Below are 234,838 nucleotides of genomic sequence, written 5' to 3'. Positions count from 1 at the left end.
CAAGAGCCTTCGTACAATCACACTGCCAGCCCAAATCCTGGCCTCTGCCCACAGTCACTGACACCCCAGTTACAGCAATTTGCCTTTCTGGAAAGGGGAAATGGGAGCTGAAACCAGAAGCTCATTGCTGCCGGCAGCCGCAGCCATCACCGGCTGCTGAGCTCGTCCGCTTTCTATGCTGCAAAGGGCCAGGCAAAGCCAGAGTGGCCAAGACAGACGGGACCGAGCTCAAACAAGCCTGCAAGCAAGCAGGTTACCAAATCAGCAAGGCCATCCTGCAAGAGAACTGGGGCACCCTGCCTGGGGCGAGGGCAAGCCAGGCTGGGGAAGGGAGCCCTGGGCTAGGAAGAACCGAGGTCTAGGGTAAGGGGAAGGTTCCTCAGAAACACAGAAAAAAATAAGAACAGGAAATAATCTAGTTAGCAATGCAGTGTTTAGCTAGTGAAAAGCACAGAAACGGTTCTGCCCAGATAACTATAAGCAGCAGGGGATATCGCCATAATTAATAAGAATTGCAGGTTACACTCGGTAAACACGAAAGGAGGCAGGCGGGCTCACGCTGGGAATGTCAGTCCCTAAGAGGAGCTGCTGCCGAGAACAGCGTGTCCTGCACCTCAGCACTGCCTGAGCGGGGCCGTATCCCCAAGGTGTGAAAGGCTGAAGCTCAGTTTCTAAAAGCACAAAAGCCTGTGTGAGGGGAAGCCGCCTTTCAGGAGAAAGGATGCCTTTTTCCTGGGTGTCCAAGAGAGGACCTGTGCTGTAACAGCTCCACCCCGCTCGCCTCGAGTTCTCCCTCAGACACAAGCAAGATATCTGCAGGGAATGGGGGTGTTCACCTGCCCACAAAGCGAAACAAGAGGGTTTGTGCTTTGGTTGCACTGAACCGACAAAGAGGGCTTGGGCCACCACATTGCATCAGTAAGGAGAGCCTGCCCTCCGGCTGCTTGGGGAAGGACAGGGTCCCCAGCAGGGATAAATCACTGCTCCCCACCGGTGTGCGCAGCCACAGCCATTGCTCCAGCTGACATGGCTGCAGAGGGATGGCCAAGCCTGCATCGCACAGGCACAGAGATGCCCCCGGCACCACCTTTGCTCAGGAAAAGCTTTCTGAAAAAAAGAGTGCTGCTGACAGCCTTGCCCCCAGGGCAGGGGTAGGTTTTACCAGGGTCTGGTGCTGGGTACAGCTGGAATTAAACCTTGCAAGAGGCGTGTTGCCTGTAAGGAGCTCTTCCATCCCACCCTGCGCTCGGCTCGTGCTGAAATTCCAAGTGGCTGCCAGCGACCTGCAGCTGAAATCACCCCCGTGATGGGAAAGTCTGAAGGTCACAGATGCAAACAAATATTTGATGAATCGATACAAGGCAGCCTTGACCAGTGCACCCCCAGCACCAGGGAGGACCCCCTCCACCGCGCCTGTGTGTGAATGCCCTCCAGCATGCCACCCACGCTGTGTTTGAGCTGCCCCGCCGTGTGCACATCGCTTGCTTTGTTAATGTTTAGATTTTCCCTGAAAGGCCTGTCTAGGCTCAGTGAGCAGGAATCGGCGACATAAATTAGTTGGAGACAAAGTCTTTAACCTCAAATGCTGCTGTCATGTCTTTTTTCTACATGTGGAGGAGCCGTGTTTCTCCTGAGCTTCCCTAGGTGACTGTTCCTCCACAGCCCACTGTCTCCCGGGCTTGTCTGACCGACATCCCACCTGCCCTGGGGATGGCCACCAGGAACCCCCTGCCCATGCTCCTTCCAACCCTTCCAAGCCCGACCGGTCTCAGCCCAGCTCCTTGAAGCATCTGAAGGGTGCTGAGGGGCAAACACATCGTCTGACTAGGGGCACCAGCTGAGAGAGGCTCAGGACCAAGCCTTTGGGTGAAAGCCCTGGTCCATATGGCAGCAGGACATGGGTGTGCCACAGGGCGACAGCCCGACGTCGATGGACCTGCTGTGCTGATGCACATGTGGCTTTGCCCTCAGGATGCATGAGACTGTGCTCACGGGAGGATGAGGGACCAGGGCAGTCTCAGCGTTGTGCTTAAACCGCTGTCGCTGATAAACTGTGGATATTGTCCCCGTAAAATCATGGGAGGTTTGTACACGATGCCAGGAAACTTGATTTTGACATGCTCAATAGGCTGTTCAGTGTCTCAAACAGCCTCTCCTGGTACCCAGCTCTGTCTCTCTCCATCTCCTATTTGCATCCTCCTTCCCTGCCTCCTTCCAAGTCCTGTGGGATTTCTTCCAGCCCAGCCCCAAGGAAAAACCAGCAGCCTTGGATCCTGATGCAGGAAGATCATCACTTTGGGCCAACACCTTTTGCTCCTTTAGGACCTGTGAAATGGGGGGAATTTTCCTCCCCTCTACATTTCGTTGCAGAAGGCCTGCAAACTGCATGGCACAGTGGAGGGAAAGGTCTTCCATGAAGGAAGAAGAAGAAAGCGTTTTACTGAAACCTGAGACTTGGTGGGATGGAGTTTATGTCTTGGCTTCTTTGTGGAGAGAGTCTCCTTGTCTCAGCAAACCTGGGTGGACCACCTGTATATGCCCCAAGCGACTGCTTGCTCTGCTGGGAGTTTTGTGGAAAGCTGGGAGGGCAGAATCATTAGGGTTGCTTTTTTCCCCCTGCACTGTACGTTTTCATGTAGAAAAATAAGCTTGGCCATCCCACAGGCCCTCTGGCCGAATTTACTGCCCCGTCACAGCCTGGCAGGAGACTGTGAGACCCACCAGCCCTTCCAGCTCCTCCCTGCATCTCAGCACAGCTCATTCACCCCATGCAGGCTCAGGGCTCTGCTGCGGCTATCCCGAGGAAAGTTTGGTTTAAAAGGAATTAAGAGGATATTGCAGCATTTTTACAGGATTAGTTTAACTGAGAGCTGTGCCACAAACAGCCACGAGCCCCGGCGCCGCTCCTCCGAAAGAGGAACCTATAAGACAGATCCGCTCACAAATCTCTCCCACAAAAGTCAGTTAGTTATTTCCCCCAGATAGCTTGGCAAAGGCGAGCCATTTCACAATGCCAGATTAAAACTCCACTCCTTTCTCAAGAGCTCAGCTTTCATTCACTCAGGCTCCGTGTACCACCTAAATCGAGAGCCACAAGTTGCTACTTGCCCCGGTGAGCTGTGAACCCCCCTTGATGCAGGAGCTGGGCATTTATCCTCACTAAATCCCCCCAAACGCTCCTCAACATGGATGTGCAAGAGCAGCAAAATGCTCCATTAATGATTTTTTTGCTGGCGCTGCCTCATCTTTCCAGCAAACCAGGTTTGCAACAGGTTTTGTTTGAATTCTCCAGCCACGTGGCTTTTCCTTTTTCAATGCCTGGCTGCCCAAGCACAGCCACAGGGCTCAGTGAAGCAGGCTTGACTTTCAGCCTTCGAGGTGGTTTCGGACCTAAAACACTTAAAATCCTGGTGCTAAAAATACACCCTGCCACTTTCAAGAACTAAAAAAGTGGCTAGTAGTCATATCAATGTACTTGTCGGCCAGGCTTTAGCATGCCCATATGTCTGCTAGTGAGCTATTTACCACTTTAAAGAGGCATGTTATCTCGTGTCTTCTTTCACTTCAGACTTAAACTTACGATCTGCAGTGAAGGGGCCATTTAAGAAACAGCATCATGCTCTTCTGCAGCAGTTTCAGGTGCTCCAGTTCCTCCCAGCCGTACAGCTGCGTGAGTTTCTGGGCAGAGGCCCACATATAATGGCCATTTCTCTAAAAAGCCTCTCAAAAATGCCAAGGGGTGGTTCAGCACCAGGATTTCCAGGCCTGTGAGTGGATGTGGTCCCATCCCACCAGCCTCAGGTTGCTTCAGGGCTGGTGCCTCCCACCTGGGCTTGGGACAAACCTTTCGGTTATGGACCTTGTCCAGTCCAGAAACGTCAGGACTAACTAACCTGAGACAGAAAGAAGTCCCAGGATTTTTACTGTACGTTATAGCTTGTATATACTTGTATATAATGTGTATTTGTATATACTTTCCTATATACTTGTATATAGTGATGGTTTGTATATGCTGGGAGGTTCAACCAAAGCTTGACAAGGTTGATGTTCTCAGTGCAGCTCCAGGGGATGTTACCCTTAAAGAAGGGGAGAGCCATGTATGGGTTTGTTCCTGCACGCCTGAGCAGCACTCTGCCCAGCCAGGCTTGCTCCTGAAAAGGCTGAGGACGTGTAAACTTGGAAACATAGCAGCCTGGGAATCCCATGAGTGCCATGTCCAGCCATGCAACCACAAGCACAATTGCCCATCTCCTCCTAGATGGGCACCAGCTCCCACGCTGCGGCCAGTCCAGCAGCACGATGAGGTCTATGCCCACTTCTTCTGGTGCAAGAGCTGGCCCTCAGAGTCTGATGTTGTGATCTGGGGCCTAGAAATGTCCCTGAAGCTGCAGGTACACCTACAGAGCCACCATCAGGGTAACAAAGCTGCTGCACTGAGACCGAAGCAGGTACCTCTGCCGGCACCACCTGCCTGTCCTGATGCCCCCACAACCATCCTGATGCACTCACACATTGCTCTGAGCCAGGATGCGGTGGCAACTGAAGGACAGGGACGCACGACTGTCCACACAGCAGTTCGTCACCTTCTCCAGGAGCCCTGCATACAGTTTTCTGAAGTCCTATCAGGATTATCTCTATTATTCATACTTCCTCTAAGCAAAATGCTTGGCTCTAGGGAAGTTCACCAGCTGGGACACCCCCACCTGCGTGGCTGGGAGCTGGAGGCGTAGGTGAACAGCCAAACCAGCCGACGTGCACAGCCGTGAGCTCCGACCCGAGCGTGCCGCCGAGGCTGGCAGAGCAGCTCACACTGGAAGCTGGGGGTGCGGGATGCCGCGCAGCCCCTGGCTTCGAGCGGTGCTGCAGACCCAGCCCTGGGTCCATGCGACCATCACCGTTGCACCCAGCTGCAGGGCACAAGGAGGACGTGAAACCTGGATCAAGCTTGGGATCTGTCAGCAGGGGTATTTCAACCTGCCGATCACCGACACCTCTCACTCTCACCTGGGCACCAGCCCGGCACCGGCAGACCTCAGCATGACTGCTGTAAGCATTGCTATTACCCCACGAGTATTGCCAGAGCATCTGGCATCCCTGCCTTTGGGCTTCTAAGCGTACCTAGAAGACAAATTAGCCAATCTCACCTGTTTCTACACATGTTTAAGGCTGGGTTCATCTTGCATCACTCCAGGCTTCCTGCCATGCAGTTACTGAGGTGACAGCACAGAAATGATGGAGCACTAAAACGGGACTAATGCATCGAGGGGAGCAGGCTGGCTGTAAACAGTGTTTTAAAATTCTTGTCTTTTAGCTCCTTGCCTGAGAGTTGTTGTGGAGCTTAGCGGAATTCAAGCAGAATTGGGCAAAAGCTGTGGAACGGGACATTTCCAGCACCTACGTTGCAATAAGGCCCATCAACAGGCGGGTATCACCCCAGCATGATGCAGTCCAGCCCTTGAGGGAAGAGGGATCAAATTCTGGGATCTCCTCCCAGGAGAGGAGTTGATCAGCAGCGATGTGGAGTAGCTCCCCTCCTGGAGACCCTCTGGCTTGCACGGTGGGTCCCAGCATTTGCTGCCCCCGTAGCACTGCTGGGGTGGTGGGCTTAGGTCTTCGGTGGTCTTAAGAGGCAGTGAGCTGTAGAGGCAGTCTCTGTGCTTTATCACCCTGGCATGACATCGGCTGGAAAAACAGCAGCAGGTGTTCGCCTGGTGAGGCTGAGGGAGAGAAATTAATGTGCTCATGGCCAACAGGGTGGGTGGCGAGGGGGACTCTGGCCCCCAGGTTCCCCAGCAAGGCGCCTTGCACGAACACGTGAGCCGTGCCACCTGTGCAGAGGCACCGGGAGGAGGGACATGAGATCATCTCCCATTCTCGTTACCCACAGAAGTAAATGGATGAGAAAAGAGTGAGAAACCACCTCCACAAACAGTAATCCAGAAACCGTTTAGTTCAGGCAAACCAAAAATCGATATTTTGGTTTGAGAGCCAAGCTGTAAAAGCAATCATTCATAGTTGTCCCTGCAACCAAGAGGGCAAGCAGCTGCAGAGGGTTTGGTGCTTTTTTTGACGTGAAACTGAGCGGTGGAAGTGTGAACAAAAACCTTGCAGAGCCAAGATTTCACATATTTACATGTAATTAGGAAACTTTTGGCAAGGTGTGCTTTCCCAGGTGTTCCCCCCTCATTTCTGGGACCCCTGATGCCAGCTTGCAAGGGTTGCAGCCTTGGCACCCAGTGATGCGCCTGATGACCCTGAAGTGCCATTACGACCACCGTCAGCTCGGGGCTGAGTCAGACCCTCGGTGCACCCTTCGGGCACCTACCCCGGTCGGACACGCTGAGAATTAAGCATCCCGGGGTCCTGCTTCCCCACCCTGGCTCACGCCCTCTCCCCGTTTCAGCCCCTTCAAGGGACCCCACCAGCAGGGCTGCTGCCCACCTCCCGCCGGCTTCGCCTGCACCTCGCACCACGTCACCCCCCCACAAAGAGGGGCCTGTCCAGGAGCCGGGGCTCATGCCGTGCCGAGAGGAGTCATAAAGCTCCTTTCAAGCTGGCCAGCACAAAGCCCAGCCTGTTCGGCCGCAGGTTGGGGGCTGCCGCCCGCCCTCCCTGCCTCTGCCAGGCACTGAGTCACCCCCGGCGTGCGCGGGGCTGCCCGCCCGGCGATGGCGAGGCGGCCAGGGCTGGCCGGCGGAGGGGGACCTGCCCGGCTGTCGCAGCAGCCGACGCGTGCCTCAAGGTATCGCTTGTTCCCAAAGGCCCAAATCGGAAATATCCCAGGTCTGCCTCGGAAATGGGCAGCCGTGCGGAAGGGGTCATGCAAAATCTTCTTTGCGTTTGTATTTTCCAGCGCAACCCCCTCTCAAAACCCTTTTTGACACAAAGAAGGAAGGGTTTCTACCTGCTGCCTTCTAAGAGACAAGGGAGGGGAAGGATGGGAGATATTTTCCAGCTTGCGACGCTCACGACTCCTGCGGCAGGGGCTTCTCCAGAGGCGGGACTGCAAAGAAATCTCCACTGTTGTCTAAAGCAGCACAAATACCAGAGACACACAGTCTTCTCCCCACAGAGAAGAAAAAGTTGTAAGAAGTGGGTCTTGGCACTTCTGCAGGTTTTTAAAGCACTTGTATGATTCTGAGCCCCTCTGGTTTCCTCGACGCTGAGCTGGCAGCAAAGCCACGCTCACAGGTCAGGGGCTTTGGTGCCCCAGGAATCAAGGTGTTGGTTGTCTTCAGCTCCCTTGGAAAGTTCAGCCCAATCCCCTACGGGCAAAAGGAGCTGCAAGCCTCCCGCAGAGACCTGATGCATATCATTAGCAGGCAGGGAGGAGAGCTAGAGGTACACGTTGGGACTTCAGCCTGCTGTCTCTGAAGGCACAGCAATATAAAAATCGGATAAAAGGCAGGATAAAGCTGGGAGGGGGGTCTCGCTCAGAGCCAGGCATATGAGGTGGGTTGGAGAAACGTAGTCGCGACTCCTTTACCCTGCCCATGCCTGTGATCCAGGTACACAACCCCTTACAGGCCAGTTAGCACCAGCAGGAAAAAGCAGCAGCCAATTTAAATTGAGGGAAGTAAGAGACTTGGAGCCAAAAAAATAAAGCCCTTGAGCGCCTCACCTGTGCCCAGCTGTGCGAGTTCAACAGCTGGGAGCCCTGGGCACCCGCTGCTGCGAAGGCTGAGTCACGCTGCTAAAGACATCCCAACATGCTGGTTTCGCTTAGTAATTGCCTTTTTAGAGCGAAGCAGAAAAAACGGGGGGTGAAGAGGAAGACAAGCCAAACAGCTTAGAAGTCTGCAAGTTGAGAGAAAAATAACTTCAACACAGGAAAACAAGACTCTGCAGGCAGAAGATTCATCCTCTCTGTCTATTTTGAGTCTTCCCGACTCTGCCTTTCCTCTCCCTTTCTCCTCCAGGTTATTTGAGGCAGAGCCGCAGCCAGTGTCACCCCGATGTCCTTCTGAAAGTCTAAAACCAAGGCAAGTGCCAAGGACAGATTTGCAAATTGGCATCAGCACTGGGCAGGCTGGCAAAGGCTTCCCACACCTCCACGCTGTGCTGAAGCCAAATTCACTCCGTTTCTGTCCCCATAGATATTGTGGGCATTCTCCAACAAAGAAATGGTTTTTCATCTGACACACTGGCTAATCATGCCATGATCCCTCCTGGACTCGCTCACGGGTCCTGTTCTTCTTACAAGCATCACAGATTTTAGTATTGACTTCCCTGGTCACAACAGGCAGATCAGCTCCAGCTTTTACATGTGTACTGAGCTGAACAACATGTATTTGCTCTCCAAGGAAAGCCTAGGATCTTGACCGGCAAGCAGAAGGCTCTGAAGGGATGAGCTGGCTTAATCAGCACTGGAAATGGCTCGGACTTTTGTACCAGCACAGGCCAGCGCAGCACATTTCAGCCATGTTGACCCAATAGCTTCAAAGCTGTAAAGAGAAGGGGTCAGATTCCTTAAAAAAAAAAAAGGGGGGGGGGGAGGGGGAGAAAAAAAAAATTAAAGGGAAAAGAAACAAAAGCAAAGCCCTCCAGAACGAAGAGGGTCCCCTCTCCTGCCTGGTCTGGCTGGTTCCTTCTGCAAAGGTGCTGCATTCCTTGGCCACATCGCAGAGATGCTCGCTGCTCCGGCTCAGCCCACAGCCAGCCTCACACCAGGCACTGCCTCTCCACTGCCCGACCAGCGACCACGGGGCAGCTCTGTGCCCCGACCCACCCCTGGTCTGGGGAACCAAGCCTTCGCAAACACACACATCTTTTTTTTTTTTTTTTTTCTTCACTGAATTAGTTGATTTTGCAGGGATGTGGGCTGGAATGGGTCTCACCAACAAAGCTATTTTAAACTAGGCTTCCCTTTGCTTTTCAAGGGCCAGCAATTCCCTCCTCCCAGTAGGATGCTCTGCCCACGCAGCCCACAATGCGCTTGAGCACGGAGACACAATGGGGAGGAAGCACTGTGAAGCCACCGGCCCGCCGGGACTCCTGGCATGGCTCTTGGCTCAGCCACCCCTCCCCAGGCCCCAGCTCCGCCGTTTGCTCTGAGCCCTGGGGACGCTGGCCCCGGCTGGGCATCTCCTGCTGCAGGCATGCCAGCATCCCTTAGCCCCTCCATCTCAGCCAGCTGGGAACAGCTGGCAAATCCAAGCTGGAGAGTTTCAGGCAGACCAAACCAGGGTTTGCTATTGAATAAGCTCCCTCAACAGCACTGCAACGTGTTGCAGGCATTTGAGAGCAGGCCAGCCAGCTGAATCCCCCTTGATGCCCTCCCATCAGCCCCCAGCCTGGTATTTGCCCGAGGACCAATTTAACCTCACCACAATCCTTCCCCCTCTGCAGCTTCCAGAAATCACTGCTCCCCAACTCCTGGCATCCATCTCTCCCAAGGCTCCTCTCAAACAGCATTTCCTTGCAAGGAAAAGCCCAGGCGACTGTATCCTTTCCCTCCCTTTAAACGCACTCCTGTTTAACCTCATACCCCTGTCGGGGCTGGCTGGGCTCCACAGCAATGCCGTGAGGGCATTCCCACCCACGGGCAGTGCTGCACCTCACAGCAATGACCCAGAGGTTTTGTAGGGTGGTCTGTGCCCCTCAGAGCCAAGCACTTGCCAGGGGAGTGAGGGAGGGTGGCTTCCCGCTTGTTTTAAGCTTGCTCCAGGTGAGCACTTGGGAATCAAGTTTACATTAAAAAATACTCGATTTTGGTGGCAATTCTTTCCTTTCCCCAGTAATAAAAAGTCAAGCCAACCCTGCTTGCTCATGGGAGTAACTTTTAACACCTCTCCTCAGAAATGGGCTTGCACACATATTAAATTCCAGGTGCACAATAAACACAGAAGCCGGATGGGAAACTGCTCAGCGAACCGCCAGGCACTGATGCCCTGGGAAGCCCTTACCCGGCTGAGCCCCCCTGCCAGGACCTGACCTGCAGCCTTCAAGCAGCACCGGCACAGAGGAGCTGCCAAGCATCAGTAACCACTCCTGACAGGCTCATACAAAGTCCTCGTCAAGACATCAGGACCAATTAGTGAGCAAGCAGGAGCCAGGACAGAGAGCACTCCCCATGCTGGGTAGATGCTGTCTGCTTCAAGGTGTCTGCAAGCCCTACACAAAGCGACCGAGGGACTGCCACCGCTGTGAGATGCTCTAGCAGGACCGTCAGTGAGGAGAGCCTGCTCCATCACCCCCCGAGGAGCTGCAAGCTGCCAGCAGGTGGGGAAGGACCCATGGCTCGGCAGCCCTGAGCTTGGATTCCTGCACGAGTGACTGGTTTTGCAGGGTAAAAGCCACCAGTGGACATGGGTTCAATGCTGAGAAACTCCAGCGTTTCTGTCCGGGCACTGCAAGGGAAAATGAGCTGCCCAGGCTTGGCCCTCGTAGAAGCCACTAAGGTAAGGAGCTCAATCCGTATCCCACAGAGACGGTTATCGGCTAAGGAGGGAGACGCCACCCCCACCCCTCGGCCATCTCTCTTCAGGATACCCATCTGGGAGCCCTCACCCAGCCACCAACATCCAACCAAAGTCAGCCCTGACCTCAGGATGAAGAAACCTGGACTCCTGCATCCCACTCACCTAGAAAGTCCTTCTACCCAAGGGAAATAAGAAACTCCCACCCAAAGCCACCACTACATTCTCCGTGTCCCAGAGCACCTCCTTCAACTCCCATATCCATCGTTTTTGTTCTTCCCCCCACCCCACCCCACCCTCAATCTTTACTTCTCACGCAGTCTCAGCCGTGCTCACTAGGGATGCTCTGGCTAACCAAGACCACTTTGGCAGCTCAGGCACTCTCAGGGGAGCAGGAAACCATCTCAAGGCAGAGCTGGGATCTGGAGAGAAGCCAGCATGCCCCCACAGGGGTGCGGAGTCCTGTGGGACACACGTCCAGTATCTGTCCGACAGCAAAGCCTGGTGTGTGGCAGACCTCGCCCCACCCTTCCAGCGTAGCTGGTATGAGCGGCACGGCGGGGATCCCACCGAGACCCTCCCGCTCATCCCCTAGGATAAGGGTGGTCTGTTCACAGCCCAGCCTCCCTCAGATCCTGCTTCTGGGCAACAAGTGGAGTGGCCGGGTGCCTCTCCAGCTCTGGTCCAGATGCGGTGGGGGAGGCAGCAATTCGCCTGCCGTGAAGAGGTGCCGTACGCCATCCTCATCTCCGGCTGCCCGGAGGTGGGAAGGAAGGACCACGACACCGTGCCTGTCAGCCAGAGCCTTCCCTTCCACGTCACGCTGACAGTCACCCTCAGCCTCCCTTCCTCCCTCTGCCTGCATCTTCCTTTCTCTTTTAAAGATTTCCTTCCCCCCACTCACCATCCAGCCTTCAGATCGGCTCTGTGCCTCGCTGCTGGGCGGTGGAAGGGTGTCAGGGTGGGGGCTGAAGGCGATGGGACGGGGCAGAGGTGGCTTTTCCCTGCACAGAGGTGTTTTTGCAAACCAGCCCTCACACGTGTTTCAAAGGGGCAGACGGCCACCAGCAAACGGTGTGGTAAGTGCCTGCAAGCCTGGCCCGGAGAAGCCATCACAGTCTGTTCGGCTGCAGAAGGATCACAGGGTTTATTACAAGAGCTTATTAAGCTCACTTTGGTTGCACTCCAAAGCACGTTGATAGTCGGGGGAAGAGTCTCCCCCTGACGTGAAGTGGTTTTGGATCAGGGTCGATACCATTAACCTGTGTGCTGGGGAGCTGCTGCAAGCCCAGCCGAGGCTGGGGGTTATTACTGTGCATGTGAGCCATCCCTAATAAAATAAAGACGACAAACTGGCCTCCTGTATTTAATAATCTGTGATGACTAATGAATCGTCTGTGTTTGTTAATATCCACCCCTTACACAGGCTCGACTTTCCCTAGCAAGCGCCGGTTCATCTTTTGTTACTGCAGCTGCAGCCAGCTTTCCTGCAGAAGGTGAACTCCTTTCAGACTTGTGTTTAATTTTCTGCAAGCTACCCCTTTAAATCCGGGCTTTTACATCCAGTTACTCCAGAGAATATGAGGAATGCCTCTGCTGGTTTTTCACTGAGCCCATTTAGCCTTTTTTGGACAGAAGGAAGCATCTGAGAGGGAGGGCACATTTTTCCCTCTTTGAATCACAGAAGGAACACCACAGCTCATTCCTCAAGTCTAGGCTGCTTAACCCTTCCCATGGCCAAGCATCGCTCAGCTGCTCCTCTGTGGCGTCGAAGCCCCTCGCTACCACTTTGCCTGCTGGCCTGAAAGCCCAGGACACATATTGGGTACCCCAGGAAACAAAGATGTGGGGTTCTCCATCCTTTGGGGCTAAAGCCAAGGCAGTCGCTCCCACCTGGATCCCGGGATAGGAACCACAGCCTGAGACGCAGCCCCACAGCTCCCCACACAGCAGGGCTCTATGCAGAAAACCCAGAGAGATGCTTCTCTCTCTCCAAAACAAGAAAAAAGTGTTTTTTCCCTTCCCACTCATTTATCCGCTGCCACAACAGCTGGTCTCCATGGGCTTACTGTACAGCCCTCCGGCTTAACTCGGTTTTCAAGCGCACTAAATTTGCATCCACGCCACATGACCTAGGCATTAAGCCTGCCCACGCGGCTGGCAAAGAGTTCGCTGGTATAGTTTGGCTGCAGGGGCTGACTTTCTGATGATCATGACATTACTAAGAGATTCCCTTGCCCTCTCCTCCTCCTCCTCATGCTCCCATGGGATGACGTGGCATGCCAGATCACTGGGCTGGAGAGCACAGGGAAGGTCAAAGCACAAGGCGTGGGACGCAAGTTTTATGTATACACAGAAGGTGTCCTATGTAAATTTTTTTTCTGGTGTTTGAGTACAGGTTAAATTCACCATATAAGCAAAGCCAAGGACAAAAGCAAAGCAGATCACATCTCTCTGCCACTGCCTGGAGAGCGACAAAAGCTGTTTGCATTTTTACAATCCTAGATGCTGGGGTTTTATATGCCATCCTTAAGTTAAAACATTCCCCAAGACGACTTAGGTAAGCTGACCTTTACGCGTACTTCTTTAACTGAGATGGTGATGGAGATGCTTGCTTGGTAAAAGCCCCGCTTTTAATAAAAAGAAAATCCCACATAAAGCACTGAAAACATCACAATCTGACAGCTGTGCCTACTTGGAAGGCTGCAAAGTGAAATTACATAGCAAAAATTTTACAGTGAGAGAAACAATTGATTTCAGATGGTAAAAAGCATGTGTACTTAGGGAATTATCACATCTCAGCTGAGCCACGTCAGCATCTGCACCTGCACTCCCAGCAGCAGAGGAGACCCAGTGATGGAGCAGTGGTGCCGATCCCAGGACAGGATTACAGCTGGTCGCCTGTCCCAGCAGGCTGTGCCAAGGCACAGGGAGAGCATCTGCGTGCACGGGCTATGCTTCCACCACCAGGAATATAGCATCTGTGCACCAGACCACTCAACAGCATACATTTAGTCTTGGTTTTGCATGAACAGAACATCTAATTTCTACGCAATTAGCCATGGCGATGGAGTTTGTGCTGTCTCTGTGCATGAAAACAGGCAGTAAGCAGTCCAACATGCAGTTAGTGGGGCACAGAGACAGGCAGCTCCTGCTGTGGCACAAGGCTCTCCAGTCAGCCTGCCAAAAATATTTAACAAATCTGAACCAGAAAAGTGAGTTTGCATCGGTCATTAGTGCCTTGTGCCACAGGGCTGGGATATTTTTTTATGTGGTTTCCAGGAGCCCTGAAACCACAGCCTCCCGCCCAGGGCACGAACATTGCAAAGGACAGGAGGCGGCACAGGATTCTGCATGTGCTGAGCAGCACCATCACTCTTCTCTTCGTTCTGGAGAGCACAGCCTTGACATATGGTTATGTGAGGACCACACAGATGAACAGACAGATCTCAGCTCCTCCAACATGCTTCCAGAAAAGTTGAAGAGCCCAAGAAACTTAAAACATGATGGTAAAAAAACACCATGGAAAAAAAAAGACCTATATGGTTTAGTGGTACCCAAGATGCTAGAAGAGCCACTGCGCAAGGGGATAGCAAAACTTTTTTAAACCATCCAGACATACTGCTGCCGTTGCGATGGTTTCTGCACATGGCCAAAAGGACAAGAATATTCTGTTTCCCTCAACAGCTTCATCAGCCTACAGGTGTGCCAGGACTCACAGCCACTTCACCAGAAGTTTAATGTTCTCCTTGTCATCGTGCCCGAGGCCAGGACCCCTTTCTGCAGCACTGCTCAAGCACACACAGCAAAGACAGCCCCTATCTCGGGCAGCTCACAGGCTGAGAACAGATGGATTGCGTTGTGAGGAATTAACTGGTAGCCTTTGGAGGAGAGTAGAGCACGACAGCTGTTGATGCAAGGTCTCTTTGCCCAGTACTGACATAGTTCTGCCTCCGGGGAGGAGCGTGGCAGCTGCTTCTGCAGGGATCTACAGCTGAAGCGGGTGGTGGCAGCTCATAGCAAGGTGCCACATCATCCCGAGAAACAGAGGACATCTCAGCCCAGACACCAGCCAGGTTTTGCATTCGCCGAAAAGCACATGTTTGCACATCCACCAAACATCTACGAGGGCAGAAAACACATGGGAATTTACTCCTTACCTGTAACTGAGGCAGGGCACACATTTCTAGTGGGCCACTGGCCACATGCAAAGCCTACAGAGGTCAGAAATCAATTCCTACCCACGCTACAGGTCTGGTTTTCCAAATATACAACAGGCCAAATGGATGAGGAGCTACTGACACAGGGCAAAGGGAGGCAGACACCACGTCCCGCTCAGTGAGGTGCAGGCACCTAACTCCCTTCTGGTCCTCAGGAAGTCCCAGCTCTCTCTTCTGAAGACACACGGAGATGCTGAGAAGCAGTGTGCTGAAGGAAGAGGCTCTCCCAGCACTTTCCCTTTCAGAAGTCAAACAAGGTCTCCTATAAACACTGAAGCACTGATGTGAGATGCAATTAGCCAAGAGATTTGGACCTCCTTAGTCCCCACCATTTTTTGAGGATGGGCACAGAGCAGCCAAGCTGGGAGATAAACAAGAAAAATGAAACCAAGGAAAGGGCACAGTGCTTCTCCATGTCAAACTGTGACATCCCTTGGTGGATCTGGCTGGTTGGGAGGTGCCTGTGCTGGATGGCAGATATACATGAGCTAGGGATGTGCAACGAATTCATTATTCAGCTCAGTTAAGCTAAAAGATGCTGCCCAGCACAGGTGGAAACGATCCCATTTTCCTACTAGACAACAAAAGGAAGGGTTACCACCTCCAGCATACTCTGGAATCTCCTCTGGAAGAGGAGAACCTGCTAAAGAATGGCAGTAGCACTTCCAGCTCCTCCCAGGGGTTTCCATGCTCCCTTTGATCCTAGATGAAGCAAGTTTGGGGGCCAACCCTATGTGGCCAAGGCAGAGATGTGGCTTAGCTGTGCCATGCTACAGCAGGCAGGAGTCCCTCCGAGCCCCACACGGTGCTGCTGGTCCCTAATTAAATTACCATTCCCTTAAATCATGTGAAGGCTACAGCCCTTCGTGCAAGTGTGTTTTATTGACCCAGAGCGGGGGTGGTTGAGGGAGCCAAACCTGCAGCAGTCACAGGCAAACCACCCCTGAGCTGCCTGCTGCCTGCTACCCCCTCCAGCTGTGCCCCAGCTGTGGCTGGGAGAGCATTACTGGCCTTCACTGGGCTACGAACCAAGCCACATGTGCAGCCAAGCTGGAGACAAACTGGCCTTGTCTCATTTGGCAGGAGATGCGGAGTGGAGCTTTCGCACACAGGCCAGTCCGTCCTTCCTCACATGCAGGCAAGGGAGAAGAGCCAGGTCCTCACCCAGGTTCCCCAAGGTTGAACCCACAAGGGAGGTGAGGAATGGGGATTAAGAAAAAAAAAAAACCCCAAACACACAAAACTTTACGAAAAATCCTTCCAGTGCCCCAAGACAGGGAGATACGGGCAGACTTGCCAAGACAGAGCTGTCCTGCACTGTGCCAGACATGCCAGCCCGTTCCTGAGCGGGCAGCACCCCCCCTTTCGACCCAGCAAAGCCATTAATAAAACTGCTACTACAGTCAAAAGAACAAGCACTTCCTGAGGAAGTGGGAATGCACAGTGTGAAAACGCACCAGTGGAGGAGGCAGGGACTTACCAGTGCAAACACCAGCTGCCTCCCCGGGGTCTAACCCCAGATAACCCCCCCACTGCTCCCTTCCCTTTTGCCAGCTCCAAATAAAGAGTTTCGAACTCTGCACCAGCATTACACCCTCTAACATGGGCAAACAGCTCCCCAGCAAGTCAACCAGAAAATGGAACATCAGAGACTGGCTGGTGCATCACTCATACTCATTTTGGCCAGTTCTGGCTGCGACTGAGAGTTTGGGGCTTTCTTGCTTGGAACGATGCTGTTATTGCCTTCAAGAGCTGGCACACCAGCAGGAACAGCAGCATATTTCTCAAAACCCTTCCCTGCCTCTGGCCTCATAGCTTTTCAGACAAAACAAGCCTGTACCCAAAAACTTAGGTGGACTTTACGAGAACTGCTCTAACTTCTCTGACCACAGACGGTGTTTGACAACCGGTGTCATCAGCAACACCTAAGCCATCAGTTTTGCCAAGTTATTTTTAGCCTGGGTCACCTCCGTGCTCCATTTTACTCCTGGCCCCACAAACTGGTGCTGCGGATAAACAGGGAGGCAGGAACAGGGAACATGGCTCAAGGCCATATTGCTGCAAGAAGAAAAATTTGGCAAATGTTCCCCAAAAACCTTTGGGAAGCAGGGAGAGGGTGGTTATTCCTGAACAGCATGAGGGGAAAAAGCTAGAAATGAAACTTTGTCCAGCAGACCCTGGCAGAAGCCAGCAGCACATTAACACCCAGGGACACGAGCAGGGATGCTTCCCTTTGCTCCAGAGGGATGAGGTACCAGCACACACACCCCCGGCATCCGTAGCCATCCTGCTTGGGATGCTCAATGTGCTCTGGGCTGCTGCAAGGCTGGTATTAGCAGTCCACAGACCAGTCTGTTCCAAACCAGATTTGTCCAAAGACTGTAATGTAGATGTGCCCTGAAGGTGCACGTTACAACTTCAAGTGATTGCAGCAGTTTAGAGATTACGAAATTAATTACTTTCACTGTGCCTCATTTGTCTCCCCATCTTTGTCCCTTTTAACACCTCAGAGTGGGATCAGGAGAGCACCACAGTTTGAAAACTATCAGACACTTTTGTATGGTGGAACAGAGTCTGTCTGGATTTTTTGGGGATGATTAAGGATCCATCAGGATGGAGGAGGGCTTTAAGCCAGAGCAGATCCTTGGTCCAATCCACTGCACCCCCACTGACGGGGCAAGACTGGACAGAAACACATGGAACCGAAGCAGTGTTGATGAATCCATGCACGTGATGGAGGGGAGGGTGGTGGTCAGGCAGGGGCAGCTAGGTGAGGTCCCCCAAGGAGTTAAGGCTGCTGAGACCCCCAGAGGGAGCCTCAGATCAGAGCTGCGTTGCCCTGTGCAGCAGCACAAACCCACCCACTGCACTGGGAGCGAAAAGGAGGGCAGCATGGTGGGGATGCCAGGGGCCGTGGCTCTGCAGGAGGGCCAGCAGGCCACCAAGGGATGCCTGCCCACCTGCACTGCCACTGTGAGTCTTAAAGACTCACACGCAGTGAGTCTTAAACAGAAACAGTAAATCTGTAACCACTGGAACAGGTTGACTCAGGAAAGCATTAACAGGTAAGAGATTAGACACATCATTAGTTTACAAAGAGCTCTGTTCTTTGCAGCAGCCTATGAACACTGGTGCTTCAAGCTAAAAGCACCTCCTGGGCTGTGGGCAGTTGCTAGATAAGCTCAGTGCCCCATAAGTCCCCAGGTGAATGTTGCTGGGACCATGCCCCTCAGCAGCGTCACGCAGCAGAAGGAGCCACCGCCACTTCCCCTGCTTTGCTACACCCCGGTCCCACCAAGAAGCCTTCCTCCACCGCTCCCGGGAACAGGCCACAGAGAAAAATCAATTCTTCAAACATTCGTTACCTTCTCCCTGCACAAATACCAGGCTGCTGACGGACCAGGGAAGGATACAAATATTTGCAGAGAAAGGGAAGGTGGGAGCTCTGCCAGACATTGTGCTTGTGGGTGGTGCTGGGCAGCAAAGGGAGCTGCCAGGGTGCCATGTGCCTGCTGCAGGGACAGACCCAGCAGATCCCACCTGCAGCACCAAAGCACATTTTTTTTCTTGGGCTGATTTCAAGGCATTTTGGTTTAAAGCAGAGATGCTGATCTGGATGCCACGGAGGGTGGGGGAAGCAATGCCGTTAACCTGCCAAGCAACCACAGGTCCCGGTTAGGTATGCAAGGCTCTCCAGCACACGAGGCTCACCGCAACAGCCCACACTAGGCATCGGTGCCGTGACAAGCCTGCTGCCCAGCAGGACAGGCTGGCACCGCTGCAAGAGAGACAAGCAGACACAGGAACCCTCTGCCATCACCTCCCAAGCAACGCCCGCTGCCCCAAACACCCTCCTTTAGATAGGTGCAGACTCTTCCTCATCCAGCACATCCCAACGCTAGGATATCCCCCATGCCCGCACACAGACCAGCGAGAACAAACCAGCCTCCCACTGGACCAAAGGGAGGGGGAAGCAGTTTCTGGGTTGGCTGGGAACTGGAACTGTGACAGTTTGGATGGTCCCTGGTGTGGCTTCAGCCCATGCCAAGTACCTTTGTCCTGCAGGTATCCCCGATTTGGGAGACAGCACGGACTGGACAGCACTTCCAGCAGGCAGCACAGACGTGGCTGCTCTGTTCTGGAGGTAATTTAATAACATACAGACTTGGCCAAACCCAGTCACAACTCACTCCTGCATACCTTCAGCTTCCTTACGGCTATGTAACACCCTGCCTGCTCATTCCTCCACTCTGAGACCTAAGGACAAGCACCCTGGGGGGCACAGGCTCTCTTTCACTCCAGTTTTTGCAGGCTCATTCATCAGATCCTCTTTGATCAGACCTTTGTAGCTACCCAAAGCATCAGGCCAGTTTCCTGGGGCTTCTCCTTTTTCTGAGGCTGGAAAGCAAGCTGAGGTGCCAAGGGGAACACTGGCTGGGGAAGCAGAGCCCGCCTTTGACGCTTAACAGGGAGACTTTCACCCAGCCTTGTAAAGAAGATTGTTACTGCCAAATTTACATCAGGACCCCACAGCATGGCAACATGCACGTTGGAAAAAACTCTACCACCTGCTGCAGTGTCCTTGTCACAGCTGATCACCCTCCACTTTCTGCTCATCATTCCCCAGCATAGCACTACACGACAAGCAGCACCTCACTGGAACATGCCAAGTTATTTTTCCAATTCCTGTCCTTACCAGCCCCAGGAAATCAGCCGTGATATTGCTTTCACATATCAGATTTCTGGCCTCACTCATTCGTGGCAACAAAAACCATATGGCAAGAACATATCCCACATAGCCCAACAGGGAGGCACGGGAAGCCTAACCAAGTGGCCAGGCAGGGACACAGGCCACAGCGGAGCCCAAGAGGAGGTTCAGGGCAGAGAAAAGGCTTTCTTTACCCTCTCCTCCCACCAAGCATCACCAGCTTGTTCTCCATATGGGCACAGAGTGGTGGCATGTGTACACACCTCATTGGCAAACACAATAGTCACAGATATGGAAACATTCACCTCTGCATCCTTTGATGGGAAGGCTTAAGACACATTTCTTCAGCCAGGTGATCCTCGATTTATTCTGACACTGCAGGCAGTACTAGCTGTCTCTCTCACCTCCATTCCCCCACCTTCAATCTGTACTCATTCACTCTAATGCTGCAACTCTTCTCCTTTAAGCATCCCTGCAATTCCAGGCCAAGGGGATAAACCTGTTTTCTCTGGCCCAGCTCTGCAGAATTCTCTCCCCTAACCAGCACAGAGACCATCTGTGTCTGCAGGCAGCTGAAACCCTTGCGGAGCCTCCTCCTTTCTCTGCCACTCTGCACGTATCTGGCTGCAGGGGCCTGCCGAGCACAGAGCCCCGAAGGTTCAGAGGGCTCGGGAAGCGCCCGCTCCCAGGGCGATCACTTCGAGCTGGGGTCAGGGCTCCTCTGCACGAGGTGTTACACAAACACCAGCAAAGGTCGTTGCCTGTCTCGAGCTCAGACTGCCACATGAGACAGCGTACTCACGCTGTACCCGTGCTATGCAGTATGTCCAGGCTGAGGTTATAGGGGCAGAAAATGCCTCTGCCCTGGAGCTCAGCAGGCTTCAACCTGCTCCCGAACCCACTGATCTGCCCAGAGCGTGGATTCACTGCCCAGTTCCCTACCGCATGCCCTGGGCCAGGTAGCTCAAAGCACATCAGTGTGTCTGTCCAACGCAGCACCTTCCTCGTGTCCTGGCCACGAGGGAAACCCGCTCAGCACTGGAAAGTCACATTGCTACACTGCTGGGGTGTGCTGAAACTGGGGGGTACTGCCACACTGGCCAGATTTGTACAGAACCAGCACCCCACATGCTGCCCCCCCACCCTGCACCCACCTGGGGGGTGGCCGCCCACCCACCTGCTTTGTTATGCCTTTGCAGAGCTGCACAACAGCTGCTTAAACAAGGATTCATTTCAGCATGGAGCTCAGTCACTCACTCAAACATGTCTCCTTGCAGGACTGCCTGCCTTATCTTGAGGCTTCGGTAGGCGCAGGGCACGCACATGTTGGCACAGGCAGAGGTCAGGGGGTACCCTCAGGGCTCCCCTTTCCTCCTCGCTGTTGCGCTTGCAAAAGAATTAGTCCCTTTTCATACCTCCTGCAGTATCCCCAGAAGCACTCTACCTGCCCAACCCACAGGGGAGCTGCCAGAAGACCCCAGACCTATTGCCCAGGAGCAAGGAGATGGGCTCTCTGCCTTGCCTGCTCCCCGCGCCACACTGCAGGCCCCTTATCTGTACAACCCACCTTCCAGCGGGTTACCGAACACAGAGCAGGAATATTCAATAGCACAATGCTAATGCGTGATAACATGATTCCTACATCCTTCCTGCCATGGGCGAAGCCGGGGGAGGAAAGAGGGGAGGAAGCTGTCACCACCTCTGTCTTTCACCAAAGCAATCCATCTCTCACCAGCTATCAGTCAGGGCGCCTGTCCTCCCAGTGTCCTTGCTCCTTTTTTAGCTCCTCTGTAACCAAACAGAGCCAGGTAGTTTATTTACAAAGATTTCTCCACTAAGACACAGGGGTGCTTGTCTCCCACAGAGGGCTCCCTGTTTGCATTGTACCTCCCTCTGGTTGTGCACACCAAGGAAGCTCTGGCAGTTGAAGGCTTGTGTACTCACGCGCCACACGGCTTCTATCATGAACCAGGTTCTGTAGACTAAATTACCCTGCCTGAGGAAAGTTTTTCAGCCAAGCATCATCTTTCTTCCTTCAGCGCACATCCTCCAGCTTGCAATTTCACTTAAGCAGGCAAACATTATGCACACAGTTCCAAGGACAGCAAATGAATGTTGTGTTTTGCTGCTTCTCTCCCCACAGCTGAGCCACACACAGCATTCTTCAGGTGCCATGTTACATTCTGCAGTTGATTTAATACAGCCCAAAGGATTTTCCAAGTCACCCTCTCCACAGCCCCTTGAAGGGTGTGACAAGGAAGAGCTCAGAGATAATGTGCATCCATAATGCAAAAGATGGCAGACACCCACCCGTCAAGTCCTTTTTTTGGAGCACTGGCTCCATTGGCATTGCCTCCCTCCTTCCTCCTGCACAAGGCCAAACTCCAGCTGTCCTTTTTGCAAATCCTTTCCACAGAGGAAGGAGACACTGTCCCGGGGTCTAGCGTGAGAGGCGATTCATTTGCCCTCCCCCGAGCCACGTTCCTTAGCTGCCTCTTTGAACAAAAGGATGACCTGGTCCCTCTAGAAAATAAAAGAGACTCCATGCTGCACACAGTTGCCAGAACAGTTGTCACCAAATTGAAGATCAGCGAGACCACCTCTGTTTTCATTTATTGCCTTCCTTTTGTTTCTCCCTTTGCACACGTAAGGGACAGGCAGGACTTTCCTCTTTCACCTTGCCTGGTTGACATGAGCAAGTGGTTTCTGTGTCACCTTGCATGTTTTACAGGGCATAGAACTAGAAATGCTGTGAGGACCAGGCAGTCTTAAAGAAACCCAGCCAGACCCTACACCAATGGGCCAAATGGTGCCAGCCCAGACACAGAACACCAGCCCCAGGACTGAATCAGGCTTTCTGCAACAAATGGATGCAAAACCTGAAAGGCCTAGTCTCGCAGCGGGGCAGAGGAACCACATCACATCATGGTGAAGACCTCTAAAACACACACCATCATATATCAACAGGAAAATAAAGCAGCACAGAGGGTGGGACTTGACTTGGGCAAATATGCCCAGGGAGGGCTGGTACAGAGGGGAGGAGGTGGCACTTTGCAGTCAGTCATAAAAGGAAGACGTGAATGAGTTCACCACACATTGACTCCAGACAGACATCACAGCCCACCACATCCAGGACAGGGCAAACGTGGCCAGAGAGCCCTATCGGCGTAAGTCAGCCTTGCATTCATGTAAGTCAACACAACAATGCCAGGTTACATCAGAAGACTCTCCCAACAGGAGAAGAAACAGTGCAAGAGGGTTGTTTGAACTAGGATTGCATCATTCTGCCCTGCATAAAAGCTGGGCTGTGGCAAATCCCGGAACAGCTACCAGGGAAATCCTGGAGTAGCTTCAGGGAGGGTGTAGGCGTTTAACTCACCACAGTCACAGCCCTGGGATTTTGACACTGTTCCCACCACACTGGGTGCCAAAGGTGCCTCAGATTCACCCACACCATCCCTACGAGCAATTCCCAAGAGGCATCCCCAGAGGCTTCACTGATTTCACAGCATGCAGCATTAGGAACAACACAGCTCTGTTAAACATGAAAGAAGTACCACACCACATTAAAAGCAATGACAGCTGGGGAGGAATGAGAAGTTGAAGAGCACACACCTTCCTTGCCTCTCCAGCCAGGACACCTCCCGTAACACCACTGTCTACATGCAGAAGTATCCTCTGAAACAGCAAGTTCAGCTTCAGGACCATCAGGCCAGAAAACATTGCCCAAGCACAGGCTAAAGCTCACCGAGTCAGACATGGCTTTCTCTGTTTCTGTTCAGCACCTTACACAACTCAGGACTGCAACAGTGTGGGCAGACAGGACAGCAACGGGACAGAACCAGACAGCTGACAAACCTGTCTCTCGAGGGAGGGAAAGTCCTGATCCAGCGGTTCACCCACATCATTGTAGATGCACTTGGTTTATCTGTACATCACCAGTAATCTGCTCACCTGGCCTCTGAAATAGACCACAGGGAAGGACCAGCACTGGTGATGGCTTAGGTATTCACACCCAGAAGCAGCCAGCTCAACCTTTACACAACTTAATGATGTTAACAGTGATGGAATGACAAAGCTGATTAACCCACCACAGGTTTGTCTGGTCTCAGCTCCTGAGGGAACTGGGTCCTCCTGCAGAGCGTGCAGCCGAGAGATGGTGCCAACACGTCCTGAAAGATCTTCCTCAAATCTCACCTCTTCCCCACCTCAAAGATGAGCCAGCTCTATGCACCTAGGTATTTGCAGGAACACGTGGCCAGCTGCTAGAGCTGCACACACAGGGCCCAAACTGGTGTTCCCACCTCCAGCAATAGCAGCCAGGATACATCTCATTGCCCAGTGGAGAACACAGACCCACCACAGCAGAGAGGCCTCCTGCTCCACAAGGTCCAAGGGAAGAACAGGCAGAGACCTTCCTCTGCAAACAGGAGAGGGCAACAGGAACAAGAGGAGCTGCAGAGTTAAAAGGAGAGGCAGATACTGCAAATTTGCTAAGTATTTTACTCCCAAGTGAAAATCCCTCCTGCTTCTCACATTAATCAGGGCACTTAAAACTAGTCCCAACCAGCTGCTCCCACTTCCTTTGTCCAGCTCTTCTTCAAACGCACATGCAGCCCACTAAGAAACAGAGCAAATATGTGCAAAGATCTGCAGACAAAAACCTGAGACCTCTGGAAAACACCCCACAGAAGCAAGCACCCCTCTCCCAGCACCGAGGCAGCTGTGCTTTACAGTAGGACAGTTTCCAATGTTTTCCTTCTCTGTGCAGACGAGGGATTTCCTGTCCTCCATGGCAACAACCTTGCATTTACTGAAGGAGGCTGTGCCAATAATCTCCACAGCAGAATGAAAAATTTTAAAGTGGCACTGCCTGTTAGCTCTGGGCTTCAACTTGATGTTTTCCACATCCACGGTCCAAATCCATTCTGCCACCCTCCTAAAAAGGTTTGCGAGTGGGGGGACCTAAACCTCCAGTGCTGCTCTGCCCATGCAAGGGCAGTTATTAGTTTCTCCAAAGTGATGGAAATCTTTCTGAACAAGTGACCAACCACCACCACCACCTCCCAGCAAGAGTTGCCTGTGCACCTTCCAAAGGACAAGCTTTTCCTAGTAAGTTCCCAGTTCAGAGGTGGTCCCCAGTATGCAAACAGCCCTGGATTGAGGTGGCCCAGGTCTTCCCGCTGCAGGGAAGTAAGGGCTGCCACTCTCTCCTGAAAAGGGAAGCACTTACTGGGCCAGCACTGGCCCAACAGTTTCAAAACAGAGCTGAGCTGAGCTTCCCCAGCATGGGCTCCCCTCCCCACCCCCGGCAAGCCGCCCTCGCACAGGCCCGCCTGCTTCTCCGCTCCAGCCACACAGACTCAGCGCACTGGCTTGGCAAAACGCCTGCCTTCGTTTTGGCCCATCTCATGCCATTTTCGTCAGTTACATCAGCTTGGCACAAGGCCACACAAACATCAGGACCAGCCCAAGGGATGCAATAGGAACAAAACAGGCGGGGAAGTGAGGCCATCCCCTTTCAGTGGCAGCAAGCTCGTGATGAAACTATATCCATTGCAGTCTCAAATTTAACTGGACCAGTTAACTTTATTAGAACACTCTCTGCTAACCTGCTCATTTAACCACTTATGCCTAAAGAGGTTTTGTTTAGCAAGGCCTTGAAAGAGGAGCAGTTCCAGAAAGACCTGGAAGCCCCTAAGTGATACCAAACCTGAGGTATATTTCTGGGCTGAGCCACAGGTGCTATCTAAAGTTGTGCTGGCTTACAGTCAGGCTTTTTTTGTTTTGTTTTGTTTCTCCTTTTAAAATCCCCCAGAGAGGGAGCAGAAGAAACTTGATCCAAACTAAACTAGACACAATAAAGCAATACGTTGTTTTCAAAGCAGGTAGGAGGCTAGCATTAAACAGCAAACAGGAACTTTAAAGCTTTTTTTACCCTTATTTCATATGAGTGAATCAGGCTCTCAGGGGCATTTTCCCCGCACAGAACAGGCTTGGAAAACTGTTTAAGCAACAGCAAAACATCAAATACAAGAAACAGGGAATGAGAATCCCTCAACTGATAGGGAGATTTCTACAGCCTCACTTGAAAAAGTTGAGGTACCACAAGCAGTAAGCGCACACAACCTGGCCACCGTGCTCTACCTCTGAGTGCTGACACACAACACGCTTCCACCTGCCTAGACCTCCACCACCCTCTCCTGCAGAAAGTGACCTTGCAATTTTGCTGCCAAGTAAAACAGACCCACAGAAAAGAGCACTCAAAGTCATTTGAACTGACACGTTTCACTGCACCAGAGCAGAGGCAGAACAGTCACACTAGCAGTTACCGTGTCTCCACAGAAGAGCAGTAAACCACAGCCAAGGAATAGCCAAACTAGAAATCACAAGCACTCATGTGACTGCTTACAACAGCAGTGGATCGAGACAGCAGAAGCCCTGGCGTGGAATTTCACAGCAGGGTGGGGGTGGGCAGTGTCCCCCGGAGCCCCCAGCCCAGCCCTGCTGCAGCAGCTCTCCCAGAGCGGGCTGCACAGAGCCGCCTCCAGGCGGGTTGGGATGGCTCCAGAGAAGGAGACCCCACAGCCCCGCGGGGCAGCCTGTCCCACGGCTCCGACACCCTCACGGCAGAGAAGTTCTTCCCCGTCTTCAGGCGGAGGTTCCCGTGCTGCAGCCTGAGCCTCATGTGCAGATGCGGCCTCCCCAGGGCAGAGCAGAGGGGGAGATAACCCCCACCCTCCTCCCAGCGCACCCCAGGGTACCGCTGGCCCCTTGGCCACCAGGGCACGCCGCTGGCCCATGGGCAACTGGCTGCCCACCAGAGCTCCCAGGCCCTTCCCCGCAGAGCCGCCCCCCAGCAGGTCAGCCCCAGCCTGTGCTGGTGCGGGGGGGTGTCCCTCCCCCGGGGCAGGACCCTGCACTTGCCCTTATGGCCCTTCATGGGGTCCCTCTGCGCCCAGCGCTGCCCCTGCCCAGGTCTCGCTGCAGGGCAGCGCAGCCCCGGGGGTACCAGCCACCGGTCCCAGCTCCGCACCATCAGCAAAGCTGCTGAGGGCACACCCAGCCCCCTCCTCCCGGTCACCGGTGGGTGAGTGGAGCAGGACGGGACCCAGCACTGGCCCTGGGGATCAAAGTAAAGTTTCTGACTCTGACAAAAAACTCCCTGTGGAACAACAGGCAAGTCACCTTCTCCACACTCTACCTGAATTCCCTCCCCTGTAAAACAGGCACCGGTCTCGCTTGTCTGTTCAAGTTACAAAGCAGTGCTAGCAGGGATTATTTTTAGCACGCAAGTACAAAAACCCAGCTGAGCTGGACTCTGATCTCAGCTGGACCTTCTCAGTGGCTTTGTAATAGAAAAGGTAAACAAAAAGCAAGGCTGAGCCACACCAGGGTTCAGCCACTGGACAGCACTTTTGATAGCAGCTGAACCACCATCTTCAGAAAACAGTGAGCTGCAGGTCCAAAGCTGGAGCCAGGCAGCCATCTGAAGGATTAAGATGGATCGCCAGTATCTGCATTCATTGACTGGTGAGCAGTCCGTTCCAAATGGACAGATTTCAACTCCACTTCAGACATTCCACTACCACCAAGCAACAACACAGGTGTTAGAGCACAAGTTGAAATAACTCATAACCACGCTCTCAGACACAGCAGCAAGTACCGGGATAGCCGGAAGTACTGAAAGCTACATCGGAGAATGGGAACTCTGCAGAGCTCTGCTTCACAACCTAAACAAGCAGGTCTTCCCAGTCTTTTGAGAGAGACTGCAAGTGTCAGAATTTAAGACCTGCCAAGAAAACCTTTCCAGCTCCATGTTTTGGGAAACTCACATTTGCTGCTATCAGAAGCACAGCACAAGGCTACAAAACTGCTAGAGGTCAGAGCCTTGGATCACAGCTCCCCTGCAGAGCCTGCAGTCAAGAAGGAACAGGATGGAATGGAAAGGAGCTAAACAAATTGGGAGCATGTTTAAAAAAAAACAAAACAAAAAACAAACAAGCCATGATGAATCTCTACTTAAAACATCAGTAATCATCCCAAGGCAAGTCAGGCCACAGCTGAATTTCTGCCCCTAGTCAGGCCAGGGTGTTTAGCAGTTTCTGCAGCTTGTAAAGCCAGTCACAGCTGCAGAACCACTGCGGGAAGCAACAACTAGCATGAAGTGTCCATGCTCACAGCTCTTCCAGGCTTTCTGTATCCCAAGGACACAGGAACAGTTCCCCGCTTGCTTTACCAGCTTTAGTATCAGTGATGTGTCTTCCTAGAACCACAAGTAGTTGCATAAACCAGGGCAAACCAGCTCTTTCTTGAGGTACATTTGACCCTTAATCATTCCCTTTCTACAGCTAGAAAACCCTGCTTTATTGCACCATCTGGAATCACTATCTTGTGCAACAGAACACATTTATGAGCTCTCACAAGACCAGGTTGGTTCCCATCTGCAGTTTTCCAATATCCAGATACTGCCAGCTCCCTAAGCACACTTGCCACTTGTTTCACCCGCTCTAATGAAACTCCCATTTCAGTGTGCCTGACCCACTGTGAGCACTATACCAAGACTTCTGCATCCAGCTATCCTCCTGCTAGTCTCTGCCGGGTTTGCACTGCGATCCAGATCCACTGCTCTGTGTCCATCTTAATTGCTAGCTCTGCTCCCCTGGAGGCAGCCAGCCTGATCCCTGAACCACCCAAGGACTTGGTTCTTGCCCACCTTGACTGCACCATCACAACAGTCATCACTGCTTCTCCATAAGCACAAATACGCTACTGCTGTCCAGGGACACAAGTCACCTCCTTGCTCTCCAATGCTGAGCACACAGTTGGATTCCTCAGTATCCATGCTTCTGTTGGGAGAACAAAAAAAAAACCATGTTCCTCCCCAAGATGGATGAGAAAAAGCTAAATTGCAAACCTCCTACATGGAGAAAGGGAGCACTGTATCTTATAACACCCAACGCAGCCCAGAGCTGCACGCCAGCAGAAACAATCACCCATAACACAGCCCACAAGCACAGCACCAAGGCACAACGGGATGCACCTCTGCTACCAGCTCTGTTAAGAGTATGCTCTTGACTCCAGACTGGAGCTTTGTACCTGCTGAGCCGCCATGGGGAGAACCACTAACCCATTTCAGGCAAGGCAGGCTGGATTAGCAGAGACCTGCTATTTAAACTCTTAGAGGGAACACGGCTGAAGGGATTTCACAGAACTAACCTAAGCATTTGTGCTGCACACCAGTAGCATGCTTACCTTTGGGTAGTAGCAACATCTGCCCCCATCAGCAACACTACAGCTGAATGTCTAACAAACCTTAGTAAACTTAACCAAACAGTTTTTCCCTCTGACCTCATTCAAACAGACAGAGAAGAACTGACATCTGTCGTGTGTGGCTCTTCACATCAGTTACCATCACAGAAATGAGGTTTGTACCTGTTCTCAAAAGCCAGTTTGCAACCCATAAACCAGAGCAACAAGCCTGTAAAGATAAACTGCTTTACAGATGTGATCAGTAAACAAACACTAGTCAATTCTTGTTTGGGATATCTATGAAACTCTGCTCTCATACCCCCAGCCAGCCTTTTAAATTAAGTCTCAGCAATATTTCAAATTTTTTTTTTCATATTGATAACCTGCCTTATCACACTAACTAGCTTGTGCTGATCTTTTTTTTTTGCTAAGGCTTTATTCAAGGCTCTGCTACAAGGGAAGTCATATTACATTAGTTAAAAGATTTCTGCCCTTCCTTACGAGTAGGATGCCCACATATGTAGCTAATTTCTCTTACATATCAAGTTATTTCCAGCTGCCAGGTAAGAACGTGGGGTGCACAGCTGCCTTTCCCAGTACCTCATTACAACTCAGTCTGAGGGTAAACGTCATGCAATTAGTTACCAGCAGCTGTCCCAGCCTGCCACCCACCGGCCGCCAGCAACGCGAGCTGTGCTGTCACCAGCGTTTTGCAAGTCAACACATTTCAGACATTGCAGCTGACTGCAATGCACCCTACTGGCATAGATGACACAAAACAGCTTCCTCCGGAGCAACAGCGCTATTGGCAGAAATCTTACAGCTACTGTTTCTTACAGGTTTTGTAAATTAACCATAACTAACTAGAGCATCAGTATAAAGCCATAATTACACCCATTCAAAGTCTTTTATACCCTTTTAACCTGATCAGATTAACACTTTAGTAAAAATCAAGCTATGTCAAGAATTTAGAGTGCAAACATCTCATGAAAAAGCTCTATAAGAGTATTAAAAAACAAAAAAGGTATCTTGCTTGGCTTCAATGTTACTGGCAGTGCATGATGTGCACAATAGTCTAGGCTGCTCCTGGAGTAGGGACAGTGTCATTTGTCATGTTTATACTAGCTGCAGCCTTTCTCTGAGGAAGAGAAGAAAAGCCTTTGAACAGAGTTAAAGTAGTTTAGGGTAAACACAGTCAGAGCTCAACCTCCCCAGGCTCAGCCCAAAGGCAGTTCAGCATATAGTCTGCAAGTTCCTTGCTACTGTCTTTGATTCACAAAGACTACTCAGCTACTGGAGCTAGGTTTAGAAAGACTCGGCATATAACAATATTTTGCTGTAAAACAGCATAAACAACATGCTACTTCTCCTATGCCACAGGTACAAAAGGCCATGAAGCAACTGTGGCCTCTGAGAGCCACGGCACACTAGAAGCTCATCCCAGCACAGCTGGCACACCAGCAGAGCCCAGGATGAAGTAGCCAGAAGTGAGGGCAGGAGGCACTGTGCACTTTTAGGAAAAGCCAAAGCTTTGCCAGCAAGAATTGTCCAGCTTCAGACCACTCGCTGCCCCAGGACAAGGGGCTAGGAGTTTATATGACATCTGTCCTAGGTGACAGATGCTACCTACCAGCTCTCTCCTACACAGGGGCCACACATCCACAAGAAGTATACTTATGTGGCTGCTGCTGGAACGGAGCTATCTGGGTAGAAGCCAAGCGTGAACTCCAGAAACGTTAATCAACCACAACTTGAAACTGTTCCTGTCAAAGGTAAAAGGAGAGAGAATTCAGACATTTTTGAGCTAAACTCCTGCAGGTAAGAACTGCTCTGTTTTCATGAGGTACCAAAAAGAAAAAGCAACAGGTCACCAAAGAGTAAACTACCAAACAATCCTTAGATACTGCCACTGAGCTGCCCATTCTTAGAGCTTCTGATTAAAGATGCTTCAGGCAGTCTGCTCAGACCATAGCCACATAGCCTACTTTGCTTAATTTCTTGTGACTAAACTTCTAATCATGTGCAAGGCTCAGTACTCACTCAGAAAGCTGCCTTTAGAAGGGTATGGCTCACTGACCTATACCCACATACACCAAACGATAGCCAGCCTGTAGAATGATGACCCTAGGGTTTATATGCTGAGTTGCCTCAGCTATGGCAGTGTACGCCGAGTTTAAAGTCTTCTTACAGAAGACTGGCTAGGGCTGTGCTTCCAGAATCCCTGAAGGTTTAAACAGCCTTCTGTTGCTAGCAGGAGGTATATAAAGATTGACAAAATATGACACATTGTAAATAGTCTGAAGGAGTCCAAGCGATCTATACATAACAATGCTTTTGAAAGGCTTGGTTTCCTTTGTGTGTAGCATATAAGAAGTAGAAGTTTGAGAGCTACTCAAACAGCAACATGACCCGAAGTCCCCATTTTTCATGTCAACACCCATTTCAAGAACAATCTTAGAGTCAAATATTTATCTCTAGTGCTCTGAATAAAGAGTTCCAGGTGATGAGTAACTTGTGATAGTTCTGTGCCTGAAGCCTGTTTGTCATTTTACATCCCACACAAAGTCTTCCCATACAACAGTTGTTGTATCAGACATCTTTATTTAATGTATTGCCCAAGTGTACAAATACTGCATGTAGTTATAGAAATTCAAAATATATTTTGGTAGAAATCTGACTGGGAAGTGGAATGTTAAGATATTTACTTTATAAAGTCACTACACTTATAGAAGTCACTCCCACTTGCAAGTTTTAAATATATTAGGGCTATGAAGAGACAGATTACTTTATGATCCTGAAAAAAGTTCTTCTTGAAAAACATTTTCTGCTAGATGAAGTCAGTCAGCAGCTAATTGATTTCTTACATTTGACTCATTTTGAGTTAGCCAACAGGATGTTAGCTACATCCAGACAATACATACACAATTCAGCTCTCATTTATACCAAGAAAGTCAATGTATCGCTATCAACATATTTAAGTATTAGTCAAACAGAATCTCAGTGACAATATTTATTTTAAGCTAATGAAGTCAAACCAATAAGTTGCCCCTGGCCATTGAGTGCAATTGATGCTTTTTTCACATTTTCAGAATAAGGCGTCTTAGTTCTTGAACAAGTCAATACAGCTTTGCAGGAGAGAGACATTGTTCTGAAAAGGAAGAGAATTAGATTCAGCTAAGTATGACTGATAATTTAAATCCTGCCTTCCACAACAAAGTAGCTTCCAAAATAGTAGCTCCATCCCAGGATTCTGTAGCCCAAGACATTGCTAAAGAGCTTATATTGCAAAGACAAGCATTCAAGCCGTAAAGCATCAAAACTAGATCATACAGTCCAATCTACCTCTTCCTGCAGGCTTGCAGTCAGGACTCATTTTGTGGGAAGGACAGAGGAAAGAGACAGTAGTAAGTTTTGGTTTTTTGGGGTTGTTTGTTTTTGTGTTGTTGTTTTTTTTTTTTTTTTAAGTGAGCCAAACTGAGCAGTATTGTCAGGCCTTTCATATGTCACATTCAAGCTCAGTACCAAAGTAGCTACCTGCGATGAAGTCCAGAGCTCTCAGGGAGTGGGAAATTACACTTTCCTTCTTCAAAAAAAGCTGAGGATGCACAGTTACCTCTCAAGTCTTTCTGCTTTGTTCTCCTTGGCACTAAACTAACAGACCCTGTAACCTGTGTACACTTTCCTGGATTAAGCTGGCAGTACATGGGGTGGTCTCTGCAGCCTACTTCAAGCCTGCTCCGTAAAGCGTGGCAGAGGCTGCTACAAAGCCAGTGTCCCCCTTCACTGACCAGCCAAGGGGGAAGGGTTGACAGCTAGATCACAAGCTGCAGGATGTGCTCTCACAGCACTCAAGAACACTTGAATCAGCAGCTGTGTCTAGATGCAGAAGAGATCACACCCCACAGATGAGGCTGCTGATGGGAAGTTAGGTGACCTGCTGTGTACTACCTGCAAAACTTCTTACTTGCAGTGCAATAGGCTGGTGTACTAAGAGCAACAGGTTGAGACCTGCTCTGTGCATGAAGTCTGTTAAGACTGTCAGCATTTGTTCTTTGTATGAACTACATCTACAGTTTTTTACTTCCTTTCCTTCCCCTCTTCAGATCTCAGCTGAAGAGCCCAGCCATTCTATTTTGCACTTTCTAGTTTTAAAGGGAACCCAGCAAACCCTCCAAGTTACACCTTACTCACTTCTCTCAAGCTAAGCCTGTTAAATTCCAAAAAACACACCTTTGCATGTTTTATTTCCAGTTCTGCCATTTCAATTAGGTTTTTGCGGAATGCTGCTATTCTCTTCTGTTTGAAGCTCATCAGCTCTGTAGGGAAGAATGAACAAACAAAGATAAGACAGACATACAAAGTGTGACTGAAGTTTCAGTAACGCCCCTTATGTTTCATGAGTTCTGTTGTACAGCTCCAGTTGCAGTATTCGACTAGAAAAAGGTTCAAAAGTTACACCTTGCTGTTCCTAGCCAGAAATGCATTCATCACACAGCACTGACATCTCTGTGAGGAAACAGACAGCTTGTCTAAGACAGAAAGGTTTTATAGGAAGACAACTGGAATAAAACAGAAGCAAGCCACACAAGCTCTGAGATCACAGAACATTTAAAAAACCAAGAACACCAAAAATGTGTACCATGAAAGTATGTTTCCTCTGTTCTGTACTGTCCAAAGGCATCTACTAAGAACCAGTGTTTGAAACTCTGAATGAGGCACTCAGCTGTACTGGGACAGAGTAAAAGCCTGTTTGCACAGTTCTAATTGAGATAATCAGAAGCCTGAGTAGTTACCTTCTGGTGGAGGCTCAGAACAAAAGTTTAGTCTGGAAAGCAAGTACCAAGGGCTTTTAATTAAGATTTGTCTTGTACTGACACTGCTCTGGCTTTAGACAATCATTCTTAAAAATATTTAGCTGCATTAATTTTACAGGCATCTGTACTGCCCTTGGTATGTCCAGACTACTTGCTTCAGGAGTGTTCAGAAGCTTTCAGTAGCTGAAGGTCAGATGGAAGCTTGGACTGTATTAAGATCTCCCTTCAGCACAAATACAGCAAAGCTTTGTTTACCTTGTTTTGCAGATTCAGAAATCTTTTCAAACTTCTGACAACAATCCTGTTGATGTGCCTCAGCCAGCCTCACATCCTTGCTCTTCAGTCTGGCTTTATCTAGAGCTTTGTTTGAGTTTTCATAGTCAACAAGAGCCCTTGTACGTCTGTACAGAAGATCCTGAAAACAGACAGGAATAGTGCATCAAAACTTTTAAGAGGACCACTTCCCGAACTGAGGTTACAGCTACCTTAGCAGCAGCAGGTTTCAATTCTTTCAGCACCAGATTCTGATCCTTCCAACAAGCTATTATAATCTGCTATGCTCTTAGCACAGCAACAGGAGCGTTTCACCAGTGCAGCATCAAGTTTTCAGGAGAGCCACTCATGCCTTAGTCAAGGAAGTCTGAGGGCTACTGTAGGCATCACTTCTTCCCTAAAAGTAGCTTTATCCTTCTGTAAGGCAGGCCTCTCCATTAAGGAGGAACAGCACTTTCTGAATTCCCTCAGTCTGCTTCTAGGAAGGAATACACTATCATTTCATTTGTTGGTGATCTGACAGTTTGACTGAAGCACTACACAAACCTAGACACAAGCAGCAGTATAGGTCTCAGCACCAGTTCTCTTCCAATTTAACAGCAGTATAGTCCCGATATCTGAATAGCAGTAGATTGCACAGAGCCTGTAGTGAATGTTCCAGGGTACGTGACATTAGAGGTACGATACCATATGAAGAGGCTCATCAGTTTTATACCTAGAAACCATTTCTCAGCATAGTCACCCCCTTGCCAAGTATTGATTAGAAAAGAGTTGCTGGCAAGGCTTTGTCAGTCACATCAATCTATCAAACCGCTCTTGGAAGTCCAGACTCCAGCAGCCTTCCCAGGTTACTGTACATTCATGATTAAGTACTTAATCAGTGGGGATTTACTTCAGGATTTTTAGTTATCACTGGGTTTACTGAGAAGTCATGAGTACTCAGGCAGGGGAAGGGTTAGCACACTGCTGCAGACTCAGATTCAGTTTGCTCTAACTTACTGAAATGTAAAGAGTTCTTCCTCTCTACCCGTACAAAAACTGGTTGGCCATCTTAAGCAGGCCTTCTGTAAGTGGGCTGGGACACAGCTAGCCAACATACAGTTTCTAAGCCACAGCAGAATATAGGAGTGACACATCTTAGGCAAAACAAGGGTCCACTTTCTTATCTTAAAGCACAAAGAATACCATCAGTGAGCCATAAAGATCTAAACTTCAAGAAAGAAAACCATTCTCACCTTAGCAGCTTCTATATTGAGCATGTAGTATCTCAATAGTTCTGAGAGCTTTAAGTCTTCGTCAGACGAAACTCTACTCTCTACCTTCTGCAGAAGAGATCAGATAGTTGGTATGTAACAGGAAACAGCAACATCCAGATACACGGATTCTTTCCCCACTCCCCAGAGCTTCTCTTACCCTGAGTTTCTCAAACAGCTCAGCAACTTTCAACAAGTACCTAGCAGGGGGGGAAAAAAAAAAAGCAAGCATAAATAAGTTTTAGATAGTTCTTAGCCTGATAAATGCTGGCATCAATTGGCAGAAAACCAAATAGCTTGAGGCCGGAGTTCACTCCCACATACAGATCCAGACAAGGGCTTGACAAGAACTCTGGTTTAAGCGAAGACCTAAACAAAAGGTTCAGTACAAGAGATGCTGGATCCCAGCCTAACAGACTAGTACAGTTGAGCAGCTAGACACCATTTAAAGTAACTACACTGATCTCTAGAGCGTAAGGATCTTGTGGAGAATTTCCCCTACAATACCCTCCAGAGGGATGAACAGCCTTGCTCATGCAGCTAAATACTCTGTTTTAACAAAGTCTTGGTGAATTGATAACAAAGTTCAGAGAGGTGGAAGAATTCACCTCAGAAAAGGTGACTAGTTTTCCACGGCTTAAAAAACCCACACCATTCTGGAATTTCCAAGGTCCAGAACATACACTAGGCCTGTATTCTAATGTGCTGTTGAATACAAGCACAGTTTAACACAGATGCATAAACCCTTTCTCCCATATTCTCTGGGAGTTTGTGACCTGAAGAAAAATTCAAGGAAACTTCTGCTTAGAAGGAGCTTTGATGACCAGCACAGTTCAGCTCTAGGGCACAACGGGCAAAAAAGATCAGCCAGTTAAAAGCTGGATGCAATTGATAGTTTTAGGTCTGATGCATCACAAGCACCAAAGGAAGGGAAGTTTCAGTGCCATTTTCTTGCAACTCAAGAAACTCAAACTGGCTATGACTCAACCCCTTGGATTTTACAGAAGGAACTTAATATTCCCAGACTCAGGATATGTTTATGAACGGTTAGAATTGCTTACTTTTTGATAACTGTAGGTTCTTCTAATGCCAGGCTGTTCAAGCAAGCTGAAGTATAAATATAGTCATCTGCAACATCTACAAGAACAAGACAAAATTTTCAGGCTTAAATCAGCAAGACTACGAGATCATTAGAAAGGTCTTTGAAAATATTTACTTTTATGAGATCTTGTCATCTTATCTGCTTTTGCACATGCATCCTTTATTCTGTTGTAGTAGTTTATAAGAAAAGTCTTCTCTTGCTCAAAAAAGTCTTCTACTTCCTGAAAGAGAGTAGGACCTGTTAAGTCAGTTACATTATACAGAATACAACCTCTTCGCTATTTTGGGAAGGGCCAAAGACATAACCATAGCCACCTGAGCATTATGTCTATTGATCTCCATTAAAGAACAGAGTTCAAGACAAGATCCCGAGTCAAGAGTTCAACAAACCAAGCTGTCTGGCAAGTGCTTTTTTCACAATGAAGTGAAGATGGACTTGACATCCAGCTGTTCAATGTAGCTGGTTGTCTGAAGCAGCCACTAAATTGGCACCAGACAGCCCTTAGGACTATCAGCTGCTGAAATTTTATTTCCCAGGCCTGCTCCAACACAGTGGCTAAGCAGTAAGCAGTTTACAAGCTTGCTTCACATCCGCAAATGTCACATGTACTGTAACGTTTCATGACATTGTGTTTAGGACAGCAAATCTATTTGAAAGAGCTACCATGGCAACATGATAGAAAAAGCTCAAGCTGGACCATTTACAGGAGCCTTTGGTATTTGATCTCATCTAGTGCAAGCAGAAACACATAAATCATGTCTGTTCAGAGCTCCAGAGTAGACGAAACCCACAAGCACATTTGCTGTGTAATCCTTTCCTCCCCACCAGTACTGGGTGTTAAGGCAACTCTTCTGCATCCACCAGAAACTTTCAATATACACTTAAATCTTTAACAGCCTATAGCTCCAATGTCTTATTTCTACAGGAGTCAACATTAATATAGACTACTCCACCCAAGCTGGGACATCATTAACAAGGGTTAGTAACTGAGCCCCACACGCTTGAAGCTTGAAGCAGACATACCTAACTTCCCCAGAGCAGGAAACAAGAAGCATCAAAATTAGGGTAAGAGGTAAATCAACTACCTCACCTTGACTCCAGAGAAGAGGACTTCATCAGCACTCTTTACCACACTTTTTAAAAAGCCACCAAACACCTCTTTCGTATTTTTCCTCCGAACACTCAGCTGCAACAGAGAGGCCAAGACAGCTTTAACATTACACCAAGGGGGAAAAGGGACTACTTTGACACTTGCAGTGTAGCAACATCATTTATATTTCACTTATGACAGAGCAGGCTGATTTCCAAGCTCTTGATAATACCTGTATAAAGATGGATCACGTAACAAATGGCTTGACTAATAGTCAAGCCATTTGTTACATGATAGTAATAGTACAGAATAGAATAGTTCAACTGTTCTGCACCACAGATTTTTCCCATTCCCAGAAACAGCTCAGTTTCTCCTCACACATCTTGGATCAGCATCTATCACTCATAATTAGGTATAACACAACAGATGCAGTACTAGCTTCAATACACCTCCATTCTTCTGTTTTAGGATGACGCAGCACACAGCACAGGTACACCTGAATACACTGGCTCCTTAGATAAAGGCATATAAAGTTGGCTTCCTAACCAACTTGACTAGGATTAAGAAATACTGATATTTGTAGCAGGAAAAGGTCTAAAGGTCAGGCTTTCATCCTTCAATCATCTCACAGAAGTACTGGCAGTATTTTCTTGCTGATGATGCACAGATTTACACAGCATTCTGACTGTGCCCAGAAAAAAGTGACAGCACTCCTAACATCTTGCCTCACTTAAAGGAGAGGAAAAAAAAGCACGCCTTACATCCTGGTCATACTCCAGGAAAACATGAAAATTGCGATCTTTGTTCAGCACAGGATGAGAAGAAATCCGCTGAAGGAAGATTTCATGTGATGATACAGTCTTCTTGAAGACAGCGAGGTATTCACTGAAAGGAAAGAACAGACCAAGATCCTCACTTGTACTGCCTTCTTCAATACACAAAGAATTGCTTTAAGTTGATCCAGTGAAAATATTCACCAGCTTCTGAAATAGCTAGCTAGTGATAGAAAAGCTATTTTCAATCTCTTTAGCTAGTAGGTTTTCCAGTTTGAAAGCTTTTGGCAGCTCCCCAGCTCCAGGATTTTAAAAATTATGCAGTGGCAGCTCCCCAGCTCCAGGATTTTAAAAATTATGCAGCGGCAGACACCTTCAAAACAGTCACACCCAAGATCAGTTATCACCAAATAAATTGCTCTCCCAGGAGGTTTCTCTAAGTGCAGCTTTTGCCAGTAGACTCATTCTACTTACGCTTCTAGCTCTTGCTTCATTTTGGCAAACTCTTCTTTTGTCATAGACACTTCTCCTTCCCCTAGTTTCTGCATCTTCTCTCTGGGACCATCAAAGTCAGGCTTTGAAGGTGCTGGAGGTATCTAGCCAAGGAATTGGTTAGTGATAGATGCTAGCAAATAAAGTTTTCCAAAATTACTTCTAGCCTTCTCTGGAAGGAGGCCCTTTTGCCTGGGTCATGGCAAGCCACCAAGGCTCTGCACTCAGGAATTCGAGGCATGCTGATGTCTAGGTCCCTGCTTGCCCCTCCCAGCTCTGTGCTACCCCTGCCCCAGGAGGGAAAGCCATCAAAAGGAACAGCCTCTATAATCCACCCCAAAGCCAGCCATCTTCTGTGGCCCACGGGGCTTCCTAAAGAATCATGATGGGAAGGACAGACTGTATTTTACAGCATTTCCTTGTGTCATCTTCAGGCAGATATGAATACCACTGTAGAGTCAGAGACTCTCAGAGCATCAAGCTTTTTTTGCTGCTCCAAGCTACATGGAAAGTTAACATACCACTCAAGGTGTTTGGGAATTAAGGCAAAAGGAACCATAGGGGAATACTCAAGTCACAAAACTCTAGTAACATTGGTAAAGCAGACTTCAGCTCTAACTAGTATGCGCTTTAAATTACTGTAGTGTTTCAGAATTACATTTTTTAGGAAGTACTTACAATAAGTCCTGCATACTCTTCAGTTTCGGTGAGCGTATCATGCAGCCACACAAAGTCTTCATGCTGCCTTGTAACTGAAAACTCAGAGCTTTGAAAAGCTGGCAGTGTAGTCTGGAAGAGAAGATATAGAAGGCCTACTGTTTTGTAAATTAGTGCTTTTAGAAACAGTTCTGTCCATTTCCAAAGGAAGCTATTTTGCCTAGTAAGAGCCTTGCCTACTCTCTTTTAGCTGAGCTGGCACTCATTCCGCAAGCCATACCAGCAAGGAGACTATTTAAAGAAAAGGCACTGTTGTGGAACAGCATTTATGCAGTTTATTTTGTGAAGTTTCACAGTAGCTGGTTTCCCCACTCCTACTCCCCAGCCTTCTGGTGTCAAGCTAGGATTCCTTTGCAAAGACAATCTAGTGTATCAGCTACCTTGCCTCTATTTAGAGCGTTCACATCTTCAGAAATCTGAAGTTTCTGCATAAATATACACCCGCAGGCCACATTCAAGTGGAAAATTTCCGTCATTGCCAAGTTCATCTTTAGAGATAATTGTAAATACACATATTACAGTCATAACATTTATGAAGACCTCTTTCTATACCATGATCTTACCTTTGTATGCACAGTGAACTTGACTCTGTCCTTTTCACTTAGGGCATCAGGTATATCAATTTGGAGAGAAGGATCAACGTTCAGGTCTACAGATACAGACCTCAGCTGCAACAGAATTCACAGTATAAGCCTTGGTCAATCATCCTCCTTCCAGTATTTCTCCAGCTTGTTTACTTGGAGCACACCAAGCCAAAGCCTATTACACCATTTAGAAGACAGCAACAACCCGACAAGTTCTCTCTTCATTATCCTGTGCTGCCAAAATAAGGTGGCAGAACAGCTCCTAAGGGCCTAGCCTTATGATCCGTTTCCTCACCCTCCAACCTAAGAGCTGCTTTAATGCAAGGTGAGAAGAATTAAGTGCTTCTATTTCTCACAAACAGCAAGCCATAGACAAGAGCCTGATGCTTCCTCACAAGGCTTGGATTGGTCAACAGTACACTCCAATCTCCCAGAACTACTGCACATGTTCCAGTAGCTGTTCTGACAGCTGCAGAGGCTACATTCTCTCTGATCCTGGGGAAAAGTGGGGCATGAAGCCTCCTTAGGCTCCCACAGAGTCTAAAAGCCAACTGTTTGCCAGAAACAGGACAAAACCCAAGAACACTGTGGCACCATCACTGCATCTGTTTAATCCTATTTTCAGAATACCTGGTATCATATTATTCATTGCTTCTAAAATGCACATTTGCTGTTAAAGAAAGCCCCAATAAGCTGGTACAAAAACTAGCCTCAAAGATATCCGAGTTTTGTTTTACAGAAAGCTATTTACTGCTTGTAACTGCAAGTCTCTTCCGCTCCTAAAGTCAGGTTTTGTCTGTCCTACCCTTTCTAGACAGAGCTTTGTGCCTGCCAACATTTTAGTGCTATTTGTTTCTACTCAGAGCAGCTATTCAGGTTTCTGAGCACACTGTGTGAGGCACCCTTTACAGGAGACCTCCGAGCCTACCAGGTTCAATAAAGACCAGACTTGCCTTCCCAGTGCTTCAGGTAGGCCTTAGAGCCAGCATCTTCCTTTGGGGACTCATTTCTTCATTCCAACAGCCCACCCCCAGAACATAATTTCAACCATACTCAAACTTTTCTAGAGCGGTGGAATAGCATTCTCAGTTGAAGATGCTCTAGGTTACACACCACTAACACCCTCAAGTCATAGTCCTACTGGAATTCCTTGCAAGGACAGAACTTTCTGACTCTGAGCCAGCAAGGCCTTGGTGCTCAGCCTGCCACCCTGTTCTAGGAAGCGGCCAGGTTGCCCTCATGGGTGGTAACACTCAGCATAGCCACCAGCTCATGTCTCCCTCCAGTTGACAACCTGAATTTCCTTTACCAAGTCATAGTTTACTGCTTGTACCCAACCATTGAGGACAAATGGCTTCAATTCTCTACATGACCTCAGAAGTAAACAAAAAAGTTTAGGCATACCCAGCATAGATTACTAAGGTTCACACATACATGGATGTGCTTGAGGTATGTACTGGATGTATTTAGATACCCTGAATAGACTTTTACAAGCTGTTAGATGCTGGTGATCAGCAGCTTCAGTCAGTCATCTGTACTTCAGAAGCGTGCAGAAACCTGAGCCTATCACATCATGGTGGTTCCTGTGCCATGAAGCCTGTGTTCTGAGAAGCCCTCCCTTCAGTGCTGCAGCATAAGCTCAAAATAAAAATGGTTTGTTAAGTGAGAAACTGCCAGAGATCAAGGCCACAACACAGGAAGTTTGCCGAAGAGTGACCAGAGCCAGGCTGAATCCTAAGGTTATTCTTCAGAAGTAATTCCAAATACCTTCTCAGGAAACAAGCTAGAGAACCAGGCCATGACTGATGGTGTTTCACCACCCTGCAGCACACTAGTACACAGACCCCACCAGCCAGGAGCTTGCCCCTACTACCTGCTAAGCACGGGTTTCAGCATCAAAGCCTCTAAGCAAACTGTGCCAGACAGCATCCGAGCAATCCTGTCACATCACAGACAGCTTGAACACTGCCTTAAGTTCCTGTAAAGCTGCATAAGAACTGTTCAGAGGTTGCCCTTTATAAGATGAAGCTTTGCTTCCAAAAGATTTGAAAGCTCCCTCCCCCTAGTCTGGCCATCTGTGTACTGCAGCCCAGATCTGGTAGATGACAAGTCTCTCTGGCTACCTGCAGAGGACACAGCTGTCAGGCTAGCATGTATTTGCCTCTACCCAGCCTGCCCCTGCCTACACTCCCACTACCACTGATGTCTACTGTCATCTATGATTAGGCTCGCATACATAAATGAGGAGTACCCTCATCCTTCCAGCCACACTAAAAAGACTTCCATCCGCTGCATACCAGCTGTTAGCTAGAGTTAGACGGAGCTAGGTAAGAGACATCTTTTTAAGCCTTATGACTATGGAAGGGCCTTGTACGCAGCACACTGAGCTTACCATTCTGAGTTCTGTGGGACAGGAAGCTTTTATCCCATCCTGGGTATTGCCTTTGCAACAAGCAAGAGTGTTCAGGTTAGAGCTATGCCCTGGAACACAGCTCCTAGCAGTCCCAGCACTGCTCACATCCAAGTGGACATGGTGGGGCTCCAAACACTACAGGGACTCCAACAGTACAGTCATTTCTCTCCAGTCACCCCATGGGACAGATTATTCCCCTACAGGCCCGTGACTCTGGTACTTGCTAGGAAGACACAGACCATACAGCACAAAGGTACATGGTTCCAAGGTCACCGACACTGGTTTAGGCAGGAGCTGCCCCATTCAAGCACTAGAGGAAGCACAGGCCACCATTCAGATACTAGTTCCACTTGGAGCACAGCTTGTCGTGTGTTGCCAGCTGAATGAGGCAAGTTGGTCAGTGTTTCCCAGCCAGATAACACTAGCAGCCAAAGCAGTGAGATGCAGACCCCAGTGTTTTGCATCCTGCTTACTTATCTTTACTGTCCAAACAGGATCAGCAGTGCTAACAATATGAACTGCTGAGTCTGGAAAGTATGATAAGCCAAAGGAAACTGCTTCCTCCCAGCTAAACTAAGGAAAGGATTACACAAATCAGCCAGTCCTGAATTTGTGAACTTTCTTATTAAGTCTTGCAGAGAAAGTAACCCATGATCAGATGCCGCCTGCACACTCCCTCATGCCTAGCAGTTGCCTGCAAAAGAGACAAGCAGATATAGACACAAAATGGTATTGCTTTGTCAGATTAAAGCAATTCAAGTGTCACAGGCGCTTCTCGGCTGCACTAGCACCATGACCTGCAGAGGCAAAGCAGCAAGAACATAAAACCTACAGCTTCAACAAACCCCAGAAATGCTACTGCAGGAAAGCTTGCTGCCCCGGCTGGGCCTTCCTTAAAAAGAAGGAACTGGGAGTCAACAAGCAGCAGTGCTCAGCTATGCGCTCCAGAGCAGTATGTACTATACATATGGCCCAAAGTGGGATACCAGCCCAGACACAGGGCAAGAGTCAAGAACTCCCCTACATGTAGCGGTGGGATTCTGCCCCTCAGGACTACATGAAGCCACTTGCTAAAAAAACCTCTTTTACATCTCCTGCCTTAAACATCTGCTGTATAAGTATAGGCTGGGCCACATACATTAAGGCCACTGCAGGCTCAAACATCAAGCCTCTCACTGTTTGAAGACAGGACAGGATTATCACTCCTACCCTTCAGGAGTCTGCTCTTCAGTGAGGGACCTGGAGCCACATGAAATAGAGGATCATAAAACCTGGTCTACTCTAGTCCTGTGAAGGTCACTGTGGGCTTCTAACTCTAGGCCAGAGACCTTTAGGATTACACAATCATAGCAGCAAGGGTCAGACTACAAAGAGAGTATTCACAGTCTGACTTCAGGAGGACAAAGTGCCTTGTTTCCCTACAGAAAGTGCTGGAGCAGCATTTCTCCACTGAACTGGAGGAAAGAAGCCCCCCTCTTGTTACCACAGCTCTACAAAGCACTACCTCAGTGAGCACCTAAAGTAGATGTTTTACACCAACCTTTCACCTACACAAGCACCTGCTCCTGCAGCATTAGCAGCTCACTGCTCAAGGCATTTCATTCTACCACTCATCCTGCACCCATCCTACAAGGAGGAATGAAGACCAACTTGCTTGTGGTCACATGAAGGCTTGTGCAGAGCAAAGGAATTAAACTTTCATCTCCAGCCCCCAGGCTTCTTCCTGTATCACAGCAGGCACCCCACCTAAGGCCTTCCCAGGAAACCACTCCATTTTAGCTCTCTGGCCTGCCATATCTGGCAGCTCCATCATATCTGGAGGCATTTCTCTGCTTGGACATCATTGCTTTTTCCCTGCACTCCAGGCAGTGGGAAAAAGAACTGAGGTTTCTCAATCCCAGTTACTAGAAACCAGTTTGTCACCCCACACCCTCAAGGGGATAATTCAAGATCAGCAACTTGCAAGAGATCATTTCTTCCTTACTTGCAGCACATGCCACGAAGAGCTATAGAGGATGATGACTCTTGAAGCAGCACGGGGGGAAACAGCTGGGTTGGGCTGCAAACTGAAACACTCACCCAAACCCAGCACAGTGCCTCCACTTTGATCTCTCACTTCCCTTTCTCAGAAACAACTTAGAGGCTTCTGGTTTGCCATGACTACAGCAATTGTTACAGCTGCTCTGATGCCCCCCCACTTCTAGGCTGATGCCTCTTCAGTGACTTGTACTGAGATCCCCAGGGCTTCTTGAGGATTCAAGAAAAACTTCTCTTTCTTGAGTAAAGATACTGCCCACCACAACTGTCTGACCTGGAAATTAGAAGACATGAAGCAGAGCCCTCCAGAACAACAATCAGTCATCATATCGATTAACATTTCTAGGCTTCAGGACCAGAAGACTAAAAACAGGTATTATGGTACTAATTAGGACACTGTGATAATCATCTGATCTGGTAGCCCAAGAGATAGCAGAGTGCATTACTGTGACCAATCCAGGTAGCATTTGACAGCACTTTCTTCTATTGCTTGGACATGTTAAAAAAGTAACAAAAAATGTTGGATCATTTTAGTACAATCTGGTGATGACCATCAGCTACCCAGACATAAGTTTTGATCAGGCCTCACCCAGTGCAAATACATCTTCACACTTGCAGGCATTCAGTGGAACGAAATAGTCTCAGCCACTGAAGCTGCCTAGTTCTGTTGAACGGCCTGAACTCCTGCTTTTAAAATTACACCCTTTGCAGTTTGAGCATCAGTTCTAGATGACTCGATGTTACTTCTGCATTCTAACAAAAGAATCTGCCAGTGCAAGCAACAGTATACAACATCTGATTGCTAGGGAAATAAGAATCCATATTTGTTCTCAAAATCAGATTAATCCAGGAGTCTTCCACATAGCTGGGCTCCCAGAGGGAACAAAGCCTTTCCACAAGGATTTACGTGTCACCGAGCTTTCTGCTTACTGTCAGCTAGCTTATAAAAAAACCCAACCTACACCACAACTCTTATGATCAACTCCTTGCTGTCATTCAAGCAACAGCCACAAACAAGACTCCAGTAGTAATTCCATCTGCCACTATCCAAAATCCATCACATTTTTTACAGAGCAGTCTTTCTCAGAGCTGTTTAAGTGTTCTCCAGAGAACACTAAAAGATCATGGTGCTTTCTGGCAGTTTATACCAAGTCCTGAGTTCCAGAGGGCCTGGTTTCAACACCCAGGAGTTAACCAACAGTCTTTAGACTATCTGGCATTAGTTGCTGGAACAACACTTCAGTCATATTCATCACAAGTAGCTTAAGTTTCCCTTTAATCAAGATACTAAAAATACATCTGAAAGTATACTACATGCATGCAGCAGTAAAGAACCAATACAAAAGATGCAAAGCTTTGATTTTGCAGCCTTCGTGACAGACTTGATATTAGCTCTCTGACATTCAGCTGAAACAATCCTGAAGTAATCCCAGTTACATATAACGAGGAAAATTGAACCAGCCTTCTTGCGTGCTGCCCTCATGTTGCTATTTATGCTATAGAAAATGCTTTCCCAAATTTACAGCTTCTGACTGTAAAATTAGTGATGCAATGGTTTAATTATTTTGCTTAAAACAAAGATAAAGAGGGAATAACAGCTCAATTTAGTCACACTGAAATGGCTTTCTGCACCAAGCACAGTGCTTGGCAAGTAAGCAGAAAGCAGCCTCTATAGCCAGAGCACCTGTTGCCACTGGGTGTGCAATAAGCTGGCTGTTCACTTAGCTCTCCTGTCAGAAAGATCATCTGCATCACTCTGCAGAAATCAAGTGGTCACACACCTCCTTACAGAGGTAAGGAGCCGTGGGAAGGACACCATCAATGCTCAAGGATCCCACATTCTGAGCAAAAGCTTCTCTAGCTCACCTTGTTCCACCTAACAGCACACAGGACACCTCCATCCAACCCACTGCTTCCTCAGCTCTAGGGGTCAAGCAACTGCTTTGGCAGTGCAGGCTCTATCTACCCTGCTGCAGCGGTCTGCCTGCAGAGCACAGCCTATAGCTAAGCACTTTTAGCCCATATGCCATCTGCACCACAAAGTACGCCCAGGTAAAATGGAAGTTGTGCAACAGAAGCAAACACCTAAGCCACAGTCAGCATCTACAGAATGTTTTGCTGACCTCCTGCAGTGAGGCCAGAGCTGGTGGTAGGGAGTCTCAGCAATGCAGACTCACCATGCCCTCTTCACCTCCCATGGACATGAAATTGTGTCGTTAGCCCAAACTGCTGCACCAGCTTCATGGAGACTATGTCCTTGACAGTACATCATCCAGTCGCTTTCACCTTGCTAGCGGTTCATCTCCTCCCGCAACAAGCAGAAGCAGTTTTCTTGCAAAGGATAAGCAAGATCTGGAAAGTGATGGCCTACTAGAACATGTAGCAGAAGTTGCCCAGCACCAAGAGCCACTGTTCAGGAGTTGTAACAGCAAGTCCCAGGCTATGACACACCATTTTTTCTTCTGCTGACTGTTCTCAGAAAGAGGGGCTACTACATGCACTCTCAGTATTTTGACCTAGAACAGTTTAACTGCAGACTGGAGCCTTTAAAATACCATCAAGCCACTGACATTAAGAAATACCAGGGTATGTGCACAACCTTAGTTTGGCAGTCCCCATACTCTCTTCACTTTCTCAAGTGCTTTTTCCTCCCCATGACAGATTACACCATCTTTCCCACTGCACTTCCAATCACGCTTATCCTACCCTCCCTTCCTCTTCCTACATATCCTGATCCTCTCCTGCTTCATCACCTCAGGGTCAGTTTTCAGTTTATACTTACCAACAATCCCTATTCAAGGTTAATACCTAACGAAGCTTCTTTTATAGGCATAGGCTTTATCTACTAGCTGTGCACAAGTTCCATGTTGCTGTTTCTTTGCCTAAACAGGGACAAGATAGGAGTATTTCTCTCCTCCCTGCTGCTGGTGGAATCTCAAGACAGCCCTGCTACCAAACACAAGCTAGTTAATCTTTGGCCATTGAGCATTAGAGTTTAAAGCTACTCCAGCCCTCACTGTGGGAACATTTTCCCTTCCCCCCCCAATATTCCTGTCTGCTAAGTTAGAAAGGGCACATAAACACTCAGAGCACTACCAGTTGCTGCAAGGCAGTTGATATTTTACCTTCCCCTCCACCCATCACCTGCAGGTCCTGCAAGCCTATACACTGGCACTCAGTATTCTCAAATGGCAGAAACTTTAATACTAATAGTTTCACATGCAGCAGAAATAAGTTGAAGCACTGGGTAATTCACAGCTCAAAGCAAGTAACTAGAAAACAGTTGTTCAACAAGCTTTTGCATGTTCTACTGGATCAGGTTTTTTTAAACTATTCATATGCAAGAGAAGCAAATGAAAAGAGTTAAAGGCAGGTGTGTTTCTAGCCCTCACATCAGTTAACGTACACCTTTCAAAAAGCTGGAAAAAACACAGACTGAAGAGACTTAAGCACCCTTAGCAACTTAAACACAAGTCATAATCCTGCAAGCGAGTTAAGTTTAGTCACAATACAAAACTACCTTCAGGTGCAACAGGATGAAAGTCAAGTGGACAGCTCACAGATTGTTACAGGGCTATCTTGCCTTCTATTCAAGGTGCATGGAGTAGTTATTAAACCAGGTATTTTAAGCCAGGCAGCTTGTCCAACATGAGAAATAATTCCACACTCTGTCTGCATACAAATACATTAATTCAAACAAACACAGCCAGTTCCCAGTTTAGCATTTAGCTTGCATTTCCTCTGAGACCTTGAAAGTCTTAACTTCGGGTAACATCTCATACTCCCCCTCAAAGACAAGGCGTAAGCCTCCCCGGCACTCAAATCTTCAACGCTACCAGAGAAAGGAAAACCAAGGCAGCTACTGATGTGACAGCAAAGGGAAAAAGGCATCCCAGCTGAAGTGAGAGCTGACAGCCTAACGAACACAGGCCACACACCCAGGAGGCTGGTCCCAGGCACAGCAGGCAGCTGGCCCGCTGGGGAAGAGCGGGTCGGAAGGCCTCGGGCACCGCCGGCACCCCGCGGGGCAGCCCCTGCCTCCGGGCCCCGCTCCCCACCTGCGCTGCCTCACGGCAGCTACACAGCCCTTCCCTGCTCCCCCTTCCCACCCTGGCTTTAGCTGTTCCGTGGTTTGGGGGGTTTACCCCCGTTCCCTCCTTTCTTTAGCCTTCTCTCGGCATCTTCAGGGACAGCACTTCACGCTCCCCCTGGGCGGCTACCCGTCGACCAGGTGCCCTCAGAAGCCCTCGGCCGCAGGAAGCAAGCAGCACGGGGGCTAAGAAAACTAATATTTAAAAACCAAACCCTAAATCGAACAAAACCCCGTCACCGCCCCGGTGCGGCCGGGGGCGGAGCGGGCGGGGAGCCCCCTCGCAGCCCGCGGGGCCAGCCCGGCCGTAGCACCGCCGCTCGCCTCAGCCCGACTCGGGCCGCCGCCCTCACCTTGCTCAGCGCGTCCTCCCGGAGCAAAGCCATGTCTCACCGAGCACAACCACCGCTCACCACCCTCCGCGCCACGGCGGGCGCCGCCGCCTCATATAGCCCAGGGCGGAGCCGCGGCCGCCACACGCCCCCAGCGACACACCCCCACCGTCCCGGCAGCCCCCGCGCCGGCCCGGCTCTCGACGGAAGCCGCGACGCTCACCGCCCGGCGGGTGGCGGCCATCTTGGGTGAGGGCAGGTTGGTGCTTGCCTTCATCCAAGATGGCGGCATTAGACTTCCATTCCTCCCCTCACCCCCTTCCTGTTTTATCGCTTTCGAAGTCTCGGGTTAGGTCTCTTTAGAAGTTTTCAAAGAACACTCAATACAGAAAAGCGAAAGAGAGAAGGCACATTTCCCACACCGCTGTTTTTCGGGGCTCCAGCGCCGACAGCTCAGCGCGGGGCCGGCCTGGTGGCGGGGCAGAACTACAGGTCCCGGGAGGCGGCGGGGCGAGCCCGCGTGCAGCGAGGGGCGGGCGGCGGGAGCGCCGGCGGGAAGCGGCGCGACGAGGTAATGGTCGCCCGGGGTTCGCTCTCTGGGGTTGCTTTTCGTGAGGGGGCTGGGGCTTCACAGCCGTGGGGAGGGGAAAAGGGATCTCTGTGGGGGCGAGGTGAAAGAGGCCGGCCTGGCCGCCACGCCTGGGCTAGCTGAGGGAGAGCGGCGGCCCGCTGCGGCTGCCCCCGCGCCCCAGCCCGCCAGCGGCTGCCCGCCCTGCCCCCGGTGCGGAGCCGAGCGGGGCTCATGGCGGGACCGCCCCGGGCGGCGGGCAGGGCCGCTTCCCCGGAGCGGCTGAGCCCCGAGGGGGCGAGAGGGGAGAGGGAGGCCCTGCGCACGCTAAGCTACCCGGTGCTATCTGGGATTCTCAGGCACCTGGTGCTTAGGTGGTAACGTGTCCGTCTGCTGCAGGGCACTTGCTGGTCACCGATAGTAGGCCAGCTCTTTCAAAAACGCTTTGCCGAGACTGCTGACTTTGTGTTACAGCCCCGTTGCCCGCTAATTCCCTTCCCAGTGCTGAAGCTTGTTGTCCTTCTGGTCCAGTGTAGCTCTGTGGGCTTGTGCTTTAAACTGAGTTGCTAAATTTAAATCTCCTTTATCACCTCATGCTCTTAACTTCCCAAAAGAGGGAGGTGTGTTTCTAACCTGCGCGGGCTCAATGGTTTAGCTTACAAACTGCAAAGAACTAAGGAAAATGGGTTGGGGGCAGGGAATGGGCAAGTGTGAAAATCCTGAAAGTGATATAGCTGTCGAAAGCCCTCCGTTATTAAGCTGTAACCAGAAAAAAGAGAAAGTGGTCGTTCCAGCAAAGACCATAGATTACTGTTGCCTTTCCAATTCAAATAGTAATACTTCTTTCTAGAGAAAAGCCTGTGATGTTAACTTAAAATTAAACCTTCACTACTGGATTTGCTCTCCTCAAGTTAGGGACACAGGGCAACAGATCTGAAACTATGTTTAGTAGTCCTCTTTATCCCTGAAATAAACTGGTGCTTTTGTTTGCTTGATAGGTGACGCTGGAGAAAATGCTATACTGGTTATTGTCTGAAACCATAGTTGGAGGAAGGTTTTCATGGATATGAACATTTTCTTAAGTAACCCGTTTTGTTTGCCTCACTTAGGCCACTCATTCCTATCCTGGAAAAGCTTCCTCGATTGTGTTGGTGCAGTTGTTGTTGAAGCTGCAAAGTCGGTTAGCCTGGGAAGCTTAAGAGAAGTCCCTCCTCCTTTTTTGTGTTCTTTTCCCCCAGGTTATTTTATTTGTGTTGAGTTCTCCAGCGTGGCTCATCATGCAGTACTTGAAGCAATTCTACCAGTCTTCGAATGCAAACCATTTCAGAGAGAAATGAGACACTTCCCCAGAGAGTAATATTAATTGAATTCTGTTCTTTTTGTGCAAGGGTAGATCTGTACCACTCCAACTCTATTTCTTTCTTTTAAATGTAAGTTATTTGCACAGAAATGCCACTGTAATGTATTGAAAAACACATGGTACTTTATTCCACCAGATAAAAGCATTCTTTATTTCTTAGCAATCCTAGAACCTCTGTCCTTTTGTAGAACAGCACAGCAGCTGACAAGCTTTCTGTTTTCTGGTGGTTTAGTTCGTTATGGGATGCATAAACATTTCCACAGATATTACTCCAGAATGATATAGGCTGTTAATTTCAAATTCATACTAGATGTTACTGAAACACTGTATCAGTGTTATAGTAAATTAGCTCTGCGGCTCTTGTGTGGTTTAATAGCCCTGTGATTCAAAACACTGATCTGGTATAAATTTATTCCTTAAAAAATATTGAGGAGGCAGCTTACTACAAGTGATCTTTATGCTGAATCGGGTATCATTTTGCATCCTGCAGCTGACACACAGCCAGAATAAACTTTTTCTTTTGTACTCTGGCTAATGGAACAAATCCTCAGTCTTGACCCAGCATTTATTCTGTTCTGATTTATACACTTGGGTAAACATATTAATGGTCATCAAACAATAGCCTGAGAAACTATGCGCTTGGATATTATTACATTGGAATAAGCGGGTTTTTTTCTTTTTGTTTTATTTTAAATCACAGTTTCAGCAGCTCTATTTAGACGTAGACCCCAAGAGATAAGATTAATTTTTATGCACTGCTTTTTATGATGAAAAAGTATGGTGAAGCAATTTGCTTATGGTATTAAAGCCTGACCTTTACATATCTCTTTGCTGCTTTTACTGGTTTTTGTTACCTCCTGCAGCAAACTGACACCTGTTGTAATGTGATAGCGTCGTTCTTTATTTCTTTTTCAGCAAAGGGCAGATTCTGTCAGATAACCATCCCATTCCAAAACCAAAAAATCTATTAAAAAATGTCATAGTCTCCTGAGAAGAATGAGTTGCTGTAAATACTGGCATAGTAGCTTTGCAGAAGTGAGCTGCTTTATGATAGTCAAATGACAAAACATGGGAAGCTTCTTAAAAATAAATTTATTGGAACAATTGGTAGCAATAGCGAAGACATACAAAACTCACTGACTGAAAACCTGAAGGGAACTGAGAAATTGAAACATATACTTCATAAAAAGTACCTCTTTATGCTGTAGAAACAGCTTTTTGACATCACATAAGAAATGAGAGGTGAAAAAATTCGGTTACATTTCACCTAAGTTTTTAAAACTTCCTCACACGTTCATGAAATGAAATGGCACAACTTAAGTTACAGAACATAGACAGTCCAATATTTTACTGCTGTGTAACCTGTCTAAAGCAGGTTGTTCAATGTTTTGGCAAAACTTGCATATTTGTGGCAATAAAATGCTTGAAATTGTATGGTTTGTCCTTTCATAATGCACCTGACTTGCACTTTTGTCATGTGCAGGCAGGAGAGCAGTTTTGACAGGAATCTGAAGGTCGGAGGACGCTCAGAGGGTCATGTCCATTCTTGCTGTTGAATACTGGGAAATGAGAAAACAAGTGCAGCTCAGCCTAGCCCCGTTCTGAATAAGGAAAGCAGATTTAGATTTGCTTCAATATTAAGTATAATGTAATGATTAAAAAAGGGAAGCCACACATTCAAAGTATCTTGAATGGTAAGGTTTCCCTTGTAAGGTAGCTTGCTTTATATCTAATCAGTTTGTAAAAAGTCAGTAGCAGAATTAATCAGTTGGTACTTTCATTATTTTCCTCTATTACTTTATTATAGGCCATGAAGCAGTTTTAAAATCATTAACTATTTTGAGTGATATGCATTGTAATTATAGGAAACCCTTACTAAAGACTGAGACCACCTAACAACTGTACGGCAGATCTGGCAGTTGGGCACCTGGTAGTGGGTCAGAAATGCCACTACCACATGACACAAAGTCCTGATCCAACCTAATTGTGTTTTCCTCCTTCAGATTTGCTTTTGACAGGTTAATTTTGTATCAGGCTACAGAGCAGTTATTCGCCCAAACCATACAAAGTAAGTGTGAAAATGTAAAGCCAGTAAAGAAAAGAACGGTGTATCTGCCTACTCCTGATTAAACTTCTACAGCTAGATGGTTTTGTCCTTCACAGATGAAGAGTAATATTTATGGAACCCTGAGTCCAAGGTCTCAGCCTCTTGTTACAAGATGCCTTGATGTAATCAGCTGCAGCAGATACAACCCCATTTTTGCCAGCTGTTCTGTGTGACAGATGCCTGCACCCACGCGTGGGTGTCACTGCAGTTCTGCATCAGCGCAGGACCTGTCCATACAAAATAACTCCTCCTACTATGTTTTTGTTCTCTGTGGTGCCTACGGCTTGGGCAGTGTATAAAGTGCTGTGTAAGAAGTGTGGGGAAAGAAAAGAGTAACGTTCAAGTATTGTCAGGAACAGAATGCTGATGTTAGCTGGCAATGTGCATTCCCCGTAGTCTTTGTTTGCAGTAGATGGAAGGGAACTTTGTAGTGGTAAGCAGATAACTTTCAGAAGAATAGGGCCTCAATTCTGCAAGTTTTTAGTGTTGATTTAAATGCCACTATTCAAGTGTTTACATTTTATCCATGTGCATAAACTTCCCTAGGACTTACCACTGCAGTTACAATGCAGTTTTGAAAGCTATGCTGTGAACAACATTTCTGCTATACTGTTTTTGCTTTTAAACTTCCTGACTGTCTTGGAACACAACTATGTTTGAAACTCAGTTGAGGAAAATACCTTTATATTTTACTCTGATCTTTAAAAGATTTATCTCAGTCTGAAGATAAATCAGTACATCTGGTTTCTCTTTGGCTTTCCCAGTCTCAGGTATCCCAGTTTCAGAAGGCATATATTGCTGCTGTCTGCTTTCTTCTAGGTATAAAGAAAAATGTTTTTATTCTTCAAAAGGTACTTTGTCACCATAGTCCCCTGAAGTTGGGCAACCACTACAAACTTACATGGTTTTAATACCTCATAACAATAGATCTGCTTCATTCTCTTCTGCATAGCCTTTTTTTTATTTCCCCTTGCCTCTTTTGGGGGGGGTGTTTGTTGCAGATCAGTTATTGTGTACTTTCATGACAGTTCTGATACAGTTGCTGTAAGGGCATCATCTGCTGCAGCTTTTGCAACTTGGAACATCTTTATGTGTTTGCCCTAATTCAGATTTTGCAGTCCAGCACTCATTCTTTTCAGGATTGTTTCTTCTTTTCATTGCTTGTTGGTTCTTTCTCTTACTGTATTATTTATCTAAAGGAGTTTTGGTGGCATAAAGTGTATGAAGACCATGGCAAAGGGCAAAAATAGATGGGTAGCAAGAGTTTCATGACTCTGGAAATCACAAATCTGTTTTTCCACAGGGTGAAAATATGGTAACCTACAGACTGTTGCTAACAGAAGAAAGAAAACTTTAACTACTCACAAATGCTTCCTGTCAGAATGAAATTCCTACAGCTACTGTCCAGGAAACCAGGGAAACTGGAAATGCTTTTTCAAATACCTTTTTGCCAAAAGCAGTTCCCATATATGTGTCTGGGTACCTCCGTGTGTCTTTCTAGTAAAAAGAAAAAAGTCAACAGTTATGAACAAGTTGATCAAGAAAAATACAAGAACTTGGTCTACTCTGTTACATCTTACAAAACCAGCAGCCAAAGACCAGAGACAATACTCGAAGAAGACAATTTGTTATCTGGGCCACCAGGTAAACACAGACCTCCAGTGAAAGGTGGAACAAAAACTCTGAAGAACTGGGTTCCTTTAATAAACCCCAACAAGAGAAGTACCCTTCTCAACAGTGATTCAAACCTCCCCATGAAAATAGCTTTACAAAAAACGAAAATGCCCAGCGTTACCCATATTCTTCAGCAGACTATTTCTCCTCAGCAAGCCTTTTATCTGGAAAGATGGAAGCAGAAAATGATACTGGAACTTGGAAAAGATGGTTTTGCAGAGTATACTAAAAGTAAGTCTAATCACAGTGTGGTTACAAGGTAGAAGCAATAGCCTGGAGAGCTGTCTGGGACATGCTAGCTTAGCTGGAGTATCTGGCCCTGTACAAGTCAAGTGTTTTGAAATCCATTGTTTCCATTTCAAGGGGTGAGATCATATTGGGAGCACACCTGTTGTCAATGAATCTAAGCTATGAACTTTGCTTTTTGTTCTAGGACCACTGAAATGGATTCAGAAACGTGTGGGAAACAAGAATTAGACTTTAGATGTTCTTCACTCTATCCTCTCTGCCCCTCCTTTATTTCTCCATTTGCTAGTATCTATTTGCAAATAGATATTTTCCAGCTGATATAATTAAGCCTGTTTGCAGATAAAAGCTACTTTGTAGCACGATGGAAATAAGCATTCTGAAAGCATATCGTCTTGAGTGTTTAAAAACCTGTGTGTCTTGCTGTTTATATTGAAGTTCTTCAGAAACTAGTTAGTTTTTCCAGTATATATAGCCTTTTCCATGAAATTGCCATTCATTTAAAGATTTTCATTTGTTAAGACTTACAAAGGTGACTTCCTCCAAGCTGTAGGACGGAAGGAGGTCTGGGAGGACCTGGGGGATAGTAGGTAGTCTCTTGTAGCAAGGACGATAAATACCCGAGCACTCCTTACATGAATTATTATGCTTTTTAAAACTGAATATCCTGTATTTATGCTTTTTGAGTTACTAAGCACTTCAGCAGATAAGGTGGTCTAACAAAACTTACATAACGATTTAAGTTTTGTCTTTCTTGGAATCATTTCCGAGATAAGCTCTTACTCCTAGAACTATCCTCACTCATTTCAGAAGGAGGTTAATTCCGTTCAAATGAACCAATACAGCAGAAGAAACAAATGCAGCAAAAGCAGTCTAGAATAATATTTTTAATTCATATAAATTTAGAAATGCCTTTGAATAACCAATAAATTAAAAATTGTGGTTTGTTTCTGAGTAATTAGTGAGACCGAAAAAGTAAAGTAAGCATTAATATAAGAGATACTAATTTCACTGGTGATGATTTATTTTTCTGTCTCGTTCCCTTCTCCTCCCTGCATCCTCAGGGTTTCAGTACAAAAAGCAGGACTGGTTTAAGAGCTATGTTGTGTGATATCTGTAGTACATGTCCATCAGGTATTATGAGTAGTGTTTGAAATGTAGGTGTGTTTTCACGTTTTTCTTAGATCTCTTCCTCCAAGGAGAGCTCTTTCATGCAGCTTTGGAATCTGTGTTCCTGTCTGAAGAGATGGGAACTAAGGAGGAGAGAGAAGATGTTGATATTTCTGGCTACTTATCAAGTGTGCAGCATGTCTTAAAAGATATCAGTGAAGTGAAAGCTCTGGAAAGTGCAGTTCAGCATGAGACTCTTCAGTATCTGGGCCTGGTAGACTGCGTGGCTAAGTATCGGTGAGGTACTGGTTGGCTAAGAAATCTGATAATGCCAGTGTTGTGTGGTGCTCCATGGTGCATGGGAGGTGTGTCCCAGGATGGAGTGGGTGGGTGTATTGGTGAGCTGCTGGGGGGAAGCTAGATGGACCTCTAAGGGTGGCAAAATGGATGAAATCCCCTGTATGAACCTGATGTCAGAAGTGCTGTTGTTTCTTGTGGAGAATTCCTTACTGGAGCAGGGTATGAGCAGGGCAGGGTTAAGTGATCCTCAGCAGATATTATTAAGTCTTGATTTTTGAGATCTAAACTCCCAGTGTGGAAGAGACTTGCTTAGACATAATGATGAGCAACATGACATCAGAGTGAAACAGGCTAAGAGTGATACAACTTTCTTTGCTGTCTCATCCCTTATTTCTTACTTATGACTAAACTTAAGATTAAAACGTTGTCCTATCTTATTCTCTTATGCAGTGGCCAGTTGTGTGTGATTGACTGGAAAACATCAGAGAAATCAAAGCCATCTCTGAAGAATACTTTTGACAACCCATTACAGGTTGCAGCATATATTGGAGCCATAAATCATGATGCCAACTATGACTTCCAGGTCAGTAGGCCTGCTACTTGCCAAGACAAGCAGCAACATTCATGTTATTTTCATTTCTCCCCACCTACTGCCTTCAGCACCTGCTGTCTATCATGGAACTGTTGGTAGGACTTGTAACAAAGCAGCCCAGTCTTAGATCAGGTTAAGCTGACATAGTAACTCCTCTACTCTTGCTAATTGTGTTGCCTTTGCATGTCAGCAATATATTTTCAGTGGTTTTAAGGAACTGCTCAGTGGGACCGAGGGATGCTCAGCATCTTAAGAAGTTGGATGAATTCACAGTGACTTGGCATCTGGGCAACCCCCAGTGCTTTGTTCTGAGTGGGTTTTGCTTGTGTCAGGAGTGGGAAGCAGGACAAGGAAATGGCATGGGAGGCCATTGCTTACATCATGTGTTGCCATATCCCACTAGCAAATGAGGGACTAAGTGATGTACTTAGTGTTTGGAAGCTGTACAGTGTTTCCTTGGAGGAAAGCAGTGTGTTGTCAATCACTTAAGCAGAAAATGATGGAATAATGTTTTTAAGGACTCCAAATGCAATTCTAGCCAGGCCTGCTTGGCCTGAGGGATTGTTATTTCAATACGGAGCATTGAAGGGGGGGAAATACAAAGCAGAAGGGAGCAGGGTAATTCAGAGGTTGCACAAAGGACTTTCTGGAATACTGTAGAGGTCAGTAAACACAAGTACTTAATGGCCGTGATCCTTACAGAGTGAAATATAGGCAGTAGTTCTAGAATTCTGTTAGCCTCCTGTCCCCCACTGGTTTCTTTTCATGCTGGTGGCTGTTTGGGATTTGGATTAGATGGTTGTCAAGTATGAAGGATGTCAGAACATACCTAAGTAGCCATTTCCATTTAAACTGATGCTGGAGAATGGCATCAGTCTAGTTACGTGACCCCAAGCAAAACCTTTTCAGTCACTGGGAGTTTTACAAGCACCTGCAAGGTTTAAATATAGACCGTGTCACTCTGATGCCCAGAGGTCAAGCCCTCTGGTTTTCACCAAAGTCAGTCAGAGCTTTGGGCTCTTGACTGAGTCATTGGAGCATTTGAATGTTAGTCCCCAAGTGTTTTATGGTAAACTACTGCTCTTTTTTGTTTCCCGTTTCTTATTTAAGATACTTACATGTTAAGGTGATGTGTTTAGAATTGCTGATGGAAGTTGCATATTAATGTCAGATTTCTGACAGCCTTCTGTTTTCAACTGTAGGTTAGTTGTGGACTCATTGTGGTTGCCTATAAGAACGGCTTCCCTGCACATCCGCACTTCATGGATCCTGATCTGTGCTCGCAGTACTGGAATAAATGGCTTTTGCGCCTTGAAGAGTACATGGACAGAAAGTGACCCAAACTGAGCTATGCAGAGGGAAGTCTGAGCACAGAGCCGAAGCAAGAATTCTTTGTTTAAAGCTGCCATTTTAATACACGTTCCTTTTTGAGTAACTTTGGCTAGTTTCTTAATACTAGGGTTTTTTTTTCCCCCCTAAAAAAAAAACCCAACAAAAAAACCCCAAAAAACAAAGACATTTGGAAAAGGAATGTGTATTTGCTTATATTGTAGGTGACTTCAGTGGACCGGGCAGGAGAAAGTCAACTTAATTAATCTCTGTTTTTCCACACACAGTTTACACAACCTGAGGTTGATAGGAAAGTTTCTATTATCAAGTAAAACTGTTCAATCAAATCATCCTGTTGTCAATTCTGAAAAAACAAAACAAACCAAAAAATCGTTGCAGAACTGAGGCTTTGAAAATGAAGCTGCTGAACTAAAGCAAAACATCTGCATTGTCTGAGCTGAGAGAAATGCAAATTATAAAGAAAATAATATAGTAGACTGGGTTTCAGTCAACTTAGTTTTTGCTCGTTTCAAAGGTATCATCTATTAACGGGCTAGTTACTATTTGTGGTTTTTCTTACAGCAACAACTGGAAAAACTGCGCTAAGAATTATAATCCAAGTTCTCATAAGCGCTTATTTAAAATACTAAGGCAAAGTGATCATTTAACAGAAGCAGCTTAGCAAAAGAGGAGCAGAATTGTATTCGATACACTTAGACATTGCCATCAAATGTTCTGAAAGATGGGAAATCTGATGGCTTGTAGTGGCTCCTCCTGCAGGTGTCTTAGCAGGCTGTGCGGCCCACATAGAAGAACTGAGAGTGTACAGGGCCTTTGTACCTTAGGCTGTGAAGCTCTGTGCAGGCCAAGGCTGCCACTCTCTTGGCTCTCCTGACTCTGCTGTGGGTCTGAGACGACAAGGAGCCTACCCGTGTGGAACGATCTCCAGTGTCAAGTTATAGCGTTTGTCAGTGTGTGTAAGCTTCTTCATAAAAGCAGGCTTGTGACTTTGAAGCCAGGCCTTCAGAGGAATGAAGGGCTGCTGAGGGGTTTTTAAGAAGTTGGGGTTTTGTGTTTGATTTTTTTTTTCCAAATAAGTTTGTGAAAAAGCGTTCTAAAATGTAAGTTAATTCTGAAGCCTGTTTCATAAAATCAAGTTTTTAAAACACAGCAGAAGCCTTGATGATGTCAGGCAGTATTACTGCTTTGTGTGTTGAACCCCTGGAAAGGTTTTTTCCTCATTTGCTTTCTTTTTTTTTTTATTTTTTTGTCTCCTCTGAATTGTATATATGAGTTTTCATAATACCACTGCAGATTACAAATAAAAATATGACCAACCTATAAGCATCAAGAAAATCAGGCAGAAATATACCTAAAAAAACCCCAATGGGCAGGCTTGCTGCTGAAGGAACTTAAACCTCTGTAGTGCTTAATCTTCTCCAGAGTACTGAACTTTGGAAACTGCAGTGAAACTTCGTTATAGCGGTACTTGCTTATTCAGACTTGGTCTGGTGATGTTATAATTACTCTGTGCTTAATTAGATTTCTATCTAAAAAGACAAACCATGGAGACTGAGAAACTGGGTTCAGAGATGACTAACGATGCGATGCTGCATGAGCACTCAGAAGTCCTACCTGTTCTACAAGTATCTTCCCACATCACAGAATTTTGGCGAGTGGGTGGTTCAACATAGCTGAACACTGTCAATTTTCTGTGAAAGATAGCTCTGTGGATACAAAGAACGTAGGCATAAGCAAGAGGTAAGATGCCCTGGGCAGAAGCAGGAGGTGATAAAACGTGCTGAATTTCCTGTGTTGATTGGGAAAATTCAGAGTGTGGAACAGTTGGGCAATGTTTGGGTAGGATTGTCGCCCTCATCAGTGCATCATACAGCCATTAGGTGTCTCTGAACTATGTAAGATTTCAGCCTCATCCCACCTCCCAATAAATAAGGACAAGTCTGGAGCCTGGGCAGTGCGGGCAACTGTTGGTTTCACCTGTGTTTATTTGTTTAACAAAAGCCTTGTTTCTGAGGAAGGCTGCCAGCTTACTGGCAATGTCAGTTTGTAAACCTATCTTAAAGTCCTGGGTGAGTCTGTATGTCAGAGAGCCAGGAGAAGGCAGGCAGCCTTCAGAGACGGTAGCAGTGGAAGTTACTCGCGTTTAGCACTTCTGAAAGTCTGGCTGCCTGGGGCATTGCTGTGTGAGCACTGCAACGCTTCTGTAGAGGCACAAGCTGGTGCCAGTTTTGTCCCGTAACAGAACTGGCAGATGGCCATTGCTGGTGTCATGCAAACTGAAACCCGCTTTGTGACCAGTTTAAACTAACTTGCCAGACTGTTAAATTCACATGCCCACAGCATCTGCTACAGGCAGTATCTGTCCTCTGCAGAAAAACCAGCCAATCAGGGCAATTACTCCAGCTGCAACATCCAGCTGTTTTTTCTTCCGTGTGCTGCTACCTGCTGCTTTCCTCTGTTGCTGTGAATGTTTTGTTTGACTGAGATCACATAGATGGACCCACCTGAGTGTGTCTGTAGTTCTTTTGGCAGGGATGTGCTTTGGCAGTGATGCTGGAGGGAAATCAAAAGTAGCATGTGCTCCAGGAGGGGGAAGAAAAACCCCACAAACACACACACATAGCCACACAAAATGCCTCTCCAGCTAGACAGGGAGGGTTTCAGCCACACCTCTGCTGCTCCAGTTTAAGGGCTGAGGTTTCGGCAGAGCTGAGCACATGAAGCCGTTCCAGCTAGGTGACCGCTGGTGGCTTTGCTCAGATGGCCCCCACCGAACAGTCCCACCTGGGAGCTGAGCTCAACAGCTCAGTTTGCTGACAGCCCTCACTGAGCAGGAGTGTTGCCAGCACCATTGGCTGAACCAGCTTTTCTCAGCCCGGCAATTTTGTCCATGTATTTGCAACACCTTCCATTTATACTCCTCGGTTATAATGAAGAACCGGGGATCGCCATACAAGCTTTAGCTCTTTTTGCCAAGTAAGGCTTTTGTAATTAACCTCAGATGCTTTTTTCCCCATGAACTTCGTGTCTGTTCAAGTATTGTCCAAGCTTTCCCGTTACATAGAATGACAAGTTTGTTCTTTATACAGTGGCATCACTTTATTACCCTCATTTTCAAGGTACCAAGCACCAACAGTTGTGCTGAATTAAGTATTAATATAATTAGAAATGCTTTTAAACCCCTAGCTCTTCCACACAAGACCCCAAGCAGATGTCTGTACAAAACTGAGGCAGATTTAGAAGATTTGGATGCTTCTTGCAGAGACGCTCAGTGTCATTTTAGTAGTAATGACTGTGAAGGTCCTGGCTAGGATGCGGTATTTTAGGTGGGTTACTTTTCAGTTGTTTCAATGTATGTAGAATACAGCGTATCCTCCCCAAATGTACAGCTTCATTTTGAGCATGAAATGGATTTTTGGCATTTACAAATGAAATCCATTACTTGTTACATATTTAAATTGATGTAAAACCTGTTTAGCGGCTGTGTCCATTAAGTTAAGAGGCAGATGAATTACACACGCTTGGACCAGAGTAGCTTGTGGTTGCTGAGGCAGTTGCCACCCCACCCTGTCGCTCCTAATAAAGATACCCAGGTGCCCAGTAAAGGCGGCAGCAGCTTCTGAAGAGTCTTAAAAAGTGTCAGGTGGTTTCAGCAACGTGAGTTGTACGGGCATCCCTCTCCCCTTTTTGTTAAATCCCTAAATTCACACTCTGTAGTCTCCATAGGCTAGCCTCTTGGCTGTCCTGTCAAGGGGACAGGTTGTCGAGAGGAGCTGGAGCAGGACTACAGGGCAAGTCCAAAAGCACAGAGATGTAGCACCAGTCCCTCATCATCATCGCCACCTCCTTCCCTCGCAGCATCAGTCTCACTAGGAGCCTTCTAAACTGACCGGTTACCCATGAGAAGCCAGATTCGTGCCTAGAGGTTTGCTCTGATCTCATGAGGCAGAGACGGGCCACGTCTCCCTTTTCACTGCATTGCACTGCTCTGTCGTGTTAGTAAACAGATCATTAAAAAGAAAAAAAATACACACACACAGAGACACGTACACCCCATAAAATACAAAACTGCATTTCACTATGACAGAAAATATGTATTTTCAAGTCACTCAAGTGTTTTCTTTGGGTTTCTGAGTTGATACTGATGTATGTTAAAGTGTTGTGGTAATAATCCCCAAAGTGAGCGTGACAAGCCCAGGATCTTGGTAAATCCAGGAGTTAAGGTTACACTTAAATCTAAACATGATAAAAGTTCACAGCTTAAAGTACCTAAAACACAACCGTAAGCCTGCTGTGGACTAATGTAATTCGCTAGTAGAGAAAGTTTGGGAGGATAAAGTTCTGCATCCTTTAAAAAAAATAATTCAGCTCACCTTGGATCACGCTTCCATAAATCGTTATTCTACTGCACAGGGGGCAGAGCTCAGGCTATTTGCGTGTTTTAACTTATTTACCGATACAATGTACTCCTGTTCTTAAGACCATTTTAATTCGTTTTGCATAGAACAATGTACCTAGTAGCTGATCTTACGCGGCACTTTTCACCCAAACCTCTCAAAAGCAATCTGTGCGGGAGGTAACGGTTACTATCGGTACAAAATACGCTGGGGAAGGTGGACTTATTTGTCAGCGGCCACTCAGAAGCGTGGTGGAGCTGAAACGGAAAACGGGTTGGCTGAACGTCAGACCGGTAAGTACTCCATCCAAGAGGTGACAGCTTCTTCCAAGCTTTCCATTTCTTTTGGCCAGATAAAATTCTGATGTTTGCATTGTATACGGGAATATTTCTTTCAAGTTGAGATTCTACCAACATCAAGAGATCCTTTCATTCATCAAGAGATCCTACCAACAACAAGAGCATCCCTTTCATTTCAGGGATTTCGTTCAAAATGTTTTTTAAAAAAATAATATATATATATATATAGTCCTACATGTAAACTTCATTCCTTTAGACCACTGTAATCCATTGTGTTACTCATCTTTGTCGTCATCTTTGGAGTCCCTCTGCAGGACAGGGCTCAGTTTGTTTTGCAAAACCGCTGCAAGTTTTTTAGAGGTTTTTTTCAGGAAAGCACTTCCAGGGTGAACGTTACTAACGTGCAGGTACAGGTCCTCCTGTGTGGGGCCTGTGTAGCCGCAGTCTTCGCACACGTAAAGTTTATCTCGCCTCTGTTTGTAGGCGTATTGCTGCTGCACGCCGTGAATCTTCTTGAGGTGGGACTCCAGGGAACAGCGCTGGGTGAAGGCTTTGTTGCAAACCTCACATTTGTAAGGGCGAATTCCTGCAGCATTAAAAGAGGGTGATTACTGCTCTGATTTCCCTTCCTCACAGCTGACAAAGGAACGGCAAAGAGCAAGGCCCTGGCGTATCAGCTATCGAGCAAAGACCTAGCAGCAGCAGGGAGCTACTGGCCCAAGGAACTATCTGCCTAGATAAAACGGCTTACTTTCAGGCTAAAATTTTCTGGAATGGGTTGATACATTCAGGCACAGAAAACCTAGAAATGTTTTTGAGAAGACATTGGCAGGCAGTGAGGATCACAAGTGCCCTTGGCGCATTGCTCCTAAAGAAGCCATTACCAACGCTTGCAAAACTTACTCCTTTAGACCCCCCCGACTTTTTGAGTTCCTCTGATTAAAGTAAATCAAAGCTGTCCGTTTCAGCTAACCTCACATGTTGGCTTTCATAAGGAATGAAATCCCGTATCTCAGCAAGATCTTAATTTTTAGTGAGCCTTTGCTCGCTGCGATGAGGTTTCAGCGAAGGGCAGCCCAACACGAACAGACACCGATCGCAGGACTTCAGAGGAGAGCGTTTACATAGGATATAGGTTTGATGACTGAGATGACAAGCTCAAGTTCGAGAAGTGCATTTAGATGAAAGAAATATGTTTGTGTGTCTCCAGAGGAGGGAGAAGGGGCTGGCTTGTGATGTCAGCGCCCGAGCAGTGTCGCTTAGTGCAGACAACGAACATCACTGAAATACTGAGCAGCGAAGAGCATCCGTCTTACCACCAGTCAACACCGATTTACCAACACCCCCTGCAGCACCAGGAACAACAAATAGCTGAGGATTTAGCAAAACAGCTGAGGGGTTTAGTTCAAAAAAACCTAAACTAGTAGTGATTTGACTTACCAGACTAGATCAGTAAGGTTTCAAGCAGAGACCAGCCTTAAAACTGACGTGAGGAGTTCCCTAAACCCCTTTCTTTTCCCAATGCAAGGCGAAACGCTGGTGTGTGGAAGAGCAGACCCCTGGTGAGCTGGGCAAAAAAGGGGCAGAGCACAGGCGTCCACACAGCCAGCTGTCACTTTATAGTCACACTGTGTGAAGTTCACCACTCAGTTGCAGATTTGTCTACCAGAAATCCAAACTAATTAGCAGTTCTAATAAGCAGCATCTTGACTGCATTTTTGCAAGTCTTGTAAAAGGAGGTTGCCCCAGTGCACCGGCTTAAATTACTGAGACTACAGTTTCCTAACGCCTGCTGCTGTGAGACTGCATCAGTTACATTCAACTCCAATTGGGGAGAAACTCCAAATCCTCATTAGAATTCACACACAAAAATGTACCTTTTACAAACTACTTTGGGTGCGTTTTCATGCTCCTGAAGGCAACTTAAACCGCCACTGTCCTTGGTTCCTGCTGCCCATGGTGCTCCACGGGCCTGAACACAAGCACAAGGTGGGGAGTGCCAGGACGGCACAGACCATCAGGGCTCTGGGAACCTGTTCATTGCTTAAGAATAATTTGAAAATTTTATTTCGACGTGTATGTTAGTTACCTTTTAATGTTTAGGTCTGCTTATACCATGAAGCTAGACTGGGATCTTTGACCTTCACCTTCTGACACTACCCTACTGTCACACAGTGGGGGTACAAATGCTGCACCGATTTCCACTGGAACACCAACATTCAGTGAAGCACGTGTAGCCGAGCAGCTGTAGCTACAAAATAAAGCCCACACTACCATTTGCAGCCTGTTTGCCACAGCATCCCGGCAGGGTGGGGGTGGGCAGTGTCCCCCGGAGCCCCCAGCCCAGCCCTGCTGCAGCAGCTCTCCCAGAGCGGGCTGCACAGAGCCGCCTCCAGGCGCGTTGGGATGGCTCCAGAGAAGGAGACCCCACAGCCCCTCGGGGCAGCCTGTCCCACGGCTCCGACACCCTCACGGCAGAGAAGTTCTTCCCCGTCTTCAGGCGGAGGTTCCCGTGCTGCAGCCTGTGCCCGTTGCCCCTGTCCTGGCGCTGGGCACCCCTGAACAGAGCCTGGCCCCGTCCTCCTGGCACCTGCCCCTAAGACATTTATATACACGGCTAAGATCCCCTCTCAGTCTTCTCCAGGCTGAACAGCCCCAGCTCTCTGTCCCCAGCAGGGAGATGTTCCAGTCCCCTCATCATCCTCACAGCCTCTGCTGGGCCCTCCCCAGTAGCTCCCCATCTCTCTTGAACTGGGGAGCCCAGCGCTGGGCACAGCACTGCAGATGCGGCCTCCCCAGGGCAGAGCAGAGCAGAGGGGGGATCGCCTCCCTCCACCTGCTGGCCACCCTCCTCCTAGGGCACCCCAGGGTCCCCTGGGCCACCTTTTCTTTAACATTCAGATACAGCCCCGCTCTCCCGGACAGCAATCAGCCCTGACATAGAAAAGGCTGCCGCTTTCAGATGCTGTGTGTCAGCCCGGCAGAGGCACATGCCAGTCCACCACCGGTCCCGCTGCCACAGCCAGCCTTCGCCCCCCTCACCACCCAAGGCACCAGGCAAGCACAGCAGATGTGAGCACTCATCCTGGCTTTACGCTGGAGAGGAGAAATAGTGATGCCAGATTTCTTCTAGTAAATTTGGAGACAATCTAACCACAACATTCACATTTCCAGGACAGCAGGTTTTCATTCCTGTCCAGTACAAAGACCCTTCTTCCCTTCCAGAGTTTTGCAAAATTGGCTCCACTCCTGCACAGCAAGTTCAACCCTACTTGCCACATCTTTAGCTTCTGAGCAGAAACCCTCCTGGATTTAGTTTCTGAAATCTCAAAGGATGAGGGAACAGGTTGAAAAATCACTGCTTTTAGAAGCACTGACTCTGCACTTCAGCCATACCTCAGCAGCAGCTCCACGCTCACAGCCAAGCTCTTTCCTTTCCACATGAAAGGTTTGCAAACAAACCAAAAGAGGCCAAAACACTGAAACGGGCGGCATTGTTTTCCTGAGCTCTCCTGCTGCCTACCAATGTCTTTGCGTCACCTTTAGCAGTTCACCTGGCTAATGGTGCCTAAGCCGAGAAAGGGGCATTGCAGAGCCAGCCTTGGTAATCGGCAGGTCCTGTAGGTAACCACAAACCTGGAAAGCTGGAACATGCCCAGGAGATGCGGTGGGTGTATGTTCCAGGTGCCCGACAGTGCAAAGTCCAAGCCTCCTGAGCAAAGCCGGCCTGGCCTGCCAGAAAGCATCTTGCTCGGTGAGGATGGGGCTGCTAGTCTATTTAAGCTATCACTTCCACTAAGAAAAAGAAAAACAGAAAGGCAGCCTTCCCCCCGCCTCAGGTTAGGGCAAGCACCTCTGTGACCAGCAAGCAGGGTTTGAGGTGACTGATGCGGTTCAAGGGAACACGAGCGCTGCTGCCTGGGGTGGGCTCAGGGACTGACCCCACCGCACAGCGCACAGCGGCTGTGGAAAGCGCATCCCTCCAGCCCCGGGGCGCGACGCGGGGGCATGAGTGAGCGGAGCAGGGGGAGGGGTGATTTTCTTTCCTCCGGTGCCATCACCGGCTTAAATCACAGCACCCTCGGCTGTGCTGGTACACCTGGTGTAGATGCAAGCAGGGAGGAGGGAACTAGCCCAGATTAAAGGCAACTCTTTTACTCCCCCCCGCAACAGGAACCACTATCAGGAGATTTGCAACCCACCGCTCCCGATTTGCCACCCGTGCTGTGACTGCACAACAGGTGAGCAGAGACCGTTTAGGCTGGTGGCTGAACCGATCTGAACGGCCAGACGTGCAGCGGGAAACACCTCCCAAAGGGGCCGGAGGAGCTGGAAGGCTGAAGCCGGCAGGGATGCTGCGCGCAGGGTGAGCAGGAGCCAGATGTGTTGCCCAGGTTCCTTAAAGAAGCCGGAGGCACAGCGTGAACCGCACGGCATGAACCGCACCGGCAGGGCCGGCGGGGAGGGCTCGCAGGGAGCTGCGGACCCGCTGCGCGCCGCCTCTAGAGGGCAAAGCGCCTTCACCCGCCGCTGCCTCCGCGCACCGGTACCCGCTGCGCTGGCAACAAGGTGCGGAGTTATCCCGGGTGGGTTATAACTGGTCTCACTGGCCCCGGCACAGCAGCACGCAGCCGCGTATACACCAGATATGGATGGCGCCTCACGCACCCCCGCTGCTTCACACCAATTTCATTAGTTCTCCTCGATTTTGTTAGTCCCGAGACTTTTTATCTGCTCACACTCACATCTTCCCCTTTCCTCCACTGCACCCCTGCTATTTTTTGCAAATGTTGTTAACGTAGGGTTTTGTATTATTGTCTTGCCGGGTTACCCGAGCCGTCTCCTCGCCCTTGTCCCATCTCACCACCTTCTCCCACCTCCCGCTACCCAAAGCCACCCGCAAGCCCCTGGGAAATACGTTCTCACCGGTATGGGTCCGGACATGTCTTTTCAGATCAAAGGTGTCATTGAAGCCTTTCCCGCAGAAGGTGCACAAGTGCCTCTTCACCTGGCTGTGACACTTGATGTGACGGTTGAGCATCCGCTGCAAGCGAAAGCCTTTGCCACACAGCTCGCAGCTATGCACTGTAGCATCGTTACAGGTGCCGGTGGTGAACTGAGGGATGGAAGAGGACTGGGTGAGTAGGCATCGAGGTGACAAAGACCAACAGAAAACAAAATAAGGAGGGATGGCTTCCTGTGGCATTAAAGACTCTTGGGATATAGTCAAAGTGAAAACTGAAAGCATTCGGGAGATTCTTCCTAAGTAAAACCTTCACGCCCCCCTTGCCATCAAGTGGGTGACTTAATGTGCAAGGTTTGGGACCGACGCAACCCTGGCCAGCTCGGCTTCAGGGCTTACAGCCAGTGTAGTGGTGCCTCCTGGACGCAGGAACCCTCGCCCAGCTACATCCATAAGCACACAGGCTTCGGCTACGAGCAGCTCTCCATGGGGCCACGAGTGTGCTTGCGCCTGCACCAGCTCGTACCCTGGATGGAGGCAGGAGACCCTCCCTGGTGTCAGAGAGCGGTACCCATGCGTCGTCCTCATCCTCCAGCTGCCGTGTCCCTCCAAAACCAGCCAGCGGCGAGAAAAAGGGTAGGTTTGGCGAGATAAACCTAAGGCACATTGTGCTGACTCAGCAGAGACCGAAACAATGGCACTAATCTCCTCTAGTTGGTCTCCCTGACTCGTTAATTAATGGCAGAGTGTCATTAGGGGTTAATCTCCTCATTCCCGCTCCTAATACCAAAAATACTGTGCCAACACCATGACCTAACTTGACTAAGGGAGACACTGATGATTCAGCTCTGGGGAAGAGCGTTTCCTCAGAGGGAAGGCTTAATGTCTGGAAGATGCAAATACCTTGCTGTTAGTTTAATTATTCACGGGGGAGCAGACGTGCCTGCCGCTAGCCGCTTGGGATGGGGGGAAGCCAGCGGAGTAGGCGGCACCGTGCACACAGCTCCCATCGGCTCCTGTGGTGCTTTTGGGGAGTTTCTGTGGCACGCTGAGAAAACCCAGCTCTGCCGAAACGAGTTTTTGCTGTGACAGTTGCTAATAGCCCAGGTTAAATTATACGAAGCAGGTTAAAGTCAAACAGCAGCGGGGCAAGCTCCTCACAGAGACAGGAATATGTTTGGGTTTTCTTTTTCCTGAAAGGGCAGTTATTTTTCCTGATCATCCTCCTTCACTTACTCCTGAAGCAATGCTACCTGAAATTGTGAAGTTGATTAAAAAACAGGCAGCTGTGAAACCAGGAGGTGCGAAACTAGAGGGGGAGCCGTCTGGGAAGTATTTATTGGGCAACAGGTAGGGCTCCACCTCGTGCAGCTGCATATAAGCAGGGTGAAAATGTAGACTTAATCATGAGATTAATAACAAGGTGGCCGACAGGCTGCCATCCCAGCAGAGACACTGGGAATTTGTACAGCTCCAGCCAGCAAAGCAACAGCCAGGGTTGGTTTAATGAGGTATTAACTAGCCACCCCGGTAAACATATCTCCTCCCTCCTGGCACTGGGGTGGCCTGGCTCCACCTCTGCCCAGGGGAGCCCTGGATGTTTGGGGATGGACGTGGTCCTTCCGCCCCATCTGCACCACCACCGCGCCTCAGGAGCTCGGTGGTCTTGGGTTCCCAAGTACCATAAGGAACCCATGAGCCATTTGCCTGCCTTGGGAGGGACATCACTGTCAGCTCTGCCCGGGGTGGGGACAGACAACGAGAGCTTCTGCCCATGCCGCGGAGAGGCTCTTCAGCAAAGTAAAGGGACAGAAGTGAAGCAACGTGCGTCACTTCACCCAAGCCTGTGGGTCCACCGCACGGTGACAATGGTCGGAGGAAGGCCCTTCCCTGGCTGCTGTCTCGGTAGGGTCGGTGGCAGCGGGCAGATCCGCCGCAGCCCCCCTTGGCGAAGGCTGGCTCCAACCTGGAAGGGCCTTTTAAGGAGGCCCCACGTTAAGGATCGAGATCCACCCACGCACGGTGGGGCATGACTCCTCACTGCCAGGGCTGGTCCTTCCTGGCTGGGTTCAGAGCTCCTGCGGGACCTGAGCCAAGCGGGTCAGGGGCAGCACGTCCCAGGCTGGGATAAGGGAAGGCAAAGGGCGCTGGAAGATTACGGTACATCGCTTACGAGGCTTGCCCTGCCGCTGCCATCCGATGGCCAGCCGCTCTCGCGGGCCTCCGTCTCGGTGGGTGGGACAGGTGCTGTCACCTCTAGCAGAGAGAGCCCAAGGGACTGGTGTCACCGGGTGTCTGCGAGCCGCCAGCCGGGCCCTGCCCTTGAAGCGGGGTCACCCCATCCGCGGGGACAAGACCGCAGCGACGCGGGTGGTTACCTTGATTTTCGACCTGACCACGGGGCGCTTGATGGCCAGGTCCAGCAGCATCCCCCCAGCCGGGCCCAAGGCTCCGGGGGCGGGCTGGGGCGTCGGGGGTTCGCTGGGCTCCACGTCGCGGGTCCCGCTGCTCCCGCTGCTCTCCAGGCTGCAGCTGTCCTCGTAGCCCAGCACGGAGCCGATCCCGCCTGCACGGGGGGTGCGGTGAAGCGGAGCCGGGGGGGCCCCGCCGAGCCCCTGTTTAACCTGCGGGCGGGCCGCGGGGGAGGATCCCGGCTCCGCTGCAATCGGAAACTCAAACACGAACGGTCCCAAAGTTCAAACAAGCCAGCGCCGCCGCCTTCCCGTTATACCCCGGGCAAGGGCAGGAGGAGGAGGAGAAGGAGGAGGAGGAGGAAGAGAGGGGGAGGCCAGGAGTACATCACACACCCCCACCCCCCCGCCCGGGGCCCTTTATTCGCTTCCCCCCGCCACCTTTCTCATGCAAACGACGTTTCCCACCTTCCCGGGCGGACACACACAGACACCCCCACCCCCACCCCGCCATGCCCGGGGGGGCTCCCCGGGGTGCGAGCCGGTGCCAGGCGGAGGGGGGGGGGCTGCATGGCCCTGCGGGGGGCAGGCCCCCCGTACCCCGGCCGCTGGCGGGGGTCTCCCGCCGAGCCCCCCCCCTTCCCGGCACGTTCCGCACAGCCCCCCCCGGCCCGGCAAAGCCCCTTCCCCAGCCCAGCGGGCGCCAAGCGAGAGCGGGGGGCTGGGGGGGCGCCCCCTCCTCCCTGCCGCCCCCCCCCCCGGCGGCGAGCGGTGCCGGGGCCGGCAGCCCTACCTGGGATGTAGGTGTCGGCTCGCTCCTCGTCGGGCAGCCCATCCCAGCTGCGCACCGCCGGCTGCGGGCTCCGGCGCTTCACCAGGAAGGCTCTGGGCATGGCGAGGGCGGGGGGCTCGGCTCGGCACGGCTCGGCACGGCTGGGAGGGGAGCGGAGCGGAGCGGCTCCCCCCGCCGCCCGGCCGCAGCCCGGCGGGGCGCGGGCGCTGCGCTGCCGTCCGCGGGGAGCGGGACCGCACGCACCGGGCAGCGCCGCCGAGGAGCGGGGAGGGGAAGGGGAGGGGAAGGGGGGTGGGGGGGTGGGGGGGAGGAAAGTTTCATAAGGTGGAATAGAAAAATGCACCAGGAAACTTGGGAAGGAGCATGCGTGCTGCAAACATAACGGTGTCAACAAGTCTGCTTACCTGTCCGACCGGTTGGAGCAGCTGAGCTTTGTTCCAGCCCTTCCTAAGGCATGAATGTTTGCAAAAGAATTTAACGTCTGAAAATTAAAAAAAAAAAACCAAAAAAAAACCAAACCAAAAAAACCCCTCACAGACCGCCGCCCCCCAGGAGGGGAGCCCTGACGCTGCCCGCCCGCCGGGGGTCCCCGGGGGGCCGCCCCCTGCCCGCCCGGCCCGGGACGCTGCCCGGCTCCCCCGCCGCGGCTGCGGGTCCCACCGCCCACGGGGGCTGCGCCCGCGCCCCCGGCAGCCCGAGGGGCTGGGGTGGCTCCCCCGGGTGCTGGGCGAGGGGCTGAGCTGTCCCTGGGGCAGCCGCGGCGCGCAGGGAAAGTTGTTATTTTTCTTAACGACAAGCCTTTCTTCTCGGGGGAAAAAAAAAAAAGAAAAAAAAAAGCCTTTATTCTGTTTCAATCATTGATTTAAAATGAAAAACGTGTCGTGGCCTCAGCCTTCCACCCCCCACCCCCCCTTTTTTTTTTTATTTGCCTCTTGTCTTCTCCCCCCCTTCCCGAAGTGGAAATGAAACAAAAGACAAGAGGGGCGGGGGGGGGGGGGGGGGGGGGGGCGGGAGGAACCAAAAGAAACAGAAAACCCCACAAAACTGCGCTGGAAAGCCTCCAAGCGCCAGGGGTCCAGCAGCGTCCAGGGGTGCCCTGGCCCACCTCCCCCCGCTGCTCAGCCTCCCTCGGTATTAACGGCGCTGGGAAGGCGCCCGGTGCCTTCCTCCCCCAGCGCATCATCACGGCACGGTGCTGAGCACCGGGAGCCGGCGCTGGGCTGGAGGGGCTGCCGGGCCTGCGGTGCTGAGCACCGGGAGCTGTTTTCCCACGCGCAGAGGCTTTCGCCCGGCATCGCTGGTCTCTGAGGCTGCCCCTTTCCTCCCAAAGGGCAAAGCGTGGGCCAGGGGGAACCGACGGGAGTTTCACTGTTGGGTTCATTGAGACAAAGGTTTGACTTCGGGGCTGGACCTGGAGGTTCTGGAAAGGACCTTCAAAGGTGGTGGCCAAACGCAAGAGCTCTGCGTGACGCGTGTCCCCAGTTACCCTTCTGGGCAAGGACCACCAGTGCGGGGCCATTGGGGACTTTATCCAGGGGCAAACTGGTGTGAGCTCTTGCATGGGTCTGAGTGCTGGGGGCGTGGGACTGGCTGGAGCCCCAGGGATGGAGGAGCCCCAAGCCCAGTCCCGCACCCCACACTGGCTGCCACACCGCCAGAGCAGTCCTCCGGGCTGAGCAGCCCAGCACAAGTGCTGTTTCCAGCCAGGACATCCCAGCAGGAGAAGCAGCAGCCCTACCCGCCATACCCCATCTCGGGAAGGTCTACCAGGGTGATGCACAGGCGCGGCCATCTTCATCCCAGCAAAGGGGTTGCCCCACCCCCCCGCACTTCGTCCCCTGGGAAGGCTTCGAAGCCCCGACCGCTCACCCAAGGGACAGCCCTGGGTGCAGCGGTGAGGGCTGGGGGCACCTACCCGCTCCCCCTGCTCCTGCCGGGAGTTTACCGTCTCCACAGGTACCGGGTGAGAAGCCACCTCAGCACACCTGCGGGCAATACCTCCGCAATACCACACATAAAACATTCCTTTTCTTTCTTTCTCTTTAAGGCTATGTAATTTCTCTGTTATGTCTGAGATTTTGCTCCAGGTCAAAATGCAGCTATATGGGTTTTAATTGATTTTTTGCAATGCTTTCAACTTGAGGTTTCTTTTATTTTAACCACTCCTTGTCTTTTAAGCCAAAAGAGGTAGCAAATGACATTAATCACAACACTCCCCAACCAAGAGCTTGCTGTGACTACTTTAACGTCGTCTGGGCTTTTTCAAATCCTGCTTTGAGGTTCCCACTTAGTGAGGTCCTGGAGCTCACACTTCACTGTAATTGGGTGCTCTGAGTCAGACATGCACTTACAAGCACAGCTGAATCAGGAACTAAATTATTATTATTATTATTATCATCATCATCATCATCATCATCATCATCATCATCATCATCATCATCAGCTCTGGAGCTCTGACACGAGTGGTCAGGGCTGTGGTGTGCCCAGCGCCGTCAGAGGCACAAGGTGGAGAGAAAGTCCCTCAGCCCTGGCACGGCAGGAGGAGCGTGATGGAGATGCGCCACCCACCCTGCGCGGAGCACCCCGGCAGCAGTGGGCTGCCTTCCCCTCCAGCTGCCAAGTGGGAATACAGACCGTTGACCCAGACCTGGTGTTGCTTGGCTGCAGCCCAGAAGCAAACTGCACAACCTTTCCCAAAAATATGATTTTTTTGGTATTTTTTAACCTGGAGGAGGCTGGGGAGCTGCTCGCAGCATGCCCCCCGCCAGCGCCGCTGCAGGGAGCCACGGGCAGCATCCTTGGGGCCATGCCGGCTTCAGCCAGGCAGCCCACGGCCACGGCACCGGGAGGCCGGCGTCCTGCTCCATACACCCACTGCAGCAATGTTGCACGTACAGCCCGAGTGCTGTAATTACTCAATAAATAACAACGCTAACGAGATAATGGCACACAAACCTTTCTGTAGGATCGTGTTTAATTTTCAGCGTTAGTTGGGTGTGGGAGAAAATCCAGTACGTTAAATTAACATTTTGGGTGTAAATCAAATTAAATGTACAAAACGCCCTGTAGGGTCAAAGCACAATGGGACCCACCCTTACAGATTTGACTACTAAAATGTGTTTCATTTGACTCGAATCTTTTGGGACTGAGGAGGGAGAGATGGGATCAAACAATGCATCAGCCATGTGTCGCTGTCGCAATCGCACCCCGCTCCTTCCCCAACCAACCACGGGTCGGGGGAGACCGGGGGCCGTGTGCGAGGGGCAGAGGGGACCCGTCCCTCCTGGGGGGCTCCCTCACTGCCAGCCTCCCCCCAGCTGACACAGCACCTAGGAGGCAGTGGGGAAAGCGCGCCTGGGGGCAAGGACCTGGGCGTAGGGAGCGAGGGAAGGAGCTGGGCTTGGGAAGGGAGGAGAAGAGCAGGGGAGAGATGCTCAGCGCAGGAGGCATAAGCAGAGGCACATTTCTGCTGCTCAGGGGACGGTGGCTCAGTTTTATCTAGGAACAGGGAATATTTTAGCTGAGACCCCAGGGAGCTGTGCCCTTTCTTCTTCTTGCCCAGGCTACCTTTCCCCATGATCAGCACCATGGGGCTGCAGGAGCAGGCATTTGCCTGCACGGTGGAGGGACGTGGCCCACGCGGGGGTGAGGGTCTGATGGTACAGCCAGGCAGAGCTGAAAGGCACCGTCCCGCAGCAACGCAGTGAAAATGTCTGTGAGCTGGGCCCTTAGCACAGCATCCAGCACAGGGACCTTCAGGCTTGGCCCCTGGTGGGATCTTGGCCCCCAGCATCACTCCTCCTGCACAGAAGTGGAGGGACACCAGCCGGTACACCTGCAGGGGCTGCGCTGGGGAAAGCCTGCCCACGAGGCTGAAAGCACAGTCACCCAGTGCCCTTTTTCTGGTGATTCCTCATGATTTTGAGCCAAACCAGGCTGGATGGAGGTGAGACCCTGGCTGGTCCAGCAGCCCAGCAATGCAGCAGCGCAACCTTTGGTCTCTGGCTCCCAGCAGAGCTCAGATGGGGGGATTTACACAAGTTTACTGACCATGGAAGAGAAGCCACAGCTTCATAGCCTTGGGAAGGTGAACCTTAACCTTCTGGGGTCTGTGGTGTGCCCCAGACATCGGGGCTGGGACGTCTGGGCTGCTGCAAGTCACCCAAACACCCTGCTGACACCCCCTCGGCTGGTGAACCCCCGTGCTGCTCCCAGAGGCGTTTTGGGAGAGATGGGGAGGAGGCTGGGTGTCAAAATATGCCCAGTCCTCTGCGAGAGGCATCCTGGTGTGACACCTCTTCCTTGAAACACTCCACGTTTCCCCACATGAGGTGGGACGGTGAGCACAGAGCCACACCAGTGCCCAGGAACGGGTACCGTGAGGCCACCGGGAGCCCTGGGCTCACAGCATGGCCACGTTACAGGGAGAGGGTTTGCAGAAGGAAGATGCTCTCATTGCAGCCAAATCAAGATGAGAACAAGGGACAGTACCTCCTCTGCAGCATTTCCCAACCTGCTTTCTCCCTGGATTATCCAGTGGAGGTCCAGCATGCCATAGGGTCTTCCCAGAAGGATCACAGGGACCTCTGAGGACCACAGCTTAAAAGCCCACAGAAGAGCACAGAGGAAAGGTCCCCCTGCTCTAAAATAAAGCCTTGCCTGGGACACAAGCTGTTTCCAGCCCCAATTTTCCTTACACCTGGATGTCTGCCCTTGCTCTCGCAGCTCAGCATCTGCCTGTGAAGAGCCGACATGCTCCTGGGGGGATGCTCCCCTCCGCCCCGCACCCCATAGCACACCTGCAGCACCAGGGGTGACTCAGCTGGGTTTCAGCAGCCGCCTGCACGCACACACCGTGCATTGCCGGAGGGGTTGCCATCGCCTCCAAAGGCAGGTTCCCACCCAAAGCGTGGCATCTCCAGTGCCAGCATTTGGGTGAACACTGGCCCCATGGTCCCCTGGAGGTCAGGGGGATGTGAGTGCTGCTGGGGGTGGCACAGGCTGCAAGAGCAAAGCTACTGCCCCGGTCGTGCCTGCGCAACACCCGCCTGTGCCACCAGCTGTGGGGGCCAAGCCCGACCACTGGAAAGCTCTGCTTCCAGCCGGGACCGGGCAGCTCCCCTGCTGGATCAGGAACCGCTTCACCACAGTGAATGAAGCCAGGGTGGCTCCGTGCCAGGTTATCTCAGAGAGAGAGAGCAGCAGCTCCGCAAGCTGCCCCGGTTTGGAGGGTGATCTGCTTTCCTTGGCGGAGCAGGGAAGGAGGGATGGAGAAGGTGCCAGCTGGGGGAAGATGGCTCCCCAGGCTGCGGCAGAACCTGCCCTGCCTGTGCTTCCCCGCTGGGTTTCAAAGCACCCCACCGGGTGACTCACCGGGCTCCTGTCTCCCTGCCTCCCACGGCCCCTGCCACTCCCAGCGTCTCCCAGTCTTTCTCCACCGATACCTCCGCTTCCTTCCCACTCCCCCCCGCCGGCTCGGCGCTGTCTCTCCGCCCGCCCACTCGCTGTGGCGCTGCTCCCTCGGGGCGTCCGGCGTCACCCCAGGTTGCCCAGCCGCTCCCCACTGAGCCCCACTCACCACGGAAACAGCACCCGGTGTCCTTGTGAAGACCATGCTGGATGCTGGACCCCGACAGCATCCCCCAAGCATCCTCCTTGGTGGCACCTGCAGCCCTGAGGTTTGGGGGACAAGGCTGCCAGAGGACCCGTGCTGCCCACATCTCCCACACACGGTCCAATACCATTCTGGGAGGATGGGGTGACCCCCTTGGAGAGGTGTCCGCTCTCACAAGGTGGCCAGCAGGGCCCTGAGCTTGCAGACCCTGCTGTAGAAACGCGACTATGTAAGCGTGTCCCTAGAAGCCCCCTGAAGCCCTTTCCCCAGCTTTGCCTGCAGTGCCTGAGGTTTTTTTGTTCCTTGGTTTCCTGCGATCCCACTGTCTGCCCAGTATTTCCTCCCTGGGAACCTGGGTATGTTCCTACCAAGCCTGACACAGCAGCAGAGGCTGGAAACGTAGTGAAATCCCAGGAGTTTCCTGCAAATTGGTAGCTAAATAGGGGACAGAAAACTACTCCCCCTTAATACTCCTGCTGTGCTTAAAACTACATCAAGTGCACAACCTTTATTAGACACCAGTGAATCCACATGGGCTCTAACCTCCAAAAGCCACATCCACTCAAGTCAGAGCCCCTCCAGCTCCTCCAACAACCAGTCACTGGTGGTGGGGGTCCTCAATCACCAGGGCTTCTCTGACGTTTTCACAAGAGAGATGTCTCTAGGCGCCACAGCCAATGCTGTGCATACAGGGAAGAAATGGGGGGGCTGCCACTCGCCCTTTGTGACCGGTGGGTTGGATTTGGGGTGCTTCCTGGCAGGAGGTCACGGAAAGCTTCGGCCAGGCGGGTCTGGCCAGAGCTACCGGTGACACCTGTGAAGATGAGCAGCTTCCTCATCTGAGCGCGATTCCATCTCCCGAGGGGGCCGTAGCTACTGCGTGGATGCAGTGGGAAGGCTGCTGGGGGATGCCTGCCCGAGCCCCGCGCCCTGGCCTGCTCCGTGAGGTGTTTTCCCTCCCCGTGTCACGCTCGAGTCTCAGCGTCGCCACATCTCCACCTTCCTGTTTCGCTGCCCGGCTGGTGCCTGCTCCAGCAGGGTGTCCCATGCAAATAGCAGGCATCATGCCGAAAAAGACACATTTTTCCCTCCGTTGGGATATGGACTTCACATCAGGATGTGCTGCCATCGGGATGTCCTGCTGCTGGGATGCACAGTGCGTCAGGATGCGCTGCCATCGGGATGCGCTGCTGTTGGGATGTGCTGCTGTTGGGATGCACTGCTGCTGTGACATGTTGCACATCAGGATGCGCTGCTGTCATGACATGCTGCACATCAGGATGCGCTGCTGTCATGATGCACTGCTGTCGTGACATGCTGCACATCAGGATGCGCTGCTGTCGTGACATGCTGCACATCAGGATGTGCTGCTGATGGAGGCTGAGTTCAAGCAGGGAGCGCAGAGCCTGGCTGCTGGGCAAGGCCAGCCTGCCCCGTTAGCTGGCTGTGACCACGACCTGTGACCACAACCTTTTATCGGGGGTTGGGGACCTCACCCAGCTCCCTTGGGAAAGCTCTCCCTGGAAAGGTGGGCGTCAGCCGGTGCTGGTGGAAAAAGGCCAAGGAGCCACAGCTGGGGTCTGACCCAGCCAGTCCCACCCCAGGCTCCTAAAAATAACAAAAGCGCTTTCCAAAGACTTTTAAAGCTCCCCCTCCCCCGCAAGCCCTGCCAGCTCTGCCACCCCCTCCAAGCTCAGACCTCGGTGGCAGAAAATCCCCTGTCCCCTCCCCAAGAATAAATGGTGTCTGAGGCCCCCAAGGCTTCCTCATTCCTGCCAGATGACCACCACCATAAACCCCATTGTATGCGTATGGGCTTTATGCGTTTCTTTACCATTTCAAAAACCTCCGAGAGGGCAGGCTGGGCGGCTGGGCTGTCCCGCCATCCTTCTGCTCTTAGGGGAATGGGAAGGCTAAGTGAGTGATGGAGCAGTGATAAGGGCACAGAGGGTCAGTGATGAGCTGGAGGAAGGGATAGCTGTGGGGGTGGTCCCACCGCTGCCACCCACGCCAAGCACCCTTGCAGTGCTTGGTGGTCTGGCAGCAGCAGCAGGAGAAGATGAGGTCCAACTAGACTCCTCTCAGCTCCTCTCCAACAAGGAGGACCACCAGGGCAGCCTTGGCCATCAGCACTGCTGATGCCAGCCTGAGCACAAGGGTGTCCCAAGCCAGGCCCGGGGACGGGTTGGGATGTCCCAAGCCCTGGTCAAAAGCTGCCCTGCCAGAGACAGATCCTTCCCGCTGCGTGCCCGGCTGCACCCTGCGGAGCACGGGGAGGGCTGGCTCCCGGCGGGGACACAGTGCCGCTGCCGCAGAGCCCCTGCCCATCCCGTCCCGCCTGCACTAGGGCAGAGCACGTGCTCCGACATGCCCAGGATGAGTTAAGCATCAGGATACGCACCCGCTGCCTACAAAATCACCCAGGGAGCTCAGCGGCACCACTTCCAGCCGGGCTCCCTTCCCTGTAGCTGTGGTTTGACAGCCAAGGGGGGCTCAGTGGGGCTGCAGCACCCATGGGTGCCCCTGAACCCTCTCCAGTCAGCCAGCTGAGGCCAAAGCCCGACTTTAGCCCTCCTCTCCGTGCTCCCTGCAGGGCTGCACCGCCACAGCCCCAGGGGGGTAGGGACTGGGGGCGCAGCACCCTGCACCCCGCAGGGCTCACCCTCCCCGCCTTGCAGCAGCCCTGGTGCTGGGGCAGGGCTACCTGTGCCATGCAAGCTGCAGGCAGATTGCTTGCAGAATTACTCTGCCAGCCTTTTGGGTTTTTTTTCTTTGTACAGGGGTTTTTATCTCCTGGTGCCTTTTACAATGTTTGCCAGGAAAAAAAAACAACAAACCACGAACCCCAACGCCACGCCTGTATGCGAGTGGCTCTGCCCTCAACAGTGCTGCCGCAACACCTGCCTCCCGCTGTCCGCGGCCAAGGGTCTGTGCGATTGCCGCTAATATAATTATAAAGCACTGGGGTTACATCCTCCCCTTACTGCCGCACGAGTAGACTTTGGCCTCTGTCTACACTTCAACGGCCTGTCCCACTCGGGGGAAGCACGTGCAGGAGGGAGCCGGGGTGCAGCTCCCTGCTCGGGTACCTGCCGCAGTGCCCCAAACGAAGGGCAGAGACAAGCCGTGCCCCATGGGAAAAGCAGGGCGAGGTGTCGGGGAGGGGGAGGCAGCATCCAGACCGCCCTCCTTGCTTCCTCCCATCTCGGCGGTGCTGGGGAAGGAGCCCGGGGTGGCTGGGGCCATGGGGGGCCCCTTCGCACCCCCCGGCTGGGGCGCGTGGCGATGGCGGAGCCCACACCTTGGTTGGTTTACCTGGAGGTGACCCGCTGGCGTGGCCACCCCTGGGGCTGGCTGGCTAACGTGTAACCACACAGAGCCCGGCTGTAAAACCGGCGGGGCTCACGCAGCGGCTGCCCCGGTTTCTGCCCTCCCGGCGGGAAGGAGGAAGTGTACACAGAAATTACAATCAAAAGTAACAGTTTTGCAGGCGGCTCTGCAAAGGGAAGGGAAGTTTAGATGCTCACAAGGGAGTAAAAGAACGGTGCTCCTCACCCTGGTTTTCTCTTTTCTCCATCATGAAAGTCTCAGGACAATCAGACTTGCTCCCCTCCCGCTCCCCAGCAAGATCCGTCAGGGCCCCAAGGCTTGTCCGCATGGGAGTAGCAACAAAATTCACCCAAATTGCTGCCGACAGCAGGTCAGAGGCTCACGGAGCCCCCGTACAAACGCGGAGGGGATGAGTTAGGGTGGCTTTCACTTCATCCATCCATGTCCATCAGAAAATAAAACTCGCCCAAGGCAGGGCAGCCATATGTCCACCTGCCTGGAAAGGAGGCTAACCTGGTCAAAATAAAGCATTTTTAATACATATATTTCATTAATTTAAATTATTTTTTGGAGTCTCTGCACACAGAGAAGCACCCAGTGACTCTACCTCTTAATTAAAAAGGGAGGACAGAAAAACTAACACATTTCCATTTGTTCCTCTGCATTTTTCAGGGTTTTGAATACCAACAACACAACCTGTCCCCCCTGTCGTCCCCCCCAAATCTGATAGAAACATTTACTGCAGGGCCGGGGGACCTGCACGCAGACGATCAGTGCCTCCACTGCCACAACCAGGTGTGCCACCGTTGCAGGGGGAGCAAATAATTCAGCTTCTCAAAGTGCAAAAGGCATCACAGTGCCTATGACATAGCACATAACTTTTTTGCCACTATTATTAGCACTGCCGTAAGGAAAAAAGCAATGCTAGTAACAGCAGGCACAGCATGCTCCCCTCCTCAGTGGGCTCTCCCCTGTGCTCAGCTCCTCATCTATCCCGAGACCTCCGGCCGACAGTGTGCGGACACACGCGCACACCCGCACTCGCCAGCCGCACACTCACAGCCCCCTGGCCCAGGACCAGGCGTGCCAGGGACGGTGGCCGGGCACCAGGCTCAGCTCCCCGCGCAGCACCCAGGGAGGCCAGGGCTGGGCTTTCTGGGGCGAATTCCTAACGGCAGTGCTGGCAACCTCCTCCAGTGGCTTCACGGAGCAGAAAGGAACTCGGTTTAGGTTGGGTTCCAGCTTTTTTTTTTTTTAATTTATTTCCAATTGAGGTAGCGGAGCCATTGTGTCTCGGTGGAGTGCTCCGGGTGTGTGCAAACGCACCCGCACGAGCACACACGCCAGCACGTGCATGCCTGCTCAGGAGGAAGAGCTGGCTCTGCAAAGAGGGAAGGACAGCTAGCTTACCAAAACCCCTGGGAAAAAAAACTGAAAGCTTTGTGAAAACACACCTTTGGGATTATTTTTTAATTAGAATTATTTTCTTGTTTGCAGTTTGATAAGAGAGATTGCTTCCTCATGTTACACAGGAGAAATGGAGTGGCAGAAGGGCTGTGTTTCAGGCTACAAGCCTAGAAATGGGCTCAGTACAAACTTTAACTCCATCCCCTGACATATTTTGCAGGATTTTCTGCAGGCTTTAGTGCTACTGGTGACCTGCTAAGGCAAGCCATGACTGAGCACTGCGTTTTATGGATTCTCTGGCAGGTAATATAGGATTGACCTGACTCTGCTATCCCTTCCCTTCATGGGATGCTACCTGGCTCAGTGTCACCACCCATTACACAAAAGCTTAGCCAGAACCCCTCTGCATCTGCCAAAATGGCTGGAAGAGGCAAATAAACGGGGCAGTCTTACGGAGACAGGACCTGCAATGCAGCTGTACCAAGGAGGCTGGCAAATGCCTGTGTAAGACATGTAAGAGAGGAAGGAGGAGGTGGATGAGGCACAGAGGTTGCACAAGCTTCATTAGCTCCAGGAACCAGGATAAAAATGCCCCCTAAGCATTGACTTCAGATTTGTTATCCAAGATCACCATAGAGATCTGAGCTGTTTGCCCAGGGGGAAAATGGCCTTCAGGTTTTCAGTTTCCTTCACATGTGAGTCAACCCTTCCCTGACTGGTGCTCAAATCCGACTCCACAAGACAACGTGTGCCGCTACACCCAGACCAGCAAAGGAGGAACCAAGGCACAGGAAAGAGGGCATCAAAGAAAGGCATGGGCAAAACACACCAGGAACCAGCTAGCGGCAGCCAAGGCGTTTGTTTGAGGAAACCTCATGTAGAGAGCAACCAGCAGAGGCAGCAAAGCAAGAGGCTCTCTGGAGCAACATTTCTCTCAGCACAAACTCACCCTCTGCCTCACTCTTATTTTGAGAGCATCAGCAATGCAGCTCGTCTCCTTGTGAGGAGCTACCATCACCTTGCCGGTTGTGCACACCCGTCGGCCCCACAAGACATCTCTGCAACAGGCCTGGGCCGGTCAAGGTTGTGTTTGTTGTGGGGAACCCTGAAATCTCCTTCTCTCTCGCCCTTCTGCCATCTGCTAACTACAGAGGCTTTTTGCAGCAGTATTACTGCTGAGTGCTCTTGCTTCCCTCCTCCATCACCCTCACTTCCCTGCCTCTGCAGCGTGCCTCTTGCCGGGCTTACCCAACCTGGCTGGAAAAGTGTTCAGAAAAAGGAAACTGGGCTTTTACCCACTGCGGCTGCTGCAGGGTTTGAAGCCAGGCCCAGGTGCTAACCTGGCCCATGGCTGGGCCTTCCCTGGACAGGCTCACAGGCACAGGAAGGAGGCAGCCACTCAAAGCAGAAAAGCAGGGAAGGCGAGCACTTCAGTGGTACCTAGGCTCTGGGAGGGAAGGGAGGAGAGCAGGAACACCTGAATGACCATGGAAGAAACTCCAAACTGAAATCACAGCCCGAACATTCCCTGCCCAGGGTTTTAGCCCCTCAAGTGATTAATGCCAAGCTTGGGTAGAGGCATTCAGCTTCCAGCTGGGGTGAGCTGCACCCTTCCGCGGTGCCAAGGGCGCAGCGCTGGCTCACATCCACCGTGCATCTGGCTCGACCCTGTTCTTGGCACTCCAGTGGCCTTGGACACGTTACAAGCACTTATGCATAAGTCTTAATAACAGTAAACACACCGACGTGAGCAAACTATTAGACTCAATTGAAATATTATCATTCCCACTAATTTTGCCTTTCATTTTAATCACATTCATTCAGCAGAAAGATGAAAAAGATTACAGAAAGGACAGATTAACTTCACACATTTGGTTTTCCTCTTCCACCCCAGATGGGGCTGGGGTTGCAACCCTGCTACCCCCTCACAGCAGCTCCTCTGTAACTCTGTCTAAGCACTTCCTGGAGATAGCTGAGCCTGGTTTTGAGACACAGAGTGCAGTACCTGCTGAGGCTGAGATTCCTTGTGTCCCACCATCCTGCCTGGCAGCAAGCTGTGGCAGATGCTCAGAGAAAAAAGTACAGGAAGGAATTGGGAATAAGCCTACACCTTTCACAGTAAACCTCCCACCTTCCCATTCATTTGTGGTTTAAGGAGTTCATGAGACAAAAGCAGCATCCAGACATCAAGAGCACTCCCGGAATTTGTACAGGTCCTTTCTGAATCCATGGGTAAGTTCAGCTTCTGTAGTACCAGGGACAATGACTTCCACAACTCACTCACACATGGCACGATGTTCTTTTTGCTTGCTTTAATGGTGCTACCCACAGACCCACTGGTTACCCCTGGCCTGTGGGAAATGGTGAACGACTGTACCCTTCAGGGTTTTACAGGCCTTGTGGTATATCCCCATTTCCCCATTAGACGTCCTTTTGTTTGACACATTTTCTAAGTCACTCCTCTGCACCTCTGATATGCTCATTTGGGTGGTAACGCAGCAGATAGTGACTGCTGACAAGTTCCCTGCTTTTCGGGAGTGTGACCTGAGCCTCTGACTGCTCCACAGTAGCCAGGGGAAGTTTGCTTTAAAGTGTTACAGGGTGAAAGTGCCCTGAACGGCTGGAGTCCTCCAGCTGAAGCCTGAAGCGCATCTGAACATGGTGGATCAAAGTCATTCATGATAGCCATCTGTTGCCCTCACACGGGAGCACTGGGAACATAAATTTTTCCCTGTCTGTAAAGTGCTCAGATACTCTAGTGAGGAGGTGCCAGGGAAAAGCCCCAGGGAGAGGAATAATTCTGTCTTCAGAGTGCGAAAAACTGCCAAACACGAGGCCTAAGGCCACACACTGAACAATGAGAAGAAACCGAACAATTGAAGCGCTGCTTTCGCCAGCTGCTTGTCCTGGGCAATTTGGGTTTTCTGGGCAAGGGAAGCGCAGAACTGGAGGTCTTCACACAATAAAAGCAAAAATCTTTCTTGAACTCTGAAGAAAACTCCTTTTGTTTGTTTTCCAGAGTTGCAAGCCCACTGGAAACGCAAGAGCAGGGCGGCGGGCAGCTCCGGTAGAGAACAGCCCCCCGGGAAAGGCTCCGGCAGGCACGGACGGGCCGGCCGCCCTCCACCCTCCGGGGCTCCCCCGGTGGCGCCGTCAGTGGGCGAGGGCCCCGCTTTACCCGCCCACACCGGCGCTTCTGGCCCGAGGGCCGCAGGCGCCCGGCCGGGGCAGGGCGAGGGGCTGGGCCCAGCGGGGCAGGCGATGCCAGCGCTGCCCGCAGGACCCCTGCCCGCCACCCGGCCGGGCCGCGCCTCGCCTCAGCCCTCAGGTACACGACGAGGCCGCGGGCCGCTCCCCGCCGCAGGCCCGGGGCCGGCCCGTGGGTCGCGAAGGCGCCCCAATCCCCGGGCAGAAGAGCCGGGGAGCCCCGGGGGGCGGCGGGGGACAGCGCTCCGGCCGCCTTCGCCTCACCCGCCGCCGCGGAGCAGCGGCCCGGCCCTATCGCCCCGCGGCAGGGGACGGGACGGGGCATCGCTCGGCCCGGCCCGGCCCCGCATCGGCGGTCGGTTGCTCTGGGCTGGCTCGAGGCGCTCGGCGCTCGGCTGGGGGCGGGGCTCTCCTCCTCTCCGCTGCCCCCCCCCCGCCCCGCCCGGCCCGGCCCTTCCCCCCGCGGCGAGCAGGCGGCTCGGGCACGCGCCGCCCGCCCCGCCGTCGCCGGCCATGTCGAGGAGCTCCCGGGCGGTGCTGGCCGTTACCGCGCTGCTCTCCGCCGCCACCGTGGCGGCCGTGCACGTCCAGCAGCGGTGGGAGCGGGAGGTGAGTGGGCCCCGCCGCGGGTGGGGGTGGGGGCGGAGGGGAAGGGGCGAGAGGGGCCCCAGGCCCCGCCCCCACGCCCCAGGCCCCGCCCCCGGCAGGGCAGGCCCCGGCCCCGCCCCTCACCTGAGGCCTGGCCCGAGGTGTCAGGCCGGGGCCCCGCCCTCACCTGGCGCCCCACCCCTGCGCGCCCCAAACCCCGCCCCTCGCACCCTGCCCGGTCCGGGCGCCGCAGCCTCCCCACGTGGCTCAGCCCTCGCCCTGCCTGCCCGCAGCGCCCTGCCTGCCCGCAGCGCCCTGCCTGCCCGCCTGCCTGCCCTCCTGCCCGCCCTGCCCGCCTGCCTGCCCGCCCTGCCCGCCTGCCTGCCCGCCCTCCTGGCCGCAGCGCCCTGCCTGCCTGCCCCCCCTGCCCGCCTGCCTGCCCTCCTGCCTGCCCTGCCCGCCTGCCTGCCCTCCTGCCTGCAGCGCCCTGTCTGCCTGCCTGCCCTCCTGCCCGCAGCATCCTGCCCGCCTGCCCACCTTCCTGCCTGCCTGCAGCGCCCTGCCTGCCTGCCCTCCTGCCCTCACTGCCCTGCCCCTGCCTGCACCCAAAGACAGGCCTTATGTGCCCGGCAGGGAGCTGGGTCCCCACTGCCGCCTTCTGTGCCCTGCCTGAAAGTGGGGGCTTCAGGCACTCGGGTGCGCCCAGCCCAGAGCTCAGGGGCTGGAGCGGTGCCTGCACAGCGGTGCCCTGCTGGCACTGCCTCCCCTGCTCTGCCCCTGGCATTTCTCTCCCCAGGAACTACCCCTTCCCCACCTTTTCCTGCCCTGGCATTGGCCTTTCCATGCTCATGTAGCTGCTTATCCCGTCCCTTATCCGTCAGGGGTGAGTAGCAGCTAGGAGCTCCAGGGTGAGGTAGGACAGGCTCAGCAGAGGCTGACTCCTCGCCCTCTGCAGCAGCTGGGGTGTGGGGGTGCAGGGAGGTTGTCATCCTGCACATGCTGGGCCCAAGGGCACTGCCCTGGCAGCGTTCCCAGGACTCTGCCCTGTCCGGCCAAGCTCTCCCACTGGTGCCTGTCCCTCTGGCAATGCCTGTGCTGTGCTGTCCCTGAGCCGCACAGGTGCCTGCCGCTGAAGGGCAAGCAGCGCGGTGCTGTGCCGTGCAGCCTGCCCTGGCTCCCTTTGGCGCTGGCAGCTCAGGCCGAGTGCGAGCTAACAGAAACACCAGGTGATAATTAAATGGGGAAGTTTTCCGTGCTACATTTACCAAATTCAGGTAATTCCTGGCAGGCACCCTGTGTGCGAGGGAGCCCCACAGCCGAAAGTGTTGGGTCACACAATGGTGAGGCCCTATACAAAGAAGTCCTGCCCAGGACTGGCGGTTGTGTGATTGCAGAATGGGTATGTTGTGTGACAGAAGTTTGGGCAAGGAGTGTGCTGGTTTGAACCCTGCCGATGAGCCAGTTGGATACTGATGTGAGGGCACACATCTGGTTTTTCCTCCCTTATTTAGAAAAAAAATATCTAGAAAATGCACACAAAAAAAGCCTATGTTAAATGACTGTTGTTAAAAGTCTGAAGTTACCAAACACCCGAGTTCAAGTTGCTAGTCCATACCCCAGCTCAGCCAGCTGTTGCATGGGCTTTATGATGCAGTCTGTAATTACAGAATTACATTTTTTTCCCTCAAGAGATCGTCTCTGTCAGTGCTTGAGAATGATGGGCCTTGGAGGAGGAGACTGATGTGGTAAGGAAAGAGGCAGGTTAATTTGTGCAGAAGTTGGAAAACACTGGCCCAGGCTGTAGTAGCAAAAAGAGGAAGGCTGGTCTCTTGGAGTGGCAACAGGGAATGGCTCTGCATTTGCCAGAGCTGACATAATGTGCGGGTTAGATCACTTAAACTCGGACTTTTGTAGGTGGTTGCTAGCTAATTCAGTGTGCCTGCCTTGAGCCACCGAAGGTCTGGCAGGAATATGTGTTCAGTGCTCCTAAACTACAGCTGGAGCAAATGGGAGCTGTACTTTGAGCATGTGCTGCAGGACAACGCATGCTCTCCAAAAAAAATCACCCTTAGGTGTTTCAGTGAGACACCTAAACTTAATGGGTGTTTTTGACTTTGATTTTTGGCTGATCTCTCTCCTTCATCTCATAGAGAGGCTGTGAAAATAAATTGTTTACAAAACACCCATATTCTGTAGGGGTAACAGGCATAAAACAGTCTATGGGTGAATGAGTAATGCCACTGTCAGAGTGGGTTCTACGTATTCGGGCAACAGGCTGAACAAGGAATGTGAAACTCAACACCCAAGTTCCTGGTCAGGATCCTAAACACTGAGTACCTGGTCAGGATCTGCGCTGAGCCAGCCAGCGGTCCCCTGGTATGTAGAGACCGCGTTGTAACTCATGTGCAAATCATGGGTAAATTAAGGGCGCAACTCCCAAGTTTACAGTGTGCATTCTACCAGTGCGTATGTCTCTAGTAAAAGGGGTGGTGGATCAGCTGATGAGTTGATATGGTTAATGCCCTCTGGTCACGCCGTGTATTTCTACGGATACCAGGAGGAAAACCAGGAGGAAAACGGGGACTTGCCACCCTTTGCCTGTTCTCCTTGCTGTAGCTCCTTGCTGTTCCTGTTGCTCCTTGCTGTAGCTGTTGCTCAGTTTGCAAAATAATGTTAAATTGTTTTGGTTTTACACCTCAGGTCACTGCTGCAAGCCTCTGCCCGGGTCTCCCTAGGTCTCCCACATAAGACAGCAGTGGGCAGCTTTCTTCCCATGTGTCCGTTGTAACTTGCTGTCTCTGCTGTTGGGCTGCCAGCAGATAGGCAGTTTTGCTGAGTGTCCTAGAGATGGAGGGGTCAAAGGATCCAGCTGGTCAGCAACAAAACCTTTTGGGAGTGTTGGGGGACAGATCCAGTATCTATTCTTTGCTGTCCTTCCTAACGCTGGGCCTGGGCACAGCCTGTGAGCTCTGCATGGGGAACTCATGAGCTCATAGGTGCCTGTGTACCTGTGGGGATGGATTTGCAAACCAGTCCCCTAGAATTAGAGGTTGATCTCCCCCAAAAGCTGAATCTGATGCTAATCTGTTGCTGTTTGCAGGGCTATTAGCATTCCTCAAGATGCTGCTGTTGCAGAAATGAAGCCTTACTACTTGTAGATTATTTTTTTTTCAGCAATGAGTTTAACTTAATTTTAAATTGCTATTCAGAAGCACTAAGGCTCAAAGCTTATCTTTTATAAATGAAATCTGAGATTTTCTCTTTATAATTCTTCACGTTCAAGTCAGGGAATGTAATGGAAATAAGTAACGTGGATATTCTGCAGTCCTGGTGTAGGGATTATTTCGGGTTTATCTTTATACAGGCTAATAAATTTTTGACTTTTATAAATTAATATGCCAGGCACAAAGTGATTTGAGCTTGTGCACATTTAACTAAACTGATGCAGAAGACCAGCAGGCCTAACTTCTGAGAACAGAGGAAGGTGACATTAACTTTTTCATGGCTTTTTGTCACTCGTGATACTCAAATTATAAAGGTGTCTTCTCCAAACTGTGCATTTTCAAACTAAATGCATTGCAGAATAGCTGTGTTTTGTGAAGGAAAAAGAATGACATTCCTGATGTAATTGTTCAGTTACAGCGTATTTCCCCACATTTTTTGTTTATTTTTATTAACTAACAGTAATGAGATAATAAATTTATGAACATTGTCTTTAGCGATTACTAATCTGTAACCAGAATTCAGCTGATGGAAGCTGATGGGAAGGATTAGATTAATTTCCAGGGAGAGCTTTGATTATTGGCTGACATACGTGTCTGTGCTTTTTCTTAGCAAGATAAAATATTTCTTAAACAAAACCGTTCTATTTTAATCTTGACAGGAGAAATAATTGCCTTGGAAATGTGCAGTTATTGGCATTCTAGGTGAGGAGTAAAACCCTGTGAGAACTTGTCAAATAATAATCACAAACATCTAAAATGACTTCAGGGTCAGCTTTCAAATGAATTATTTGCAGGTGCATTTTGGCATCATTCAAACAGGTCAAATAAATTATTCATCTTTTTTTGCCATTAGGCTAAATAATTTATTCATATCTCCAGTATCCAGTGGCTAACCTTGGTACCTGTGAAACCTTTCTCATTCCTGAGTCCAAGCTGAGCATGAGTTGGTAAATTAGGCACGTAGATAATGCTTTAACTAAATTTAACTTTTAACTGAAGGTTCTCATCTTTAGTTGAGCTAAAACATGACTGTGATCACACAGCTTGATTCAGACGTGAGCTAGGGTTGGCCCTCAACAACTGTTTCATGTTTTTACTCATTTATAATATTTTTGTCCTTGGGTATCGTATTTTCTGATAAGCTTGTGACTATTGCTTTGAAATCTAGTAAGTGTCTGAATATCTAAAAACATATCACCTGCCTGAGGAGGCCAAGCCAAACCACCAAAGTGAACTGGGGATCCCATGTTCTTCTTTGCCATAGCACTTGTCTTTGGTTAGCCTGCTCAGGGAGTTAAATTGGCAGAGAATATGTCGTGCTTTGTGAAGGAGAGAAAAAGAGAGTTGTTTTCTGCTGGCTGAGCTGTCTGACCCTGGGGTGGGATAAGCAGTGCAGGGAGCGTGGGAGGGATGGCAGCAGCACCGGCTTTGGTCCGTTGAAGTTGCCAGAGAACTGTATCTCAGCTGTATGTCATGTATACAATCAGTTAAACGCTTCATATGGTCCTGTTTCCTTCCAGAGTTAGCATCAGCATTGCCATCTCCTCCATCCTGTGTCTGATCTCATCACCCCTCCACTGACATCACTCTGCTGCCTCACCTGTCCTGAGAGGTGCACATTTGGAGTAGAGCCACTGGTTCCCAGCTGATCCCTCCCCTTTGTCACCAAATCCTCTCCAAGCAGAGAAGTTTGGGGGGGGTTAATTCCATTTGGTAAAGGTTTAAAGCAGAGGTAACAGGATTTTATAGATAATGTCAATCCTGCATGGCATGGGAATTACAGGTACTTAGCATTTATTTGTGTGAGAGCTTTACTGCTTAGTAATCTCACCCATCTGAAGTGCTTACAAATAAAGCACTTTTTGGTGTAGTATCATAAACTTGATATCGGTTATATGCTCCTGCAGTTTTAGATTCAAACCATGTTAGGTGGCTGTATCTACAGGTGGTGGCAGAGAACTTGCAAAGGCAGCATGGAGAACAGCCCTGCAGGAGGGATTAATCCTGGAGCCTGGGTGGGGATGAATCACATACAGCATCCAACAGGCTGTGATAAACCCTGTCCCTTTGTTTTCAGAGGCTGCACAGTGGAGTTCTCAGAGATCTTGAGCGACAAAGTCAGAAAAAGGAGAATATTCGCCTGCTAGAAGAGCAGATTGCTTTGACAAAGCACCTTATGGAAGAAAGAGACAAGGCACTAATGGAAAAAAGGTCCCAGCAGTCCTAGGCACAAACCTGGGTCGTTAGAGGTTTGATTAAAGATCCTGATATCTAACTGCTTGCAAATATTTCAGCAAAGAGAGGTAACCTGTGAAAGACACTTTCTTTTCTATAGGTTATAATCCAGTCCCTGAAGCTATAAGGTGGGTACAAAACATCTGTCATCAGTTGTACTTTGACTGTGGAGACTTGGGTGGCACATTCAGTGTGGATGGACTTGTCAGTGTGGGCAGGAACAGCTCCTTGTTATGCAAACACCATCTAGAATGGCAAATAATGTTCACATGAGTGGGCTGCTGAGCCGCCACGATGATGAAGCCACCAGGACCTCCACCTCAGAGGGCCTGGAGGAGGGTGAGGTGGAAGGGGAGACTCTCCTGATTGTTGAGTCTGAGGACCAGGCTTCGGTGGATTTATCACACGACCAGAGTGGGGATTCTCTGAACAGTGACGAAGGTGACGCGTCCTGGATGGAGGAGATGTCCTATTACTGCGAGAAGTGCCAGAAATGGATCCCAGCAAGTAAGCCTGCGGGTTGTGTGTGTCTCGCTTGCGTTGCTCTGGTGTTGTTTGCAAGGTGGTTAACCTGTCCTGCATACCTGTTTCATGGGGCAGCCCTTGTTTAGCTCTATCCCATCCTGTGTTGGTGAAGAAAAGCTGTCTTGGTATTGCAGGGAGGCCAGCGGCCTGATGCTGGTGCTGGGTGTTAGGCGCTTTGATCCATGAACTGTATGGGTTCCAAAGCTGGCATCCGCTGTAAAGAAATGGGACCATCTTCTTTAATTAGGAAGGAACAAGGTTATGATTTCAGAAACATACCCACCCTCCCGAGTCTTGCTGCTGGCCTGTTTAGGGGACTTTGCCCCAGGAACTCTGTCTCCCTGCTCACTCAGATAAAGATAACGACCCTTGCTATAAAGCTTTGTGGAGAAAAAGGGCTTTGGGATGGTGTTACTTTTTTTTTTTTTTTTTTTTTTCTGGTCAGTTTGTCACATCTGTGGAGCATGTGGCTTAATCTCAACCTTAATAGTTTCACAATAATGATAATTTAAGTTAGCTTTCCCAGAAGCATGTCCAGCCTGTAGCAGCTAGCTTTGGGAGGCATTGGGAGCAAGCTGCAGAACTTGATCACGCTGCTACTGCTGCTTGACAAAAGATAAATGCTGTTAGCAACGTAACAGACTAGACTTTACTTTCTAAATTTTGAATGATCAGATCTATTATCCAAAAGCTAGTTATTGCTAAGCGCTGATTGGTTTTTGATTTGGGGCTTTTTTTTTTTTTTTTTTTTGGGGGGTGGGTGGGGTGGGTGGGGTTCATTTGTGGCTAGAAATAGTGAACTCCTCAGGTGATACCTGCCTTGTATGTCAGAGCCAACCTTTTTGCCATCTGAGAATTTGCCCAAAGTTAACGTCAGAATCTCTCAAGGCATGTTAGTGAGTAGTTCCATGTTAATGTAATGAAACCAGCATCGTACCAGGGCAGTATGCAGTTAAAGGGACATATTAACTCAAAATGTGTTAATTAAAAAAAACCAAACTGGAGCAGAGTCAAAGGTATCATGAAATATCTCATCTAAGAATACTTGTAACACTCAATTTGTTTTGTTTTACAAAGATGTTCCTCTCTCTGGTTGCTGTGGAACAAATCCAAAGAGCAAAAAAAGCCAATCACAGAGCACCAGTAACTAGATACAAAGGTACAAAGTAAACCCTCTGGAAAAGGGAAACAACTTTGCTAATTCTTCAGTTACAGGAATACAAGTTGTCACTTGGGAAAATCATCAAGGTGCTCAGGCAATGATCACTTTTTACATTGAATTGCCATGCAGAAATTCTGTTAATCTCCCAAGCCTGGGGTTTCCCCCTGGGCCAGGCATAGGTGCAACTTTAATAGACTGTGCAGTTGTCTTAGAAAAAAAGACCTTTTGTGCATGAATTTTCAGAAATGTTGTAGTCTTAATTGTCTACCTGTCCCATGATTGTATTTTTAATTTTTTCATATTTGTGTACATTAACCCCTGTTGAGTTTAGAAGTCCTGATTTGTATGATTTTTTTTTCCTCTCTGCTGCAGAAACATAGAATTAGAGCCTGTAACTTCGGATGCATGGGGTTTTACAGGTGCCTCTATCCCAGCAGATGGCTTTTGTTCAGACAAACTTTTATGCAAGGTTAGCTTTACAGCAAAGCATGTGCTGAAGTGCTTTGGTGATTTGGGATCTAATGCATCAACTGCAGTAAAGAAAAAGTGTTTCCTGATAATGTTGGGCCATTTTGGGTCTCAAGGAAAGAAGATCTTCCCCTGATAGGAGAATTAAATACCTTAAAGCCTCTCAGCGTGTGTGGTGTGCTGCAGTGCATCCTGGAGGCTGCTGTAAACAGGGACTGGCAACCTTCAGTAACAGCTTGTGGACAGGGAAAGAGAAACCTGTAAAGACGTGTGGCAGTGAGTGGAAAGATGACACAGAAGAGAATGCTTGTATATTTTGATAGCCTTTGCAGTAGCATACCTTTTTTTTAACTAGAGTGGGAAAAGAGTTATTTGTTGAAGTATATAGGTTGTACTGGGGAAGCCAGATGGAATGAGAAATGCAAGGAAAATGGGGAAATCCTTGGCTTTGTTACCTGCACGCAGATGCTGAGTGCCCCTTTTTGATGGCCTGTGCTTTTCAGTTGGTCACTGCTGGCCAACTGTGAAATGATCCAGTGCCTTCCAGTGCAGTGAGTTCTCACGCTTCCTGGGAACTGTCTGCATCTCTGCACCCTAGGGAAAAATGCAAAAAGTACTTTTCTGCCTGTTGTTGGAGGAAATTCAAGTCTCCTCTGCAGCACTTTTCCCTATAAAAGTACTAAGAAATTGATTTTTTTGCCTGTGAAGATGGGCTGAGGAGAAAGCTGGGGTTGCTCAGCCTGGAGAAGAGAAGGCTCCAGGGAGACCTTAGAGCAGCTTCCAGTACCTGAAGGGGTCAACAGGAAAGCTGGGGGGGGTGTGCTTACAGCTGCAGAGCTACAAGGACATGTAGGATAGGACAAGGGGGAAATGGCCTTAAACTGAAAGAGGGGAGATTGAGATTAGATTTTAGGAAGAAATTCTTTACTGCGAGGGTGGTGAGGCACTGGCACAGGTTGCCCAGAGAAGCTGCGGATGCCCCATCCCTGGCAGTATTGAAGACCAGGTTGGACGGGGATTGGAACAGCCTGGTCTACTGGAGAGTGTCCCTGCCCATGGCAGGGGGGCTGGAACATGATGATCTTTAAGGTCCCTCCCAACCTAAACCATTCTGTGATTCTGTGATTCATTTTAGGCCAACTGAGAGAACAGCTCAGCTACCTCAAAGGAGATAACTTTTTCAGATTTACTTGCTCTGAATGCTCAGAAGATGGGAAGGAGCAATTTGAACGGCTGAGATTAACGTGGCAACAAGTAAGTAAAACATTTGTGCCAGCAGAACAACCGCAGGAATTTCTAAAATTGTTGTTTGTTGTGTATGTGCTACCTAGAAAAGGAGGATCAGGTATAGGTAACAAAGAACCATATGCATGAACTTCAGAAATTAATTAGCTAAGGATTACCTGCATATTAGAACTTGGGCATTTTGTAGGTAAATTGAAAGATAATCATACAAACCACATTCCTTTTTTTTTTTTTCCCCCCATTTCTTTTTTTCCTTCCCCTTATGTTGCTCATGAATTCATGGCTTCAGGCAGGTTTGGAAAAGCAAAATGAGTACAATTCGGCTGCTAGGCATGAACAGTTTTTTGTGTATATAAGCAAATGTAAAACTAGTGAGGTGGCAACATACAAACAGAGAGCTTGCCGGCTTCCTGAATGCAAAGCTCCAACCTGGCCACTTACTCACTAGTGACAGTCCTTGCTGGAATTTGCTATTTCAGTCCCTTGCACACCTGAACAATCAAAATAATTTGCATTATACAGCAACCACCATATTGGCAGACTGATGCAGATCCTCTTGCTCTAAGCAGGGTGCTGGAGGGGCAGGCAGTCAGTGCTGGCTGCCTCTGCATAAAATGAATTTGATCAGGTGGTAGCTGTTGCTCAGCATTGTTTCCACATTATGAGCATCAGGCAGTATGTGTGAGACCTCTGTTTGCGTCCTTTGGGACAGGAGTGCTGTGTTGTCTCATAACAGATCATTTAAAACATCGGTCATAACATCTCCTACGGTGCTTTCTCTGGTTGCCCGGTGCCGGGCTGTGCAGGGGAAGGGGTTGGTGTAGCAGTCTGTGGCTAGCAGACTGGCAGTTTCAGCAAGTAACAGAGCTGGAGAGCAAAGGCTGCCAGTGTTACACCCAGGGGAAGGGACCAACAAAATCAGAACAGGCGAGGAAGAAAGTTAATTAGTGAAGAGACTATCTCCCTAAGCTTCCAGCAGCCAGAGCTGCTGCTGCTTCTGGGTAAGTCAAACTGAGAGAAGTGGTCAGATGAGCTTAGCTGAAATAGGAAAAACTGGGAGTGATTTCTGATTTTTTTTTTTCAGAGTATGCAGCCTCGACAGATCCTTATCTTTAGTCAGTTGAAAACAGAATCGGTTTTGAAGTCCTGAGACACTGTCCTACCTGACTTAAACCCACAAAATCCTAGATAATCAGTTACCAAACTAAGAGGGGTTGTGGGGCAGAAATAGGGTACAGGGGAAATTAAAGCTGTCTGTGTTTCCTCATTTTGGCATCTCCAGCAATGCATTCTGGAAGGCTCTGGCCCACTGTGAGGAGACCACATTTTAAACTTCTCTGACAGTGAAGATTAAGTCCCTGTTGGAAGTAGTATCCAGCCAAGGCTGTGTGATTGTTGAAAGATGGTCCCAGCCCATCTGATTTTCGTTGTATTCAAATAGATCGGGTAAATGTAATTAACAGTTGGTCACCTAGGAATTGCTTACAAAGAAGTGTGATACTTTTCAAACCTGCCCTTTAGTTTAGGTATGTAGTAGGTCAGACTGAGTTTGGTTGTGAAGCATGTGAATGAGCTGTAAATGGGTAGTGTTTAATGAAGATCACCTGGAGACAAAGGTAATTCTTGCCAGAACAATTACTAGATATGCAATTTTACAGAGAGTTTACAGACTGTTCCTTAGACCATTGTCATTACATTTCTGGTAGATGGATGGTGGGATTACTTGTGACTATTTTTTGGAAAGACTTTCCCTACTTCCACAGGACATTGACCCCAGTTATGATATAATTCATTTATACAACTGCTGTAAGAGCATAAACCTGCATAACAAGGCAGCTTGCTATTCCCCAGGGATGAAGAAATCTCTGGGAGAATGTGCATCTAACAATAGAAAGACGAGAATGGGCAGCATGAAAGCAGGAAGAAGACAGAAGTTGCCTATGAGATGTTGCAAAAATAAGATATTTATGAGGGAGCAAAGATTTGTGTGTGTGTGGTAGCTGTGGTGGGCAGTTCAGCAGATGAAGCAGAAGAGATTCACTTGTATCCAACATTTTCTGTTCCAGGTTGTCATGCTGGCAATGTACAATTTGTCTCTGGAAGGAACGGGCCGTCAGGGATACTTCAGATGGAAAGAAGATATTTGTGCTTTTATTGAGAAACACTGGACTTTCTTATTAGGCAACAGGTAAAGATGAGATATCTCCCTGAAGGTCTGGTTGGTAAGCCAAAGGAGTTAAAACCTATTATACAGATGGACAAGAATCCAGATTAATCTAGTGATGCCTTTGTTGAGCCTTACTAGTGAGAAAGTTGGAGGAGAAAAAATACGGAGAACCTGAATGTAGACATGAGGGGTACTCTGGAGGAAGAGTAAGCTTTTCTTAGTGGGGAAAAACAATCCCAAGAATGTCACACAAAGGCAATGTAAATGCATATATTTTGGATTATTTCTTACCTTCCTTTAGGTAGCATATGAACCTGCAAAGCCTTTGAGTCTTTCCGAATAGTCACAACAGACGGGCTAGTCCTGGGCTTTAAAAGAAAGTCACTGGGCTGTAAAGAAAAAGAAGAGGTCCAGCAAAGTATGACATTACTTGGCTATAAAGCTTGCATGGACCAAATTCTCCAAAAAGGAAAATTGGACCTTTTAAATTGTTTTGGATCTGAATAAAATAGGTTTTACATAGCAGGTGTTAAACCACTCAAATGTTTTTCAGTGTGTGTAAAGAAAGAAGCTGTCAGAGTAAGAACCCTTCTCTTAAAGGGCAGCCTTCGCAGCGTGATGAGTTGTGTGCTGTATAGGCGAACAGCGCGTTTCTTCTGAGCGTGCTGAAGCTGTCAGACTCAAGTCTCACTGTTAATGCATGTGCTACAGAGGCAGGAAAGGAACCGAGCCAGCCCTCTAAGTTGTAGATTTGATTGACTTCACAGCTTCTTTTCTTCCCCAGGGATTTCTCTGTTGTAAGATCTGGCCTTTCTTCCCAACCAGATTTGCTGTTTGGCTTTGCTTTCGTTGCTCGTCTGTGCCTCCTTGCTCTGTTCTCAGAAACGTTCATATCTGTCTCCTCTGGAAACCAGGGGGACCCTGACAGGAGGCAGCTGATGGCCCATTGTCCCTCACTCAGGGAGCCATCACCTCCCAGGGATTGCTGCTGCCTTTTGAGACCTGTTCTGGGAACTGGGCACTCCTTGCTCTGATTAAAATTCAGATGAAGTGATTACTGGCTTCAGAAGTAGTCTTCCCACGTGCCTAGACAAGCCACTGATGGAGCAGGGACAGCTGAACCGTAGGGGTAGCGATTCAAGGCGTGCAACGCTTTACTTCCTTGGCATATTGAAGTACAGCTTATCCAGACTTGCTGTAATGCTCTGGACTCTGATCTGGGGCACCCGAGTTTAGTCCTCTGTATTTGAGGGTCAGTACCCCGAGGTGTGCAATTGCAACACTCAGAGAGCAGCAGATACGTGTTCAGCCAAGCCCAGACCCAGTACTGAAGTTTTTGCCAGTGGAGGTATGCAAAGGCAAGAAGTAATCCTGAGATCCTGTGCAAATATGGGTTTATACTCTACTCCATGAACCTGATTCTCTAGTATCCAAGGGAGTACCTCAGTTATTTGCCACAGGGGCAATTCTTTAGTATTTCCCCTCACTGCTTCCGTAAATGACATCTTAGTTAGCCCTGTGACTAGTTTGTAGATGAACAGAAAGCACTCAGATGCCCAGTAGAGTACACTGCCCTGCAGAGTGAAAGGCTTAAACACAGCTCCCTGCCTCTGAGTGGCCAGAAATAAGCTTCAAAAATAGTTCAGCGAGTGTGGCTGACAGGTATGTTAACTAGTAGGGATCACCTTCCCCGTGCTGCAGGAGAGCTTTTGTGGCAGAAGCCTCCAAGCAGAGACAGGGCTCTGGTATATGTCGTGTGCATGTGTCTGTTACCTCTGTCTGTAACCTTCCGCTTCCTGCAGCTCCATCGTTCATGTGTTTCTCAGACCCTAACTGCGCCTCTCTGCAGTGCCTGACGAGGCTGCAGCTGTGGAGGGCAGAGCAGTCAGATCCTACCCTCCTTTGTGAGTTCAGCCTTAGGGGTCCTGTCCTACTGCTCTGGGAGTGTGCTTTGCTGAATGAAATATCCAAGTAAACAAGGCAGGCATTTAAATTAAGTTTGTCTTTCCTTCTGTGTGAAGTGATGCTTTTATCGCTACCTTCCCTTGCCTCTCCTGTCCTGGGTGCCCAGAGTCCTGTTTGCCATCTTCAGTAACGGAATATGGCTCTGCAATGTCAGGTCAACACAGCTATCACTAGGATCCTATTCCCATTCTTGTAGTTATCAGATTGTTAACGAAGGTAGCAATGTCAGCATTTGAAAGCTGGGGGTTCTAGGGACAGGGTAGACTTCTCTGTAGGCTCGGTGGATGGCGGTGCACTGACGTTGCATGGCATTTATGGAGCATATGTATGCAGCACTTTGTGCATCAGAGCCTACCACTACATTGTAGCTTGCCCTTCAGAGCGGTTCTCTGAGAAGAAATTAATTAATCTTTCACCTCTTTGAGGATGGGGGTGTAGGGAGTACATCATCCCCCTGCATCAATGCCAGTGGCAGAAGCACTCTGCCCTTTCCATCCTGGCGGAGGGAGGAGGCTTCAGGATGAAAGCAGAGCTGCTGAGTGGGGACCTAACGCTCGTTTCCGCCTCTCCCACTGTAGGAAAAAGACCTCAACGTGGTGGAGCACCGTTGCTGGCTGTCTCTCTGTGGGAAGCCCCTTGTTTTTCCGCTCAGGGGCACAGGAATTTGGAGAACCGGGATGGTGGAAACTGGTTCATAATAAACCCCCAACAATGAAACCTGAAGGAGAGAAGCTGTCTGCGTCTGCACTAAAGGCAAAAGGTAACTTTTCCCCCGATGGTGTGTAGGTTCCTAGCTGGGCCAGAGCTGAACAGAGCTGGAAGACATGAGAAAAGCTTACTGTGTTTGTTTGCATGGACAGTTTCTTAATTTTGCTCTGCTGTAATGGTCGACCTAAGAGGGCTATGGTATGTGCATTGTAGTGTGAGAAGCTTGTTATATTTTAATATCTTTTTGCATTGTACTAACTGATCCAAAGGCTTTTTAGATTTTTTTGAGATTTGTGCAGGTTTTTTTTTAGCTGAAATCTATAATTTCTCTGCTCTTCTTTACCCTGGGGAGGGTTTTTTATCTTTTGTCACTAAATGCAAATTCCCTTCTGTGCAGAGGAGTGAGATTGGGACTTTAATGAGGCTTTAGTGGTGCATTGGCCTTATGCTACACATCCTGGAGTGTATTTCTTGTGTATATTGAAAATACATCTCCTAAGATTTGTAGTCGGTGTGTTTTTCTGACTGTATAGTGTGTATCCAGTGACTGCAGGAACTCAGTGTCTGTTAGAATAAGCAAAGTACTTCTTTAGCAGCTTCAAAGCCACCTCTGGATCCCATCATTACTGTGGAAGGACTCAGGAAGCGGGTAAGCCGCAATCCAGTCGAATCAGCCATGGAGCTGAAGGAGAAGAGATCTCGTACTCAGGAAGCCAAGGATATTCGGAGAGCCCAGAAGGAGGCAGCTGGCTTCCTGGACCGGAGTACTTCCTCCACTCCTGTTAAATTCACCAGTCGAGGCCGTCGTCCTGATATCGTCCTTGAGAAAGGAGAGGTGATTGACTTCTCCTCCTTGAGCTCTTCAGACCGCACCCCTCTGACAAGCCCGTCTCCTTCCCCATCTCTGGACTTCTCTGCTCCTGGAACTCCAGCCTCGCATTCAGCCACTCCCAGCCTTCTCTCAGAAGCAGATCTCATCCCAGATGTCATGCCACCACAGGCTCTGTTTCATGGTAAGAGACACCATGTTTTTTGTTTAATGATGTGCCATGGGTCATTGTCTAGGAAGTTGTTAAAAAAAGCAATTCCCAATAAGCTGCAGGATCTTTCCAGGATAAGATGGAAAGTAACTGGTAGTATTCTGTTTGTCTTAGTTGCATGTAAGTCTTGATTAGTTTTCCATACTTGTATTGCCATCTTCTAAGGCCGGAGGAAACCACCATTATTGTCTTCTGGGGGATCCTGGATAAACAGTGGGTAGACGATTTCACCTAGCAACGGCTCCACAACTCAGCATAAGCGTTTCACTGCAACACTGATTACACTGTTAGATAGCACCTCTAATTTTGTCTTGAATGCTTTTAAATGGAAGAAATTTTATTCCTATGGTAATGTTCCAGTAGTTTTGTAAGTTTGAACATCCCAGTTAACAGCTGCTAAATTTTTGTCAGGTTGCAAAGCAGTGATGCAAGCTGAGTGCTGTTGGTTCCTTAAGGAGCCAGACCTCAACCTAATCAGTGAAGCAGAGAATAAAACACTTCCTGATGGAAGAATAGTCAGGTTCTATAGAGGGTCAAATCCTGTACTTCTATAACTCGTAATTGTTCCCTCAGATTAAACAGAACTTCTCCAGGGTGTGCTAGCTGGAGATACAGCTCACCAGCTCGACCATTTGATCCCCAGTCTCCGGGAATTTTCAGTCATGTAACATTTGTCAAAGAGCATGAGCTTGCAGCTCAAGAGTGCTGTGTTTTCAGATGCCAAACTGCAAGACACCTTATGAGCAGGATTGATTCTGTGTCCTGAAATTAAGACTCCTTATGGTGTTTCCTGTCCAAAATCAGGAGGTCTGGAACTATACAGAAAATGGAGTGCGCTGGGCTAAACCCGCATTATTTTTCCTTAGCAGAAAAATCCTGTGACAACCCTTTTTGAAATGGGGCTTTGATGTTTACATTTTTTTCCTGGATTATTTTGATCTCTTGAACAGATGATGAGGAGATGGAAGGAGACGGAGTTATAGACCCAGGAATAGAGTATGTGCCCCCTCCCAGTGGGACAGCCGGTGCTGGCACTGTGATAGCAAGTAGGAAGAAAGTGAAGACAGCAGAGCAGATCAAGCAAGAGGTGGAGAGTGAAGAAGAAAAACCAGAAAGGATGGAAGGTGACAGTGAAGATCCTGAAGAGTCAAACACGTTGCTGCAGGTCAGGGGGCGAGACAAGAGGAAACCACAGCTGGAGAAGGATGCTAAACCCAGAGCTCCCAAGCATACCTCTGTTAGTATCTACGAGGAAAAGCTGCTGCTGAAGAGACTGGAAGCATGTCCCAATGCCATGAGCATGACCCCGGAGGCCCGGAGACTGAGGCGCAAGCTGATAGTCAGGCAGGCCAAGAGGGAAAGGGGGCTGCCGCTCTTTGACTTGGACCAAGTTGTGAACGCTGCACTGCTCTTGGTTGATGGGATTTATGGAGCCAAAGAAGGAGGCGTTTCCAGGTCCCCAGTAGGGCAAGCAACATACAGAACTACTAGCCAGGACTTCAGGATCTTGGACAGATACCAGGTGAGTGTTTCCAAATCTAAGTGAGCTTTTGGCACTGCTTATTTTAGAGCTTTTTCTGTAGATGCTGTTGTCACCTTGAGGTTACCTGACTCCCAAAGTGAAAAGGATTATGTGAAAACAGACTGACTCATTTTGACTTGGGGCTGTGTCCCCACCAATGCTCTCATAGGTGCCTTTCTTCTTGGGACATGCTGGTACAGCACAGCAGTCTATCAGTGTCAGCACCACAAACGTCTATGTATTTGTACTCCTGCTCTGCCCAAACACTGATGGTGGAGGCCCAGAAGTACCCATATAGGTGGTTCCACTTCCATGCTGTGTAGGAGGGAGATCACTTGTAGCGCTTTTCTAAATGATTTGCGCAGCTCATAGGCTTGGGCGCTAAATCTGGGAGTGCACAGCAGAGTCCTCTGAGGTGGGACTACCATGCTGTGGGTCCAGTCCACCCTGTCACATTGAAAGGCCCTTATTCTCCCTCTGTTGGTACGATTCCCCTGTGTTAAATCATTGACTAATCTCCCTGAAGTGTTCTGCACTTTTTTTGTACATGTAGACGATGCTGCCTGCCATGAAGGGATATCGACAGCAGACCACAAAGTTTCTGTATCGACTGGTAGGCTCAGAAGACCTGCTGACAGACCACAGTATTGTCAGTCCTTACACATCCCGTGTCCTGAAACCTTACATCAGGTACAGATGGTCAGAGGTTCAATTGTTCTTGGCTTGTGAACTGACAGCCCGTGGAGAGGACACCTTTCTGGGGCAGTGCTCCTCACTCATCCTTGAAGTACAACCCACTACACTATGGTAACCCTGAGAGGACAGCGTTTAATTTAGCTGAGTAGTTAAACTGGCTCTGCATTGGGAAGGGGAGTCTCCAAGAGAGGGCAGGGCAGAGAGGGAACCACCGTAGTCATTCGGTGCAAGTTGCACCTGCTTTTGGGTCAGAACCATGATTTCCTTGCTCCTGCTGTAAGGACAGGCTCATGCTGTGGATCTGGGGAGTGTCCTGGCCTCTGACACAAGGATGGTTTTGCTGAGCTGGGTGCTGTTTTCCCACATGAATGGAAGACTCTGTTCTTTTGTTCCAAGTTGAGCATGTCAGAAAATATTTCATGGGCAGTACCCATTCAGCTGTAGTGGCAGTTATTGTTGCTCACTCACTTTTTGTGTTTGCTTTTCATGTTACTGGCAGGCGCGATTATGAGACAAAGCCCCCAAAACTCAGGCTGCTGGCAGAAATCCGGGCGTATCCACACAGGAATGATCTCAACTGGAAGGCTGAGCCAGAAGCACCCGTTGATTACTGTTACGTTCGCCCTAATCACATCCCCACTATAAACTCCATGTGCCACGAATTCTTCTGGCCTGGTAAGATTCATTCCTTCAGTGCTTGGTTTTCTAAGAAGGAAGTGGGCTTGTTCAGAAAAAAAATATTCTTGGGCCAAACTTTTCTTCAGTTGGTCTGGCTCGGTTCTTAGAAAACCATTATCTGATGTCATAGGAATGCAGTTGAGATGGAGACATGGGTTTGGTGTCTTTTGTCTTTTGAGATCATTAGAACTGGGCAATTAGGCCCTAATTAGCACAGCACTTAAAGAAATAGGTTGTTTTGGGTAACACCATTGATGCCAATAGGAGTAGTCAGTTACTAAATTTAACCATCCAGTGAAACGTTTTGCAGAATCAGGGGCTGAAGTAAACAGTTTTATACCAGAGGTCTACTGCTCATCAGCATCATGAGTTTCTTCCTAGCAGTCATAAACTGGGTATGTTGGAGTGAAATTTGGGAATTGCAGTTACAACTGCAGCCTTCACTGTGACGTTTATTTTTTCAAGCCTCAGTATTTGCAAGGTATGGGAAAAGCTTGGATGTCAATTTTTATGTGTTATTTCTTGAACTGTAGGCTCTTTGGGGACAGTGGTTGCCCTTTATGGGGGCAGTTATGAGGCTGTAGTCTTTAGCTCTTCTGACATAATAATAGTGATGTTCTTCTGCAGCATGGATCAGCTCCTGATCAGCAGGCTAATTTAGAAAAGCCTAGTACAAACAGTACACACCTTTACTCCAAGTAACTGTTTGCTTTACGTTTTGATTTGCAGATAGTGATTCAACAGGGTTTGTAGTTCAGCAGTGCTCATATGCTGCAGTCGGGATCGGAGCTCTCTGTGCTACTGTCCAAATTGTACAGGGGGGGGCGGGGGGAGATAGGGTGGCATACCTTCCCTTCCACAAGCAGTTTTGGAGCTCATGAGAGACACTTGCAGTCCCAACAGAGGCTGAACCCTTTTGTCATAGTCTCCTCTTCTGATAACGCGTTTGAAGTTCTGGCCAAGCTGGGTCACACCTTCATTAAGTTCTTCAGGACTCACCCTGTTTTATTTAACCTAAAGAGCGTGGGTGTGTTCCACCCAACTGTGAACTGTTCATCATTGTATCAGAAAGCTGACAGTCCCACCGGTCTCCAAACAGGAATCCAAATATCTTCCGTGGTGTGGGTTTTCTGAGGCTGGGATTGCATGATTTATTGCACCTTGGTTCTGTTTTAGCAGGAGAAGTAAGCGAGGAGGTGAAACTTCAGGAGATAAAGCACAGTGTCTTTGTGGATACAAAGGGTTTAGCTTCACAATGGGCTGGTACAAATGAGGGGGGGTGGGATACGCAGCTGGGAGGGCATCATTAAGCTAGCAGTGTTCAGAGAAGTAACTGTAATTCTGCCGAGTTTAAGCATCTGAAGCATGTGTGCTCAGGGGATGGTATCATCAGTAAATGACATGTTAGGTGTGCTTGGTTGCTTTCTAATAGTGGTGCTCTCATTGACCGAATTCTTAAGTTTTAGGCGCTTCACCAGGTGGAGTGAGCCCAGGCCTTAGTTCTTCCACCTCTCCAAATCCTTCCCGTCAGAGCTCTGTTTGTTTCTCACAAGGCAGAAACAAGTTTGCAGATAGTTACCGCAAATGAGCTGATGTGAAGCAAGATTCCCCCTTGTCTCTCACGGTATCTTGTGCCTTCATGCCCTAACGGGAAGCATCTCCTGAGCAGACGAATGGTAAACCATACTGAGCTAAGCGTCTTCCTACAGGAATAACTGCATGCTGAGGGGACGGCACCATTTCATAGACGCCAGTGTGCTCAGGGCAATGTAGTGTTCCTGTACAGACATGCTGTAAGGCACTTCGCAGTCAATTTGCAGCCTTGAGATAATTAACGTGGCTCCTTATTGCCAATCGATTCCTCCCACATGTCTTACTCCACCCAGCTTACTCTCGAGCAGGAAAATAATTCACCCGCTTATTTGTGCCTGGTGCCTTATGAAGTCTTGCATCTCATCAAGAGTGATAAACATTACTGGAAAACATACTCTGCTATGTTGTTATCCCACGTTCCAAATATATCTGAGATTGCCAATTGGAGGCTGAAACTAACGTTTATGGCACAGCTCCACTATGTCTTGCACCTCATTTAGGGCTTGTCCACACAAATTGCCAATTAGTCTGCTGTGCCTTGAACTGCACTGCTTGGCCCTTACATGCTGTGCGGATGCTCCTGGACTGCAGCAGCGATCCGATCAGGCGAGGTAACAAACTCCATTCAGAAGTCTCCAGCCTCAGGTGTTTCTGTCCAGCCTCTGACTCACAGAAGCCCCACTGCCTGAGAGGCAGCTTCATGCCCCAGGTTAGAAAATTTGCATGCTGAAAGCAAATGTTTTGATAGCGCTGAAAGCTGTGGTCAGGTTCACAGTGCAGCTCCACAAACAGCTGAGTATGCACAGGAGGAAGCAGCAGGAGCTCAAGGCCAGGTGGAGAAAGGAGATAGGAACCTTAGGCAGGTAATACTACCAAAGGTGAAGCCTAGTTTCATGTTTGCTACCTTTGGAGAGGGTGTGCAGGAAGGACGGGATGGTTCACCCAGTGTGTCAGGCTGATACACTCAAACCTGCCCCCCTTTGCCTGTCTGCAGGCAGGGCCTTGGCATTTGCTGACTGGAATAGGAATGGTGTCCACCAGCCTGCTGCTGGTCCAGCCCAGGGGAAATGAAGCAGCAGCCCCTTACCCATTAAGGTTACTGCAGCCCTTAGGAGCCCTGGGCAAGGGGCACACACTTACTAGGACTCCATCCAGCAAACATTTGCACATGCAAGTATCTTTACCCAACGTATATTTAGAACTGGGTGCTTAGCAGAGTCTGCTGATACAGCTCAGAATACAAACCAAGGGAAGATTAGTTGGGTGTGGAGACCATGTCATTTTTTTTTTTAAACATCCTTTTTTAGAGAAGGTGCTTTTAAGTTTTAGTTTCATCCTTGAGTCATTTCGGAGGAAATGAGCTTTGTTAATTTCTCCATGCAAGAATCCCCACTTAGTAAGCAGGTCTCATTTTGTCTGTGTGTTCCGTTGAAGCATCTCTCAATATCAGAACTTTGAAATAAAAGTAAAAGGAAGGGTTCAAGTGAATGTTTCTAAAAGGCCTTCTAAAAAGCCTAAACCCCTGATTTTCCATGCAAGTGTGACACTTTTCTTTTGGTTTGCAATGCTTTCAACTGCCATTTCTCTCTTTCTCTGTAGGAATTGATTTATCAGAATGCCTGCAGTATCCAGACTTCAGCGTTGTTGTCCTTTACAAGAAAGTTATCATTGCTTTTGGCTTTATGGTGCCAGACGTGAAATACAATGAAGCTTACATCTCTTTTCTGTTAGTTCACCCTGAGTGGAGGAGAGCTGGGATTGCAACCTTCATGATTTACCACCTGATCCAGGTAATGAAAGAGTCCCATGTCTCTGCTGAAGAGCTAGGTCTCCCTTCTTCCTTGTGTGCCCACATGCAAATATTAGAGAGTAAGTAGTGTTGTATTCTTCCCTTCCAGCTCTTTCCCCTTGCCCTTTCACTGCTTACACGTCTGCGCAGATTGTCAGCAGCCTGTGTGAATGTTTATGGCAGGGAAATCACTTCAAAAGCAGAAACTCAAATATATTTAGAAGAATAACCATACTGGCCAGGTCCTCAGAATTAGTGAGGTGCCGTAGACTTTGACTGTCTTGGGATTAACTTTGTGTTGCTCTTCAGTGGTCAGTAGTTCATGTAACAGCAATAATGTCGATTTGGGGTTTAATGGAGAAAATGAGATCATAACTGGGGGGGGGGGGGGGGAGGGGGATCAGTTAGAATCTATTGCAGCTTTCTTGGCTACACCTGGAGGTTTATTCTGTGACCAGGGCCATTGCATTAAATCACGTACTGATCTTAATCATTCTCTTTCACTTTTAATACTCTGGTTCAAATCCAGCTGAGTTGAAGATAAAGAATAAGTGTTTGCAGCCTCATTCAAATTTGTTCAGACTAGCTTGTACTGGGCTTTATTCCACAGGGACACTTGGGAAAATTAATCTAACTAATCAGGTGGTATTAAAGTAGTTAAACTTCATTAAATCTCTGAATGAATACTCTTATTCAGGTGGCCTTAATTCCATTCACTTTCTTGACATAAACTGCAGGAAAGCCAGCTTAATTTTGAGTCAGGATACAGACAGATGTCCTTTCCAGAGCCCAACGGTGCCTCTTCAGGGCCCACAGTTTTACCACTCCCTGAACTCTCTTGGCAGAGCTGCTGATGTGAAACATTTCTTAACTTGTTTTAGTCAAGATGAGCTGCACTAGCAAAAACTCGCCATTGGAACTGTTTTTCCTCATACTCATTTGGCTGAAGAGAGGTAGGGAGTGCTGGCAGAGCCTTAGGAATAGTGATCTGTGCTTTGGAAAGGCAGTTTCCACCTCTGGGCCACCCGAGGGTAACTATTGTACCTACACAGCTCTCTGCAGTGTCCACCTCTCTTTGCTCTACATGTCAACACAGGCCACTAACCAATCTACTTTAAATTCGCCTCTTACATTCCCAAGCGTCTCTGTGTAAAGTGTTTAAGTAAATTGCTCTCAACTGTAGTCTGTTGACGTGAGATGTCAACACCTAGCGAGAACAGGAGCAAGTGACGTGCCAAGGTTTGCAGGGATCCAGCAGTGGGCCTCATGTCTTGCCAGCAGATTTGGGATGTGTTGGCAAGTCAGCTGTAGAAAATCATCACAGCTTTTTGTGGGATATATCACAGCCAATTAATTGAATTCTGCTTGCAGGCAGACTAGCATGAAATTATGTTAAGGAGAGCCAGGGAAGTTTAAGGCTGATTAGGCTTGCTAGCCATGAGAGATCACCATTGCACGTTTATTTTTCCATTGTATTTGTCAGTGGTAGAGGGCATTTAGTCGGTAGGAGAAGCAGTGGTGGTTGCGACCTTCTGTTCCTCAGTCGCCAGGTTGTATGTGCTGCTTTGCAGACAGCATGCTTGGGCTCACGCTGAGGTCTGCTCTCTGTAGCTAGGGCCACTTTCATACACTGTTTGCATTAAGGGTAATTTTCTGTCTCTTGGATCAGTGTTCTGGATTTGGGGATGAATTCTTGGGAACAGCATAAGCCAACAGAAAATGCCTTGATGGAAATGGTGTCTTGATGATGGGTTTGTTGTCAGAGGTTACCCCCTAATGCATCCAGCCCAGAGGACCAAACTGCGTCTTTGTAATGATCTCATTCCGACTTCCTTTTCCCCAAAAATGGCTCCTGATTGTAATTTTTTCCTTCCCCCTGCCCCTTAAATCCCTGTGAGAGCTTTCCCTTTGAATTATCTACTTTGGAAGTTTCCTGAAGGGTGTTCCTGTTCCCACTTAAGAGTTATAAGACATTCAATGCACATAGAATGCTATTAAAAAACTAGATGAAAGCAGGAAAAAATTATTATATCGGCATCTTTAGCAGAGAGCTGCTGGTTAGAACAATCTGGGATCTTTAAGGTAACTTCAGCCGTGCTGTTCGCTGTCTGAACTGAATTCCCCGCCTTCTTGGGAAGCGGAGTGCTGTGCCCTGAAGGATGGGAGAGGAGCTGGGTGGGATAGACAAGAATTCCAGCATGACAGGCCAGAGGTGTGCTGGGGCTGCTCATGCAGTCCCAAGGAGCTCAGCTCTGTTTGCTGACGGGGAGGAGCACAGCGCCCAATCCTCTGGCATGTTTTGCCTTTTCTTCAGGCCATTGTTAATAAGTATTTGAGATCAGTGCTGTACACCAAGATTATTTTTAATTAACAATTACTTAGCAATTGACAATGGAAAGCTGACAAATTATAATCTGAAACCTGCTTTCATTGTCAGAGAGTCCACGTTTCCCAGAAACGAAGGCTCAGAGGAACAGCAGTGTTCCCTTCACCTTGCAGCTGTTGCTATGTGTGGTAATTTCTGTGTCGAGGTCTGCGATTTTCTCACATTTCCTCAGTAACTTGAATACCTGAACTGATGAATCTTTACCTCCGCATTCCCCCAGAGGCTGTCTCATTCTCTTGCCATGATACTTTTTTTTTCCGCCCCCCCCCCCTTCCCTTGGCAGACCTGCATGGGCAAAGACGTAACCCTTCACGTCTCTGCAAGCAACCCTGCTATGCTGCTCTACCAAAAGTTTGGATTCAAGACTGAAGAATACATTTTGGATTTTTATGACAAATATTATCCTTTGGACAGCAAGGAGTGCAAGCACGCATTCTTTCTCAGGCTGCGGCGCTGAGCTGTCGGAGCGATCTGGGGGTCTGCGGAAAGCCCAGTCTGTCAAGCAAAGAACTACTGCAGCTTTCAGCGGAGGGCATTGGCTGTCACATGGGAGCTGGAATGCACTGATCCTTTTATCCCTAGGACTTAGGACATCAACAGTGCTATGCTGTCTGCTCAAACTGCAATCCAAGAGGATTGATTCCTGTGGTCCAAGGGGAGAGGCCTGGAAATGCCAACTGGGACATACTGAAACCACTGGAAGACTGAAATTCTTTATGTGGAGGTTTCCCGCCACTGTTACTTTGCAGAACCTCATCGACAACCAAACCAACCAAACCAAACCAACAACAAAATGCAAACAGAAACCTACTTGTCACTTCAGAGGGGCCTCATGGATTTCAAATTTTGAAACCTGTCCAAAAAAGTTGCAGGTTTTGTTGTTTTGTTTATGGGAAATGAACATCTGAACTGAAATCATCCACAGTGTTTCTGTGATTTGATTGCTTTGTTAGGAATGCATCTAGCTGGATGCTATCTAACTTTAGGAAAGCTCTACTCACACCAGAACAGCAATACTGGAACCGTGTTTTAAGAATAATGAAGAGTGTGTGAACTCATGTGATCCCAAGTGCAAGGCTCAGAGGAGATGCCTTTCTTCTGCTCCTTCCCTGCTGCCTTCTTTTCCCTTCGTTGACCCTGTGCTTAATGTGAAGTTCTTGTAGTGCGCAGTGTTTTCTGTTCAGGAACAAGATGTCAAGCGGGTTTGTAGCTAGGCGAGGTAGGACACAACAGCTGCCAAATCAGCTCTTTGAAATCTTACAGCCTATCTGCCAGTTGTTGGTGCTGCATATCAGCCCTTCGGGCATACCTCTAACCACAGAGCCAGCCTCGCAGGCTCCAGCATCCGCCTCCTCCTGCTACAAACACTCTGGCTAGAAGAAACCCAGAACAAAAGTCAGTGGTGACGTTTGAAATGCAGGCTCTGGTTTGTAGAAGCTTGGAGGGAGGAGAGTGTAGAGGTAGGCCAGCTCCAGTTCTAGGAAGCATCTAGGCTGTGATTTTGTGGCTCTAAGTGTAAGTAAACAGGAGAGCAAAGAACAAATAGAAATAACCAAGAATGAAAAAAACACAAAGCCCAAACAGTTTCTCTGGTAGTGGGGTCTATTCCTTTTACACAGTTTAGCAGCTTCTCTCTCCCTGACTTCTGTTGCAGATGAACAGTAAGCTGGCAGTTTGCTCTGCTGCCTGACCGAAGGTCAGTCTGTGTATTTTAAATGCGAATCACACCCACTGTGCTGTTCCTTTCACAAGCCCCACAGAGACCTACACAACGAATGTGACTACTTTGTTCTTAAACCACTGCGTATACCTGTTGGGTACCTGGCTATAGTAGCTGCCTTAATGGAGTCTTCATTTTGGTACCAGCAGAGAGAGGGACATGAAGTACGTTTTTGTGTAGCCAGTGTACATTGTCACCAAAACAAAAGTGATGTTAGTGGGAGGGAAAAAGAACCCATCCAAGTGTTGTGCGCCCCAATATCTGTGCACATTTCTGCCTGCTTTATGACTATGTGAAAATTTTTGATGTTACTGATGTTATGAGTTAGCTGTGCTTGGAAAGAAAAAAAAATATCTGTCTTTATGAATGGAATTAAAGCCCTTCCATTGGAAAAGCCTACTTGGAGTCATACTGTTTGTTAAGCTGTCTTTCCATCATCTTATTTCATTGAAATCTGGCAAATTCAAGTATGGCCAAGAGAGAACGCAAAGCGTGTGTGTGGGCAGCAGATCAAGGCAAGGGGCTTACCTAGATTTCTCTGCTGGGCATCCACACAGAAGCTGCACACATGCAGGCCCTAGCAGGCTGTTTGCTTGCCAGCCAGGATTAGGAGATAAAAGACAATCTGAAGAAGATGACCAGTTCTGCATCATGTTCTCAAAGGTGGCCATGAAGATTTTGAGTAGCTTCTTGTTCTATGCTTATGCCTCTGTGGTGGCTTTGTCCCTCAGAGGGACGATGCCAAGTGAAGAAGGTGTTAGAACAGCCCTGGGATTCCTGCTGTGCTGCAGACTGCTTGTTTTATCCAGGCAGTTCATTTACCCCCAGATCTTCAAAGACGATGAAGCAATTAAATGCCTTTGAGCCTTTGCACCTCAGCCATTTTGGATCTGTCTGTGGTCTGGAAAAATAGAAATACCAACATTTTCCTTCTTCAGGAAGACTGGTAGGAATGACCTCTTTCCTTTTTAACCTTTCTTAAAGGTTACAGGGGATGGACATCAGTATAGCTGTTCTGCAGGCTGCAGAAACACTGAATCACTTTGCAGCTTTACAGGTCTGCCAGCATTTATGTGGACATGGCTCGCTTCTTGCTAATTTGCCCATGTTTCTTGGAAAACCAGCCAATTAATGGCTATACCTATTCTATCCCATGCTTCTGAGACTAGGCTTAAGTTTTGATCCCTTGATGTTATTTCACAGGCTTTTGTAAACTCCACCCCCTGTTCCTTGGTGCTGCCTGTGAAAATGTGGCATGCCTTTGAATTGCTTACCATGAGATCCTTCCTTGTTGATCCTAATGGCTTTGGTGTGTGCAAGCGTGGCTGGCTAAGAGATCACTTTGCTGATGGTCTGAGCGAAGATGAATAGCTGTGACCCAGGATGTTCCTGACTTGCAAAGGGATGCCAGCAAACCAGATCAGGACACTGGTGAAGCCTGTGGTATCTGTGTATTATTTCCTCTTGGCAACTCAAGCTGTCTGTAAGAGACAGTTTCTTTTGCTCTGAGGTTATATGGGTGAGCACAGAGGCACTGTTTGGTGAGCAGGAACTCACCCCTACTTTCAGCAAGTCTTCTGAGGACAGGAGGTTGAGGCCTGCCTCGCAACAGGCACTATGTGAAGTGAAGTGTGCAATCTGATAGGGGCTGGCAGCCCTGGGGAAGCTGCCAGGGTTGCCAAGGAGCTCTACCTGCCCTTACTAGGTCAGCACCAGAATTAGGCAACCTTTGAAGTAGCTATAAAATAGCTGATGCAGCTTCATCTCTCTTTTGTGGCTGCACAGGGACCACTTCCAGCCTCCTCTCCAGAAGGTTTCCTTCACAAAATGTTGAATAACCAGAAGCCTGGATAGCTCTTAGGCTTAACAGCATAAGGCCACTGCTTGACTGATCATGCGCCGCTGGCTTTGTCTGCAACAGATGAGGCTCTTCCAAGGCATGCAATGAAACAAACCATGTGCTCTTAGCCCTCTGCTTCCCTCCTTTTCTTGCCTTGGAGACCAGCATGATGAGGTATGTCAGATGCAATTAAAAAGCCAGCATCCAACTTGCTTAATGACACGATTACTCCACACTTCCCTGAGATCCGCAGTGACTGTAGCAGTGATTGCGGTTGCCAAACATACCTCGGTTTAACAGAACAAAGTTTTTCTGGAGAATAGATGTGGAACCTCACCCTTTCCTAACAGAGCAGCAAAGCCCAAACTTTTCCACATGCTTGTCTGAGCTTTGATACTTCACAACCAGGAAGCTGGCTACTGCGTTCAACTTATCGTGTCCGTTGATCTACAGTAGCTGAGCTGGGTAAATACTGGGATCAGTAGTCAGTAATTTCATAGAAGTAATACTTTGTAGTTTAATTTGAAAGAGACGTCTCTTGCCTGGAGTCCTGATGTTGCACGCATACATGCCAAATGCTTCTTTTCAGGTTTCGAATGCAGTCGGGGGGAAGAAGCAACAGTCTGCTTGGTCCATTCGTTGCCACCTACAGTGTGAGGATGTGCTTCTTTGCAGAGCCACCTGCTTGTGATGATAAGCTCTTAGCAAGTGGTTGAGTTAAGCCATCTTTATCCCTTGTCTCTCACTACTTTGCTTACATCAGCTTGCTGTAGGAGGGAGCCTGGTCCACAGGGCTGCTTCCCGCTAGCCCTTGTGTTTTTTCTAGGGGAGACTATGAGCAAGCACTGCCTGCTGCATCAGTGCTGGAAACTGAGCCCCTGCTGCTGTCATGGACTGAGTAGCCAGCTCTTCCCTGCAGAATCAGCTGCCTCCTGCCCCTGCGGCAGCAAGCCGGTTTGCTGGGTCCTGCTTCCTTCTCCAGGCAAGCAGCGTTAGGCCGGTGAGACAGGGAGCCCCTGCCACGGAGCAGCAGGAGCATCTCCGTGCAGGCGGTGCTTCTCTACCAGCTCAACATGGAAACCTGTGGCACCTTCTTAAGGGTGTTACTTAAAAAAAAAAAAAAAAAAGAAAAAGTAAAACTGGCAAACTTCTTGGATTTGTGGTGGAGGCTTTAAAAAAAAAGCATCATTTTGCTGCTGAGTTACGTTGTATGTCAGGCTCCTCAGGAATTACAGGGTGCCTCTCGGCAGCGCTTGGCGCGGGGTGGTGCACGGCGGCAGGGCCCGGCCCCGCACGGGGAGGCAGAGGGGGCCCGGCGCTGCCGGGAGCCCGGCTCGCTCGTCGCGCCCGGCCCTGGCTGAAGTTAAAGGCCCAGAGGGAGGCTGGGGCTGCCACGGCCTGTGAGAGCGCGCTGCTGCTGGGTCGGCCCCGCGGCGCTGGCGGCGTGTCCTGCCCTCACCCGGGCACTGGGAGCCCGCCGGGCCTGGCCGCGGCACCGGCGCCCCGGGCTCTCCTTAGCGGCACGGCCGGCCCCGGCGGCGGAACTACAGCTCCCGGCAACCCCCGCGGCCGCCCGCTCCCGCCCTGCCCCGCGCGCCCAACCGCCGCCGTTTGAAGTGAGCTATGGCGGCCGGCGCTGAGGCGGTGGCGGCGCTGCCCGAGGAATGGCGGCTCTACTTCGTCCCCACCCGTATCGCTACCTTCCGCAACTGGCCCTTCACCGAGGACTGCACCTGCACGCCCGAGCGGGTGAGCCCGGCAGGGGAAGCGGGGCCCGGAGGAGCGGGGCCCGGGGCCGATCGGCGCTGACGGGCCTGATCGGCGCTGACGGGCCTTCCCGCCCCCTCTCTGCCCGCAGATGGCGGCGGCGGGTTTCCTGCACTGCCCCGTTGAGAACGGGCCCGACGTGGCGCAGTGCTTCTTCTGCTTCAAGGAGCTGGAGGGCTGGGAGCCCGAGGACGACCCCCTGTAAGTAGTGGGGGGGTTCCCGCCCCCGCCCCCCCCCGCGCTGGGCTTCCCCTGTTCCCGTGTCGGGGCGAACGGTGCTGGGTCGGAGCGGGAGCCGCTGCAAGCCGGGGTGCTGGGCAGGGGAGAATGGCTGTGTGTGTCTTGTGAGCTGCTTTTCTTTCTTTTTTTTTTTTTTTTCTTTTCTCTTTTCCCAGGGAGGAACACAAAAAACACTCTGCGAGCTGTGCTTTTCTTTCCCTTCGGAAAGATCCTACTGACCTGACAATGCAGGAGTTCCTGAAGCTAGACAGAGAACGAATGAAAAATGCAATTGTACGTACACATCGGCACTGTGATGTTTTCCTACAGCCCCGTGATGCTGGAAGAATTATTTAGTATCTAGTCTTGGGCTTGTTTAGCTGGCTTCTTGGTTCCTTACCGCAGTGCTGCCACAGTGGTTTGTCACTCACTGACTTGTGCTGGATCCGATGGCCTGTCTTTTCCCAGCTCTCAGCCTTTGCCTTCTGGCAGGCGTAGCCCACTTTCCCCTTGAAGCGGAATGATGCTCGATTTTAGCAGTAGATGGTAATGTATTATTTTTATTCTTTGCAGAAAAAAGAAATTTCTCAAAAGATGACTGAGGTTGAAGACACGGCCAAGAAAGTGCATCATGAAATAGAGGATCTGGTGTCCTAGGCTGCTGCAGCTTCTCACTTGCCAGTCACATCTGTCTTGTATGCGTGCTCTGGCACTGCCACTTTGACTGAATGGCTGTGTTTCCCGAGACTGCTTTCAGAGTGGGTGTTTCAGACTGAGTTCTGCTTTACTTGCCTGAGTCTGTCTGGGAAATACCTGGGGTTTGATGCACTGCATACCTTATCTTTTTCTGCAGGGATTCTCCTGTTCTTCCTGTTGGTTTAATTAAAGATCACTACTTGTGGTTTTATTTGGTTTTTTTTTTAAACCCAGCTTTTTCCATTTTAGAGACTAGTGCAAAAACTTGAATTTCTTGCAAGAGCTGGCAGGCACTTCCATTTTTATACTGAATATACTGATGCTTTTGGGATACTTTTGGAAATAAAAAGGGGAAGGAGTTTTAAAACTCCTTCAGGGATTTAGGATTGCAGCTAATAATGTCTAATTACACCAAATATTAGTGTGTCTGGTATCCTTGTAGACTTCTATTTGTAGTTGGCTGCTGTCTCATGTTAATGCATTTATAAGTAAATGTTTAAGGCAAAACAGCAAAGTAATTTTACTCATTTTTCTGGAGGAGAAGAATCTGACCTTTAATGTAATGGGCTGCACTGAATGCAGTTTTAACTTCAAAATGGAAAATAAAACTAATGGAAGTACGGCTTGCAGTGCTATTGCTCAAGTGTCAAACTGTCTTAAGCAACGTTTGTCAGGTTTCCTTAAAATGTCCTTGTGCCTTGGGAGGTTCGGTTGTTCCCTCTCCTTGTATGAGTTTGGAAAGGAAGAGAAATTGTGCAGAACAGAGCGCAGTCAGTAAAGAATTGTGCTCTGAACTGCTGGGAAGGAATGGGGGAATTTTGTACAAAATATTTTGGGGCCCAAGTTGATCGTACAGGGTTGTGAAGTCTGCAGACAGAACTGGGTGTGTGTGCTTAGGTGCTCCTAAACCCAAAGATCCCCCAGCTTCATCTTGCAGGGGGGAAAGGCAGTTGCAATCACACATTGATGAGACCAATGTTCCTGGGTTTCGTAAGTTTGTCCAACGGTCCCTGTCCAAGCTTACTTGCGAACAATGAAATAACTTCATTATTTCCAGCTGTAACAGCCAAATCGTATGCTGATTGCCCTTTTGCATTCTTCTTTTTTATACTTGCATTGCAGCTGGAAATAAAGAACAGATTGTTTTAAGCTACTTAAATTCATTCCAAGTTACTGGGATTAGTGAAGTGGCTCGTAGGTAAATGTTGGTACAGAGTAACTTCAAAATTTCTGGATGCCTCTTCTGGCAGAGACACAACTGTGAGGTAAGACCGCTGAGCCCTGGACAGACTCTGGCCCTTCAGTATTGCCAGCTAGGTCTGTGCAAGCAGGCCGTGGGCGCCTGCTGCTGAGTTAGCGGCCCAGCTACAGTACTCACCGTAACAGGACTCTGATGCACTCCTCTCCCTCCGATCCAAGCAGAACTGCCTCGTGGAGAGCAGTGGTGTTGTGCCTGCACAGGAGGAATGAGTGAAGTACTTACTACCTAAGGAAACTGTCCTGGTACATGGAGAAGTGGTCTAGCAAATTAAACTGAGGAAAATGAAGAGGAGAATACAGAATACACTAGGAATCACAGTGTTGTTTGGTTTTTTTTTTGGGGGGGGGGGTAGGCTTGAGTGTGGTTTATCGTATTAAGCTGAAGTGGATGAAGGAAGGAGTTGAATACAACAGCAGCTTTCTCAACAGAAATTATGATAAATCTTCAAAGCTGGCAACCGAAAGAAGGACCATGAACACTATTTGCTCAGTTGCATTTTTTGCATTTTTTAAATTTGACTTTGAAAGTTGCTCCTAGACTATAGATTTGTGGAGGAGGGGTGGGAGGTTAATCCTCAGTAAAATTGGAGCGTGAATGCTTTTTTGATAAAACTTCAAAAGACTTGAGGCAGAGAATCGGTGCTCACTTACGGTCCTGACTGCTGGTCAATGTCAGCACCTTTTTGCACGAGAAGGGAGATTGCTTCCACATGCTTGTTAAGGACAGCAACTGTGAGAGCAGGTCGGTCCTCAGCGCTGATACAGTTTGGGTCAGCTCCCTAGAAAGCACAGGAGAGGGAAGGTGAGCTGTTGAAAGCCATACAGATTCTTCAGCTTCCACTTGCTTTAATATTATGCCAATTTAAGTTGGCAAATGGACTTTATGCTCAAGACAGAAATGTTCAATTTGTGTGGTACTGTTTCTTCATGTTTCTTCTGAATACGTTATCTCCTAGCTCAAAGCCAGAGGAAGTGTATACAGCCAGGGCTGTCAAACTAGATCCCACAGTCAGGATGCACCTTACCATGCAGCAAAAAGGTAGAGGTTATGCTTGCTTTTGCTATAAAGAGGACTTGACTCTAAACTATAAAATTAATACATTTTTTTTCTGCATGGCCTTGACAAACCCAGAGGAGAATGCCTCACGCGCCCACCAAACAGAAATTTGGGGAGAACATATACAAATGTAAACTAGGATATTTCTTCTGTAAAATGCTCTTTCAACCTGAAGACAGTCAGTTGTATTGCAGACATTGCCTCTTAAGCATAAAGTTGAAGTCGCATAGCAGGCTCATATTTATACAGTAAATGGTCAAAGAGTTAGAAAGGTCGAAGAGTTAGAAGAAAGAACTTCAGTTAACTTACCTCACTGAGCAATTGTTCTACCAAGGTGATTCTTCCTTTCCCATGTGGACCCAGTTCATCCAGTAGTTGTCCAGATTCTGGCTGTGGAAACCGAAAACATTTCCGGTACCATTTCACATAGTGAAAACAGAAGTAGGTGGGCCATATTGCCCTTGAGTACTGGTGGAAAACGCACACAGTGGCGTGAATGCAGTGTAGCTGAGCCTCAGTGTTACTAATCCATAACCCTTTGGGAATGAGCAAGTGTTGGCTAACCCAGGCTAATACCTCACTCTTGAGGTCTTGATTCAGCAAACATATCTGCAAATTATTAGCTTTACATCAATGCAGCTTTCCAGGGTTGTACAAAGATCTGCTCACCACAGTAAAATTCAACATGGGCACAAGTTCTTTGCTATTGGATTAAAGTTTGAAGCTTCCAGAACTTGTAGAAGTATTTTATTTTAAAAATTAGTATGTTTTGACTCACAGAAATTAGTTTACTAAATCTTGAAACAATAAACAAGCAAAAACCTAAAACCTTTTCCTTTTATTTCTTCCACCTACTTCCTCTCCCCTTCTGAAAGCCCAATCACTTCACCAAGTGTTTTTATGTCTGGACTCATATCACAAAGGTCTGTATTTTCTTCCACCTGTTGAGTTGGCTAAGTGATCCAAGTTTAGGTTAATGTACATTTCCCTTTTGAAATTTTCTATGCCATTACTGACAATCCATTCAGTACGCAGTGCTTCCAGGATATTTGGTCTCTAGTAGAAGTAAATCCTTGTTTTCTGCATTAAACTAGCCCTCAGTTCTGCTGACATCTCAGCTTGATGGGAAAATTCAGTTGATTTAAAAGTTTGTTGCATTGATCATCTTCTTCCGTCTAGTTCACAGTCTGTGCCAACAGTAGCTCTAGCACAGCCAAGGGTATGTCCTATGGAGTCAACCTAAGTAGCAAGGTCAAGGGAGGACAGTAATACCTCCATCTGATGTTGCTTCTGAGAAAAAATTATAACAAAATCAGTCTACAACATTCTTGAGGCCTAATGCTGTGTCAGTAAAGCAGAATAGGTCCAAAAATAAGAACAACAATCTAATTAAGCTCTTAGTAGGAACATGGTTTAATTATTTCCAGTTCTGCAATAAATGCCAGTTACCAATGTTCAGGTTTTATATTAAGTTGGACTTTTGACCCCTTCCCCCACCCCCAGTCACTATTAAAAACTTTCTGTTTTTACCCTTGGATGCCCTCCTTCCTGTTAGTGCTGTTCTATAGGTAGTTTTTCCTGTACTGGCAAAAGATACATACGGAGAGTTTATCTTCTTTTTCTGTAAGTGTTCTTGACTTTGTTCTCTTTATTTTGCCTCTCAAATGGAAAAGATTATAATCATCTTTGCCTACCAGAAAGGGAAACAAGTGTTAATTCAAAGCAAAGTCATATCCTAACAAGAACTTGGGGGAGAGATCTGGAAATAATTTATCCACAAATATATTATTTTGTGTTGAAATCAAAGCAATATTTATCAGTTTTCTACAAGAGAAAGTGATGAAACGTTTGTTGCAGATCAGACTGGTTTTAACAAAAGGTTACACTCAGGCAGTCTTAGAAATTTGCTGTTTTGAAATGAAGATTCAATGAAATGTGGAGTTTGGGGTGTTTGAGTCTTTTTGTTAATTAGCTGCAGCTATTCAACAGGCTTGACTCAGATTAATGAATTCTTTTGACCAAAAACCTTAAAATTTTCAATGCTGTTTGAACCCCAAATACCTAAGAACAAGACTAGAGGACCTTGAGTAGAAAAGTACATCCATTATTTTTAAGAGACATCATCTACCAATGTGCAGAAGGGTTGATAAGGAAATTACACAGCACATGGGGACCTTTAAAAGCTGGTGCTACTGGAGTGCCTGGAATCCCAATCCCATTATTGACACTTCAAAAAACCAGCTGCTGGTGCTGTGGCTACCTCTTGAAAGTCTCAGACTGGAAACACAAAGTGGATGAAACTTATATGTGAATTGAAGTATGTCAAATTACACTACAGGAATTTCTGAATTCTAGTGCTGACTTTACAACTAGTTGATTTAATGAAAACCTGAATCCAACAGGAGATGTCTAAAATGCTGAGCTAAAATTACTGAGACCAGTGGGAGAGACAAGCTAAGCATCCCTGAAAACTAGGTCTAGAATTAATGTATTTCATAGTTTCTTATCTTTGTCAAATGTGCCAAAGCTGAAGTCCCTGGCAGAACTCAAAAGTGCAGATAATATTGATGTTTAATGGCTCCTATTGTAAAAGAATATGAAGAGCATTTAACATTTTATTGCTATAATACAAACACTGCTATGAGCTGTGGCTGCAGTTTACTGGCCTCTTCAGCTGTCCTCTAGGGATGAAGTTTTTCTCAGAGTTGGTACACTGCTTAAATCTCAACTCAGTCACATTTTGAGACTTAAAGATAACTTAAGTAGGTGCAGAATGTGCTGATATATTAGTTTGCCTGTCTTGGTAGCACCTTCCAAGTGCTGCTTCTGTATTCTTGACTACTATATTTATGGTCCATTGTAAAGACGGGGTGTTGGGGGGGAAATCTCACCAAAACTAGTCTGGCTGCCATCCTGTCCATCTCTGACTTCTTTTACAGTATTCAGGTAATGATCGCTGAACTTCACTGGTTTATTATTATGAATATCCTGTAGAATCATCAAATGCAGGTAGTTAACAAGATTATCATGTAATGCTGTTACAGTCTTAGTAGCATAAAATGGTGTTGCATATGAAAAAATATGTAGGCTTTTAATATCACTGTCAAATTAGCATAAGTCAAATTATTATGTGTAATTGAACTCCAGTTTAAGGCAAAATAATGTAGCATCTTTTTCTAAACCTTGTGTTAGGTATTTGTTTTGATTTAAAAAAGAAAAAAAGTGACACAAATTCACTTAATGAAATTATGATTCTCATCCAAATGGAAGTGTTTCTACCACTTGAGAGATCTGATTAACTCCTCACTTGTGAAATGATGTGATATACCTTTTCAGGCACCACATGGCAAGGTAAGCTTGTTAAGATTCTACACAAGAGATAGTTTGAATTTTGGATCTATGAAATGGTAGATTTTCATCTTTGAAAAGCTGGAAATGGATATGTGGGTGGGTTTTGGAACATGGTCATTCTGAAAGTAGGGATTGTAAGTGTTTGAATATGGTTAACACGAGCTCTGGCAAATGTTATCTCCAAACTATTGAAAATGACTAAGCTTGTTTCTTAAGAGCACAATTTGCAGAGTGAAGAAAAGGAGGATCTAAGATTGAGAGCTAAGGTGTGCTAGAATCATCAAACAACATATAACAATAATGTTAATATTAGCAGCAAACTAATGAAATGCAAGATGATAGCAACATAACCATGAAGTCTGGCTTAATCAGATAAAGATACCTGTTCAGCCAGCTTCAACAGAAAAAGAAAGATTCCTTTCTCTGAAGTGATGAGTTAACACCCTCTGAACAAAATAATTTCTTGTTTAGACTTGAATTTAAAATATATCAGCTTTACACTGACTGGTCTAGCAACAGCTTTGTACTAGCTGCCTAAACAATGGGCCCCATCCTCCGAACTGACCTTGTTTACAGCAAGAGCGTAATTCAGTGTAATAGTGACCTCATAGTCGTCCTCACAGATGGTAGCAGAATTAATCTAGAGGGAAAGAGCAGCTGTTAGTATCTCTTACAAAAAGTACACAGAAATAGTTTTAGGAATAAGTCTTGCTGATGAGGTTTATTATGGAGCCCATACAGAAAATCATACGTGGCATTTGCCTACTTGTGGTATTGTTCCAGCACTTCCCACCTAACTAAGAAACAGGCAGGTGGTATTTTGAGTAACTGGAAATATAAGAACGACTGAAATGCCAGACGAATCCAAAAGATGTAATAATGCTACGTTTCATGAAAGTTCAGTCATTCTCCACCCAGATTTCACAGCTGCATGAAAGGCTGTGTTGTTCTTAGGACTCCCTGCTGCAGGAGGACCGGTTGCTGCTTTAGTTGTACCAGTCTGTAGGAGCACAGTCTGTAGTAAAATGTGGGCAATTTTCTGTATCAATTAATTGAGGCAGTACTTTTGGCAAGGAGACTAAGTTATACAAAAATGAGTGCACAGGGGATTACAAAGAAGTGGAATTAAGCTGACAAGGTTATATTGCAGCAGGTTGAGAATTTTGAGATAAGGTTGACTATATTTCTAATCCACGTGAAAACTGAAAAAGCAGCATTAAACCCAGAAAGTTTGCAACTCCTTTGAATCACTTCTGTTACTTTTGGGGGCAGTGGTTTCAAGACAATAGGATGACAAAAGGCCAAGAAGCAGCAGGAATAGCCTTCTCTAGGCAACTGAATATTTTTCAGGCATATCCTTTTGAACTCTCTAGCAAGGGAAGTAAGTTACCTCAGCTCTACCAAGCAGATATCTTTTATATTTACACTTGTACTACATATACTTACTATACTACTATACTTACATTTATACTTGTACTACAGCTTCTGAACTTATGGGTAGACCCAATAGGTCTCAGTGGGTATAGAATTCAGATGGAAAGTATCTGTTGGAGTGTCATACCTCCCACAAGTGTAATCTGCCAAACAACAATTACCCTTCTGACCCATAGTGTTCATGAATTTTTCTGTAGCTGTTTCTATGTGCTAAAACTGTTGGGTTTTTTCACTGGTGTGTCAGATCAGTCAAGACAGGCTAAGAAATAGTGAGCCTGAACTGTATCAAGGGTGTCTTCAGTCAGACACTGGGAAACAGCTTCCCAAGTAGTTAGGCCAGTTCAAGGAGTTCCCAGCCCTGCTTCTGCCTGCATCCAGCTGTGCACTGCCAGTCTACTTTTGCACTAGCACTGATGCCCTTTTTCCCCCTCCAGACCTATTTTTAGCTTGGCTCCACAGGACGTCGCCACAAGCAGTTGCGCTGGCAGCACCTAGGAAGCAGCGTGAGGGGATGCAACCCCTTAACCCAGCAGGGCTGCCAAAGAAAGCAATACAGTACTGCAGCTCAACAGCAAGGATAATTGAGTGCAGAAATGGACTGCCTGGGGCAATTGTGAAATCTCCATTGTTGGTGAGTTTGAAAAGCTTCAAGACAAACATCTGTCAGACGCAGTTTAGGCAGAGTTGATCCTCCCTCAGGACAGGGACCAAATGATCTCTCAGTCATACCAGCCCTATCGTCTAGGACTGTTTGGGAAGAATCTCTGGTTCCCACCTTCTTGCTATCACCCCTTTAATCATTTCAGTGCAGTTTGGTGACATCCTGAAGACTACATCTCCAGTAAGAAGAGCAATACCCTGTTTCTGTAAAACTGGTATAGTTTATACTAGAAGCGGACTATATAGCCAAAGAGAATTGCTGCTATCTGCTGGTATAATCCAGCCCGGAGCAGAGGCAAGCGTATCAGCTAAATCCCGTTTCTAGCAAGGCTTATTTAACTGACCAACTACATAGATGTCAGTAATCTCTTCTTTTTCTTGTTAGCCTGCTGTGGGATATTAGAAAAGCAGCTGAGGAAGGGCTTTCTTGCTTCTGTCACTTCTCTTATAGCTGTGAGGTGAGAGAAGAACAGAAACTGCCATAGGAAAGAAAGCAGAAAAGAAATCTTCAATAAAAGATTGAGTAAAGCATGGAACAGCAAAACAAGACAAATTACATACACAAACAGGTCAAGGTCTAAAGAAAAGGGAGACATCTATTTTTCCAGTGTCTATCTAGCAGCCACAATAATCTTTTCATAACATTCCATAGGAAGATACTGCTCACAAGCTCCTTCCTACCTTTCCCATTCGAGGTTCGCCAACCAGTGCTCTGAATTCAAGGTTGTTCTGAGCATAGCTTCTAAGGTGAGCACAGACATGATCCAGCTGTTTTCTCCAGTAGCCTTATAAGAGAGAGTTAAGCAGGAGAAAAATCTCTAAAACAGTGCTTAACATTTCTTCCAGTCATGATTGATAATTTAAAAGATAGCATATTTTCACTGAGACAGAAAAAAAAAATTCTTTAGAAAATTCATCTGATCAAGAAAATGAGAAGCAAGTTATACTCTATAAAAAGGTGATATAGTGTCTTATCCATAGGTCAAATTCATTCTTAGGGCACCTCTGTTCACAACAAAACCATGTCTCCGAATTGTCCTTGAGAATCAAAACTGCCTCCATGTGAAGAAGAATCTCACAATGTTCCAGATCATAATAATAAGAAAAAAAAAAAAAAGTACAATATTAAAACTAAGCAATTGTGCATTATTGAACTGATTTTTAGTTGATTTGAAATCACTGACAGGTAACAATAAGCCAAATCTGAAAACTGCAGACACAGTAATAGCATTCTGGTCTGTGTAAATTGTTCCTCAAATATATGCTTTTCAATTATACACAGCAGAGCATATTAAAAGCATAAGCATTCCTGCTCTTTTGCTTGTCAGGATCTCTGTGAGAGTCAGCATCCCTTTATGCTGGTACAGGGTGTGAAACACGAGGGGCTGAATGCACCTGGGTTAGAAACTCAAGCCATTTAGACTTTTTGCAGCTCCTGTCCAAGTATTTACGAAGCAACATTCTGTTTTCATCAGAGAAAGAAACAAAAAGATTTGTTCTCATTCTTAAGTGATCGTTATCAGGATCTGGCCAATTTTGGTTTTGAGCATAGTTATGGAAAGTACCGAGTATGAATTAGTTTGTTTTAAATAAATTGTGTAGGCTTGGTAACTTCGTTTAACTTACACAATGAATTTACTCTGACCTTATCCTTCCCTTCATGTTAAGTGAAGCTCAAAAGAGTGAGAAGAAGCCAAGTCAGAAGAAAAGCGCTGCTCTGACTTTTACAAGAGAAGGCAAGTGCACAAGGATTTTTGTGCTTGGAGGACTCTTCCAAGATCAAACTGGTAGAAATTATGACAAAGTAAACCAGCAAATCTTATTTGTTAAGCAGCTTAAAAGGAATGTAAAAATAAATATATAACAATATAAATTGTTCCCTACCATGGTCTCACATGCAAAAACGAATACAAGTTGAAAACAGTAATTAAAAAATCCAAGCTAGACTACTACTTGGTGAGTGATCCCCCCAGAGAAGTCAGTATTATTTGCAATAAACTGGTTCATAACTAGCCTAAATCCCAAGATTTTATATAAAAAAAAATAATCCAGATTGCCAGGAACATATTCTTGCATGTTTGATGTTTTATTATATCTAAAAGGATTTTTGGCAGCACTTATGGAATACTTGAATTCATGCTGTCAGTAGTTGATTACACCTCTATCACACTGATTTACTGTTTTTTACAGTAGAAAATGGGAGGCTTCTTTGTAAAGTTTACCTGGTAAATGACTTGACTCCTGTTCAAAACAGACTAAGAGTAGAACAGAAGAAGAAATACAGTATACATTGGAGGATTAGTGTTTTGGTACTAGTGTTATTTTCCCCTGTCCTAACTGGTTGGTTTTTTTTTTAATCTTCACAAAAGAATAGAAGGTTAGTTAATGGCTGATATGGTCAAGAAATAATTTTTTAAAAAACACCTTTATGTAACCACTTTTATTTAAAAACTTTAATATCAAATGTCTGATACTATTTGAATTGAAGAAATAATGGACATATTTGGTATATATAGACAAGATTTTCTTGAGTGATAGCGTATAGTCTTGTTGATACATGTAGTTTCATACAGCTCAGCATCAAGGAAAGGGAACAGCATGAAAGAGCTGCCTGTAACAGACATTTATTGATTTATAGAATGAAATATGTTCCTCAGTCCTTGGCAGAGTCTAATGGAGAATACATTACACAATGCAACTTCAACAAAGTTATCTCTGCTAAATGGATAAAAATTAACATAGTTCAAAAGCAGCCCAGAATTTCCTCCCAGCCTTTCCCAGTGAAAGGAGTTCTCACTCACAAGTCAAGAGCTGTATTTCTGATAGGGAAAGATGAACGTTTGGTGTTGCTTTTTTTTTTTTTCCTCAGCACTATTATGAGCCAATCCTTTATTACCTCTGATTAAATTAAGGTCCCTGACATGTTGAGTCAAGTGTTGTATTTCCTACAGTGATGTCTAAGAGAACACGCCACATTTCAGGGCAAGGGAGTAGTGAAACAGATTTCCCTAGTGATAATTTTAAAAATAAGAATGCATCATGTGGATATTTATATACCGAGTCAAACCAGGAATTTCTAACATTCATTAGCAACATTAGAAACTATTGTTTCTACCCAATAGATAAATTATTCTGATAATGGCCTGAGGGGTTGACCCTCTAGTTGTAGAAAAGAGCTAGAGATGGGAAAGCGGATCAAAAAAAGTAACTGCTCCTCCAAGCCATTTGATGCCGTAGTGATCTAAAATTAACTTACTCTCCGGACTGCACAGCTGAACTTCCCTGTGACATCAAAGACAATTTGCCAATTGGGCCACTTATTAGGTCCCTAATTAATACTGATGGACTGCCTTCGAGAGTTTGGGATCCAGAAAGCTGAAGCTGATGTTTTCCCATGATAGTAAAACTAAAACCTCTAAAAAATTGCAAACTTTTTAATGACAGCAAACAGTCAAGTGTTCCACAAAGAGCTAACTAATCAAACCAGGGACTATGAAACAAAGTCATCTGCAGTACTGACAGTAGTTTGCGCGTGGACAGTCTCTGCAGAGAGTGATGTAGATGTACTGATACCTTTGAGAGGCTGGAAGATGGGGCTGACAAGCTCTCAAGGTTTCTACTAACCCTATTTCTTGTAATCCTGTAAAGAATCCCTTTCTTTAGTTTCTTTTGCTTCTGAAACTTCTATAATTTATTCCATAACAGCACACCAAACAAGTTCCTCACATAGACAAGCCTCATTGTATGTTTTAAGAGCCCTGTGTCTCAGTTTTAACAATACCCGCAGCAGGTGCTATCGCAGATTTCCCTGAACATCACATGGCCAGCGGTGGGGAGGGCGCTGGGGGTGTGTGTGCTTCTTCAGTGGTTTCCAATTCCCCTGATCTTGTAGGATCTGAGGAAATCAATCTCCTAGCAAATTAGTAAGGCTGTACAGGGGTCAGTAACCAAAATTTTGATATTGCCGATAGCCTTTCTTTTAGCTGTTGATGGAGATCACTGATTGAATTCTAAGGCATTTACAAGCCACTGGTGGGAAGACAGACTTGTAAAGATGTAAATCAGTCTCCTACTGATGGCACATTCCACAGACTATAATCTTTTCACGACAAAGCAAGGTTGTACATTGCAGCTTTGTTTAGAAAACATAAAATCAAAACTCCTAACCTTTTCCAGGACTAATGGCTGTCAGGAGAGGCTTATGATCACTCATCTTTTCCAGCTTTTCTTTTTCTGAAATCAGCTCAAGCTCCTTCTTTTCCAACAGTTTGCTAGATGGGTAAAAAAGTCCAATGGTTTGGGTTCCTTTGTCTTCTCTTTCTTTTAGTTCTGCTCTTGATTTGGGCAAGGAAAAAAAAAGAGGCTGCCAGGCAACTTGAGCTTGAAATTGTTTAGCCTGTGGAGGGAAAGGAAAAGTGTAAGTGATATAATCAGATATGATTAAATGGCTTACAAGCAGAAATTAACTAGAACACTATACAAGACTGTAAAGGAGTGAAAAAGCTAGCAGGAAGAATCATTAGCAATTCTGGATTTTAATTGCCAGTCTGTAACAATGATGCAACTTATCACAAATATTCAAGCAAAAGCAAAGCTCTTCATGGTTGCCAGCAGTATGACATATATGCTTTTGCAAGACAAAAGCTGGCCGTGATAAACATTACAGTCTTTCTTAAAACAAGAATTTTAAAAACACTACATGAACAAATACCTTGTATCAGCAGGACACAAATAATTCACACGCAACAAGATAAAAGGACTTAAAGAGCTAAGCCTTTTGAAAAGCTGATTGCTTCTCACTTTGCTATTTAGAGTAAGGCTGGATTAAGGCCTTTGGCTAAGGCCACCTTCAGCAGAAAGCAGTTCTCAGAATAAACATCTCCTCGGTTTTGCCCTCAGCATGCTCACAGACCACAACGTTATCTCTAAGAGGAAATGAATGGAGTTGTGCCGCTCTATACCTGCAGTGGACTAGGTTTTTAGCTGTTTCAATATTTTTGTAATACTTTGTAATACATGTGTTTTACCTTAGAAAAACCCGGTGTGTCCCCAGCATCCACGAGACTGCCTCTCTGAGAACCTGCCCTTGATGGGGGCTCTATGTAAATGCCACAGGACCCACAGAAGCGAGCATATGGATGGTTGCTCGTACCACACTTGAAACAAGTAAAGTAGGACGGAGGAGGTCCAGGCTGGAAAGTTCAGTACAGAAAACATATGAGGCATAGGTTCAGGAATGATAAAAGCAGTGGCATGAATTAAAAAAAGGAAGTAAACTAGTGCTACCTAAAGCTACTAGATTAGAAATACTAACCAGGATATCAGATTGTTAACACACTGGCAGTTGCAAGACAGTAAATCTTCAGACATCTCAGCACTTTTTCAGTGAAGGCAAACACTTTTCAGACAGATCTAGCTTTATGGTATGTTATTTTTTTAATGTATACTTTCAGAAACACTTATTTTCTTTGGCAAAGCCCTGTAATTACTAGTCTGGTGCTCTGACACTGAGTATTGACTGCAGTTCTTTCCAGTTTAATTCTAACAGCACCCCCACCCCCGCAAGTCCCCTGGTACAGTACAGCACCAATAATTAAGTATGCATATAGAGGACTGTTTCAAATTTTATGTGAGCTCAGCTCACAGAAAAAAAACAAACAAAACCAATTCTCCTTGAGTGTGATCTTAGATTGAAAAACTATACCTATAAAAATATATGTCAGGGAAAATTGTTTACCCTGACTGTACCACTCAAAAGCTCTACTGAGCAGCAGTGAAGTACTTGTCTTTACTGAAATTATTGAGGCCTTCAGCCAAAAAAAATTGCATGCATCATCTCATCTCTGGTAATTGTCTGTATAGGTGATCATAGCCCAGAGCAGATATGGGAAAACTTGCATTAGATAAGCCTATACTTTAACCTTTGATGGATATGTTACTTTGGCAGAGTATACGGCTATTGCATCTCATCTGATGCTTATTGACCCATGGTAATTTGTTTAAATCTCTAAACCCTTAAGTCACTGACCGATGTGGGATCAGGATGTCATCTAAGCCTTTCATTTTTCTTTACATAATCCTACGTGCTCTAAGCAAGTATTTTGATAATAATCATAGCTCATAGAATTGTTTAGGTCGGAAAAGACCTTTAAGATCATCGAGTCCAACCCTTAACCCAGCACTGCCAAGCCCAGCACTAAGCCATGTCCCTGAGCACCACATCTACACATCTTTTAAATCCCCCCAGGGATGGTGACTCAACCACCTCCCTGGGCAGCCTGTTCCAGGGTTTGACAATCCTTTCAGTGAAGAATTTTTAACTAACATCCAATCTAAACCTCCCTTGGCACAGCTTGAGACCATTTCCTCTTGTCCTGTTGCTTGTTATTTGGGAGGGGAGACCGATCCCCCCCTGCCCACAGCCCCTGTCAGGCAGTTGCAGAGAGGGATCAGGTCCCCCCTGAGCCCCCCCACTCTCCAGGCTGACCCCTCCAGCGCCCTCAGCCGCTCCTCATAGTGCTTGTTCTCTAGAACCTTCACCAGCTCTGCTGCCTTTCTCTGGACACGCTCCAGCCCCTCCGTGTCCCTCTCGAGCTGAGGGGCCCAGAACTGAACCCAGGATCCGAGGTGCAGCATCACCGGTGCCCAGCGCAGGGGGACGGTCACCGCCCCGGCCCTGCTGGCCACACTGTTTCTGACACAAGCCAGGGTGCTGCTGGCCCCCTTGGCCACCCGGGCACACGGGGGGCTCATGCCCAGCCGGCCCAGCCAGCCCCCCCGGCCGCTTCCCCCGGGCAGCTCCCCAGCCCCCTGCCCCCCGCCCGCAGCTCCTGGGGCTGGTGTGACCCACGGGCAGGGCCCGGCTCCGAGCTGGGGCGACCCTCACACCAGTGGCCTCGGCCCCTGGGCCCAGCCCCCCCTGCAGAGCCCCCTGCCCCCCGGCAGGGCAGCACTGTCCCCAGCCTGGTGCCACCTGCCACTGACTGAGGGAGCGCTCCATCCCCTCGCCCCGAGCATCGACACCGACATTAACCAGGGCTGGCCCCAGCACGGAGCCCGAGGGACACCACCTGTGACTGGTTGCAAACTGGAGTTAAATCCATTTCCCACCACCCTTTGGGCCTGGCCACCCAGCCAGCTTTTTACCCAGCAAAGAGTGTGCCCATCCCAGCCACGAGCAGCCGGTTCCCCCAGGAGATGCTCTGGGAGATGGTGTCCAAGGCTTTACTGAAGTCTAAGTAGACGCCATCCACAGCCCTTCCCACATCCACTAGGTGGGTCATCTTGTCATAGAAGATCAGGTTCTTCAAGCAGGACCTGCCTTTCCTAAACCCATATAACATGCTGTGTACTAACGGAGAAGAGTTTTGCAAAGAGAAGTTTGAAATTGCTGCAGGTCACAGATGAGTAAAACCAGATTTGTCAACACAAACAGCAAAAGCACGTGCCTTGGCTCCACACCAGTCACAGAAACGGGCATCACATCGGTTAATGCGGCTGCATTTTGAGCACGAAACTGTCTTCCTTTGCTGGCTGTGGTAAGGTGGGGGAGTGTCTCCTGCAAACCTGGGCTAATAAAATAAAACAAGCATTAGGGAGAAAATACTTTTTATGAGGAAAAGTTCACAAACCAAATAAAGGGAAAGAGGAAAGCAAGCCACATGGACAACATAAAGTCATATTCAGCCTAAAAGAATTACTTTAACTTAGAATAAGCAACAGACTGACTTGGATCGAACCTGTAATTTTTTTCATTACAAAACCACAGTAAAATGTGTCATTAATTAATTTTAAAATATTTTTACCAGAACTAGAGGAACAAAAAATTTATTCCCTTATCAATGGTGTCCTTTTACACTGCGTATTAATTAACATGGCCCATATATAAATACACTTCAAGCTAAGGGGGAGGTTTCTCTGCTGATAAACTTATATTTTCAAATCCAAAGCACAACAGCTATTTTGATTTGTACCTTTCTTTGTAGTAGTATGGCAGGAAGAATGTATTCAGACAACAAATTTTCTTCCAGTTCGGTATTTGCTACAAAAATATTTTTTCCCATTTTTTTACCTCTTACAAGTTATATATTACCTAGCTTTCCTACTAACATTAACTTATATGGGTGTATGCAAAAGAAAACAGATATTTTTTCAGCTGAAACTTCTAGTGGTTGAGTATAGATCCTAGTTAGGACAAATAGGTCTTAAAAATGTTTTGCTGTGTTTGGCCTCAGGGCTTATGCAGGAACAGAACCCAAGGAAAATTATTTTGATTACAGACACCACAACAGCACATAAGCAAACACAAAATAGACCTATTTTCATCTGTGGCTGGCACTGCAGCTTGAATGATGCATTTGGGCGTTTGTTTGGAAGACAAAATTACAAAAGCACAAGTCCAAATATGTTCTAAACCAAAATTATTTAATAAGCATCAATAGTAATATCAGCATTATTACTAATTACTAAATATTCAGGAATTACTATTGTCTATCACTAATTAATCACTATTATTAGTAATTTTTCTGTTTACTATTAATAATTCTTACTTTCTAACTTTCTCTGTTAGCTACTACGGGTGTCACCATTCAAGTCATATGCCTAACTACGTATGCGGCTACATACTAATACCTACATTTAGTAAGGCAGCTAAATGTATGATTATCTTAGGTAAGAACAGATTCTTACTGAAATTAACTTTGAAATGACACCTCAGTGTCTATACAAGAGACCTTTGCCTCTAGCTACCAACAGTTTTAGAAGTCAGGATGTTGCCATTATAATCAGATTTTAACTTGCAAATCATTATTATTCTCTCATTTCTGTATTTATCACAACCTGGAGAAGTGAAATACCATCTGGTTTTCATACAAGACTTTTCAGAAGTGAAAGGAAAATTCTTCTAAGGAACTAAATGAGCAAGCTAAATGGGGAGTTGAAACAGACAGCAATTTTAGGGGGAACATTTATTGTTGCTTTTCTCATCCCTGGGCAGAGCCACAGCCAAATACAAGTATAGCAGCTGTATGCACATAGGGGAAGCAGCAAATGGAGATAAGAAAAATAAGGTAAAAATAAAGTCTTTTTTAACCTTATTTTTCTTATCTCCATTTGCTTATGATATTTTCTTCTCTCCGCTATTACTAAATAATTGAATCAACGAGAATGATCTTCCTGATGTATATACTCAAGTTTTCTGTTGCAATAGGAAACAATCTGAACACAAACAAGACTCCCTTGGAGTCAAGCCTACCCGCTTTCTAAGAGCCTTCTGAGTTTTCATAATGGCATTTGCAATCCTGACTTCCATAGGAGAAGCTTGAAGGTATACAAAACATTTATTTTTAGCTAGACTTTTGTGATGGCAAATCTGTGGGAGTACTGGGCTTGAATATGGCACGAGGGAGGGAATCTCAGCTTTTGCAGCATAGGGACACAGGGATATGACTTGTTTCCCAGAGAAAAAGAATGTTATGCTTTGATTTGATTAACCCTAGTGTGATTGAAGCAAGAAGCCTTACCGTCTGTATTTCAGGCAGTTTGCTTTCACAAGTCACACAGTATTTATGGTGAAGAGGATTTCCTGTGCCACACACCTGACAAATTACTTTGCCCTTTTAAACAGAGAAAGAATATATTTCACATAGTATTTGAAAACTGTGAACTTGATCTTACAAAATGCTGTGCTTATTCAGCCCTGCAGACAGAAGAGATCCTTCAAGTTTGTGCTGTGGGCTCCAGACTTTAGTTAGGCCATATTGCCTATGTATCTTGGTGACAATTTTTGTTATATTATGGTACAGTTCCCTCAGGAACTCCAGCATCAATACCTCCAGTATATATTGTTGTCAGGTTCCTCAATCACTGCACTCACACTAAACAGATAGCCCAGTATCTGCAAGGATAATAATGATAATAATAAACCGTGAGGGTGCCCTAAAAGTCCTTAACACAGTCACCACTAACAAGCAAGTTTCCACCAGAGCTAAGAAAAATGAGTCTAATATTTTGATTCTTGCCACCAAATAGTTCAGGTCTGCCTTTGCACCTACATCAGGGCTGCCATAAAACACTAAATCTGCACCAATGTCTATAATCTGCTTCGACACCAAGCTGGTAACTGTCTCAGATTATGCATCTCCGTTGTTACCTGATAGTCTTCAGCCAGAAATTTCCATTCAGCATCCATCTCTTTCCGAAACTGTTCCCTTGCAATTATCACAGCATCACAGAATGACTGAGGTTGGAAGGGCCCTCTGGAGGTCACCTGGTCCAGCCCTTCTGCTCAAGCAGAGTCACTTTGAGCAGGTTGCCCAGGACCATGTCAAGATGCTTTTGAATATCTCTAAGGATGGAGAATCTACAACCCCTCTGGGCAACCTGTGCAGGTGCTCCGTCACCCTCACAGTACAAAAATGTTTCCTGATGTTCAGATGGAACCTCCCGTGTTTCAGTTTGTGCCGGTTGCCTCTGGTCCTGTCACTGGGCACCACCAAAAGAGCCTGGCTCTGTCTTCTTTGCACCCTCCCTTCAGGTATTTATATACGTTGATGAGATCATCTCTGAACGTTCTTTTCTGTATGCTAAACAGTCCCAGCTCTCTCAGTCTTTCCTCCAGATGTTTAACGTTCCCTATTATCCTCATCACCCAAGATCCTCTGCTTGTCAGCCCTGTCCATCACTCCCTCACAGGGCTGCTCTTAACCCTTCCTCCCCTGTCATTTCTACTTCAAAGCCCTCCTTACTAGCCCAGCGCTCCTGTGAGGTGGATCCCATCTCGCCTAAGGAAATGTTGAACCTCTAACAGGGTCCCACCACCACAGAAACCAAAACCTTGCTGCAGACACCAGCTCTGCAACCAATAGTGGATGTGCAGCATCAGTCCTCACCTCCTCACACCCTTTCCCCTGACTGGGAGGATCAAGGAGGGCCCTTACTCCCTGGGTAGGGAGTATTTTGTAGGGCAAATGTTGTCTAGTTAAGACCACCAGCACTTTTGGATCACTGACTAAGACTGTGCCGTAACATTTTGGGCACACACCCACTGCCCCAGTCCTGCCAGCTCATCTGTGCAAAGCACATACAATCAAGTGAGGAAAGCAGAGTGATGAAGAAGTATTTCATAGACTTCAAATGTTTAGTAATATTAAGGCCATAAATCACAAAATCATAGAGTATCTCTTTACTGAACACAAGTGCATGCATTCCTGTCATTTATACTGCTACATCATGTGCTTTTCAGCAGACCTTTCTGAGCTTATGAGGTTTACCTTTAATGATTATTTCTAGTCAAGGTGTTTTTAAATCCTACTAACTCTTAAAGCTGTCATAATGTAATTATACAAACCCAAGTTGGATCAAAGTATTTGCAATGAACTCATCTGTTAGAAAAATGCATGCCAGGAGGTAAATCGCTATTTTGTCATGTTTATTCTCAATTACCTTTATGCAGATGTTGGTTTGGGGCTGCAGCTGTGGAGCTATTGGTGCCTCACATACAATGCAAGTGGGTGTATTCATCGGCACAAGATGTCTGCATTCAAGACATGGGGCCATCTGAATAAAAAAACCCATGACAGCATGTTAAGGGCCATAATGAGATCCTTAAGGTTATCATCAGATTCTCAGTATTTTCCTGGTTGGATTCTACATCAGCGGCAAAGCCACTGGAAACACAGCAACTGACAGCAACAGATACTGATACTGATCCTTAAAGGTCAAAGGCTATTGAGAAAATATGAAGACAACTGGGAAGAGAATGCTTTACTGACTACTAAAAATATGCCAGAAAGTTACCAAGTTAACTTTCAGTAAGATTAATACGCTACTATAAAATGCGTGCAGGTAGTTGAAATCCTCATAACTATGAACCTAATCTAAAAAGGTGGTGAATATTCTCAGTCACCACTTGAAACTACAGCATTGCCCCAGACAAGACATCTTTTTAATGACAGAGGAAAAAAATGCACCATTGACTTGTTAGATCAGGTAGAAAAGACAGTTAACAGGCATCACTGTAAAAATTTGGTGCTCTTACATATGCCCACACATGCCACCGTTTAAGGTTTCAAGCATACTAGATGGATCTTCTACAGCTATGCCACAAGCACTAGTTACTAACTAACTAACTGCACTAGTTAGCTCTGGAATAAGATGCATATACAGGTGCTGAAGATGCAGTGGGTGTTGTTGCAGGATGAGGAGGAACCCAAATTTGGCAATGCTTCCTGACACAGGCAAATAAAACACAATTTACTTTTTCATTGTTATCCTTATATATGGTAAGCAACTGAAGCAATCTATGGTTAATTTTGCCCATCATTTAAGAATTACATCAGATCCACTGCTAAAGCTACTGAACAAAATAAAACAACCAGAACAGAACTTCCCAAATGAAAGAGTGATTAAATAATGGTTTTGCCAGCATAGAATGTGTAATTTGCTGAAGAAGTTGTTTTCTCCAAAGATAATTTGTTGATTGGTAAGAGGTTTTGCTGACCTGTGCTCCTTCAGGGGGTGGGAAGCGATGTACTGGCACAGGTGGGACAGGAGATCCACATTCCTGACAGAAGTGAGCCAAGGGGTCAGACAGGCGAGGTGCAGAACAGTGTGCGCATCTGAAAATAACAGCTAGCTGGCTGAGCTTGTTTTGGTATTGCACTGCTACATAATAATGAATAACCTGGAACTCGATGAGACAGGACTTAGGCCACTGATTTCTCAGTTGTGGTTTCCAAGCTGTGGTGGTCCACATCCGCAGCCCTAGCATCCATGATATGAGGTTCTGAATTCTAAACAGCTCTGCAATGCAGAAAGCTCTCTGGCTGCTACAGAGTTTCATACTTTCTTCCTCACTGTGTGAGGTAAAATCTTCTGACACACAATCTGTGTCAGGCCTCACTGCTGCAGCATGGGGAGCCACTGATGTAGAACACATAAGCCTTTCAATACTGATAAGCAGCAAGGTTCTGTGAGACTACTCCAGTGAACAGTTTTCACCTACTGCAGTGAGAGGTGTACTCCAATTTGAAAAGACAGCTTTTCCTCTGCTCCTACAGGTATTAGGAATTTTTTTTAAGGATGGTAAGATAGTTGATAACTGTGTACAGTGAAATACAAATAAAACTATAAATAACAGAAAGAATTTTCAAAGACCTACCTAGATCATATTCTCCAGTTATGAGCCAGTGTCTGTCTTCACTTTCCTCATTTTTATAGTCCCACAACATTATCAACTTAGTTGCAAAAGGCAATTGCTCAGTTACTTTCCAAGGACAAATATGTTAAAAGAAGTCGCTTACTTGAGAAAATCTGTTTCCCTCTGGATCCTTGATGCCTGTGTGCTTGCTAAGCTTTTCCGGCTAGTCACTGCAGAAGAACTAGCAAACTGAAATAAAGGTAATTCTTTAGCCTTAGAAAGTGAGTATTTGCAAAATGCATTTATATATATGCTACTCTTATGATTAGCAAAATCAGCTGAAGATGGTATTTGAGACAAACTGCACTGAAATGCATTGTTTTAAGGAATATTTACACTTGATTCCCCCACTAGCTGCATCAAGGACCCACAGCTTCTTCCAACAATGTCTCGCTATTTACTTCCAAGACAGCATTACTGAATTATTAAGTTTTAAATATCAACTTGCCAACATATAGCAATAAATATTTGCTAATTGCAGATTCAGTAATGTATTAAAAGAAAATTAGTAGGAATGCAGGCATTGTTAATTTGCATTTCCTGGTTTTGTTGTTACTGATAACTATGCACTGCTTTGGGCATTCCTATTCTAGTCTGTCATTACCAGTAGATTTAAATTAACTGTATAATACAGCCAAAGGCACTGATTTCTGAAAGATTATATAAGAATGATCATAAATCTTCACCTTTTTATTTTTTTAGAGCTCAGTTGTGATGACAGCCTTTTACAGTGTTCTTCAACACCCCTTTGCTTACCTGTAACGACTCTGTTGGTAGTGCTGAGATGGATTCCTCTCCGTACTCTGTTGTTTCCAAATGACTGTCAAGGAGCTGTTGTTCTTGCAGGGACCTGTGAGCAGCCTTTCTTTCTGTTTCCCAGTCTGAAATTACAATCCTGTTATTCCACTGTCATTCACTCCATGCAGTTAATGTATATCTTAACGTGAATATTACACAGTCTCGCTTTAAATTCCAATAGCTAAGTGTATTTAAACATGTGTTTGACATCCATATTTTGGGTTCAAATAAACTGCGTGGAATTACAGGAAATTACACTAGAAGAAACATCACTCCTCTCTGAAAGCGCTTACTTTTGTATTTTTCTCTATTTGTGGTTTTCTTCCATCCTGCTCAACAACCCCCAGCTCCTAAGACTAAATTAATGTCTAAACATTAATACAATTCCCTCTTCTTAAAACAGTCCCATTGCCGTTACCATGGAATAACAGGCTTTATCTATAGAGAAAATCTGGGTCAAGCTTTCATTTGTGCTTTGTGTATTTATTTTGGAATCTTACTGCACAAAAACATCAGTAAAGCACTCCATAAAGGACTTGCAATCCATCAGTTTAAAAGCATTTTCTGGCACAAAGGGAAATACAGACTGGGCCTTGTTATGTTGCTGAGAAATTAATGACATTTTAATATGTTTAAAGGGGTAATGTGAAATGTATGGAAAGTAATTTTTGTTCTCTATTTGCCATGTTGAGCAATCGAATTTGGAATTACCAGAGGACTTTCTGTCTTCTAAGATGGTTTAAAAATTACCCACATTTTATCAGTCATACAAGAAGAAAACTTTACAGTATTTTCAGCTAAGACAGAACTCTATTTCAGTTTTATGAAGTAAAGTATACCTTGAAAATCTTGGGGTGCTTCACTCCAGGCAGGCTTGATTTCCACATGCACTCCATTCTTCTTTGGTTTTGTGGTAAACATTCCAGCTTCCCTCTCCTAAAAAGTAATTCTATTTGTATTCCAAATGAAATTCTTGATTTTGCTCTAATCCTCTCTTGCTATGGTTATTTGTTAAGATTTTTAAAGTACATGTTTAAGGTATTTATCTTCGATGCAAGCATTTGAGTATCTTAAATTATAAATGTATTTCTAAAATGTTTGTCCTGAATTGGTCATAGAAGACCAGCGGAAACAAGAAATAAAAATTGTGTCCCCTTGAAATTTTAATATTACAAAAAGGACCAAGGCAGCAAATATGGGCAAACAGAGAAAATAAAATATCTTAGAAGTATAGGCAGTCCAAGTTTATTCTCTAAGTAATATCATGCATAGAACATTTCATATTCACACAAGAGGTTACAAGTGTTAAAACTTACCTTTGTGGCGCTATCTTTTAGGAAATTCTTGTCATTGTCTTCAACAGAGTAAAGGATGTTTGGTTGCTTGTACTCTACCAGAAACACCTTTGTTACAACTGTACTTTCCCTGCAGTCCCTGAAAATCAACGTTCACAAAGCTATACATGTGCCACAAACCCATGTGCAGCAACAAGTAAATCACTAATGGACATGGCTCTTTTGCTGGAACATCTCTTCCAAGCTTGCAAGTCATTATTACAGTTGATAAGTATAATCCTGGGCAGCACTCTCAGGAACTACTGCTTTGGTTTGGTTTGGTTTGTTTTTTTCAAGTTTAAAATATGCATGATAAGAAGTTACCAATAAAATAATGAGATACTTTGATCCCTCAACAACTTTTACATGTAAAACTCTTAATACTCCCGTGTCTGCTTTCTGGAGTAACTAGTGTTTGCCAGCGTTGCAGAAAATAGAGGAAAGCGGGACTTTTCTTCCATTCATAATACCATATTCCTTTTCCTAGTCAAACAGTGGTTAGCATGCTGTTTATTTGACAAAAAAACCTGTCTCTACTCTTTATTAAAATACAGCAGTAACATTGAATTTGCTGTAAATGTCCAAACTATGCACTTGGGATTTATTGTCATTCTAGAGCATCTATTTAGCACACCTGAAAACATCTTAATAAAAAAACGTACTGGAAACAACTGTTAATCTAGGTAGCGGTATCAGAAAACATATATAGGCCCAGGTTTTGCATGTCCCTGCACAGGGAATATAATGGTGTTACATTCCAGAGTGGGCACAAGCAAAGGCTACCTGTAGGTACTAATAGCAGGGAACAGCAAGCCCAGATCCCCAGCTGGAGTGGAAGTTTCTGCTCCCTTGGAAATAAAAAACAATGCAACAGGGTACAGACAGAGAGTTTATGTGTCCTCTCTCTGTCTCTAAGCATGAAGTTAGTTTGGAGAAAGTCAGTTGTTGTGCAGCAAAATCCAGTTTTCTTTCTGTGTATTGTATTTTTACTTTACTCTTGCTCATACAACATTGTACTTAAGCTGTGAGATTTAGCATTTTGTGCTAGAAACTAAGCAAATTCCTGGGAAGACCTGCTTCTGTAAATCTGCTGAATTTATTGCAGTGGGATGACCCCAGAAAACAACATACCAGTTCCTCTGGCACTTCTGATGATAACGCTCAAAAGGACGAGCTCTAAGTATAATGTATTTTACTAGTTTCTCACCCACAGCCTCTGCAGATCATTGGCCTACATCCACAGCCCAGGAAATAAACATCTGGGAGCTAATCCAACCTCACAAACACTTAATGGATAAAAAGTGCTAGGAGAAAGTGAAGCCAATGCAACCCATGAAGATCACTTGATTGCAACCTGGCAGGGGCAAGGGGTGTCTCTCATTTGTGAGGTATGGAGTGCTTTAAACAACAGGGCTCCAAGCCATCACAGGGATATCTGTGCCTTGCCAAAATACAACTGAAATAAACAGGATCCTTACTTTGTAACTGCCAGTGCCTTGACCATTACTTTCCCAACCGGTAACGTGATAGGACCCTTATATTTAAAAGTGTTATGCTCTCCATAGCCAGGTTTCCTAATGAGTTCTGGTTTACTTCCATCTAAAGTGTAATAAATAGAGACCTCAGGTGTATCTGAAAGACACAGAGGAAGTAATTAGGCAAACTGTATTCAACCTGTGAAAAACGAGCTCTGCACCTCAAAGTACTCACTACTGTGCTTGATTCTTCTCACATAAACAAAACAAAGCAGTTCCATAAATGACTGTTTGGGGCCAAAACTGTTTCTTCCATGAAAAATTAATTACCAACAAATTCAATTTCATTATAAGCAATATTCCTCTTCGTAAAGTAGCTGTGAAATATTTTTGTAGGAAAACACTGAAATAGGTTGTGCATTCTAATGACAGAAAAGGTATTTTCTCCCACAGTGAAAGGTGACATTTCAAAACTTGCAAGGCAAACCTTTGGGGTGAGCCCGGCACATGATACTTGCAAGCATTGTTTTTGCAGTCAAAGCAAAATGCAACAGCTTAAGAGCTTGATCTTGGAAGCAATTCAGACTACTAATTGCAGACATATAAGTCAATAATATTTTTTGAATGCATAAAATTAAGTGCAAGTATATTTGGTATATCAAAACACGTTAGTTGTATAAATTTCTTAATGAAATTTGCACTCATGAAAATCCTAATTAAAAGCAAACAAAAGTATAGAGGCTAAAAGTTTCAGAGAAATGCGTAAGAGAAGGTTTTACATAGAGTCAAAGCTCTTGTTCATACCTGATTTTATTTCTACAGGAGTATTTGTGTCTATTTCATGTTTAGACTTCCCTGGAAGAGGGATTCGAAGTGGTATGACCTGAGGAACTGAGACAGAGCCAGCTGTCATTTTTCTCCGCAGTGATCTTTAAAAAAGAAAAACAAAAAGGCAGCCAATAACTTTTCTAAACAGAAGAATGCATCAAGATATTATTTTTTTTAATGTGATCCCTTGTCTTCGTTTCTCTTAAAAGAGAGAACACCAGTTTCTTTAAACTATTAGTTCTCAATATTTGCACAATTTTCACACTGAAAAGGAGGAGGATCCCAACAACCACCACACTTCTGACTTATCCTCCTGTTTCAGAACTGTGGACAAAGCTCGAGATGAGCACTGCCGCTTTCATTTCAGTTTGGCCTTCCTTGCTCAAGTCTGGTTTCCATGTGCTCAAGTGGAACAGCTTTAGCAACACACGTCAGTGATAGAAGGCAGGAGTGAGTAACAGTGAAGCATCTCTGCTCTCATCACGGCAGGCGTGGAACCAGCCTCTTGTTTCACTGTGGCCAGCTGAACATGTACAAGCTGTCCTGAAAAGGGCTGAAGCAAGACAGCTATTGCTTAAGCTTATCTCTGCTATCAGATGTGTTAAGAATGTACCTTACAGGTGCCAAACATGATTTCTCAGAATTTACGTAGTCATCATCATGTCACACAATTCAAGAATGAAAAACTGCGTTTGGGTGCAATAACATTTTATAATACAAAACTGTACCCCAGATCTTGGGAATTGATACTCAGGGCCAGGAACCATGTCTAGACTAGAAGCATTTGGTTTTGTAACCAACCCTTCAATCCTCCAGAAGCGTCTCTGAGGCTGCTCGTCAAGGCAGACAGTAATGAATCAGCACAGGAGGTGTGCGTTAGTCCATGCTCTCGCTGGGGCTGTGCTGAGGTAAGCCACGCTGCTGCCTGCAGCTGCCCATCTCCTTGCCTGGGCCGCACGAAGCAGCGGTTGAGTGGCACAGGAGACGCAACGACGGTGGATCACATCTTCACCTGACGCGATGGAGCAGAGAGTACTTTTCCTCAGGGATCCGCCCGTTCTTGGCACACCTGGATCAAAATCACAGTGCCCTGTTTCAGCCCTCTGGAGCCCGGTACTGGCGGCACATGTGTGCCAGTGGGCTCCATCCCTGCCTGGCTGGCCCCTGCCCCACCGCCCTGCCCGCCCGCACCGCCCCCTCAGCACCCCGTCAGCACCCGCTCCCACAGCCCTGCTTGCACACTTGATCCCTGCTGCTGAGGCTCTTGCCGATCCCACTCGATCCCTGCTGCTGAGGCTCTTGCCCATCCCGCTCGATCCCTGCTGCTGAGGCCCTTGCCCATCCCGCTCGATCCCTGCTGCTGAGGCCCTTGCCCATCCCACTCGATCCCTGCTGCTGAGGCCTTTGCCCACCCCACTCGATCCCACCCCAGTCGATCCCTGCTATAGAGTCCACCCCGCTCGATCCCAGGACCCCCCACCTCGATCCCAGCCGCCCCCCTGGATCCCCTCTCGGTCCAACGCCCCCCGCCCCCCGTTACCACAGACGCCGCGCGCCCGGCCGCGCCCCCCCCTCCCCCGGCCCCCGCAGCGCGGCCGCCCATTGGTCCGCGTCCCGTTGCTGGGCGGCCGCCCCCACGCCCCCGTCGCGCCGCTCTGACGCCATCGGACGGCGCCGGGCCTGTGCGGCGGGCGGGCCGCCCCCTGCGCCATGGCGGAGGTGAAGGTGAAGCCGGAGGTCCCCGACCCCATGGATATAGAGAACAGGTGGGGGGCGGGCTGCCGCGCGGTGGGGACCTGGCGGCCGGGCGGGACAGGGCCGCGAACGGGCTGGACAGGGCCGCGAACGGGCGGGACAGGGCCGGGCCCGGGCGGGGGGGGTGTGCCCTGGGCCCCGGCGGGGGGTGGGGGGTGGGTGCCCTGGGCCCCGGGCCCCGGCGGGGGGGTTGCCGTGGGCCCGGCCGGGGCGGTTGCCGTGGTGCCGGCGGGCCCGGGGGCGGTCAGGAAGCAGGTGCCGAAGGGGGGGCTCGCTGCTGGGGGCGCGGTGGGGAGGTGCTGTGGCAATGAGGGATGGGCGCAGGTTACCTTCGCCTGCCCTGCTGTGCCTCTCTGCTTGGAAAAGGGAACTGTGGCTTCTCTGGATGAAGTATTTTTTTTCTAAAAGGTAATTTCCTCGGTATTTATGTTCTCTGACTAGCTGGCAATTCCTTCCCGTCAGAACCTGTTGCGTGATGAAACTGTACAGGGAGCTCTAAACCCATGTTGCTGTTAATGAGAGCAACATAAATGGGAGCACAGTGTTCAGTGGTGTCACCACGACTACAGGTAGTCTGTCTGTCCAGCAGTTACAGCAGAATATTTGTCAGCACAGGGCGTAGACGCTAAGTGCCCTCGACAGATATCACCAAGAAGCAGTTCATGGGTGCTTTTCCCCTGAGGTTTTTTCCCTCTCTTCCATTCTGACTAATACTGTTTGGATTTGGTTTTGGATGCAACAGAGCATGATTTTAAACTTGCTTTTCTCCTGCCCTAGGATTATTGAGCTGTGTCATCAGTTCCCTCATGGTATCACAGACCAGGTGATTCAAAATGACATGCCTCACATGGAAGCGCAGCAGCGAGCCATGGCGATCAACAGGCTGCTCTCGATGGTAGGATGATCTCACCTTCCTCGTGTTACTTCGGCCAACCTGGAGCGCTCTTTGTACACCCAGTCTGTGTGGTACCAACTTGTTGGGCAGAGCTGGCAAATTAATCCCTTTGGATTTAGCAGCATTTGCCATAATGTACAGTTACCATAATTTACTTTTGGTTGCCGTAAGCACTCATGATTACCAAAGCCAGCTAAAGCATACCTCGACTTACTCTTTCCATTCTGTAGCACAAAGTTAATGTGAATGTGTACATCCACGTGGATTTCTAGGTGGGGAAGCTACTACCACCGAGAAGTACCACATTTGTTATTTTGATGTGTCTAGAGTTCTTTGGTCTTCTTTTCCCTGTTTATTACTTTGTAAAGCAGAATGTGATACAGTGGTCTAATGTAACCGTATGATGCGAGTGTAGTTGCAGTGGTTCAGCAGCTGAAAAGGTGGCAATAACAGGTGATAACCGCAAGGCCCTTTAATGATGGGGAATGAATTAGGTAGAGATAAAACAATGGATCTTAGCCCACGCTCTTGTATGTGGAGCTCTTCTCCAAACTCCTCACAGAACTCCAGGGTTGTGGATTAATAAGCAGATGAAACATCTCAAAGAATTTTTTTCCATCTTCTGTAAATTTCCCGCATCTCACTGGGCATTCCCCTTTACTGTATCAGGAGTCAGCCTAAGACAGGAGTGAGGACGACAGTCAACTGCTTCTGCAGTGTATTCAGAACCAGATAGTAGCTGTTTAGTCTTGTTGGTTCAGTGTGGCAGAAAGTTGAGTATCAGCTAAACGTTTGAGGTCTTTAAAGATCAAGATACCTTTCAGTTCCATAGCTAGCCGCTTTGTGGATGTGTGAAGTCAGGAAATAAAGCAGACTGAGTGGTACAGCCAAGAGAGCCCTGTTGAAAAGAGGGGTACTTGCTTTCTCAGGTAGAGGGGGTGTTGGAAAGTATCCAAGCTGAGGAAGTTGTGGTGTGGGGTTTTTTGTTTATTTATTTTTTACTAACTGAAACTTCTAGCTTGGACCGTAGTAGGTGGCACTGGAAGTAATCTAATTTCTCTTTTTGGTCTTTTTGCTCTCGATGTGAGGTTTATCAATACATTGGATGTGACCTTGTATGTTTGATAACTTTTAAAAGGGCTGGCCAAATTTCATAGTGGGGCTTCAAAGATAGTTAAGTCTCTAGAATTTTAAAATAGATGGTTTGGAGCGTGTGTAGATACCTAGTAAGTACCTCAAACATAGGGAAAAACTGCAGTGAGAGCTCAGCCGTAATAGGCCTCAGGTACTTCACTTGAGATCAGCTGCAACTACATCATCTGTAGAAAAGCGTTGAAGGGGGTCATCCTGAGGTGTGAGCTTCAATCAGCCACGTAGTGCGTATCTATAAGAAACAAGGCTGTAACTATGGGTAAAGTATTAGCTGGCAATGAAGCAGTAAATGTTAGTTCATGTTGTTATACACAGTTATGCTCCTGGGCTTGTCTAATTGTTTGCCCCTTCAAAATAGGAAATAAGGATTTTCCCAGCTTAGATGTACACGTCAAGGGCAGAACAAATGTTTTCTCTGTGAGAGAGAGGTGCCAGTAATTTGCCTCTGAGAGGCACTGTCTACCCTGACTGACAGTTTTCCAGTTAGTAAAAAAGAGAAAAACTTTGCTACTGAAACTCAGAATTGTTCAAAGCTTGCACAGTGGAGCTCCACTGTGATTTCTGTGTAGCCATGCAAGTCAGTGTTTTGGTGGAAAGTGAGAGCAAAGCATGCAAGAAATTGATGTACCTCGTACAATGTGAAAATTAGGAGAAATAATTGGAAGTGCATAGGTGTTGTGGGAAGAGGCAGGAACTCTTGTTCGTTATTTCTGATAGATGATGGTAAGCGGATACTTGTCAGGGAAAAAAATATCCTCAAGTGTATTATTGTTTCCCATGGTTAAAAATGTTAGTTTTCCCTTTTCATTATTCAGTTGACATGAAATAAGGTTTTAATTTTAGAAGTTTAAAAGATCCTGGCAACGTTCTGGAACAAGCTATTTGAAGGAAAGTAAACTTACTGTGCCCATCTTTCCTAGGGGCAACTGGACCTTCTCAGGAGCAATGCAGGTCTCCTGTATAGAATCAAAGAGTCTCAGAATGCCAGGTAAGCCTTGTGTTTGCTGGATAAATATATTTGGAACACAGTCCTGCAACTCATGTGCAGCATTGCTGAGAAGACACCCAGCAATGTAATATGGATTCTGTAACATAACTGCTTGTTTTAGGAGGGTGCACTTAACTCCCCTGAGCTGATCCTGAAAAATCTACTAGGTGTAGTCATTTCTGCTGAACAGAGGGTGCCATGGAACTGTAGATCTAACTTCCTAGCAGAGTTCCCGGTCCAGATGACAGCAAAGTGATCTATACAAACATGTATATGCTCAGGTGAAATCCAGCTGAAGCCTGACCAAACCATCTGCAAACTGTGGTTCTGTGGTCTTGCTCACTGCTGATGTTACAGGATCAGCACTCATTTACAGCTGTTCCAGGAGGCCACTTGAACTCATGCTCTTTGATTTATTAAAGTGTACCTACAAACCATGTCTTGTGATGCCTATGTAAATCTGGGTAATGGATGCCCAGACATACTTTGGGAAGAAGTACCCTTCAAAATAATCCCCGGTGCAGGCGTGTTATCCTCTATTTCAGATGCTTTAGAAGAAGATTGCTGAGGTCAGGCTTTCTCAGGCCAGTGAAAAGGCATGTTTCTAGAGTTGGGAGCATGCTGCTATTCCTTTGAAGATTTTCTGTCTAGAGACAGATTATCCTGAATTATGCTCCGTGCTGTGCTTGACCTTCCACAGTTGTCGAAGTACATGACTCCAAATTCCTCATTGTTATGACAAGTTGGGTGACTCCTGCTTAGTCACTTTTCTTTCATACTGTGCTCTTTTCTCTTTACCGTGGCTTCTCACTGGCAAGTGTGTCTTGATCCAGAGAGGTTTAGTGTCATGTATTATATTTGCCCACGGCTGGCTTATTGTATAGGGTTTTTTTTTCTCTCCTTTGTGTATTGTTTTTTTTTTCACAGTACTTGTTTGCAGTTTAAAACAAATCCAACTTCTTTCAAAGTTTGGACCTTTCAAAAATCCTAACGTCTGTCTTATTTTACAGTAAAATGAAAGGCTCTGACAATCAAGAGAAGCTGGTTTACCAAATTATAGAAGATGCAGGCAACAAAGGTAGTTTACATAAGTTATAAACTGAATAATACTAATTCTGTTTACTTATGGAACCATTCCGGTCCGGACTTTTAAATCCTTATCCAGATAGTACAAATATAAAGTCTAGAGTCCCCATACTAGGACTGTAGCTAATGTTCCATGTGTCTGATTTTTAAAAACAAAAGAGAAGATGACACATTTCTCTATTAAAATAACACATTTTCTTTTAAGTGGAGAGTGTTCTTGGATTCCTCAGCTTGACAGTCCCATAGAAAACTCATATTCCAGGTATTCTGAAAGAGTCCCCCAAAAGTCAGGTTGTTATCTGTCTCTGTTTTAACGGTTGTACCGCCAGCAGCTAGTAATTAGGCTTTCTTAGCAGTTGCTGCCTGCTATAGTTGAGAGATGGCAGGTAGAACTGGCTGTTATATTTTTATTGAAGCAAAGACTAATTACCTAAAAATGCAGGAACATTTGTGATGCATTTGTGTTGGCAGTGAGATGGGATCTGGTTGTAAGAGATACGTCCTATGGTTGGCAAGCGAGTCAAGCAATGTTGTGTCCAGGCTTTTGGTCTGTGAGTATGTACAGAAACAAATTGTTTCTTCAGTTCTGTTCACCTCTCTGTTTTTAAACAGGTATTTGGAGCAGGGACATTAGATACAAAAGTAATTTGCCTTTAACAGAGATCAACAAGATACTGAAAAACTTGGAAAGCAAGAAACTAATTAAAGCAGTTAAATCTGTGGCAGTGAGTATTTTGTGACTTTTTAAACAATTTCAGACATTTGGTGCATGCTGTGTATGTTTGAACAGGGGACTGGGAGCAGAGAAACCTCATTCTGCCTCCAGCTTTCTCATTGACTGTGCACCAATGTTTGACACTTTGTCTTTAGCGTACAGGTGTGAGGTGCAACAGGTACAAGAGGCTATAATATTTATTAAATAATCAACGTACTGGTAACAAGCTGATTAATAAACACAACACTATTAATATACAGTTCTATCGCTCTTCCCACTGCTACTGAGTACACACCATTACTATCAGTTTGCCATTTTAATTCCCTTAATTCTTTATTGCACACAACTGTTGTTGTATTTCTGTTACCCTTCACAAGCCTCTCGCACTGCTTGCTGCTAATCTGCAGTTTGTCACAGTTTTCCCTATGCTTCCATACCTGGTCTTTAAGACATCAACTAGGGAAGTCTGGCAGGTTTGCCCCCAGCATCCCAATGGGCTTGTGTGCACAGGTCGGCTTCTCTGCTGTCTGTACCCATCCACACCTGCTGTCTGCAGGTCCTGCCCTCCCTTGTTCTCTGATTTTTATGCCGTCTTTTCCTTTTTTGTTTCTTAACTATCTTATCTACCATTCTTTTCTCCTCTCTCCACTCAGTCTCCACCCAAATAAGCAATCTGCCCATAATTACTTTTTCTCCATCCGTCCCAAAGGTACTGTACTCCACTTTGGTTTTTCTGATACTGAATCAGTCTTAGCTTTCTATATGGGACTAGTGATATGGTTGCCTTGCTGCAAATGACCTTGCAAAGTTCCTCTCTCCCAGAGATCCTGAAACTGCCTTCAGGTACCTGGTTCACACTGGATTTGTATTGGTTACTTTGACAATTTCTGAGACATTTAATTCTGTTTTAGTCTCTGTTCCTCTACTATGTTCCAGTTACTCCAGTACTTTCTTATGTGCTAACACACCAGACTTATGTGCACCCCCATACCAGAGTAGGGCTTATCCTTTTCCATGCTTTTTTCACACTGTTGTAATGCTCACGCAGCATCCTGCGCTCCCTTACCTGCTTAATTACAAATCACTGGTATTAGCATGTTCTTTGGATGTTGCTCTGGTTGCAGGGCCTGGTAAATCAGGAAAACCACTTGTTTGTGAACTCTTGGAAGTTCTACGTTGTGTGTCTTTTCTGCATGCTGGTCTCATCTACATTGTGGAGGCAGTACCTTGGCTTGCATGTAGGGGTTTTTTGGGGGAGGTGGGTGGGCAAGGGTGTATGTGAGGTGGGAGAATAACTTCCTAAATAAAAATAAAGAAGTTGGACATAGAAAAGCAGTAGGTTTTTCATGTTCTCCTGAGATGCTGGCTTCATCTAGTCATTCAGGGGACGTAATGCTGCTGTAATTGTTTCAGCGGTTGCTGAGTAGCCCTTTGGATGACTGTTATGTTCCCATTCACCTCATCTAGGTGTGGCATTAAGGAGCGGGCTCATGAGGGCTGACTTTAACTGCAGGGCTTAGTCGTGTAAGGGTCCTTCTGTCATCAGTGCACGGGTTGAATCCTGCAGAAACAGCTGAAAGCTTCTCCATGAAGTTTGCTTTTGCTGTTTAAAGTGTCTAAAGACACTTTCCTGCCTGCTGTCAACTGCAAGGGGACATTAGAGCCAATAGGCTAAAATTAAACTTTGAAATATTCTTCAATGAGGTTTGTATTGTGTGCACATTGTTAGCAGGATTCTTTCTTCTAACACTATGTTATGAAAGGATTAGGAATCTAAACATATTGACCTTCTCTTTACCTTTATGTTACCTGAGGGTCAAACTTGTTAAGGATTGCTCAAGTCAGCTGGATTGCTGTGCCCTCAGTTTCAGGAGTAATGAACTATCTCTTTTGCAAATATCTTCTGAATTCTTCCTTTTTAAAGGAAGACTTTCAGGTGTTAAGAGCTGCACGCTTTTCTCTAACAGGCATCCAAGAAGAAGGTGTATATGCTATACAACCTGCAGCCCGACCGGTCAGTGACTGGTGGGGCTTGGTACAGTGACCAAGACTTTGAGTCTGAATTTGTGGAGGTGTTAAATCAACAATGTTTTAAATTTCTACAGAGTAAGGTGAGTGCCACTGCTAAAGTCTCCTTCCATTTGTTTGTTACCAGTAATTATTTTCTTTATAAAACCAGTGACAGGCAAGGCTTAACTTTTCCATAGTGTTTTCCATAAGTGTTGGCTATTGTTATAACTGGATTGGCAAATCTGTACTGGACCATTGTTGTTGTCACAGCAAGTGTGATGGTGTTGCATTTTAATAATGTATAATTTCATGCCCTGTATAGGGAGTGAAGCCTTCAGCCTCCAAGGTCCAACGACAAGCTAGGCAACAAAGAACACGTGACCAAAAATCTAACAAAAGTCACTTCTGTTCCCTGCAGAACTCTTAATTTCTGAGAGAGTATAAGGCAGTAGTCGATCAGCTCTGTCTAGAAGACAGTTTTCCCTAGTTTATCTGCAGGAGAAGCCTGCTTGCCATTAAATAAGTCCTATGCAGATTGCAGCATTTCTCTGTTCCATTAAAATATATTTTAACTGGCACTAGGTACAGCAGAATTTTTTGTCAACAAAATGTGAAATGTTGATATTCCTTCATACTAACCTAAATCACTGTGTAAATTGTGTCATATTTAGCGTAAAATTGTTTGGTTCTGCACTGCGTTCTGTCACATACATTAGTCGTAAGGGTATATAGCTTTAGATGTTTAATAAAAAGCATGTCCCAGAAATGGTTTGGAAATCAACTTTTTTGTACTTCAGTCTGCCTGAAACTGAACCATGACGCAGGCTCCTGGCAGTGAGTACTGACTAACTCATCTTTGCTTTTTTCTCAGGCAGAGGCAGCTCGAGAGAGCAAACAGAATCCCATGATACAGAGGAACAGCTCATTTGCCTCATCCCATGAGGTGTGGAAATACATCTGTGAGCTGGGTATCAGTAAGGTCAGGATAGACTCATCTTACTATTGTCAGTGCGTGACTGCCTATAGGAGTTGGGTCCTGCAAATTTGGTGAGGGTCCGCTAAGTGCTTTAGTACCTTATATTTAGTAGGGTAGTGGAGGCAGGTTTTGCTGCTTTATTGCTTTTTGAGGAGGATCATGGATACTGCATGGGATTCCAGGATAGTTTTTGTATGTGGATTTTCAAAAATATATATAGAGGAGTTAGCATTCGCATCATTTTTGATGGAGTAACACTTACTTGAAGTAAGTTTTCCTTTAACAGTCTCAACCGGTTTATATTTTATAATTTCTCTCAAGTTTGCCTTGCACTTCAAGCAGATTTAGGGGAGGAAACAAAAAAGGAGGAAAAAACCCCATGCAATTATTGATCACCATCAACAGGTTTATCTTCTCCAGTCTTGTCTCTTTCTTCTTTCATGGTTATTTTCCTGTAAAACTGGAAGTGTATCGTGTTAGGATGATGTAGACCAGGGGTCCTCAAACTTTTTAACCAGGGGGCTGGCGCACGGGTGAGGTGGCAGGCAGTCATCTGTGGCTGCTTGGTTCCCCCCCCCCCCCCCCAACCCTCGGCGGGGGGGGTTCTGTAAATACGGGGGCCGGATTGAGGACCCTGGGGGGCCGTATCCAGCCCGCGGGCCGTAGTTTGAGGACCCCTGATGTAGACGATTGAGGTGCATAGGGAAGTTCTTTTTGGTAAGCCAATGCTAGTGTAATCCGAAAGTGCCTGGGAGGTAGGAGTATTGGTATTTGCTGCTCTTCTTGTATCTGCACAACCTCATAAAGTGCCCAGCAAGCGCAGTGCCTTGATCTGGGCTAGGTTAGAACTCTAAGGATTTGTTACTCATGGTGTTTGCTCTTTTCCTCCTTGCACGGCTTATCGGCATGCGTCTTTCCTAATATTTATTTGACAAATTGTTTCTTAGGTAGAGTTGTCAATGGAAGACATTGAAACAATTTTAAATACGCTAATATACGATGGAAAAGTGGAGATGACTATTATTGCTGCAAAGGAAGGGACAGTAGGCAGTGTGGATGGACAGATGAAGTTGTACAGAGCTGTTAGTCCTCTCATACAACCCACTGGATTAGTCAGGACGCCCTGTGGACTCTGCCCTGTAAGTAACTAATTCTGTACATGAATAGGTGGGTGCATGCAAATTTTGAATACAATCCTGCAGCCAGCCAGCCAGCACACTGCAAGGCTGTGCGTGTGCATGATCCTCGTGGCTTTCGAAGGCACTTCTAAGCATAGTTGGTATCTGGGATACCTTAGCTAGGGTGGAAGAGGCAGGTTCTTCAGTTTAGACCAGGATATTTTGCACTTATGTCCTGTCCCTTTACTGGGTCGAGTGTAGCCTGTTCCAAGTTATATTGTTACGTTTTCTGATCCCAAGTTTTCCTACTTAGTTTTTTTTAACAAGCTAACTTACTTCTGTCTAGCTTTTGGGCTGTCCTGCTTGGATTGTAAACCAATACGTAGGTAGAACTTGCCAGTGTGTCTGTTTGTGTCATTTACTATGGCGGGGTCTGTTTTGCTTCCTTTCCTGAGCACTGGCACAGGACTTCCTAGACTTTGGCCTCTGTTAAGGCTATTGTTTTTCTGCTGGGGGAGAAGCAGAAAACATGTGGGCATGTTACTTCCAGTTAGGTTGTGCTGGCTGTATATAATTACTCTGCTGGGGCTTTCTTTTGCAGGTTTTTGATGATTGCCATGAAGGTGGTGAGATTTCTCCGTCAAACTGTATTTATATGACAGAGTGGCTGGAGTTTTAAAGTGAAAGAAAACTGTAAACTGGATTCATGCTTCACAGCCAAGGTGACAAAGCAGCTTGCTTTTTTAAAAGTGGACTTCTACATTTGTGAGCAACTTCAGGACACTGAGTGACTTTGTTTTTAATGAAACATAAAGCAGCAGCATCTCAGTTGTGTGAGTAGTCCTGTGAGTGGACTGGAAATTGCATCAGCATTGAAGATTAAGGCTGAAGTAGAAATGTAGATCCATTCTTGCACCAAAAATTGGTTGTGTGACTTGAAAAGTGCCATAGAACAGCTTGGTGCTGATGTGGACTGTCGGTACTCCACAGATGCTTATTCTGGATGAAAGAAAACAAGTCATTAGTGGATCAGAAAAACCTGCTAATGAGTGTTGTCAAGAATGAGATCCCAAACTTTGCTTTCAAAGCAATGCTACTGGTGGGCGCTTGAGTCCTAAAGCTGGCACTTTCCTCCCATGACAGCTACCATCTAATGTGGAAAAGATCCTGAATATGTCAGACAACTCACTGACTCTTTATTGTATTTCTTACCTGCTAATTTATCATTAAACCACTGATTTTTCATGTACTTCTGTGCTTCATTTCCTCCATTGCTACCATTGCCTGGTGATCGATTGGTTGTATTTGTTCCTTCTGACAACAACATCATCATCAAATCTGTGGTGGTGTGTTCTGGCAGCTGCATCACATACATGGATATGTCAGCTGAAATTTTAAGTAGAAGTAGTCTGGAAAGACGCATTTTCCAGGAGAGGAAAAGAGTTCCTCTGGCTTGATAGTACAGGGAAAATTTTTATAGATTATCTGGCATCTTTTTCAACCCTGAGGTTATTCAGTGGTAGTTGTTTGTACGTAAATGGCCTTGGTTTGTGATCTGAGAAAGGCATGATACCAGCGTATCATCCAAAAGCCCAGTCTTTTCTTCCTGTGAAGTAGAGGTGATTTGTGTTTCTCTTAAGTGTGATCTCTCTGGCCTCTCTGTATCACTCTGGACTGATGAATTGGCAATAACACAGACCCTGGTGCTGTGGTAAGCCTCGTGCCCAGGGTGTGTCAGGCCATGGACCTCTCCAGAGCTGTGTCTAGTTTCCTCTGGCTGTCGATGTCCATCTGGCAGTATTAGAGGGGTGGACTGTCTTCAGAAAATGTAGATTTAAACCCCACTTGGGAAATAAACATTTTTGTACCAACTATGTTATATTAATTAGTTACTCCACCTCAACCTATAATTAAGCAATGTCTAGGGGGAAAAAAAATCAGCTTTTTCATAAATGAAAATATTGTGCATATATGGTACAGCCAGCCCCTATACCATCCAGAATAAGGACTGGCATGATGTACTAGCAGGCAAGGCAGTGTAACGCATGAACTGCGCAGAGATCGTCTGGTCCCAGCACAACTTACTACTGGTGGGTTAATCTTGCGATGTCCTGGCTGGATCTCTACACAGCTACTCAGTAGCTTCACAATAGCCTCCCAGCCGGGAAACGATTGAGCCAAGCACAACACTGGACCTGTTGCATCTAGCTATTTGCAACATTCCCTGTCTGAAAATGAGCCCTCCTGGGCACTGTGTTGGGAGGGCAATGGTCAAGCACCTCTACAGCTGAGTTACCAGCATGTCCGGTCATCCGACCATCAGTAGTAAGCGGTGGGCTAACAAAGATTTTGGGAGACAGTTTACCTAATAAGAGTAGGGATTCCACGTCAGCGATTTCAGTACTGTCCAGGAGTTTGCACCTTCTAAAAGCAGTCCGCATCACATACGAAGTGTTCAAATCTTGCTTGTTTCCTACTTAGAACATGGGTTGTGGACAGAAGGCGAATGGTGGCAAGTGCTGTAGAAAGGAGGAGGGGAAAAAAAAAAAAAAAAAGTTCCTGTCCCATGCAGGGTATAAATAGAGAGGCAAAGGCTCCTTGTTTGGGAGCAGCTAGGCATGCTGTCTCAGACTGCAACAAAACAACTAGTACCGACCGATAAGCTGGTAATGCCCATGGAAGGAGTTTGATAGTATTTGCTAGCGTGAGCACCCACAGCCGGCTCTTTCTTTTGTTGCAGTGTTGCCTCAAGGTGACAGGGATGCTTATCTCTGCAGGGGCTGAAGGGCTCTTACAAAAGAGAAGTGGGGGTGAAATGATCAATGTTTGTTCTTTCTCTGCCCCCTTTAACCACTCAGCACACAGCAAGCCTGGGGAAGGCGTTGCTTATTTCGCTGGAGGGAGCCTTAACTTCAGCTTCAGGCATCCCTTATGTGGCCAAAGGTGACACTGAGGTGTGGGGCTGAGGTCACCTTTGTCTTCCTGTTCAAAGAGGACCTAACACAATGGGGTCCTGAATCCTGCTGCTGCAGAGGTAACATGTTGATTGTGCTCTGCTGCAGCTACAAGATAGCTTTCAGGGAAGTGACATGTCTTTAGCGTGCAGGTATGTCACTTCATGCAGTATAACCATATTCATTGGCAATTAGAAAAAGGAGAGAGGCTTGTTTTCAGTTAAGAGCTTCAGGAAGTAGAGAACTGTTTTTTTAAGATCTTGAAATTCTGGCTCGTTTGTATTGGGCTTATTTGGTTGAGATGACCTTTACGGTCTCTGAAGCTTCTTAGTGTTGTAGCTGTAACAGGACTTCTCGGATTTGGAAAAAACACGTCTACAGAGAAAAGTAGAGCTATTTCACTTCTCTGTCTGTAAAACAGGAATCTGATCTATTTCTCAATGAATTACAGGAATGAGCTTTCAGCCACTCTGGTTTTTCATGAACCTGGTTAATCTATCAGCCTGTAGTTCTTTTTTAAAAAGGGAGTAAATACTAAAAGGTAGCATTAATAGCCCAGTCTTTTCTTTTCCTCCCTGAGTTTCTTCAGTCTCCTCTTCTACCCGGCAAAGCTGTCCCTTTTACAAACTTACGAAATGCAATTTTTTGAGGAACCTGCAATACTAGCTCCCCTACTATGACACCACACCACGTGTAGAAAGCTGAGAGCTGAAGTTAACCCTCAAAACACGGATGACTGCTTGTAGGCATGATCTGCGCATTTCTTTATGCAAGCCTCGTACAAAAGGTCACAGTTCAGCTGCTGCAGGACCACGAGGTACCTCCTGGGTTGGAAAGATCCGTTTTCGTGAGCCCTGGGGTGTGCAGACCCTGCTGTGAACCCACCAGGCTGTTCTGAGCAGTTTCCTCACTAGTGGTCACCAACTGTCTAAGGGCAAGTTGGAGGAGGGTCACTTCCACATGCCATTTCCACGTGGAATCAAGTGCAAGATTGCTTTTTATTTCCAAGAGAAACATTAACTACAGTACTAGGCTGAATGGTGAACTGATGGAGTACAGCTAGCAGGTACTGTTCGACATGTCTAGCCTTTACAGACCAACGTTTAAAACATTAATGGCAAACTTGAAGCTTTGACAGTGACAAAACACACTGTGGCTGCGTGGCTGTGCAGTTTTTCCTGCTTTTTTTTTTTTTTTTAAACTTACTCTGATCGTAACTCGCCCTACGGGGAAGTACGAAGCGATGGCTGTTGATCTGGTGTGTTCCAGCGCCACCTTCTGTCTTGTCCTGGTATTGCTGCCCTAGGGCTCAAGAAAGGACCGCTCTTACACCGTGCTTGGGTTTCCTGGTTTGCCTCTGTGCAGAGCAGGTTTGGGGAAGAAACAACAGCGAGTGGGGAGAGCTGGGTCTCCCTCTGCTGCCAAACACTTCGTGCTTTGAACCAGGGTATAGACACCTTAACACGCAGGCCACCTCATCCTCTTGCTTCAGGTGGCTGGGACTTTCTGTCATTTGACCTGTGAGAAATGGGCAGCCAGGCCCTCAGCTGTGCTGAGCTCAGCTTAGCCTGCAGCCTGGAGGGGACAAAAAGGTACTGTGAGGAGCTCCATGGATGGTGTCCAAGTTCTTGATGAAAATGTTTGCTTCCTCCCTGAGAAAGGTTATTATTGCACTTGGTGCACTCTTCAGGAGGTCCTGTGGAGAGGAGGGGAAGCAGAGCTCAAAGCATTCTCCTCTTTCAGCAGTTAAACAAAACAAGTTGGGGCTTATGTAGGTAGCCAACCCCCCCGCTCCTCCCCTTTGAGCAAGCTTGCCATTCTTCCAGGAAAACAGATGAATGGGAAAGCTTTTACTTTAGTTATTTGGTCTAGAAATACAGGGCTTTGGGATTGTTGTTCCTCTTGCAAACTGTTGTGGTTTAACCCAGCAGGCAGCTGAACACCACACAGCTGTTTGCTCACTCCCCCTCAGTTGGGGTGGGAGTGAGAAAAAATGGTAAAACTGGTGGGCTGAGATAAATGCAGTTTAATAGGACAGAAAAGGAAGGGGAAGTAATCAGAGAATATACAAAACAAGTGATGCACAATGCAGTTGCTCAGCAGGCTGCCACCCCCCTGGCAAACTCTCTTCAATTTTTTTTGTTCAGCATGACATCATATGGTATGCAACATCTCTTCAGCCAGTTGGGGTCAGCTGTCCCAGTTGTGTCCCCTCCCAGCTTCTTGTGCTCCCCAGCCTACTCGCTGGCAGGCAGTATGAGAAGCTGAAAAGTCCTTGACTTAGTGTAAGCACTGCTCAGCAACAACTGTGTGTTATCAACATTATTCGCATCCTAAATCCAAAACACGGCACTGTATCACTGCTACTAGGAAGAAAATTAACTCCACCCCAGCTGAAACCAGGACACAAACTCACAATAGTTGCTCAGTGGTTTTGTTCATTTAATACTAGCGGGGTGGGTGCAGCATGGCCCTGAAGACCTGGGTCCCGGCGAGGTGCTGTGCTTTGCTTTTGAGACATGGCAAGCTGAATAAGATGTAAAATGAAGGCTAAACCAGCAATTCCAGAAAAGCAGATTTGATTTGGCCTCCTACTGATACTGCTTGGAGGGCAAATTCTGGGTCTGAGGACATTAACAGTAGTAGTAATTTGAATTTTATATGCTTTAGCATACAAGCATAGGTAGCATTCTTCTACTTTATTCCCCCTGAATTTGTGATTTTTCTGCTCATGGTCAGCCTGTACAGAAGTCAATTTAACCCCTGCAGAGCACACTTGCCTTATGTTAGGAATCTGGGAAGACAATATTGATGTTCAGCTCAGCACCTCGTTTTGGTTTCGTTTGGATCTGGAACATTTCTGTCCACTGTTAGATGCTTCAGGAGAAAATACACCTTTTCTGCCCTGGGAAGGAGTGAATGGCGCTTGCTTAAAGCAGTTTCCTCAAGTGTTCCATGGATAATACCAATCTTGCTGTGGAATTCAGCATTCTGAAAATGGCCCCTATCTGTGTACTTATGCATTTCTGCTCCGTATCTGTCAGCAAATTCCTTCTGTCCTTTCCAAGGGAAGGGAAGAAGAACTGAACTCCCAACAGATCCAAACTCTACAATAGCCCAATGGCACTTTCATTGGAACTTCTTCCACTGCCAGACTCCGTTAAAGAATCTCGAGGGGCACAGAGAAGGGAGTTGAAAGCCTTGTCCTTCTCAATGGTTTGTTTAACTTCTTGCTATTTCTAGTGTAAATAAACTCTTAGCACAGACTGCAAACTGGGAGCAGTCACAGATTTTTCCAGGTGCTTGAAGGGTGAAGAAGGGATTGCCTTTTTTTTTATACCCAAGCATTCCATTGTAGACTGTGCAGTGATGTTTAAAACATATTTATATTCCTAATTGCTTATTATATGTCAAAGCTGGCCACATTTCCTATGCATGGCTTTACCAAAACCTTTTATAGCTAAGAAAAGTGTAAGATGTGTCCCACATAGCTCATATACTAGAAAGAAGGAACATCACCCCATGGTTGGTCACAACACAGAGCCTCTACAGGCAATCTAAGCTCCACTGTTTGGCCAGCCTTTGTTTCTTGTGCCAGTTAACTGGTAGGAGGCAATACCACCTGGATGAGTAGATGTTCATACTACTGGCTTTCTTTGGGTTTTTAATCTGCCATACCTGAGGTGTAGGTAGACACCAACATAACTACATATGTGAGTTTTGACATACCCCAGAAAAATGGGAGCCTGGGGATCAAACCTCCATGGAGGACCATGCTGCTGCACAGCATTACAAACAATGTTGCTCTTGTTTTAAGCTGAGTGTCACCAAGCAACTTGAGAACGAACTTTAAACTTTTGTCTAATCAATGACTTGAAGAAAAATAAAAAATACTCAAAACATAGATTTACGTTGCATTTAAAAGAAGGAAAACAGAAAAAAACCCCAAAGGCAGTGCATGGGTGAGTGAACTTGATCACAGGGCATTAATTTCCTTTAAGCAAAGATGGAGTGATGCTCATGCAGAAGCCTGGGGAACGTTTAGGCTGACCACTGCATGAGTTCAGTGCAAGTGCCCAAACTATTAAAAGCAGGTCAAGATGTTTCAGAACAATGCCTTTGCCCGTAGAAGTATGTATGAAACTTTGCAGTGTTCAGAGATGGATTTGTGTGCAAACATTAAGATAGGACAAATCCCACTTACTTGAAGCCACAGTGGAGGATTCATGTCATCAGCCTCGCTAGGAACAGGCTTTGGCTTCAGAAGAGACTGTGGGAAGCAACGAGAGAAGCAAGCAGTGACAGAGGGAACATGTGTATCTTGTTTCAAGGCACAGACAAATTTCTGGGGCAAGTCAGACCTGGTCAAACAGATACCGGAGGAATTTTACCAGTGTGCTTAACTGTAAATGTTGCAACTATGTATTCATGACATAGCTGAGCTGTACAACGCTGTATTATGTAGTTTAGCTACTAGTAGAATGCTGCATTATATAGTTTAGCTACTAAGTAGATAAGAACTGGTCTGAAACCAAGACATGAACCGAGAGTACTGAAACATGGCCAGAAGAAGAGATGGTCATGAAAAGGATAAGAAGAAGAAGAGGAAGATGCCAAAGAAGAGGATGATGAAAGAATGAAGATGTCCCAATGCCCACCAGAGGACCCCTGACCCATCAGGCCACACATGTGCAGTAAAAGTATAGATATAATAGTTCTTAGAACTGTAATGAATATGCTAATAGTTTCTCAGACATGTCATTAATATGTACAGATCAGCTATATAAAGATGCACAGTGATCAAAGTCAGGGTACATGCTGGGCAGAACTTATCCCCCATGCACCCAGCACTGAAAATAAAGCATGCCTGCTTTCTAACGCTCCAAGCTGAGCATTAGAGAGCTTTGTCTCTGATTTTTCCGTATCAAACCCTCTACCACACAGCCACAGGCAGCATGTTGTATTTCTGGGTATTGTGGCCACCCCTGGACCCATCCTCGCCAGGGGTCTGGGCACCGGGGCTATCCTGGCAGGCTGGGGCACAGCTTTCCTCACGGAGTGACGGACCACTGTGGCCCCAAGCCAGCCTCCCGCGTCTTGTCTGGGCACAGCGAGGAACGTCCGATTTACCGTGGTCAGGCATGTTGGAAAGCAGGCTGCAGCACTCAGGGCGTGAGGTGTGCGGGAAGGCTGTGTGTCCTCGGAGTGTTATAGTTTACCTGTTCCATTAAATGACAGAGACTGGCCAATTAGAAAATGTGATTTATTAAAGCAAGCGACAAGTAAGCAAAACAGCGCTGGGCGGCCGGGGAGTCTCCTGCTCCACCAACGGTGTGCAAATTCAAGCAAGCTGAGCAGCTCTTTTTATCTTCCCCGAGGTCGCTTCTGACACCTTCAGTAGCCCCTCTGCTGCTTCTGTTATTGTGGTTTCTTGTCAGACAGGACGTTCCCATGTTTGGTGTAGCAAGATAACATTGTGGACATGTCTCTTCTTGTTAAACAGGAAGTTCTTAAGACCACCACGATGGGTTCCTTCCTCTTGCTTAACTTGGTTGATCAGCAAATTACCTTTAGTTACTTATTACAGGAGCAAACCACACCTGGCTGGTGGTGGTGTACTGTTCGCTTTCACGGCCCTGCTGGCTCCTGGCTTGGCTGTGTTATAAATTGAGACCACAATGGATCATAATCCAATTAAAATTTTATTAATTATAGCAAGTAGAATATGAGCAAAGACAGTGCTGGACGGCAGGGGAGTCTGCGCTCCGCCAACTGCTGTGCTGAGCAGCTCAAACAGTCCCTTTTTATACATCTTTACTCCCGTGTTCATGAGGTAGTGGAGGTACCCTGCGCATGCTTCAGTTGTTGTTAGGGGGTCGTTTTCTGCCTCCTGGTGGTCGTTGAGGCCGAAGTAAGAAGTCTTCCTCCTTCGTCCCATAGTTGACCCCTCACTCATATGTCCTTATATGGGGTTGTTTGTCCTGTTTCTGTCGGTTCCTGGACATCTGGTGGTTATCTTATCTTGCACAAGCGCTATCTGGTGGCTGTTTTAGTTTGCATAAGCGATTTCATATCTTTTGCTGTCTGACCTTTACATTGGGCTTAACATAAATCTTAATAAACAATACCCTAGTCTATAGTTTCTCACAGCTGCACCACTGGCCCTGTGGCTCAGCCTGGCGCACATCGCTGAGCCACCCTGCCTGGGAAGCGCCTCCAGCCTGTGAGGAAGCTGAGGCAAAGATGAGGCTGCTTGGGCCTTGCAGTTTTGTTTTTTTTTAAAGTGTCTATGTTATGAATAAACTGGTTTTTATAACCTCTTCCTAGGAGCTTCTCCCTCTGCTGCCACAGCAGCACCCCGCAAAGCTACCGAGGGCCCTGAGGGATGCCGCCTTCCCCGCCCCGCAGCTGCCCGCCCTGTACCAGTGCGGAAGGCGACGCCGCCCCGCCATATTTAGTAGGGGCACCGCGCTGGTCTCCGTCCCAACGCTGCACCTGGCACCCTTAGCCAAGATGGCCCCCATGACGCCGCCGCCCCGCCATGCTTGGTAGGGTCACGCCGCTTCCTCGCCTTCAGCACGGAGCGTGGGCGTGCCCTGAGCTAAGGTGCCGGCGGAGCCGCGCCGGGAGCGGGTGGGGCGTGCTGGCGCCGCCATCTTGCCTGCGGGCACGCCGTAAGGCTGAGCTGGCCGTGCTGCCCGCGCGGGGGCTGCCGGGAGAGCGGCGGCGGGGAGCGGCGCGGCGCGGGCAGGTGGGAGCGGCGGGGGGGCCCGGGGGTTCCCGTCCCCTGTGGCTGTCCTGGGGACTGCGGTGGTGGTGTCCCCGCAGAGGGGAGGCTGGGGGGTGGTTAGTGATGTCTCCCGTGGCGGCGGGTGGGTGACGGTGGTGTCCCCTGTAGTGGAAGTCAGTGGTGTCCCTTGTGAGGGGGGCCTCGGGGGGCTGTGGTGTCCCCTACGGGAGGGGCTGGGGGGCGCAGTGGTGTCCTTTACAGGGAGTGAGTGTCAGTGGTGTCACCTACAGGAGGGGCCGGGGGGACAGTGGTGTTCTCCATGGGAGGGGCTGGGGGGGCAGTGGTGTCCCCTGAGGGGTGCTGGGGAGGGTTTCGGTGACCCCTGCGGCTGTGCCTGCGTGGCGGTAACGCAGCACGGGGCTTCCGCCGTGTCCCCTGTGGGGCCAGGCGTCGGCAGTGTCCCCGGGGCTGTGCGGCGGGGGCCCTCGGGGCAGGGCTGGGCTCAGCCGCGTCCCCTGCGCGCCGAGGGTCCGCGCTCCGCCTGCGGCAGTGCGGGGCGTTGTGCTGTACCCCGTGGCCGGGCTGGGGGTCAGCAGCGTTGGGGTCTGGGGTGGCCCCTATGGCTTTGCTGGGGATCTGCGGCGTCCTCTGTGCGCTGCCTGGCGAAGGGCTGGGGACCTGCCGTGTCCCCTGGGAGCTGTGCCCAGGACGGTGGCTGGGTGGTCTGTGGCGTTCCCCGCAGCACTGCTGGGAAGCAGCAGCAGTGTCGCTTTGCTGGAAGGAGTGGGGCTCAGCACTGTGCCCTACAGCAGATCCCATACAGAGACGGGAACACTGCCGCCCCTCCCGTGTGAGGCTTTGGAAGGTCCCTGCTCTCCTGGATGGGGGATTTGGGCCTCCCCACTGCTGGGACAGGCCCTGGACGTAGGTCGCTGCGGAACTGGGGCTGGAGAGCCCTGTGCTGGTGGCTGGCGGATGGTGCAGGCACCTAAACTGGCCCTGCGCAGCCCTCGCTGAGGGGGGCATGCCTCCCCTCCTGCCATCCTGACCCCAGAGCAGGGCCACAGCCCGTGCCAAACCCAGCCAGGCAATGGGGGCTCGGCCCAGGGCCTGGGAGTGGTGCTGAGCTGCAGCTGGAGGGACACGGAGTAAATTACACTGCGGTGGGTTGTGCTGCATACCTGAGATGTCAGGTGTTTGTCTGGCTGTTCTGATGGGTGGGATCTTTTACAGGGAGGCTCAGCTCTGACTTCTACCGTGACAGAGCCATGTGTGGTGGTGGGGGTGTGTTGCTAAATCCTCCTGCTTGTCCATCCAGAGGTGGGGGTGGAAATACACAGCAGTTCCCTGTGAGCTTGATTTACATCCTTAATAGCAAGGATGAAGAAAACATCAGTGAGTTTGGAGGTCTGTAGGAAAGTGTTACCTCACAACTTCTCTTCCTCTGGGGGAGGTGATGCTTCTGATTTCTCATAGCTATGGCCCTCCTGAATCTCCTGCTGCAGTGAGCACCAGAAGTAAGGTAAACCTGGAGCATCTCCAGCTGCAGGTGAACCTCTTGTTTCCTTGGCTTGAGCAGCTCGTGGTGCTGCTGCTCTTGGCTCTGTGAGTTGCTGCCAGTGCTGTGTGGGTTTTGTGGGCTGAATTCGACAAGAGATTTCAGTAGGCTTGTCCTTTCTTTTGTCAGAGAGATCAAAGGTAATGACAATCGTGGTGCTCTTCTTCACATCTGACTCTGAAGAGTTCAGTAAGGCCATGCAGAGTGACCTCTCTGGTGTGTTGGGGATGTCGCTCCTTGAATAGTGTGTCTTCTCTGAAGTCTGCTGGACTTTCAATTCCTCCCTTACTGGGAGTGGGATATGGTGCCCTGCACAGACCTTTTTTTGACCTTTTTGTCATGTGCTTCTTCTCATCTGTGAGCAGGTCAGACTGGCAGCTGGGTGACATTCGTGACGAGTCTTTTGGTTTGAGACTTGGCCTCCTTTTCTCCCCCCAAGGTTTTAGCCGAGGGCTTCAGGATATGTTGCAAATTTGACCTGTTTTCCTTTACAGACCTGAGTCAGGCAGGATTGCCTTGAGACCAGCATGAGGCTGAGTGGGTATTGGATGTTAAATGTGGATTGCAAGGGAAAAAAAGCTTGCATTCTGGTTTTGAGTGTCGGATTTCCTTGTTTCTTCATTGGATTTAGTGGTGTTTTAATTGTCTGGAATGCTGATGAGAGCCCTGGACAGAAGAGATTAATGTAGTCACATGGTTCATTTGATAATTGGATTAACTCATTGTAACATGTTAACTTTGTCCTGCAATGTCTTGTGCCTACATGTAGTTGATCTACTGACCTCCTTTGCAGGACTGCTGTCCAAACAGGTGACTGTTGCCTGAAACGTGTTGCTTGCATCCTTTCAGAGCTTCTGCGATCCCATGGCGACGTATCTGGAGTTCATCCAGCAAAATGAGGAGCGTGATGGAGTGCGTTTCAGCTGGAATGTGTGGCCCTCCAGCAGGCTGGAGGCCACAAGGATGGTTGTCCCCCTGGCCTGTCTTCTGACCCCACTGAAGGAGCGTCTGGACTTGCCGCCCGTGCAGTATGAACCGGTGCTTTGTAGCAGGCCGACTTGTAAAGCAGTGCTCAACCCACTCTGGTAAGAATTTCTTGGCTGGGCATATTAAGAGAGGCTGGATAGTACCTAGTTTTTATTTTAACATCACTGCTCCCTTATTCCCCTTTTTCTCTGCCCAGTGCCTGGCAGCCTCTTTAATTTAGATGTAGTGTTTTTTTGTTAAAATCCTTGGGTGCCTAATGCGATACGTTGAATGCCAGTCTGTTACTAGAGCTGCTGGAACCAGAGGAGAGAGGAGTGCCTTTGGGAGGCTATTAATGCAGAGACGGTATGGAAATGGCCACCAATCCTGTTACCATTCCAGAGAATTTTGTGGTGAATGATGAAAAAAAAATAAACAAAGGTGCCACTCATAACTGTCCTGTGGGCTGTGATGTTCACTGGGTTTTCTGCTTCCTACACGTCCTGCTGCTTCTAGGGCAGTTCCAGTATGAGTTCAAGGTTTTCTTTGAAGTTTTGCTGAGAATTTAAGAGGAATAATCTCAGTCCCAAAATTATGTAGTGATCATACATATTTGGAGTGTAGCACTGGGCTGAGAAAAAGCAGGGAAGGACAGTAAAGAAGTAAAATGAGATCGAGCCCATGAAATAAGAATATGGCCAGGCTTTACTGCACCAGCAGTTACAGGATGTTGTAATGGGCTGAGGAGGGTAAACCCTCTGGGGCAGGGAACAGCCTGTTTGTTCAGTGTTTGTGCAGGATCTGGGTGAGTGGCTCCTGCTGCTCTGTAACTGGAGTACTTGTGTGCTACAGCTGTACAAACAATAAAATGACCAAGATAAGCCCAAGTGTACTGAAAAAATTATTAGACCCAAGTCTTTGTCTGCCAAAGGCTAAGCTCCAGAGAGCTGTCAGTGGTCTGTCATGCCAACAAGCCTGGAAGTGGCAGGGCTGAATGAGCTAATGGACTTTCTGGCAATAGAACAAGAGTCTGAATCCCTAAAACTCTTGTCGTTCTACTTGGAGTGTCTGTTACTCTTGTTTCTTCCTCAGTGCTGTGAACCAGCATGGATAATTATGAACCTGTGCTGTAAAACTGTTCCTGTAGTTAATACTAATGCCTCATCTTTCCCTCGCAGCCAAGTTGACTATCGGGCCAAGCTCTGGGCTTGTAACTTCTGTTTTCAGAGAAATCAGGTAAGTTGGAAAAAGTATCAGCCCTTCTATCTTTTCAGTGAACATTTTATTGATGGCCTCTGCTGACAAAGGATGTCAAGCATGAATTCCACTTTTTGAGATTCCTTCCCTTGGTCTTTTTCTCTTGCTGAACCCAGGCCAGAGCACTTGTTAATGTGTCTGTTTTACCTGACATCTCATCTATGTTCTGTTCAGTTTTGCCGGTGATTTTACCAGCATGCAGGGCATGGGAAGGCGATAAAAATGCTATTTTGTCCTGTGTGTTTCCAGTGTGGTTTTTGCACTGGATGTTTACTGTTCTTGCCAAATATGAAATTAATTAGATTTGAGTAGCCTTTTGCTATCAGAAACAGTCATGTGGCTAAATGAATTTCAGCTAATGCATAGTTGCTGCTTTAGTCCTACCTTTTATTTAAACTGAATTGAGCAGCTGTCCATACTGCTGACCACTTGTCTGTGCTTGGGAAAATAGAGTATGAGTCTCTCATCATGAATTAATCAGGTTGGTGCAGTGGCAGTAAATGAAGAGTTGAATAACCACATCACGAGCAGGGTGGCATCTGTACTGCAGAGGAGGGCCCTATATTTCTGTCCTGCGACTTCCTTGTCCTAATTTTTTGTTCTCTTTTTCAGTTCCCTCCCGCATATGCAGGCATATCTGAGGTCAATCAACCAGCAGAGCTTATGCCTCACTTTTCAACAATTGAATATATAGTGCAGGTAAATGAATCATAGGCAAGTTTGAAGCCTCCAGAATTGTCTTGTTTGTGACAGATTATGTATGTATTAGATTTACATAAGATAATGCAAATAAGTAACATCTCTGCAAGGTGCTTGAGGTAGGGGTCATTTTATTCCTTGGCTGGAGTTATAAAGTGTCACCCGGCATATGCACACACCTAGTAAATGAATCTCTTTCCACATCAGCGAGGTCCGCAGACACCATTGATCTTCCTCTATGTTGTTGACATGTGTCTGGAAGAGGAGGACTTGCAGGCGCTGAAGGAGTCCCTCCAGATGTCCCTAAGTCTGCTGCCTGCCGATGCTCTGGTGGGGCTCGTCACTTTTGGCAGAATGGTCCAGGTTCACGAGCTGAGCTGTGAAGGGATTTCCAAGAGCTATGTGTTCAGGGGCACAAAGGACCTGACGGCTAAGCAAATACAGGTATGTTCTGCCATCTCTTAGGCCAGTGGCTTGTTTCTCTTAGCTCTGTTGACACCACTACGGGTCTTTTGAGCGCTGGGCTCTTGGGGAGGAAGAAGGGTTCAGTGCTCTTAACCGTTAGTCTGCTTCCCTCCCAGTGTCTGCTCTGTCTTTTTTTCCCTTGTAAATTCCTTGGAACATTGTCCAGGATAGAGTTTGTGTATCTTACGTAATGGACCCATTGATCCATTTCTAATGGGACTGCAAAGATTAGTAATTTCACAGATTTTAATATATTTAATGCTACAGTATTGCAGGCCTCAGGGTATACTGCTTGACAGCAAATAACGTTTAGTGTTTGAATAGCACATCTCCTCTGCCTTCTCTTTACTGTTCTCTAGGATATGCTTGGGCTTTCAAGGCCGGCTGTCCCCATTCAACAGGGAAGACCTCTTCAAACTCCAGAGCAACCTGTTACTTCAAGCAGGTAAGCTGCCCCAGTACAGCCGGAGAGCAGGACAGGGGTTTTATGCCCCTTTGGGGTCACGCTTCTCAACCTCCGTTTCTATTCTAGTGGTAAATTATAACAGGATGAGAAAACCCCCTAACTTAAGTTCCCTGCTTGAGCATGAGGTTGGGCCGGATGCTCGAGAGGTCCTTTCCAACCTCAGCCATTCTGCGACTCTGTATGGACAGGATTTACTAGTGCTGCAGGCAATGTATTAGGCTTCTATAGTGTCTTGGTTTTGCAGCTGCAAGAACATGATTGCCATTCAGGCTGGATTTCTACGTGAAAAACATAGAGTAGCTGTCTTTGGGAAGCCTGTTGCTCAGGAGTCATTTGGAGCAAGGGCCTGTTTTTTTTGATTGACCAGCCAACAGGGTCCTGGTCTATGCATAACAATCCTACATACCACCTACTACCCCTGTCCCAGCAAGTCCAAAACCCAATTGACAGGCCAGCAGTTACCCCCGCACAGTAAAGTGGTATTTACCTCTGTAGAATACAGTTTTCTCTTTTTTCAGTGGCAGCTCTTGTGTGTGTGTTGTGGTTTAACCCCAGCCAGTAACTAAGCACCACGCAGCTGCTTGCTCACTCCCCCCTGCCTGGGGGATGGGGAGGAGAATGGGAAAGAATGTTAAACTCGAGGGTTGAGATAAGAACAACTTAATAATTGAAATAAGATAAAATAAATCCAGTAATAATAACAACAGTTATAATGAAAAGGAAAGAAAAGGAGAGAGGAATGAAATTCAAAGGGAAAAGAGAAAGGAAACAAAGTGGTGTGCAATGCAGTTGCTCAGCATCTGCTGACCAATGCCCAGCCAGTCCCCCAGCAGCGATTTGCAGGCCTCAGCAACCCCCTAGTTTAGAGTGACGTCCCGTGGTATGGAATATCGCTCTGGATAGTTTGGGTCAGCTGTCCTGGCTGTGTCCCCTCCCAATTTCTTGTGCCCCTCCAGCCCTCTCACTGGCAAGGCCTGAGAAACTGAAAAGTCCTTGGCTTAGTATAAACGCTACGCAGCTACAACTGAAAACACCAGTGCGCTGTCGACGTTGTTCTCACACCAAATCCGAAACACAGTGCTGCACCAGCTGCTAAGAAGAAAATTAACTTTCAGCTGAAACCAGGACAATGTGTTGGTAGACTAAATCAACATTGAAGTTCTTTTCTCTGTTTTATGTGACTTTATCTTCTTGTCAGTTCCTGACATCTTGCTTTAATCAACTTTTTTGTTTTGCACAGGCCTGTTATCTTGGAAAGTTTGGATGTAAGAAGGAAACACGCCATGTGACTTTTTGTTCCTGATAACTGTCTCAGTGCAATTTATGCGTGCCAGGAACCAAGAGGCACTTTCTTCTTTAAACTTATAAGCAGGAAAACATCTTATTTGAATTTTTGCAGGTTTCTGCAGCCAGTACATAAGATTGACATGAATTTAACAGATCTGCTTGGAGAACTGCAAAGGGACCCGTGGCCAGTGACCCAGGGAAAGAGACCTTTACGTTCCACTGGAGTAGCTCTTTCGATTGCTGTTGGCTTATTGGAGGTACGGTTAGTGCTGCTGGTTGAAATGGGCTGGTCAAAGTAAGCACCTGGTGGTCTTTGCTGAAACATGCAGGTGTCAGTCCAGCTTGGTCTGTGGCCCAGGTACATTGGGCTGCCGAGGTGCAGTTTGCATTTGACTCGTGTTAGCACCAGCTGGTGTAGAGTGGGATGGGCGTTTACATCTCATGTGAAATACACAGGTGTTTAAAGGTCTCTGATTCTGTGTCGCCACATGGAGGTGATGCAATGCACAGGGTTTATCTGAGGGTCATCCAAGTTGTAAGTAAAAAGAACAGAAACAGCCTGCTTCTTGTTACGAAGACGTGAAGCTTGATGTTGTTGAGTCTAAACTTGAGAGTGCTGTGACTGTCAGGAAACGCGTTGCTGTTTATCAGGGTGGTCTCTAGCAGAGACAGGTCCCTAAGGACATTGCAGAAACATGTGCAGATGCTTCTCTAAAGGAAGCATTGTTGCCATTTAATCAGTTTCTCTCCCTTTTTTCTCTCCTTATCTGCCACCTCTGCCCTCTCTGATATGTGTCTCTTATTTTTATTTTAGGGCACATTTCCAAACACAGGGGCCAGAATAATGCTGTTCACAGGTGGGCCACCAACACAAGGACCAGGCATGGTGGTAGGAGATGAACTGAAAACACCCATACGTTCTTGGCATGACATAGAGAAGGACAACGCAAGGTTCATGAAGAAGGCCACCAAAGTAGGTGCTAGTGCCTACCGGGTGTGTTTAAACCCAAAAACTGAATAGTGTCAGAACACTAAATGCGGGGAAAGGACGTAACACAAATGTACGTACACTGCTGTGTTGACAGCTGTCCAAGGTCCTTCCCCAGGGAACAAACGTACTAAACGTACTCGTGTTCTCTTGATGTGGGAACAGTATGTCCAGTTATTTGCATGGTTTTCCTTGAAGTGCCTGAGTCTTTTGTGTATGCTAAATTGTGAGAATGGTCAAGGGAAGAGTAAAAAAGACTTCCTCCTAGTTACTTCTCCGGCATGGCTTTGTGCCTTCTCAGGAAAAGGAGTATTTCACTGTTGTTTCTTAGCTGACAGTGGATGCAGTTTGTTCATCAACATCATTGTATCTGCTTCTGGTGAGGAGAAAAACCTGTCTTCTAAGAATTGGTCGCTTTCAGAAAGCCTCTGTTGTCTTCTTGATATATGAAGCAACAGTTAAAATAGTAAAAATTTCAGATGTGAAATGCTTCTGTCAGCTAGGCGAAAGCGATATGACACCTGTTCTCTTAACTGCCACCAGGAAACCTTTGGGTTTCTGCTGAGTTGTCCCAGGCAAAGATCCCATGCAGTTCGTGCTCTCTGTGTTTGTGACATGCAGCTCAAACTCATCCAAGTGCAAACATCCTAGCGGGGAGAAGCATGCTCTAGCAGAGCAGTAAGAGCAAACAGCTCTTTAGTTACCACAGCACTAGTAGTTGCTTGATTTGTACCTTGTGTTTCATGTGTTGGCCTCAGCTGGAGAGCAGGAGAAAAATTGCCCATTGTGACATCCTGAACAGCGTGTATGTTTGTTTTCTCCAGCACTACGAGACTCTGGCTAATCGTGCTGCAGCCAACGGGCATTGCATCGACATCTATGCCTGCGCCCTGGATCAGACTGGACTGCTAGAGATGAAGTGTTGTACAAACCTCACAGGGTATGTTCACAGCAAGAGAGCACAAAGTTGGTACACGTTTGTTTGTTTGGGGGTGTTTTTGATGGGGACGATAGTTCAGAAAGCAGGTAAGTTTGCTGTCAGGGCAAAAGGGTGAGATAGTTATCGTTCTGTTCTAAACTGTGGTTTGAATTTGCCAGGAATTACATGGCAAACTTCACCTGATCCCAGTCCACATTTCTGAAGTCTCAAACCGGCATGTGAATTAGCACTGCTGGTAGAAAACTCGCAGTCCTGCTTTGAGAAAGGTATTCTAAAGCACGGTACTACATGTCTTTTGCAAATGCCTTCTGCCTCCTTGGGAGATAGGAAGTATTCCCGGAGTTTACAGGATAGAGATGCTGTGCTTTGTGGTGTGTGCATGGCTGAAGTGCCATCAGAAGAGCAGGCTGTCAGGCATGGTGGGTAGAAGCTTTCCTTGTGTGGGCCAGATTTTCTCTGCTTAACAGCTCACTTGTGCTTTCTCCAGGGTTTCTTGACTTCCGAGGGTCTAGTTTTAAGTGACATCTCTGAGGGTTAAATGCCTGTGTTCCGTATTGCTGAAAACATTATGGTCTTGGTGAGGAATGCTGTCTGCTAAGCCCAGCCTTTTGGGGACTTGGCTTGTCTTGTTGGCCATTTGATGTCTGCTGTGTCTAGGGAGTGAAAGGAAGGTTTGAGCAAAGATGAGGTATTTGTAAATAATCACGTAATGCTCAGTAAGCAGAAGAGAGATAGTTTAACCCCGTTAGTTGCGTTACTGAGCTCCATCTGACCAGGCCTGGGTTTACCAAGGCACTTAGGGGAGGCACAGTACAAACCCTTGCACCCATAGCCTGCAGCATGGCAGGTTCCAGCCCTGTGCAGAGAAGGCAGGCTGAGCAAAGCTCTTTCCTGAGTTATTTCTAACTGGTGCAACATGAGCATTTTTAAGGCAGCTAAAGGGATGGCAAAAAATACAGTTGAGAAAGCAAGCTGGCAAAGATGGAGCATTAACATGCCTGGCTTTGGAGGAGGCATCCGTATATCTGCATTCCCTGATGTGAATTCTGCCTATGCAAAGACATGCTTTAAAACAGTTCCTGCATGTGTTTGCATGCATGAGTGTTGGAGGGATGTATCCTTTGTGCTTTACTTCTAGTTCCCAGTTACTTCAGTTCCCTTGTGTATCGTTTCCTCTTTCCCAGAGGACACATGGTGATGGGAGACTCCTTCAACACTTCTCTCTTCAAGCAGACCTTCCAGCGGGTGTTTAACAAAGGGTTCAATGGGGAATTTCGGATGGCTTTTGGTGCAAATTTGGATGTGAAGGTGAGAGATTAGTTTCACTGGATGACATTAACTGGGAAATACAAATGCTCTTCATTCAGAGGTCAATTTAAGTAGAAAATTCTACATGTTTGAGGTCAGCCATAGTGCCTGTTTTGGAAGAAGTACCATACTGGAGTGAGTGGAGGTGTTTTTGTTTGGAAGCTTATTAAGTTTGTGGGTTTTGTGGTTTTCCTTTTTCCTTTTAATTATTGTAAAAAAAAATAAATATAGGCAGCTGAGCTCAGCCTCTCCTCACTCAGCAAGGAGCGTTTCATACTCTCTCCTGGTCACTGTAAGTATGTCTTCATTATTAAGATGTGGCTGTGTAGATTCTCTTACGTTCACTAATTGTAGCAGTAGGTGATCTGGAAAAGTGCTCAGAGTTGCTTTCCCACAGCCACATGTACGCATTATCTGATCAAAGCTGAGGAAAACTGATTTAGTCTGTGTGTATTCTATTTGAGCTGATTAAAAACCAAAAACCCAAACTTACTTTTTTCCACCTTGTTCTAGACCTCCAGGGAGCTGAAAATTGCAGGAGCTATTGGACCATGCATATCCCTGAATGCTAAAGGGCCATGTGTCTCTGAAAATGTAAGTTTCTGGCATAGAAAAGTCTTTAATGAAGAATTAAATAAACAGTGCAAAGTTTCTGCCTAGACCTACAGCTCAGCTGGAATGTCAGTTTTTAAGGAGAAGTACAATTTGGAAACATCCTTAGGAAAAGACAATCTTTACATTCTTACCCCATCAGGTTTTCTTTTAACAGTATGGCCTTCAGTAACTTCATTCATACCCAAAAGACAAGTAATCTAGAAGGTCTGCTATTACTTGTACCTCTGATCAGAATTTAACATAAGCTTGCCATACCTGCTGCTGGGGATAAAAATGTTGCTTTCTTTTTGATTCTGTGCAGGAGATTGGAATTGGAGGAACATCTCAATGGAAAATTTGTAGTCTGGATCCCAGCACAACTCTGGCCATTTACTTTGAAGTGGTAAATCAGGTCAGTCCTGGCTTCTCTTTTTGGTCATCTTTGTTATGCACCAAACTATTTATTACAGGGCCAGAAAATGTAGTGACATCCCCTGTGTTGCAAATGGATGGTTGCAAAGCAGCCAAGTGTTTTGTGCCAAAGAAATAGTGTCGGGGTTTTTTTTTTTTTGTATACATAAATTGCCCAATATTTCTGTACAGAACCTGCATTCTTTCCTTGTCATCTTCCTATAGTATTTATTTAACAAAGAAGAAATTGTCTTTTTGCCAGTATGTGCTGTGGTGAATGAAAATATAAATACCTTCACATTCTTGGAGAAATGGTCCCCCAAACTGTAACAGCTTGATGGCTCACAAGCAATTTTTGGCTGGGGAAGTTTCTAAGCATGTGGCAGCTAGACGCTGGGAAAGCTACCCCAAAGGAATTCTATTCCACTTGTGACCCTCTGTCTTCTCTGCTGTGTGGGCTTGTTACTGTTGGGAATAGGATGGTGGACTCGTGGGACCTTTGCTCAGATCTTGTACTGCCATTCTTACATTAGTTGCTGTGGAGATAAGTTGCTGCCACCCTTTAAGGGACAAGCTGAGGAAATGTCACGCCCAATATTAAATGGGCCCATCATCACTTGACTCTGAAGGCTGCTGGGAAGCACAACACTAACAGATGTGTCTTTTTTCTCTGGCCCTTCTCTCACTTGTATTTGTACTATTCGATGATTGCTGAAATGATGCCCTGGAGTTCTCTGTAGTGGACAGAGCTACGGAAAAGCCAGCCTGTTTGAAGTCTCACCTTGTTTCATTTGCAGCACAATGCACCAATACCGCAGGGAGGCAGAGGGGCAGTGCAGTTCGTCACTCAGTATCAAAGCTCCAGTACGCAGAAACGCATTCGTGTCACCACCATAGCCAGAAAGTGAGTATCTGTTGCCAGTTCTTTTGCAGAAACTTAAGCCACAGCCTGTGCTGGAATTTTACTCGCTTTTTGGTGCATGTGTTGGCTGCAGAGCATTTGGCACAGGGAGGATGAACCTTGTTTGGGTTTTGCTGAAGGTGAATGCATGTAGCACTAACCCTTTACTAACCCTATAGTTGGGCAGATGCACAGAGTCAGCTTCAGCATATAGAAGCTGCATTTGACCAGGAAGCAGCTGCTGTGCTGATGGCCCGACTGGGAGTGTACAGAGCCGAATCTGAGGAGGGACCTGATGTTCTACGATGGCTGGACAGACAGCTGATCAGACTGGTAAGGCCAGTAGAATGCAGTTGGCTGCATTCTTGACTTTAGTAAAAATGGTCTCTGGAAATGAAAACGGCATCTTTTTCCAGACTGACTTGCTTCATTTGTGCTCTGACCGTGGTCACATAGTTGTAGTACGTGATAGCTCAGAAAGCAGTGTGATCATTGAATTTGTGATGGGGTAGGTAGGCATCCCATCATGCTGAAAGTGTTAAACATGAGATTAAAAAAGTGATAGGGGAACACAGAATAATGCAGATGGGAAGGGACCTTTAGAGGTCTCTGGTTCAACCCCTCTGCTCCAAGTAGGGCCAGCTTTGAAGTTAGAGCAGGTTGCTCCAGGTCTTGATCGGCTGATTTTGAAGATCTCTAAAGATGGAGTTTGTCTTGCTTCTCTTGACAACCTGTTCCAATGTTTGATCATCTCCCCTCCCCTTCCCTCCCCTCATCAGAATTTTCAATTCTTCAGCTACCTGTGAGGTAGCTATAGACAGCAGTATGACTCCTTGATCCCGCTCTTCACCAAGCTGAATAAAAACAGCTTCTTCAGCCTCTCTACATGAGGTGTTGCAGCCTTGTTTTTGGTGGCCTCTGCTAAACTCACACCAGTATATCTGTGTCTGTCTTGTGCTGGGGAGCCCAAAACTGGACACAGCATTCAGATGCGGGCTCACCGGTGCCAAGTTCAGGGTAGTAATTGCTTCTGCAGCTTCATAATGTCTCTTGCTTTGAATTTCACAAGCCTGAATTGCCTAAATTGGTTCTGGTCTTGTCCAAACACCCATGTGCAGTTGATACCAACAGATATGGCACATCAGACCCTGAAAAAACAGGGCCAGTATCAAATAAAGATTTTGGCACAGACACACAGGCATGTTGCATGCTGAAGTGATTGTGCAGTCATGTATAGTTAAATTGCTAAAACCATTGATGCTTCGTATTTTCAGTGAGGCCGTTGGTGAAATGCCAGTCTGCTGCTGCTCTAGAAGGAAGTAGAGTTGCTGTAGAAGCGCTTCATAGCATACAACGCAGCTTAGGTATAATGTAGTATCCCTGATTTAAAAATTGAGTACTACTAGAAGCACTATTCTTTTCATTCTTAGATAATTTCAAATCTAGATTTAACATACATGAAAAAAAGGTAAGTAGATTGAATCCTCATTCTCATTCCATAAGATACAGAAACCACTGACTTAAAGGGAAATAGCCTGTGCATTTTATATTACTTGTTATTGTCATGCTTATACCTTGGTTGCTGTTTGAAAACAACCAAAAGAACAACCTTCAAAAAAAAACCCCAAACAGGTGTTAATCTTAAAAAAAAAAAAAAAAAAAAATAAAAAAAAAAAAAAAAAAAAAAAAGAGAGAGAGAGAGTTGAGACAGGTAACCAAAGTAACCATTTTGCTTCCAACAGTGTCAGAAATTCGGACAATACAACAAAGATGATCCCAACTCCTTCAGATTGTCAGAATCATTTTCTTTGTATCCCCAGGTAAGAACTTCACTTCTCACAGCTATGGGAAGAGTGTGCAAGGGTGAGAGTGACGATAAAGTATCTTGTGCCATTTGTCAGATTCAAGGTGGGAGGATCAGGTGCTTTTTTAACGTGGGGGCCTGGTCCTGTAGTTCAGTGCTGCAAATGACTGCTAAGGAAAAAACCCTGAGGAGTTAATAAGAGGTAGACTTTTTTCCAAAGAATTTATTGTTCAGGAAGATTGGACTGGGGTGCAGAAGTTTTGGCAACTTGCTGACATTTCTGTTTTTGCTTCTTTCTGGTGCAGTTCATGTTCCATCTGAGGCGCTCCCCATTCCTGCAGGTCTTCAATAACAGTCCAGATGAATCTTCCTATTACCGTCACCATTTTGCTAGGCAAGATCTGACCCAGTCTCTCATTATGATCCAGCCCATCCTTTATGCCTATTCTTTCCATGGACCTCCTGAGGTGAGCCCCTGTTTTAACAGGAAGAAGTGGATCAATCCAAAATAATGAGTAGTCAGTCAAAGTAACAAACTTCTTTCAGTAACAAGGCCTCTTTATGTATTTTTTTGAGTCAAGGTAATTATTAAAGGATGCGATGGGGCAGTGTAACATACGAATTGTGTTTTCAATAAGCTTACAGCTTTGATTAAAAAAACCCCAAACGACCAACACCCCCCCCCCCCCCCCAACAAAAACAACCTCCCCCCATCCAAGCCACAACCCCTGTCCTGCAACGCATGGTGGATCCTGCAGCTGTCAGTATCGCTTTTGCTTCTCTGCCAGAGGCTGCCATCTCTGCTGTGTAAGTCAGCAAGCCTCAGCCCTTCCAGATCATAATCTCCCACTAGCTGCCTGTTTTCAGTTGTTTCTGCAGCAGTGTTTAACTAGGTACAAGTATTCAGTGGACAGGGATATCCTTATCCTGACAGCCTCCTTAAAAGGAGTGTGCGTCTGGCAGGAAAGAAACGCAGGAGCTGCTGGAGTAACACTGAAACCTTCTTGGCAGAATTTGCTGGAGTTCACATGTGATTCCTTGTTTTTCTTGAGGTACTTTTAAAGATAATATCAAATTAGACTTGGATAACCATAGAAATTGCTCTCTGGCATTCTGCGCTTCATACAATAGCTGATAACCTGCTGCTCCACTCAGGGGTGCTGCGGGAGGCTAAGCGTGCTCTGCAAGGCGTTCGCGTGGGCTGAGCAGACATGTGAGCAGGGCTGAGCAAGCACTTCGGCCAGCCATGAAGGTTAATACAGTTCTGAGGGCTTAGTGGCACTTGACTTTCTTCTTTATTTTCCCCAGCCAGTGCTTTTGGACAGCAGCAGTATTCTGCCCGACAGAATCCTACTGATGGATACTTTCTTCCAGATAGTTATCTACCTTGGTGAGGTACAGTAAAATACTTTCACTTTCTCCATTTGCACTCCCTCCCTCCTGCACGCAGGCAGACAGTGTCACTGTTGATATAAAATAAGCTGCTTGCAAAGCCCATGCTAGCATAATGACATTGTATATGTGCTGCTGGTTTTAAGACAATTTCCCCACTGTCTGAGTTAACAAAAAAATCTTACTGGAGTCACTGAGGATATTCTGCACTGAATAACAGCTGTCACGTTAGCTTGGTAATGAAGGTGGTCCCTTACCACACCTGGAAAAGGCCAGTGAAACTTGAAACTAAGCAGGGCAGAGAGATGCGGTTTGATTTTCAGGTATGTGATATACTTGGTTGCTGGGTTTTGATACTTAAATACTGCTGCTCTTAAAGAAACCAGTTATGAATTTTTCCAGTTTTTGCTTTTAAATACTGGATGTTTTTGACAGCTGCTCCTATATTCTTTCCATTGTGACTGAGTTAAGTGCTTAGGTGCTGACCTTTTCTAAACATTCAATTTATACCAATATCCAAAGCCTTGGCTTTCCAGTGCCTCTTCAGTATGCAGAGCTGTAGAGCTGTGTTTCAGTCCTGTCAGGTTTTGTAAGGGCGGTATGCTACTGTAGCTGGATAATAGGGATGTCTCACATCCTAGACTAGTTATGGGGTAAGGGATGAAGAGGAAGCTTGCTTTCCGCTTCTTTGGAGATCTCCTTGTTCTTTGGTGCCATTTTTCCCCCTCACATCCTTTATAGTCCTGCTTGGGGAGTGGCCTTCATCCAGTTTCTTCTATATAAACATGGCATCAGATTGCAGTAGTTTAAATAAACCCATCTTGGCTTATGGCTAAACATTCCTATTGGTGAAAACTTTTTGGGAGGCATTTTAACTCTTCCTTTTTTTTTTGACTAAGCTACTTAGTCAAAAGATACTTAATGACTGTTATTAGAATGCTTGAAGTTTGGCATTATGGTTCAGGGCAGCTCCATTATTAGCCCCCAGCTTCACTCCGTATCGGATTTGATCCCTTTGAGAAGTGAGCAGGGACAGCCGATTGACATGAACAGGAGTTGGACACTTATATCAACAATGACAGTAAATCTTCTAAACAGTTTCTGCCTACTGTTGGAGGGCAAGACGCTGAGTAACTGGGTAAAATTCAGACAAAGGAAGAGCTAAGCGTGTGACCTGCACTGTATGGAACAGTTGCTAGGTACATATGGTTCGGTACCTTGAAAATACTGGAAGGCAATGGCTGCTTAATTTAAGTCCAAATCAGATTCAGAATGTCAGTGACTTATAAACGCTTTGTGTTTCTGTGTTGGCATGGGCTGAAAGATAAAGGCTTGAAGATCACTTTCAATGAATTGCTCTTGCACTGCACAAACTGCTGCCAGCTTTTGTGTTGAGTGGCCTGTTCTTAAAATCAGGGACAGAAAGTAAATAATGTTATTGCCAGAGTAGTGAAAGCGTGTGTTTGCCCTGTGCTCTGTAAGCAGAAGTACGTGTAACGTTCTGCTGCCTAAAGACATGTAGGTTGAAAAGGGGCGGCTTGCAGACATTTTAATTATTTTTTCACTTCCTCCCTGTCCTGTCAATAGACTATTGCGCAGTGGCAGAAAGCTGGTTACCAAGACATGCCTGAATATGAAAACTTCAAGCACCTACTGCAAGCCCCACTGGATGATGCCCAGGAGATCTTGCAGACTAGATTCCCTATGCCGCGTTACATCCACACTGAACATGGTGGCAGTCAGGTAAGGGGCTGTTGCTGAACAGAGCAAATAGCTGTCTTTCTGCCTTGCTAAGGGATGGTTCTGTAAGTTAAATACAGTGGTAATTTAACTCTCCAAAGTACAGAGCTTGCATATCTTTCCATGACTGTTTACTACAACTTTTGTCTTTTAATAAGCCAATCACTTGCTGGATATGCTTTTGAAATCAGAAGATGGGGAAAAAACAGAAAAAGCCAACTTAAATATCTTATTTCCCAGAGAGGTGGGAAAGAAATGATTTGGCTTTGTATCTACACTTACCCAGGACAGGGAGTGCAATTAGCTTGCTAGGACAGTCGATTACACTGAATGATTGACCATCTGTTCCTTTATTCTGTAATGCTGAATGAGGATGTAAAATAGTTCCTATTTTTTGCTCTTCCTGTAATTGCAGTTGTGCTGTGCTTGTCTGTGCCTGGCCTTCTTTGTAGCAGTGAAGAGGCAGGAATTAATGCTCCAAAACAAATATTGGGTGTTAATTTTTTATGTGACCGTGTTATGCTGGTCGTCTGCTAGAGTGGGTGGGGGCATGGGAGGGACAGTGCTGGTGACGTGCCTGTGTCACATGGAACCAGAGCTGCCCTGCCAGGCGAGAGCCGCTTGCTGTAGCAGAGCGCTCTGTGCCTCTTGGAGACATGTTGTCTGTGCAGCAGGGCTGTTCTGGACTTGAAACTTGTTTAAGTTAAATTGGTACCTTGCTTGCAAAAGCAGAGTAACATTGCTAGTCATGTATCTAAGGTGGTATGAGGTCCTGGGGGAGCCAACAGGTCTCTCATTTTACAAAACTGGTTCTCTGATGTTTTGTCTTAATAGGCCCGGTTCCTCTTGTCTAAAGTGAACCCTTCTCAGACCCACAACAACCTCTATGCATGGGGACAGGTAAGCAGTGGAAGAGCTGCTCATGTTTGGGAGTGCTGTAAAATGTACATTTACATATTTGTCTATGCAGCAGCCACATGGCCACAAACGGTGAGCAGGGTACGTTTGTCCTCTGTTTCTTACCTAAGAGCTTTTTGCAGACGTATGTGACAGGACTTGAAAACCTTACAGTGCTTTGCTGTGCAAAGAAGCAAGGTTATTTCTGTGTGCCAATGGATCTGATAATGGAATTACCAGCTGAGGCTACAGCATTATTGCAGCATTTTAAAAGACACGACTGATTAATAAATCTGATTTGTTTCTAAAGCTTAGGCAGGTTAGATTTTTATTCAACCTGCTTACCCAAGTCTGTGGTTGTTGATAAGATAAACAGTACCGGTGAGGAGTACTAGATGACAAGATGATCAGAATAGTTTGCAAGCATGGATGTCTAAACTCATATTCCTGTTCTTGTACTGAATCCTCTCAAGTTTTCAGCAACATCCAGTTGACTTTGGGGCTCTTTCTCAATGAATCCAAGGAATGGCTGTCCAGATAGGGGTGCTGCCACAATAGCTCAGTACCTCAGCAGTCTGGTGGCAGGAGATGAGTGGTCCTCACAGGGAGCATGTTTCCCCTTTGATCTCCCTTCATGTACCCCAGCTACATGTGGCGTACAGGCAGACCAGGAGAATTTTTCTGTGGTGGCTGCTATTGAGGGAAGCAGTTAATTTGGTGTAGAATATGTTCTTACAAGTTTCAGATGAACTGATGTAGAAATAGTATCTTCACCCTTCCCTACAAATACGATTTAAAACTCTTAGGTGACAGTGTATTTAGTATTCTGGAAAAAGTAACTAGCATAGGGTTACATATAGATCTAATTTATCTGAGAATACTAGAGTTTTATATCCTTGTTCTTTACCTAATTTGTGTAGAGCTTTGGGAAGCAGAATTTCTAATGCTTTAGAAAGAAGAAACTTAGTTCAGATTGCACTAGAAGATAGCGTCAGTGCTGTTCCCAGAGTAGCATCTTTCTGCTAGGTATCCCTCCTTTGCAGGAAAAAACGTGGTTGATTTAGCAGGCAATTAGTTCAGAGTGCCGACATCTGATTTGCTTTCAGTTAGTCTCCAGTGTCAACAACACTATTTTAGGCTCATTTTTTTTTATTTTCCTGCAGGAATCAGGAGCTCCAATCTTGACAGATGATGTTAGTCTCCAGGTGTTCATGGACCATCTGAAAAAGCTGGCGGTTTCAAGTGCATCATGACTTTGATCAAACTGAGAAGCAAGTATGGAAGTTACATTGATCATGTTTGTGACAGAAGCAGAGCAATTATTTACATTTCCTTCTCTCTCTTTAAGACCAAGGCTTTTAAGTATTAAATGAAATAAATATTCAGGGAGAGATTTTTACTTGGCCCTTCTAGATATTAATTTATTTGTATTCCTTTTTGTCTGTATTCTGTATTTTTCATACATTGTAATTAGAGCTAAAGGATGCTTTAGCCAATACAAGATTTTAACGGGTTTTAGCTTAATTTTTAATGTTGTGTGTTCTTAAAAGGTGTCTTTTAGCAACAGGAGATTGTGTAATGAATAAAACTGGGCAAGAGCACTACTATTTAGTGGTATGTGTGATGAACTTGGCCCACCTCCTTCCAATTTTTGAAAACATAATGCTGGAGTATGCACATGCTTTTGAAAATAATTTTAAGGTGGTGCAGAACAAGTAAGGGAGATGGTCAAAACATTCTGCACAGATACAGGGAAGGGGTGACCGGTACCACCAGTGCTTTGAGAATGGCCGTGGCATGCTGAAGCGCTGCCTCTGGGTCACTGCAGGGCCTGAACATCAGCCCCTCGCAGCTCTCCTAGCACAGCACCAACAGGCCTGGGAACAGGCAGGCAGCGCGGCGATGCAGCTGCGGCCCGGTAAGCCGCTGTCGCGGTGAGCGCCCATGGCCCAGCTGGCTCGCCTCACACCGCCTCAGCCGCCAAGCGCGCCTGCCCAAGCTCGGTTCTCGGCCGCGGGCGGGCGCCTTGGTTTCCAGGAGCACAGCTTCCCGGCATCACCCGCCGCCATCTTCCCGCCGCCATCTTCCCGGCGCTCCCGGCGTGGCGGCGGCGCGCATGCGCGCAGGGCGCTCTTCCCGTGCCGTCCTGTTGGCGGCAGGGCCCGGGCAGTGAGCGCGGCCCTTGCTGGGGAGCGATGCGGGCGGCCCTGTGGAACGCGCGGGCGGCGCTGCTGTACTCGGTGGGCGGCTGGACCATGGTGGGCGCCATGATCCACTACAGCCGCAACAGCGGCGCAGAGACCGGCGGCGCGTCCGGTACGGGCTGGCGCGGCCCTGAGGCCGAGGATGGCGCTTGAGGTCACCTCGGGGGGGTGTGGCGCGGCCGAAGGGAGGGCCTGGCCCGGGGGCGGGGCTTGGCGGAGGGAAGGAACTTGGCTGGGAGGGGCGGGGCTCGGCTGGGAGGGGCGGGGCTAGGGCGCCGTCCGGCCCGGCTGTCCCCTCGCCGAGGGCGGCAGCGCCGGGTCCCGCCCCCGCTGAAGTGCCCGGGCAGCCCGGCCGCCCCTCGGGGCTCCGGGAGCTGTGTGGGTGCCGGGTGCGAGGGCGCCGCCTGGGACAGGTGAGCTGGCAGGGCACCGGGGGGGGCTTCTGCCATCCCGGGGGGGCTCACCCTGAGGAGGGAAGATGCCGTGTTGATAGGAGAAGCCTGTGCTTCATCTCTGGTGACAGGAACAGCACCTGGACCCTTTCCAGTTCATTGCTTTCATTTGCATAGTGGGAATGGTTCAGAGCTGCGCCGGGGAGGTGCAGACTGGGTGTTAGGATGCACTTCTGTACTGAGTCAGGCGCTGGCACAGGCTTCCAGGAGGGGTGGTCAGCGCCCCAAGCCTGTCAGTATTTAAGAGGCATTCGGGCAATGCCCTTGATAATGCGCTGTAACTCTTGACCCGCTTTGAAGTGCTCAGGCAGTTGGTCTGGATGGTTGTTGTAGGTCCCTTCCAACTGGAACGGTCTGTTCTGTTCCACAGGCTCTCCCTGTCCTCCTGCTCATCCTCAGCCCCCTGCTGCTTACTAAGGTTGTTAATTGCTGCTGTAGTATTGATACTAGCCCAGCAACCTAACTTATCCTAGTAGATCCCTTTTTCTGTCTACACAGTCACCAGATCTTTGCTATCTATTCTCAGAATTTGAGAAGCAGCAAAATGACGACTGAATGCCTATGTGGCTGCTCTTTAGTGATCAAAATATTTTTACTGCTATGCTCTTTTTTTCTAATTCTTTAGAGAATGAACAAGACCCTCAGGCAAACCAAGGACCCAGGAAGGAGGTGTTCACTAAAGAAACACCTTTTGGATTTCAAGTGACAACTGTAATAACGTACAGGGATGTTCAGCCGCCTATTACTCGACTGCTCAGGCGTGTGAAATCGTTCTTTGATCCTGATGACAGCCCTCCTTCTGAAAATTGAGCGGTCCAGAAACTCAGAACTTTGTGCAGGAGCTGGCCTCTCCGAGACGGTCATCCCGGCGCGTGGCACCAGGCTGCCAGTGGAAAATCTTCTCTTGCATTGCTGAAAGGACAGCTCCATCTCTGACACAACTTGGCAGAAGTTGCAAACCCTCTTGTTCTGCTTGGATCGCTGCTGTTCTTTGCGTGTGTATTCAAATTACTAAACACGAACTGGATACAACTAGGTGTGTTGTGAGATGTTAATGATCTGCACCCTGCCTGGTGTCCTGTGTGCAACGGTCTGACCAGGTGGCTGTTGTGGCTTTTTTGTGAAGTTGATTTTGCAGCTGATGTGCAGGATGTGCCTAGGTGATCCAGGATGTATCTGGGATGGCTCCTCAACTGATCAGCTCTGAAATTGATACTTTAAGAAGGATTAGTAAATGGGAGGGAACGTAGTTTGATCTTTTGGGTTTCAGAGTTGTTCATTGTCCTTCAAATAAAAGCTTACAAGACATGAATCACAAGTGCAGAAATACTACTATAAGCTAAAACTTGCCAAGGTTTTTGCTCCAGGCCCTCGTTTCTATAGGGGTTTCCCCAGTCCTTAAACATGCTACCTCCACTTGTAGGGTACTGCTCCCCAGCTGCTGTGGCTGTAACTAACTTCCATTCTGTAGGGTTTTCCCTAGTTCTTATGGTCCTCCTTTCACAGCAAGCTGCTGGCCACTGTTTTCTATAGGTGTTTCCCCCAGCTTCTCTCACTGCTGACCCTCATTGCTGTAGGGGCTCCCTGCAGCCACCACTTCCACTTCTAGAAGGCAGCCCCCAGCCCCTAATTTCTAGTGGGGACTTCCCCCAGTCCCTATAGGCATGGGGAAGCTGACCGGGGATTGTGTACAAGCAGACCTTCCTTTCTGTAGGGGCTTCCCTATAACCTTTTCTAGGACATGCCCTGCTCCGCTCTGGCCCCTGTTTCTGTGCAGCCACCACCTTGCTGGGCACACAGCTGCGCCAGCCCCTCTGCCCACACACCCGCTTTGATGGGAGCTTGTACGCTGTGAGCTCCAGCCTGTGCACCTATAGACTCACCTTTCTATATAGGCTCCTCTGATTCTTACAGCCTCCCTTTCCAGAAGGCTTCTCCCAGACTTTAATGTCATTGGGCACCTGCAGGAGCGGGCTGGAAATTAGGACCATGCGTGGCAACCAGTTAGCTGAGCGGAATGTGCTGGAGCTTGTAGGTCACTAACCCTGGGAGGACAAGGAGCGTGAACAGACACAACAATCAACATGATGAGTCATGCTGAGAGAGCATAGGGGAGTGGGGGGGACGGGCCAAGGAGAGGTAACACCTTGCTGTTAATTGCTGGTAGTTAACCACCAGTCGGGGATTGCCTGGTATGCAAGGCTTAGCTTCAAGATCCAATCTGTTTAAAACGCGCAGCTTCTGAAAGTATATATAAACTCGTGCTTCTGTACAGTAAATCGACGTTTGCTTGCATCAAGCTGTGTCCCGTCTCTCCATCGCAGCAGGCACACCCCCCCCCCCCCCCGGCCCTATAGCCATTCCTATAGAGGACGCTGCTGCCCTTATGTGCATTCTGGGGCACCGCACCCCTAAGAGCCTACAGGCGCCAACTCCCCTCAGCGGGAGGCAGCCCCTCCGCACGCAAAACATTTGCGGACACCTCACCTGCCTCCACGCACACCTCCGCTTTCTATAGAGGCTTCCGTAGGGGTGGCCCAGGCGGGCACAGGCACGCGCCCATACTGCGCTATACGCCCCCGCGGGCGCTGTCGCGGCTCGGGCGGGGAGGCTGCGGCACCTCCGGGCCGCCAGGGGGCGCTGCGAGCGGCGGCGCCCGGCGGGAAGCTGCCGCCGTTGCCTAGCGCCACCGCCTTCCCCCGGCACCCGCGCCGGGCCTGCGCTGCGCGGCCGCGCCACCATGAAGGCCATCGTCCAGCGGGTGGCCCAGGCCAGTGTCACAGGTCAGTGTGCCGCCGCCGGCAGGGCCACCGCCGCCGGGCCTCCCCTCCCCGCCTCGCCTCGCCCGGCCGCGGCCTCCGGCGGCCCCTCGGCGCCGGCCCCGCAGCGCGTTGCCCGTGTGTGTGTGTGTGTGGGCAGCGCCGCCCCCGCGCTTCCCTCGCGGCTGGCACGCGCGGGCGGTCCCCGTGTCACCCCGCACCCCCCCCGACCCCTGCGGGGCTTTGGCTGGGCCGGCTCCGCGCCTCTCGCTGCCGGCCTGTGGGGGCACCGCTGCCCCTGCCCGCCCCCCGCTCTGCGGCGGCCTTGCGCAGGGCCTGCGCGGGTGGCGGCTGTGCGCTGCGCGGGTGGCGGGCCGCGCGGGTGGCGGGCCGCGCGGGTGGCGGCTGTGCGCTCCGGGCAGCTGGCGGGGCTGGTCCTGCCGCTGCCGCGCTGGTTGCGTGTGCCCTGATTACTGCTGCGTTGCATCTGCTGTGATCACTGCTGCATTGGTTGCATGTGCTCTGATCACTGCTGCGTTGGTTGCATGCGCCCTGATCACTGCCGTGTTGCATGCGCTCTGATCACTGCTGCGTTGGTTGCATATGCCCTGATCACTGCCGTGTTGCATGTGCTCTGATCACTGCTGCGTTGGTTGCATGCGCCCTGATCACTGCCGTGTTGCATGCGCTCTGATCACTGCTGCGTTGGTTGCATATACCCTGATCACTGCCGTGTTGCATGTGCTCTGATCACTGCTGCGTTGGTTGCATGCGCCCTGATCACTGCCGTGTTGCATGTGCTCTGATCACTGCTGCGTTGGTTGCATGTGCTCTGATCACTGCCGTGTTGCATGTGCTCTGATCACTGCTGCGTTGGTTGCATGTGCCCTGATCACTGCTGCGTTGCATGCGCTCTCATCACTGCTGCGTTGGTTGCATGTGCCCTGATCACTGCTGCGTTGGTTGCATGTGCCCTGATCACTGCTGCGTTGGATGCATGTGCCCTGATCACTGCTTGCATTGGTTGCATGTGCCCTGATCACTGCTGCATTGCTTGCATGTGTTGGCAATGCAGTTGCAATCACCTTCTCCTATGTCTTGCATGCGTTGGGCACTATAATGAGAGCTGCCTTCTTGCATTTCTTCTCTGTGTCAGCGGTGCCATCCCAGTTGCCAGGGATATGGATATGGTTTGTGTCTGTTGGCACTATAATCACAGTTGCTTCCTTGAGTTGCTCTTGTGTGTTGACAGTGCAGTTGCAGTCGCCTCCTTGCATTGCTTGCATGTGTTGGCACTACAGTTGCAGTCATCTCGTGTTGCTTACGTGTGGTGGCAGTGCCGTCCCAGCCGCCTTTGCCCATGGTTTGCATGTGTGGTCTCTACAAAAGGAGAGTTGCCTTCTTGCACGGCCTGCATGTGTGTGCACTATAATCACGTAATCCCCTTGTATTACTTGCTTGTGTTGACAGAGCTGTCCTGATTACTGTTGTACATTGCTCGCGTGTGTCAACGGAGCCATCCCAGCTGCCGCCTTGCATGGCTGGCACGTACTGGCACTGTGGTCACAGTTGCCTCTTTGCATTGCTTGTGCGTATTGAGTTGTGATCACCTTCTCCCGTGGCTTGCCTGTGTCAGCACGATAATCAGAGGTGGCTCCATGTGTTGCTTGTGTGTGGTGGCAGTGCCGTCCCAGTTGCCTTCTCCTGTGGCTTGCATGCATCAGCACTACGGCCGCAGCTGCCTCCTTGCATTGCATGTGCGTTGGCAGTGCAGCCTGACTCCCCTTTTTGCATTGCTTGTGTGGATCAGCAAAGCCGGTGACAGCCCTGGTGCTTGCTTAGGTGCTGGTAGGAATGGTGTGTCCCGATGGTGTGTCCCTGCTGTTCCGTCGCTTGGACCTTCTGAGTTCGAGGTGCTGAAGGCCGCAAGGAGTTTGCCCGTGAGGCAGTAGGTGTGCCTGCTGCAGGGCCGGGCAGGGTGCTGGGTGGCCGGGCAGGGTGCTGGGTGGCAGGACAGCCTCTGCGTTAGCAGCTTCTGCTTCGCGGGGGCGGTCGGGCAGCATGTGGAAGAGCATGCCTGTGAATGAATAAGGAGCACAACTCCTGTGCACAGCTGTGGGTACAGTGGTGGTCAGACCCCGTCAGCGTTGTGGCTGATGTTGCCCCCTTTCTGGATAGAATTTAAACTGTTGTTTCTGCCTGTCAAAGAGTTTGAGATGTCCCTCCGTGAGGGAGAGCGTACTGTGCTGAGCAGGAGGATAGATTTCTGGAGGGCTCATACCCAGATCGGATGGTAAGGAGGAGCTTTTGGGAGGAGTTTTCCCCCCAGTTTGCTTCTGCCCGTTGGGAATGGTCCAGATCTGGCCACTGGTGCACAGACACAAGCATTCAGCAACTCCCCTTGCATTTTACAGCTGCTTTGGGGCTTTTTTTTCTCAGTTGTAGGAGCCTGGATATAGTTTTAACAGCTAGGTTGCTGGTGCTTATCTCAGTTTTAAGACCTCATTTAAATCTTACTACAGCCATCTCAGGCCCAACCATATTAAGATAATTTAAATTAAGATAATTTAAAACATTTATTAAAGAAACACATTGGATCTGTGATGGCTTGTGTTTTATTGTGAATTCATTAGAGGTTGTGTTCCCAACTAGTAGGGTAGAATTTGCAGGTTGTTACAAGTCTTGTTTCAAAAAAATCCATGAGCACTGTATTGAGTGGAGATCACATTTTCACAACTAATGCAAAGTATGTAGGGAGTGGTGGCGTGGAGAAATTGAGTGCAGTTATTGATATCAACCAGGTGGATCATTTTTGCAAGGATTGCAGAGAGTTCTGCCACTTCTTTTGTTAGCACTGCTGATCCAAGTGTAGTAAAAAATCTTCATACAGTGCCTTTAAATGCTGGAGTAAGCATCTTGATTTAGTCCCTCACAAATATGTCACAACATTGGGAAGGCTTTTGAAAGAGGGCTTCTGCAAGATCTTTGCTCTCTAATAAACTTAAGGCAGAGAAGAAGGGTTTAGAATGTTGTTTTCTTCGGTGGTTTGTACGGTTGCCAGCTGAAATCAGTACTTACCTGTGTCATAAAGCGAGACAGTGCATTTAGCCTCACTTTTCTTTTCCCCCCCCCTTTCCCAGTGGGTGGTGAACAAATAAGTTCAATAGGACGAGGCCTCTGTGTGCTGCTGGGCATTTCTTTGGAAGATACGCAAAGAGAGCTGGAGCACATGTAAGTCGCACATTTCCTTTTACCTTGTATTTGTGTGTTTCTGACACTGATACCTGTCCAGTAACTAAACAAATGTGGTGCTCCTGTTGGGAAACTCAGGCTTGCCTGTTAGTTCCTCTTCAGATTTTACCTTGAAACCTTGTTAAGTTAGAGTTTTCCTTTTATGAGAATCAACATGTTGGGTTTTTCTGATCTCCCTTTTTAAAATGTCTGTTCTTTTTACTATATGGATTTACCCAGATGGAGTCCATCCTTCAAGGGTGGGATGTATCAGAAACCTCAAGCTCTTATTTGCATATGAGAAGTTTTGCTCTTTCAAAAGGCTGGATAGTCTCATTGGTTACTTTTCTGTAAAAGTGAGTCAGTTTTGGCAGCCTGGAAGAGACTGGCGCTGGCCATCTGCTCCGTGCCCGCAAAACATTGTGATTCAGCTGGCAAAAACATGCAAGAGAGAGTTCTCCCAGGGGCGGCTTCTGTCTTCTTCAGATGGTACATTGTTCTATGGCTGTCCTCAGTTCTTAAGAAGGCAAAGAAAAAACAGGTAATAGAGCTAACTGATGTCAAGAAGAGGAAAGGCTCAAGCATTGAAGAGAGAAGAATGTGAGCGAGCGTGAAAACAACCCTTAGCAAATGTGGAAGAGAAAGCAGAGAGGGGGGATGTGAACTAAAGGTCACTGAAGATCTGACATAAACATGTGAAAGGTGTAGAGAATTGCAGCAAAGCTGAAAGTGTTTCTGTTGTGACATGCTCTGCTGGCTTGCCTTACTTTCTGCTGCCTCGGTGTGTAACATTTGTTCTATTCTTGTTTCTGGTTCCTGCCTGGGTGAATGTGAAAGATGCGTCTGAATATTGCAAGTGGGTGATCTGTAGTGACGGTGCTCTCAACACCAGGTTGTTTGGATGACTGACAGGAAAGGCAGGAAGCCAGCACCTGAAAAAAAGGAATGAAAGAAATCAGCTTAACCAGGCTCTTCAAGTCCTATTAAAGGAAACTTTATAATCCTGTAAATGAAACAACAATCATCTTTATCATGAAAACGCAGCAGTGACAATGATTTAAGCTCGTGCACTGGGGCCTTCCAAGGCTTTTAATCATCCACTTTGTTCAGGAGTTAATTCCATTTGTTGTTAACACACACAAATTGGCAAGGATTGTTTTTGTGACTGTGCCTTAGTGACGGCAAAGCCCTGAAGCTAGACCATAAGGAGGTCTCAGCTTTATTTTATGCTAACTGCCTCACCTCTGGTGCAGCGTAAAATGTCTGGCTGATGACTGCCGTTGAAATGCTTTGCACTTGATAACGCTCCCTTGTTTATAGATGCTGCAGATGTGGAGAAGCTGAAAGAAACCAAAGATGGGAGTGGCATGCATGCAGTCTTGTTATCAATCCAAGTCCAACGATAGATTGTATTGCAAGTCTGCCAGCTGCTTTTCAGATCCATTTGTGAAAGTCCCCTTGTTCTCTGAGTATTCAAGCGAGTCAGTTCTGTCCCCTGCCTCCAAAAATGTGCCCTAGTACAAATCCATACAAGTCCCAGTGGTCAGTTTGCTGCCACCTGCAGTTTCGCACTGTTCCCTGCTTTCCTCCTCATACCCTGATAAGAAAGTGCTGTCCTTGTCTGCCTTGTAGAGCCTGGTTTGGGAAGAGTGCTAGGAGGTGACAAAGCTGGAGGAGTTCATGTGAGTCGTGTTTGGAAACAACCATAGTTTAGGATGATCTCGTCTCATATTGAGTGTGATTTCCCAGTGTGGTGGGAGGATTAAAATTCCAAAAGCTATTCACATGTTAAATGATGTTGTGACAGATAAAAGCAGATAGTAAAGAGTAAGCTCACTTACTTCCTGTGCCATCTTTATATCACCCTGTAACTTGCAGTTATTCTGTCCTGATCTCATGCTCTATAAAATAATGTTAATTATTGTTCCGACAATGTTATGTATGTGTCTAAGGGCATTCTTGGTTATGGCTCTGCCTAATGTGATGAGATTCCCATGGTTTAGGAAGGAAGGGACAAAGGGATATCATCTTCGGTGGAAGCATAATGAATATGCATCTGTCTTCCCTTTTGTCTCATCCTGGGTGGTAGGCTTTAACTTGTACCTGTCATCCTGCACGGGACAATTTAGGAATTATCTTTTTCTCCTCCTAGGGTTCGAAAGATCTTGAACTTGCGAGTATTTGAAGATGAAAGTGGGAAGCACTGGTCCAAAAGCGTGATGGATAAACAGTATGAAGTGTTGTGTGTGAGCCAATTTACTCTCCAGTGCATCCTGAAAGGAAACAAGCCTGACTACCACATGGCAATGCCCACAGAGCAGGCAGAGTGTTTTTATAACAACTTCCTAGAGCAGCTAAGAAAAGCCTACAAACCAGAGCTTATTAAAGGTAAGGGCAAAAGGCTGGTAAGGTCCTTGATGTGATCAGTTGACGCTGTTTGTATGTGCTTTTCCCTGATTGTTATTTTCTTTATTCTGCGATTTTCTGTCTGTGTTGCAAAGGGGCTGTGTTTACGTGGCAGTAGGTGAGGGGAGCAGCCTGTTAGGATGATCACTCCAGTTTTCCTCTAGGCAATCCTCTGGAATAGTATGACACATAGTTGTTCTTGTGTTGTTACTGGCCGTACAACGTGAGCAATGACTGACAGTGTAACCCAGAGAGCCTGCAGCCATGAGAGTGGGCTCTGGGGTCAGGCTCCCGCAAAGGCTGGACGTTTTGTGCTGTGTAGTTAGATTAACCCAGGAGGAGTATTTTTTCCGGGACATATGTGATTAGTCAGGCCTGAAGGCATCGCCAGTGCGGGATGGACAGTGTAGTTCCAGCTGTCATTTTAGTTTCACATTCTGTTAAGTAGTAGTGATGACAATGGGAGGTGTAATGTGCTACCCGAGAACAGCATTTGATTTAGACTATCTTTTCTCAACTCTGCTATGGATGCAACAGTTTTCTCTTAGTTAGAAGATGCCTGGCTTCCCTGTGTGTTTGTGCTCTACCCACCCTTAATACCTTCTGTTTGCTTTCTGGCCATTTTCATATTCAGACTTGAATTTCTGATACACTTCCCCAGAAGACAAGTGTCTAGAAAATACTTTTTTTTTTTAAATGGGGACTACTAGTAGACAACGGTCAGCCTTACTTTCCTTATGAGGAAAAAAAAGAGGAGAGAAAGACAGAAAGCTGATAGCCGGGGAAAGATTTAGAGGCTAATCTCCATCTTGACTGTAGATGAAGGTAATTATCCCAGGTGCTTTCCAAAGAGGCACAGTGAAATGCACATATAAAATACCCATCTTGCGTCAGCTTTCTAGTAGCTTGGTATTTTCTTGCAATCAGCATTTGTTGATGATAAGGAATGCATTTCTGATACTCCTTCCCTGCATCCCTTTCAGTCCATAACATAGAAAACTTCTGTTCTAATGAATTCAGAGTATGTGCTTTTCGAATCTTTGTCTTCGTTGAGTTATCACTAAGTTAGGACCCATTCCAGTGCCTCTGAAACTGGTAAGAGAACTTTCCGGGAAGTCACCGGGAGAAAGATTTGCGCTGGTAAGATATGATTGAGTTGGACCCTTATGTCCTGGTAAACTAAAAGCAAGTATGGACTTTCTTCTTTCACTTAAATGAGGTGTGGAAAAAATGATGTATCTCTGTATACCTGCATCTTTATCCTTGGACTTTGGAAAATGCTCTGGTTCTGAAATACTTTCAATCAGTTTATATTTTGACAGCAGCTTCTTGAACTTCTCTTTTAAGTGAATAGCAGTTACACACTTGAAATGAATAGTCACTGTTGTTAAGTGCCCATATTTTGGCATGTGTTTGCCAGTGCTTCTTGCAAAAAAGCCTTTCACTTCTCCATTTTTTTTTTCATGCTGAAAACTAAGAAGCCCACAAGTGACTGCCTGTGCTATTGTGTCAGGTAACACATGCATTTGAAACTACTGGCAGCCCTGAAACCACCTGTTGACTTGTAATTTTGCTTTTTTTTAGTCTGTTAGACTCTTATGATTGAAGTTTATGTCGTGCCATTGCTTTGTCAGTGTTTTTTTGTAGAGGAATGAAGGCAGGGGGTTGATTAGCATTGATAATGTGCAGCTCTGGCCTTGCCTCGAAGGCAGTGGGTTGATTGACATGGACGATGTGCAGCTGTAGTGGTTAAACAGCTGAAAGGATTGTGGGAGAGGTGGCTGTACAGAGGAGGAGCAGTGTGGTTTGGCCTCTGGAGGAAGGAGAAACAGCATGGACAGTAGGATCTGACCGATGGTAAGCCCTTGTTGCAGCCTGGTAGCTTGCTTGTGCTGCAACATTTTTTTGTTTGCTTGCTTTTTTATCTTTATTTTTGTGTGAAGTTTATCTTTATTTGTGTACGAAGTTTCTGAAGCTTGGTGGTTTCATCCATAGTAGATTTAAGTCCTGTGGTTGCCTCAGCAGAGTTTACGGTTTCCCTGAGCTGAGGTGTATTAGAGTGCAGAGCCTTTGTAGACTGGCAGGCTGTATGTGAGCTGGAGCGTAAGTATAACTTTGTGAAATTGTAATATCTGGGCTGTGATTTAGCGTGGTATGCAAACATACAGGTTTCTGCCCAGAAAAAGTCCTGAGGAAATCGGAGCCTGACTTGCTGGGGACTGTCCTGCTTGCTCACCTGTTACAAAGGGGGATGGGAGGGCCCTGGGATGGAGCTGCTGGATTATAAAAATAAGTTTTGTGTGTCAGCATGAGGCTCTGCCTTCTGTATTCAAAATCCTTAGTCATGTATTTCCTCTACAGGTATGCACACATACAGTTGTAGTTATTGGGAAGTCAGTTTGATACTCTGGTTTGCTGCAGGTGCCCTTTCCTTTGGTCTTACAAATTGCTTAATGCATTTGAGTAACTTAATGATTTCAAGTGGAATTGGTATAGCTGTCAAAGACAAATCAGTAAATGTCTTGCCATATTGGCTAAAAGCCTTGTGATTTCTAGTATATGTATTTTTTCAGTAGAGTAATTTGTCTGTTGGAACTACTGAGCTACTGCATGTGCCACTCACTGTTGTAGGTGCTGGGCAGGCAGCTCCTCGGTCTGGTATCTGGTCTGGCTGGAGCTTGCCCTAGGAGCTCAGGATGGTCAGTGTTCCCCAAAGAGAAGTGCAAACCATTCTTTCACACCCAGAGCAGAGGGACGTTTGACAAACAAAATTTTGGAGAAGGCTCAGAGCCGTGGCTTCTAGCTTAACACTAGTGTCTTAAGACTGCAAGTGGGCACCCAAGTCTAGGAAAGCCAAGGCAGCATCAGAAGTCCTTGCTTGTCTTGCTTCAGTGCTTTCTTGTCGTGAAATTAAGTCTTGAACACCCCTCTCCCATCGGAGGAGCAGAGCTGGAATGTGGGTCTGAGTGCTCTGTTATGCAAGCTGGGACCCAAGAACTAGGGCTACCAAGGGTTCTCCTTGTGCATCACGGCCTTTGCTCTCTGTCTTGAATGTGGATTTAGTCTTCTGAGGCAGTAAGGATTAGCGTGGCAAAGAGTGTGAAGTACTTCACTCCCCTGATAGCAATATCTGAGTAAATAAGAGAGGACTGTTCCACAAGGAGGAATTTAATTCTCATTAAGGTTTGGTGCAAGTTGAAAGCAAGATTCTTCTCTCTTGATTAATTCCCTTTGTGAGTGTTGTCACTTTGCAATAATGTCACTTATCTAGCACAAGAGTACCCGCATGGGGTTAATTAGGAATAACTTTTCAAGTAGACAAGCTTAGAAGTAACTTCTGAATAAAACCAGTGTGAAGTTTTTAGGTCATGAGGCTTGAGATATGTCCAAAACATATTCTGAAAGTAAATCATATGTCATTTTCAAGTCTTTACATCTCAGGTGTGGCTTCTCTTGCCTCACCTCAGATAAAGATCTTTGCCTTTGAGGAAGGCATGCATGCCAGATTCTAAGGGAAAAAGAATTCAAAGAGATGAGTGGTCCAGCAGAATAAACTTGTCACTTTAATTATACTTGTAGGATTCTAGTTTATTGCAGAGAATGTTCCAACGAGGTTACCTGATCAGTCTTAAAGTGTGGAAAGGTACTTAATACATTGAAAAGCATTGTGGTATAAAACACAGGGAAAGAAATAATATTTAAGGATAAGTTGCTGGTGTCTCCCATGGGCAGTACAGGGTCATGTGGTAAATTTACCCCAAGCCGCTGAGGTAACAAGCAGTGTCCAAGGAGGGTGGTTTCTTGCTCCTCCTTTTCTTCTGACTGAGAAATGAGTCAATGCGGACAGAATCTTGAGACAGAGAGATGGAAGAGGTGATGGCCCCAGTTCCTTTGCAGTGCTGTGCAGAAGCGGGATTTGTCTGTATCAGAGGTTCAGAAGTCGCATTCAAGGGTGGAACAATCAGCTCCTCCGCAGCCCGGCTGCCTGAGCGCCGCAGAGGTGATGCGTTCCACTGGCGTGCTCTTAGGTGAATGCGGAATGCAGTGGCTCCACAGACGTCAGTCTGCTTTAGGGGAGTCGGGCTTGCCTCTCAACTTACTACTTCAGGAAACTGTAACACAAATGAAAAATGCCACCTTTGAAAGGTTGTATTAATAGCCGTATACTGACACTGGTAGACACTGGGACAAGGGGAAGAAGGCAGGAGCATGTTTTTGAGGCATGCAGCCAACACTGGGGGAGATTCTGCTGAAGAAGCATCTCTTCCTAAGGAGGGGTTAGGCAGTGATTTAAGAAGAGATTGTGAAAGGAGGTTTTAGGTTTCCTTTCTTCCTTCAGGCAAGACCAGCCCTTGAAGCTGCAGAGAAAAAAGCTGTGTTATGAGGCCACTGCTTGAAAAGAGCTGTGGGGACCAACGGGCCACTGGAATCCTTTGGTTTTGTTGTATAAGGTTGCTGCCAGCACAAAAATCCAGAAGCATCCCATGAGGAAAGCACATACTGTGCAGGGACCATGGTCCCTGAAACTCCAGGGCACGTCAATTTGTGGTAAGGGAGGGTGGCAGATGCTTTTGACAACAGCATAACCTTTGCAGTATTTTTGAAAGCTTGAAGATAAGCGTGTGTGGCAGTCCACAAGATGTTGTGGATTAAGACCAATAAAGGGATTCTGGAATGTGTGAAGAAATTGTCCCTCAGCTGACTTTTAAAATCTTTAGAGAGGCTAATGAGGTTGCTGAGCCTGGAAGCCACACTGCCTTTCGTGCTGTGGTGGTTGCAAGGTGCTGAGACCTTCCCATCTTTGAGAGGAAGATCTGGAAGAGAGAGGCTATAGAGAAGGGCAGCACTAACAGATGTTTCTCTTTTAAATGCTGTTTCCATTAGCTCTGAATCTTAAACTTTCTAAACTGTGATTCACCTTGACCTGGAGTGACCTGGGGTCAAAGAGTGGAAGCGTAAGTATGAGGAGAATGGGAGGGAGCTGTTACGGAAAGCTGTTCCTGGACAGTAGTTCTGATGCCAAAACAAGATAGAAAGTGCTGGTGACATGGGAGTGCTTTGAGTGTTCTGGTGGAGGGTGGGGGCTTTATTTGACCGCTTTATCAGCCTTTGAAAAAAGGAGCCTGTGACGTTTACTTTTTTTTTTCCCCCTAGTTCCATACACGTATGAGAAATGCAAAAGGCAGTCCTTTTCTGTGAGTTAAGTACAGCTAACCACAAGCAAGCATTCTTCAAGCTCTTATTTCTCAGCTGAGGGTCATTTATAGGCATCTCTGAAAATGTGTGTCTGCATGATTCACCAGTGAAACTGTAAGCTACAGGTTTAGGGAAGAACTACCTGGGTTTTCTCTGCAGGTTCTCATTTATCATGGGTGGCAAAGGGTTTGAAAACCGTGCGGGAAATTTATAATCGCTGTTTTTTTGATTGCTCTGACATCTCTTCTCAGTGGGACTCTTTACATGTTCCAGGCTTTTGCAAATTTATAAAATGAGAACAGCTCTTTTTTTTATTTTTTTTACTTGTTTTGTAATACTTTTGTCTCCTAAATTTTCTTTTATTTTCTGTAATTATGTAGTACCTCTCTTTTTTTTTTTTCTTTTGCACCGTTAGCTAGCATTCAGAACACACTGATCCTTTCCTGAAATATGGACAGCTTCATGGTATCTCTGCTTACCTGATTTACTCAATCGAGTCAGCTGCACCTTGTTAAAACAGTAACTGTTGATGTGCCAGTAACTTCTGATGTGCCATACTTTGATGTCACCACAGCCTCAGTTGTCCTCTCCCTCCAGAGGGTACTGACCCTACAGCAGAGCTGTCAAATGGAATGACACTTTTACTCCTGTTGTAGCAGTTCTTCTTAGGTTATGTGATGCAAAACCAGTTGGCACACACACAAAGGAGCACAGGGGCAGGCAGGGGAACCCAAATTCTGGACTCAGAGGGTTGCAAACCCTGTCCAGGCCCCTCCCAGGGGTCTCCTGGGGGATCCTCAGTCCCGTGGTCCCGGCGTGATGCCCACCCTGGGGTGTCAGCAGGAATGGCTCTCTGGGGCACCTTTCAGGCTGGGGGGGGTCACTGTCTAGAGGTACAGGACACGTGCAGGAGGAGAGCATTTTAGGGTGGCTTAAGACTTACAAGACGTTTAAGTGAGGAAGCAAAGGCAGGGAAGGGGGTAGATCTAGGTAATTCCAGGAGGAACAAGAGTGGGAAAATTAAGGGATATGGGTATAAAAAGGCCCAGCCCCGTAGAAGCAGTGGCTGGTCAGTACACTTGTGGCCGTGCCCTTCACCTGATCAGCACAGTCTGCCTCGTTTTCTTATTAAAGTCCATTACAGACTGTTTTGAGGGACCCACTGTTTTGTGTGCATGCGTGTGAGTGGGGGGCTGAGCGCAGCGCTGCAGCGGGGCCGTGGGTCGGAGGTGTGCGTCTGCCAGTGAGGGTGGGTGAGCAAACACAAGCAGGATGGGCTGGCGAGGGGCTGCGTGGCCACAGCTGAGCCTGGGTGGGCATCTTTGACGGGGAGACCACAGGAGGAATTGGCTCCTGGAGGGACTAGAGGAGTCCTGGCCAGTTGCTGGAGAGATTTGGGGGTGTCTGTGGATGAGACCTGTGTGCGTACACGTGTGTGTCTTAAGGGTAAGATGAAGGGGGAGGCAGCAAACTGCCAGAGAGCTGGGTGGGGGATCTGTGCCAGCAGCTGGAGCAGGGCTGGGGGCCTCAGGGACTTGTACCCCACGTGCCAGCACCTAGGGAGGCCAAGATCTGTGGGCAGACTGAGTTTCTAAGCCCGGCTGCTGGAGGGGTCTGCATTGTATATACATACATATTTCCCACTAAAGGACCTTCAACCTGATCAGCCAGCGAGGGGCTCAAGGTGAGGCTGTCGGTGCTGTTTGTGCTCATTTGAGTGCTTGTGTGTCTGTGTTGATACCTGTGCAGCCGGCTGTATGTGTGTGTGACACACGTGTGTGCCTGTGTCTGCCTACTGGGAGTACATGCTGAACCTCGCTACTGTTTGCACCTGGGGGTGTGCAGTGGTGGCAGCCATGTCTTTGTCATGCTTCTAGATTCAACACCCATAACGTTTCCCAGCCCACATGAAACACTGAAGGTCGATTTGATCAAAGGAGCCTGTGTAGAGGCAGTGAGCTGGGACACGGGGACACTGGCACGTTTTCTCTTCTGCCACCTCACGTGTGGGGCAGAAAATGTCTGAGGAGTGCAGCTGGTGAAACTGTGCAGCTTTTTATTCAGTAAATCCCGTTCCTTTTCATAGAATTACTTCCCTGAATCGTGTTCTTGCCCCCTCCCATTGGCATTTGTGTTGCTCTAACTCTTCAGTGATGGGTCCAGGAAGCTTTTCCTTGGCTGCTGGGCCACTGGCAGCAGAGTGTTGTGCAGTGCTGTAGCTTTTGGCTTTGCTGGAGCTTGTATCTCTAGCTCCTGGGGTGGCTTGTGGCATACAGCCTTTGAGAACGCAGTTGGGCACTAAATCTGTTGTGATATGGCCCAGACGTGTTGGACAGGCCTGAATATGCTTTTTCTTACTTTTTCTTTTAAGCAATATCAGGCTTCTGTCTGACTTACAGGATGAGATGGGGAAAGACTGAAAACTCTTGGAGAGCTCTTTGTCCCAGTAACACCTTTGTGAAAAATCAGGACAGTGTGGTGTGACCTCTGGTCACTCGGGGACATCATACGTTGCCATGGAAAGCTGCTGTGTAGCTATACAGAGTCTCATGTAAATATTCCCAGTGGGTGGTTGCTCCACTGAAGCTTGAGCCTACTTCTTTCAGCATGTTCTTGCTGGTTGGAAGTGGTTCTGGTTGCGTTGCCTTCCCAACGAGACTCTTCCAGTCTCTGGATAACTGCTGGCTGCTTGCTGCAGTACACCTTTTTCTGTTCCGTGCATTTGTATTGATGTAGTAGTGTCTGGTCTTGTTGCTGTCCCTACAGGAAGGTCTAGAAAGGCTGCTCAGGTGTGCAGGACAAGGAGAAGAGAGAAGGTGGTAGTGAGCAGTCACGTAGGTGCAGCCAGCGGTGGGGTGAGTTTGAAGGGTAGAAAGCTGGACTAGAAAAAATGGAGCAAGGAAGTCTGCAGAAAGTAAAGTGAGATGTGAGGAGAAGACAGCATGCAAAGGGGTGGCTGCTGTAGACTAGACAGGATAAAAGTGTCATGGGTCTGTTGTGATGGAAGCTTCTCAAATGCTTACCAAAAATGTGGTCTGTGCCTCAGCTGGTGTGCTAATAAATGCCACTGATGACAAATGACATAGACATTTCTGATTTCAGGAGTGTATTCCTGTGAAGTAGGCAGGATCGAGGGAGTGTAGACAGTCTTTTTTTTCTGCCCTTTTTGCCAGACTGTCAAAGAATGGTCTAGGTTGCAAACAGGGATGTAGAAATTGCCGTGGCAGATTGGGACTGAGCTGTACACCAGTGTCCCCAGCTCTAGAGTATCCAATGTCAAATGATTCTGAGCAGGCTTCGGGTCTTTTTATCTTTTGCTATATATAAGATTTCTTCAAAATGGCAACTGGTTAGCTGGACTGGATCCCTAGCCTTAGCTGTTACATCCTTTAAAGTTTAGTCTCCTGCCTGTGAGAACTATCCCGCTTACCCAGAACTGTGAGCACCTTGGTTATCTGTAGCCTTGGTTTGTTTTGTGGATGTTTCTGTACTTGGCCAAGTGTTTATCGTCTCTGAATGTCAGACCACGTAGCTGCGTGCACGTACATTGTTTTTTTCTTAGTAGCTTTCTGCAGTTTGTTCGTTGGCTGTCGTTTTATCTGTTTGTTTTTTTTTTTTTCTTTTTTAGTAGCACATTTGGTAAAGATTTTGGTATGTGTTATCTTTCCAAGAGCCCTCAGCACTTCTTGTCTCTTCCCTTTTCAGATGGCAAGTTTGGTGCCTACATGCAGGTACACATCCAGAATGACGGTCCTGTAACAATAGAATTGGAGTCCCCAGCTGCCACTGTTGACCCTAAACAGGTAAGTGACCGAGAAGGGCTGTCCGGAAAGGGTTGATGTATAGGCTGTGCTTTCTCGGTGGATTTGTAGCATTCCCGTTAGGAAGCAGAATAGCTTTCCTTAGGTATGACGACCTTGTGCTTCCTGTGCGGCCTTGGGAATGTTAAATAACTGTGGTGTTTTCTTCAGTTCCCTGACCTGTTGGTAGCTGCTTGCTGTCCTGGTAAAGGTCATGTGTGTGTAATGCAGACCAGCTTTTTACAGTTTATTCTTGCTCATCATTAAAGCTGCTGTTTAGTTATGACTCATTAACTATGTTTTTAATGTGTCTGGACACCCCCTTTTTTCTGGTGAAGTTTCTTGACATTTAGGAGGTTTTGTGTGTGGGTGGCTGGATGGAACTGGAGAGCTGCCTTTGTCAGAAATGAGAATACAAATTTAAGTCCTGAATTTAAGTCTGGAGTGGAGAGGAGAGCTAGTTCTGCTGAGGCACAGCATGAGCTATGCTGAAAATCAAATGTAGCGATGAGGTTTTCTCATCCTCTGAACACAAGTGACCAACTTTTCCAGGCTGAAGGAGAAGGGAGAGGGATTGTTACTACCAGCTGTGCTTCAGCAAGGCCAAGCTACCCTATTTATATAACCACTTAACCTTGTTAAAATGATTGCAGTTTGTAAGAAGGGCATGAGGGAAGAACCAAGAGACTGCAAACCTGTTAATGTAACCTCGGTACCTGGAAAAAGTACAGAGGAGATTATACTGGGTGCTATTGAAAAGCATTTAAAGGACAACGCAGTCATCAGGCAGTCAGGGTGGGTTCACAAAGGGAAAGTCCTTTCTAATTTGATGCCCTTCTACAATAAGGTCATGTGCCTAGTGGATGAAAGGAAGGTGGTGGATTTAGTTTTTGTGGATTTTAGTAAGGCTTTTGATACTGTCCCTCACAGCATCCTTCTTGACAAGTCCTCCAGCTGTGAGATGAGCAGGTGCATGGTGCACTGGGTGAAGAACTGGCTGAATGGCAGTGCTCAAAGGGTTGTGGTGAATGGGGCTACATCTGGCTGGAGGCTGGTCACAGCAGTGTTCCTCAGGGCTTAATTCTGGGGCCAGTTCTGTTCAGTATTTTTATCAGTGATCTGGATGCAGGAGTTAAGTGTACTGTTATTAAGTTTGCTGGTGATATCAAACTGGGAGGTGCTGTTGACTCCTTGAAGGACAAGTGGCCTTGCAGGGGGGTGTAGATAGATTGGAGTGTTGGACAATCATCAGTGGCATGAAATTTAACTAGACCAAATGCCAGATTCTGCACCTGGGACAGAGCAGTGCTGGACACAAGTATAGACTGGGAGAGGAGTAGCTGGAGAGCAGCCCTGTGGAAAGGGATCTGCGGGTGCTGGTTGACAGCAGGATCGATACGAGCCAGCAGTGTGCCCTGGCAGCCGAGAAGGCAAACTGCATCCTGGGGTGCATCACATACGGTGTAACCAGCTGGTCGGAAGAGGTGACTTCCCGCTTTAGTTAGTGTGGTGCAGCCTCACCTCAAGTACTGAGTGCAATTCTTGCCCGCAACTTAAGGAGGATGTTAAGGTACTTGAATGTGTCCAGAGAACAAAGCCAGTGAAAGGGCTGGAAGGAATGTCCTCTGAGGAGCGGTTAAGAAGTCTGGCTTTGTTGCAGAGGAGGCGGCTGAGGAGCACCCTCGTTACCCTCTACAGCTTCCTGAGGAGGGGAGGTGGAGAGGGAGGTGCTGAGCTCTTCTGCTGGGATCCAGCGAGAGGGCACATGGCGATGGTTCAAAGCTGCGTCAGGAGAGATGCAGGCTTGGCATAAGGAAACATTTCTGTACTGAGCAGGGGGGTCAGGCTTCCAGGAGGGGTGGTCAGCGCCCCAAGCCTGTCAGTATTTAAGAGGCATTTGGACAATACCCTTGATAACGCGCTGTAACTCTTGGTGAGCCCTGAAGTGGTCAGGCAGTTGGATTAGATGATTGTTGTAGGTCCCTTCCAACTGGAACTGCACTATTCTATTCTTTTCAGTATTCCTAGCTGCGGTTTGTCCCATGTGCAGTGGTGCTACCAAATTACGTGACCAGTTGACCAGCAAGATAGAGTGACTTTGCTGGTAGGGTCTGTCCTTGAGTTGCCGTCTGACCATCACTCTTCTGGATTAAATATCAGTCATTTGGGTTTTTCAGCCACCCGTGTATACCTGCTTTTTTAATGCCTGATTGTCAGTTCTGTGATAACTGTGGTGCAACTGGTGGCTGTAATTGGTGGGAGTTATGCGTCTCCTGGGAGTTCTGTGTATCTCAAAATAACCATACTAAAGGTGTACTGGAGCCTACTGGGAAAGGAGCTTGGGAAAGCCTAAAGAAGCAGCTCTTGTTGCCTTAAATAGTTAAAGTATCTTGGTTTGGAGTTGTTCTCGTTTTACCTCCAAATTCTGTTCTGTATCCTTTTTGTGATGTTTTAGCCCCTGAAAGAACTACACCTGGTCCTGGTCTGTCTTTCTGTACCCTCACAGCTTTAGCACAAAGGTTTCTCAGCCCAAACCATGCATAATTAGCAGCAGCAGCTCTGTCTTTCAAGTGAGAGCTGTTTGCAGATGTGAGCACTGACATCCCGGCTTGGAGGAATTGAGCTGCTGCCTGATCAGCCTGCAGAATAGTCTGCTGGGTGGCAGAGGGACAAGGGCTCTGATGTCCCCTTTGAGCTGTTCACCAGCCCTCAGGAGGGTTATGGCCCGCTGTTTTCAGGTGCCGTGTTTATGGTATAGACTTGTTAAGCCTGAGGTTTAGCTGTGGTACTTGTGGCCATACTGACCCTCTGCTTTTGCCACTCCAGCTCTTTGTGGAATAGGAGAGGAGATGTTCCCTCCGTGCCACCAAGCAGTGTTTGCTGCACAGATTCTCCGTGCTCTCACATGGCTGTCTCGGGTGCGGGTGGCCAGATCCTTTGTGTAGCAGCGTTTGTTGTAGCCCACAGTTGAGGGCGTTACTGGCAAGGTGGAGGGCAGCTCTGTGGCTTGTTGCCTGTGACAATGTCTTGGGCAAAACTGGTGATCAGTCTTTTTTGTTCAAGCAGGCAGTGGGAGCAAGGGGTTGGTGATTCACTGAAGGATGGCATGGGCCAGATTCTGACTGGAATTGAGAGCACTGAGAGAGCTTTTACCTGTGCTGTCCTGTATGTAGGTGTAAAATAACCCGAGAGGAATCACCGGGGCATGCAGGATTCTGCAAGGTTCTGTCTCTTTCCTGGGGAATGTTGGCTTGTTTAAGGATTTTGTCCTTACAGTTCGAGGCTGCCTACTTTTCCCATCTGACTGTGCCTTCCTAGGGGCCACAACATGGGCTGAAGACTGGGAAGGATGCTGGTTTTTAAACTTTCTCTGGCATGAGATCTTTGTTTAATGTGAATGTCTCATTCTGCTTTAGTCTGGCCTGCTAATTGCCTTCCTTTCCTCCTTAAACCATCGGCAAAGATGAGGCTTCTCATGCAGGATGTGCTTAGAGCACTGTCATTTATCCTAAGGTAAGGTTACACCAAGAATCTTCTCACTGGGTTGGTGCCTGGACCCTAGGAAAAGGACAGAGTCCTTGCATGGGCTATCTGAGTGGGCACCAGACAGTCTGTGTATAAGAATAAGAGTAATGTTAGGTTTACTTGCCTCCCTGCTGCGATGTGTTGTTCACACACATTTCCTGAGCCACCCAGAGTTCCAGCTCATTGCAAGTCCTGTTGTGGCAGATTCTTGTTTGTCACAGAAATGGATGAGCTCTTAGAGTGACACAGACACTGATAAAGCAATCCAGCCATTGCGCTTTGGATGCACAAAGAATTTAATCTATGCCATATTTCAAAGAACCCCATTTACTTGAAAACTAGCACTTTTTAAACTGTTACTGGATAGCTTTTCTAGCTCACATTGAGACCTTAACACACACAGTCAGAGGCACTGGCTGTTTCTGACGCTGTTAAGCATCCTTTCCTGATACTGTTTGACATGTGTGCTGTCATCTCTGACCCATCATACAAGACGTGGTGGGGAAGAACCAATTTAAATTTGTCATTCTCTTTCCTCTTCCCTGCCCGTTGCATTTTTTTTTCTTGCTGTCATACAGTCTGTCGATTTGCTCGTAGCTTGGAAACTAAGGTTGTGTTTCTGCTTCAGCAAGAAGAGATATGTAAAACATCCTGCAGTGTTTAGTGTGTTGTTATCAGAAAGAGATTAGACAAATAATTGCTGATGAATAGTTGTTCTGTATCGTTGGATGTGACAGTGAAGTATCTCTTTTTTTTTTTTTTTTTTTAAAGTGGTTGTCTGTGGTTGTAATTGGTAATCTGATCTTTATAATTCCTTAGCAATGTAGTGAGTAAAAATACATTAATCCAAATGTATTTTTATATCCCTTCTGCTGGAAAGGTATAAATGAATCAATTACAGAATTAATTAAAAAATTTAAAAACTGTCTTCCTCATACAACAGATACGTGTGTGTGTGTATATATAAAAACCATGTATGGGTGTATATATGTATATCTTAAGAGAATATTGCAGCTGTTTGTGAAACCCTATTAAACAGGGGAAGCTCCTACAGTTCAGTTTGTTGTGAACTGTTCGGTTCCATTGTGGTCTGATTAAGTAATAAGCAAGTGATTTGAAAGTATGAAGTAAATCAGAAGATTCTTTCACCAGCAATATTTAGTGATTGCTGGGCCTTTTCTGAAGATGAGATGTTTTTTTGAATTTTAGGCATGTGAGTGGAATAATAGAAACATTAAAAATAGTTGGCATTTTGGCATTTAATTGAGCTCTTGAAGCACCTTTTTGGTAAATCTGATGTACAAGAAATTTTGCTTGAAAGGCAAAATAAAGCCACAGATTTAGAAACCTGGTAAGAAATGTGAAAAAAAAAAAAAAAAAAGAGGCATAAAATGGGAGAAGATCAATATACGCATGCAGTGATTCTGATCTGAGTTCAATAATATTATAGTATTGATATTAACTATGCTTCCTAAATAGTCTTTGAGAGTGGGGGTTGATCAGGGGATTTCTCTTCGCTCTTGGCTATGATGCAAAAAACAAAAGGATTTTTCCTAATGTTCTAGTACAAAACACAAGCATTGTAGTTTCCAGCCTTAACTGGTGAGGTGATTTTGGGCATTTCCTTTGAACTTACATGCATCTCTTTGGAAGTACAGAGGCCATTGATAAGAGTGTAGCAAATTTCTGTGCTGTTTTGATGAAGTTTGTTGTAATCATCGCGGAGATTAGGTTAGCTATGCCCAGAATGCTTTGTATGTCTGCCTGGGGAAGACTAGGGAGAGGTACTTTGTATTTTTTTATAGGAATTTGTAGCTGGAAGAAGCAGCCAGATGGAAATGGAGCAGGAAGAGGTTTTAGAGTGTGCCTGAGGAGGTGACATGGTGACAACTCAAAAAGAGTCCACTGAACTTTGAAAACATTATGAATAATTGTGGAATTCAGATTGGAAACACTCTGCATTTTTATGTCTTCTGCTAGGGCAGGGGCATAGCTGTTTCACTGTTTAATTCACATGTTCTAATCAGGTGCTGGACTGATCTCTGTGGACCAGTTTGTTCCATTACCGTTCAGAAGGAAATAAACTACATTGTATTTTAAACCGTATTTTGGAACTGGATATTGTAGTGGAAGGAATAAGAGGAGTGAAAGCGTTGAAGTAGCTCTTTGTTACTGACCCTGCCTGTAGCAGTACAGTAAAGCAGCATGTGCGCGCTTGGTTGAGACGAGGAATAAATAGTAATGTGGTGCCCCTTGGAAATGTCAGTTTTAAATGACAGAGACATCTCATAACATTTAAGTAACATACATTTTTAAGTGGCAGGAGGATCTTCATAGAAAACCCATTAAATGAATTCCACCTAAATATTCTATTATTTATGCCTTAAAGTATTTCTCATAAGTGTAGCCAAAAGTGATTTCTCTGCTGAGTGCAGAGAACCCTGCAATCTAGTATTTTAACTTTTCTATCATTTTTCAGTTAGAACATTATAATATAATGTAGCTGAAGGCATTTTCAGTTCCTCAAGTACAGTGTTGCTTCAGCTTGCATTTTCATTTTAGGGAGGGATGGGCACTATCTTGGAATTAGGTGATCAGTAGCACAGTCTTGACATGGCTGGTGATAAATACTTTATTTTAATCTATGGTAAATGACAGTACGGTGAAGGGCCCCCATCTGCAGAGTGGTTTTTTTCCCCATTGTCTTTGAATTTTTTTTTTTTGTCACCCGGTTTTTCTTCCTTCCCATGCAAATGTATGCACTGCTGTGAGAAATAAACTGCGCTCCTCGACACCATTACCTGACATTTTTTCTAGGTGCTGTGTTGCCAGCTTTGATGTTTCTCTCCTTCCAGTTGCACTGGTTTTGTGCTTTGAAGAAACAAATCCATAACCTGTGAGTTTCTTTTCTTATACTGAAAGTTTTGGGGAGGAAAATAAACCAAAGGGGGCTCAGCTGGTTATCTGCATCACTGGTGATGAAGAGTCCTTGGGGAAGATGAGGAGGGAAGCCATGCAGCTGATACTGCTCAGCTAGGGAATTCTTCCAAGACCCTGGGCGGCCAGTTAGGCAAGGCTAACTGGTGGAAGGCTGGTAGCACTTCTCTTGCCTCAGGCTTTGGGCCCATGTAGTGTAACTTCATTGTGTGCTGCTGACATATCTTCTAGGACAGAATAAAGTATGTAATTCCCTGCATGAGCTGCCTGTTGGCCAAAAAGGATTGTGCCCTCTTCTCAAAGAGAAAAAAGCTCCTGATAACACTGCGATCGTAACTCTAAGGTATGGATATGTGGAAAGGAAAAGGAAAAAGTCAGATGATCTGCCATCTCCTTAACGGGTTGTGAAGACTATGCTTCTGTCACGACCTTGCCATTGATTTATTTTTGCAGTAAACCTCTGATAATCATTTTAGCTCAGTGCTGTCATTAGCTTAGCTGCTGTATTTGTGACACCCTATGGCAATTCGAAGGATTGGTCCCTTCCTGAAATGTAACCTGGCCTTAAAGGTGCTGTGATTTTTTTCTTTTTTTCTCTTAGATTTGAAGTCGTAGTAGCTTGCCAAACCCACTAGTGAAATTTAAAAGATACATCTGCAGACCTTGTCATTATTTGAGGTTCCAGAAACATGAACACTGCTGCTGATTTTGCAGCAGACTGCAAACAAAATAATTCTTTTGCTGGTGTCATTTGCTTCTTGCTGGTGTTATTCATGGCTATTCTAAAAGGAAAAGCTGTCTCTAGAGGAGCAAACAACCTCTGTGTACACATTGATCACAGGGAAGGAGGAAAACACTCGCTATGTTTCTGTTATTCAAGAAGGAAGAACTTCAAGGAAGGCTGACACTAAGGCATTTCTGGATGTGGGAAATTAACTCCAGCAAAACAAATGACCTGCAGAATTATAAACGTTTTCAAGTGAAGGGCTTGGTGTGCCAGTTGGTTTGCATATTTTTGCTACAGCAAATTGATTGCAAAAGTGTTGTGTTGTAGTATCACAGCTGATGTGACAGCAGACATTTCTGCTTTGGTGAAAGCTTTTCACAGTGCAGCCTAGCTTGCCACTGTAGTTATTCAGATTTTAGAATTTCACGTCTGTGGTACACTATGAAATTGCACCAGGCTAGAATTTGTCAGAGAAGTTGTCAAACCAAATGTAAATGTTGACCTTTTTCAAAACTCTGACTGTGTTGGTCAGTCTGTTGGGGATGAAGCAGTGTCCATGTCGTTGGAGATTATTAATTTATCGGTAGTGTCTCAGCAATGTAAAATATCTGCATTACAGTAGGAGAAAAGAATTGTTACCTTCTGTGGAGTGAGGACTCTTGCCTGTTTGTGCGTGGTCACAAGGGAGATGGCCTTAAACACTTGAGATGTTTCAAGACTTTTCTGGCTTATTTCATGCTTCAGGAATTCAGCAGTCGGGTCAGACCTGGTATTGATCCTCAAAGTGCTGGTTTTGACGGCTGGCAAGGGACCATAAAGGATGACTTCTGAATAGCCGATCAGTCTGTGGGCTTTGGTCTTAGCCAAAGTTGTAACACAAAGTGATTCCAGGGTGCTGTGGTTTGAGATAAAAGGGTTGGCATGTACAGGTTTGTTATTTTCCATGTGAGTTTTCAGCCTCAGTTACTCCTGTTGTGTCTATAGTTAATAGTGTCTTAATGATTTGGTGGGCACTGATTCGAGTCCCGTGCACAGATTTTTGCCTAGGCGCAGCATGTCGTAGCTTAACACGTAGGATGCCTGGTCTTGTGTTAATTAATGTGATTATTTCGGTGCTTGCGCAGCTGTAACAGCTCCATGCTGCTTACCAGCCCAGCGTTACATCTTAGGCGTACACTGCGCGTCTGCTGTGAGACACTGCTGCTTCTGCTGTAAGGTGCCCGCACTGTGAATCCTTAGGAGCCATCCAAGGTGTCTCAGAAAAGCAGGAATTTTGGTTTATGGATATGAAGCTGTCAGGCATCTTCCACACAGGTGCACCATCTCCACAGCTAGCCAGCAAACGCCTTAAGGCAGCAGTCACAAACAGCTCATGGCATTTGTGCAGGTGAGACAGTGACTATGGAACACACTCTGTGCTTGTATGGAAAGCATTAGAGGTATGTTTCATTGAACCAGACTTGGGTGTCTGAAGTTCTAATCACTGTAATACCATAAAGTTAACTGTTGTTACTTTTTCAACTCACTGGCAGGTCTTTTGTGGTGGAGCGTATACCTGTAACGCGTCCATTTGTATTACTCAACACCTTAGAAGCACAGAAATGGAAAAATTCAGAGATGTGTAATTCTTTTGTTGCCTGAGTGATAACCATGAGCTGTATATTCTGAGTACAAAGAAATATATTTTAATCTTTGTATCTGACCTTTGGTTTATAGGCTGATCATGGTGTATGAACAGATTGGAGAGCGTGTATGTCTGTGTTTATGTCCACAGGTACACACACAGACTTATCTGTTTCAGTATTGTTTGAGTTTTAGGTGGATGAAACAGTTCATAAATGAACATTACCTTTTATTTGTTATATGAACAGGATTTACTTTCTTTTTAAATTATGAGATATGGATTAACACAGTTTATGAAATTACCTACTCACCTCATCTAAATGAACTTGTGCCATTTTTGAGCTGGGTGAATGCTGCTGTCAGATCGTGCCAACCAGGGAGTTGGTCTAAATATTCCAAGGTTATTCCTGCTCCTGTTTTTTCTCCATCTGTTAGAGGTGTCAGCCTCTGAGGAAGAGATGTAGTTGAGTAGTCATGAGTAGAGCTTTGGGTCTGCTACAGAGCTAGGTGTGATGATGGATTTGCATTTACCTCTGTGTATCTGCTGTTTTGTTTGCCCTCTGTACTGTGTTGTTCGCAAACTAATTAGTTGCAGAATTAGGTTACTTATGAGGTCCTTTGTGATAAGTATATATGTTATAACTTTGGAGACCATCAGTTGCATGCTGTTTATTCTAGGATATGAATGCTACTCCTATTTCATAGAGAATATGGCCCCTTGTACATCAGACTATATGTACATTTATAGATATATTTATAAAACTGTGTACATAAATATATATACTTCAGAAGTCTTAGTGAGAATGCTGTTTGCCCCCAAGACCCATGTTGGAGAAGGGCCAGTGTAGGCATGTTTGAAATGGTGATGTGACGTGCTATTATGTATTGAGCCATTTCTGCCTCTATATGTAAATTACGTATGAACAAATATACATTATGGATGTGGATTCTGTACTGCATAACACAAGGTTCACAGCAGGACTACACTACTGTTTTTCATGTTTTGAAAACCCAGAGTTAGCTTTATTTGGTTAGCTTACAGCCTTCTCAAAGGCAAAGGTAACTCCATTTAAACCGTTGGTGTTATGTGTCTTGGGCTTTTTCTTCTTTCAAGTAGTAAGAAACACTAGTGAGAGAAGAGAGGGTATCGTGTCGCTCAGTAATCACATTATTTACAGAAACAATGAAGTTTCATGGTATTAAAAGTTACAGAATTATGGGGTAACGGAGACTTTTTTTTGGCATCGTTATTGTCGAAAAGGGTCGCTGCTAGGAGCTGCAGTGCTGCGGCAAAGCGAGGGGTATGGGCTGGAACATGTGACTTCAGCTTGGTGTTGCGGGTGCTTGGCTGGGGGTTACTTTGCAGTTACTGACTGCTGGGTTGAGGGCTGGTGAGGAATGATGAGTACGTGCTACCTGCTCACATGGTTATTGAGGTGTGTACAAATCTGTATCTTGAAACTTTGAACTGCAGGTCTCTGCAGCCCGCAGCTAATGCGGTGTGCCTTCCCTCTTTGGTACAGTTTTGGACCGTGAAGATCATTGAAGCCCCAGTTCTGCTTTCGGTGGCTGGATGATCCCAATGCCATTTGCAAAAATAAAACCCAACTAGATATAGACCATGGGAGTACCATTAACGAAGGCTGAGTACCTTTAATACTGAGGGCTTACAAACTTTTGTTTCCCTTCCTGCAGATGCACTCACTTTCTTGATCACCTTTAACATTCTGTGTGTACAGACTTGTTGGCAGAAGAGGAGTGTGCATGATAGCAGATACATGAGTTAAAATACTGCCTGTATCATTCCCAACATGTTTGTTGCATCTGTGTGTGTGTGGCTTGAGGACTGGATCACGCTAGACATGTCATCCTCTGTCATTTCACACATTTCACTTTTTTTTTTTTTTTTAAATAGCCAGCTAGGAATGTTCTGTGTTGGGCTAGAAGTCCGTGTGTGCAGGTGTTCAAAGAGGGTGGGTGTATGTGGGATAAGGTACAAGGGGATGCTGTGCATCCTCCCAAGGCTCTGCAGTCTGCACTCCCAGCTTTTCTTGACGTGGAGCTCAGGTTTACATCTTTGTATACATCTTCCGTGAGCCTATCTAATTCATAATCAACACACGTAATCTAGCTTATTTTATTCTATGAAGATTTCACCTCAGAAGAGATCTTCTGGCCATGAAATTATGATTTATGACTAGTAGGCTTTATCTCCTGGAAATTGTGGAAGCAGTAGAGAAAATCAGTAGATTATCCAAATGGATAAACCGCACAGTGTAGTGATTTAAGTAGCTATCAATATGTAATGTCCCCAAAACTAACTGCAACCTGCTTCTCTGAAAAATGGGAAAGAGATGTAGAAGTGACAGCTGTGTGCAACTCCATCTGACTCCTGGTAGCATTGAAAGCATTTCTGCTGAGAGGTGGCAAGGCAGTGTTAGCTGAGGGGTTTTTCCAAGCTGACTTGAAATGATTATTCTGTCTCCTCAGTGGTGCTAAGGCTTATATATATATATATATATATATATATATATATATATTTCTCTGGATAAAGAATGAAATAAATTTATTGTTGTGTGCTGTATGGCTGAACTGGGGATACACCTGTTGTCAGCACCTTCGAAACTACAAAACTGTCACTTAAGACCCAAAACAGGAGTTTGGTGGAATCCAGCTCCCCCTTTTGGTCCTTGTGTTTTATTCTTTTCCACATTTGCAGGTCACACTGGGTGGAGAAGGAACCCTGGAAAGCTGAGGGTAGTCCTTTGAACAAGTGTGCTTTTATACTTGGGGTGATTGTATTTACATATGATGATAATTCACTGTCTTCTCCAAATTTCTGAAAATCTAAGCCTTGGGCTTTCTTTTTTCTTTTCTGTTTTCTTGATATGTGTATTGACGTTGTGAATCTGAGTTGCAATTTTTGTACAAATACTCACATTTGTTTTTTAAGAAATAGTGTTCTAAAATAACTTCATTCCATGAAGTGTTCTCTCGCTCTTGAAGTATTTCTTACTTTGTGAATAGCTGACAAAACTGGAAAAACAGCAACAAAGAAAAGAGAAGACCAGAACCAAGGTGCCCTCTGAGTCAAGTAGAGAAAGAAATGCCCCCCGTAACAAGGATGACCCCAGCGCAAGCAGTGGAGCCGAAGGAGATGTGTCTTCGGAAAGAGAGCCGTAGCTCATCCAAAGCAGGCTTCAGGTTTGGCTTCTCCACTCCTCTGTACAGCTGTGTGTCCCCCTGCTTGGCAGCCTCTAACCCCGGTGCTTTGCTGGAGCAGCACATGCAGAGGGTTGCATTAGAAGTGCCGAAAGGTGAAATTCTGATAATGTTGGTGGTGGGTGACGTCTGCTCCTGTCTGCAGGCGGCACATCAGAACGCAGAAGTGGGTGAAAACCTCATCCCAGCGGTGTGCTTGGCTGGCGGGGTGCGTCTGTCAGCCTGGCCCAGCCACCGATGTTTGCAGGCTAACTCAGGAAATCTAAAAATTTGGTCTGGTAGCACAGCACAGCAGTGACTTAACTCGGAGTCCTGCTTTGCGTTCTTCAGAGCAGAGCTACGTGGTTGTCTTTCCCTCTCTGTTGTTACCTAGCAGGCAGGTCACTCGGAGCAGCCCCCACCATCTGTGATACCCAATAACACACAGGCCCCAGCGGTGGAAGTGGAAAACATTTCGGAACTTGGGGACTTCCTGTCGTGGTTCCTGCCCCCTCCCTCCTCCGTTGGTTCTGCCCCAGGATGGCTTGATAACATTTTATGTACCTTCACCACCTGATGAGAACGTTAGGCCAGGCACTGAGAGCCAGACTTGCTGCTTGAATTCCGTATGAGAACTGGGATTTTCTCTCCCTTCAGGCATTTGACTTGCAGGATATGCCTGGACGCGGGTGAATGGCATTAGACTGAACATAGACCTTAATCCTTTGTCATATCTACGTATGTAGATATGTATTTATCATACTCTTCCCATCAGTTTTAAGTCTTCAGAACAGAGCTTTCATTGCCCACCCTGCCCCAAAAAGCTACATTGCTGATTTTGAACTTTCAAACATGTCAGGCTCTCAGGAAAGTATTATTTCCCTCATCTGCACACCGAAGCCCTGAGCTGGCTATGTAGTTCAATTATTAACAGCTTTGCAAAGTTAAGGTCTAACCTTTATTTTCCCATCCCTAAAATTCAGTCTGGCTTGTGATTTATACAATTCAATATCATGCATTGCTCAGAAAATTAGGTGTTCTCTTTTTTTTTTTTTTTAATAAGTTGATGGATTTCCCTGGTGGTCAGACACTGGGGGATGATTTCTGTTTTATAGAAGTTTGCATTATATAAACGAATTTGTATAAGGCATCAAATAGATTTCTGGAAATGTGCTGGGTTTTTTTTTAATTGACCTGGAAAAGGTATCAAAGAAACTTTCAAGTTCAGAGGCTTTTTTCCCCTGGCCTCATGAAGAGCAGCTTCAAGACTGTGGTTCCGCTCATTAACTGAGTTGCAGTCAAAAGTGGATTGTCATATCATACAGCAGCTGGAATCACATGAGTTCTGCTCTCTTTGGCATTATGTTTGGTGCATCATCCTGATCTTAATTCTGGAGATGAGCAGGTGCATTGGGAAGAGCATGCTCTTAGAAAATAAAGTGAGGATGTACTGTGTCTCAGCAACTGTTGGCTTTGCTGCTATGCTGTGGGGATACAAGGTTCCCCCTGCTGTTTCTGGGCTGTGTGTTGAAATAAGAACATTTTAGGGGGCAGGAGTTTGCAGGCCTTCTAGAGTGCTTTGGTCAATGTGACCTTTCTAATAGCATTTGAAATTCTAGGGAACATTTCTAAAATGTGATATACTGATAACCTAGCATTGATTTTCATGCTGTGAAAATAAGTAAAGATACTTTTCTCTATGGGATTTGAAGGAATTCTGTATTTCTGCTCTACCTGTAGTAATTTCCTATTTGTTACCCTTCCACAGTTTCTCATGCAAAAGCTACACTGGATTCTTGAAGAGAGACCCAACATTCACCTCCGCACCACTCTTCAACAGCTTTGGAAAAGAATGGAAAATGGGAAAATGGAACTAAGACATTAGAAACCTTATATCATTCTGTATTGAAACAACCAAAGCAATGTTATCAGATTCAGTTGTTAATGTGTAGTACCAGTAGTAAAAAGGACTTGTAACATTTTTGTGTATGTGTTTTCACATGACTGCTGAATAAAGGGTGACTGTAGGCAGGTTGTAGCAGAACATCCACTCTCAGTACATGGACTCCATTTCAAAAATAAATCAGGGTTTTTCCTTAAACTTACACTTGAATTCTGAAAATTGTCCAGGCAGGCTTGTATATTGATTCTCACTCTGTGGTGTCATGTGCTACCTGTTTCCATGGCAGCGTGTAGATCTGTGTATATTTTGGTATATTGTTCAGCTGCTACGTAACACCGAGTTAGGCAGTCCATCTTTCTGCATGGGTTAAGTTATTAAAAGGAAAGATCAGCCGCTAGTCATTTATCGTGTGGAACACATCTGTCTTGTAAACTTTTTTAAAAACAGAAAAGACTTTATTAAACAAATGATGCTAGCTGAGTGCCTGTTGGTGTTTGTGTATTGCATTCCCTGAGGTACAGCCACGTGTGTAACAATGTGGGTGACACGGAGCAAAAGCTACATGCCAAGGAACGCCTACTAATGTTAACTCACCCACCTCTCGTTTGGAAGTCAGGTTGCTGGCCTGGAATCTTTGCTCTTTTCAACACATTAAAGTCCTGTCGTTACTTTATGGTGGCCATCAAAATGCCACAGCAGCTGCCCCACACAGTGTGTCTCGTGCCTGCTGACGTTCTGTCAGGTTTGTCAGAGGCAGAACAGCCTTTGGAAGGTGCTGGCAAACAATAAGAGCTGAGAAGCAGCTGCAGAACTGCTGTCCTGTGGGTGCTGAAGCCAAGGAAGTTTTGGGGGAAATGGCAGACTGCAGATAGTTACGCCTTTGACTTCTTTCAGAGGTGGTGATGGTACCATTCATACTGGATGTTCTCCAGGCCTGCCTTGCCCTGTGGTCCTCACTAGCCATCTGCCGTGGCCACCATCGGAGCTGGGATGCTTGCTGCCCAGCTCTGTGTAACTGGGTTCAGGGCTAGCTTGGTGATGGTATGGTGTGATATCCAAACGTATCATATTTACAGTGCTGCGGACTGTGCAACCACTCTGGTTTTTTCTTTGTAGGCTGCTTGCTTAGTAAAGTATCGGTCAAACCAAGTCAGGGGAGTTTCAGAACTGCACTCTGATACAGCTTTTTAAAATGCATGAAGCTTAAATGGAGATTTGGCAAGCTACACACACAGCATTTAAACAAGAATGGTGCGTAGTCTGGGTAAGTTCAAGTGTTACAGTTAGTCTCGCCTTTAATAATGACATAATTTTTTCATCTGGCTGTTAGATGCAATTTAGTTTGCTTGAAGTGGCAGCCTTTGTACAGGCGTTGCTCTGTCACCCCCAGGAACACGTGTTGTGTCTTGTCCTTTCTGAGTCTGTCTCACCTGGGACTACATCCTGATAGGCTGTTGTCAGATTGGTGCTTAATTGGCTGCAGAGGGCTAATTCAGTCGGGAAGACGGTGAGTGCCTACCTCTCCGGTGTTGATGGGGCTGTTGTTGATCAGCCAACCCTCAGGCCTATCTCATGTAGCTTAAGTGTCCTGCTTTCGTCAATACCTTTAACATCTCGTCTTCTGCTTTGCAGCTTGCTCTTAAGAAGGGGCTGGGTGTGCCCTCAGCAGCTTTGCTGATGGTGCGGAGCTGGGACCGGTGGCTGGTACCCCCGGGGCTGCGCTGCCCTGCAGCGAGACCTGGGCAGGGGCAGCGCTGGGCGCAGAGGGACCCCATGAAGGGCCATAAGGGCAAGTGCAGGGTCCTGCCCCGGGGGAGGGACACCCCCCCGCACCAGCACAGGCTGGGGCTGACCTGCTGGGGGGCGGCTCTGCGGGGGAGGGCCTGGGAGCTCTGGTGGGCAGCCAGTTGCCCATGGGCCAGCGGCGTGCCCTGGTGGCCAAGGGGCCAGCGGTACCCTGGGGTGCGCTGGGAGGAGGGTGGGGGTTATCTCCCCCTCTGCTCTGCCCTGGGGAGGCTGCATCTGCACATGAGGCTCAGGCTGCAGCACGGGAACCTCCGCCTGAAGACGGGGAAGAACTTCTCTGCCGTGAGGGTGCCGGAGCCGTGGGACAGGCTGCCCCGCGGGGCTGTGGGGTCTCCTTCTCTGGAGCCATCCCAACGCGCCTGGAGGCGGCTCTGTGCAGCCCGCTCTGGGAGAGCTGCTGCAGCAGGGCTGGGCTGGGGGCTCCGGGGGACACTGCCCACCCCCACCCTGCCGGGATAAGGGCGTGAAGAAAGTCCCGCGGCCTCTTTCCACCTGAAAGGTAAGTCTGTACAAGCTAAACTACAAAGAATCATAAAAATTGAAAAGAAGTATCATACACACGTTTCGGGGGAGGCACGAGGCAATATTCCAGCTGTGTTTAAGCAGAGAAATGGCAAAGTGGTGGCTGTTGGCCAACGATGGGGCTCCCTGTGCTTGGCTCCCTGCTCAGCCAGGCTTTCGCTGAGTGACCGGACTATGTGGTCTTTCCAAGTCTCCTCTCATCGATATCATTCTCCTGCCTTACGTGGGAGATGTGAGGATGAGCTCACCAGAAACTGGGATGTGGTGGTGGTCTGCAGTGCTGGGAATGCCCAGGAAAGCTGTGTGGCTCGCAGAGATGCTTCCTGGTGTCCTGTGCCCAGAGTGTTTTCATGCGCCGTGATTTGTTTCGGGACTCAAGAAAAAGCCAACGAGCCAAACCCACTTCGCTAAAAATGCAGTTTACTAACAAAAGTTATTGCCCTGTTCTACTGGCAGCAAAACTTGGGAAAGGCTTTTCCAAGTGCAGTTACGTGGCTTAGAACCTCCGTATCTGTCCTGTGGCTTTTCCTGCTTCTAAGTCAAACCCAGGAGACTTGAATTCCCATCTCTGTTCTTCTGTCTGGCATTTCTTAGGCTTGGTTAGCTTCTAGCACCTCAGCGAGCTTTTGTGGTCTATTTGTGAAACAGAAAAGATTTTTGGTTAGATGGAATGTTACTTATTTTTTCCTAAATGCTGAAAATTACCTTATTTAACAAAAAAGCCTGTTTGTTTCATATGTCTATAAAATATTCAGGGACAATATTAAAGAACGGTGAGTTGCTGCACATGATTCCCTTTTCTACAGATTTAGACTTACAGGCTTTTCTCCATTTCCCCGCCCCAGCTCACGGAGTGTTTTGCCAGAGTTTGCTTTTATGATTTGTGGGCCGGAGTCAGAAGACGACCACCTAAGCAGGCTGTGGACAATGTTTGCTGGCTATAACAAAGCAGCTCCTGATTCAAAGTCCCCGCCACGTCGATGTCCTGCTGCACGCTGCCCGCCCTCGGCTGAAGGTCCTGCAGGCAGCACTTACAGGGTGGGCGTTTCGGGGGGCGCCGCAAGGTCAAATGTCCCGTGGCCATTATCCTTTGTGATGATGCTTCAAGGATGCTGGTTGAGTCCGTCACATTCCTTTCTGCATCCTTCTGTGCTGGTGTCTTTGTCTCGCGCTGCCTCAAACTCCAGCAAAAATCCTCCTCCTCAATGAAATGCCTGGGGAATCTGAGTGCCATGAAAATAATTAAGGTGACAAGTGAGGGTCAGTATTACAGTCCTCAAGCAAAGAAACCGCATTAGTCTGGGTTTCAGTGTGGCTTCAGTTGTTCACAATTCAGCATGTGTTTTGCCATCTATGCAGCTATGGTGCGGTCAGCAAACAGTTCTGCCTTTACAACAAACATACGCATGAAATTACAGAAAATATTCTTGGTAGGATTTCTGCAAACACCCCGTGTTTGTATATGAGTTCTGCAAGAAAGTCACGTTGGGTTTTCCCATTTGAAATTCCCAGCAGGTATCTGGGAGACAAGCTAAATCTGAGTACAGATACTTTCCATAACTTCTGTTGAAAGTACTGGCTAACAAGGGAGTGTCTGCGAATCATTCCGTATTGAGACACGCTCAGGCACTCCACTGCAGGTCCTGCTTTTGTTCCAACCTTATTTCCTCAACAGAAGGCTCCCCAAGGAAATCTGTCTGGGAAGCAGAAAATATGCTAGGACTCCTGTGAAAATTTACTGCTAATTTTCATTGAGTGCTATAACCAGAAAAAAAAAAAAAAAGAACTGTAATAGTAAAAACCTGTTTTGTAGGTGTTTTGCAAACATCTCCCTTCAGACACTGGATCTACGGGCTGCGTTGCTTTGGAAAGTAGGAACATTAAGAACAGAACAGAGTAAGTGATGCTCCTACAAAGCTGTTTAGAAAAGTGAGTGGATTCATTCAGTGTGTAAATACAAATGAATCAAAGGCAAAGTGACTTCTGACTATTGATATATAGTCATATATAAAGATATAAATACTTAACGGATAAGCTCACAGTTTCCAATTGTAGAAGCTCCTGTGGACAATGAGTTGAAACCGGTCTGATTCAGAGATGCTAATTCCTGGAGAATCCTTGTTGCAAGGTGTTGGCAGTACCTCCCTCTCTGCTCCTCTCTGGTGGCTGTGTGGGGACAGGCTTCAGTCTCAAAACCACTTACTGGGCTTTGATAAAATACACCTTCCTGCGGCTCCTCCTCAGGACCAGGGGAATTTCAGCCCGTTGCAGACTGCGCTTCAACCTCACGTGTAACTATGGGCTCTGCAGACAACAAAGGTTTGGTGGCAGTTTAGAAAGAGCCCCCTAAACTTTTTGCCTGTGTCTCATTCGCAGTGAAAGTGAGGTGGCAGGGCCCTGGCAGGGGACAGAACAGCCCTGGCAGGGGAGCAGGTGGTGTGAAAATACAAGCTAGTTGTCAGAAATCCTGAGGCTGCCCGCCTGTCCGTATTCTGGAGTACCCATTCATTTTGGTGTCAATCTCAGTTTTATCTCAAGTGATGCTATTCCCAATGCCGTTAGAGGGGAGCACCCTGTCTCCTCCCCAGTCCGTGGTTTGCTAGGCTGAATTAACCATTTCCCGGTCATTCCTATGAAAACTGGCCTCTTCACCATAAATAGCTCATCCCTTAAGGGGATGAGGGGTCAGGCTGAAGCTTGAGGGGCTGACGACAACGGTCCCCAGAATGGATCATGGCAGTGCTGAGCTGTGGCTGGCCTTGGGTTCCCACACCCAGCATGGAAGGGATGATGGAGCAGGTATAAACCCAACCAAAAACCTCCCTATTTTTCCTACTCATGCAATTCATATTGGCACGGGATGTTTTAGGAAGCCACAGAGGTACATGGGACAGACCAGAGCAGCACAGCCTCGGTGAATAAGAGATACCGGCGGCTGGAGACAGGGGCTTGGTGGGGTCTGAGCATCTCTGCTTGCACCAGCTGGGGTGGAGGGTGAGGGCAGGACATCTCCATCCGTGTTACAGTCCTCCTGTGCCGGCTGGTAGCTCCCTGCAGCCCCCCGAGGCGGGGTGTGCTGCTGAATGCCTGAATTTGAGAGGGGGTTCAGCAGCTCGGTGTCACTCCTGCCTGTGCCCCCACTGGCTTGTGTTCCTCTCAGTGCTGGATGCCTGTGGTACCCAGCGCCTTTTTGCCAGGCCCCTACTCTTCCTCGGAATCTTCCAGGTTTTATCACGCGCTGTTCGAACCAGCCGCTCGCAGCGTTTCAGCAGGGGTAGGATGGGAGACCCTCGGGATGTGGAGCGAGGGCGCATCAGTGCAACCGCGGGGCTCTGAGTGGGGGGCAGAGTGGAGCTGCTCTCGGGTGATGGGGGGTGCCAGCGGTGCCCGCTCCATGCCCCCCATCCCTGCGCTGGGCTTGCAGAGGCAGGCATCGGGAGAGCGGGATGCCTCCGCCAGGGCGATCTCACACTGGTTCTTCACAATCCTTGGAAGCCTTTTGAGCTCTGATTTGTGTGCTCTCCATGTGCACTATTGTTAACCTACTAATCTTCGTTAAGGGAATGCTTGGTGATGGTAATTAACACCAAGAGCTTACAGAGGCCAGGCTGGACCAGGGAATGGTCCTGGGGTTGCCAAGAGATATTAAAAAAGGGAAAAGGGCGTGGTTGGGTTTTCCGGGCTGTGGCACATCTCTGTGCTGGGCACCCAGCGCTGGGAGCCGGGGTCTGGGCGAGGGGGGTGCTGGGGTCTGGGCGGTGTGGGTGGGTGGGCACAGTGCTCGCCTCCACGCCACAGATGTTTCTTAGTGCATTTGCTTGTAGCAAACCCCTGAGGATGCATCAGGATGTTCCAGGAGGCCCTGTCAAGAAATGCAGTAGTGGAAAAATTAGCGTGCACATGAACAAGTAGATTTGAGATTGGTGCTTGGAACGAGCCTTGTGAGTCACGAGCGCTGAAGGCGCAGGGAGGTGGCTGAATTGAGCGGATCTGTTTTGTGGTCTGGGATGCATTGTTGAGAACCACACAGAAAAACACTGCAAATACCCTTATAAAATATGTATTGACTAGATGCGCTGCAGTGTTACTGAAAGCACTTGTGTACCAAGTAAAGTATTTTCTCAAAATATTCAAATATTTGATTTTTCCATGCTAATTTGTTTTAAAGAGCTCCTCTGACTTAGTGAATACTGCTGACTGCAAGTATTGAAGTATCTCAATATCTTTTTGTTCTTTGTGTCTAACGTCACTCCTGCAATGTTTTAGAGTTGCTCCATTTATTGCATTAACAACAAAATATTCCGACTGATACAATGAACATTCTGTAACGCCGGTGTACAGGGAACGTGGCTCAGTCTTGGTGTTAGGACAGATTTACTCTTTGCGTAATATAGTACTTTGGTATCCGTGCTTATTTAGGTTTTTTTCCCTCTTGTGTTTAGGGTATCTGGGGGATGTTAACTGGTGCCAGCTGAGGTATGACAGCAAACTTTTTTTTGTCTTATTAAGAACTGGGATTCATTTCACACAGGTGGTTGAAAAACTTATGGCTCTATGGAGCAGATACAGATCTTTCTATGAATCCTCCTGCACTAACGCAAGTGTACGCAAAACCCCAGGTTCTTGGGGGCGAAGAGTTCATGTGGTAGATGTTACTATAAAGGCTGAACTTGTAGAAGCCTTCCATGGCAGCTCTCCTAAAACCTGGAGTACGTGGCCTTGCGGTAGTAGACAGGCATGTTCGGAGGGGTTGGGGTGTGGGGTGGCGGGAGCAGGAGCAGGAGCAGGAGCAGGGGTGGGAGCCGGAGCAGGAGAAGGAGCAGGAGCTGGAGAAGAAGCAGGAGCGGGAGCGGGAGCAGGAGCAGGAGCAGGCGCGGGAGCGGGAGCAGGAACAGGCACCGGCGTGGGCGCAGGGGTGGGAGCCGGAGCAGGAGCAGGAGCGGGAGCAGGAGCTGAAGAAGCAGGAGCGGGAGCGGGAGCAGGGGTGGTAGCCGGAGCAGGAGCTGGAGAAGAAGCGGGAGCGGGAGCAGGGGGGGTAGCCGGAGCAGGAGCGGGAGCGGGAGAAGAAGCAGGAGCGGGAGCAGGGGGGGTAGCCGGAGCAGGAGCGGGAGAAGAAGCAGGAGCGGGAGCAGGGGGGGTAGCCGGAGCAGGAGCGGGAGCAGGGGGGGTAGCCGGAGCAGGAGCAGGAGCTGGAGCGGGAGAAGAAGCAGGAGCGGGAGAAGAAGCAGGAGCGGGAGCAGGGGGGGTAGCCGGAGCAGGAGCGGGAGCAGGGGGGGTAGCCGGAGCAGGAGCAGGAGCTGGAGCGGGAGAAGAAGCAGGAGCGGGAGCAGGGGGGGTAGCCGGAGCCGGAGCAGGAGCGGGAGAAGAAGCGGGAGCAGGGGGGGTAGCCGGAGCAGGAGCAGGAGAAGAAGCGGGAGCAGGAGCGGGGGCGGGAGCAGGCGCAGGCGCAGGCGCAGGCGCAGGCGGCTGCTCGGTGCGTGCCGGCCCCTCTGCCCGGCGCCACCAGGGGTCAGCAGAGCCTCAGGCACGAGCCGCCGCGGCGCCTTGAGCGTCTTCCTCGTCTCCTTCCCGCGGGGAAGACGATTGTTCTGGTGAGAACCGAGAGCTGTTTTCTGTAGAGAGCGTGCACTTGCCGGGAGGTGGGATCTCTATCCGCCTCCACCTAGCCGCTCTGTTCAAAAACTGTGGGATATAATAATTTTTTGCATATCCGTGCGATGATGAGCGTTGTGTTTGGGCAACCCCTTGGCCTGGTGGAGAAGCTGCGGTGGCAGGAGCAGCGGTGGCAGGAGCAGCAGTGGCAGGAGCAGCGGTGGCAGGAGCAGCGGTGGCAGGAGCAGCGGTGGCAGGAGCAGCGGTGGCAGGAGAGGTGTCCAGTGCTGCGCGTTGTACGCCGCGGTGTGGGCGCCGCTGTGCTCTCACTGCCCTGGTGGAAGCCTTGGGCTCGGGCAGCCTTTGGCTTGTGGCGTTGGTCAAGGTAGATGGCGGTGACTCGGGCAGCGCCAACGGGTATGGCAGGGGCTCAAAGGCAGGGGTGCTTTTTCCTGAGAGAAGTTCAGTGCTCACAAATCCTGTAACGCTCCTCATGACGGACAAGTCACCTGCCTGTGAGAACAGGAGCGTGCCTTTTGAGCAAGAGCAAAGTAAGACTGTGCTCCAATACATGTGTCCAAGTCCTCGTTCAGGGGAGGAGGTTGCCCTGGCTCTGGGTGGTCTTTGGGTGTTTTGTTTTCCCTCTGCTTGCACAGATACACCAGCTTAAATGGGGCTACGAGCATATCTTTCGTTACGGCTGGAGACTTTGTGCCTTTGAGATGCCCTCACTATTCAGAAGCCAGACACCATTGGCTATGCAACGGATTTTTATTTGTATATGTACAGAGATATAAAGGCTTGTGACAGCTGCGAAGAAGTTTTCTTTTAAGTTTTTTTTGTGTGGTGGTGTTTTTTTTTTGCTTTGCTTGGATGGAAATATAAAGGGCAAATGCATTTGTGTTAATCTGAAAATACATTCACATTTTAAAAGTTGTAATTTCAGGATTGACATGCAGAATAAGACTCCACAATCTATCAGATTGTAAAGTAGGTGGGCAGCACCGGGGTAGTCCCATCAAAGCCACACGCGCCTGGGGCAACAACTTGCCTCAATTTATACAATCAAATGTTGCATGTACATAAGGTTTCCAAATACGCCTATTTCATGATCTATCCCCGCTTGATATTAAAATTAGTTCCAAGAAGTCATTTCCTAAGTCCCTCCCAAATGCGCTTGCGTGGTGCCTCTTGGTGGTGGTTGTAGGGGTCCTGGGGATGAAGGCTTGGTAGTCTCCCTCGCTCTGAACTTTTTACATTCTCTCTTCACGCAGACTCAGTTGCTCCTTGGTCTTTGTCCAAACTATAGAGTTGGTTTTAGCTAGTTCTCATCAGGAGCTGTCCTTCAGGAGGAACTGCAGGCTCCTTGCTTCAGTTAATTTGCACAATGGTTAGTAAAACAAAACATTATTTATCAACAACAATCTAGGTAATCGTTAAGCAATTAGAGCTACTAAAATTTCTTTAACCCCTTCCCTCAGGCTAATACTTCAAAAAGACAGTTGGGTGGAATATTTCTCTCTCCACAGAGAGTTGATTGCTGTGTTCTTTGGGATGCTTCATCACCGTCTCACCACGTTGGGCTCTGCTGTCCCTGAGGCAGGCGGAACGAGCGACCGGCCAGGTACCATTCTCTGGGGTGTTGTAGGGCAGCGGACCAGTATGGGCAACAGCCCTGTGACACCTGGCCCCGCCAAGGAACTCCTGGCCAGTGTGCACAATTTCAAGGAAGTTGATAAATGTCCTTAAAAAAGCAACCTGGACAAAAAACCCCCAAACCTGCTAAAATAATTTCTGATATAGTAATGCATAGTGAGGGCTCCATATGAGGGGAGGGAGGCTGGAGCAATGGGGATGTTTATTATTTGTTATTGGTTAAAAAGAATAATAATTAAAAGTTTAAATTTTGGGGAATTTGTTGGGACACAGCTAGTGGGCTTCAGGTGTTTGCTGCCACCATCAATTCGTCGTCTGCCTGCTGCAGGACTGCCTCTGTGTTTCAGGGGGAAGAGGAAGACGAGAAGCTCGCTTTTATTTTCTGTTATTTCAACATAAGTGTTTTTTAACAGGTCTAACTAGACATCTTACGACTACATTTCCATTTCCCCACCCCTGTTTTGGGGAAATCCATGTTGCTTTCCTGTGAAAACTGAAATAGAAATATTACTGATGGTAGGAGGAATTGTATATTTTCCATTATGCTCCTTTGTTAAAAATATATTGAACTAACCTGAACGTTCCTACAAATAATTACAGGGGAATATAATGTGTTATTGATTAAAAATCCATAAAGAAAAATGGTCAGACTATTTATCTCCAGATTACTGTCCTCTGCCTAAGAGAAGCAGTCATTGACGGGTTCCTGGGGCATGGAGTGGTATGCTGAGAAGAAAACCACCTTGAAGCGCGGCACAGCGCATTTTTGCAAGGATAAAAATGCTGGTGTTAAAACTGGGACTGATTATGTTGAACACGGTTTAGGAAAAAGGTTTCAAAATTAGCCCAGAAGTTTTGGCTACAACCTCTTAACTTCAGCGTTGAAACTTGTTTGTTCTTTTCTGAATCGGTGTTGAGCCTGTGCTCTGCCCGTCTGTGGTTCTGCTTGTTCCTGCGCTTGGACCGGCTCCAGGAGCTTTCCAGGGTGGATAGGATCTGAGGCCAGGAGAAGCTCCTGATGCAAGCCCCACTGTTGGTTCACCTCTGATCTGTGCTGGAAAAGGCAGAAAGATGTTGTGTACCTTAATATAAGGGTAGTCAACAAGTTTTTGCAAGTGTTTCCTACTTGAAATACTTGTATTTGGAAAGGTAAAGGCAGAATACATTCATTTCTGGTTTATGCCTGGTGCCCGTAGGGGAGGTCCCAGACGCGTTGGCTTTGAGTATACTTCACCTTGCCCTCCAGCATCCCTTCTTTCCCCACGATCAAGCCGATCAGCTCCTGTTCCTCCATGGTGCCACATCTATTGTAATCACACACAGAAAGGTGGACCCGTCCCACCAGGGCTCCTGCACACGGGCAGTTCCCAGCGCAGCCTGCAAGGTGGGGGTTGTGTTGGTTTTGCTAACGTTTAGACGGCTATAAAAATAACACGCAAGGTGCTGTAAGGAAGAAAAGCTGCTTACCTGTGCGGTCATGAACCGCTTTGATGCCCCGGTGGGGTGATGGGGAGCAAGGGCACAGGGAAGCAGCTGGGAGCTCCAGTGGCATCTGTGAGGTTTGTCTTCGGTGGGAACCAGGTGGAATAAAAGCTTCCTCGTGCACGAACTCAGTGTTTCTAGGCTAATGGCAGCATGCCCAGCGCTGTCAAGTGTAAATGCCATAGGAGATGAATTAAATGCACTATAACGGTGTTCCCAGAACGGCTGCTGTAAATAAAGTATAAAATACATCGACCTGTGGTCTGAAGAACTCTGAGGCGGGGTCTGTAGGCTGACCATCTGTTCATCTGTAAATGTACGTGTAGCAAGAATCTGGGGTATGAACATTTGTTTGCCTCTTGCTGGGATGCTTGTGTAGCGCTGTGCAATCGTTTCCAGCAGTCGGTCCCCATAATTGCATGTCTGAGGTGTGATGTTTGAGCTGGGACGTTCATCCACTGTCCCGTCTCTGCTGCTTTTAAGTCTGTTTTATATCAAGCCCTGACCCTCCTTTGGACCGGTGTGCTCCCAGTGCAGCCAGAAGTGTGGCTGTGGGCTGGTGACTCCTCCGCGATGAGGCACGAGGAGGGATGGCAGGAGGAAGGCAAGTCTGTTGCTGTCATTGGGGTTCAGAACGTTTTCAGCCAAAGGTACCTCCTGTGGAATGGTGCTTACTGGGGCGACCCCGTGTTGTCCAGTGTGGGCTTCTTGCAAGCCCTGTTACCTTCCACTTTCAGGGCTTCTGAAAAGCTGCATGGTTTAAGTTTATAATTATATCTATTTATATATAATTACATATAAAATATCTTTTATGTGTTATACATATACATTTCATATGCATTTATATTTCTATATGTCATATAGATCTATTAAATTAGAAAATAAAAAAGTAAATCTATTAAAATGTACTTATATAACTATTAAATTAGAAAATAAAAAAGCAAATAAATTGTAATGTACTTATATATTTCATATATATAATTACATATAAAATAGATACAAATAAATATAATTAAATATAACGATAAAAGTTTATTAAGACCTATAATTGAAAAATGCAGAGACGCTTGACATTCGCCGTGTCTGGCAGGGGGAGTCGGTGGCAGATCTGCAGCGAGAAGGGTCCCCCCTTCCTTCAGGGGTAGCTCCGGGGGCACTGAACGATTTGCAGGTATTTTTCCTGTGTTGGTTTAGATCTCGATTTGGCTCAGCAAGCGGATGTAGTTACATTTTACACACCCTCTTTATATATCTTTATAAAATAAGGAATCTGTAGTATTTTTAATGAATAGGACTGACGCCTGCGGTGTGAATGAGACGCAGCCCCCGTCCCCTGGCGTGGGCAGGACCTGCTGGGTGGGATGGAGAGGTGGGACCTGCCTGACCTCAGCTGTTACACACGTACGTATTCAGACCGTTGCATCCCATGCCAAAGCCCAGCAAAGTTCCTACAGGTTCAAATTACTTTTTACACCGGTGTGATGAACTTCTAATCCATCAGAAGAACAGCGCTTCCCAACGAGCGCACACAGACAGCATCCTCTGAGCTCTAACAGATCGCTGACCCGTGCGGTTGGTGCCCGTTCTGAGTGCTTCCCACGAGCGATTGCCTCTCTGCGTGTGCAGTGACTTCAGAAATGCTGTGTGTGCGCATAATGAGCGTTTTTAAAACGAAGTGCCTTAATTCAGAGGGTAAGAAAGTAGGTCCTGGGAAGTTTCCTTGGCTGCGATTCCTGTTGCTGTGCCTCCTGAAGGTACTGGTCCTGTCTCTCATCACCCACTATCCCTTAATTTTAGTTTTGGAGCCTGAAATATTTTGTAAGCTATGTTGCAAATAATTTAGTTTACGTGTATTTCATTTTACTGTATTTTACGCAGTAGAAGGCAGTGTGTGTGTGTGTGTGTGTGTATGTGTGTGTGTAGCTTTTAGACCAGGCTGCACACATGGTGCACGATCGTTTGGGACAAGTTGGTTTTAGTTTTGAGAGGAGCAGGTAAAAGCAAAAGAATCAGGATTATTGCTGGAGGATCGAGCAACAAAGCCGTTGAGTTGTGCGCTGAATCCTTTAATTATATCTCCTTAATAACAATGCTTGTTGGGTTTTTTTTCTGTTGTGCTCGAATGTGCTAAAGCTGGGCATCGCCAGGGAGCTGCTGCACCCCAGGGTGAGCGTCCTTGGGGGCGGGTGACATTCTTGGCACAATGCTTCGTCCCAGGTAATGCGTGAGCCTGCGGGCTCGTTCCCCTGCACTGCCGTGCTCTGAGCGATGCTCTGCACCCTCCGTGCCGTGGTTGCCCATCCCATCCTGACTGCTGCCAGTGCTAACGGAGCTGAAATGCCCTAAAAGAGTGTGTTGAGGCTACATCGGCTGTTAGGGACTAATCATTATTTGTGTTGTTAATACTGTGTGTGCTTATGAGTTCATTTTTTATATTTGGGAAGGGAATCGGTTATGAGATTTTTTTGGAGAAAGAGTTCTGTTTAGTCTCTCTTAATAACTGAGATATATGACCCATTTCCAGAACAGAAATATATTATCTTAATGGTTCTAATAAACTAATTCAATTTGCATTTCTATTTATTGGGTAAATGGGCAAATGTGAAAAATTAAATTAAAATAGTCTAATTTGTTCCACCATTAATTTTCCAGCTTATATTTAGAGTATTGAATATATTGCATTGTTCTGATTTTTGTTTGGAATATGCAGGAAAAAAATAGGCTATGCCAGTTCCCCAGTGTGTTGTTTAAGAGCAAAAATGCTTATTTTAGGGAAACACTGAAAAAATAAAAATCCTTCTGGAGAAAGGAGGAAGCATGGGATGTGAGGATGATTTTGAGTTACAGGTTTGTTGTTGCTCAGCATGGAAAGCTGGAGAATTTAAGAAAGCCTCTATCCCGTGGCCGATGGTCGCCCTTCGTTTAGCCTGGGTTTCTAGACTTGCATTGAATTGTCATTGGATATGGTTTTAGTTCTACTTTTGGACACTGTAATGTCGGATTTCAGTATTTTTGATTTAATTTCAGTTGCAAGCAGCTATGCAAAACCGTTATTATTTATTTAAATCTTTTTGTTTCAGTACTTTGATATATTTTCCCTGAAGTAATATCAAGAAATAGGAAATCAAACCTGTGAATAGATTAAATACCAGATTTCGTGGTGTTGTTAATCACCCTCGCTAGCACTAGTGAAGCAGTTGGGTTCTGATGCTGCTGCTCCTGTCATAGGACGTTGTTCAGTGCAGATAATCTCGCTGTGGTCCTAAAGTGACAGTGATGGTTTCATTCACATAGACAGATAAAACTCAAGTGCAATTAGTCCTTTCAACTAAAACTAAATGGATTGCTATTAAACCTGAGGGTGCCTTAACCTAACCAGAGAAATGATGTGAACTGATCTGTCAATACCTGTGGGGGAATAGATTTAAAATAACCTACAAACCAACCCAAAACCCCAACCTAAAAAAAACAAAAGCAAAGAAATCCCATCCATCCCATTGCCTTTCCTCCTGCAGTTTTGCCCGGTGTTTATCTGCTGTTGCCCTGAACAAGGGAATACCGTGCCTGGTCTTTCAGGGGGATGGGCTGGTGCCCCCGATCTGGTCTCCCTTTCATAGTAGGAGCAGAAAACCACATGTAACGCTTAAGTAGGATTGGAGATAGTGATAAGCAATAAATAAGATTTATAGTTCCACTTCTCACATGTTTTTTTTTTTTTATATAACAGACAATGCTACAGAAGTTTTAGACCTACTTTCATAACTAAAGTTCCCCCCTCCACGTTCTGTACCTTCCCTGCTTCATTGTTCCGGTAACAAGAGCGCCGCGCTGTGCGAGCGGGGTATCAGTTCAACACAACAGCTCTAGCAAGGACTGGAAATTATTGAATGATAAATTCCTTTAGATCACGGCCCAAGTAATTTTTTGCACAGCACGTGATGCACGCACCCCTGCTGTACAACAGAAAATAAAATAATGGTTGTTTTATAATGCAATGCCTATAATCGCAGAGGAAAAAGAACAGAATATAAACCTCTTACTCTGGAATATACATATATGCATATAGTAGGTCAGTGAGCTGCCTTTACATCCTTATTGCTGACTTTTCGTTTAGCACTACAGATTCTTGTTCCTAACTCTATGGGATTGAATTCATGGCAAAGTATGGTATTATTCTAAAAAAAAAAAATCACATTACTGTCTCTGGGCTCTCCTTGTCCTCCTACCAGACAGGTTCCACCCAAAAAATATTATTCAAAGGATTAAAAATCATCACAGCCCAGATCAAGATGTAACATCACATCTCAGCTGCTTTTTGGAAGTTTGGAGCTTTGTGTGCTGTCTAGAGCTACAGCACCACTGGGCTTATGCGTTTTGATGGTGAATCCATGCACGTGAGACTGCTTTGTGCTGGAAACAACAGAGAAATCCAGAACTTTCATGTGGTAGAGAATACGTTTGAGAAATAATACTTTATGGTCTTTGGCTATTTGCTGTCTTTCAGTTAATATTTTGCCCGAGTTGGATTTAGTTCACCCTTTGCAGACAGCTCTCAGCACCGTGAAGTAACACAAGTGGCTGGTGTGCCTCATGAAAGAAAATGTCACAAAGGCTTTAAAATCTTCTTTGAATTCTAACACAGCATCTCATGAATTTTTGGTAGCAGTGAGTTTAGTTCATCCTCCATTCATAAAGTACCAACAAGTTACCCATGTGATCCAAACCCATACCTCTCAAGGCTGGATCATGTTTATTTGTGCATCCCGATTTTGGTGTCTCATTTTTTTTTCTTCTTCTTGTCTTCCACATGTGACTCATTCTGATTTCCTTTATTTAAGGAAGGAGGATCAAATTAAGCAACATTTTAACTGTCATTACAGTTTTATCTGCAAAGCTTAGCTGACATACTGAGATGTAAAGCAGGTGCCTCTTGCAGCCTGGCTGTGGTACCCAGCCGGGCGCGGCAAGGCTGGCTGAGAAATTGCCCGGTATAAGAAAAGCCTGTTCTCATAAAAAACAGTGGTTTTGTGGTGGTGCACTTCTTTTCCCTGAGGCAAGCCTTCGAAAGAGTTAGTGTGGCTGGGATATTCTTTGCTGAAGTTTTCAGTTGCTTTTGAAGTTTCCTTAGTGGCTGCGGGTATGGAGTGCGTATCGATGTCAAACGGCAAATGAGACAAAGCGCTTATAAATAAATGTGTTTGCAAAGCGGTTACATTGCACGTGAATATTCCCGAGGATTAACTGCTAGTAATCAGTAGGATTGCACATCCTTACTGTTAGTTGAGCAAGTATTTTAAAAACGCTGTCAAATGTTGGCCACCAGCCTAGGGATGGTACTGGAATGTAATAACTAACCTGCCGTGTTTGCTGTTTTTCTACGGGGAAAGAGGCTGCGGAAATGCTTGGTTTGAGTTTATCCTACTCCAACTGAAAAGGCTTGAGAAAATCAGCAAGGGGACGGTGTGGGTTATTTTTTGTTTTTCGAAATGAAACGTGTCTCCCGGCCGTGCCTGTAGCCCGTCAGGGGCTCAGGCTGTGAGGGACGGGGCAGCTTGAGGCAGGAGCTCGCCCGCATCCGGGACTGAGCCTGTGGGTTCGGCTGTCCCTGTAATAACCAGAACGGGCCTCACCGCATCTCCCCAAAATTGTATATACGCTTTGCAGTGAAGGCTTGGGATTTATTCTTAACGATTTTCACTGCAAACTCCTGGAAAATGTCTTTAGACATCCCTGGACATCAAGTTCTGCCCTACTCGTAGTGTATGATACAATCATTTAGGAAATGGAGACTTGGTAACTGTTGTGAAGCTCTGCGGTAGGTGAGGAAGGTACCTTCCAAATCCCTCACAAAGCGATGTGCAGTGGGATTACTCACTGGAAACAACACACAAATTATTGGTCAGAAATTCATCCATTATTGTGTTATAATCAGTGCAGAATAACAAACAAAGTGCTGAAATACCATTTGATGCTCATTGCAATGAGGGCAAAGGAAAGCAAATTATTTTGGCAATGTCCTTCTGTCTTCGGTTGGGCAGCAAGGGGGGAGCTGGCGTGTGAGTTGGAGTGTGCTCTGCGGGTTCAGTGGCCTTGTGAGTCCGTGTGGCCTGCGAGGCTGCAGGCTTGGGTACAAAACCGAAGGTGCAAAGAAATAGCACTTAAAATCCTGAGCTTGACAGCTCTTGAGTGCTTAAACTCCATGGCTTTCATTGCATCCTGTAAAATGATTTCAATTTATTTTCTTTTGGTCTAAAAGCAGTAATTGAATTTTTTTAATAAAAGTTAAATATATTTATTTTATATAAAATGATGCAAGTTTTTATAAAAGTTGCAGAGCCTCCAACAAACACAGCTGAATGTAAATCCTAGAAATTATTTTTTTACAGCATTAGGAGAGTCCCCATTTCTGAGATGCTTTGGTATTTCACGTGGCCCAGATTTAAGGTGGGATCTAAGCGCACAGGCACGGCGTTGCCTGCCCAAGAGAAGCCCGCAGCGGGCGAGCGCAGCGGTGGCATCCCTGGGCGTAAGGGAAGGCTCGGCGTGGTTTTGTGCCCTGCATCCGACATGGAGTGGGAGTTTCGAGAGCTCCAGCTCACCCAGCCAGCCCTGTTCAGACACCAGCGGAGCCCAGCTGGTGGCTGCAGCCCTACAGAGGCAAAGAACTGATGTGTTTTTGGTTTTTTAATTTTTTTTTTCAGAGGAACAAATGTGTTCAATGTAAAGACTGGAATCTTTGAAACTAATTTTTTATTTTAAGCTGATGCTGCCTGGGAATAACTGCAGTCCTAAGGGCTTGCTGGGTTTTTCTGTGGTTTGGAGGAATTTTTGGTGAAGGGAATTTGCTTCCTCAGTGATAATTAGCCGAACTGAAGTGGCAGATGCTTTCTGTGATGCAGCAACAGGAGGTGCTGTTCCTTCTGTTTCTAGGTCTCTAGGTTTTTAATTTAATTAATACACACCTGAAATCTGCAGTCACCCTACTTTGGATTAATTTAGGATATTTCTTCTAACATGAAAGTTTATTTTGATGCGTTTTAGGTCAAAGCATTTGAGCAGCACAAGGAGTGGCTGCCTCATCTACTGTCGGGTGGTTTGAACTTGGTGAATTTACCGTGTGGGCTCTGGCAAGCAGGTAATACTGTGTGTCTGCTTAAACATGGTGTGCTCATCTCCAAAAGTCTTGCCCGGCTAGTTTTACATCTGCTTTCAAGGGATGGTACATGATAATTTGTTACCGTGATCAGGTTTAGTGAAGGTCATAGAAAAACTGGACTGAAAAAACGAGTGGGTGAAGGCTGGATCCAGTAAAACAAATTTCTTCCCCCTCTTTAGGAAGAAAGCCGTAATGAAAATTGTTTTATTACTACCTTGGAGAAAAGCATCCTTTTCCTGTTCTTAACTTGAACGTCTCCTGTTAGCCCCCAGATTTTGTTGAGCGCCAAGAATAATTTCAAGTGCGTAGAATGAGGTCTGAAGGGGTGGGAGATGAAAGCGGAGCTGTGCCGAGGTTGGGAGGGAAGGGAGCGGGTACAGCCAGAGCCGGTGGGAGACGAAACAAGGCAGCAAAAATGCCGGCCTGATCCTGCTGTTTCTCCCACACAGAAACCACTGCATGGTGATGTTTAGCTCTTAGTTAGTCACTATAGAATTAAACTAGTATCTAAAATTATGGAGTATTTGTATTTTCTCCTGGTTTTTGTTATCCATGAAAAGATGCTTAGACCTCCACATTTATGACCTTTTACCAAAATAATTTAAGATGTACAATGCCATTAAAATTATTATTTAACTATAGGAAAAGAGTAGGATTTTAAGATTTGCTTAGTTTTAAATATTGATTTTATATTTCAGACACCATTAAGATGTCAAAATGTATTTCAATGAAACCTTTTTTGCTAAAAGTACCATTTAAAAGTGTTTGTAAGAATTTGGTGTTGTGCTCTTTGTAGTTTTAATTGCATTTAGTGAAATTCTGTTGTTCGTTGGCATTCCCGCATTTCTAGGCAGTAGTTAGAGGTATATTTATATACGGAAGGCTTGGTATATCCGTGGCTCTGTAGATCCTATTTATATACAGAAGACTAAGAGTAATTGCAAAAGTAAACATACTAAACAGTTGCAATTCCACGACAAACATACCTGGCTGTCCATTTATATCATATAAAATGCTTTTTAATTTTTTGTTACATAACTCACAAATGTTTTCACACAGATTTCTTGCCTTGTTAAAGAATGCGCTTCTTAAAATAGTGCTTATCACATCATAATGTAGGAAACCGCTGGTTTTGTAGGCTCAACTGCAGTGTTAGCTATTTCATCCTGGAAAATAATAGGACAATTATAAATGATAAATGGCATTTATGCACATGGCTGATAAAACGCCTCTGGCTCCCTGTGCAAAACAGTTGTACAGTCATGTTCTGGTCAATCTAGAGCACTGGCAATTTAATGGCATTGTTACCAGTGGCAAAGCAAAATCACTCTTTGCTTAAAGAGAGCTGGGCAATCGGATCTCTCTCCAGTATGTTTTTTGGTAATTATATATAAAAAAAATCATCTCTCCTGTATGTTTTTTGGTAATTACATACAAAAAAAAAAAAGATTTCTGCTGGTTGCAGCCAGCAGTGAAGTCCCTTAATGTTCCAAAAAGGAAATAATTTTTAAAATCATACTAGAAAGTGTATAAAATAACTTTGACATGAATCTCTTGAAAAAAGTGTATTATTAAAGATTTTTGGTCTGGTCTTTTTGTGCACTTAGATCATTTAGTTTTCCATTTAGATGGAAATTCAGGAATGCATGCATCTAGGCAGGAGTTATTCTGGGAAGTTACACGGCTTTTTACCCTACATAATACTCTAACAGTTGCTTATACCTGCTGCGTTACCTGCTTACCCAATTAAACTATCATTAAAAGTTCCTCACACATTGTGAAGATTTGAAATGTCAGCCTGATTTCTGAATGCGCACGTGCAATTTCTGGTGGAAGGAGAGTTTGAAACACTTGTTAATTCTATATTTTTTAAAAAAGCTCAACGTATTTGATGATATACTTGATCTGGCTTTCTTTTTTTTTTTTTTTTTTTTTTCTTTTCATCTTCAGTTGTGATGGAAATGCTTATAATGCCCTGGTCACAGGAGATGTTATTAGAGCTTAGGTGGAATGGCAAAATGCTGTGGAGGTGAGTGTGCCTGCTGCTGAGGCACATACACTTGTAGAGCAAGTATCTCTTCTTCCAGTCTAACTTACTTTTAAAAAGTAACACAAGATCTAATCGCATTAGCGAGGATTGCGCTGTCAAAATTACTTTAGAATTGCCTTTGATGGTTTTCTGTCCTTAGGACTTAGAGTGGTAAGGGTTTGTCAGAAAAAAGCAAAGCTTTCCATGTGTCATTCCCGTTATTATTTTTATGGTATTGTGTAAAATGTTAGAATTTGAGAGGATTGTTTTTGTTGTGTCGGATTTACCCTGTGAATGAGGATGCCCTTAATTTCATTCTGGAATTAATGAGCTGGGAGGGAGTCCCTCCGGCTGTGGAGCAAACCCTTTCAGGCCACAGAGAGCTCTGTCAGGGTTCCCGTGTCCATTTGGTAAGAGGTGCAATTAGCAAAACCCCTCCGTACACACCGGCTTCCAGCACGCTGACACGCAGTAGCAGCAGGAGGTCGAACAGTTGATGGTAATTTCATGTCCGGAAACCGGGGAGCAGAAACTGTAGTTGCCTTTGTAGAAAAAAAAATATTTGAATGCATTTCACTCGTCGTGGTGTTTAATTTATTCTTGGTGTGTTTTGAGGATGTATTTTTAATGTGCCCTGTGGCACCCACATCAGACAGGTGCGTGTGCATCGTGCTGAACACTATGGGCAGTCCCCGAGGTACCGGCTTATGAGCCCCACACGCGTGAGCACAAGGGGATGGTGTCACTGCAAGGGTGTCTGTACGGGCATGTAGGCAAAAGCGTAATTCTCTGAGCTTAGGTGGGGTGAGGAACTGGGAGATGATGGTATGGCCGTGCTCTTTACTGGGCTGCCTTTGGTGCCCAGGGGGAGGTGGGAGCTGTGATGGAAACTCCAGGATCCAGGTGGAGGAGTTCAGGTGGGAAAGGCAAAGTATGGGCAGGGAACGTAATTAGCACTGCACCTTCCTAACGGGGTTTGTTCAGCCTCTTGGAAGACTTAAGAGAAGATAATGAGCATTGTTCGGTTACATTTTCTAGACAATATCCCAACTGACTTTGTTTATTAGTTTTGGAATTTTATTTGTATTTATGATGACATGCCTATCCTGCTATCTTAGCACTTGATAGTAACACAAATACAAACTGTAATAAATTATCATAACAGATATCTACAGCTTATTGTCAATCCTGTAATCGAAATGAGGTCAGCCAAAAAAAATTTCAATAGCGGTTTGCAAATGCCATCCTCCGGAAAAGCTGATTGAACATACTGGCTTTGCCTTACGATGTGTATTGTTATTGAAAAATGTGCTTAGATGCCTTCGGTACCGACTTGTTTCTAATAGAATTCTTCTTTGCAAGGTGCTAAAACCATGTTAATGTTATTAAAGAAGAGTTTCTTTGGAATATTGTATTTAATGCTATTTGTAAGTTTTTTGGAGTAACAAGTTTGAGTTTTAATTTAATTTTGAGAAACTTAATTAGCATTCTTTCTCTGTCTCCTTTGCTATTTGAAACTCCACATATGGTAAGTGTGATTATTTACATTTGGGTTTTTTTGTTTGGGTGGAAGTTGCCCACCTCAGCGGACAAAAGCCACGAGAGCAAGTCCGTAATTCATGGTTTTAAAGGACCGTGTTCCATGAGAACGAAGGATGCGGTGGGCGGCTGGTACCCCCAGCTCTGTGCGTCCCTACCTCAGGCTGTCGCAGCCTTTTCTGCTCGGACTGGGCATCCAGCCCTCATCCCAGCAGGGGGGACGCAGGGACCCTCGGGGCTCCCGGCACGCTCGTTAGCTCTGGAGTGTGGCGGGCACTGGCATCCCCATCCCGGCTTCTCCAGGACCCAGCGTGCCCGCTCCAGCAGGCACACGTGGAGCTCGCAAACACCCCGGCCAGCCCGCCGCGGGGGAGGTGCTCGCCCTCCGCACGCAGCAGGAGCCAGCTCTTGGGCGGTTGCTCACTTGGGGATCAGTACACGTAAGATCACCCATGGAAGAATGGTGATGTTGATGCCTAATTATTTTTATTTTATTTTATTTTTATTTCTGGCATGTGATGTCCATGTTACCAGTAAGTAGGTGTCGCTTTTGGCTTGCAGGCACCGGAGTACCTACCAAAGAGAACAGAGTGCACCCAAGGGTTAAGAATGAGCCATCATCCAAAGTTAAAACTCAACATTCTTTACCATTTTAAAAAGGGGAAAATCAAGCTCTAAAAGTAAGCAACTGTGAAATATTTCAGAAATACGATTTCTCAGTTTGCAAAACCTTTTCAGAAATACGATTTCTCAGTTTGCAAAACCTTTATCTGTGGTATTACTAGTTGTTAAACTTCCCTCTTCTTTCTTTGAAGTCTGACTGCCTTAGTGTTGCTCCTCAGAGGTGATAAATAAATCTTTGTCTCATACAAGGAAGTTACTACCCAACCTGCAGTATTTTTGTTTTGCTTCTCCATCAGGATGCTTGGGAGTAAGCTGCTGCCTTTATAGTAGAAAACACCATTTTGTTTCACGTGTGTGCTGTGCTGTTTTGTGTTAGTCTTTCCTTATCCTGAAAGTTATTTGGTGAGGTTTGTGGGTAATAGGCAACATAGTAAAATAATTTGTTGTTTTAGAAAAGCTTTTTCTTTCAACCCCTGCAATATTGTTAAAAAA

General features: G+C 47.1%; 11 protein-coding genes and 1 long non-coding RNA gene across 27 annotated transcripts; 9 read left to right on the top strand and 3 right to left on the bottom strand.

Moving 5' to 3' along the window:
• Positions 1-31,179: 31,179 nt before the first annotated feature.
• Positions 31,180-48,721, bottom strand: SNX5 (sorting nexin 5). 3 transcript variants are annotated; one of them, XM_037405157.1, is made up of 13 exons: positions 48,590-48,721; positions 39,676-39,780; positions 39,074-39,184; positions 38,378-38,499; positions 37,892-38,015; positions 37,131-37,226; positions 36,155-36,260; positions 36,000-36,075; positions 35,099-35,138; positions 34,921-35,007; positions 33,668-33,827; positions 32,829-32,914; positions 31,180-31,746 (listed from the first exon to the last, which is right to left on the bottom strand). In XM_037405157.1, the coding sequence occupies exons 1-13, from the start codon at positions 48,620-48,622 to the stop codon at positions 31,699-31,701; spliced, it is 1,194 nt and encodes a 397-aa protein (XP_037261054.1). In that variant the 5' UTR covers positions 48,623-48,721; the 3' UTR covers positions 31,180-31,698. The 3 variants fall into 3 exon arrangements, with proteins under 3 accessions (XP_037261054.1, XP_037261056.1, XP_037261055.1); XM_037405159.1 differs by lacking the exon at positions 48,590-48,721 and adding an exon at positions 47,667-47,787 and having other exon boundaries at positions 39,074-39,207; XM_037405158.1 differs by lacking the exon at positions 48,590-48,721 and adding an exon at positions 47,667-47,787.
• A 78-nt stretch (positions 48,722-48,799) lies between these two features.
• Positions 48,800-58,023, top strand: MGME1 (mitochondrial genome maintenance exonuclease 1). 3 transcript variants are annotated; one of them, XM_037405160.1, is made up of 6 exons: positions 48,800-49,139; positions 50,375-50,566; positions 53,907-54,508; positions 55,708-55,930; positions 56,384-56,516; positions 57,728-58,023. In XM_037405160.1, the coding sequence occupies exons 3-6, from the start codon at positions 53,971-53,973 to the stop codon at positions 57,860-57,862; spliced, it is 1,029 nt and encodes a 342-aa protein (XP_037261057.1). In that variant the 5' UTR covers positions 48,800-49,139; positions 50,375-50,566; positions 53,907-53,970; the 3' UTR covers positions 57,863-58,023. The 3 variants fall into 3 exon arrangements, with proteins under 3 accessions (XP_037261057.1, XP_037261058.1, XP_037261059.1); XM_037405161.1 differs by lacking the exon at positions 50,375-50,566 and having other exon boundaries at positions 57,728-57,883; XM_037405162.1 differs by lacking the exons at positions 48,800-49,139; positions 50,375-50,566 and adding an exon at positions 52,542-52,564 and having other exon boundaries at positions 57,728-57,883.
• Positions 57,997-70,896, bottom strand: OVOL2 (ovo like zinc finger 2). Its single transcript, XM_037405163.1, has 4 exons — positions 70,739-70,896; positions 69,913-70,100; positions 67,498-67,687; positions 57,997-63,157 (listed from the first exon to the last, which is right to left on the bottom strand). The coding sequence occupies exons 1-4, from the start codon at positions 70,836-70,838 to the stop codon at positions 62,847-62,849; spliced, it is 789 nt and encodes a 262-aa protein (XP_037261060.1). The 5' UTR covers positions 70,839-70,896; the 3' UTR covers positions 57,997-62,846.
• Positions 70,897-82,886: 11,990 nt separating this feature from the next.
• On the top strand, positions 82,887-90,363 carry LOC119155916 (protein PET117 homolog, mitochondrial). 2 transcript variants are annotated; one of them, XM_037405019.1, is made up of 3 exons: positions 82,887-84,905; positions 86,574-86,629; positions 90,186-90,273. In XM_037405019.1, coding segments are annotated over exons 1-3 (612 nt in total). In that variant the 5' UTR covers positions 82,887-84,350; the 3' UTR covers positions 90,187-90,273. The 2 variants fall into 2 exon arrangements, with proteins under 2 accessions (XP_037260916.1, XP_037260914.1); XM_037405017.1 differs by lacking the exon at positions 86,574-86,629 and having other exon boundaries at positions 84,722-84,905; positions 90,186-90,363.
• Positions 90,364-90,554: 191 nt separating this feature from the next.
• KAT14 (lysine acetyltransferase 14) lies at positions 90,555-110,406 on the top strand. Of its 3 annotated transcripts, none has more exons than XM_037405011.1 (10): positions 90,555-90,850; positions 93,634-93,752; positions 95,810-95,931; positions 98,454-98,635; positions 99,180-99,596; positions 100,574-101,145; positions 101,699-101,835; positions 102,341-102,516; positions 105,712-105,902; positions 108,571-110,406. In XM_037405011.1, the coding sequence occupies exons 1-10, from the start codon at positions 90,577-90,579 to the stop codon at positions 108,742-108,744; spliced, it is 2,364 nt and encodes a 787-aa protein (XP_037260908.1). In that variant the 5' UTR covers positions 90,555-90,576; the 3' UTR covers positions 108,745-110,406. The 3 variants fall into 3 exon arrangements, with proteins under 3 accessions (XP_037260908.1, XP_037260907.1, XP_037260909.1); XM_037405010.1 differs by having other exon boundaries at positions 99,177-99,596; XM_037405012.1 differs by lacking the exon at positions 90,555-90,850 and adding an exon at positions 91,653-92,499 and having other exon boundaries at positions 99,177-99,596.
• Positions 110,407-113,425: 3,019 nt separating this feature from the next.
• Positions 113,426-115,150, top strand: BIRC5 (baculoviral IAP repeat containing 5). The gene is made up of 4 exons (XM_037405020.1): positions 113,426-113,596; positions 113,706-113,815; positions 114,010-114,127; positions 114,407-115,150. The coding sequence occupies exons 1-4, from the start codon at positions 113,471-113,473 to the stop codon at positions 114,488-114,490; spliced, it is 438 nt and encodes a 145-aa protein (XP_037260917.1). The 5' UTR covers positions 113,426-113,470; the 3' UTR covers positions 114,491-115,150.
• Positions 115,151-115,368: 218 nt separating this feature from the next.
• Positions 115,369-141,378, bottom strand: DZANK1 (double zinc ribbon and ankyrin repeat domains 1). Of its 4 annotated transcripts, none has more exons than XM_037405013.1 (21): positions 140,726-141,378; positions 139,901-140,025; positions 139,100-139,253; positions 137,604-137,721; positions 137,127-137,223; positions 136,246-136,370; positions 135,593-135,678; positions 134,791-134,908; positions 133,734-133,847; positions 131,813-131,905; positions 129,740-129,862; positions 127,319-127,483; positions 126,459-126,687; positions 122,973-123,076; positions 120,763-120,837; positions 119,738-119,834; positions 118,448-118,536; positions 117,156-117,236; positions 116,441-116,568; positions 115,908-115,982; positions 115,369-115,651 (listed from the first exon to the last, which is right to left on the bottom strand). In XM_037405013.1, the coding sequence occupies exons 2-21, from the start codon at positions 140,007-140,009 to the stop codon at positions 115,486-115,488; spliced, it is 2,346 nt and encodes a 781-aa protein (XP_037260910.1). In that variant the 5' UTR covers positions 140,010-140,025; positions 140,726-141,378; the 3' UTR covers positions 115,369-115,485. The 4 variants fall into 4 exon arrangements, with proteins under 4 accessions (XP_037260910.1, XP_037260911.1, XP_037260912.1 ...); XM_037405015.1 differs by having other exon boundaries at positions 115,631-115,651; positions 116,469-116,568; XM_037405014.1 differs by lacking the exon at positions 131,813-131,905.
• On the top strand, positions 120,833-126,445 carry LOC119155919. Its single transcript, XR_005106918.1, has 3 exons — positions 120,833-122,262; positions 122,944-123,038; positions 123,960-126,445. It is a non-coding gene; the product is annotated as an uncharacterized LOC119155919 (long non-coding RNA).
• Positions 141,379-141,583: 205 nt separating the features above from the next.
• POLR3F (RNA polymerase III subunit F) lies at positions 141,584-151,868 on the top strand. 3 transcript variants are annotated; one of them, XM_037405715.1, is made up of 10 exons: positions 141,594-141,690; positions 142,121-142,248; positions 142,457-142,574; positions 144,647-144,714; positions 145,725-145,792; positions 146,413-146,525; positions 148,483-148,626; positions 149,397-149,504; positions 150,449-150,640; positions 151,221-151,868. In XM_037405715.1, exons 3-10 carry the CDS (start codon positions 142,518-142,520, stop codon positions 151,296-151,298), a joined length of 828 nt encoding a protein of 275 aa, XP_037261612.1. In that variant the 5' UTR covers positions 141,594-141,690; positions 142,121-142,248; positions 142,457-142,517; the 3' UTR covers positions 151,299-151,868. The 3 variants fall into 3 exon arrangements, with proteins under 3 accessions (XP_037261610.1, XP_037261611.1, XP_037261612.1); XM_037405713.1 differs by lacking the exon at positions 142,121-142,248 and having other exon boundaries at positions 141,584-141,690; XM_037405714.1 differs by lacking the exons at positions 142,121-142,248; positions 146,413-146,525 and adding an exon at positions 146,272-146,351 and having other exon boundaries at positions 141,584-141,690.
• Positions 151,869-160,194: 8,326 nt separating this feature from the next.
• On the top strand, positions 160,195-179,583 carry SEC23B (SEC23 homolog B, COPII coat complex component). 3 transcript variants are annotated; one of them, XM_037405402.1, is made up of 20 exons: positions 160,195-160,324; positions 162,711-162,946; positions 164,006-164,063; positions 164,697-164,783; positions 164,991-165,227; positions 165,608-165,693; positions 167,114-167,258; positions 167,816-167,974; positions 168,814-168,929; positions 170,114-170,237; positions 170,751-170,831; positions 171,154-171,243; positions 172,040-172,146; positions 172,323-172,476; positions 173,886-173,963; positions 174,253-174,414; positions 175,256-175,342; positions 176,927-177,082; positions 177,914-177,979; positions 179,140-179,583. In XM_037405402.1, exons 2-20 carry the CDS (start codon positions 162,726-162,728, stop codon positions 179,227-179,229), a joined length of 2,304 nt encoding a protein of 767 aa, XP_037261299.1. In that variant the 5' UTR covers positions 160,195-160,324; positions 162,711-162,725; the 3' UTR covers positions 179,230-179,583. The 3 variants fall into 3 exon arrangements, with proteins under 3 accessions (XP_037261299.1, XP_037261300.1, XP_037261301.1); XM_037405403.1 differs by having other exon boundaries at positions 160,269-160,324; positions 162,655-162,946; XM_037405404.1 differs by lacking the exon at positions 160,195-160,324 and adding an exon at positions 162,032-162,050.
• Positions 179,584-180,099: 516 nt separating this feature from the next.
• Positions 180,100-181,944, top strand: SMIM26 (small integral membrane protein 26). The gene is made up of 2 exons (XM_037405405.1): positions 180,100-180,292; positions 181,258-181,944. Exons 1-2 carry the CDS (start codon positions 180,172-180,174, stop codon positions 181,440-181,442), a joined length of 306 nt encoding a protein of 101 aa, XP_037261302.1. The 5' UTR covers positions 180,100-180,171; the 3' UTR covers positions 181,443-181,944.
• A 1,337-nt stretch (positions 181,945-183,281) lies between these two features.
• Positions 183,282-212,420, top strand: DTD1 (D-aminoacyl-tRNA deacylase 1). 2 transcript variants are annotated; one of them, XM_037405598.1, is made up of 6 exons: positions 183,283-183,415; positions 186,532-186,622; positions 188,775-189,010; positions 197,930-198,027; positions 209,864-210,040; positions 211,806-212,420. In XM_037405598.1, the coding sequence occupies exons 1-5, from the start codon at positions 183,373-183,375 to the stop codon at positions 210,017-210,019; spliced, it is 624 nt and encodes a 207-aa protein (XP_037261495.1). In that variant the 5' UTR covers positions 183,283-183,372; the 3' UTR covers positions 210,020-210,040; positions 211,806-212,420. The 2 variants fall into 2 exon arrangements, with proteins under 2 accessions (XP_037261496.1, XP_037261495.1); XM_037405599.1 differs by lacking the exons at positions 209,864-210,040; positions 211,806-212,420 and adding an exon at positions 209,556-209,849 and having other exon boundaries at positions 183,282-183,415.
• The last annotated feature ends 22,418 nt before the right edge of the window (positions 212,421-234,838 follow it).

Source organism: Falco rusticolus, chromosome 12, assembly GCF_015220075.1.
Source record: "Falco rusticolus isolate bFalRus1 chromosome 12, bFalRus1.pri, whole genome shotgun sequence".
NCBI classification, from domain to species: Eukaryota; Metazoa; Chordata; class Aves; order Falconiformes; family Falconidae; genus Falco; species Falco rusticolus.
This window is presented reverse-complemented; position numbering and strand designations above follow the sequence as displayed.

Excerpts from the sequence above, each read along its gene's own strand:
- SNX5 (XM_037405157.1), bottom strand. The coding sequence starts at position 48,622 with ATGGCTTTGCTCCGGGAGGACGCGCTGAGCAAG. Across the intron at positions 39,781-48,589 it reads GGGAGGACGCGCTGAGCAAG|CTGAGGTCTGTATCTGTAGA; the intron begins GTGAGGGCGGCG and ends ATTCTGTTGCAG. Across the intron at positions 38,500-39,073 it reads AAGAGTATGCAGGACTTATT|ATACCTCCAGCACCTTCAAA; the intron begins GTAAGTACTTCC and ends TTCCTTGGCTAG.
- MGME1 (XM_037405160.1), top strand. The coding sequence starts at position 53,971 with ATGCTTCCTGTCAGAATGAAATTCCTACAGCTACTGTCCAGGAAACCA. Across the intron at positions 54,509-55,707 it reads TTTTGCAGAGTATACTAAAA|ATCTCTTCCTCCAAGGAGAG; the intron begins GTAAGTCTAATC and ends CGTTTTTCTTAG. Across the intron at positions 55,931-56,383 it reads GACTGCGTGGCTAAGTATCG|TGGCCAGTTGTGTGTGATTG; the intron begins GTGAGGTACTGG and ends TCTCTTATGCAG.
- OVOL2 (XM_037405163.1), bottom strand. The coding sequence starts at position 70,838 with ATGCCCAGAGCCTTCCTGGTGAAGCGCCGGAGCCCGCAGCCGGCGGTG. Across the intron at positions 70,101-70,738 it reads AGCCGACACCTACATCCCAG|GCGGGATCGGCTCCGTGCTG; the intron begins GTAGGGCTGCCG and ends CCCCCCGTGCAG. Across the intron at positions 67,688-69,912 it reads TGGTCAGGTCGAAAATCAAG|TTCACCACCGGCACCTGTAA; the intron begins GTAACCACCCGC and ends TCCATCCCTCAG.
- LOC119155916 (XM_037405019.1), top strand. The coding sequence starts at position 84,351 with ATGCCAGCGCTGCCCGCAGGACCCCTGCCCGCCACCCGGCCGGGCCGC. Across the intron at positions 84,906-86,573 it reads AGCAGCGGTGGGAGCGGGAG|AGATCGTCTCTGTCAGTGCT; the intron begins GTGAGTGGGCCC and ends TTTTCCCTCAAG.
- KAT14 (XM_037405010.1), top strand. The coding sequence starts at position 90,577 with ATGCAAACACCATCTAGAATGGCAAATAATGTTCACATGAGTGGGCTG. Across the intron at positions 98,636-99,176 it reads GTCTGCACTAAAGGCAAAAG|CAGCTTCAAAGCCACCTCTG; the intron begins GTAACTTTTCCC and ends GTACTTCTTTAG. Across the intron at positions 101,146-101,698 it reads GGATCTTGGACAGATACCAG|ACGATGCTGCCTGCCATGAA; the intron begins GTGAGTGTTTCC and ends TTGTACATGTAG.
- BIRC5 (XM_037405020.1), top strand. The coding sequence starts at position 113,471 with ATGGCGGCCGGCGCTGAGGCGGTGGCGGCGCTGCCCGAGGAATGGCGG. Across the intron at positions 113,597-113,705 it reads GCACCTGCACGCCCGAGCGG|ATGGCGGCGGCGGGTTTCCT; the intron begins GTGAGCCCGGCA and ends CTCTGCCCGCAG. Across the intron at positions 114,128-114,406 it reads AACGAATGAAAAATGCAATT|AAAAAAGAAATTTCTCAAAA; the intron begins GTACGTACACAT and ends TATTCTTTGCAG.
- DZANK1 (XM_037405013.1), bottom strand. The coding sequence starts at position 140,009 with ATGACAGCTGGCTCTGTCTCAGTTCCTCAGGTCATACCACTTCGAATC. Across the intron at positions 119,835-120,762 it reads ACGCTCTTGCTGTAAACAAG|GATATTCATAATAATAAACC; the intron begins GTCAGTTCGGAG and ends ATGATTCTACAG. Across the intron at positions 115,652-115,907 it reads TGCATCAGAGTCCTGTTACG|CTGCAATGCAAGTATAAAAA; the intron begins GTGAGTACTGTA and ends CTTTATTTCCAG.
- POLR3F (XM_037405713.1), top strand. The coding sequence starts at position 141,635 with ATGGCGGAGGTGAAGGTGAAGCCGGAGGTCCCCGACCCCATGGATATA. Across the intron at positions 145,793-146,412 it reads AGAAGATGCAGGCAACAAAG|GTATTTGGAGCAGGGACATT; the intron begins GTAGTTTACATA and ends GTTTTTAAACAG. Across the intron at positions 146,526-148,482 it reads AAGCAGTTAAATCTGTGGCA|GCATCCAAGAAGAAGGTGTA; the intron begins GTGAGTATTTTG and ends TTTCTCTAACAG.
- SEC23B (XM_037405402.1), top strand. The coding sequence starts at position 162,726 with ATGGCGACGTATCTGGAGTTCATCCAGCAAAATGAGGAGCGTGATGGA. Across the intron at positions 170,238-170,750 it reads GTGCAAATTTGGATGTGAAG|ACCTCCAGGGAGCTGAAAAT; the intron begins GTGAGAGATTAG and ends ACCTTGTTCTAG. Across the intron at positions 177,083-177,913 it reads CTGAACATGGTGGCAGTCAG|GCCCGGTTCCTCTTGTCTAA; the intron begins GTAAGGGGCTGT and ends TTGTCTTAATAG.
- SMIM26 (XM_037405405.1), top strand. The coding sequence starts at position 180,172 with ATGCGGGCGGCCCTGTGGAACGCGCGGGCGGCGCTGCTGTACTCGGTG. Across the intron at positions 180,293-181,257 it reads AGAGACCGGCGGCGCGTCCG|AGAATGAACAAGACCCTCAG; the intron begins GTACGGGCTGGC and ends CTAATTCTTTAG.
- DTD1 (XM_037405598.1), top strand. The coding sequence starts at position 183,373 with ATGAAGGCCATCGTCCAGCGGGTGGCCCAGGCCAGTGTCACAG. Across the intron at positions 183,416-186,531 it reads GGCCCAGGCCAGTGTCACAG|TGGGTGGTGAACAAATAAGT; the intron begins GTCAGTGTGCCG and ends CCCCTTTCCCAG. Across the intron at positions 186,623-188,774 it reads CAAAGAGAGCTGGAGCACAT|GGTTCGAAAGATCTTGAACT; the intron begins GTAAGTCGCACA and ends TTCTCCTCCTAG.